Source organism: Poecilia mexicana, unplaced genomic scaffold (assembly GCF_051168715.1).
Source record: "Poecilia mexicana isolate PSO_F unplaced genomic scaffold, ASM5116871v1 scaffold_3, whole genome shotgun sequence".
Classification (NCBI taxonomy): domain Eukaryota; kingdom Metazoa; phylum Chordata; class Actinopteri; order Cyprinodontiformes; family Poeciliidae; genus Poecilia; species Poecilia mexicana.
In genome coordinates, this window is record NW_028263372.1 from 1,402,276 (window position 1) to 1,613,987 (window position 211,712).

Below are 211,712 nucleotides of genomic sequence, written 5' to 3' on the forward strand. Positions count from 1 at the left end.
GCAGTCAAATCAGACGTCTAAGCAGCATTTCCAAGTAACCAACAGCAGTGACATAGCTACCGATTACTGAGTCCTATCTTGACACTTTCTTCGTTTTGGGGATCTTTATAATTATGGTCTTCAATTTTTGATCACATGTAGAATATCCCATTTGAATTTAAAAGTCATTTTCAATAACTTGCCTCATTTATTGATTTTGTCTCCTACTCCTATTTCATATCTTTGCACGTTGAAGTTCAACTTATGATCCAGTTGCAAATCAGCACTATTAGATGAAAATATACAAACTGGTAGAAGGTTGTCAGTGAAGCTATGGTGCATGTAGGCCTGTCGCAATAGGCAATTAATCAATTAATCATGATAAATTAAAATGAGCTCAGTAATTTCCATTTTCATGATTTACTGTTTTTCTCCTTTCTCTCTTTGAATCAAAAGCTGGAAAACAGAAGTCTTCAGTCTGGTGTCTTAATCTCAACTAACCCTGTTTTTGGAGGACAATTTTATTTACAGATACTTCATAAGTCATTTTATTTGTTGTTTTGCCTGTTTTTGCTTATTTATTTTGGATATTCAAAATGTCTCCCAGTTCCAGTGTTAAAAGTTCTTTAGAATTTAAAGTTTATTGATCTTTGAGAGCGTGTTCTTACATTATTATGCGATTATCATTATATTACTTGAAAATGCTTTCAAAAACAACAATATTATAGTTTGTTGCAATAACTTCTGGGACAATTTATCATCAAGCAAAATTTGTTATGACAAAACTGAGATACTCTGAAACCTCCACCAAAAACCCAGGGGCTCAAAGGACAGAAAGTCACAAAACAAATCCATACAACTAGTTTAGGGTACATTTTATACAGAGTTTATGACTGCAATAGCTTTTTCAATGGCTTCATCCATGAAATGGAATAGCACTAAACAGATGCCCTGGAACTGGACCAAAGTCTCTTTCTGCAAAGTGTGCTTTGGTCTGCAGAAACAGACCAAAGTCAGGTTCCATCACCAACCTTGCCTTAAGTGTCAGGATCTGGGGTTGTTTGAGTTTGGTGTTGGATTTTTGTCATTTTTGGTGTTCCTTAGGTTTTTCTATTTAGTTTGTTCCATTTTTCACTTCTGTTCTTCCTTAGTGATTCTAGTTAGGAATTTTTTTCTTGTTTCTAGTTATTTTGTATTGTTGTAGTTTATCATGTGTCTTTAATCTAAGTTATTCTTTAGTGTTAGTATCATTCCCTGTCCCCTGTATTCTCTCTCTCTCTCTCCTCAGTCTGCTGCCTCTCCTTCCAGCTCATCATCCCAGGCCTTTTGTTAAGCTCACAACCTTCCTAGTCTTTAAACCTCTCATTCTCATCCACTACTCGCCAGATCCTCATGTCTACTCCCGTCACTTCCCTCCCGGTTGGATGTCTGTGGATTTATTATTTTTGTTTTGCCCTGGTTCCAGTGATTATGCTACATCTTGTTTTTTTCATTTTTTCAAAATAGCTTTGTTCATTGGTAAATCCATTTAGTATGTTTAAAATGTAATTAATGACACAATCACCAAAAGGATATTTTTTCAAATATCTTGAATTATTAACGTAATTCATAAAATCTGTCCATTAATAAAATCAAAACTTAAACTCTACTGTAAGGTTGTTTAAGAGACACAACCAGAACTACACTGAGAAATAACACACCCATAAGACACACACATTCAGTCCAGTGTTAGGTTATCAGGCAGGTGTTCTCCACCACCTGCTTCCTCTGGGGCAGTTAAGCAAGCTCTCCTGCTGGGCTCTAAGAGGTTCTTATCCAGCCTGAGGATGAGTTGGAGTCATCCTGAGAGATGCACCAGTGAGAGTCAATCAGGTCGATGAGTGATTCGACCTTCACTCATCCACTTCTCTCTGTTCTCCTTCACTGCCTCTGCTCCCCTTAGTCTCAGTTAGTGTCTGATCTCTAGCACTTCTTTAAATTTTTCTTTGTGATTCTGGCTCTGCCCTGTCATTTTCTTTCCACATTTTGGGTTATGTCTTCGTTTCTTACACTTATGTCTTCTTCAATCCTACATCCTAGTTTTATCATACAAATGACTGTAAGGACTGAGTGTGAGAATATGAAGTAATATTTAACCTATGCTTAGAGGAAACTATCCAAACTACTTAGGTTTAAGTGAAATATGTCTCAATAAAAATACAGCCATTCAGCATCATCAGTCCTGACTGCCTCAAAATAAAGTGACTGCCACTTCTTCAAGAAAAACAAAATTCGTTTTAATTCCTTAGCCTTCAATGTAAAAAAAGGTTTTAATAGTTTTCACTGAGGTCCAGGATAAAGTTTGATGAAGTATAGTAAATAACAAGAGTGTTAGGTAATAAGTAACATGATCATTTGCTGGGAGTGAAGCCAGTTTTCCAATCTGACCCAATGAAGACACAGAATGTGGGATGCTTGGTGTTGGGCAGCAGAGCCGTTAGCTGTTAGCTTACAGCTGACCAAAATGAAAAAAATTACAATACTGCTTTCTCCTGCTTATTTTTTTTTCTGAATTACAAAATGGATTATTGCAGTTTTAAGCACATGTGTACACCTAGGCAAGAGACTGTAGTTTGTTCTCAAATCCAGACATACATATAGCAGCACACTGCCAGCTATTATTTGTCCTTCTAGGTGATAAAACAGCTGATCTGTACCAAAATCTATGTTTTGATGCTGTGGCACATAAGGAGTAATGGAAGTCAGTCTCTAAAGCTGTTAGTTACCACTGAGAATTTGGAAACAGGCTAGCAGAGTGACACTGCTGATCAGGAGGTCACACTGGTTGCTATGTGTCTCTGTTCTTGTGCATCAACTAAGTGTGTAACAGTATCTGTATTTGTACCAAGAAATACAAGTACAGCCCTTCTTTGTTCAACCAACACATATCGAACAGATACCTATAGTGTACAAATGCAGACGATTTCTGAGTGGAACTCTATGTTCCACAGCACAACTTTAAAAGTAGTATTAAAAAAGCTAAGGGGACCCCCAGGTTCCATCAAACTCTGCTACGTAGGAACATTTGGATTTGTCTTTTAGCTACAGTGACAAAGGCAATCACAGTGGCACAAACAAAAAATGAGCTAAAGTCCAAATCCAGCTCCCTGTAGCGTTCAACCAGCCCCAAACAACATGGGAGCTTTTACTACAGCAGATATTGAGCTGAACACATGTAGTGTGTTGAGGGAGTCCATCTGACATAAAATCATTTGTTGAAGTCTATTGTCATTCATTTATTTTTTCACGTGTCCAGTTTTTAGCATGTCAGGCGTATTACAGCTGCCTGGGTAGATTTCTCTACAAAAACAATATTGCAAGATGTAATAACTGAATGATTGCCTTTATTAAACCAAGACTGCAGGCCTAAGTACATAGACCACATTGCTGTAATGGTAACCTGTGTTTGTTTGACCTTCAAACATTCAGATTATCTGTGTCGGTGTGTGTGTTTGGGTTTTGAGGGTATGTGTAAGAATAAGTGTGTTTGTGTTTAGTGGGTGTATGTAAGTGAGCTTCTCACCACTATGGAAACAATGGGAGGTCTGGAAGACTGAATGCCTAAGAACAGCAAAGGGCAGTTGGACTTGGTTCTGGAAGACCCCAGCAGACGGACACAAAGCACCATGCCAGGGCAGCCATCAGTACCATACAGAGGTAGGAGCAGTAGCCCCCATAAGGTTGCAATTTTGGCATGAACTCATTCTTTTATGTTCTTTGAAGACCCACCAACTAATGCTGTTTTTTCTCTTCTTGCTCTGAATTCAGATTTGCTGCCACCATGATTTTGAACAATCACAGTCCCAGCACATAAGACATATGCATACTGAAAATAGCAAGAAGGCAAAGGCAATGTGTGTAAAGAGAAACACATTTCCTTCTTGCTGCATCAGAAGACCTCTCCAATCAGGGCTAAAGGCCAGTGTCTGTTAACACTGGATGAACCTGAGCTGAAAATGTATTATTAGATCATTTATGCACCTCATAACATGCATACAAGTTTCCCCTCTTCAATTCAGGGAACTTCCTGTTTCCTCAATTCAGTGTAAATGAAAGAATTTGAGCAGCCTCAAACAGAGATGGGTTGAATAATTTCCGCTCTATTTATTTGAACTATAACCTCTCAATCATTTTTATCTCTTGAAAAGCATTTATATTTAATAAATAGCTGGTAAACCACTACTCCGAAACGACCTGATGCCTTTGACCTCAGTTATAAAAAGCAATGCATTGTGCGTATTTATATGAAATTTGAGCTGTAAGGGATATTTTTCAGTTTTCAACCGGGATTTAATCCTAATCCATAAAAAGAGAAAAAAGGTAAAAAAAAAAAAAAAAAAAGTCTTAACTTTCCAGGTTTAGTTTTGACAGGATATTTTTACTCTTGTCTAGGGAATGTGTGTGATGGTTGTCTTGTGTAAGTCCATGTTAATTGTGTTAGTTCATGAACTCTCTACCTGCTCTGGGTATAGCCACACCATATTTTTATTGTATGTTTTCAAGTTATCAGAATTTTTAACTGAGGACAGAAAAATAAGTATTCAGTAATAAGCAGACCAATAAAACAGACCAACTGTAAGGCAGCTCTAGCAATGGCTTCCTCAATTTGTTAGTGTGTTTCTGTTAGCTACTTTGTGAAATTTCCAGGATTCATTATACCATCAACAGCTTTGTTTGAGAGAGTTTTTGCTTTGCTTAAATTCATGACTAGTAAACAAAGAAAGGTAGGCTTTTGAACATAATCTTTTCACAAATTTACATTTTTGGGATTTATTTAATCTTTTTGATGCTCAGAGAAAATGTTTTACAATTAGCAAATCTGCACAAAATACTGAACTGTGATATCAGTTTGATATTGCAATATTTGTAAGTTTACAATATCTATTTACGAAGTGCCAACTGCATTCAGGTTCTTGCTATTAACCATTTGATGCACACATATTTAACAAAATTTGTTGAAACATTAACTTGCAACATGCTCTGAGACAGTTTTTAAATGTTTTTCAAGTAGGATTTAAAATACATTTTTTTGACTGATTTTACTCCTGATTTGCAGTCAGAAAAAATCTGCAATTGTGATGATTTGTCAGGTAGGCCAGTCAGTATTTGTTCATTTGAGATAGCGTAAAGACTGCAAGTCTGAGACTAGAACTGACCCAACTTCAGTTTCAGTCAAAAATGTATTTGAATTTTTTGAGGTGGATCTGAATGCAGTAACTAATAAATGAGTCAACACAAAAAACTCTAGCTAACCTACTGACATTGCAATAAAACATAAACAAAACACCACAGACATACTCAGATATTTCAAACTACATTACGATAAATAACAAAGGCACTAACTCAAACAATTCACATAGTTGATATAAATGTAATGGGACTTAATAAAACATTCATTCTAAATGTTTAACAGGAACCTCTGTTTGAGGTTTATTTGAGATGATTGATTTGAATCAAACACTCAACACGAGTGCAGTACAGTCAACTCTACTCAAACTCAAATTATATTGCTTGTGCATTCAAATGAATGTTTTTTCATGCTATATCTGACATAATGCTGATTTTATTGCACCGAAATGCAGGCAAGAGGAGGCAGATGGTTAAATAAAAACTGAGCTTTAATCACACAAAACAAAGACAAAGTTACAAAACGTCAAACCAGGAAGGAGCAAGGAGGCGACCATGCATGATGTGTAACAGAAGGAACTAGTGGAGAACAAAGAACATGGGCTTATACACTGGAAGGAGTTGAGAAGACAAAGAACTGGGAGAAATTAATTACAGGTAAACAGATGCATGTGGGGAAGGAGCAGGTAGGGACAAATGAGGAAATTACCAACAGCCGAGACAGGGACCAAACTGGAAAGTTGAGGAGAGGAGAAAAAACAACCGAAACAGAGAATGGGAAGGAACAGAAAACCTGAGCAATCCACAAAACTAAATACGGTCTAGACACAAGTAAACAAACAACTATAGAAGAATAATCTAAATTAAAGCAAATAATAACTAAAGCAGAACACAAAGAAGCAAATGATTAGAATGCAAACACCAAAAACTCAAACAACCCAGAATTCTGACCGTATTTAACAAAGGCAGCAGAGGAAGCTGAGGGTCAGAGCCTCTGCACAAAGCAAACAGAGCTGCTTTTTACCAGGCCACCAACACTTTTGTTCTAACTTCAAATATTGATATTTTGAAGTGGCACAAAACTTGCAACTTGCAACTTGAATCTGTGGAGGGAGCTAAAGATTAGGGTGACGGCGAGTAGTGGTGGGTCAGTCATGAACGTTTCGGCTCGTAGAAATATAGAATATAGGATCATACCATTAGGTAAAAACTATGAGGGGGACAGACACTCAGGTGAGTCTATCCCTCAGTTAATAGACAAAATTAATACATATAACTGACACCAGTAAGAGAAGCAGCCTCTGAATGAAGATTAAATATATTTAATAATAATTAATTATTATTGTGGGTTTGTTCGGTAGATTTGTTTGCAATGCTTTATTTGTTTTTGTTAAAAATACACATTTTGATTAAAATATACAAAAGTAAAAATGTGTGCAATAAAATAAATACATAAAATTAAGGAAGTTTAAGACTTCTCATATAGGGAACATTGAATGCAAAAGGGTTTATTATATAAAACATTCCTATTTGCCAAATTATATGTCGTGGAAAAATAAAGCAGGGTCTATGGGGCGGCAGGGGATAAATTAAGGGCCGTTTGGGAGCTCAGATACCAGAACACTGGCTCTCTGAAAAGAGTAGAAATTCCCATCACTAATGACAAAGACACCCTCCATCCTAAAAGAATTGGATTGTATAAAAAACATTCCAGGAGGATCAACAATTTGGTGGTTGATTTAAAATGATGAAGACTGTTGACTTGAGAGGAAATTCAACATCTGGACCAACCAGAGCTTGAATTCTGGATGGATGTTGAAGTATCATCCCTTGGTAAAGCAGCTTTATGATCAACCTCAAGTTCATAGATGGCAGGCTTCCCTGCCATCTATGAACATCTATTGTCATGTCTGTAGCACTGCTGACATCCTGCTGCTATACATGCTGCTGTCACACCCATCACATGTTAGATCCAAAGCCTTTTGAGACATCTTCTCATTCCTGAATCAACAGGTGAAAATTTAGCATTTTACACAGCGATCAACACGCCCTGAATCAAACAAAGTAATAACAAAAATCACTGATTTTTATTTAAAACATAAACACTCAGGAGATTAATTTAAGGGTTGATAACTGTTAATACAAAATGCAATGAAAAAACAAAACAAAAACAAAAACAACAACAAAAAAATCAAGGTTTTGACTCAGAAATCCCAGCCACTGAGACACCTTTGAGGTCATTTCGAGGTCTGCGTGTTTTCACGTGAAGTTCCAATCGGCATACAGACACGCGCACGCGGGAAGAATTCCTCCACATAATAATCTAATAAAACTGAGGGACGCAGGCGGATGCACATTGTAGCGCATTAATAACTGTATTGGGCACTGGCGTGTTCACACACACAAACATACACATTTGTCATCGATTAATACATCGTTTCCCATGATGCTCAAGCAGCAGCACAGAGCACACACAGGTGCACACACACTTGCAGAAGAGAAACGCGAGAGGAGAGCAGCAGCAGCAGCAACAGCAGTCATGTGTTTCCGACCTGTAACCAGCCGCATGCCTGACAGTCTCAGGCGCGCGCCAGCACGCACGCCCCAGCTCTCCTCTGGGAAGGGTAGAATCCCAACACCCCCTCCCCTTCCATACACCCCTCAAAGCGGACACGGAGCAGCCTGCAAACCGCCCGAGTCTGTGCAGCTGCAGCATGCAGTGAGGAAAAAACGCACTAATTCAGAGCTGTGTTACCGTTCTTTCCGCGTTGGGTCCTGCTGGATGCTGGGCTTTGTGGGCGCCATCTTCCTGTAACAATTAATTGGATCTCTTACTTTCCCTCCTCCTTCTCTTCCCCTCCTCAGCTGTCTATGTGGACACGGAGCCGCGGCGCGGTGCGGCGCCCTGACAGCAATGCGTCATGGTCGGTGTGTTAAGACAAAAGCCATGTCTGTGTGTGGAAGTGTGAACGTAGGGGATCTGCGCGTGCGTGCTCCCTGTGCGCGTGTTTTTTCCTCGGCTCGGCGCTCAGGATCGTGGAAACAACGGCTCGTGGGGGAAACGATGCGGCCGCACGAGCATGCCAAGCGGCGTGAGGAAGGGGAGCGGGGTGGATGCCTCGTAGATGCCGCTGTCCTGGCTTTTTGTCCGTCTCTCAGTCCGTCCCTCCACGTACACGCGTTGTTTCTTTGGCACTTCACAGGAATTTCCAGCATGCGCTCCGGAGTAGAAAAAATGAAAGGCAAACAGACGCGTCAAATCTCCCCAATCTCGCCGCTTCCGCAGCGTCTGTTTCCGTAGAATTCCCGTGGCAGAGCGTCTCTCCAGTCAAAGTCCCTGTGGTTTTTCTGGAGTACTTTTCCCTCCTCTGGCTGCTGATGGGAAAAAGGGACACCCCACATCGCTAGTATTTTCTCCAGCCCAGGCGCAACAACGCCACACTGTAACATCTGGACTCAGCTTGCGTGTCTGCGTGTCTGCGTGCGTGTGTGTGTGTCTGTGTGTGTTTAAATCAGTTGATAATTTTATTTTCTCACTGCATTCCTTTTGAGCTGGTAGTGTGAGCTCATCCTTATTTGAATTATTTTACCTTCCAAAAAAATAATTAAATGAAAACATGGTGAAGGCATGACGGGGGATAAATTCAGTTATTACTTGAGTCTCCAAACTTTTACACACACCCTTCGCTCCTCTCCACCTGCTTCACTTTGTGATGAAATAAACTCACCACGGCCAAAGTCTACCTCTAAGATTTCAAAACCAAACTTTATCCTGCTGCCTTACTGATGTACTAGTAGATAAAGATCTTTTAGATGACGACAGTCCAAGCTACATGGAAGTCTGAACGTGGACGTGTCCTCACTTCCTGTGTTTTACACCACTGAATTATATTCTCCCCTAAGCTCACATATTTGCAAATCAGAAATAGTTCATTATCTTCCAACACAGACTCCCACCTGCTTCATATTTCTACCCGTTTCCCTCCACATTCATTTGAATTGCACCATTTTTGATGTATAATTCATCAGAACCTATTCGGTGTGCTGTGTGATTAACCCCAAGGCTGCAGCCCCTGGAAGCCCAGTCCCCCCTCCCCCCTCTCGGCACCAATGACCTGTCAAGGTCAGAGGCATGCTAGGTATTCTCCACGCAAACACAAGAATTACAGGTGCTGCAATGGTGGAAAAAAGGAGACTATAGAGTGAGAAGAGTGGGCTCCATTTGGCCGCCGAGGAGCCGGCCCTCCCCACCCCCCGGCCCCTCATCCGTCGATCAACACATGCCGTATAATTCTAAGAAAAGCCGTCAACAGATTCTTTCAACATGCTCCATTCGTCATTTTCCCAGCCGCTGCAAAACTTAGAAACAGAAAAGTTGGTTGATTGTTTCACTGAATTGCAAAATACATAAATTAAGATATATTTAAAACTGAACTAGTCCCCAGTTCTTCCACTGTTGGCCTATTTGTCTAGATATATTGGAGTAAAATTCAAGCAAACTGTTCTGATTAAAAAGCAGTCCAGTCTCAGCTTTGGCACTACTTAGAGCTTTTCCTGAACCAAGGTCTGATTATTTAAATCTGGACGAATGTCTACAGAAGTGTATAAAATTTAAAAGTTTGAGGGTTTTCATCTTTAATCAGTAGACATCTGTACTCCTGCTGTTAGTTTACGGAGTGAAACTAGAGCAGCTAGTGAGAGACAATATGTTTATATCCCCCGCTTGGTGAAAGACCCTTGTCTCTGCATCTCAACTCTGCTTAGTGGTAGCTCTAGAACAAAGGAGACGTGGATAATGGAGCATAATGTGTAAACATATTAGCTCCCAGCTGTTTGTTGAAGGAAATGCGAATAGAGAAAAGCAAAAGGGCCAGCTTGATGACAAGGCGATAAAGACAAGAGAAAACATGTCTGCTGCTGGTGGAAACCTTGTGTAAATCACTAAAACATTTTACACAAAACACAACAATTAGACGAGCTTCTTTAGACAATTAAAACTGTCATCAAGGCTCTTTAAAGATTTCATGAAAGGCCATCGGCAGCCACATGTCAATAAAGTTAAATCCCACATGAATATGGGCACAAACACTCTCCAAAATTTAACACAGAAAGATACACCATGTGTTCTTAGACACATGAAGTGCAAACATAACAGCTTCTTTGCCTGTTGTTTGTTGATTAGACAGCTGAGACCGTCTCATTGCACTCACAGAGCTCCCTGCTGTGATTTATGGCATATCTGCTTTCCATAGCTCACCCGTAGCGACACGGATAGGTTTGGGAGTAATAATGTATGTTGGAGATTTGTTTTGCATCCAGAAAAAAAAGAACACGGAGGTTATAATTCTGATTCAAAGTGGAAGTAAAAGAGAAGCGTTGAATTATTGCAATATTTTCCTTGATGACATTCATCTCTCCGTTTCTGATAAATTGTCTTGTATTTTAGGAAAACATCCATCCTTTCTCACTCACTTACCAACAATCTATGTGTGTATTTAGGCAGCCTTACCCAGTGAATGTGCACTAAATCAACTATGCTGGCTGTTCATCTGTCTGGTTTGGCAGATGCACATTTTAAATTCCCATTTTTTGATAAGCAAATCTTGAAACAAAATAATATATTTTTAGAAGCTTTTGAATATCCTAAATACATTTGTTAATTTTTTTTTCTCATTTAGCTTTTTCTTTTTGCTCCATTAACAGTTTTAGGGGAAAAAATACACCAAACAGGTGAAAATATTCTCTTTGATTTTCAGTTATTAGAAAACGTGTCATAAACAGTTTTTCACCCAAAGTCAAAAAATTCTAAAATTATCTGTAATTTCCTAATGTTCAGGTGGAGATACTAAATTATAGTCATGTCATGAAAACCTTTTTCCCCATCCATTGAGTTAGAGACGCCCAATAATACAGTTCAGAAAAAACAGATTGTACAGATGCAGAATTGAATTGAATAAAATCCAATAAACATCATTTTCAATTTTTTTATTCACTGTTTGGACTCTTTTCATTTTGTTCCATTTAAGGTAACCCTGAGACAATATGTTTCTATCCTCACAACTATTATAACGCTACAGATCAAAAGTCCTGCTAAATCCCCACTAACCTTTGCTGGTATGCGGAAATTCCCTGGACACCCTGTGGGGTCCCGTTAGTGGCTCCTGGTACCGGAACCGGTACCCGACCTACAGGGGGTCCAGTCACCATCCCTCCGGCTCCGCCTCCTCCACCACCAGACCCGACTCCTCCGGTCGCCGAGGCCGTCACCTGGACGCTGAAATCCGGGAAGATCCTGATCATGGTCCTGGCTGTCTCCGGTGCGCTCCTACCTCAACTCCGGTTGCCACTGATTACTGGAGTCACTGGGAGGACTGGGTATTCGACTGAGCAGTGAAATTCAAACAGATACCAAAACAGCAATCTTCTTTCTTCTCAGCGAACCTCGGATAGAACTTTGAAGCAGAATTCAGACCCTGGACCCAGTGACTAAACAGTCACAACTCAATCAACTAAGAGATAGTGGAAATGACTGAGTATATGAGAACATCAAATAAGTGCTGCAAACATTCTTGTTTTTGTTATGACAATTGATTTATGATTTTCTTCTTTTGCTTTTTCTTCGCCTCTCCTTTTAGCTCTATTCATCAAAAAAAAGCCATCCTGCCACAGATAATGGTCCTGGTGTCCGGCGCGCTGTTTGCAACCTCTCCCTTCCTTCCGAACTCAACAAATGAGAGAAGTCATTATTTCACCGAAGAAACCCTAAAAGAAGTGTTTGGAACGCCGGGGCAGGAGACTCCTGCTTTAAGCGGTCGCCGCCGCCGGAGCCCCCGCCGTAAAAAGCATCCCGTCCCCGGACCTTCCTCCCTGCGGTGCCTGCTGGCAGCTCAGTGCCGGTGTGGGAGCGGGGAGCCCTGGAAGAGCCTGGAGCAGACAGTCGGTCAGTCAGTCAGCTGCACCAACTCGCCAATGAGGAGCTACACAGCGATACAGCGTGTGTTGGTATGTCGATGAGCGGTTACGTGTATGTGCGTGTTTCTGTGTCTGTGCTAACACACACACACACACACACACACACACACACACACGGACAGACAGAGAGGAGAGGGGAACGGTGCAGCGGGAGGAATTTGTTACTCTGACTATAAAACGAAGAACTGCTTATTCTTATACACACACGCACACACACACACTCTCTCTTTATATATATATAATCTACAATAACTCGTACGGTATGAATGTATTAAAAACGTAGCTACTGTTAAACGGTTGCGGAAAGAGTTAGATCTTATTTTTATCAGATTTTCCTCCATGTGTTTAAAAATGAGCAGGTCAGTCTCGGACAGCTCTGCTTTGTAATATAAAGTCTAGGACGCTTTATGATATAACTATCCTCAACAAAGCTCCGTAGAAGCTGTCGAAGTGCAATATTACAGTTATAAATAAAAACAGAAGCGGGAAAAGCAGCTTGTCATTGCGTTGAGTTTGTGTCGCCTTTCTTAAGGAGGGAGAAGTGGATGGGTTTTGAGCCGCAGTGGGGAACACCTGACGCCTCTGTTAAGGAAATAGGTGGTGTGTGCTGCCTGGCCTCTGTTATTTGAGACAGAAGGTCTTTTCGCTCTAATGTGATCCCAGCAGATGAAGACGCTCATCTATCCTCGCTGCGCTCACTGAGCTGCATGTGTGATCGGACTCACCATTCAGAGGAAGACTCTCTCCACCTGTCTCCTCCCCTTTCTCTCTCTTTCCTTTTCTCTCTCTGTCTCTTCACTCCAGTCAGTTTTCTTATAGACAGGAAAACTCTCCTCATTGTCCTTTGGTTGTTGTTGCTGTTACCCTGGTGGGTATATTTTTAAAATGTCTGACATAACAATTACTTTTCTCACAAGTGCCAAGAGATTGACTGAAAAAACCCCCACATTTATGTGGTGACAGTATTGTTGAACTTAATTCTGGTAAAGGAGTTAGAAGTGGGCAGATTCCTCTCTGGACTCTTAGTGGAAGCAGAAAGGAAATTGGGATGGGGTCAACAAGGGCCAGTCCCTGGCTGAAGCAGGCAATGTTTTAATAGTCAGGTCTACGTTATTTCTTAGAATAACGTCAAACGAGATAAAAATGTTGCATTAGTTCCATATTTACTTCCTGTCGTCACTGATGCATAGCATGCCATAACAGGTGTTCCAAATAAATACTCAATTTCTACACCTCATTATCAATATACTGTCTGAACACTGTTCAGAACAATATACACTGAGGGAGCCATCTTGCTCTGCCTGACTCACCAGTACTTCTTATTGATCACGTCTTCACAGTTTAGGTTTCTGGCCCACTGACTTTCAATGGACAACATGGCAGGACTGCACAGCCTGTCTTGATTTATAGTGGACCTCAAATAGTTTATCAGGTTTTGCTCTCTCCACACAGTCACAGGGAACATACAAAATCTACATAAAATAATTCACACTTCTCCAAAATGTCTTATAGTTGCATGTTGTTTAATGCGTTTAGGACAGTGGTCCCCAAACTCCGGTCCACGGACCGGTACCGGGCTGCGCAAGAAATAATTAAATATTTCAGTTTTATGTATTATTTGAGTCTGGAGGATCTTTTATTTTGAAAATCCTTTAACCGGATTCTCTCGGTTACTTGCGCACCAACACTGAGCCCACAAGCAGCAAAATGAGTAAGAAACAGATCAGATGTCTTTGGAAAGTTTCTTTGCAAAGAGAAAAGGCCCAGAGAAGAGACAGGAGAATGGATTTATCCCGGACCAGTCCCACATTACAAGCCCGCTCTGCGTAACAAGCAGCGACCGGCTGCTAATGAGGCAATGAAGCTTCAAACTGCTTCGCCACATAGAGACCAAGCAGACTGTACTCAAGCAACACCTTGGGTGTCATTGTCTCTCGTCACTCCCCGATGGGACCGTCTTGCTGCAGAGAAACAAGCTCAGGGCTCACGTTAGTCATTATTGTGAGTTAAAATTTTCATGAAAGTAAAATGTTCGTTTTTGTGGCGCATCTGTATCTTATTTTGAAGGGATATGTAAACGTTACCATAACGACCAGAGTCAGAGAGCGTTTGGGCAGTGGTCAAGGAGATGAGTAGAGCTTGTGAGTCTTAAGTCTGGTTTAGACAGCAAGATTTAAGAATGTCGGCCGATTCTCCAAATCTCTGTGACCACAGAGCTGATAAAAGTCCAATCGGTTCGTGTTCAGCCACAAAGCAGGAGCAACACACACACGAACCAATCCCACTCACGAACATCCCGATTCCAGACGATAATCCAGTAAAACCCCCAACATAGCCTACGGGAATTTAGAATGACCAAACACGGATGATGATGTAGAAGCAATAGTGATAGTTTGTGGAGTCATTTTAAGAGATAAGAGGCGTAACAAAAAGAAAAGGATTCTCCTCTGTTCTTACGTCACCGCGCTTTCTGATTGGCTACCTGTTACATTCGACAGGCTATGTTATCGTCCCCAGCCAGGGAAAACCTCACAGGCTGCGATAAAAAGGCCAAGACAACCCAAATTGGGCATATTGAGGCTTTAGCCGGAACACCAACATGCAGAAGCTTTATCTGATGGTTCATCCCATCCCTCTCCCCTCCCCCACGGACCGCAGCAAAATTTCCAAATCTTGACTGGTCTAAAAAGGTTTAGGAGACCAAGAGAGGACTGGTTAACAGGAAATGTGGTAGCATATGTCATGTTCAGGTGGCTTATCTCATTTTTCCTCGGAGGTGAGACCTCTGGTATGTTTCTTCCTTCTTCATAACTGGTTGGCACACAGAAGGGCCTATATCCTAATCTGCCCAACTTTTAAAAGAACTCATCAACTATTCCTGCAATAGTTGATGAGTAGTAACATCTGGAACCTGGTTTCCAGATCACCAATGGTGTGGTTAGTGATCTGGCCACACCATAGCGATAAAAAATTAAAAATTCAATTCATAATTCAATGTAAATGAACACAATTGGATTCATGGTTTGCAACTTCCATGCAAGCTAAGACGGATACTCATTGTTTCCAAATGTCCAGCCTTCACTTCAGACAGGAGACTGTTCTATTGTTATTTTATAAATATTGTCTGAATTTCTGTAGGTAGACACATTATAGAATGACCTCCTCGGTCACCTGACACAAATCAAATTGAAAATGTATTGAAAGAATTGAAGATTCAATAAAAGGACCTCAGGCTGCATCAATGTTTTAAGACAATTATGAACAAATGGGTCACTTTTACACCTGAGCAGTGCAGGCATCTAGTTTCTCTATTTAGAAGACATTATGAAGCTGACAATACCGAAAAGGCTTTCCACAAAGTATTGATATTTGTGTATGTGTGTTCAAACTAATTTCCTGTGTCACACATAACTTTTTGTGGACTATTTTGTTCAATTTCTTTGTATTTTTTGCAGCTGGATAAGTTGCTTCCAGCTCTGACGTAGGACCTGTAGTTATAAGGTTCTTTCTGCAGACTTCTGAAGAAACCAACTGATATGAAAAAAAAGATTCATTCTATTTTGGATCCAAAGCTCCTAGACATGTTGTGTGTCTTCTCTCTGCAGCTGGAGAAGTGAGCATGCTGCCTCCACTATGACACTCTCCCAGGTTGTGGGTCAAAAGCTGCAGTTTTGTTCTGATCTGGGAGTTTTAAAGAACCCTCCTGAAACAACTCCTCTTCTGCTGGGAACAGAGTTAACAGTGCTAAATCAACAGTTATCATACCAGCCCATGTATTCAGTCTTTCATGTCTAGATAGTTGCAATTTTTTAAAGAAATTAGCTGCTTACCTGCTTTCAGACAACAAACATTTAAAGATGGTTTTAGGTCAGTCAGTTTAAACAGACTGACCTAAAACTGACCTGTTCAATTCTTAATGATACCACATACATACAGTATCACATGACAAACAAAACCACCAGGAATCATATGAAAGGAATCTGTCCAGGATGTCTTGGTTTATAATTAAGATGGAGATATCAAATGATTTCATTGGCTAGATTTATGTTTTTGCATCCACCTGAATAATATGTAGTTGCGACCCTGATAAAAACACAGGACAGGAACTGCTGCTAAGCAAGGACTAGCACTAGTTTAGCAGCCCAACCTCATTTTCCACTGTCTGGTGGAAAAAGAAGTTGGGTCATTTAGAGCAGAAAACTGAACAAGCCAAAATGTGTTTGGGGTTGTTATTCACTGTGATCTTCATTAGATTAAGGATCTACAATATATCAGCTTTGCCATTGGTATCAGCCACTGTTAGTCATTTTTAGCATATCCATATCAGTATGATAACTGGCCCAATGTTACAAGGTTAGATGGTACACAAATTTAGATAATTTGTGTACTCCTGCATGAACAACACAGGACTAATTTTATCTTCACATGCTTCAGCTCATTGAGGTTGCATCATTGGGGAACGACTATTGGAGGCTGAGGTACATTGTATAAAGTGGCCTGCACTTTCTCCAGACCTGAGTCCCATAGAAGACCTTTTGGATAAGCTTTGTGATAGCTATGTAGAGCCTCAAAAGTCTGTACCCGACAACCTTAATGGCCTGAGGGTCGGCCTTGTTTTCAAACAGTGACTGATGCTCAAGGGCGCATGACAGGTTATTTTGTACCACCCACTGTTGTTGGCAATGGTTTTAATACATTGTTTGAGATGAGGAACTCACCATTGCATGCTTCTACTTAAATACCATACTTTCAACTTTAATTTGTATTCTCACATTTACAGCACATGATGTCAAATGCCCAGCATTATTTTTATAGCCACACAAAATAGATGTTTAACATTTCATATTCCTCTGAACTGGCAACCACCCCACCAACAGCCCTGCAACAGCCCCTAGCTTTGCTTTGAGAAACTCTAATAACCTACAGTTCTTCTTTTCTCTCCTGACACAAAGTATTGGACTAATAAAAAGATCCAATCGAGCTGATTGAGTAGAAATAAAAACACATTGCTCGCCTCTCTGCCAGCCTGCAGTTTAAATTGGTTTGCAGCTCTAACCAGCAACTGCTAATGAAAATCACTGTTAGCGAGCCTCGGTTTATACTTTCTTTCTTAGCTTGTGTTTATATGTGTTTGTGTGCTACAAAATGAATTAACTGTTGTACAAATAGGTTTAGAGGAGACAAGCTGGGTTCTGTTAAAGAATCAAGCCTGATTAGAGATTGTTTGATGTGATGTGTCTTTACCATTGGCAGTTATAACCATATAACTGCCAATGGTTTAAGTGTAGAGTTTGAATATGAACAATTATTGAGTTTGGATTTGGGGTGTTTACAACACAGGCAGGGTTTATTCAGTTCTTTCTTTATTTGTGAACTGTGAACTGGGGAAATATAGCAGACAAAATCAGGACAGGGACAGTCAGCCTACACACCAACCAATCATCCACTCCATTAGGCACACCACTTTTATTGAGTTGGACCCCATTTTTCTTAAGATTTGCCTTAGTTCTGTCTGGTGTAGTAACATTATTCAGAAATTTAGAGATTTATTGTGTTTGATATAATTACATTTCCTCCAGATTTAAATACACTGCTCAAAAAAATAAAAGGAACACTCAAATAACACATCCTAGATCTGAATGAATGAAATATTATCATTGAATACTTTGTTCTGTACAAAGTTGAATGTGCTGACAACAAAATCACACAAAAATCATCAATGGAAATCAAATTTATTAACCAATGGAGGCCTGGATTTGGAACCACACACAAAATTAAAGTGAAATGTTCCCTTTATTTTTTTGAGCAGTATACATACTTCCCATTCTTCAGGGATTTGGATTCACATAATGAAAGATTTCTTAACAGTTCCAGAGAATGACTGGATCTGTGAATCTACACACCAACCCTGTTTGCCATTTGCCTCAGTCGTCCAGTTTGTTTGGGGAGGTGTGAATGTACAATCGAACGCTGATGTGGAGCAAAAAAGTGAACTCTGGTGCAGTTTGAATGTGTATGTGAATGCCAAGCGGACCAGAGACCGGTCCAAAAGCAGGAAGTGAACTGCAGTGTAAGTGTCTATGTGGTCTCTGCCTCATCTAATGCTCATACTGGGTTTATTACTGAAGAGGGTTAGATTGACCCTCTTCAAACTAAGAGGGTCAAACTAACCCTCTTAATTTGACCCTGTCTGGACAAAAGGCAAATCCTACAACAGCTAAAATCTGACATCAGTCAATTTTTGTTTACATTTTCAGAGGAAGGAAATTACACTCAGTGTCTTTTTCAAAGGTTTTTTGTGTTGTTTCCTTCAGCAGTTCTTGGTGCAGCGCCACCACGGGCAAGGGGGGTAAACAGGTTGCTCTAAGGCAGGGGTCCCCAAACTTTTTCCTGCGAGGGCCACATAACTGTTCCCTTTTCTGGTCGGGGGCCGGTCTCAGTTTTTCGAGAAAGAAACCTTAGAAAACTTTTTTTCGGGTGGGGGGGGGGGAGTGAAACTGTCGACCGGGGGTGGGGGGGGTGCTGGATTACTGCCGACGACATATTCGCGTTTGTAGATAGATTTTTACCCAGAATGCAAATGGAAAAAAACCGTGAGCGAAACGGTGACTGGTACTGACTAGTATATATTCCATTGAGGGAAACTAAGTTTCATATCTGCTCAAGAGCCCCCTGGTGGTTGAAGAAAAAAACACTGAATGCTCTCTGGTGTTGTTCAGGGGGCCGGACCAAATGAGGAGGCCCGCAGCCGTAGCTTGGGGACCCCTGCTCTAAGGGTTTGGGTTTTGGGCAGTGTGAAACCACACCACCAACTGAAAATGAAACAGACGTTTCATTTCCTAATAGTCTGGTAGACTGGTAAACCAAGTCTACCAGACTATTAGATGTGAAAACACCTAATTATGCTGGTATGTACCCCAATAAGCTGGTGTTTTCATTAACTGTTTCCCACCAAAATGTTGGAAAAGAAATAGACACGTAGCTTCGGTATCCAGAGATATGCAGTCATCTCTCTCTCGCTCTTCATTTCCAGCTGAAAATCACGGTTAAATTTCTCTTCTCTGTAATCTAACTAATTTTGTTACCCTCCTAATTTTCTCACTCTTGGAACATTGATGGATGGGGTCAGGCTGCTTTTTCTCAGGTCAGGTCAAAGGTTTAACCAGAGACTCAGCTTTCTGCTTTGCAACTGTAATGGGAGCTGAAATATTAGTCCTAAACTCCTGCAGACGCCCCCGACGCCACAGCACAGATGATGAATTATCTGCTAGGAAGAATTACAGATGGAGCATTTTGAAGTGATGCACACATAAACTTTTCACTCCTACGCATGCTCATCTGCTCACCTCCACATGCAAATGATTGATAATAGACATCACTGACATTAGGTTTATTGCTTCTTTTACCTAACTCCCACCAGCACACTTCGTTATATGCTAATGATTGATCGGGGTCTTCGGTTGATGCTGGCATCATCACTGCTTTTATTTATTCTGCCATTCAGAGTGGCTCTTGGCCTCTCTCCATCGAATATCAAATAGTTTTTTAAATGTATTTTGACGACTGATGTGAAAATGCAATCAGGCTAAAACTATGAATCCATTTAAGGAATGCACTCCTTCATATACATATGGTAATAAAACTACCATTGTAACAATCAGCAGGACGTATTGAAGCTGTGATGGGTGTTACATGAAGGTCATTCATCATAAACTTTTGATTGTTTTTGAAACATTTGTAATTCCACTAATTATCACCTTAATAATGTCCAACTTTTATGTTTCCAGATGAATATGCTTGTAAGATTCAGATTCTGAAATTTCTCACTGAAAATAACTGAAAACATTTAATAGTATTCTTTATATGTTTCTTTTAAATTTTATTTTCAGGTTCCTATAAACAATTTGGAACTGTCTTCTGATAACATGGTCAATTGGTCAGTTTATAATTGGAGGACTTTTCATGCACAGCAAAGGCAACAAAACTGTTTATAAAAGATCAAAACAGGAGATAATATAAACATAGAAATATAATTTTGTGTAAAGATAACAATGAGACAAAAGGAAGCAATACTCAACACTAAACTGTAATCTTAAATGATAATAATAATAATTATAATGTAAGTGCATTGAACAAAAACTTAGTTTTGCACTGCATCATTAATTATATAGTATATTTACCTTTATTTATTATATATAGATATAGAATTATATAATGACAAATATTTAGCCAAACTAAAAATGCAACATAAGTAAATGCATGTCATAGCTTTAAAACTAATAAAATAAGTTGTTTTACCACCAATATCAGCAAGAAGCATTGATGTTTTTAAAAACCATCAGTTTTCAAAAATCAGTGATGGTCTCAGCTGCTCTTATGTCTCCAGAACAGCTCTTCCACAATCGAGGGACAGAATAAGAAAATTATTCCTCAGGATGGGTTCCTGGGTTTTAAAATTTTAACTGAGTTTTTGTAAACCAGTCATACAGGAGATCAGGTCAAACCCAGTGTGGGCAGGAAAATTGTTCCTGATATTGTCTATTGCTGTCTGTCATGTCCTGTAACAAGTGCCTGTGCTGCAAGATCATAGGGACAATGAAGTTTACTACTGCTTCTAATAAGATGACAAATTAGCCTGCACAGGTATAGACAGTGGATGGATGGGGATTTATGTGACAGGCAAAGAAGTGTATAACTGTAAAATGAAAAATAACAAGTGGTTTTCAAAATTTTTTCCAACAAAAATCTGAAAAGCTTGGTATGTTGCGTATGTATTAATATTTAGTTCCCTTTATCTCTTTAAATCTCGGGCTTGAGGGTTGGTGTCCTGTCACTTTTAGATGTAGAAGTAGCAGGAAACCACCGGAGGATCTAGTGCATCTCCATCTGCCTTCAGAATCACTTTGTCCTGTCTGTGGTCCAACTGTTCCGTGAGGTTAAGACTTGATTGATTTGATTTCTCATTATTGTAACCTTTCTTATTATTTATTAATTATTCTAAAACATCTGTGCTGTGGTAAGAGCTCCCAGTTTAGGATTAGCTTCTGTGCTTCTATGGCTACCTTTTTTGTCTCTCCAGCTGTTTTTCTATTGCTGTCTGAATATCCTCCTTTCTCCTGTTCTCTGTCAGATGTTTAATTAGTCCTCTGCCTCCTTTGGTTGTAATGGTAAGTATAATAAATATTGTATCTTTGGATATAAGGATGCTGGAATTAAAAGCCTAGTTATTGAAAAACCAGGACATAGTTAAAGTCCATTAGCCGGTACAGAGCCACCAAGCGCAGGTTCACGTAGCAGAACCTGCCAGCCGGGTCATCAGGTCATCAGGTCATCAGGTAGGAACCTGCAGGTAGGAACCAGCAGGTTCCTACCTGCTGGTTCCTACAGCAGGTAGGAACCAGGATCCTGGATCCCATCCCAACCCGTCTGCGATTCTAACAGAACTGTCTTATTCAAAAACATGAAATAGCTCTAGCTATTTCAGTCAAGACAAGATTAAATAAAAGCATGAATTATCATTTGTGACCCAGCCTTTGACTCTGCAGTGAAAATTTTGAAATATTTCTCAGCTGAAAAAAGCATTTTCAAAGAACATAACAAAAGCAAAGATATTACCAACGAAGAGCCCAGTCCAATACGCCAAGAATTAATGTTCATCTCCTGGGGAAATAGTCTGGGTTGTCACACAGCCACCGTTTGATATTGAGGAAGACATATTTAAATATTCAGTTGGCTTAAAAGAACAGTAATGCTGAATATCAGCAGATAAATAAGAAAATTGCCTGATTATTTGGCCTAAGGGGAGAACTTATGAGATTCCGATTTAACACATTTGTATGTTGCAAAATATTGATCAGACCATAATCTTTCCACTAAATACCTAGGAAAAATTTATAACACAAAAAAAATACTTTCTATGATGCCTTCATGATGGGTAAGATGGCTGAGTATTAGTGTAAAGCTGAGATGACCTTCCTACTGTCCGTTAAACAGAGGATGATGTGGATTCATACAAGTTCTGGACAATAAAAGTTTTGACATTTAAAGCCTTTAACTAATCAGTCCATCTGCATTTTTGCCCCTTGTCTCTGACTTAACAGTCAGAGAAGAGATAATTTAAGCACCCTGTCTGTTTTATGTACGGTAATCATATGTGATCTTTTGGACAGGGAGCCGGTCATCTCGTTAATTTGACCGTCAGTACGCCGCCAGGCCTTCCTCCCCCGTCCTCCTCAAATCAGGCCACTGCCTGAAGAGTAATTGCCGAGCCACCATGCTTCGATGCGCTCGACCTTTACGACCTTAAAAGCCATTTCCATTTTCTGACCACAAAAAAAGAACATATCTCGTTAATTGCAAAAAGGCAAATATTCTCCCTCCTCTGCTCTCGCTTTTCCTTCCACAGTATTTGATTTCCCTTTGAAGGCAAAACACTAAAAAGCATTTCCATTTTCATTCATCAATGCTTATCAGTCATCTGAAGGCCCCTTCAGCAACAATCAGCATCACAGCTCCAACCGAGAGGGACGCAGCAAGGAGAAACTATCAACAAGCGCGAGAAGCAATTTGCTTTAATGTGGAGTGTTTTGTTGCTTCTAAATGCTATTTTTTTAATCCTGACAGGCCTGCTCTGATTCTTTCTGAATGGAAGGGAAAAGTGTCAGACCCCGCTTTACGATGACGTTAAACACATTATGCAGCCTGCTCAATGAGAAGATGAAAACATTCAGATCGACCATCATCAGGTTCACACTGGGATTTTTGGATGTTGTAGTGTTGATCTCCAATTCTGGAAGAAATTTAAGAAATTATTTGCGTCTTGTCATCAGTGATCTGTGGTTGTCATGGTGACGCTCACAGCAGTCACAGCAGTCTATACCTAAGAATAATCTACAAATCTACAAGTGTGAGAAAATTGTATGTAAACATTGTGAGCGCTGCTGCAAATACTGTGCTTTTCCCAGCTCTGCTATCTCACTCTCAGTTTCCTGTCACATGTGTAAAGAAGGTAACATGTATACTGTAGGTGCATGTAGATGTTTTAGTTTTGATGATAATTGTTCTTTAGACATCATCTCTTGACTCTCAATCCATCACACAAGAAAGTCCAAGGAGCATTTTAGAAAGTCCAGTTACCCTAACATGTGATTTTGCAGTGTGTTATGAAGCTGCAGTTTCTGGACAGAACCCAAACATGCACAGGGACAACATGGAAACTCAAGGCAGAATGTCTCCTGATCATATTGCTATGTAGTGATTTGCAAAACTATTTATACCTTTTCAACTTTTTCCACTTTATATGCTATTGTCACAGAATTTAATGCATTTCATTAAGATTTTATGTGAGAGACCAAAACTAGTGCATAAATGTGAAGAAAAGTTGATGGCATTTATTTAGTTTAGGGAGTCGGCCATGTCTTGGTAGGTTTGTAGTTATACCATATTCTTATTTTAAGTATTTGATTGGCTCTTTGAATAACTTACTAAACAAGAATTTCAAAAAATGAGATATTATTTTAAAACATAGCCGTGTTTTAAAACTATCCAAAACTTCATCTATAACTTGTTGACTGTGTTCCTTTGTATCCAGATGCTTTTTGTTTAGGTATGAAATGAGAAAACTCAAGAGAAAAACCAGATCATAAAATGATCAGAGCAGCAGAATCAGAGCCATGGAGTTAAAAAGAAGAAGGCTGGTTCAGTGCTGGTTCTGATTTGGTTCTGTTCTGTTCTAGTTCTGGTTCTGGTTCTGTTCTGTTCTGGTTCTGGTCCTGATCTGGTTCTGTTCTGTTCTAGTTCCGGTTCTGTTCTGGTTCTGGTTCTGTTCAGGGAATGGCTGTGGAACCTCTGGAGTTGATGAAGCAAAGAAGAATTCTTCATTAAATCAAGAAAATGATGGACAGCCCACTGCATTATCTTCTTGAGACGGTCATGCAACAACATGTAGTCTTCAGTCAGATGTTTCTTCAATACCACTGTGAAACAGACTGCTACAGGAGAGCTTACTGCCTATAGCCTTGGATAATATAAGTTACAACATTTAATTTCCTTTTGGGATAAAAAAAAAGTCTATTTAAATTTGATTAAATAAGATACAGGGGTCCCTAATCACTGATGAAATGGGCTGAAAACAAATGCGAACAATGCTTTATGAATTAATAAAGCATTGTTTTAAACTTATGTGTAAGTTGGTTGTAAAGCAGCAACAAAAATCTTGATCAAATTCATCATCAAAATTGTATCTGTAATTCATTGGGCATAATAGAATGAAATTAAGGCCCTCATAATGGAGAGGGAAGAAACTAAAACAAAAATAGCCAAATCAAAATTATGTAGAGTAAAACATAGATTATGTCAGTAAAGTCATATCAAAACATCAGCAATTTATTTTCTTTTTCTGCATCAATTTTACACATGTATACATTGATCATTTCCCTCCAAAAACTAACAGAATGTTTTCAATATGCTCACCTACCCACTATAAAGTTGGTGACAAAATGATTTGCAGTAAAGAAGAGTCAGGAAAGGAGTTAGCATTCAGTGTCACATTACTGCAACTTGTTTGGCTCTTCCTCCTCATCATCCTCATCATCATTCAGATGCTGCTCTTTGTGTCATCAGCAGCACTTACCTGTTTCTGATTCTGACCACCTTGTCATAAAGTAAACATCAATTATTGCTCAGTAATATTTCCTGAAGTGTGTGTATGATAAATCTAATTCAGTTTTTGGTTGTTGTTCTTCTCCTTAGCAGTTTAAATGCATCTTCTGTTAGTGCAGCCGGAGGGGAGGAGGGCAGAAAACCCAAGTGATTATGGGAAAATAGAAACGTCTTTGAGAGACTTAAAAAAAAAAACAGTCTGATGATTGGGGGCTTGGCACATAACTACTTGTTTGAGAAATAATCAAACCTCCAAGCCTGACCTTGTTATCAAGTGACTAAAACATCAAAAATCTGCATGGCATCCATGAGACATTGTCAGAGTATTTAATGCTGCCGTACCGCAGTAGCAGTAACTTACAACAACCAGTAAAATACTTTGGATAGAGACGTTTGATGAAAATATAACATGCAAAAAAAAAAAAAAAAGCAGAAAAAGGTTTTATCGTGAGGTTCCTAGTGTGAGTGCTGGGATTCCTCTGCACCAAATGGTCAGCCAATGAGAGCTCTGGATCAAATGGTCAGCCAATTAGAGATCTTTTGTTAGTTGTGTAACTCCAATTCTGTAGTATGGGTGAGAATTCCAAGAGGATACTTCTTGGTGGGTAAATCAAGAAGAGGTGCTTATCTTGCATGATCCTACCACATATTGGAGGCTAAAGAATAGTAAACTGTGAAAACGTCATCAGTCAGTCAAGACTGGTGCACTCAAGACAAGTCACTCCAGGCCTGGAGAGTGACTGTCTTTAACCATGTAATGCTCCTTCTCCAAAACACCTGAACCAAATTGCCTCCTCAGCAGTCATTTAGCGCTAAGGCGCCTGAAGATGGGCCATTGATTTGACTGAGCCGTGTTGGAGAAGGGATTCATCTAAAGGCTACAGGATGCGTAGCAGTGTGTTGCTATAGGGAGACATCAGGGAAAAGTGGCGTTACTATCCAAAAATGCCACAATAACAGCAAGTGTGTGAAGAACTGTATAAAGTGCACATATAGCATATTCAGGCTGATGTTGTAAATAAGAAATTATTCTTCATGTTTTGCCTGATAAAAAAGTTTAACTAAATATAAAATGTTCATCACACAGAAAATTGTTCACCTATTGCATATGTAGTGAGAGAACTGTCGTACAGTGTGCTGCTCCATAAAAACTAAGTAAATAATTTTGTCTCCATCTTCTTGTAAAGGATCCCTCAATCAGTTTGAATTATTGAACTATCTGATCTCATGCTCCCACATGCTGTCAGATAGTGAATCAGAAACAGATCCGACTCCCCACTGGTCAGCCACTCCAGGTTTTCCACGTACTGAGATGAAGGATTCCTGATGAGAGTAGACAAAGTGTTGGCACCTGAATTTTTGTTGTTTTTTTTGTTTTCTTGTCTCTGAATGTGTGTTTGAATGGGTTGAGGGAAATAGATTTATATATATTTAATACTGTGCTCCATTTTATATTTATTTTTTGATGCATCTGTTTTTGTCCGCTAACGCAGTATGTTTATTCTGACTTGATCCATTTCATGTATCTCATGTAGATGTATATGTGTGTATAATTGAGTATGGTCTAGCCCAATTATGTTTCTATGTTAATGGTACAATATTAACTATGTAACTACTGCGCTGCCTTTACACTGCACCTCATGTTTAAGCTTAAATCAATTTTGGAAAAAATAAATAAACAGAATAAAGTAAGTAGAACAAAAATGTTCCAACCACATCTTTGATTAAATGATCAGCCCTGATGAACAACCCAGCAGAACCTGTTTGTTGGAGTCTGGGTCTCTGAGTCAGCACTAGACACAAGTTGTGATGTCATCAGACTCACCAGGAGCCTTTGGACAACAGCAGTTTGTAGAACATTACACAATCAAGGTGACAACAGAATCTACTCTTTCTTTCAAAACATTTTTTTTAAGTTTTAGAGAGAAACCAAGGCATAAACATTCACCTTGTTAATAAAGCTGATGAGTTATCCAGTTGGCTGAGTGCAGTTTCATGCTTTACACCATTACAGTTGAGTATGAGATACTTATGAAACACTTGAAAAGCTTACTAAGTTCTAAATGATTCATTACCATTCAAAATAAAAGCTCAAACATTTTTTCCAAGCAATCAATCTCTGCTAATGACAAATTCAAGGTCCTAAACACTGCATATTTTGACAGTCTCAGCCATAACATCTATATTTTAACTAATTTTAAAGCCACAGTGAAAGCTTTCTGCTCTGATCTTGGTTCAGGGAACCATCGGAAGAAGGTCTCACCTCCAGCAAGTATGGATGTTTTCACAGCCTCTTTTTGTCTCTTTCTATTGTTACTTAATAAATCTAGTACTGACATTATGAAATTTATGTACTTCATGTTTGATTTCGATTTGAAACACAGTCTCTTATTATGGTTAACACAATAATAAAATTACCCCCCCAAAAAAAATCACATCTCATGATTTTATTTCCGGTAAAGTTTATTTTTCAGCAGTTAGTTTTACAATATAGTCAGCAGAAACCATGCAGTCAAGCTCCTATTGGTATTAAAGAAAACCCATATCACAAATGAAATACACAGTAAAACACATACAACTAGAGTTCCTCCTGTGCTTTGTACACTGAATTTTGAACAGGCCTCTTGTGTTTATTTTATTCTTTCTTGATTGTTGTTTATTCACTAACAGGGAGACGCGTTCTGAAATAATAAAAGGTATGAGAATAAATAGCAGAGCAAGGCACAGAAGTATACTAAACCCTTCACTCCCTGTCATCCTTCCACGCCTCTGGAAAACAGTCCCACTTCAATCACTGCTCATCATACCAGGAGCTGCTTAAGAACAAAAACACAAATAATAAATGTTACAGAATCCAAGAAGTATTAACACAACGCGCATCAGTGAACCTTTACTCATACACAACGCTGCTTTAGCTCTTGCTAACTTTGGTTGTGTTGCATAGATAAACACCATTTAAAAGACAATTATTTCACCCTGTAGTTTGGTGAAGCTACTGTAAGGAAGGAGTGAAAATATTTGGTTCCACATGCTTTAAGGTAAAAAGAAAATGACTTTCACATCCCAGCAGAATACAAATACAAAATGTTCTGGAAAAATCATAATTCCTCAGTCAGCTGCTGAAATAATAATAATAAAAAAAAACAAGCAAACTGGTAAAATCCAGACAGTCTGTGTCCTGATAGAACAAATATTTCCTAGTTAGTAACATACAATTAGTGTTAAATCTAAAGTGAAACAGATTTCACTTTAAATCACGTAAAGTTTTACCAGAGCTGAAAAGGTGAACATGGGGAGAGTGCCGACACTGTCTCTGTTCAGTCAGAAGTTTTCCCTGCTTCAGAAACAGAACTTTATTTCAAGTCTTTCATTATTCTTAAAGTGATGTCCATAGAGAACATGTCTACCGAGTCAAACATCTCAAACACAGACGAGGAGGCCGTTTCTGTGACTCTAGGTCATGAGTTTTACCAAGTGAATCCTGAAATCTTTTACAAATCTAGACAAAGACCTACAGGTATGAAGCAAGCAGCACATTGGTTTTACAGTGCGTAGTTTAAGGAGTGCATACAGGAAATAGATCATCAGTGTTCACAACGGCAGCATCAAGAACGGCATACAGGGTAACGTCTTACTGAGTTCATCAGAGATTTGTGGTAGAATACAGAGAAGGAAGGAAGGAGGGAAGAAAGAAAAATTTAAAAGAAGGAATTGCTAACTTTTAATATAAGTTCAACTTCACTATTTGACTTCATTGTCCTGTCAGACCCTGCTCTCATCTACACAGTGGGCCCCCAGTATTGTCAATGTTAGTGACCACAGCCACCTGTGGATAGCTAAAATCCACTAAAACTTGAAGCATCTCCTGAAATTGCTTAGAAATGCCTGTTTTAATAGTTTTAATTCCAAACATATCTTAATATGCATTAATGCTGTCAGTGGAGCCAGTGTTAGCACTGCAGAAGAACATCTATACTGTCTTCCTTATTTCCTCTCTTGGAGGTCCAATCAGTACCAAGCAAAAATACAGAGCAGCACTGTGCTGATGTGTTTTAACTTCTCAAACTGCTTTTTCTTTAGAATATTTTAGAAATGTACTAAAAAATACTCAGTGAAGAGGCAGATTTTTCTTGAATATTTAGGAGTTACTTTCCACATAAAGGTCCATGAAGCGTCCACTGCACTCTGCCGTTTCCTTTCCTGCTGTACATTTTAGAGAAAGACCAAGCTGTTCTGGAGTCTGACCTTCGTTGCAGCTTCCAGGTTACAGTTTATTGTTCCCTAAAAACATTACAGTGCTTTGATAAAGTATGTACACCCCTTTAGCTTTTTCACATCTTGTCAGTCCAAAAGTTTAATCTGCTTTATCCACATTTTATTTAATACATCAACACAAAGTACAGCATATATGTGAAGTAGAAGGAAAACTTTATGGATTTACAATACGTTTTTCAATAAAACACAAATCTGAAAAGTGTGGCGTATTAATTTTTTTAGGGTGTGCTTTGTAGAATAGTTACAGCACTGAACAGAACAGTTTGGACTAATTTCAGTTTTTTTTACTGATTCTGTTCATTCAGATTGGATGAAAAACATCTGGAAACAACTGTCTTCTTGCCTCAGATCTCACTTAGATTCAAGTATGAACTTTGACCAGGTCATTGCAACACATGGACAATCTTTGATCTAAGCCAGACGTTTTGTGGGATTCTGGCCTGTCCAGAAATCTTTTTTTTGTTCTTTTTTATTTTTATTTTTTATTTTAACAAAATTAATATAACACTGTTTTTGAAAGCAGCGTGGGCAAAGAACTGAAACCCCCCCAGAAAAAACAAACTTCATTTTCAATTTAAGATCATTCCAACAATATCTTTTATAACAAAAATGCATAGAAAACACATTTGAACATTTAATCTGACAAAAGTTGCTCTGAAACTCACAGATGCTGTTCAGTCACCGCCTCATTAAAACCATTTAAAACTCAAGTTTCCTTCTAAATGTTTCACCCATGTTTCCTCTTAGATTATGAAAGTTTACATCTTAAAGTATTCAACCTCTAGCTCGATTTTTCCCAACTTTGTCATTGTGTTTTGTTCATTTACATTTTGTTGAGGCCTCACGAAGACTTTAAAACTAAATAGTTTAAATGTTTATTCTCCTCAGCCTTTTATTCCGATATCTGTGTTCATGACAACATGCCTACTGCAGCTTTCTGGTTGTCTTCAGTCTTTTCAACGGTTTCCTTCCAGAACTGTCCTTCTTTTATACTGAGAGTACTTTAACCAAAGGCTGGTCTGTTTATCAACTGGGCTGTTTTTCATAGCATGAAATTTTATCCAGGAGTTTCAGAGTAAAGGAGTAAGAGGAATAGTAAGATCCAAATTCAAACCAAATGATGTATGTTTTTTTTCTTTCCACTTAATTATTATGTCTTAATCTATCACATAAAATAATAAAATACCTACATGTTTGTGGTTGTAATGTAGCAATGTGAAAATGCTTATGGGGTGTACATACTTTTGCAAGGCACCATACAAAGCATACATAATTCTATAAATCTTTTTGCATAACTTTCAGTATCTATGTTATGGACTTGAAGGAGAGTGAATTCAGCTGATCTCAAGATCTCAAGATAAACAGATCTCAAGATGCTGTTTATATATATATAAACAGCATATATATATATATATATATATATATATATATATATATATATATATATATATGCTGTTTATATATATATAAACAGCATATATATATATATATATATATATATATATATATATATATATATATATATATATATATATATATATATATATATATATATATATATATATATATATATACACACATACATATATATATTATTTAGCCCAAATTTCCCTTTTCCCTAAATAGAAAATACTGATGGAAGGATTAGACATTGGTCACATTCTGGATGTGTGGCAAGCCTTTGCTTAGCAGTTGTTATGGTAGCAACATGGGTCACCATGTCTGTGGTAGAGGGGGGCTAATGGAGCTCCACGGGTCTCTGAAGTCTTAGTTCTTATGGTTAAATGAAGAATCCAGGTGTTTAATATTAGCTGGACTGTTCATTGCAGTTTTTCTGAGAATAGTTCAGCTCTTGTTCACCTGTTCTTATTTTCATTGTAAAACATGAAACCTTTAGTAAAGAACTACTTACTGTGTGAATATTTTTAGTTTGTGATGAAACCTCTCACTATGCAAATGAGGCACAATTTTTAGAAATCAAGAAATTTACCAAAGCTGATTACATCAACAGTGCAATGAAACTCTGAAGTCTACCAATTAATGGTTCGGAAGCTAGAGCTTTAGAAACTGGAAATGACTGGAACTTTATACTTTATAAGGTAACATATTGTGAAAAACTAGGAAGTTAATATTCTGCAAATGTTCGCCCACTGCTGTCCTCTCCTGCATCATGTCCTGATGGGAGAGTGAGGGACAAAAACATGAAACTATTTCAATATATGTTGAAAAGCTGCATTCTCTTTGTGTTTCAGCTTCACAACCATCTCTGTAAAGGAATGGAAACAGTCATTTAGGTTTTTCTTTTTTGTTCCATTTGGTTTGAATGTGCTATTGCAAATGGTCAAACAACTCAACGATCAGGTGATGTTTGGTATCAGTGTCTCAAAGCCCAAATTCAAAAAAGCACAATTTCAAGACCAAATCGTGGATTTTTTTTAGATGTTGACAATCACACTTGAAAAGACAATGTCATTTTTCACTGAAACCAAGGTTAATACAAAATATAGCAATGGAACATGAATTGGGACTAATGTCTGACAAAGTACTCCTATGGAGAACTATTTTTTCCTGCAGCCTCCCTGAAAAAGGTGATTACACACTAAATTATCTAAAATGTTTACTTATTCCCTTGAATATTCAAAAAAATCTGTCAGACCTTTAAATAAGTCAATTACCTTTTTACTAAGTGTACATGCATTTAAATTCTACATTCAAGCAAGAGCGCAGAGAACCTAGAAATATCCTCAGGAAACTTCTTTAAAACTGCTTCATGATCATAAATTCACCAACTCATCAGGCTTGTGAGCTGGGCCAATCCCAACCTGTGCAGCTCCGGTGAAAGTCCTCCTGACACCAGATGTGAGTTGAGTCAGAAGACGAAGATCCGGCAGGTAGCAGTCTGCAGAAGAGGGAGACGCTCAGAGAGACCTACAATTGCATCCTTCAGACTCCTGCACCAACCCAGATGGTCTCTGAAGGAAATAGAAAAGATTATTTAATTTCATGTTAGTGAAAATAGTAAACATAGTACGCTTTCAATTTTTACATATGAAACCTTTACTGCCAAAAGTCTTTGTTTGCCTGCCTTCTCACCCATACGTTTGAGGGACATCCCATTTTTAATCCATTTCTATGATGTCTGCCCACTCGCTTTGGCTTAATAAATACTTCAGAAAGGCTCAACACAGGGTTAAATAATACACTTATGGGAATCAATTAACATTCTTCCCAACACACACCTGGCAGGAAGTGATGTTGGGTGAATTTCGGTTCCAAGTTTAAAGCTGTACTGGTCAAATTTCTCCATAGAGGGACAATTATTTACTTCCACAAAGTTGGAAGTAAATAATTGTCCAAAATGTACTCATATCCTACAGGTCTCACATTGAAGTCCCTCAGCAGAACAAATGAGTCCCACCAGGAGCGTCTTCACCTCCACGTCCTAGGACTCCAGAAAGGAGGATAATCTGAACTAAGGTTTGGTGCAAAAACACAATAGTCCAGTGCCAGTACTTTGAAAGCAAGGAGTCAGAACTTTATCTGTCTGCATTGCCAGCAGTAAGTCAGACTTGTTTCTGGTCAGAGTTGGACTCCATCATGGTTGCCAGTTGTCACAGATTCTGACTATAACCTTTATGGTCATAACCTTTATGGTCAGCCAAAGTGTTGAGAAGATCCGTTTTGGGGACCTCTATTTTTTGCAGCTGATGTGGTTCTGATGGCTTCATCAGACCGTGATCTCCAGGCGTCACTGGAACAGTTTGCAGTCAAGTCTGAAGTGGTCTGGATGATAATAAGTGCCTCTAAATACAAGAGCATGATCTTGATCCAGAAAAGGGTAGAATGTCCTCCCCAGGTCAGAGAAGATGTTCTGCCCCAAACAGAGCACTGGTGGCAAACTTTACACTGATTCTTCTGACGCGTTGCATTGCAGTGGGTGATGCAGAAGCTTGGTCATGGGAACCAATTCCATGAAGCTTTGCATAAAAATGGTGATCTTTGTTCAAAGACACCAAAGAGTTCTTATAGTGTGTTTGGTGTGAACACACCATTAGAGTTTCCTATTCCTTCACAAATGTTTGTAGCAGTCTGCATGATTTCATGGATATTGTTTAGATCTCATCACTGAAGTGATACAATATAATACAGATGTATGCACAATACTTAAGAAAATTAAATGCTAAATATATTCAATTTAGCATTAAATAAATAAAATCTATGCTCTCATTCACTGAATGAAAGTTTTTAACATGTTTGTATATTATTTATTTTGATTTATTTTTGAGGCTGTTGTCTGGTGAAACTTTTTAAATGCAAGTCAGTGATAAAACCTGAACACTACACACACTCCCATACTCTCCTGTGTGTTTTGCTGTAGACCTTCTGCTGTCTGGGTCACAGAGCACATCATGAGTTGCATTCACGATTGCTTTAATTGCACCTGTGTTTGTGTGTACAGTGGGTTTGTGTGTGTTTGTGTGTGAACAGGTGGGCTAGACTCAGCCACGTCATGGAGGTCAGGACCAGCTATACGCATCATAGATATGATGTCTGGATGATGGTAAGGTGTGTGTCCCTCGTCGCAGCGCTACATCCACTGTGCGTTTTCACTGGGATTTGGTTTTCTGGTTCTTTGTATATAGGTGTCTATGTAAGTTTGTCCTCTGTTGTGTGCGCGCGTGTGTTTGTGTGTGTGTGATTGTGAGTAGTGTGTCTGTCTAACCCGCAGCTGTTGGGCTGTCATAGCTTCTACCTGGACTCTCATGCCCTGCCCTCAGGGGTGTGTGTGGATGTGCAGGTGCACATTTGTGTGTTTAGAGTATGAGGGCAGGAGGTTTTGCTTAGCCCTGGAGGCACCCATAGGGCGCACACATCATACACTAAAACACACACACACACACACACCACACACAGACTGTCAGTAACGTCCTTTTGTTCATGTTCTATTTCTGCTTAGATTTTAACACATTTGAAAAAGGAAACAAGAATAATTTTACTATCTACTTATAAAAAAATATTCAACTGTAGCTAATTCTAATTCAGTTTTTAAAATCTATATTAAGGACCTGGAATATGTGGAACCCATTTTGTAACGCATGTCAATGAAAGTGAATAAATAATCAGAAAGTAATTTATAACTGGCATGTAATCACTGGGTGGGAACTGAAATCTGGATGGATTCATAGTTGAAGGACTGACAAAAGAAACTGCCTGTTTTGTTGAGTCTGTTGGATTCTAAAAGCACATGGAAACAGACTTGAACGGAGATGAACTGATATGTAAAGCCTGGTTGTATTTCCACAAAAAAAAGATTTTGATTTTATTTTTAAGCAGGTGTGATTTTTAAAAAAAATCTCGTCCACAAAGTAATAGGATGTTACATGTTAACATACTCTGACTGCTCTCATCTGAGAAGGAGTCCTCACTGAGGGTTTGCTTCATCCTGTGTTCCTTCAATGCTGTGACAGAGAACTGGCCCAAATCCCACCTACATCACAAGTAGAGAATACAGAAAGACACACAGATAGCAGGATGTAAGCACTGGAATGCTTTTAAATCCAACAGATGACGGGTATTACCAGAATTCTATCTGATAATGATAGATCAACACCTCTGATAAAGTTGCAGTTTCACAGATTCTCCATCTTTTACTCAAACAGCACACGAAGCAGAGTGTGTTAGCACACTATATAAAAATGGGTTTTACTAATACTAATTAGTAAAACCAATTTTACTAATAATACAGAAAATTGCAAATACTGTAAATAAATGATAAAAACAACTTGATATATTAGATTTTTTTTCTGGAATCACATGTAGTCTACTGAAACCATACATGCATCCGATTATAACATTCAGCTTTTCCTCCTCCTGACTGCCTTAACATCTTGTTCATGGGTACCACAAACAAGACTGTGGAGGAAAAACAGCCACTTAATACTTTTCTACCACCAACCACTGAACTGTCATTTTGGTTATCCAAGGTTAGCACAACACAACCGAAATGTCAAAACGTCTCAAAAAGAAATTAGACTGTTTTGCAGAACCTCTCCCATCAGGATGTATTAGGATTAAAGACCAGAACTCCCAGATCTGTCCACCATTCCTCAAGAATACCAAGATCTATAGGAAGAATATGACATTTGTGTCAGTTGTAAATGGTCAATTAATACATTAGAAATCTAATAATTAAAAAAAAAAAGTTTACATTTATGCACTGGCAGTAACAAGTAATTAAGTCCTAAAGAACCAAGTGGTACAGAGTAGCCTAATAGCAATGATAAGATAATAATAATAATCAGTACGAAATGCCATGGTAAGACAGGAACAGGTCACCAGAGCAGCAACTCAGAAAAATAATAAAAACCATGTATTGCTGAGGAAACAGGGATTTTTGTTTTTACAAAATATACAAAGTAAGGTCATGAAGAAAGCACACCATGCTTTAAATTACAGTTTGAGAGGTTTGTAAAGGTAAACTTTATGGTTGAATTCAGCTCGTTTACTGAGTAAGTCGGAGAATCTGTGAAAAAGTCCACTGTGATGCCAAGACCAGCTAATACTGAGTCAAACTGCCACTTTATCAGAGGTATTGATCTTCTTGACATGCAGTTGGAAGTTTACCAATCACCAGTGTAGCATTTAGCTTTACTTTGCTTTCTTGAACAACATAAACCTGTCTCACATGAAGCAATACCTTCTTGTGTGTCTGATTTAAAAAAAGATGACACCATCCATTAATAACATAGGAAATGGTAATAAAAGCAAGTTCTCAGGCAGTGATGTGTTGCATCACCTTACATGTACAATAAGCAAAATGTAAAGTGAGAAACCTGCTTTTTTCCTCTTCATGATGATTAAGCATTATAAAAGTGTAGACAGTGAAAAAGACAATCCTCTGAAGAAAAGAATGGATAGCACTGCTAACTTATTTTGACCTTAAACATAAAATACACAAATTGCTAAAATATATTATACACATTATGGAAAAAGTGCAATAAATTTTGTAAGTCACTTTGTAAACATTATCAATACTGAGTGTATATTTTCTGGGGACAAATATTTGTATCTAAAAAAGCATCTAATTAGATTCATTTTCTTTATTGAACTTCATTGTTATTTTCACTAATGAATCAGTGATTAAAACAATAAACACACCTAAAACAGAAAGACAGTGAGGGGGATGGATAAAGGTGATAAACAAAAAGGGGAAATTACATATTACAAAAGAAGTCATAAAAGTAAGGGATGAAGAGGATTAAATAAGACCAGTGCAAGTCAGAGTTACCTCATGTATGTAGTAGGTGTCTTCTGGATGGAGAGATTATTAAGGAGGATAGTGAATACAAACATAAAGGAACACCAAAAGACAGCACAGCAGATAAAAGACAAAGAAAGCTCAGAGGGAGCAGAGGGAAAGGAAAATACGTCTGACTTGCGAAACAAAAAAGAGAAACCACAGCTTCACCGCCTTCATTCCCACTGACGGGTTTGACTAAAACTAATACCCAAAGCAGAGAAGTGGAGTCCAGTATCAAGACGCTGTATAATGTCTGGAGATAGAGCAAATACATGGAACACTAACCTGTTTCACCAGGGCAGACTTTGCTTCTTGCTGCGAAGCGCTCCAGTCCTTTCTCCTCTTCTCCTCCTCCTCTGCCCATCGAGTATCTGCCTCTTCGCTCCTCTTCCCCTCCTCCCTATCAGGCCTTCTCATCGCTGAGCAGTTAATTTTGGGATTAATACGCGTGGCGGCGGTGGCTGGCTCTTTTGAGGGATTTGTAGCAGAGCTGCAGACACTTATCTTGGTCATTACGGTGCCCATATTGGATTCAAGCGTTTTAGTATCTGCCAAACATTCTGTGGCGAAGGAGTCTATCAGGGCGACACGCACCCAGGGATTAAGATAAGAAGGCCCCTCATTACGACTTCTCTCCTCCTGCGGCGTGCTGACACTCACAGCAGTCGCGACTTTTCCTACAACACCATCAGAGGCGAGGTACAGGTCTTCACCGAGCTTTTCTTCCATTGCCTCAGTCGAGACAGGTAGAGGAGAAAAAAGGTTGTCACCTGAAGAACTGAAGTTGCTTCTTAAGAGCGAAGAGGTGGAAAATAAGCTGTAACAAAGTTCAGGACGGTAGAAGTTCTGGGTTTCATTTGTGGAACCAGAACCTTGTGTCGAGAACAAGTGGTCCGTCCGTCTGTTGTCCAGTTTAGAACTTTTTCCCTCTTGGGACAAACAAGGTGCATTTTCATTCAGCTCACAGCCACCAGCCAATGAGGTCTCTAAACACAGTTTATGGTAGGAGTATTGAGGTTTCTTTTTGATCACCATGCTGTAGCACAAAGGTGGCCCAAGGTAAACTTCCTCTGTACAGGCTTCAAACAGCGTCTCCTCATTCCTGAAGTCAGGACTGGTGGGTACAGACAGAGAGGGGCTAGAAGACTGCTGGTCCACTCGGCTTCCATCTGAGACGCTGGCAGGTTCACCGTCAAAACACTTCAAATCCAGACTGCCGATGTACTCCTTGGCAGTCAGGCTTGGGGAAGAGCATCTGCTCAACTGAGCTGACTGAAAGGAAGACATTGCCACTTTGGTGCTGGGAAACAGCTCAGGACTTGGACTGTTTGGGGTTGGTGTCGATGTGCAATAGGATGGGATGCTGTAGGGCACAGGGGTCAAACTCTTGTCCTCTGCACACTGACTGACCTCACCACAGTCACTGTCATGGGAGGAGAGAGACAGGTAGGAGTAGAAATCTCCCTTCCGAAGATGCAGAGGCCTATGGGAGTGTTCAAGCACCTGAAGGAAGAAAATGAACAGTTTGTTGCTTTGTACTGGTTTCTAAGTAGAGGGTCTGAAGTAAGAATAAGCAATATTGATAGTCACTGAGAGCCACATACACAAATGCCTTATTTTGATGCTTTAATTAAAGCTAATCTGAAGTGAAATCTGATTTTAAACTAAGAATTACTAATATTAAATATAAAAGTTCAGCCAAGAATAGGGTATATATACAACTTTGATCATTCTCTGTATTTCATTGTAACTATCACACCATAAAATCTTTATTTACATATTAATGTTTTACATTATGACAATGTTTTCTGCGTGATTTCTCTTTGCTTTTTAAAAAATGTGGACTGAAAACTAATGAACTTTTAGATTGCTTTACTTACTGAAGAAATTAATAATTACACCCTCAAAGTTCTGATCCGTGATGCGATTTATTGAATTACTTCAACTGAATAAACAAATGAAGACAGATAACTTTCCTTTGAAATAATTTGTCTTTGAAATGCACAGAACATACCAGGTCAAATAGGACAGCTTCAAACTCATATTAATTTATGTCAGATGTTTTTACATTAGTCATCCAACAATTGTGTAGTAGACACTGTGTGAATCTGATTATTCTGTAGAATTAAAGTTCTACCTTGTCTCGGATGTGTGCTAGTGAGGTGGAGGACTGGTCTGGGACAGACCCACTGGTCTCCCTCTGGGTTGCTCCATCTGACTGGTTCTCTTTGCTTTTCAGTGCTACAGAGGTCATGTCAATAATCTCCATTACAAAGTCATGAACATTCTCCTTCTTGCTTTCATCAACGCTGAGTGGCGAGGCCGACAGGAGGAAGGGACTGCAGCAGGAAGCGTGGGATTTGTGGCCTTTTTTGGATGGCAGAGATGAATCTTTTGCTCTGACTTCCCTTCTCGTCTCTTCTGTGACCAACGATGAGAACTTAAACTTCTCTTGAATTGTGATGGCTTTCCTTCCTCCAGCAATTGGGAGGTTGTTGTCCAGTGCATTGTGGGATCTGCAGTTGACTGGAGATAGCAAAGGGGGTGAAGGAAGTGAGGCACTGTGACAGGGAAGCTCCCCTCTCAGCTCTCCCACCAAACAGGAAGTACGCTTAGAAGAGAAGGGACGGAGCTCACTGGATGGTGAACAAATATGACTTGTTGAAACTGAATCCATTTCAGCTCTCAAGTTGCCAACATCTTCAACTTGGTCTTCTGTTTTGGTGTTCACATAAAAGTCCCTTAATGTGTCTCTCTTCTGAGTGAACAAGCCAGACTCTTCTTGGAGTAGCTCATCGTCTTCGTCTTTTCCTTGTAGACAGCTGTGGTCGATGTTTCCATTCTCCACATCATCGACAAATTGGCTGATGTAACTTCTCGTCACATTCAGTCTGGTCTCATCTTCTCTTTCCTTTCTACTTGTATTGCCACCAGTTTTGTTACTGGTATCCATTAACTGTGCACGTGAGTATGGGAAGGTGGAAGGTGGAGCACTTCCACACTGCAGCTCATCCAGAAGGCCTGCTTCTGATTTGAATGAGGAGGATACAGAGGTGCGAGGAGGTCGCATCCAGCTCTGTAACTCCCTCTTCATGTACTCAAGCCCCAACTCATAGGAGGTTTCCATGTCATCTTCATCATTATCCTCATCCTCCTCATTCCCAGAAGACACACCATTAACCCTGTCATCGTCTCCATCTTGTTCATCCCGAACACCAAGTTCCTCTTCAGTGAGCGTCAGTGTGGAGGATGAAAGCAGATCACTGTCATCTTCATCTTCATCTGTGCATGCTGATGTACATGAAACATTGACCACCATGCTTAAACTAGCAGCATCCGACTCATCTACACCTTTTCCTGCCCTGTTGCCGTTGTGACAATGTTTCCTACGAGGGCTGGAACTGGTTGCTATGTTTGGATCTAGGAAAAGAGGGTGCTGGTTTCTGAGCACAACAAAATCCTCAGACCCCAGAGACGAGTCCTCTGTGCTACTCAGTTCAGTTAGTGATATTTTTGATAAGTTTTCATTGATCAGTGAAGGCTGTCTTTTCCATGAAGTGCTAAACATCCTGGAGAGTGGAGTGTGTTGACCACCTAAAGAGGGTGAAACAGGGAAGTGGTTCTTTTGTGGGATGCTGCTTTGAATCGACATGTCAGAAACACTTCGGGTCATCTTCCCCACCAAAGGATTCTGAATGTTCTCCAAACGTTTCAGGAGATCAAGAGTCCTTTGGCTAAGCTCTCCAGAAGATGCCTCTGTTTCAGTATCCATGCTTGCTCTTAGATTAATTCTATCTTGGTCTTTGTCCTGGCCCAGGTTCATCTCGTCGGGACTTGTGAGACTGCCCACCGACTCCCTGTCAGGGCTGTGGCATGGATTAAGGCAGCTCTCCAAAGAGACGCTATGATGCAGCCGTTCTTTGGAGGGGAATAAGTTGATACCCAGAGCCAATAGAGACTCCAAAGAAGAGCTCTGAGACAAAACGGGACTTGATGTCCTACTGTTGAGAGCAGGGAGAGTCTCTGAACTATTATAATGGTCAGGGTTACACTCTGTGTTGTCCCTCTGGGACATGAACATCTTAGAGTCATCAAGTCCTTTCACATCAATGTCAGAGTCAGAGTTTGCCGGTGTCAGGATCCCATGTCCGTTTATCAGGATTTCCACTGCCTCCCCCCCACCCTGTTTACTCCTCTTCTTCTCCTCCTTGCTTCTTTTTATTTCACATCTCAACTCATTCCTTCTCCATTCTTCCAAATTCGTAGAGATTTGCATCTTGCTCTTTTTATAAGGGGCAATGCAGTTCTTTTCCAGAGCTAAACTATAATGTTCTTGTGTAATTTCACTTTTCCTCCGGTCTCTTTTCTCCTGTCTTTCTATCCCCTGATCCTCTTTCTTTCCTTGTACTCCAGAGTTTGACGATGTCTCTGAATCTCCATTGTCACTTACAATCCCGCTCTCACAATCTGATCGCAGACTATTTTCCGACTGACCGCTCCTTCTGCCACCCTCACTTTCCCTATTACAAAATTCACTGATCCTATCTCGTTGTTGGCTACTTGACATCAAACCTCCCAGGAGGTCTGGGAGAGATTCAATGGAGGACAAGGAGGAATCCTTGCTAATGCTCTTCAGCAAAAAATGTTCTTTGTTTTTAACAGGTTTATTTATGTGCATTAATGTGGAAGTAAGTGGAAACACCGGCTGCTTGCATAATTCAATACTGTGGAGGCTGTACACTTGATATACGTTATTGTTTGGCGGGGAATGGGAGTTAACATCCATTGAGGATCCATCCTTCAGATTAGACAACTCTTTTAACTGAGTGGCCTGGATATCAGTTTGAATCTCAACAGGTTGATTGTCATTGGCCAAAATACTGTTTGATGGTAGACTTGATTGCAAGGCTGTGGGGAGGTTGGTCGTAAGGTCAGGCTGTGGTACATCTAGTTGCTCTGCTTCCATGACCGACATGTCTGTTTCATCCCATTCCCAGGAGTCCTCTGGTGGCACTATCACTGAAGCCACTGACACGGGGCTAATCTGGTGGAGATCCACTAGGCCCATTTCCAGAATGTTTCCATTAACCTACAAGAAAAAGAGAAAAAGAAAATGTTTGAAAGCTTGCATTTTGATTGCCAGGAATAGTTTGAATGTACTTTGAATGACTAGATTGAAGTGACTTTTTTGCTAAGTGCCTTGAAACAACGTGTGTTATGATTAAACACTATATAAATAAACTAACCTGAACTAAATTGAATTCATAAAGTACTCAAGCCACAAAAACTTGTGACTGTCTTTACTCAGCACTAGAGGAGCAATGACATGTTTCCCATTGTTCTCTGACTCCAGGAAGTAAACCTGGGCTCCAGTAAGACGTCCTCAGTACGTCCTACATCACTCAGAACAGGACACCCTCAGTCTTTGTTTTTGAAGTGAGTGCAAGTGTGTGTTTATCAAAGTATAAAAAAAGAACTGATGAATTATTGTTATTCTTCAGTTTATGGTATCCTGCTTTGGCACCAATTTGTTTCAAAAGACATGTTTTTTTTTCTGCTTTGAGATAAGTGTCTCTTCTCAAGTTAAAAAGACACCAAACTCTGAAAAAAGCATGTTCTAGGGTCATGTACAACAAACAACATGAAAAAAAAGTGAAATCAACCTACTCCACAGAAACTACTCATAAGTCTCAACACAAATTATTCCACTCTCGAACAAAGCAATGAATTATTCAAAAACAACTTCTGAGAGAAAGAGCGCCAAGCTGAAAATCCCAAGGTAAATACGTAATCAAAGCCTTCAGAAAGCTTGGCTGTCTAAAAATATGCTTAGACACAGGAAACCTTCCCTGCCCCAGACATAATTATACAAATTGCTCTACGTCTCGTTAACAAGAGAGAGGGGGGTAATTCGTATTAGCCATTCATAGCCTATTAATCTAATAAACTAGTTGTCTAAGCATGTGTGTTAGTGTGTGTGTTTCAGACGGAGTGAGTTTACGTGGTTATGGCTGTACTTAATGAATTTCTATTAGACTTGTGTTTATTCCCAGTGTGCTGATAAGGGAGTTGTGGATAATGAATGAACTGAGTTTTGCGCTGCAGATGCATTCGAGAAACCTTCATTGTTGAAAAGGCAGCATTCCAGTTAGCTTAATCCAATCAATTTTAAAAACCTTCTAGAAAGTTTTGATGGAATTGTTCCCATTTCTAGAAACACCCCTTACATCAGTTTATGGATGAATTGCAAGTATTTTTCCGACAGTAAAAAGTGAAGTCACTCCTTTTATCTGCCAGTAACTCAAACCTTGTTTTAAAAGTAGATTACTTGATTAGAGCTGAGAGCAGGCCACTGGCAGAAATGGCTAAAGAACGGAGCAGGTCAGTTTGCAATTTCAAGTGGTGTGAATTTGCAATACATAATTAAAGAGTAGATGTATTGCATGTAGCAATAGGTATTTTAATAAATCTAAGCTTAGCCAGTTAAAAATAACCACTTTTGTGCAACGGTAACTTATTTCTTTGCCATTAGCACATTTAGCAGCAAGAACATAGGATTGACTGACAGCCCTAAGGCCCCCCTCCTACCTCTGATTGGTTGTTTTTGGTCGGGAGTGGTGCATTTTTCCAGACGGCAACAGTAGCTCAAGGCAGAGGTGGAGGAGATTGATCTTTTCACAGATTATTTGTCAACATGCTGATTGTTTTAGCAAATATGTAAAAATAAAAAAATTCTAAAAGTTACATGCTGCAGCTTTAAGGACACTTTAGAGAGACCAGTTGATCAAGTTTTAGGCCTGTGGTAGGAAGCAGGTGTATCCAGAGGGAACCCACACAAGCACAAGGAGAACTTGCAGAAATCCACACACAAAGGCCCTGCGAAATAACAGTACTACCAACTGTATTTTCCGGTGTTATGCCCAGAAACGCATGCCTGCCCAAAATTGCATCCCCTCTCACGGGAGCGCGCATCGCTCTAAAGTGTCGCATATTGACGAGAAACCGGACTGAAATATGACCGAAGAGGAAATTTTAAAGATATTTGTAACATTATCACGTTTCTTAACCATGTAATTCCTAAAATGGTTGATTTTATTTCGCAAATTACTTGAAATAAATGCGGTTTTTACACCTTTATTGACACATATGAGTCGAACTTTTTTTCAGTCCGTCTCTGTTGAAAACGTTCCCCGCAAATGGTTTGAAATTCTCTGCTTTGTTTTTAGATACCATAACAGCTTAAAAGCATTACAAAACAGAGGTCCAATATGTAGAACATTTTACATCATGCTTAACTTTCTAGTCTGTTAATGTAGGAGGAAATGCATTTTAATTCATCAGCCTGAAAATATTTGCATCCATCCTGTTGATATAAAAATGATAGCATTAGCTCAGAGAACAAGTGTCATTACGTAGAAAAGGTGAAATCCTTTCAGCTCTTTATTTCTCCAAGTTAGCACAGGGATGCATTTTTTTTGGCAATTTGCTTTTCCAACCTGCCAAAATATGCATCCCCTCTCTATCCTCCCCAAATATTATCCTATTGATATAAAACTTATACCAGTAGTTCATGGAACTATTCTGGTTATGTAGAAAAAGTTATTTCACTCTTAACTCTTTCATTTTTCAATTTAACACAGGGATGCATTTTTCTCAACATACATGCCTTATTTATTGTCCCCCATATATGAAACTTATGTATTACATATAATTTTCATGTGGTCAGTTATGATATTTTTTTATATCGGTACAAAAGTCATGTTGAACATTTTTATTTATTGTTGTCATAATAAATCCCACTTTATAATGTTGACAAGATTGTCTGTATTGTGATTGTAAATGGTTCCCCTTATTACAGTTTTTCATTTTATTTTTATTTATTGAGAGCATCATTAAATATGAATGTATTTGAATTGATTGTTCGACACATTGTGTTGTATGCACTTAAAATTCATACTTGTCTATATTACCAGTGTACTTCTCATTCGTATTGCATGTATTTCAATCAATCACTCAAATTTTATTTGTATAGCACATTTCAGCAGCAAGGCTTTTCCAAAAGTTACTGTTATGAATACCATTTCATTGAAGTTAATAATTTTTTTTTTTTTTTTTTCATTTTTATGTTAAACCAAAATAAAAAATTTTGTATATCCTTTACATTTAGCAAGGTTGCATGTCAGATTTATTTCCTTCACTATCTTAGCAACAGTGATAATAAACATGACTTTTGTACCGATATAAAAAATATCATAACTGAACATCCTACATGAAAATCATATGTAATACATAAGTTTCATATATGGGGGACAATAAATAAGGCATGTATGTTGCCAAAAAATGCATCCCTGTGCTAACTTTAAGAAAAAAAAAGTTAAGTGTGAAATATATTTTTCTACATAATCAGAATAGTTCTGTAAACTACTGGTATGAGTTTTATATCAATAGGATAATATTTGGGGAAAATAGAGAGGGGATGCATATTTTGGCAGAGTCAAAATCCATATTGCCAAAAAATGCATCCCTGTGCTAACTTTAAGAAATAAAGAGTTAAGAGTGAAATAACTTTTTCTACATAACCAGAGTAGTTCTATAAACTTCCTGTATGGGTTTTTATATCAATAGGATAATATTTGAGGAGAATAGAGGGGATGCATATCGTGGCAGGCTGGAAATCCGTATTACCAAAAAATTAATCCCTGTTCTAACTTTGAGAAATAAAATGTTAAGGGTAAAATAACTTTTTCTACATAACCAGAATAGTTCCATGAACTATTTGTATAAGTTTTATATTAGTAGGATAATATTGGAGGAGAATAGAGAGGGGATGCATATTTTGGCAGGCTGGAAATCCATATTGCCCAAAAATGCATCCCTGTGTTAAATTGAAGAATTAAAGAGTTAAGAGTGAAATAACTTTTTCTACATAATCAGAGTAGTTCTAAGAACTACTGGTATAAGTTTTAAATCAAAAGGATAATATTTGAGGAAAATAAAGAGGGGATGCATATTTTGGCAGGCTGGAAAACCATATTGCCCAAAAATGCATCCCTGTTCTAACTTGGAGAATTAAAAAGTTAAGAGTCAAATAACTTTTTCTACATAACCAGAATAGTTCCATGAACTACTGGTATAAGTTTTATATCAATAGGATAATATTTGGGGAGGATAGAGAGGGGATGCATATTTTGGCAGGTTGGAAAAGCAAATTGCCAAAAAAAATGTATCCCTGTGCTAACTTGGAGAAATAAAGAGCTGAAAGGATTTCACCTTTTCTACGTAATGACACTTGTTCTCTGAGCTAATGCTATCATTTTTATATCAACAGGATGGATGCAAATATTTTCAGGCTGATGAATTAAAATGCATTTCCTCCTACATTAACAGACTAGAACGTTAAGCATGATGTAAAATGTTCTACATATTGGACCTCTGTTTTGTAATGCTTTTAAGCTGTTATGGTATCTAAAAACAAAGCAGAGAATTTCAAACCATTTGCGGGGAACGTTTTCAACAGAGACGGACTGAAAAAAGTTCGACTCATATGTGTCAATAAAGGTGTAAAAACCGCATTTATTTCAAGTAATTTGCGAAATAAAATCAACCATTTTAGGAATTACATGGTTAAGAAACGTGATAATGTTACAAATATCTTTAAAATTTCCTCTTCGGTCATATTTCAGTCCGGTTTCTCGTCAATATGCGACACTTTAGAGCGATGCGCGCTCCCGCGAGAGGGGATGCAATTTTGGGCAGGCATGCGTTTCTGGGCATTTATATGTGAATTTTTCTTCAACCACCAGGGGGCTCTTTAGCAGGAAGTGAATCATTGGAAGTCTCAGTTACTTGCGCGCCAACATTGAGCCCACAAACAGCAAAATGAGTAAGAAACAGATCAGGTGTCTTTGGAAAGTTTCTTTGCAGAGGGTAAAAGGCCCAGAGAAGAGACAGGAGAATGGATTTATCCCGGACCGGTAGGTGAGTCCCACATTACAAGCCGCTCTGCGTAACATGTGGCGACCAGGATTGCCACATAGAGACCGAGCACGCTGTGCTCAAGCAACACAGCTCGGGTGTCATTGTATCTCATCACTCCCTGATGTCTCGTTGCAGAGAAACAAGCTCAGGTCCCCCATTAGTCATTATCGTGAGTTAAAATTTTCATGAAAGTAAAATGTTCGTTTTTGTGGCGCATCTGTTATTTTGAAGGGATATATAAACGTTACCATAGCGACCAGAGTCAGAGCGTTTGGGCAGTGCTCGAGAGGAGATGAGTAGAGCTTGTGAGTCTTAAGTCTGGTTTAGACGGCAAGATTTAAGAATGTCGGCCGATTCTCCAAATCTCTGTGACCACAGAGTTGATAAAAAGTACAACAGGTTCGATCGGTTCGTGTGTCCAAGGCAGGAGCAACACGAACCGATTCGTGTTTTTTCATAGTTAACATTTTTAACTGAATAAACATAATATTGACCTTTACATATAATAATAAACATTTCCACATATCATCTCTGACAAGGGCGTAGGTTTGGTCTAAGTTTTGGTGGGGACCTTGACACCCCCCCCCCCCCTCCAGCACAGTGAAATGCCGAAGAGCACCGAACATTTTTGAGAAGGGGGGGAAACCACATTGGCTTAATAACCCCCTCCCCCCAACCATAACCATATCATACATCTTGTGTATACAACCAGATACAGTCATACTCAGCAGATCAGTTCAAGAACACTTTACTTTTTCCTTTACAAAATTCAGCAAACGTTACAAGTAAGATCAAAAGAAATATCCTCTGGATACTCCCTGGTCACTGGCACTCACACTGACTGCCTCCTATAGAGCAAACAAAGCGTAACCTGGTTTGTATTCACACTAGCTTAACTTAATTTAAGACTAACACTTCAAATGCCATATTTACTGAGATAATTTCACAGTATATTTCATATCTGAGAACTAACACCTCACCTGGAGCCCTGAAGCTCCAGCCACCTCTCCATCGTTCTGCTCTGCCCCTTGCTCTGCTGTCTGAGCATCCTATGTGAAAAAATATTACATAATTAACAGACCTATTCTACCTCACATTCAGTGCTGACCTTACTAAACACCGGACTTTACAACAAATGCGTTGCGTGATAGATATCTAACTTATGGGTCCACTCACTGTACTTACAGCCGACGTAGCGAAATAACTTCTAATGTCTGTCCTTTTCTTTTTTGGTGGCGACATGGTCTCGGAGACTCAGAAGGAGACGCGTGTGCCCAGCTAGCCGCCGCCTTTTGCAGCTAATCAAAGAACGTCCGACGATTCAACTGACTCCCCCTCCCCGCACCCCCGACAGCACCGTTCCGACACGGTCTCGGAGGCTCATAATAAATGTCAAACTAAGAAGCTTCCGTTCCACGCACCGCCTGTTGCTGCTAATCAAAGATCGTAGATCCACGTTCTTTGAGCCAATATGGCAAAAATTGGTCGGGACTTTTTCATATCCCGTGAATATTGGTCGGGACATGTCCCTACCGTCCCTACCCAAACCTACGCCCATGCAAATCCACCGGACTCTCAGTTGCGCGATATGTGAGCTGTTTGGGATTCCCCTCTGTTCTTACGTCATCGCGCTTTCTGATTGGCTATCCGTCACATTCAGCAGGTTGTATTCTCGTTCCCAGTCAGGGAAAACCCCACAGGCTGCAATAAAAGAGCCAAGGCAAACCAAATAGGGTATATTCAGGATTTAGTGGCAACACCAATATGCAGAAGCCTTATCTGACTGTTCTCCCCCTGCTGCTGCATAGTTGTGGAAAACCTGGAGCGGCAGAGATATCTGCGGCTTATATGTGTATATGTTTACTGGTTTATTTAAAAAAAATAGATAAACTTTGGGGTTGTGGTTTATAGTCCGGTGCGGCTCATAGTTCGGAAAATACAGACTATAATCCTTACTGGATTTTTTTCTGTGAAGAACCCAGAGAATGTTATTTCAGTGATTCTTGAGAATAGGGACAAAATGGGTTTTAATTTTCCCATATTTTTTTTTAATTATTTCTCAACCTTATGTATGCAAATATGACAAATAATGTTTAGAAAATATGAAGATGCTAAGGTACAGGCTCCCAGTTGCGAATTTTTTAAAAAAAATTACATTTTTAATCGACCTGACCCAGAACTTTGTCATCACCATCTGACAAAAATAAATCTAAAATGATTTTTAAAATACCCCATTAGTGATATTTTTACTCAATTTACAGACAAATGCTTCTCAAGAAATAAAATAAATATTATTTAAAACAAAAAACAAGAAAAAGTCCATCTGACGGAGTTGACAGTGCATGACGGAGTTGACACAGAACTGAAGGTGGTGACAAACTAGTGAGTAAAATGAAAAACTTGGTACATGTGAAGTAATGCAATTCATGTAAAATACATTAAAATGAATTAGTTGCACAATTAAGTGAGATTTGACAACAATTTCACTGAAAGAGTCAGAAAAACTCTGACGGAGTTGACATCTGACGGAGTTGACGAAATGCCAAACTACCTCAATTTATATGATGTTATTCTGAAGGAGGCCATATTGTAGCTCATCAGGTCCATGAAATCTTTACAGTTTACCAAAATTAAGCTTTTATTTCGCAAAATTTCATCAAAGTTTTGTAAATTGTCAGTTATGGAGTTGACACATCATGGTTGTGACAAACAACTTAGGAATAAAACAGAAGAAAAAAACTAAAGAATAACTTAAGCTAACCGGAGCTAACTAGCCCTCCTAGCAAAGGAAGAGAAAAGACAACGTCATGGGGTCCTCAGAAGTTCTGGTGCCCCCCAATAATGCCTGATTTTTTTTACATTCTTTTCATTTCTGACGGTGTTGACAAAAACTAAGGACAAATTTCAACGGAGTTGGAAAATATCTAAAAATTATTTTTAATTCAATTTATCGATATTTTTATAATTATTTATATGACTACTTATACTTAATTGTCATAATATATAATTTTAGTATTTATTTAATTGTTTTAAACTATAAGAATGTATTGAGTTCTGCTCCTGGACAAGGGCTTTTACAGGCATCATCCACCGACTGCAATGTTTAAAATAAAAAAATATTCAGCAAAAAAAAGAAAAATATACATTGTTGTGCTCACATGACCCAGGTTAGTTTAGTTAGATATTTGAAAAAAATATATTTTGTGTATATTTTATTCAAATTTCATGCTTTATCCATAGGACCTGTTTTGTCCCTATTCTCAAGAATCACTGATTTGATTGTGCTTTCTAGAAAACAATATATTTTTACATTTAGGCATTCCTGCAAATGTCACACTTTTTCTGTTACAAACTGACTCCGGCCCCCCACCAGAGAAGGGAAAAGTTATGTGGCCCTCACAGGAAAAAGTTTGGGGACCCCTGCCGTAGATGTTTGAAACTGAACTTACAATAACAGTTTTAGGGGCTGGAAATGTTATGATTTTGAAAATGTATCTGCTTTGAGAAAGAAAATCTAGAAAATAATTTAGGGATAATTTGCAGGCTGTATGTGTATAAAATGAGTACCAGTACCTTTTTGTAGGTGTATCTTATGGATTTGTGTATGGATGAATATGCTTAGGTATGTATGTGCACACACTTACTCATGTGTGAATACACACTAGAATATTTTGTAATATTTAGCTATGAATAGAAAAACCACACTAGTCTTTACATGAATACATATAAATACAATAGGGAATGTGGGACCATTTTGATTAAGAAACACTGGGGTAGGAATTCTGAGTTTTTCACTTTGTTTTTTACTTCTTCCTGTTCTATTATTGACTTGACTTTGGGATAAATAATAAATAGCATATAAATATATTTGTTTGCAATTATTAATTGTTTTTTCATTTTAAAAACAAGATTTATTTTCTCTGACATGTTCTGCTGGTAACATCAGATCATCAGGTTGTTCAAACACAGATTAATACTGCAGTTTGTGTAGTTAAATTGTCATCACGCATTTTAATCCAATACAGAATTTCAGAACATCAGAGGATCAAATGTCAGAAAAAAGTGTAAAAACAATGAATGAATAAGAATGAGTAATTACAGTTTTAATCAGGTCATTTGTTAGACAAAGATGAGGCAAAGTTGTCTGTTCCAGTTACTCTACAGTACAAAACATGAAAAACCACGGGAATGAAAAAATGTGTTTTGTAAACTACACAAAAGTGTCTGTAAAACACATCATAGTACAAAAAGATACTTTCAGGTAGAAACCTGGTTCATCTGCTTTTTCACTGCCTGTTTCTGAGGTAGACCCCATTCAATTTAGGATCTGCTTCTTAGACTTGGTTTTTGAATATAACTGTCTGCAGAGAGTGCTGTTTTGATCAGATAAAAATCAGTGTAAAATTCATGAAAGTTCTTTAATTTTTTTTTATTTCTTTTATGCCATAAACAGGATCCTCTTTAAAAGGCTACTGTGTGTAACAGCAGTGTTTGATGGTAGAAAACATAATGACTAGTCCAGGAATCCCTGGTCTAGTCTGGGAAATACATCTAGCATATTCTGACATAAAAAGACTTTTGTAGATCAGAGACTTTTATTAGCCAGTTGTAATAGTTGTAAGTGTACAGTTTGTTCCCACACAATCATGAACAAACACACAAAAACAAGGAGGACAGTCGTTTTGTCATTCAGCAAAGAAAGTGCTTATTTATAAGCTGAACCACACAAAAAGCTCTTTAGTTCTTACTGCCCAAGTTTTCCTCCCCCTCTTGCCCTCTTTTTATTCCTCTCCAACCTCCAGTAGGAGTGAAATTACTCTCCAGCCAGGCACCAAGGTCAGAGTGTCTGGCCTTTGTGATTTATCTGTTGCTATAGGTTTTTCTATGTGCATATACAAGGGGAGGAAAGAAACCTCAGTGTCTAATAGAATTTCAGCAAAGGAAAAAAAAACTAAAAGACCAAAACCCAGCTGGTTTAGTCAGAGTAGATTCAAGCTTTTTAAAACTCTCTTCATGTAGACCACCGGTTTGCACAGATTGGCATGTTCATTCGCTTGTGTTCCTGTAGGTGGGTTTGGTTTATAAACCAGCACCACTTTCTCTATGAAGATTGCGCCACAATTAAAGGGATACAAGTTCAGTCATAACACCATATGTCTTTTAAAAGACACTTCAGTGGCAAATCAAACAGTGTGATGCTCACTGAGTGGAACTGTGTCAGCTGGCTGCCTGCAGTGTGAAATGACGGCTGTATAGTGGAAATGTGAGGGCAGTCCAACCTGCTGCTCTCCCAGCTCTCTCTTCAGTCTGTTCTGCCACTGCAGCGCCTGCATCACTATCGCCTCCCACCTCCTCTCCAGGTTGATTGACAGCAGCTGCAGGGCCTCTCGGTGCTGCTCCGCGTCTGGGCCCACTTCAGCCATCAGGCCCGACTGTGGAAGGATGAACGGAGATAAAAAAATAAAATAAAATGCTTCTCAGGAAAGGAATTTACTGAACTAACAAATTACAACTCCTCTATTCACAAAGAGATGAGTTCATGTTTGCAATTTCAAAACTTTGAAATGATTTTGAAAACTAAATGTGAATGATAATTTGTTAAAACAAGTTTATGTCACTGGAATTGTTTTACATTCTGTTCTTGACAAGTATCTATTTTGTGACTTTTTTCAAGTGAGAGGTTTTTAATCATGTTTTCCTTCACTCACCTGGCTCTGCTGCAGCAGCTTCTGACACAGTTTCAGAACTGAAGCGACTCCTCGGCGCCGGCTTCCGATTTCTGAACACAGGGACTGTAGACAGACAGGAAGATGAAGGAAGACAGGATGGATGTCAAGTCTAAGAAGTTCTGCAGATTTCAAATATATCAGAACAAAAAAAAAATTTCAAATAAATCATTGTCAAAGAAATTGCGTATGTAATTCTTATGTAATTCCCTCTATTTGGTTAATTCTGTGCCACTGCAAAGGTTCAAAGTCACAAATATTTCATAATTAGCAAAACAGACATTGGTACCATCTTTCATTATTTAGGTGCAATTGTAGAAATAAATCTTGTACAGCTATTTCAAGGTGCAACAAATATTTAGATTATGAATAAATAAATTGATTATATGATTCCATAAACTGTTACGCAATGACAATTAATGATAAATTTTTGTGTTAGCAGCTTGGAGTGCAGTAAAGTTATTTTTCAGTACATCTGTGCATTTTAAACAATGCAATGATGGAAATGAATTGCTTGTTAAATCAGTTATGTTGTAGATAGATTTGAGCTCTTTTTGAACAGGGGCAGCGGCAATAAAATAATCCAAATATTAACACTGGAAATTTGATTTATTCCCATGAATTTCTGCAGTTAACTTTTCATCAAACAGTTTTTATATGATCAGAAATAAATTCAGACATTATGGTGTTAAACAATAAGAAAAGTTTTTTGTATTTGGCTGTTCTTTGTAGTGTATCTAAATTATTACAATGATTCTACTGTTCATTCATTTATCTAGATAAATGAATGAACATTTCACAAAACCTATCAAAACAGACCAATTAATATTCTTTGTATTGGGGGTGAAGCAAAATGTTTTCCAGAGTTATGACATTAGTATAGTGTCCACTGACATATCAATTAAACACACTAAAAACATGTTAAATGTCATGATAATTACCACATGATAATTACATTCATAAAATTAATTGCTAACTCTACTGAGTTAAAGTCAGTTCTGAGCAGGTAAAACTGTGAATGCATATCTTTGGTCCTACAAATATCCACTTATTGTTGTTTGATTTTACATCAAACTCAGGATCCAAGATGAGAGAAAGTACTGAGGTAGTCTGGTCTACGAGTGCTTTGCTCATGTGTTAGGTATCAAGGTGTTTTTGAGAAGAGGATGCATGGTTTGAGAACTTCAGCATTCTAACTGTGGATTTGGTGGATGATGTGGCTCTGTTGGCCTCTTCATTCCATGACCTCAGCCAGGTCTGGAGTTGTTTGTAGCTGGGATGAGAATCGGCTTCTTTCTGTCTGAGGCCATGGTTCTCAAGCTGAAAAAGGGAGATTGATGCCTCTGGGTTAGAGGTCTCTGCCTCCATTGGAGGTGTTGACGTATCTAGAAGTGTTGGTCAAGAGTGATGGCTGGATGAAGAGGGAGATGGATAGATAGATGTCTGTAGTAGTGCAGGCATTGCTCCGGTCTGTTGAACTGACAAAAGAGCTGAGACCCAAGGCAAATTTCTATTTATTGGGCTGACAAGGTTTCAATCCCCGACTAAAGACGACAGGTCTGGATCATAAGTACGAGAATGAAATCCTACATTTAAGCAGTTCAAATGAACTTCTTTTGTAGTGTTAGGATGAGGAGCTCAAACAGATCCACTGTTTCTCCACAAAGGAGCCAGTCAGAGATTTTCTGGCCATAACCCAATCAGTGGAAATTCAGGGGCAAACCAACGACTTGGTAGAGGGACTTTATATCGCTACTTTGGAACCTCAAAAAGAGCCAAAGAGTTTTGCTGAAGAAATGAATGTCTGGATTTCCCTCCTGGACTTGTTAGCCCTTCAACCGGGCGTCGCATTAACGGAATATTTGTCAAATTTTACCTTTTTTTATTTTTTTAAAACAATGGAAAAATCACTGTAGATAAAAAGTTAGTGTTCTTCTACTTGATGTTTAATGGGATCTGGATTGTTCAAAATTTTAAACCACATAAAAATTAAATACAACTGGATAGCCTATGTCAATAACATAAAACAATAGAATATGATGGAATACTTTTGACACCCTCAGTCACATTATAAAATGTGAAGCTTTGTCTCTGTTGGCTGCTTAAGATCTGAAGACGATGGATCCTTCAGGTTATGATCTGGACAGCCTTAGACGGGTCATTATAGTGCAAAGGCTTTATGGTTGAATACCAACTTTTGTAGCTAATCCAAAAAAGGCTATTTTCCCTTTTAAATAATAAACTGATGATATTGGAGCCTTTTTGGAGTTAACCAGCCATGTAGTCCTTAATTAGTATTCACTACAGCAAAATATGATCAGAAAAGTGTCTCTGTTACAATATAAAACTGCTCTGTCCAAGCATGAGCCAAAGTAATTCTTTTATCAGTCATTCAGAAAAGTTGAAAGTCAATTAGTGGTAGTATAATTCATTATATCTTGTTAATGCAAGTTTAAATTCAACACAAAGATCTGTGATCAGCAACAACATGTAAAGGAAGTGAAAATATCCACCAAACTCTCCCACCCTGCCACTGTTTAATAAATGCAAAAAGAAGAAAAAAGGAAGGATTGGCAGAGCCTATTATAAATTACTATATGCTGATGAGTTTTCATTCTCAAAGGTCAGTCTGTGTGTGTGTGTGTGTGTGTGTGTGTGTGTGTGTGTGTGTGTGTGTGTGTGTGTTTGCATGTTTGCTCATACAGGTATGTGCACAAGCATGAGTAGGGGTGTGTGTGTGTGTGTGTGTGTGTGTGTGTGTGTGTGTGTGTGTGTGTGTGTGTGCAAACATATGCATATATTTCTGTGTGTTCCAGAGAAACGAGGGGACAGCATTACTCCTGAGCAGCGGGACCAAACACATCCAAGCCCCAAACTATTTATGCTAATCCTGCCCGCTCACTGAAAAGCACTTCTTTTACATTTTCCTTACATTTTCCAATAAATATTAAACACTATTACAATGAAATGGGATTCTCTTTTCTGTCCCTGTCTTCTGTGCACACACTCTCTTACTCTGCAGCTTTCTCACACACACTCAACACTACTTCTCTCTTTCCTCTCCTCTTCCTCATTTTCTTTAGTTTAGCATATTTGTGGCTCGGCTGCTTGTCTAAACAGGAGATGGGGATGCAGAATACTGCAGACGGGATCAAGAGGACAAGCCCGGTGTGTGTTTGAGGGTGTGTTTGTGAGATGGCAAATAAATTTATTCCAAACAGGAGATATGTATTAAGTTGAAGGAGACAGCTTTAAACAACAAAATGACTGAGTGAGACTTGCACTGCATCAGACGACTGCTGCAGGCCACACAGAGGGACGACAGACGCACACTATATTTAGCTAGATTACAGTTGCAACAATAAGTCAAAAATTCGATTGAAAACTAAAACAAGATGGGTTGAATATTAAAGTTAATCTCCATGAACTGAAAATTAACTATACGGTGGTAAAATTCTGAGCTAGTCACCAGGTTTTAAAATCAGAACAATACAGCTTTAGATTATCAATAAGACTTGTTACATTATGTCACTTTTTATTTAATGCAAACAAAGCCTAAAAGCAAACCAGCATTTTTAGTTTGTAACTTGAGCCAATCGTCTTTATGACCTGATCACTCATCTACACTTCTCCATGGGGACGATTCATTTTATTGAGTCCTACAGGAATTTATTTGTGCACAGTTCTCTTTGGTTTCCTGAATCATGTCAATGAAGAAGAAGTTTTAACTTTGACTGGACCATTGCAACACCATGACTAATTCAATTTGCATTGAAGCCTGACGTAAGATTGCTCCAACAGTCCAAAAACATATTAGGCTAATTGTTCTGTCTAATTTGTCCTATCAGTGTGAGTGTGTGTGCATATGTCTGTACCATGTGACGGACTGGTGACCTATCCAGGGAGTATCCGACCTGCAGCCCAATGATTGCTGGAAATAGACACCAGCAAGACAATGAGTGACAGTAAGACAACTTACTGCTGCATTTAATTAGATTGAAATATTTTTTAAACCAATTTCAATAATAAATAGAAAGTGTTGCATTGTTTGATCAGTAGGATTGGTTGTGATGGATGTGCAACTGGCTTAAAATTACTTTGTTTTTGTTTGTTTTTTTTAACAGTGCTTTTAGATGACTTTTTTGTGAATTGCCAATGTATACATAAACTGATTGGAATGGAAATGCTATGGAGTCCCACATAACAGCTGAGTGGGGATCTAAACAACGGACTGTAGGAAATGGCTCTTGCAGAAATGAACAGATGGGGATCTAAAAATGACACCAGACTATCGCAAACTAAAAACTAAAACAAGTTTTTCAATCATTTAGACTGGTCAGCACATGCCAGGACACAAGAATTAACTAAGGTTCACAAAACAAAATGTAAGCCAAGTATGGAGTGCTGCAAGTTGACAAAACTGAAAAACACCGGCAATCCAAAAATATGTCAATCTAGAGTGACAAACACAAAGACACTTAGATACTGAAATACAGTTTATATAGTGCTTAATTTATAAAGTAGTAGCAAAGATAAGATAGTGGTGTTTGAATACACTGGAAAAATACATTTAACTATGCTCATGCTAAGATTTTGCTGATGAAAGTGGACGGTGATGACATTGGGAAATATTTAAATGATTAAATATGGCAGCACAGTGGCAGGTGGCAGCTCTGCTGCCTTGCAGGAAGAATGTCCTTGGTTCAAGTCCCAGCCTGGGGTCTTTTTGCATGGAGTTAGCATGTTCTCCCTGTGCATGTATGTGTTCTCTCTGGTTACCGCGGCTTCCTCCTACAGTCCCAAAACATGACTGTCAGGTCTTATTTTTTGCTATACATACAGGCCTTTCCTGGCATGTTTTGGTGGCTTCCAAGACCAAAATATTAAGTTGTGTTTATTTTATAATTTATTTTCTTTCTCCTTCTCTTCTTCTTTCAATCTGTTTATAACTTATCAACTTCCATCAGGAAAAGAGAGCGTCTCAGGAAAAAGACCAAACAAAGGCTCACTCCTTTCCTGATTCCACCTTCAACCCTCCAGAGCCTCTGCCACTTCTATATCTCTCACTTAAATCTGTCTCCTAAAAACAAAATCCTCTTATCCCCTCCACCTCCTCATCACAATAATCTAATTACTGAAACCAGCCGTGAAGAGAGGGCTGGCTGGATGAAAAGAGGAAAGGAAAGAGGAAAAGCAAAACCAAGGAAGTGGAGACCGACAAAGCAGGTGTAAGTATTGGATAGAACTGGAACGAAGAAAACTGAAAAAGAGAAGAACAAACTGAGAACAAAACACTCAACTGCAAAGATATAAGGCCACAGGCAGAGCATAGCAACATGATACAAAAACAACTTGTTCTGGTGGGAAAAAAACTACAGTGACAGTTCCACATAGATGTTTAACAACGCCGGCTATCGTGCAGAAACTTGCAAATTAATAAAACACATTTGACTGGTGAAAAGCAATAAACCTTGTTTTTTTAAAAAGAATTTAATCACCAAGGAATTAAAATGCAAATGAAACATTGTGTAGATAGTGCAAAGAAAATCGGCACAAAAAGATACAGAAGTTGATATGTTTAGTTAAAAAGCCATATGGAACATTTGTGGAGAAATAATTACATGTTAATGTTATGTTGCAAAACAAAGAAAAAAGAAGGAAATGAAAAAAAGTCAGCAGGGATGCAGGACAGTTAATTCAGATCATGATAAAAAGGTTTTCTCTATCACTTCTGCATCTCTTATTGTGTTGCTGAAGAGAGAACAACTGTAACCTCATAAAAATATTTTCTTCTGGACTTGAGTGACATGCCCCCTGTGTGTGTTTGGTTTGAACTGATTCATGAATCTGATGGAAAAATAAAGAAATTAGGTGGAATCAAAAAAGCTGCAACATTTGAAGCAGATATCAGGGGTTCATGAATTCCCTGGAATTTTTACTAAAACAATTTTCTGCCATTTAAATGTACTACACATGAAAGAAATCTAACATGATTAATTTCAACTGGTTCCCATGCTGTCTTTGAAAATTTTTGTGGTTTACCAACCACAGGGGGGAGGCAGGCCGTGAACCAGGGTGGCTAAAGACAGACATATAATGAAGGAGTAAACTTTACTAAACCAAGAGGCCAGAGCCACAAACAAGACAAACTACAACAAGAAAAACCCCCAAAAAACAACAAGCTAAGGCAACCATGGAACTGGATCTGTATCAAAAACTGAATGAAAGAGAGGAGTATAAATACCGGGGAGGGTGATCACTGAATGGGTAAAAGGAGAATCTATTAGCACATTCTATGAGGGCCACAGAGGGCTGAGAGACCACAGGAACATAAACAAGAATCAACACTTTTGTTGTCTGAAGTGTTAAACCCTCCCAGCCCTCCAAACTGACTCCTCAGTCAGAGGTTAACTCCTAACCAGCTCTCCATCCAACGGGATTTCTAACTGATTTGGATCTGTAGGAAGTCTATTTAGACTCACCTGGCTTCTGACAGCCTACATCTGAGCAGCCCAACACTCTTTCTTCTGTGAATCAGTCAGACTGAGTAGCAGTGTGATCATAGTCCACACATCAACCGTCATTCTCCCTCTAATTTGCAACTTGCTCTCGACTCTGAGCCAGGTATTACTCAGCCTAACTTTGGACTTAAGACAACCTTTAAAATTTTTCTATAAATTTATGATGTGAGCACCAGCTCACATCATAAATTTCCTTTAGCCACCATTGATGAAGTTCAGATTAAGGGTGACTCAGATAATTAAAGGTCCACAATTTCTCTGAAATTGTATATTAATCTTTAATTAGTAATGCTTTGCAAAGGTAACTACAGCTTAATTCAGCAGCATGGAATATTCAGATTATAATTTATCAATTCAATCTAACCCGTCTTTCCCTAAAGCTGAAACTGAAGTATTCTAAGTGGAGGCTTTGAGAGACAAAATGACTTTTTGTGCCATTTTGTCAGTGCATATCCTCTGTAAAGAGGTGCTTTGGGATTAAATAAATTAAATTTGGGATTTATCATTCAGCATTAACTAAGGGAACCCAACTAAACAGTCTCACAGTGTAAAGAAACAGTTTGATATTCACAGATTAAAAATGAAAACAAGACAAATGACAAACATCCAAGAAGGAAAGGTTGCACAAGAAAATAACACAACAAAAATACGACAGAAAAATGAAGTATTACAATACTAACATTCTTAGAGAAAGAAAAGCAATAGAAAGGATGAGAAGTAAAGACAAGGACAAAAATGGAGGTGGGAAATAGATAAAGAGATATGATGAAAGAGAAGAGAATTTTGCTACCTGCTTCGTGACCCAGTGGAAATTTCAATCAATTACCATTAATTAGAAATCTCTGATTAATTCTATTTGTTGATTAAGTCAATTAAAACCACAAGCACTCGTTATCACACAACGAGCCTAATGAATTCCTGTCGACAATTTCTTCCCACACATATTCCCTCTGCTGCTGCTGATACAGCCTAAAGGTTCTGCTGTGTCTTTCAGTGTACATGTCTTCATAGTCCCCATTTGGACCTCCTCTTCTTGTCTCATGCTGTCATTCTCTATTCTCCACCATTCTTTCAGAAGTTTTCTTGTCCTTTTTTAAATATATTTCTCTATAACTGCAGCTCTTCAAGCTGTGCGTTTGGATCAATGCAAATGAGACGTTAACAGAGTATGACCATGTTCTCCTGCAAAGATTTGTTCAAGGTTTCATCCCTAAAGACATATATCAAGCCTGAGTCCTGCAGCCCACCTCTGCTCCATGTTAAAGTTGCTTCTTTAACATGTGGCAAAAATAAGCATGTAACCAGTCAGTTTCATTGAGGCTGCAACAAAAGCTGGAATTGAAACAACAACCTTACAAATTATAGGTGAGTAGTTTCAATTCTGGATCCCCTTTCACATGAGATTAGGGCTGCATGACCAAAATACAGAAATCTACCTGTTTCAATCCTCTGGCAGGATGGAAATAATGTTTGCAGGATTAGGAAGATGGCAGAAATGAATAGTTTGTTTCACATCACACAATATGGCATGTGAGAATATCTGTTCTCCACATGCACCAAATCCCAGCAGGTTGAAGAAGCAACATATATGAAGTACTGGTTGAGAGGGGTAGTAGCATAAGAAGTAAAACATACTTTACAATATTTACAACACAGAAGTTTAATACAAAAAAAGACTTGGACCCTTGATCCCAGTCCGCCCGGCCAGATTCATTTTCCATTAGCAGATCTGGTGTGGTTCTGCCCGGCTGTTCTCAGATTTTCATACCTACTTCAGGGGTAACACTAGCAGCACCGAGCAGGGTACGGCACCAAAGCCATTTGATCAACTCTTGCTTTATGTCACTGGAAACTCCAAACATCATTTAGTTTAGCTGCGGATCGCGGATATGCAGTCTGCTGTCAGAGAGCTCCTCAGTAAGGAGGAGTTTAATTATGAGTTTAATCAGGAGCAGCACCAGGCAGACATGTAGTAAGTTTAGCAGCAGAATGACCATAAATTAGCAGCGCTGCTAGCAGCTCATCTCACTGAAACACGAATAGTAATAAAGAAGAGAGAAACACTGCAGCTGTGGTCAGGTTTCTGATGGAGCTGACCACATTGCATTCTGGGTAAATGCAAAGATAAATGTGTGAGTCTAGTGCTAGTGGAAGAAATGGCTTTGACCAACGACAAAAGACAAATCCTACAACTGCTAAAATCTGACACTTGTCTATTCTCGTTTCCTTTTTGTGAAGAAGGAAGTTGCGCTGTGTGTCGTCGTGTTTACTTCAGCAGTTCTTGCTGCACTGCACAAAGAACTGCCGAGGAGGTACACAGGCAAGGAGGTGGGCAGGTTTTCAAAGGGTTTGGTTAGTTGACACAGTGTGAATGAACCACACCAACTGAAAATGTAGCAAATGTTGTAATTGTGGTTCCCAATCAAACCGAATCTACCAGACTACAGGGTGTGAAAACATCCTTAGAGACTAAAATCGTTGGTAATTTTTCATAGCAAGATAGCTCAGGATAAGTCTGACAAGATGGAGAGCATCTGATTCTGCACACAGTAATATTAAAATGAAATGCAAATACATGAATGGCATTTTTGTAGCAAAACAAGTTGCTCAAAAATCTCGACAGTCTCAGAATTATGTTTCCATAATGCTGACAGTGGATGAACTTCATTTACAGAAACAAACAGAAATAATCCAATGTTTTAAAGGAAACTTTAGTTTGGCATAATCAAATCTATCCAGCCTTTCTGTGAAGCTAGGATGAATTATTGGTGACATCAACAGGCCTTAATGATTGTTCTAAGTTATCTAAAGTTCTTTTGCTGCTCAACAAGCTGCAACATTTAAGGGGTGAAAGCTTTGCTCTTAAAATATTCTGCAGTGGTAAATAAATTGGGAATATATAAAGTCTCTGGGAGCAAAGGCATTTATAGTTCTAACTAATGGAGCCAAATGAATTCACTGCAGCTGCTTAAAGGATGTTTATCAAGTTTCTACCTCTTTTAGGATTTCTCTGTGCATTTATCTTTTCATATACCTTCAATTTGCTTCATTTTACTTTTCTTCCTGCTATTCTATCTTTCCTTGCAGGCCTTTTCATTTGTTTTTGTCTCACATATCTGCCTTCTTGCTAGGATTTCCTTCTGTGTCTTTTTTCCTGGCTGCTGAAAGTATTTTTTCATATTCACCTTTGTTTTTTCTAACACGGTCTACCTTTATTCACTTTTTTGGAATTTGAAGATTTTTCAGTTCCTCTCTCATCTATCATAATTCATGCCACAGTCTAAATATTTTAATGCTTTGTTTCATGGATTGCAGTAATAAAAATACAGCACAATGTCTGAGGTCTTTAAAGCTCTCTACATCATGGTGTAGGGTTATTGTTTTAATAATTTGTCTCCTTTTTAAATATGGTTTAGTTTCAGGATGAGGAAACTTTGAAAAGTTGTAAGAACAACGTCACTGGGTCAACACGGTAAGAGAGAAAACTGCTTTTCCCTCCAATAACCAATATGCAAATATGAAGTTGGGAATTCAACCCTTTAAATTCTACATTTGTGTGAAATCATGAATAAAGTCACATTGACCAAGCCTTCAACAAAACATGTTACAGGGTAAAATGCTGTGTTAATTAGAGGCTAAATGACTGATAAGAGACATTAGGTAAGTTATAGGTACCTGCAAAGAAAGAGTATCTAAGACAATCTACATAACTAAATGTTTTAAATAAAACAATACATCACTATTTATACATGGAGATTTTTGCTTTTTTTGCAGATAATAACTGATAAAGTCTAACAGAATATTTGTGTGGAATGTGTTGTGAGTGCTCACTTGCAAACAAACTGCAATTCTATGTTTTGACTATAAAACCAGATTTTTTTAAATGTGAAATAAAGCGAGAGAAGATGTGAAGTTTTCATTATTATCTGACCACATTCAAAGATAACAAAACAATAGAAACTAAAAGTCCTTCTGTTTCCCAACAGATGAATTATCAACAGTCTTTGAGATGATGTTCATTATCACCCTCCTCATCTTACTGTTAATTTAGAGTGAGTTATTTTTTTTCTTCTCTCTATCCACATTTTGCTGATGCCTTTTTGTCTGTTTTGGACTATTTATTTTTTGTCTTGTGTGAACGTGTGTGTGTGTATGTGTGTGTGTTTCTGGTCTCTCTTTAGCTGATAAAAGAGCTCAGTGCTTTTTCTCCCCTCTTGAGCAGACGAAGATGAAAGTCTGATCTGTTTGTTGATATAGTTACTGTGGCGATGTCTTACCTTTTTGCTTGCCTTCAACCCCTAACGAGCAACTCTTAACGAGAAAACGCTGCTTCAAAACACCAACAAGCACACTCACCAGACACACACTCACACATAAGGCAGAGCTGCAAACTAAACCACAAAGGCAGGCATCATCAAAAGACTCTCCTATATGTAGCAGGCTGCGTTCTTGGCAGGGAGTCGGAGGATCATTAATCCTCATTGTGTAGCAGGTATCAACATTAGAACATCACTATCACCTTCTATTAGTCTGCAGTCAAATATAGTGGGGTTGGGCTGCTTTTTTATTATATAAGGAACGTGGTAGAATCCACTGGTGTCTATGGCAACAGTTTAGCAGCACACACACTGTTGCTTCCACAGTAAGAACCAAGTCCAAACCAGATTACCAGTATACAGTAGAAATCCATCCCAGTTAGAGGCCCTGGTAAGGGTGGTGTCAGCCTGGATAGGACCACCTTCCACTGCATTTCCTGCTGCAGAGCATTTTCTTTAAGAGAAAGTTCCGTTTTCATGGACTGATGATCCATTAAACATTCAAAGCTTGAGATATTCTTAGTGCACTGTAACAAATGGCTGTAAAAACTACATAAAAAATACAGTAAAGTGGCTGGGTATTGAAAATACAGCTGTTTACTGTGATCTGAAATGCATATGGAAAGTATATGGGATGTGATTGGACAATTGGATCATGTGCAAAAATTTACAGCGGTATTATACATTTTTTACTGTAAAAATTACAGTAACTGGCTGGCAACCCCGCTGCCAGCAAGTTACTGTAAATTCTACAGTGACTTTTTTTTTACAGTGTAACCTAATCCTGCTTTAAACATCTGGACAACGTTCTGATCTGTCTGCTGTTCCTCGGTCCTTTAGACACAGTTTGTTTATTAATGTTCTCTAATAAACATGTGAGATGTAAAAAAGGAGAAAAATTTCCAAGTGGTCTGAATACACTCTGCACACCGTACTTTGTAGAGTTTTACTTGCAAAAGATTTTAAATACTTATTTCCCTTTCAAAGTTACATGTAAGTTATATTTTATCACATAAAATTCTTGTAACTCTGATGACGTTTGTGGTTATAATGTGCCAAGACATGAGACAGTCCAAAAACTGATATTTTTATTCGACAGTGTAGCTTATGTATTGGAGACCAGAGTTTTACTTCACTTGAAGTGACTTTGTCTTATTTTTAAACCATAACCGTCAGTTTTTAACTTATTTCACATTTTTTGAGAGGAAATCAGCAATGCAGAAACTTATTCTCTTAGTGTCAGCAGCAAAGATGTACAGAAATGGCCTGCATTGGACCCTAAAGATGAAATGTTCACAACTGACAGCAAAAACATTCTAGGTGCCGTAGTCAAAACCTCACTTTATACAAGCTTTTAGTCATGTCCGAATTCAGGATTTGTAGACCGTTTACGTCATGTGTATCCTTCACGGCCCACAATATCCCATAATTCATTGTGCGTCCAAACTGGGCGTTCAGGCAAAGCAGCAATAGCGGGGAAGAGCAGCAAATTATTTTGCTATATTACACTTTAAGTGACAACATGATTTTTTACAATGTTTTTAGGTGAGAATGTATGTGTGTAAGTCTCAAATATCTGCTCGGTTCATCAATACATCACCTAATTACAATATTACTCTGACATTTTTGGACATGTCTGCTCCTGTTGCATTAACAGCCAGCTCCCCTCGTCAGCTGTCAGCTGGCTGGGCGCTCCAGGTTCGGTATACCGGGGGAGAATGCCTAATTCCTGACACATTGTTATAAAAACTCTCCAATGAGTGAAAGTTAAAGACCGATATTATTCAGACAGGTAATATCTAGTTGTAAAATGTTTGGTTTAATCTTTGGCTCCATTGTTTTTTTCTTTGTCGCTCTCTGCTTCATGCTGTCAAGGTTGCTAGGCAGCACTTCATTAAACAGCCCAGCTCTAGGCTCCAGATCAGACCGTTGGTACTGATGCATTATGGGAAATGTGGCCTAAAAATGTATCTGGAAAAAAAGTGTTCTTCCAAACCGTGCAGCAATTTTTCAATTGGCAGTCTAATCAGGGTTTACTGTCGGTTTTACAGTTCCTGCACGAAACCCACTCATTACTGCCGGAATACGCCAGAACTCGATTACCCCAGTTGGGATAACCCAGGGCAAAAATGAACCTTGTGCTCCTCTTGAGACCCCTGAGGGTCTGGAGTTTTGGGAAGCTGTCCAGTTTTGTAGTTGCCATTTTGTATTACTTGTTTGTTTATTCAAATTATCAGGCAGTTAAATGGACTAAACCTGAACAAAAGACAGCATCACTACAGTCTACTTCCAGTTGACAAACATCCTTAAGTGTGCAGCCGTTTTCTTATAAGAACGAAGAAGAAAATATTGTACAAATGTAACCAAACAATTAGGACAATTTCCATAATAGATCTTTAGATATTTATTTAATATTCACTTATTGCCTAAGATACCATGTTTGCATCTGTTTTTGATTAACTGGTTACTGAAGAAAGGAGTGTGTGAATAGATCTGCTTTGTAAGATCAGAAACAGGAAGTTACATGGATCCATCTTTAAACAAAAAGTATGGATGTGGTAATGAGTTATGTAATGCAGATAGATTTAATTGCAGGGCCTAGATTAAGTGCAGAAGTATCTGAAGAAAGGAAGAATGTGGAGCACATGACGAGGAGTGAACAGAACATGATCCTAGTGAGGGAGGATAGTGTTATCTGCTGTCAGCAGCAGATGAATCTAAGAGATGGAGAGATATACAGCAACAGGCACAGGGGAAAAACAGGCAAAACAAAGAACTGAAAGAAACAGAAAAGTGTGCAGTTGCAATCTAGAGAGGCAAAATGTACTTCACAAAACTTCCTCAAAGTTGCAGAACAATATAAAATGAAGAGCTTATGAAATATTCTTTGACCAAAACAGTTGATTCCTAATTACAGAAAACAGAAAATCTGGCCTGACAGGAAGCAGTAGGATGCAGGAATATTAGGCAAGCTATGAAACACTGGAAAAAAAAAAAAAACATTCAACCCCTCTAAAGACTTGCTTTGTTTTTGCTTGTGTTACATCTTACTGTTTTATATTGTCAAACTAATTTTTATACTAGACAAAGGCAAACATCAGTCTAAAGGAAAAGTTTCTGATCATATATAAAATGTTTGCTGATTCCAGACCTGGATCACTTGGTATAATTAACAAAACAATAATTTTCGCTCTTTCTGACTAAATCTCAAAGGCAAAGATCAGATCATCAATTAGTAATCAGATTCAGAGCACAACACGAAGTCTACCCTGAATGGGTAAAAAAGATTTCTGATGGGCCTTGAAAAGTCCAAGTTAAAATTATTAAATGTGTGACTCATTCACTAAAAAGTGTATCAACACTCAAATGTTACTGAACTGAAACAGGCCTGCAAAGAGTGAACTAATATTCTTTACCATCAATACAAAAAAATAACTTGTTACCCATCTCCAACATGTACCCATTGTTACTGAGTTACAAGTCGCTCAGTAGATTCTGACTAACCAACTTGTTGAGGTAATCCTGTTTTCTCACAGCGCTAGACTGGCTTGGTATTTTGTTTTCCCAAAGTAATAAACCAATTATCCAAGCAAACTTTGTCTTTTTCTGATATTAAAGTTTGTTTAATGATCTGAACAATTTAGGTTGAACAGAATAAATCTATAACAACTTTTATATTCCATGGTAAAAATCTAAATTTTTGGACTTCTAATCTTGCATACTTAGCAGCAAGTTAGAATTTGTATTTCTTCCCAGTTCAACATTGTAGCTATGAATATAATAATGTATCTGTGTCAGTTCCAGTTCATTAATTCTTAGTGTGTCTGTCCCCCAGAGCTTTTTCTCTACAATAAAGAGTCATCGGATGCCCAGGGCTGCCAGAGGAACGTCTGGTCGATGCCATATCTTACAAGACTGCTAATTCAATTAAGAGCCATGATAGAGACAGACAGGTGGAAAGGAGGAGGCTGCAGGGAGAAAAGACCAAGAGTGAAAAGAGAGAAATATAACAAGAGAGAGTAAAGGCAGTTGTCACAAAGTAAGACCTAAACAGCTTAACATTTAGAAAATCTTAGAAATGTAAAATTGCTGACATAACTTATCTATGTCCAATAAATCATCTACAGACCACAATCAAACTGAATTATTTATAATTAGCTATATCAATCAGTCAGATATTAAAGAAACCCATTAATAATCTTTTTTCAACTTTACATCATGTTGCAATGTTATTCATTTATCAAATATATACCTGGAATGTTACCTTGATTCTTTCATGCATGTTTGAGAAATATTTTAATCTTCATGGCAACCTTTCAGCTGTGCTAAATGCCTGGGTGGACCTACTGCTGACTTCAAGGTTCAGCTCCTCCTGAGAGCTGCGGTTTCCAAGCTTCTGAGCTTCTGCCTCACAGAGCAGTCCTTCATTCAACTCCTTCAGACTAGCCACCAGCAATTAGCAAACATCTGGAGCGTATTATAGGAGCTACATCTCAGAGCAATGCACACTGTCTAAGATTAATAGAGAAGCTATGCTGTGATGACTTCCTGAAGGCGGAGTTTCAGGGAAAACAGGAGTTTTTAAAGAGACAGACACTCAATATCAAGGTGTTAAATTAGGACAGGGGTGGCCAAGTCCAGTCCTCGAGAGCCACCATCCTGCAACTTTCAGATGCATCCCTGCTTCAACAAACCTGAATCAAATGAATGGCTCGTTATCAGGCCTCTGTAGAGCTGATCCCGGTCTGTTGGAGTAAGGATACTTCTAAAACTTGCAGGATGGTAGCTCTCGAGGACTGGACTTGGGCACCCCTGAATTAGGAAGTAAAATTTCTTTCAAGTCATATTTGATAAATATAACATTTTTATAAAAACTGAAGTTAACAGTTACTTGATTGTACTATAAAATGGCACTCTGTGCCTGGAAAATATATGATACTTTACTGTTCAATGTTCAACATCATCTTTTCAAGAGTGAAGATATTACTGGATGTTATGTGGAAGAAGTGACCCAAGCCATCCAAAATAAACTACAATTAGAGTTGTTCCCATGGATACCATCCTTATGCAGCAATGAATTTAGAATTTATGCAGAAGTATTTTCCGAGTCATACACACTTTATTACTGAAATAAAGTGTGACATTTAACAATGACATTCTGACAGTCTGGGGATTTTCAAACTTGTTTACTCTTCTCTAGTTTCTTTGGGCTCCTCTACAGCAAAAACTGAGCAAAAAAACCATGAAAGGTTTCCACACCTTTTTACAGCACAAACCAAACTATTGTTTCCAACATTTGACACATTAGGTTCAAGATGATGATATTGGACAAAAATATCCTGCAACAGTCTGAGCAAGGCATATTATGAATTGATCGATACCTGCAGTCAGATAAAAAGTATATGTCCTGTATTCTTATGCAAAGGGTTCTTGGGATTTTAAAAACCTTCTTATTTGGGCTTTATTTTGTAAAACAAACAGATATGGTGAAATCTGAAGTGTGTAGTTTTGTGTGGCTGCATTTGAGGTTAGACAAAAGAGAATATAGAAAAAAACATCTAGAAGCTGTAAAAGTGGCAAGACCAGATAATCTGTTAAAACTCTAAAACTGACAAAGAGGGTGCATTCTTTAAAAACCTGTTTTTTATTTATGTGTACAAGTGCAAGTGTTTGCAAGTAGTGTTATCCCTAGAAATTTTAATTAGTGTTTTTTAGCCATGCAGTCACCATCTAACTGCATAGTATCAGTCAGCTGTGATCTTAATTAAAAATATGTTATTTTTGTTTGTCTGGACATTATTCAGATAAATTTGTGTGTTGTGAATACACTTCTGGTACTTGTGTTTGTTGTGACTCATAGCAACCCTTGCTCCTTTCTCATACAGTAATAAACTATAGCGCAAAAATCGAAGCCATTCACAAGGCCAAACGCCAAAAACAGACAAATGATTGTTAAAATGGAGTTGACTTTTCTTGAAATGGAGCTCCTTCTGTGTCTCTCCATACAAATGACTGCTATCAATACTTCCAATCTTCATTTTTCCTGAAGCTCTCAGCCTCTTTCTGCCAGAAATCAATGGCTTCCCACTGAGAGTTGTGACAATGATCAAAAGTAAGAGGCCCACTTTCTTCAGATAAACTCTCATTTCAGAGAGTTTCATCATTAGGACTGGCTGTGTGTGTGCAAATAGGCTGGCTCATTTATGTTGTGTGTGATCACAGCAACAACTGTGAATGCCTCAACAAGATCATGTTACAGATATTCTTTTAGAAAAAAAAACTACAGCTGATGTTGCTCGGTGACAACGGCTGTATTTCCGTTGCTCTGTTGTTTCAGTTCTTGTTGCTCAAACTTTTATTTTTATAACAGAAGTCATTTCTTATAAACAAATTCAACATTTCCCTTTTTTCCAGCAGAATCACATGTCAAGTGTCAAGTAACCACTTAATTGTTCCTAATCAATTAAGCTCACTACACACTTTTGTGTAAGACATCATGAAAAATAAATATTTAAAATCTTTAAACTTTAGAATTTGAAAATATTTTTTGTGTAGGAAATAATTTCAAATAATTTCTCTAAAAATATATTGTACATTATTTCTTAAGTTGATTAGAGTGTCAAGCAATTTTAATGAGTAATTCATGACTGTTGAATTGCTGGACTCCAGTAATTTCAGCACTTGTAAGTAATATCATGGACTGTCTTCACAACACATATCACAAATTAAATTCTGAAGCTTATGATATTATCATGTAAAAACTTGAACACTAAAACCAAAATGTTTTGTCATCTAAATCATGTGAAAATGTTATCTTTAAAATGCTTAAGATAAATGCATTACATTTGGTTACATGTATGATTTGTAAAAAAAATCATTTATCGTTTTTAAAAATTTCCTGTGTTAATTTTGTTTTAAAATAAATTTTTGTTGTGTGATGGAAATCATGCTTTACCTCCGATGTTGGACTAAAATGTCCAGTGTTACTGAAAGAATTTCATTAGAACTAACCTCAGAAAGTGTTTCTACACAAGATGGAGAAGTAAAACCTACAACATATATTTTTGTTTTCTGAGAACATTTGCGACCATCACTGGATGGAGAATCAATCATATACATTTTTGAAAACTAAAATTGCATGGCAAAAAGTTTCTTCTCTCAAAGTGTTTGCATTGTACTGTGATGGATGTAACTTGAAGCAACTGAATTCATCAGCTGGTTTGTGTCAGCAGTGAAGATGTGATTATACCTGTGTTAATAAAGTCATCCTCTTAATTTTGCATATTTATCTTTTGAGTCAGTATAAGTTGGATGTCATTCATTAGCATATTTCTGTTCATTGTCTCAGAGTGGATTGAAAGTGTACATTGAGTTCTCAGCATGTGAGGGCACATAGAAATACATGCATTTATTTAGCTTTGTGTATTTGCTTTTCTAGTTCAGCGGGTGCAAGTTGTGTGAGCGTGTGTGTATGTGTGTTTATGGTTGTCAGTCACACTGCGGGGCTAGGCTAATTAGCGCAGCTAGCTTTTTGCTGTGTGATGTGGGCTGATTAATATCCTGTTAACATCCCGTTGCTTCTAAGGCTAACTGCTGTTTCCTCTATACATCCATGGCTTCAAAACAACCATGTTTTTGGTTGGCCTCATTAAGATGATGCATTACTAAACATAGCAGCAGCACATAGACATGCAAGAACTCAATAAGTTGTTTTTTGTCTTTGTTATAAGATGTAATATTGCAAACACTTTTGTCAATGGAAAGCTTAACATGTAAAAGTTAAGTGCCTCTTGAAACAAAAATGAACTAGATGATCTAGTCAAACATATGCTCTATGCAGCCAAAAATATTCTTTCTTCTACTGTCACACACAACTCTGAACTTGAGTGACATTCCCTTCTTAATCCATCGGGATTAATATATGAGCCCACTTTTGCAGGAGAACCACTCTGAGGTGGTTCTCCACAAGGTTGAGGGTTGAGATTATGAGATTTTTCTTTTTACCATTCTTCCAGAAATGCATTTGTGAGGTCAGACACGGATGTTGAGTGAGAAAGCCTGGCTCACCACTCTGCTAATTTATGCTGATGATCTTCTACTAATCCCATTCTTCAACACCAAACTCACTCGTCCATGTGTTCTTTTGAATTGGGGTTAAATTGAGACATATGGCTAGTATCATAATAAAATTCCCACTATCACTGTTAGTCCTACCTTGAAACTTGAAAGCTGCTCGGAGGCACCCGTCCCCTGTCTGAGGCAGGAGTTGAAGATGAGCAGCTCTGTGTCTCGAAGCCATGCCTTAAGCTCCTTGATTCGAGCCTCCAGCTGCTCCAGCAGTGAATTAGTCATTGGGGACAAAGCTGAGCGAGGACTTTCAGCAGCCACATCCTGACCAGCGACCAGCAGAGTATTCACATTTGATGACAGCTTTTGCTCAGAAGAACATGGTACTGAATGCTCTGAGAGAATTTTCTGAAAAATAACAGCAGAGAAAAAAAAGGATGGAACATTAAGAAGATCTAAATGTATACATCAATAAAATACTGTGTTTCTGATTAAACACATGGCTGAATGACAGAGTAATCAGGACATTATAGATAATACCAGCGTTGCAGTAGAAGAGGAAGTTATACTCAGAATATTACTGTTTAGATTAGTAAACATCTTGGTAAACAACATTAATAAATCTGTCTTATCAGTCTTTTATTATATTCTCTGTGCCATTAATGATGGTGCACTGTACTTCAAATACTGCCGTATTTAAAGTCCTCACTTTAAAAACATTTTGGGATATACTTTACTATTTTTTTTTATAGTGATGATGAAATTAAATTGTGATCCATTCCTCCTTATAGAGAAACAATGTTAGTTGCATCTGGTCTATATCCAAAATAATTTAAAAAAAAGAAACATGTTTAAGTTCTGATAGAGGAAGAGACCTGGCAACGCAGCGGGTGCCAGGCCTGGTTAAATGACTGTGCAGGTTGACCAGGAACAAATGTCCAAAGAATGTTATTCCTGAAGTAAGACAGAGATGGACCTGAACAGAGTTTACTTCACATGCTGAAGGTTTGCAAGAAGTAAATGTTCCTATGATTGGTGGCCTTTTAACTCTGAGGTCAAAAGGCCACTATCACTGATAGTTCTACCTTGAAACTTGAAAGCTGCTCGGCCACCATCATTTATTACCTAACCCCAACCCTGGTCTCATAAAATATTATAAACAATATTCCTCTTTATGTTTTAGAGGACAAAACAAGGTTTCAGGAGATTGGAGTCAAATGTGATCCTTGAACATGTATTAGGTCAAGTAAATTTGCTTTACACACCAATCATGTGGTAGGAACTTGAATGTTAAACACTAAAATATGTGTGTGATAATATATTGCTTGTTTTAAGCCCTCATATTTGGTTACTTCTTATCATATTCATTTACTTTTAAGTCCAAACATCAAATATTTAAATTAATTTGAAGTTTATTTCAGCTTCACTTACAGAGATGTGAAGTTCACACACAATACAAAATGTTACTTTGACACAATACCTACTTAAAAGAGCTTAGAAGATTAATCATTGTTTCAAACTGAAACATAAATACGCTTGACTCGGTGTGTGTGTTCTGCATAGGTAATTTTTCAATTCCTTTCAATCACATAGTGAGACATAGTAAGCCTGTAAAAAAGACCAATTCCTATGAAGGTTTTTGGAAGCAAACATAATGATTGTCATGCAAAATGAGAATTTACAGCCTTACAGAAAATTTGAAGAATTTGATGAGATTAAGGATTAGCTACTTCCAAAATGAAGACAAGCTGAATATCCTGTCAGCAGCCAAGTCCAGGACCAGCAGGAGCTCAACAGGAGTCAGCAAGTACAGAAATATGTTGTGGTCTGTTGGTGGTTGGGTTTTGGTTTTCTCTTGTGTTTGGTTTTTGACTATTTTTTGACTTAGTTTTTAATGATCATGTTATCTTCATTTTATTTTCTGATCTTATTATTATTAGAAACATATTGTCTAATTAGTTCATTCCTTTATGTTTATTCTTGTGTTCTGTTCTTTGTGCTTTATGTAGAGCAGATGCATCACATGCAGAGGCTGCTGTTTGATTCCTGACCCAGACTGTCTTCCACTTCTCTCTGCCCTTTTTCCTGTCCAGATACTAATCTGATGAATTAGTATGAATTAGCCACTAGTGGCACAAAAACATTGAATGATAAAATGAAAAGTATGCTTTTCGGCTGGTTTGAAATCCAACAATAAAATCATGCCTTTGAATTGCAGACTACTGCTCAATCCATCATCTGAAAATGGAAAAATTATGACTCAACTGCAGACCTATTAGAACATGGCTTTCTCATAGGTTTCTTATTGGAGCAGTAGACTGAGAAGTAGCGACGTAAAACAGGTTGGAAACTGATAAAACAAAAATTTGTTGTCTCAGCTATGGCTTTTTATGGAAGAGTTGCAGGTAGAAAAGTATAAAAAGTTCACTGCTATGTGTGGTAAAACATGCACTCTACCACCAACTTAAACACACCGTCCCTATGGAGACGGTGAAAGATTCTCAAGCTTGTTGGATAGATGGATTGGGTTAACTAAAGAGGAATCCTTGAAAAAAATGCAACAAAGATTAAATCGCCTCACACTAAACGAGAACCTGTAAAAAGCCTTGAACACAGACACTCTATACCCACAGAGCACCGAATGTTTAGCAAAATAAATTATACTTTACATATGCAAAGCCGGTAGAGATATAGTGCTGAGTATTTACAGCAAGATTTCAATCAAAACGTGTAAGTATTGACTCTGGGAAGTTCAGTATAAATGGATGGCCATGCTTTTTCTAAAAGGTTTTAAGAGCCATGCATCTCTTCCTTTGCCTGCACATTATAAGAAAACCATTGTGAAGTATGTGTACTTTTGTATCAAACTGTTCACTGAGTTGAACAACAAAGAGAAAAGCCCATGCATGCATAAGAAAAGTGTTTACGCCAAAATTAAGAAGAGAAAAAATGAAAACTAAATCACAACTGCTTAATTTTCCTCAATATTTTAGCTGCGTCTGCATCTGCACATTCACTCTGACACTTGCTCATAAATTCTTCATAAGGCCACAATAGTTCAGAGGAAAGACACAGGACATCAATTCCAGTTAATTCCCAATTTGCATCAAAGCAGCAGATGCCAGCACAAGCACTGATAGGCCAGTTAATATGCAACTGGGACGTCATGTTGGGATGATGGCAAGAAAGTGACTAAACAAGAGGATGTCAGCACAAAAGACTAAATAAGCAAAAGATCTTCACATCTCAGAATACTGATTAAGACAATAAACTGACAATCAAAGTAAAAATGAATCACGGAAAACTACTAGTAAAAAAAAGCCAGAAAAGTGTTCATAGAAGATTCATTGGGGTAAGTTGGGATTCAAAGGGAAACAGGATGAATAAGACAGTCCCCTCATACGGTGCTGCATGATACAAGATAATCGAAAAATAAAAGCAAGAGACAACAGGAGAAGCACCATCCAACAAAAGTTAAAGCTGCAGTATAACTTTTATAAAAATATGTTGTTTTTTTACATATATTTTAAAACCGTCAACATGATATAGCATAATATGAAAAACATCGAGCTCCTCTGCCTTCTCCCTGTGATACTACTGCCATCTGCAGAAATCCACTGATTGGTCAGAAACAGCCAATCAGAACCAGGATGAGGGTCTTGGCACTGTCAATCAGGCTCATGTAAACTTATACCTTCCCCCTCATGTGCTAGCTTTTGAGGATATAACTGTTACTGCATGCTTTGGACATAATTATCTGGTTTTGTTTTTGTCGTTTCTGGGTAACACATGATACAAATACATTCAGTGATGTTCTTGATGGACAGATAGCCAACTCCTTAATTTTGTCGAGGCTTTGTTTACTTTATTCATATTGTGGTAGTATTAATATTTTAATGGGTAGCTGACATGCATGGACACTACGCTCCATATTGTAGGTAGTTGGTATGGATGATGAGGGTATAAATACAGTAATAACACCATGGTGATGCATTCTTTAGAATGTGTGGTTCTTCTGGCTCGTCTTCATTCTCCTCCTCTGGGTCAGACTCTGACTCCAACATGGGAGGTTGGATGGACGAGTCTTCTGCTGCTGACATCTTTAATAAACTTGGGAATAAAAAGTTTCTCTGTTGGTACATAATTGTATCGCTGCTATTAAACTACAAAAATGGCCAACTGGGGTGTAGTGGAACGTTGTGTTACCTGGAGGAGGGCGGGGCATGAAATGTCTCACATTTAAAAAGACAGCAGCAAAACGAGTTGCTCTTAAAAGAGCCTCAGAGCAGAGGTAAAGGAGGGTCTGTGGAGCTGCAATAACCAGGAATTCAGACCAAAGGATTGAAGTTCTATTTTATATAGACCATAACATGAATGATTTACATGTGAAAAGGCAAGATTTAAAAGCATGACATGTCCACTTTAAAAACAATTTTACTTTGCAATGTAATGACTTGGAATTGGGCCTCTTGTTTCTTTAAGAAGTTCCTGCTCTTTCCAACACTCCTTTAGTGCGTCATGATAACAGTTATTTTTCAAGCCTTTAAAAACGTTTCACTGAAAAGTCATTTGTATGATGAGCTCAGCTAACTCATGGTTCCACCAGTTGTTTGCTAATTGCTGCTGCTGCTAGTCTGGAGGAGCTGAGTGGGGTTGTCATGGGAGACAGGCGGTCTGTTTTGAGAAAACTCGGCTTGTAAACTGCAGCGTCAAGGGGAAGCTTCGTCAAAAAGGCAGAACTCTGTTATACCACTCCCTGAACGGTTGTCGTGGGATTTCAAGGATTTCTCAAGCATGAATTAAAGAATCAAGGCAACACTCCAGGTATTTTGTTGATGAGAGAATAACACAATTTAAAGCTCAATGGTGATTCTGGGGAACACAATTATGTATTATTTTTATGTAATGCTGCTCCTTTAAAATCAACAGATTACAGGTAAAACAGAAGTGAACATTTCTCTGCAAGACGTTATCTTGAATCCAAACCTTAGAGTACCTTTCTGTAATGCTAAGTTACATATGTATTGTGATGATTGTAAATGTGAGCTGCATTGTTGGGCTTGACAAAAGGTTTGAGCCCTACTGTGATGTTTTATCCAGTGGAATCACAGATCACATTTCAGGACTTATAATAAATATTGGATCAATTAGAAATATTTTGTCCCTCTATGGTACGATGCAGACCAAAGAGGGACAGACTCCATCTGCACAAAAACCAAAAAGCCCTGTTTTAAAAATCACTAAATTCAAGTTTCTCTTTCATTCTGGTTATTATTTTTAAATTACTCTTAAATAAATGCACCGTAAATAAAATATAAAAAGTCCTATATTTCTCAAAGTTAGAGAAAATATAATTAACATTTTTGTATCACCAACCAGGGTATTTTTGCATGTTGGTGACAAATTGACAAATATATCGGAGTCTGAATGAGTCCAACTGTTTCCTCAACAGTAATAGAAGTTTAATCACAGTCTGGTTATTGTTGCGGAAACACACACAGCAGAAAGGAAAGGATGAGAGAGAGAGAGAGAGAGAGAGAGACTCGTCTGCTGCTGCTGCTGTTTAATTTCTAAAATGAAATCGGTCTCAGAGAATTTGATACATATGTTAATGTACACACACTCCCAAAAACTTTGAATGTGTGCATGAGACAATTATCTTTGTGTTTGACTATGCATGAAAAGTAATGACACACATGCAAACACATGAACACACACACATATGGTGTTCCATACTCCATTATTCCTCTCTGTTTGTGTGGCAAGCATAACTTATGTTTCATTTTAACCTCCCGTTGAAGCATTCCCTCTCGCAGATATAAAATACACGGCCACTTTAGCTGACATCACTCACAGGCCAGTGAACAGCTGGAGAAAGAGGCCGGTCAGCTGAACATAGAAACAACAAACAAGCATGGCAGCAAAGAATGTGCAGAAGAATGAAAGAATGAGCTCTGTTCAGGAAAACCAGCAGCTGATTTTCTGTTGGGCCAATTGGAGAGCTGGAAAACAGAAATATGCTTTCTCCATTACAGCCTGGCTCACCACTGTACAACGTTATTAGATATTTTACATCTTCCCAATAATATTAATGTGTTTGTCCTTTTGCGGGTATTACCTCTAGTTGCTGCCAAGTGTGTGTGAGGTTGTGTATTTTGATGTGCAAGTTGCTTGGTAGTTCAGACCCACTCCTCTTCAGACTGGCAGCTTGCCTGAGCAGACTCGTCTTCCGGCTCTCCATCATCATCAGCTCATCCAGACTGCTCTGGAGAGGAAAACACATGCAAAACACAGACAAACTTTACATGTTCCTTTTGCTTTAATGTCTTTCACGTTCAATTCTGGATATTAACAGCCTCACTGGGTTTACTAAAACGGTATATATTTTGGCAGCAGATTTCACTTTACATGCACAGACCGCATTATGATAAAAACTGCTGCAGAGGTAAAAACATTATTTGATGGCAGGATGCTGAGTGTAACTGTTTCTTTTCTTGAATAGACATGGCTTTGCATCACAAAGTCTTGTCGAATAGCTCACTTCCGTTTATTCTGGTTTGTGTTTTTGTACCAAGTCAGATGGAAGAAAATAGCAAACTTTTAGTCTCTGAAATCCCTCTTCCAGAGAAACAGTTACACTGCTGCCTTTCTTTCCTTTGTACTTGACAACTTACAGCATTTTAACAAAAGAGCCAGTTTTAAAATCAAACAGAACTGCAATTTATTTCACATACATTGTGACTAGCATCTAAAATCACGAGTTTATTAACTCGTAAACTGCCACCATGCTATATACATCCTGTTAGTAAGAAAACCAGAGAAAGTTTCCTTTTTTGGTTATGTTGGTTTTAGACGCGTTTCAGATTTCCTCCCTTTCTGCTCAACTCAACCACAGTCAGGTTAGAGATGTAGAAGTCCACAGAGGCCATATGACAATATTCAATGGTCAAATCATGACATCAATGAAGCCACAGCCACTAAGAACAAGACTTGTAATGTTTTACTTTGAACAGTTCCTAGCTGACCCTTGTGACCTAATCAACATGGAAGACGTGTTGGTGTAACTTGGTTTCCACCACTGAGCGGTTTTAGTGGAGGATGTGAGCGTGGTGCAGACAGATGTCACATTGATGCCAAACATTGGGCTCTAAAGTACATATAGTTCAGCCAAGCTGCACCAAAACTACTATGATCGATTCTACTTCACCCCCTAAACGGAATGCAGTCCAACATTTATCCAACGTGGCCTAATTCTTCCACAGCGCCCCCTGGAAATATTTATGAAATCAACCCCAAGCCGAGAATCATGTAATTCGGTGCATGTGTAACTTGTAGGACCTATGTAAAATTCTCTAGGAGCCATTGCGCAAACTCAACAGGAAGTCGGTCATTTTGGATGAAAGTGTGGTACATTAATGACATCACTAGTTCCGCCTGTTAGAATGTCCCTCAGCGGCTGGATCAAATAGGAGACTTGAGGCAGAGGAAAGGTGCAGACCCACTGGGTGTTTATTCAGCAACACTGATGTTGGTTTACTCTGCTTCACAGCAGCCTCGGGTCTGAGCAGCAGCCTTTTATCGTCCACTACTCCTCCCATTAACAGACCCACCAAGAAACAAGGTAAAAACAAAATGCATGAACACACAACAAATTTTCACAAAGGTAGCAGTGTGGGTCCATCAACCACACTGGTAGGATTTGTTATCTTTTATTTTGTTTTATTTAAAAGTTTTTTTGTTTTTTTTTTACTCTTTTGTCTGATTCTAATGTCAGTGAGAAAAACTTCATCATTTTCACACAGTGTATGTAAGTATCTGGCTTCAGTTGATACTGATATTTGTTATAGATCAATTTCCTTGAAAATCTGTTTTTCTGTTTCCATTGTTTACTTCATATTTGTAGTGTGTTGTATGAGACTAGACATTCTGGGTATCTTTCTTCAGTTTTTGTATATTTTTCTGTATTTCTTTGCCATTTTGTTTATAGCAATGACATATTTATTCCTAACTTGAAATTTTATGTTTTCACATCATATTTTTCTTGTTGTTCTTGTTTAACCCACAGAAGTAAATGTTCTATCTTTAGTAACTTTACTGTAAAACTGTCCATCCTGTTCACTTGTGTTTGCCTAATTCATCCAGCTTTTTTCCATGTGTTTCCATCCGTCCCCTCTCGTAAATCCTGCAATAGCTCCATCTTTTTTTTTACTTAATTTTCTGCCTCTCTTTTTTCTTTCCCCTCTTTTCATTTTCTGCATCGATAGCTACTTGATTCTACTTTTCCCTTGTCCTTTATCATTAACGCCTGTGCCTGTTTGAATATTTAAATGTCTCTGCTCTGCCTGCATTTTTGTGTGTGTGTGTATCTGTGTGTGTGTGTGTGTGTGTGTGCGTGCGTGCGTGCGTGCGTGCGTGCGTGCGTGCGTGCGTGCGTGCGTGTGTGTGTGTGCGTGCGTGCGTGCGTGCGTGCGTGCGTGCGTGCGTGCGTGCGTGTGTGTGTGTGTGTGTGTGCGCGCAAGTGCGTTTTTGCTGCGCTGTCATCAAAAAGGTGGTGGCCATTTTTCAATGTCAACTATTCTGATGGAGATGCTATTGCTCTTCACTTCATGGCCATCCATCCCCTTCAGATAGCTAATAGCCACGCCACAAAAACAAGGAATCAATGGTAAAAAAAAGAAAACAAGTGGAAAGTAAATATGTCAGCGTCACATTCCTCTAACAGAGAGGAAATTATACAATTTATCTGCTGATGGCAAATATTGATTTAAAAAGGGGACATGGAGCTGGTGGGGAAGAAGAAGAAGAGCGCTGCTGTTTTGTTGTTGTTTGTGTGAAAGACGCCACTGATGCAAAGTCAAAGAGGGAGAGGGGGAGCGCGTGAGATAGACGTGTTGATTAAAATGCATGAGATTCAAAGTTTGAGATAAGTGCTGAGAGAGGGATCTTGGTAAAATAGGAGAGTGGAAGGAGGTGGGTTGGGGGGGATGCATGGATGGCTAGTTGTGATGTATTCATGCCCCCAGTCAGTCTTCATGCAAGGATGGACTGAGAAGCGCTGGCCTGGAGACCAAAAAAACGCAAAGGAGGAAGAGGAAGACGAAAAAGCAGATTGAGGAAGAGAGAAAGGAGGAGAGTAAGAAATGCAACAAATAAATGTGAAAACTTGTCAACACTAAAAGAAACATGAAGGCTCAGGCCAAACATCACAGAAAAACCCACCCAGAAAATTTGCTTGCACACAACAAAGGTACGAAAGGCCTCCAAGCTGAGCAACAACAGAGCTTAAGAATGAAAAAGTTTGCTGTATGAGAAAAGAGAAACAAGCTAGCAACTTGAACTTCAACTAAGAAACCAGAGCACTTAGCCATGTTAGCATCTCAATACGTCATGAAAGGAGACCATCATGCTTTCAACAAAAGAAAGACTTTGAATATTTAAAATCGACTTCAGTCATCAACAAATTGGCAGTTTATACTGCAACATTAAAAAAAGCAGAAATCCCAAAAATATAAAGCGTGACCTAATCAAAAAGTCAAAAAATGTTTTCAAAAGATAATATTTTTTCTCATATTTCATCCCATCAATAGTATCAAGAGAAGTCAGAAACATAAGACATGTTTTTTAGTGTTACCAAAAAACAGACTTTTTGGTAACACATTCATTAACCTTGTCTAAATACAGAAAATGTTTCAAAGAAGATTGTCTGTTTTGACGGAGAAAGAAAAAAAAGTATAGATAAACAAAATGGAAAACATTTTATCCAAAACATTAGGAAACTACCCAGCTTTCTTTTCTTAGGGTACATGTTTGAGACTATTTTTTTTGATCTGCAATTATTTGTATCTTTCTGTCTTGTTTCACTGAAAAAATACATGTCTAATTTATTGGTGTGGAGATAAAAAGAAAAACAAAATCATATTTTTGCATTTTTTTAATCAATAAGTAGCCTCCCTGAATAGTTTCAACTTGCTGAAGATGGCTTGTGGTACAAAATGTTTGGATACACTTCCTATATTTTGTTCTCATGTTAGTTCGGTGCTTAGCTGTGTCTCTATTCTGGAAGGAGCTACTGCCCAAGCTACAACTACCAAAACCTTACTTTGTTTTTATTTTCCCAAAGAAGTCATAACTGAATGGGTTTTTCTGCCTTTCCAAGACAGCTGTGGCAGATTGTCGCTCTGGCTGTGGATCTGCTGAAAGGAAGGGACTTTTCTCACCTGTTGATCACATTAAGTTCCTTAGATTTATTCTTTTTTTTTTTCTTTCTTTTCTAATTAGATTTATATGATGTGAAATCTGCGATGGACTGGCGACCTGTCCAGGGTGACCCCGCCTTGTTCGCTGGAGATGGGCACCAGCACACCAACTGACCCCACTAGGGAGAAGAGTGTAAGAAGATGGATGGATGGATGGATGGATGGATGGATGGATGGATGGATGGATGGATGGATGGATGGATGGATGGATGGACGGACGGACGGACGGACGGACGGACGGACGGACGGACGGACGGACGGACGGACGGACGGACGGACGGACGGACGGACGGACGGACGGACGGACGGACGGACGGACGGACGGATGGATGGATGATGTGATGTGAAATTTGCAGCAATTGTAGGTCAGGTGATGTGTAGCCCATTCTTTGAATCCCCAGTGTGATTGGGATGTTTGCTATTTGCTATTAAATTAGTTATTCTACTAAGAAATATAAGCACTGATTCTTATGTTTCTGCATGTAACAGAAACTTTAGCAAAACATATTTTAAAGTACATGTAAAAACTTAGGGGATAAATGTCTTACAAAGCAGAAAAGCAAATAGAAAAGAGGGAGTAGGGAAGAAAAGAGGGATGGGAGCAGGGGAGGAGAGGGTATAGAGGGAAGAAAATCAACAAGCAATCATAACTTTAATTTGGTCTCCATATTAATGAGCACAGAGCTGAAATGTCAGCAAAAAGGCAGTCATACATGAAAAACATCTAATGTAATTTGAACATTAGATTTTTTTCCCCCTTGCTCTTCTCACAGATTCATCCACCAAATGAGGGAAATTAGAGGCTGCATAGCAAAGCGACTTTGTCAAAAGTGTTACAAATTTTCTTTTTCTAGAATGTTTTTTTCAGAACAGTTTTTATTTCTGTTAATAAATGTGGTGGCTTCTGATGCTTGTGACCTCTGAATGTTTTTGTTCAGAAAGTTTGAAAGGTTTTGCCTGTGACTGGTGCCTTTTTTCCTCTTGATTAGCTGCAAAAAAATAACATTTATGAGTGAATTATGATGATAATCAATATGGATGGAAAAATAAAAAAATAAATTTAAAAATATTGGTTGTTACTGGGAAATACAACTTATAATTGGGTCCATGTTTTCTTCACACAATTCTCAGAGTAAAAAGATCAAATCCTGTAATTAATTTTGTCCTTAAAACAGGCATTTACAAAAGCCACATGAACCCTAACATAAAAATGTTGCTGTAAATTCATAAATAACAGCGGTCTTCATACAAATATTACCATCATATTGCTGCTTTACATGTTTGTTTGCTTCTTATACTGTATATCAGCACGTATCATTTTCACAATCAGTTCTCCTACTGACTGAAGAAATTCAGACTTTTTATGGTGGAAGTCAGTAACTCTTGTCATTTTGACTGTTTACTGTATGGACCAAAAACAACAGAGGACCGCACTAGGATAAACTTATGATGATCTTCATTTCAGTGCCCAACATATGGCAGGTTCTTATGGCATTAAATCTCCACCAGGCTAACTAAAATGGTTAAACCATATCCCAATAATTTAAACTCAAAGTGCAACACTCACCATCTTTCAATTTTGGGAAGAGCAGCTGTAATAGACATGATGGGCCTCTCTAGAAATCAGTTTGTTCCATCCAAAAATAAGTTTTTAAACTGGAGCATCTACAAATTCTAAAACAACTGTATATAAATCTTATAAAGTCTATAAAATGCTACAAGCCAGAGAGGCCGCTACATTCCCAGGTGTTATAACCACTACTTGGATAATAGAAGGCAGCATATCTGAAATTGGACCAGTCCATTAGATCATTCATGGATGAATATTGAACAAATACAAGAGATGCAGAATTTTCCATTTATCAGTTCATCAATCGGTGTTGACTCCTCCATGAAGACCTGCTGGAAGTAATGGAAGTTAACACTGTTTTTTTTTTCATTTTACTGTGCTTTTAAGGTATTTGTGTATCTAAAACTAAAGAGTCTGACATTATTTTATTGAGTGTCATTAACTTTCACCTCTTGTTGATAAAAGGAGAATAAACTAGTGTAATTATACATTTTGCATAAATTTTGACTATGTGTTGGTGTTAGTTTCTGAAAGTTTAGAAAAGCCTTCTGTCAGAGGAAAAAGTGGGTGAGACTTTGGCATTGCAAATGAGGCAATAACAAAAGACCTGGCAACATGTTTGAATTGTCACCATGGAAACTCGATGAATGAGCCATTTGACTGACCAGTAAATACAGCCTTGCATCGAATCACGTGTGTATGGAGGTTGTGTGGTTGGCTCTCAGGGTATTTGTACAAAACAAACAGTTTGAGGTCTTTATAAGTCTGCTGAGATAAACACAAATTTAAAGAAAAAATATGGGAGAGAGTAAAAACTGAGCAGTATTCATCAGTGATCATTTAAATCTTAAAGGAAACAATCTCTGCATTACTTCATAAATTTATTTACTAGTTTATATATTTTCAGATTAAATGGAAAATATCCCTAAAGCTGTCATATAAAACATCTCTCAATTTTTCTTTGTAGACAGATGACTCATGCAGTTAAATAAATAGAAAGACAAGGCAGAAAAATAACCCAGTAAACATTACCTAAACAACAGACTTCACCTGAAGATGTAAAACTGTCAGAAAAACAGCACTGATTAGTTCCTGAAACAGAACTGAAAAAGAAAGCTCAGGAAAATGCAACTTATTTGAGAGATTTGTAACTCTGGTGCAGCTTTTTTCTATTACTTTATTCTATTACGCACTACAAGTAGCTCTGCAGTATGAGTCGCATCAGTCAAAAAATGCAAAAACATATGTTTTGTGTTCTCTTCATAAGAGAGAGGAGTATAAGTTGCACTTATTTAGAAATAATCAAACATAAGGGGAACCTTGTTAATGTTACTGAAAGGTTCTGGTGACTCATGGTGTTCAGTGACCTGCTTCTTAAACTCCTAACTGTCAGCTTTCTGTCCGGATACACTGATGTCCGATATCTAAATGAAGACCGACTCCGGAACAAAGATGTTTGTTTAAAGGAGAAAAAAATCCAAACCTACATGTGTGAAAAACTGACCCTAAAATCACAGAGATGGACATTTAGTTCAACAGACACCTCATGCAGCAGATTGTTGCTTTTGTTACAGTCAGCTACCTATTCTCAAAAAAGTTTGGGATGGACGGGACAAAACGCTTGTGCTAATGTTATAATAAAGAACATCAGATTAGCTAATCCTCAGCCGTCTGCATCGGCTCTCCTTTCGTATGGTGTCACCTGCTCCTCTCATACTCAGATGAACCGTTTTTAGCAGAAAAAACAAGATTTGTACCTAGAGGTTATTTGCACCATTTATTTATAACCAAAGTGCAAAGCTAGAAAAAAGTGCAGGATTGTGTCATAAAAGCTGAGTTTTTGAGAAATGTCTTAACCTAATTAATCCAACCAAGCTGTTGGATTAATTCAACATTGTTGTCACAATGAACACCAATTCCAACTATGAATGCATCCTAATGCCACAGATTATCCCTAACAGACCAGGAGCAGAAGTGTTGATAATCAAAAGGCTGACTGAATATAGACACGACCTAAAGCAACTAGTGGCTACTTTATAGTTATTTGCAAATGTAAAATATTTAATATCATAGGAAATCCCTAATCTCACCTCCTACTATAACCATACAAAGTTGATTAGATTAAAAAAAAACTTCAAAATATATGAAATATTTATTTAAATCAGATTACTGTATATCATCTAAGTCTATGCTTGTTTCCCACCAAATCTCTGAACAGGCTTGGAGCCAACCTTGGTATGACTTTGGCTCAGTGCTCCACGTCAAACTACTTTTAGTTCCACGTTAGATTTCAGCTTGTTTCTGCGTGTGAGAGAGAGTTAGTGTCAGGTTTCACTCAGAAAGTGTTCCTGGGAAGATGAGGGGGTCTCAAGAGAGACGAGATACAGAGCTGGAGAGAGAAGGGGCTGAGGAGGGGGGGAAGCTAGTGAGATGCTGCTGAGTCGTGTCTCTTTGTTCTAAAGCAGATATATCCCCGACTTTATCAAGACTGACAGAACAAACGCAGAGGAAACAGCCTCCCACAGGACATATAATCCGCACGCACGCACGCACACACACACACACACACGCACGCACGCACACACACACACACACACAAAGAGTTAATTCATACTTCGCAATATACACATAGGACAAAATAGTAGAGATATAAAGCAAAGAGATTTTGTAGAAGCTTAGAGGACAGTGATGCTGAACAGATCATACACATTTCTAAACACTCATTTACTGACTACTGAACAATGACAGGCTCTCAGTCCAAAGCTTTTAAAGTAAAACAAACTTGTCTGTCCAGAAATAGACAAATAACTCAACTATGTCAATATTCCATAAACAATATCCTCCATCCCAGGCAGATCCTCCATCTCGAGACTGAGGGTCTACCAAATATTGCTAACATTTGCAGAAATTTTAATCTCCATCTGAATCTTGTAGCACAGTTTTATTTATTATCTCAGATTGATGCAAGCATGGCAGAGTCCAAAGATTGCAGTTCCTCCTACAAACTTTGACTGAAGAACATCCAACAGCCGTTAGTCAAAACACATTACCCTACAGGTAACTTCATGAGGACTGCATTCCCCCAAAACAAGCACATTTCCAATATCCAGGTTCCTCTAGTTATGCAGCTGATCCTCGACTTCCTCCCACCTGACACAGACTGCTGTTCCAGACTCTGCCCTCTCTGCAACCCGTACATGGATCCCATCAACCAGCAACTTGGCTGGTGAGAAACCAGGGGACGGAAAGGATAGTTCCCACAGTATAAAAGGAAAGGGCATCTAGAAAGAATATATATATATATATATATATATATATATATATATATATATATATATATATATATATATATATATATATGAAACTGCTGACTTCTGTTAGACTGACGTGTTAGCTAATATCTGCATAAACAAAGAAAAGAAAAAAAGAAAAACAGGAAGGCAGCACATCACCCCAGTTTTAAAATACTTCTGTTAGTTCATAAATCACTGAACTGTTTAGTGCCACAATAAATTAAAGATCTGCTGCTGTTGTATCAACCTTCCAGACCGTCCAGGTCTTCTGGTTCTGCTTTGCATCCCCAGAACCACTGAGCTCCTTTGAATCAAGGCTAAAAACTCACATGTTTAGAACTGCCTTTGCTTAATAATGACTGAAAAATAGATTAATTGTGGTCTGGACTTTTCATTACTTGTCTTTATTCTGCCACTGCATTGCGGCAGAATACAGAATGTTTCTTTGTGTTCCTTTTTGGTTTGTTTGTTAGTCGTTATGTTCTTGTCAAGTAAAGCACTTTGAACTGGCTTGATGCTGAACTGTGTTATGCAAATAAACTTGACTTGTTCATTATGTTGTGATTTTGACTCTAAATTTGAATATCTTTATTACTGAGAACTGAGGAAAAACCCTCAGATCCTACTTGTAATATATTATAAAGAAGTGGAGAATATGAAGACAGGGACAAATGGGCGTTAATTTTAGTGATTGCAGAAACAAAAGCCCTTTCTTTGATTCAGAAATTTGACTCCAACATGTTTTTATATGTTTATTATATTTTCTTAAAACATAAATCCCTGTTTGTATTTCTAATAAGCTTAGTGTTACAGCTGACCCATTTACAAAAGGAACAATCTTGCTTTTATCAGTCCAGATGACCTCTGATGAAATGTAACCTTCTCAGTACATTTGCCAGACAATTTCTGCAAAAACAGTGATTGATCTGATTATGATGTTGGGCAATTACTACTATGTTTAACCACTTTTTACTATATAATTTGTGTAAAGTATAATCTATAGAAAGAAACATTAAAATAATGTTCTTTGATTTCCTATTTTTCCACATTTTTCTTCTGTTCACTGACATTTATTTTGCTGTTTTTTCTTCTTCTTTTAACTTATTCCTGACACGGCTGCTGTGAGTTTTATTAAGTGTTTGTCCTTTGTCTTTTTTTTTATGTTTTCTTTATTTAACTACTTTCTATTTGTGTATTTTATTATTTACATTTCCTTTTACTCATTGGAAGTATCAAAATTCTTTCCTATCTTCAAACAAATTCTTTCCCCTCGCTTCATCTTTCGTTTGCATTTTATTTTCCTTAGCTCTTAGCAGAAGGAGGGTGAGAGCATTACTAACACAGCAAGGATCGTGGCAACAATTACATGTGAAATTAGCCTCGCCTCATAGCCTAGAGTGTAATTCCAACCTTCTGAGGCGTGGCAAAGTCATCTGTCTCTAATTAAAGATTTTCTCTCAACCTCTTTCTCCTAGTCTCTCTCTCTGTCTCACTCTCACAGGTTAATACTAAACTTCACTTATCCCCCTGTCTCTCTCTTTGAGATATGGTCGGGCTGCTTGAAAGAGTTAGTGAAAAATAATCAAGTCAAGTTCATTTCAGCATCATGGCAGTTTAAAGTGCATCATAAAATCATATTTACCAATTATGAGACAAACAACACAAATTACGTCTTGCCATCATCAAAATCATTATGAAAATACACATAAAATATGTTGCTCAATGTTCCTCCTACTACTAATCAAAAGTAACTCTATAGAGAAGAAGAAGAAGAAGCTGTGTGCTGACTACACACTTTAGATCCAAAGATATTAACTTCAGTTTTGTTTCTGTTCAGCTGCAGATAGTTATGGCACATCCACACATTTATCTGTTCTAAGCATCTATTCAGAGCGTTGATGGGTTCAGAGTCACTTGGTGACATCATAATGTAGGGCTGCGTATCATCTGCATAGTTATGTTATCTAATCTTATTTCTTCTTAACCTGAGCTGGTGGGAGCATGTATATATAAAAAAAGAGATCCCAGGATTGATCCTTGGGGTACCCCAAATGTGACTTCTGTTCACAGTGATGAGAAGATACTTACTGAAACAAGGAAATTCCTGTTCTTTATGTAAACTTTGAACTAAACAAAAATTACTGCTGGAAACAGCTTTGAGAAAGTTGTCAACTTTTCATTTATATGTAATTTTTGCATTGGATTATTGTCTTCTATTCTCTTGTCTTTAGTCACATTAATTTTCTTATTTTTAATTCTATAGAAAAACAGAGCAGATGGGTGCAGTCCTCTAAATGGTGTTTCATTTCGATGTCAGCTTGGACTATTTTTTCTTTTTATGAAATATCTATTTTGATATTCAAAATCTCCACAAGCCTCATTCAATACATTAGAAACTATTGAAAAGTGAATGTATTTCAGTAGCTCAGTTCACTAAGTGAAACATTATGTAGATTATTTCTACAGGATGGTTTTAAGCCTTAATTTCTATTTGAGACATGCTGTATTAAAACTATATGCAAATAGGCAGAATTTCTGTGAATAATTTGGATTTAAGAAATAAACTGTAAATGCTGAATCATGAATAGGAGGGACTCCACTGTATTTTGAAAGGTAAATTATATATATATATATATATTTTTTTTTTTTTTTTTTTTTTTTAAGACGTCGACACCTTAAAAAAGGCTGAGTTCATGGAATGCAACTTTGGCCTTGCTTCGTGCGTCATGCATGAATAGAAAGTTTCCAGTAGTAAGAAATAATTGTGTTTAAATATGAAATGCCTTTTTTCAAAGGAAGTAGTTTCAGTACACCAGTGTGTGCTAATTTATTTAGTGTTTCTTCATTTGGTAAGCTAGAGATAACCAGACAGCCAATAAGACACACACTGCTTGTAAGTATAACTTCAGACAGAGCTCCTCTGTCACACTCGCTGTGATTGGTTTTGGAACCTAGTTAATGAGCAGGTGTGTGTGTATGAGTGGGACACTGTGTGAGTGTGTGTGTACCAGTGGTTCAGTGCTCCATCAGAGCACCATGGGCTATTTGAAATGAGAATTTAGCGGCAGGGATGCACACACACATTCATATACACTCTCCTGATAGCCACTGTAATTAGTTGGACTCTACTGGAACTCGCCGCAGGGAGAGCGACAGAGAAAGAGCAGGAGAGGGAGGGAAGCAAGAAGGAGTGGAGCTACATCTGTGATGACTTAATGCAAAGAAATAACGTCAAATTAAATCTTAAATGGAATTTTCTGATTTGTCCACAGGGAACCATGTATCATCCCTACACTTTTTCACTTTTAAAGTTTTTTAACATGCAGTCAAACAAAGTCTGACTGCATGACTGTCAGAGCTACAACGATGTACCGTATTTTCCGCACTATAAGGCGCACCGGATTATAAGGCGCACCTTCAATGAATGGCCTATTTTAGGACTTTTTTCATACATTAGGCGCACCGCATTATAAGGCGCATAGAATAGACGCTTCATACTCTATTATTACACATCCACATTAATAAAGAAATGGTCCCCGAGTACTTTATATAGTAGGCTGGCGCAGTCGTTGTTTCACTCACGGTGTTGGTGTTGCGATATTATGCCCAACTGCTTTCTGGGTAACACAGACCAACCGACACGCTGCCGCTGCAGTCTCTGTCTCTCTTCCCCTGCCCCTCCCCCCCTTTAAATGTATTATCAAACTTTATTAACAAACCAGTGTTCTGACAACTATCCCAGCATGCACCGCGCACTACTTCTTCTACGGGGAAAAAGAAGTTGGCGGCTGCTTACCGTAGTGGACCAACTACGTAAGCAGCCTACTGCATGTCTGTGTAAACATGACGTCTTTCATTTCGATCTGAGTTAATTAGCGTAGCATTTCTGCCGGATTTTCACAACATATCAGCCACGACAATGGACAGGGGAACCAACAAGTTCATGTCATCTTTTTTGGACGACATCAAGGTGTTTGAGCCACTGGATGCCTCCAACATTGTGCGCGTCACAGCTAAAAGCTACCGATAGATGAGGAAAACAGCAGATCCTCACACCCTCAGCATAAATATAGCTGTGGACAAGATCACTGATGCCTATTGTTCTTGCAAGGCTGGGTAAGTCGGCATTCATGGTTTTGATGGTCCACAATGTACATTAGCATATGTTTACTACTGTAGCTTGTGTTTGTGAGACGGTCACGCACGTGGTAGCTGCACTGTGACCTAAAATGGGCATTAGCCAATGAAACGCGGCCCCTGTGGTAAGGTCCGTTGCTGGACCTGTTGTGGCTCAATATTGGTCCATATATAAGGCGCACCGGATTATAAGGCGCACTGTCGGCTTTTGAGGAAATTGAAGGTTTTTAGGTGCGTCTTATAGTGCGGAAAATACGGTACATCAACATACCATAGATATTTTATTTTATATAAACAGCATGCAAATTATGAATGAGGGTCAGTCAATCCTGTTTACGCATTAGTCAGCTGATCAAGAGTAAGTAGATTAGATGTCTGTTTACATGTATTCAGTTTTTTTCTTCGTATATTCCTTTTTGCATTATATAAAGTGTCTAAGAATGCATGGTGATGTCCATGTATTGTCTAGTTATTGCTGTGGGGTATAAACTTTATTTGATTCTGTTGGTCCTAATAGTCATTCCTTTATGCCATCTTCCCACCTGCATCAGCTGAAGCAGAAAATGCCCTGGGTGAGAAATGTCTTTTAAAATACTTTGTGCTATTTACTGGGAACTTTTTTAGTTTTATACTGGTAAGAGGCCATTGTGCAGACCCAAAACTTCTATGTCCTTAAAAATCTTACAGAATGAACTGCAGAGTCTCACAGAGGATGTAATGTCTTGGTTTTTCTATTGGACCTTTTTCTGCCAAGACAAATCTTGAATCAGTGCAAATAAATATATGGATTCTCCTGCGCTTACTTTTAGACTACTTGGTGCAGATAGACGTTTTACTCCCTTTATACAAGAAAAACAACAAAAACAAAAACATTTATTATTTCAATTTATATGATCCAAAATGTATTATGTGTGTAGTGATGCATGCATCACTACACACATCGGAATCAAAGAACATACAAACATATACACAGCTATTCTCCCTCCTATCCAAGGTTGATAAGTGAATCCATCTACAACATCACAATAAACAGTAGAGTCTCAGCCTGCCAAGGCTGTTAGCACAACAACTGTCAGCCAAGCTTTCCCTTTCCGAAGGACAAAAGCCTCTCACACATACACACACAGTCACATATCTTACTCTTCCTCAGTTTCAATTCACACACATACATGCACACGCACACACACACACACACACACACACACACACACACACACACACACACACACACACACCTACACCCCCCCCCCCCCCCACACACACACACACACACGTGCAGAAACAATTTGAGAAAAGAACAACTTTTGTTTGGCCCTGGCATTACTATGGTTACAAGGCTGAGTTCTGTGTTCAAGGGAATCACTGCAAGGTTCTTTAACAGCCACACAGAGTGAAAAAAACAAAATACAACTGAATGAAAACACCGGAAGGTTGGAGGTTTTTTTTTTAAAACATGGCACTCAAAACAGGCAAGCTGAAAATGTTTCCCTTCAACACATGCAGTAGCAGGAGTTGTTAGTGATTTGTTGTGATTGGTGGATTTCTGCATAATATGTGATTTGGAGTGATCAGACAACTGACAAGACACCAGATCTGCATTTGGAGGCGTTCTGCATTTATTCAACCTAACAATCAAGAAATATTAGCATTAGCAGATAGCATGAGCCACAGATCTCTAGCTCAATCTGTACAAAATAACAGTCCATGTTAGCATATGTCGCACCATGTAGTTGTAACAAAACACCGTCAAATGTTATTATGGTGTAAGAAAGACTCAGGTGGAAACCCACTACACTGTCGAAAGTATTTCCTCACCCATCAGAATCAGGTGTTCCATTCACTTCCATGGCCACAGGCAGGGCGCCACCAGGAATCTTGGGCCCCATGACAAAAAATTTGATTGCCCACAGATAATCTGTGAAAACAATCAATCTCCTCCCCCCACTTCCTCCCTGAACTACTATTGCTAGCTAAAGCAATGCAATGTTCTGGCCAAAACAACCAATCAGAACCAGTAGGACGGTCTTAGCACCGTCAATCAACCTCATTCACTCACGGCTAAATATGCTGATGGGGGGGAAACAACTTATTACAGGAAAACCATTTATCTGCTGTCATTTGTAGCTATGCTAACTAGACTGAGCATTCACAACAGGTTGCACTAACTAAAGCATAGCACAGAGCAAGGGGAGGGAAGATGAGCAGCACATGAGATTGTGATTGACAGCACTAAAACTCTCCTGCCACTGATTGGTTGTTTCTAGAGAGCACTGGAAGAAGGCAAAGGAAATAGATTTTTCACAGATTATCTCTCATGCCATACTGTCACAATATAATGACAGTTTTAACAAATATGTAAAACAAATATTTTTAAAAAGTTACATACTGCAACTTTAATTTCACTCAGGAGAGGCTGGTCAGGAGGGACATGGGTTAGAGCTGCTGACTGACACATCTGTAAAGTGTGATAAAAGGCACAGGGAACAAGATAAATATATGAATATCTTGGTAATTTTCTTCCTTAATTCATTAAATGCTAGTGAAATGGAGGCAAATAGTATTCTGTAGCTAAGCTAACTATGCTGAATGGTTAATCTCACACAGTCTACCCAACTCTCGGAGAAAAAACTGGGTTACAAACTGACACTCTTGTCTTTTCCTCTCTTATCTCTCAATGTTTTTGAAAACCTGTTCTTCTAAAATTTTTAGTAGCAAAATAACTGCCACGGTCGTTCTCGTCTTCTACCGACTGTTGCTGAACACCATCAATGTCAAGTGCGCTAAGCAGGAACGAACCATTTCATGCAGATCCAGGGGAGGGTTCAGTGCAAATATGGATGTGTGCTTTTTGGTCTGGGAGTTGTAACATTTAATTTTTACTGATAAAAACAATTTTAGAAAACACAATATGATTAATTTTGTAATTGACAGGGCCCCATTTCATTTAATTTCTATGAAAAAAAGAAAAATTGTGGAGGGCCCCATGTTGGTCAGGGGCCCTTGGAATGGTCCTAACTATACAGCGCCCCTGGCCACAGGTGTATAAAATGAATCACCTAGGCATGCAGACTGTTTTTACAAACAGAATGGTTCGCTCTCAGGAGCTCAGTGAATTCCAGTGTGGAACTGTGATAGGATACCACCTATGCAACAAATCCAGTTGTGACATTTCTTCACTCCTAAATATTCCGCAGTCAACTGTCAGCTGTATTATAAGGAAATGGAAGTGTTTGGGAAAGACAGCAACTCAGCCACCAAGTGGTAGGCCACGTAAACTGACGGAGTGGGATCAGCAGATGCTGGAGCACATAGAACGAAGAGGTCACAAACTTTCTGCAGAGTCAGTCACTACAGACCTCCAGACTTTATGTGGCCTTCAGATTAGCCCAAGAACAGTGCGCAGAGAGCTTCATGGAATGGGCTTCCATGGTAACCAGCTGCATCCAATCCAAACATCACCAAGGACAATGCAAAGCGTCAGATGCAGTGGTGTAAAGCCGCCACCACTGGACTCTAGAGCAGTGGAGGCGCTTTCTCTGGAGTGATGAATCGCGCTTCTGGTAATGTCATGGATAAGTTGAAGCTGTTCTACCTGCAAAGGGTGGACCACCATCATATTGAACCATATGGATTATGAATGGGATGCCACTTAAGCTCATATGTGAGTCAAGGCAGGTGAGCCAATACTTCCAGCAATATAGTGTATTTTAAGACCTATCATTAATACGGGAAGGAAAAATAAGCATTTGTACAGTCTAAATAACAGGACTGAAGTGGATCATAAAACTTGCCTTTTCTAAGTGGAGAAAATAATAAAAGGAAATAAGAATTATTTCAGTTTTGTTTATTGCTCAGCTGAAGAAAATTGTGACATATCCTCGCGTTGACTTGTTTTTTGGATCTACTTAGCACTTGAATGGGTTCATATTAACCTGTTGACATTGTAGAGTGTATTATTTGTTTCATCTGAACTAATATCAATTACATATGGGGCAATTTTACAATATGAGAATGTGAGTTAGTCCCATCATTACAAGGGGAATGGCAGAAAGATATTGCATAGTACATCTTATGAAAATAAAATTAATTTAATTTTGTACGAATTGTATTTTATTCTTATGGTAGGGTCATCTGCTGGCATAACTTGAAATGCATTTTAATAAATATACAGATCTGTCCTGCAGATGTAAATGTAAATCTAATGTGACGTAAGTGTGTACAGGTCTTGAAGCACACACAATATTTTAAATTTTCACTCAAAGTTACACAGAAAAGCAGATTCAGTGCCTTAGGTTGACCATTTAAGAAAGTATTCACCAAACTGGTGTGGAAAGAGAAAATATTAGATAATACTGCAAAGTAATGTCATCTTATTATTCTGGAAGACACACAAAACAATTTTACCCTTAAAAATTTAGAAAATTCAAGAATTTAGGAGATTGTGTCGACAATGACGATCAAATTCGGGACAATTGACTACCAGAGAAGACACTGTGGTAAGTTCCACAAAATTTATTTAGCTTGTTAGATTCTTATGAACAAAGATGTGATATATATAGATGCACAATGGACTGGCAGATGAATTCTGATAAAGTGTGGGAAACAAAAAACATGACATCTCTGTCCACAGGCTGTTTCCAACATGAAGGTATAAAAACATCCATATGTGAGCAGCATGCAGCATAGACCTGTCTGCAGACCTGTCTCTGCAAGTCGCAGTGGTGAAGAGGGCAAGAAAGAGTATACCAAAGCGACCTTGGACTAGGCGAAGAAATACTGTTGAGATCAACATCAATAATTCAGCAGAAGAGTTGACACATCAAAAAAAATGAGAGAGAGAAAGTGAAAAAGGAGAAGACAATGCCCACTGATTCTGGAGTCATCTAAAATTTATGCATGCATCATCGCTTCCATGAATATTCATTAGGAGATGAATATTTAAGTGTGACTCCTATGGAGAAATTAAGTTCATCTTTACACTTATCAATAATTCGCAGGCCAGGTGACTCTCATCAAGCAAATAAATAAATCATGCCGTTGTGTGCACACACACAGGCAAGCATGCGCATGGACAAACACCCATACATACACACGCACACAGAGAGAGAGAGAGAGAGAGAGACAGAGAGAGAGAGAAGCACACAGAGTAAGGCATAAAAACAAAACAAAAAAATCTTTGAAAACAACACAAAGTTATGATTCTTTATATGTTCTGGTTCAAATGGAAGACATCTCCGTTCCCTTGAGCTAGTGCGTATAGAAACCCCCTGATATTTCATGTAACATGGTCCCGCAAATATTTGCATCATTGACTTGTTCTGTTATGGCCTTTAATGACAAATGACTGCAAACATATAATTCAAGGGGTTATCAGATTTGGCTTGTAGTCATAGTAGCTCCTGTGACTACAAGTTGGAAAGAGGAGGGTGGTATATCTACAGTAGCTAATGGTTTGTGAATATTTTAGTGTTCACTCATATCTGTATTGTCTGATCTAGGCTCTCTGGTTCAGTTTGTATTTCCATCGTTCAGTAAAATTATTTGCTTTGTGGTAATATGTTCAAATGATCCTTTCTAATCAGCATTTAGACTATCCTTGCTTTTTGTTTTAGAAATGGATTGCTTTTAATCATATACCATCAGAAGATTTACAGGATCACAGATATAAAGGTTGCAGTTTTTAAAGGAGGGTCAAAGTTTTTCAATTACAATATTGTCAGTCAGCTGAAATTTAAATCCAGAGCAGAGATTTTGTTTCCTGAAGGCTCTCAGGAAAAATCATCCACTGCAAACCAAACTCTTACCAGTGATCCATCCAGAACATACTTAGTCATGTGTGTGTGGGTTCTGCAGCAGCACAGCCTCAGAGAGGAAGGCTCTGACCTTAACCCGACCCAGAGGAACTCCAGCATCACAAAAGCCATGAACATGAAAAAAATGCAGCTCTCTCAAGACACTGACTGTGTTTCAGCTCCTACCTTCAGGCAGCAGGACAGTCCAAACCTCCACAAACTGTTCAAAAAACACTTTCTATGCAAAATAATAAACAAATCAATAACTTTGAACAATATTAGATGGCAATATTGAGATCGCCATCTCAATATCGGCATATGTGCACTAATACTAATCATGTGCAATAATTGCTAAAATGTGTAAATCAGTTTTTTTGTCCTATTTTTTCCATCCATTTCATTTTCACTTTTGTTGTGCAGGTAAAGTGATGCTTAACTGATGCACCTTAATAGTGACAATGAAATATATAGTTTATTGATACTGCATTCATGCTATAGACTGTTGAGATATTAATTTACATTTTTTATGATCACCTTAAATAAGAAGTGAAAAGACAAGGCCAAATCTTTTTGGCAGAGCAGGGTGAATCTAAACCTGTGCCTATAATAATTTGTTCAGTAAATTCTGACTGTTACAAACCAGCAGCATTTGGTCAATAACTGTCACTCATCTGAGCAGTGTTCAACAATCCCTCTCAATAGCTGATAGACAAATTGAAATTATTTTGGGTTTTTCAATGCACTTTACCCTGAAGCCTTCAGGCCTTCAACTTGCCTGATATGCAATAATTGATGAGTGCCACCAACAGCAATGAAATATTTTGAATGGTTGGTTGGCAAAGGAAGACTCACTCTTGCTTACTTATAAACTTTGTCACTGTATTTAATGACTTTCCTTACACCTCTAGTGACTTTTGATTAAAAAAAACAGCAATTGACAAATAGTAACATTTTTCTGTGTTGTTAAAGACTTGTATACAGCTCAGCTGAAGCCCCACTAAGTCTTGAGTGAGCAGCAAGAGCTGCTTTGACCACTTCCTGTCACTCATCAAGCACTGCAGTCAGTCTGGTCGTCGTCTGTCCTACAGCATAATGTTGCCATTAGTCAGAGCGGAGGAGACCAATTCCACTCCATGTTAACACTGCAAATAAATCACACATTTACAAAGCTGAGTGACCCGCTTGGACAGTTCCCAATGATATGCAATCATTAGAATCCCTGGGACATGAGGAAGCTTTAGTTCCACAACAGACCCAGGGTTAGAGTTTCTTATGCATCATTATCATGTTGAGAGCTCATTGGTAAAAGTAGCTGTCTTGGAAACAGATAGTTTTGGGTTTAGTTTCAGCTTAGGCTAACTAACAATCTGTATACTGATGTGTAAATGTGGCTCTAGTGCAGAAGTGCTTAGGATGATTGATATGACTAGAAATGTGCTACATAGGTCCAGTTCATTGACTCCTACTGTCACTGGTAGCCAGTGACAGTAGGAGTCACTGACTACTTGTGAAGTCAAAGAACTTGTGCTGGAAAAGAACATTTTCAGTCTAAGAGACTCACAAAGCAGCCCATCTTACTTTGCAGAGGTGATGTCTCTGCTCCTCTGACATCATCAACTGGTGGCTGTCGGTGACCATAGCATCCATGTCCATCAGCCACTCCCACAGTTCCTGGTACTCTGCTTCAAACTCCTGCAAACTAATAATAGAAAGAAACAAGTTCATGAGTTTCAGTTGCTGTGATTAAAACTTTTGAAATGATTATTTGACTTTTATTTGCTCTACTAAATGATTTCATCCAAACAACAGGTAGGATGTTATGCAGGATAACTCTGTACCGATATGTTAAGGCACTGACCCTAACCCTTCTACATCAAGACACAATCACAAATCTTTGACCGATTCTCATTGCAAACTATGGCACAAAGGCTAATGATGGAAAAAGTGTAAAATGTAGATAAAGAGCACCTAAACTGTCTTTCTTAAAGTCATAACAAAAGTTTATTTAAGAAAGATAATGAAGGAATCAAATACATGTTTTGATTAGGGCTGTCAAAGTTAATGTGTTAGTCGCATGTGTGATTTTTTTTATTTTTCAGCAGTGTGATAGTGAAAGTAGCATTTTGATTTAAGTTCTCTCTTCTCTGAATTCACAACTAATTTTATGTTAGTTGTTTAAATTGCAATTAGTGTGCTGTATAACATTGTCCTTTAGGAAAATCCAGATTTTTAGAGTTCTTTTAGAGGAATCAATAGATGTAGTTTTTTAATTCTCAGTTGACATCAGCTTTGTTGCCTTAGAATGTCTGTGTTTCTATGTACACATATAAATAAACATGACCTAAAAAGAAAACTTCCCGATTTAATGCTTTGAAATTGGGCCTCTGTCTCTTTAAAAACTCCTGCTCTTTTTGAAACGCTGCCTTCAGGAAGTCATCACAGTGTAATGATCTCCGCAGACGTGCAATTCAATCAGATGATTGCTAATGGCTGCTGGCTAATCTGAAGGAACTGAATGTCGGAATCGCGGAGGGCTGCTCTGTGAGGCAGGAGTTGGAGACCGCAGCTCCCAGTAGGCGCTGCACCATGAAAGTGATGCTAGGTCCAAACAAGCGTTTTGCACAGCTGAATGGTTGCCATGGAGATTACAGAATTAAGGCAACACTCCAGGTTCATTTTTGATGAGGTAGTAGCTTTTTAACATGATGTAAAGCTGAAAAAAGTTTATTTTATACAATACTTCCCCTTTAAGAAACAATTCTGCTGCAAACAGTTTCAGAAATGAATTATCAAGCTTTGTGCTGCTTATGTTTGACCATTAAATGCATTAATGTTCTGGTTGCTCCATATGTCTTTGACTTGGTTCTGCATTATAGTTTACCATTAGGCAGCAGAAGCCATTAGATCAACAGTCCACCTCCTGTTGGTTGTTCCTAAAATGAGGCTGAAGGTTGGAGGAGATTGGGTCTTGTTTGATTTGCTGTAACTGTGCAGGACTGTGGTAAAACAAATGACTTTTTAAATTTGCTTTCTGACCGAAACTTATTTCATTTGGACTGAAATGTGTAACGATGGCACTTGAAAATGTTTAATGTTTCTGCTGTTGACTGTTCTCTGACTTTGTATTTTTGCCTCTGCCGTTTGAACGTCAACCTAAACAAAATCAGTGCATCCAGGTGAAAACAGTCATAATCACTAAATAATTAAATTAACTTGTTCTCAAAAGCAATTTTATACATACATATATTTATATCTTATTAATTTGCTGTAAGTTGTTTTTGTAAAAGCAGGTCTGTACTGTTGTGGTTGGTCGACATGAAGATATGTTTTGGTTTTTAGAAATATGCTTTTTTAATGGATCAATTTTACCAAAGGTTTGAACATACCTGTCAGTATGCAATTAATCTATATAATGCATTTCACTCAGTGAATTGACCAAATCAAATTAATGAACTTTTCCATAATATTCTTGTGTGTGTGCGTGTGTGTATGTGAGTGTAAAGTAACATAAGATTTAACCAAATGACTTGCTTCTGCCATGGTATTCAAATTAATTACCACTGATAAATGTTTGTTTTGATTAGATGTCATAATGTAACTCCAATCTGTTTTCTGTCTGTCATATTGAAGGTCTGATTTAGAAACTGATAAAAAAATAAGTTTAAATGTTGCAGTTTATTTTCTTTTTGTCCCCATTATTATTTACTTTATACATCATTAATTTTGCCTCTTCTCATTTTTTACTGCTTTCATCCCATTTTTTATTTCAGTATTTTTCGTCTCTTATTCTCTCTTAGCTTTCGTTTAGTAAGAGCAGCTCTGTTGTTTTTCTCTTCAAGTTCATCCTTGTTTCATCTCCAACATCCTTCTCCTTTTGTATCATGTCCACATTTTCTTTCACTAGACCATCTCATGTTTCCTCTTCTGCTTTTCTCTCCACTATTTTACCTCTGTAATCTTCTTCCCAGCATTTTTCTCCTCCCTGCCCACATCTGCAGCTGCTTCTGTTTCCATTTCCTCCTCCTCCATCACCTTCACTATCCTCTTCGACGCAGGATCACATATAATATTTATGCTCCTGGAACAGGGGCCGATTGCTCAAACACACAGATTACTGTCAGCCATTTTGTTAAGGTGTGTGTTTATTATTTATATATTCTCTGTTTTTCAGTCTCAGTGGGGATCACCAACACGTTTCTCAACATTAGCAGCGAAATAGTTTGGAGTTCTCTCGTCACCACAACCAACACTTTGGCAATCTGTCGGGCCTAAAGCATTTTCATGACGACATGCACACTCACACACATGCAAGCATGCACACAATCTAAGACAATTACACACTAAGGTGTACTTTCTTCAGCAATCAAGTCACAAACAGCCTCATCACAACTGATGTACACACATAAAACACACATCCTAAGGCAACAAAGCTGATGTCAACTGAGAATTAAACAACTAAATCTACTGATCCCTCTAAAAGAACTCTAAAAATCTGGATTTTCTCAAAGGACAATGTTATATTACACACTGATTACAATTAAAACTAAAATTAAATTAGTTGTGAATGCAAAACGCTTAAATCAAAGTGATACTTTATCACACTGCTGAAAAATAAAAATAAAAAATCTTCATTTTGCTCTACTCTTAGCAATACTAAATTTTCTGTGTGATTTATCTCTTCCAACTTTTAAAAACATAATCAACTGTGTCCTGTCAGTATTGCAGTTATTTAAATGATCATGTACAATTAGTAGGTATGGTAATAGAAACTTTATGAAGGGGCTTTCAACAATTTCAGATTATTTTTTCAGGTGGAAAAATGCAAAGGTCCTTCCTGGAAAAAGATTTTCCACAGTCCCACCATCCTATTAGAGAATAAGAACATTAGGTAAATTGACAAACATTTCTAATAGGCTGAACAAGCTGATATATTTATAGCATCATATTTAAAGAAACAGTAGCTCTGAGGTGGAGTTTTGTGGAAATAGGCAGCGCGTGGTCAGAGTTCCTGTACCCAGAATGTTTGCCATGGGAGACTGAAGTATTCCTCAAATATACATGGAAGAAGTAAAGCAACATTCCAAAATATGATTTTGATGAGAGAATAACATTAGAATTACATTTTACTTAATACTGCTCCTTTAAGAAACAATTCCACTGCAAACAGTTTCAGCAACAGATTAACTTCAAGCTTTGGAAGTTTGCATATTTAAGCTGTTATTGTCTGTAAGCCGCATGTGTCCATGTTGTAACGTGAGATATTTACACAGAAAGTTTCTTTAACTTTCATTGTAATACTTTTCGGTAACACAAATATGTACCGTAAATGTTTTTTTCTGAACAGTGCTTACAACACGGCAATTGTAAGAAAAGAAAAAAACAGGAGACTACTAGAAAAAGTAACTGATGACATCTTCCACCTGTCCACTACCACCACTAAAAGCCTTCAGCCTCACACACACTATTGTCACTCTTAATGTCATTTTTATTCTGCTCCAGAGCTTGTGCTCTCCTGTTCATCATGCAGCAGGCCAGCCTTTTGAAACCTTTTGGTATTAGCTGCATCGCAGTGTTCAAAGAGTGTGGACAAAGTAGCAGCTTATAAAACTGATCTTGGCAATTTTGATCATGGCACTTAACATGATCATTTATATTATAAACAAAGGTACACACCATATCAAAGGATATATGTGCATGGGTTTCATTTTTAGTCCTTCATGAACATTTCGGCTGCTTCTTGCTGGGCTTACAGCAGCCCATCTGACCCCTTCTGACCCCTTCTCAATCTGTTCCTGGTCCAGTCTTTCCTAGTTGTCCTCAGATGACAAAATCACCGGAAGAGATAATTCTTCTTCCTTCTCCGACCCCAAAGAACCTGCTGTTGCAGTCAAATTTATGGTAGGAAACGCATCAGTGTAATTTGCTGTGTCTGCAAGCAAGTTTTTTTCACGTTTCATTACGCAGCTTTTCCATTCAAATGGACCAAAGTTAGATATGACCCATGACCCAAATCCCCCAAAGGTCCTCAAAGTTCTTTCTTTCTAAAATATTTATGGTTCTTTGACAAAAAAAAAAAAAAGATTCTCCAGATTTTCCTTAAAACAATAACATTTTTTTTTTCTTATTTTAGAATACATATCAGAGAAATCGTGGTTGCTTAAGTTAGCTGTAAAACTGACATTTTGAGGAGCGGCTCTTTGAAAGTTTGAACTTCCTTTTCCATTCCATCTCCAAACTCTTCCTTTCCTCTCAGGTACAGTGAACTGCATTCCTCCCTCCCCTCCAACTCCTGCTCCTCCCACCTCCTCCCTGCCTGCTCCTCCAACACCTTCGTGCAGCTATTCACATTTCATGTTCTCTACATCCTAATAAAATAAGAGCTACACAGAAAAGATGAAGCACAGCAAGCAAGCACTGCTTCCTTCCCTTGAGGCGGCGTTTCTCATTATGCAGCGAGCAGAGCGGCCCTTTACTGACTCAGGCAGATAAAGCAGATACAACACTTGCACAGATTGTTTTCTCTTGTCATTTGTCAGTTTTCCACTCCCCCTCCTTTCCTCTCCATCGTTTTTGTCTTGTTCACACACTAATGTTAACTAAATGCTTTGTAAAACAGGATATCTCATGGGGTTGAAGACGAAAAAACAGACAAATCTGAAAGGAAGGAGCGACGTGGTGCCACTGTGGCACTGCGTTCGGTGCTGGGATGGTTACAAAGTGTTTGAAGTGTCAGCTTCTTTTTCTGTCATACCGTGCTGGTGGAGTGTGTAGGAGTGCTATGGAGAGCTATTCTGACACTCAGTCACCTGAGGAAATTTGAATTCTAGGAATCTATTATTCATGTCTGCCATGACAATCTCAATCAGCCCTAGTTACAATAAAATCTTCTATATGGCTTGGAAATGCATAAATATCTTAAGACTTATGTACAACAGACACACAGCGTTTTTAAAATGTTGAAAATGCATTTTAAGTAATTTTCTTTATTGTATATTACAAAACATGTTTTAAAGTGTGTCCTTTAGGAACAGCAGAGTTACAGAATAAAGGAAAATATTTTATTTTAAAACAAAAGTGCTACTTAAGATAATCAGAAAATGTAGAGGAAAACCTGGGAGGTTTTCTGTTTAAACAAAAGTTGCACTTCTTTAGGAAATGTATCCCATTCATCCAAATAGTGGACACCCTCCTGTTTGCAGTTGTGTTTTCACAGATCCACTTATATTTTTTTTCTGTGGAACATGGAATTAAAAAATATTCGCAAAAATGTTGCCTGTTTGTGGATTCTGTTATAGAAAGCATTTGTAAGAAAATGCAGCATAAGAAGTGCAAATACAACTAGACACACTATAGGCTGGTCTTTGTAATACAGCCAGTCCAGACACACCACTCATTTTACTTGGTACTGATTAGCTGAAAGACCATATATGTTAGCTTCTGCATAGCAATCCCAGGCCACGCGTGATTTCTGATCTTCCAGCTCATATCATGAAACCAAAGGGTGTGTCTTACTGGTAAGTAATATGCAGAAGATGGGTGTGGGAGCTTTCCCTGTATATAAAGTGAATTACCACAGAGTGCTTAGCCCTCAGTTGCAGTCCTCACACACGGTGTTTAAATGTAGTCAGTGCTTTAAATAAAAACAATGAGGCTGCTCATCATTCTCAACATATAATCTTCGTCTGCATCACTCACTCTTCAGTCCTGCATTGCCCCCTACAGGTCAAAGGTTTGGGGTTGATCAGGGATTGGCTGGTCAATTCAAACTTAACTTCCCATTCCATTTCTGGAGGCTTCAGCTTTTCACAAGGGATAAAGAATGTAGAACAAAGATCGAAAGCATGATCCGAACGGGGCTTAGGACTTTATGTGTCACACAGATTGGAGTGAAATATTTCTGGTAACAACAATAACGCAGGAAAACAAACTGGGATATACACCAGCTGTCTTTGCTGCTTTTCATACAAAAGGCCTACATGTTATAGAGGATGTAACTCATCCTGTATTCCAGTAAAGAGCATCATGCATTGCAAATCATTACATGCAAACATGAAACCCTGACACTGCCCTTTCCTACAATGAATTTTGCTAAAACTAATGGAATATAGGCGTTCAAACAGATGGTGTTCTACATCCAGGTGTTTAATAGTTATACTATACAAATGAGCTCCGTTTAAAACTGGAAGCCCCGAGGTCAAAGTGGGGAACACCCCCAAAGGTGGTGGAGAATGACCGAGCTAAGATCCTGTGGGACTTCCAGATCCAGACAGACAAGATGGTAATGGTCAACCAACCGGACATTGTGGTGATGGATAAAGAACAGAGGAAAGCCGTTGTGGTGGATGTAGCAATACCAAGTGACTACAACATCAGGAAAAAGGAGCACGAGAAACTAGAGAAATACCAGGGCCTCAGAGAGGAACTGGAGAAGGCCTGGAAGGTGAAGACCACAGTGGTGCCTGTGGTCATCGAGGCCCTCAGGGCAGTCACCCCGAAACTGGAGCAGTGGCTAAAACAGATCCCAGGAACAACATCAGACATCTCAGTCCAGAAATGTGCAGTTCTAGGCACAGCCAAGATACTGGAGGAGAACCTGAAGCTACCAGGCCTCTGGTAGAGGACCCAAGCTCAGAGGATGAAAGAGAGAGAGACCACCGGCGGAGGGTGAGAAGGGAATGTGATTCTTGAGAATAGGGACAAAACAGGCCCTATGGATAAAGCATGAAATTTGAATAAAATATACACAAAATACATTTTTTTTCAAATATCTAACTAAACTAACCTGGGTCATGTGAGCACAACAATGTATATTTTTCTTTTTTTTTTGCTGAATATTTTTTTATTTTAAACATTGTAGTCGGTGGATGATGCCTGTAAAAGCCCTTGTCCAGGAGCAGAACTCAATACATTCTTATAGTTTAAAACAATTAAAGAAATACTAAAATTATATATTATGACAATTAAGTATAAGTAGTCATATAAATAACTATAAAAGTATCGATAAATTGAAATAAAAATAATTTTTAGATATTTTCCAACTCCGTTGAAATTTGTCCTTAGTTTTTGTCAACACCGTCAGAAATGAAAAGAATGTAAAAAAATCAGGCATTATTGGGGGGCACCAGAACTTCTGAGGACCCCATGACGTTGTCTTTTCATTTCCTTTGCTAGGAGGGCTAGTTAGCTCCGGTTAGCTTCAGTTATTCTTTAGTTTTTTCTTCTGTTTTATTCCTAAGTTGTTTGTCACAACCATGATGTGTCAACACCATAACTGACAATTTACAAAACTTTGATGAAATTTTGCGAAATAAAAGCTTAATTTTGGTAAACTGTAAAGATTTCATGGACCTGATGAGCTACAATATGGCCTCCTTCAGAATAACATCATATAAATTGAGGTAGTTTGGCATTTCGTCAACTCCGTCAGATGTCAACTCCGTCAGAGTTTTTCTGACTCTTTCAGTGAAATTGTTGTCAAATCTCACTTAATTGTGCAACTAATTCATTTTAATGTATTTTACATGAATTGCATTACTTCACATGTACCAAGTTTTTCATTTTATTCACTAGTTTGTCACCACCTTCAGTTCTGTGTCAACTCCGTCATGCACTGTCAACTCCATCAGATGGACTTTTTCTTGTTTTTTGTTTTAAATATTTATTTTATTTCTTGAGAAGCATTTGTCTGTAAATTAAGTAAAAATATCACTAATGGGGTATTTTAAAAATCATTTTAGATTTATTTTTGTCAGATGGTGATGACAAAGTTCTGGGTCAGGTCGATTAAAAATGTAATTTTTAAAAAAAAAATTCGCAACTGGGAGCCTGTACCTTAGCATCTTCATATTTTCTAAACATTATTTGTCATATTTGCATACATAAGGTTGAGAAATAATAAAAAAAAAAATATGGGAAAATTAAAACCCATTTTGTCCCTATTCTCAAGAATCACTGATATATATATATATATATATATATATATATATGTGTGTGTGTGTGTGTGTGTGTGTGTGTGTGTGTGTGTGTGTAAAGAAAAAAGAGACAAGATGAGAACCTTGAGCAAAAGATAATACAGGATGGAAGCAACAAACACAAAAAGTGACAAACAATAGAGAAGAATTTGGAGAGGAGAAAGAAAAGGGGAAAGAGTTTGACTGAATATAGAAATGTAAAGGGGGAAAATGAATGAAAATCAAGAGAATAAATAACAGGAAAGAATGGATACAGAAATAAGGGAATGTAAAAGGGAATAAAAGGATACAGGAAGAGGAGAAAAAAGAAATGGACAAACATAAAGATAGAAAGGAAACGGGCAGAATGAGGCGAGTAAGAAAGTAGTGGAACATGTCCTGAAAGGGAAAGTCCAGGAGGTAAGCATAAAGTCAGACAGAAAGGTTGAATGAGTCATATTGGCAGCTATGGCCCTTCACTGAAAGATTCAGTCAGATTTATGAGGGTTTGTAGGATACTCTTCATGGGTATTACATTCAGTCCACAAGGATATTCATAAACTTTCAGTGAACATCATACATTCATTATTTATTCATTCATCCCATCATGCAAATAAATTCATTTTTCACAAATTGTGCACACATCTCTTCATCAAAAACACACTTAATGCTGAAAGCTGAGTTGTCCATTTTTATAAAACAACCATTTTCTCTTCTTAAGAGTAACTAACCTATTGCTTTGTCATCTGACCTAAAAAAGAAACTTCATATTTGTATTTGTTTTTCTGTGTTAGCTTTTTATGTCAGAACATAAAACAATCATTTTGTTTGAAAATGGGATGTTTTATTCTAACACACACAACACCATCTGAGTCCCTGTGACAACGCAAATAACATATGCTAAACATAATGCTTCACACTCACAGGCGGCAAATTAAGCTTCATTTGTTATTTGCATACGCAGAACTTGGCGCGTATTTCCCTTTTATATTAATGTGTGCATGTACATGTCGCCCTGCCAGTGAATGATAACCACCAGGGAAGCTCCTCAGTGCCGGGGGATAAAAGGCCAACAGGCAGCGTGACCGAAGATGAGCTCAGCCTGGACACACCACATTACATGGATGGAGTGTGTGTGTGTGTGTGTGTGTGTGTGTGTGTGTGTGTGTGTGTGTGTGTGTGTGTGTGTGTGTGTGTGTGTGTGTGTGTGTGTGTGTTTGTAATACCTTGTGGGGACGATTTTCCTTACATATACTACGTTGTGGGGACCAATCGCTCCTCGTGGGGACCAGAGCCTGGTCCCCACGAGGGGAAACCCTGTTTTTGGGTCAGGGGTCAGAGTTAGGACTAAGGTATGAATTGAATTTTGGTTAGGGATAGGTTTAGGTATGTGATGGATAGGGTTAGGAAAAGGGTAAAGGTAAGGTTTAGGCTGTAGAAATGAATGGAAGTCAATGGAAAGTCCCCACAAAGATAGCAACACAAACGTGTGTGTGTGTGTGTGTGTGTGTGTGTGTGTGTGTGTGTGTGTGTGTGTGTGTGTGTGTGTGTGTCTGTGTGTGTGCGCGCGCGCACGTGTTATTGCATTCAACTCTATGTTTATAATGTTGCTATCATTTGTCTTCTTTCATTATAGACAAAAGTAAATATTTGTAAAATCATTTTTTCCAAACAATACTGTTCATAGTGATGAAGAGGATGAAAAGATGGCACGTCCAATACAAGTTTTCAACAGAGGACGTGGGAAAAAGGGCAGAAGACAGGATGATCTACTACCTGCTCGACATGATCTCAGATCTAGAGGCAGGAACAAAGGACAATCTTCGAAGCCGAGAGTGACTCCAGAATTTAATGGTTGAAGTCATCGGTGCCGATGGATCAGATCTTGTCTTTCGATCTTGGACCAGCCAGGACATTGAGGCAGTCACTAAAGCTTTGCTGACTGAAATTATTCCACGATGCGGTATTCCAGACAGAATTAGCAGTGACAATGGCACACACTTTGTTAATGCAGCATTAACTGAAGTGGGAAGGTTTTTGGGTAGGACTCTGAAAACTCATTGTGCATATCACCCGTAAAGTGCTGGTGCTATGGAACTTGTCAATGGCATTTTAAAGACCAAACTAGCTAAATATGCTGTGAGGAAACGGGTCTGTCATGGGTTAAAGCCCTACCAATCGTCTTGACTTATATAAGGATGCGGAGAAGAGCCAGGATTAACCTCAGTCCATTTGAAATCCTGTTTGGCCAGCTTCCTAACTTGGGTTTAGGGCCTCAGCGAAAGGTCCTTCCTTCCACTTCTATCTGTGACGATGCAATGTTGTCTTACTGTCAAAACCTGTTGAATGTGCTTTCTCAAGTTTTTCAGACGGTGAAAGACACTTTGCTACATCCTGCCGAGACTCCGCTACATGCCATGAAACCAGGTGATTGGGTCGTGGTGAAAGACTTCCGGAGGACGCATCGAAACTCCAAACGCTGGCGGGGACCATTTCAAGTGTTGCTCGTCACACATACGGCTGTTAAGGTCACAGAGAGGGCAACATGGATTCACGCCAGCCACTGCAAAAGGGTACCAGAACCTCAAGAAGACACCCATCCCGGCGGGGAGGAATTTATCCAGCAGTCAACAGAACAACAGATCAAAGAGGACGACGCACAACTTTCTGAATGAGGATATAATACCTTACTGCTGCTGGTGTTAAGTGCTCTGACACCGCAGACAGCCACGTTTGATTTCCTGGATCACTAAAAGAATACTTTCATTAAACTTGGTGTTAAGTGTTAATAACCTCTGACACCCTAAAGGCCGACATTCAGGAAAAGAGAAGTAAAAAAGTGTTACAGCCCCTGGCCTCTTGAGGCTGTCCAGGCTCCCTTTTTGTTATGCAGGTTCAGCTGTGAGAGCACACCTTCCTGATTGGCTGCCTGGAGGCTGTAGGAAAGCAGCTACACCATTGGACCAGCAGAGGATTGTCAAGCCAATCAGACGTTGATGAGGCCCACCTGCACCCTATAAAAGGCTCCTGAATCCATTCCTCTAGTGGGGGCAGCTATTTTGAAGAGGTTTTGTGAAGCTGCCTCCTCTTGTTTTGGTAGTTGCAACTGTTTTAGGCAGGTTTTAAGCTAGCTTGGTCTTTGCTTGTTCCTGTTTGTCCAGTTTAGCTACTTTGACGTTGCTCCAGTTAAGTATGAGTTAGAAGCCTGTGTTTGGGAGGCTGTGGGCTCCCCGCAGCCTCCCCTTTGTATGTGTGTTTTTCTTTGCGTTGTTTTCCTTTTGTGGTTTATTTTTGAGTTTACTTTGAACTGACTTGTTTGGACTTTTGTAACTTTAATTTGCAACTGACATTCTTGAGTTTGTTAATTCCTTTTGTTTTGCATTAATTGGGTTAAATTGTATTGTTTTGGTGAAACTTTATTTTGTAATAAATCATTTTTACTTCCCACTGTCGCTCCGGACACATTTTATGTTACTACCCCTGGATCCCTAGACCTTGGGGGCGTAACACAACTATAGAAGAGACAAACACGACAACAAACATTAGTTGCTCTCATATATCAAGAGGCTCCCCAACCAAAGAAGAATTGCTGGTCCACTGGCGAGTGGTCAAAGTGGGGAGTGAAGATTACAAATGAATACTAAAAGAGTTCCAGAAAGACAAAAGAAAAGGCGCTCATGACAGCGATCAAACCTTCATCTTGTTCCAATTACAGACACTTGTGTTGGTTATTTTTAACCTCCTCATCCTCCAGCAATGAGGAGGTTAATGTGTAATGATTGTTTGTTTTTTTTTTTGTTTGTTTTGTTGTCCATAAAATAATGTTAATCAATGATGTTTTCGGGCTAGTATCCTAGCTTAGCTTCTCTATCGTGCTTAGCAGATTACAAGAATGTCTATGTTTCACAAAAACAAATGCCTATCCTTTCTGCATGTTTTAACTATGCATTTTATATTTTGATTTCACATTTTATTTGATCTGGAAATATGTTACTTTTTAAATTTTTAGTTGGCATAAATTGCTTCTTTAAGAATTGTTGTGATGTTGGTTTAGATTTGCTGAGAAATATATATGTGATTCCGTCCAAACCGTCTTTCTAACTACTTCAGGGGGGTGTTTTCTATTATCTAATTGACATAGATTTTTTATTACATGTTTTATTATTTCTTGGGTTTTCTTAATTTCTTAAACTAAGGAAGAAATTAGTTTAATGTAACACCAAAGCTAACTCATATTTAGCTTTGGTGTTAAAGTTTATTTTCTTGTTTCTTGATTTTTTTTCTTTTTATTATGTCTTCAATCGTTCATGTGATACCTCCACCATTTTCCTGGACAAATATATAGAGGGCCGCCTCTTTGGCAAAGAGGGGTTGCAGGATAACATTTCCTACCCAATACAGTGATATTGTTAGAGTGGAATAGGTGCATGCCGGTAGGTTTTTCATATCTTGCATATATGTTTTTTACTTCTTCTAGGGTAGTGTTTGATGTTATGTCTTTTAATGGAGGAGGGAAATGTTGATTAATATTAAATATTAACATATTTACTTATAATCAAAAGGGGGAAAATGAAGTGGAAAATCACAATAGGTTCACACCTGCTAGTTCGGGTTACATGTACAAGGTTGGGAATTGTGTTCCACAGTTGCATGAGAACCAGACTGTCTCACCCTTTTATTTTGGATCCTTTATCTTAGTATAAAACTCATGTGTTGTCTCCACCCAAGGAGGTTTTCATCCAGATCTGCTTCATTATTGATTGTCCTACGAGCTCTCTGCATTGTATATAACATAATATAATATAATATAATATAATATAATATAATATAATATAATTATAATTGAGTGATTTCACCTGAACAGTGCTTGGTAATATTTTTTTCCACAACAGTATTCATATAATGCCCATTAAAAAAACAGAGGAAACATGAAAATACAATTTGACATTCTGGATACTGTAAAATGACTATGACAAGAGTGTCAGTCAGGGTACTGCTCACTGATGGCCCGTAAATAGGCCTTAAGTTGATATTAAACCCTCGCTATGGACAGTCAAGCTCTCCAATTGCCAGTCTAAATGAGTCTGCTGAAGGAGAAGCAACCTTTTTAGATGAACACACTTTATTTGGTTGTTCAGAAGAAGGCCCAGTAGACACTGAACTTCCTGTGGCAACTCAAAAGGAAAGGTTTATTATTCAGTCTGTCCCATTCATAGTAATCTTCAAAGCTGTAATGGACAATCAGGGCACATACATGTCTATGGTGCAGTCTACTGAATTATCTGCAGACTCCACACATGTTGGACATAAACTGCTTAGACTTGTATCTTCAAAAGCATCTGTCACACCCTGTCTCTCTGATGATCAGTTAGTGGATTGATACAATACATATCTGCATATGTTCTTTTGTTCTTTGTAAAAAAAAAAAAACACTGTTTATATGCATATCTCAAAGAAGAAAAAGCTGTATTCTTTCTTTTGCATATATACAGAGAAAATAAATGATTTTGATGGAAAGGGTCTTCTGTGCTTGCCTGCTGCTCCTGTTGTACCTCCTGGAGGATGATGGGTAGTGGAGTCCCCTCAGCCTAACTGACATCATCTCAAGGGCAACTTGCTGGATATTGCACTGAGTTGAGATCCGCTCCACCTGAAGAACACAGGACAAAACTTTATCAAAACCCACAAAATATATATCCACAAATTATCTTCATTAACCTGGCATCATTATGACTGGAATAATCAAAGTGGACACAATCTTATATTTAAGATCAAAATGATTCATAAGTCTGACAGAAAGTCATCTTTTAACTTCACCAAAATGTTTCTTCTGATTGTAAAGAATAAATACATGTAAAAAATGTGGCAGAGATTTCAATGTCAACATTATTTAAGTAGCACTTAATAAACAAGTTGCACCAGCAAGATACACAGAAAGAACAATAATATAATTGATAAGAATAGTTAAGACAGAAACACAATAGACAAATAATAAAATAATGAATTAGTTCCAACATCAATTGACAAGTGAAGACGAACAAATACTTGCTTACTAATCTGTTTATATCACTGCATCACTGGAGGCTGGGAATTCAAGTGCAGTTTTAAAGCTACTTTTTCATATCCATGACTTATCAGTAACCAGAACATCAGAGAAGAAAAGTGACTGAATGAGAAAACAATCTAAAATCTGCTGGCAAAGCATAGTGTCCTCAGGGTTCATGGCCGCTAGCTGGAGAGTCCATGCAGGACTGTGTAGATTCAGTCAAGAACTTTTCTAATACCCTGAACGATAACCTGGTCAAACACTTTTGAGGAAGTTTTCAACAAATACAACATTTGTCGAGTGGAGGCGATTACAACATGACCAGAGGCTCAGAATCAAAGTAACAATTCAAACAAGCCACGTCTCCTTTGGAGGAACACAGAGCGGTGGATGAACACACCCTCCTGCCAGGTGTGATTAGCTGTTTGCTGTGATAATCTGGCGTGTGTGTGTGCGCGTGGTTATTTGTGTGCTGTGTCCTTTAAAGCCCTGCAAACGGCCAGCAGCCCACTAGAGAAACACTCCAGTCTCATCCTGCTGTCTCGTCTCTTGAGTGACAAAACATTGTATCTCACACATTCAGCCACACACCATCCATATGCTACATGTTTATTATAGATGTGTAATGTACTCTGAATCCACAAATAGAAATCTTGTCATCACAAATTACTTTTGCACCTGCATTTATCATAAACAGCTTTGTTCTAACACAAGCAGCCGCTCACACACACACAAACTTCCATCAGGCTAGCACAAATGTTCGTATAAAGTCACACTAGCTCACAAATTGACCACGAATTGCTGCAGACACATGAACACACACATCACAGTGAGTCGTTTCTAAACACAATCATATAGAGGCACTCAGCACGCGGCTCAGATGTAATTGCATACAAACTATATGGAGATGAGGCTTCAATTGAACCAATGAAGGAAGGCTGAGTGTGTACAAATAGCGAGGCAAACACATGCGCACACACCCATACACTGCTTTCTCCTCATTCAGTAACAATCTGAATAAAGTATTGGCGCGTGGAGTTGCGTTTACCATCCGATCTACTTAGCAGACCCGACAGAAGGATCTGGAAAGGTCATCCAATCTGTGGCAGGCAGAGATGCTCAATCAAAGGGCTAATAAACAAGCAGGCCATACACAATCAACACCGCTGTCTGGATCACTGTTAAGATGTGTTCAAATGAGAGCATGCTTTGTTTGCATATGCATTGCTGTTGCACAAACAAAGCTAACTGGAAGCTATCAGAAGAGGAAAAAAAGACTCTGACTCTGCCTAATGTCTCCTCATCTTCCCTCATTACTGTCCTGCAGGTCCGTCTTGGTTTGTATTGGCAGGCTGTTTGCTGCCTGCCTGGTCGGTGAGTCAGGATCAGTTACATCAACATTTTTTTATGTGCTAATGTGTCGCTATATACAAATTAAACTATGCTTACAATTTGTTTTATGTTAATAAAAACAGCTTGTTTGAATCCCTTCTTCATTATCAATGCAAAAGTTGGTCATAAAAAGCTTTTTGAATGTTTCCACTTATATGTTGATGGTTTATTTTTAGTGATAAACTGCTTGAGGCTGGAAAGCTTCTCTCCAATCGCTCCAATCTTTAGCTCCCTCCAGAAATCACAGGCGTGGAATACCAAGTAAATACAGGGCCAATATCGCCAATACAAATACCAATACTTACTGTTATTAAAGTATGGTACATCATCAAATTTCTGCCCTTGAGTTATTTATATTGTTTTTCTTTTGAATTATTTTCTAAAAATACAGGCCAGAATTTGGACAAAGTTTGAAGGTGTCTAAATACTTTAATAACATAAGAACAATATAAAACACAGCAAATTTGTGTGAATGGTTTTCTACATAAACAGTGCAAAAAAAAATAATAATAATGTTCGAGAGAAAGCCTGGATCCATCCAAAATCTAGAAACTACAGTACAAAAATAAAATAAATTTCAAAAGGGAATTGGAAACTAAAGTGCTAATCTTATAATATTAGCATCAATCTAATACTGATACCAACTTAGTATCAATATTATTTTAACTGATCCGCCCACCTCTGCCAGAGATTCTCCATCAGGCTCACCTGGGGATTGGCTCACTTCAAAATATTATTTTGGTCAACCAATCATTTTTTCACCACTTTAGCTGCGTGTTTTTGGTCACTCTGATGCTCAAACCCTTTTTGCCCAGAGGAATGAAAAACCTAATATTGCTTAAATTAAAAGAAGATTTATAGAAAAAGTTAAGATTTTATAATCAGCAAATGGTATGTTTTCAAAAAATACACTCCAAACATCTGCATGGTTTATTTCTATAGATGAATTTTGGCATAAATATCAGTCTGTGTTAAAGTGTGTGTTTAGAGCTGGAGTAAATACTGTAGAGATTGGAAATTATTTTCTGTTTGTCCATGACTCAAAAAACATATAAACAGATGGGCCTCATATATTTATGTACAAGTGAATTTTGTTCTCAGACTTAATGGCTGAGTCCTGGGTTTTCAATTGCATCTTTAGGGCTGCTAATAGACACACAAATCGATAAGAATCTGCCTCAGTTGATGAATGAGGAGGGCTTCCCCTGATGCACACTCCCATACACACGCAGACACACAGATTCACCAAGCGGTTCTGGATGTGAATGCTGTAAGAAATGTGCTGCTCTTAGATGTGCTGAATCAAGACATTTTAGGGTTTTTTGTTTACATGTCAGAGCCAATTTATCCAGCATCTCTAGAAACCCTCAGAACCTCGCATCTCCTGAGGTGCAGGCCCAGATGTTTGTGTGTTCTCCTGCTATTTCTTCATGTGTAAAACCTATGTGGAGAAAATGTGTGTTGATCTTCTGCAGGGAGAGTGTGGCTTGATCTCTAATGAATGTGCAGGTGTTTGTGCTTGTTTTTCCTGTTGTTTGTGTGTGTTTACGTGTGAGTGTGTGTGTCTCCTGGGGTTTTCCTGGGGCTATAGCTGCCAATCACACAGCTGTGTAAAGACTGAGACCTGAGTAGTAGCACCATCCAACCAGTCTGCACAACCCATAACACACATTCTTCTTCTCAGGTTAATTGAGATAAAAACACTACAATAAATATACCACAGATGCATTAATCACTAAGCCAGAGAGCAGCACTGCATTAGCATAACATTAACAATAAGCTAAGTGTGTAGATTCCAGCTACAGTCTCATATCTGCAGACAAGACGGTTTGCTGTAGTTTTCCTTCCCATCCTCTGAGGTGCAATGACCTGATCACAGCTGGTCTGTAACGGATTGTATAACAGAAAAAATGTCTTTACTAATACTTATTATTCCTGTAGTCTGAACTCCACTAGTTATTAAAGTCTGTCACTGAACAAAACATAATATGAAGAGTATTTCTTTACCAGAATGACAGAAAAGCTCAATTAAAGGCCAATTCTATTAGTAGCAGTTGTTCACGATCTACATTTTGCTTTATTATTTGATTGATATAATTTCTAATTTTTGCATGATTTTGTGCAGGTTAACTTGAGCTATTGTTAATTTTCTAAACTATAGGTAAGTAACTGTTAGGGATGCACAAATATGACAAATTAGGCCGACATCTTATATTAATATTGGTGAAATGGTTGAATTTACCAGTATTTTATTTGATCAAATTTCTTATTTGATTACTCGATTAATAGTCAGAATAATCGATGGACAGACGGAGAGAATATTATGATATTGTTAAAATTCAACACATGCATTTCATTTATAGCCCATCATAATTTATCAAGATGTATCACATAAAAAATCTTAAGTATCATGTAATTAGCATTTTTTGCAGTTATGTGATGCATTCTACTGCCCCACTACCTCCCTGCTCCCGCCCCACCACCACCAGTCCCCCTCTCCATGTGGTAAGACAAGGTCATCCTGTTTACTGCTGGTATTTCCTTGCCTTCCTGTAGATCTAATGATTACAGAAGGTGATGAAAGATCAGCAGCACTGATCAGAATGAGTCTCTGTTCTGTCTACAGACACGATTCAGCCCCCACTCTGCTCTGTTCATGCCCTGGACCTTAACTTAACATATTAAATAACCTCATATATGACATGTATGCATAAAAGTATCTGTATATCTGTCTTAGTCTATTATCTAAGGTGAGAGATTTCAGTAAGTGGGTGGTTTTGTCTTGACGGAACAAAGCAGTGGGTAATGATACAGGATCGATAATGGATATGAGACAGCAGCATTACACTGGTTGGACACTTAGATTTACACACACACGCACACACACACGCGTAGTGTGTTTATATACATGAACACACACTGTGGGAGCCGACAGTGCAATTTGACATCTGAAGTGATTCAATTAATATTTTCACCATGGAAGACAATATAGGAAAACAACAACAACAAAAATCAGCAAAACAAAGTGTTCTGCCAATTTATTATACCAAATTATTAATTTATCAATGCAAGAACTGCTACAGAGATTAAGAAAAATATTTCAAAAGGGTTATTGATTTCTATGTTTTTAAATATTGTTTGGAAAACATAAGTTTGTCAGTTTACTAATAGTATTTATTAACAGTGAAACTGAAAGATTAAACTCAACTTAAGCTTTCATCTATTATTGTAAAACCGAGGCCTCACCAGACAGGTATTGATACATAATAACACACTGAACTTTTTTGCCTATTTACTCTATAACAACAGTATGCTGTCTAAATTACTAGCCTTATGAATAATTGCCATAAGCAATTATAATAATTATTCATAGACTAACTTGACTCCTACAAAAGCACAACAGACTCTGTGTCCTGGTTCGTGTTTAGTAAATACAGCCACATTCACAACTAATAGATCAGTGAGTGTGAAGATGAGGTGACAGAATGCTTCTAGAGGAGCGGAGATGATTTGATTTGATGTTGTATGTCAGAAGAGAAGATCTTAGATTTCATTTTTAGATGAACAAATGTCAACAACAGATAAGCAGTTTTTTGTTTCATTGCAGTTGAATAATAATTCCACTTTGGAATGATGGTACAATACCTCCTGGATGTAATCTGTTGCACTCTCATGAAGAATAGATTTTTTTTTAAAGTTGATTATTTCCCAATTAGCTTGCATGTTAATTAGAACAGTAACTAATGCTAGTTGGCTGCTCTAATGGGAGCGATCTGTCCCAGTGCTGGGACCACTGCATGCCAAACAGTTTCAGCACAAACCAGACCCACCTTAGAGATTCAAAAAATGCCAGACAGGAAAGAGCGATACAACACTGCAGGATGACAATGTGGGCTATTCTTTGGTCTAAGGCACAGTAAAGTTTTAAAGATCAGAACAACCAAAATCTGCCCACTTAAAATACTGTCAACATAACTACAGCAATACTGCTCCTCACAGAGGTGATGGAATAATGTTCAAGGCCTTATTCCAGGTCTTCTTTTCAATACATAAAATATATAAATGAACGGCATCAAATAAAATTAATACATCTAAAATTTGGATAAATTGGGACAAACATGAATAAATCAAAACTACATTTTCTAATGGCATTTTGGATCAGATAATAAAAACATTCATCTTTACCATTTAAAGAAAATGATCTTGTGGGAGGACAAAACCTTAAAAAAAAAACAAAAAAAACTTACCAATCATGTTTGGAGGAGTTGCTTTGAGTTTTGGTTTTATCACCCACAAAAACTATAGTATTTTCTTGATAGTGTTTTTTTTTGTTTGTTTGTTTGTTTGTTTGTTTTTTTTGTAAGGGGGGGATATGATAAAATGTTGTGTTGACCAGTTTTGCCACAACACTAAATAATGATATGAATATACACGGATTAATCAGGATTCTGGTTAGAGTTCTTCTCACTGTAATGTTTTTAGCAGAAAGCCTCATATGCTGGTTTTTAATGGGAGGAGTAACGTGTAGTTCAGGAACCATATGCTGGGTTCTAATATAATGCCAGTAGCATCCACACAGCTAAAAATGCTGCATTCCTGTTGTTCTCCCCTGCATGTTTCCCCATTTCATCTTCTGTCCATCTTTCTGTCAGGTAGAGTGACCTTGTATTTCATTTACTGATAATTATATGGATTTATTCCACAGAGAGGTCTTAATTAGAATGCTAGAAATATCGGCTGCCTCTATCATCTCCCTCTCTTCCTTCCTTTACACATCTCTTCTCCTCTATGTCCATCTATCTCTGCTTCAGCAACCAAATTGCTTAAAAACCTACTTAAAGGAAAGGAGGAGACTGAACACAGGGAAAGTAACAAGAGCTTCAAATTAGTTGGTATTCAACTTCTCAGATGCATCCAAACATGAATTATGCTAATTTAAAAGTTTAAAAGCAATACATGTACTGTTTTGAATGCTAAAAGACATTTTACCATATTTTAATACATTTAATTACTGATTTCACAAGAAAAAGGTTTCAACCTAAAGACATTAATTCAGAATTTGATTAAATGTGTTGATCCCTGCAAAGCAAAACAAATACTGGCATCTGTTACTGAAAACAAATTAAAAACCATTAGAAGACTTGCAGGCATTTGGAAATTAATTTAAAGCTGTTTGTTGACAGTATGAACAAACTTAACAGCAAGGTACCCAATACTGTCACACTGCAGTTGGACAACTAATAAACCTCCTGTCTGTGTAACAAATATACAGCTAGTATTGCTGAACATCCTGACATTGTGTTCTTGCTGTTCGTACTCATTCCCTACAAAATAAAAACAGCCCATATGATCTATATAACACCAAGCTTATCACATCCAAAACTAAAGTGTGGGGAGTGAGGCTAGAAGTGCAACACTGTTTTGTAAAAAAAAACAAAACAAAAAAAACTTTTTGCTGTCATCTATAAGTGTAAATAGTGTAACACTTTTGGTTTATATCAGGATCCATATGGCTGGATGAACCACAGCATTTAAAAGTAAAACCACAACATTCAAGTTTTCTATATATCAAGGTTTAAAACCAATGCACATAATAATCTAAATTCTAAGTCTCAATTCAGTCACTAACAACATGGTGATGTGTTGATGAAGAGGGGATGCAGAGGCTGAGGCGGTAAAAAGATTTGAAGACTTAATGGAAAAAAGAATAAAAAAAGCACAGGGAGTCAGAGGAGAACAAACAAATAGTGATGGGATATCAGCCAAACTTAAAGGCGTGTGTGGAGCAAAACGGGAGCATGTCAGACAAAGTCCTGCTTCTATGCTCATGTCGCCTTGCTGAAAACCGACAAACAATGCATCTCATTTAATTGGACATGTCACTGCTTCAATTTGCATGTCTGTTTTCAAAATAAAACAGTAATATCTAAAATTTGTGGGTTGTTATAGGTAGTTTGATCACACATCAAACTACCTACCTACTACTGAGGATGCTACTGTCCTCAGTAGCATCTGAGGACAGGATTTTTAACCTCTTAACCTGCAGCGGAACACCCACATACCATTTTTCCATTGTATTTTCCAGGGGTGAAGGTTAAGGGGTTATAATCAGCAGTTGCCAAAATGAGGCCAACAAAAGAAGAAAAAAAAAAACCTCCCCCATCCAAGAATACTTTGAGATTACTTCTCACAATAAGTTTCTAAGATAATGAACCCTTTAGACTCTGCAAATACTCACCTTCCAGAAGTTTCCATAATTATTTTTAGCTTGATTAGTAAGGACACATCGGTCTCACACAACATAGACAGATTTAAAGTTGTTGGAAGAGTAAAATTCTGCATGTACACCTGAATATAAATGATGAGAACTATCATTTAGAAATCTGAGAAAATGAGAATTTTGAATAATTTTTGTTTTATGTCTGTCCCACCAAGCATTGCAGTCCCAACACGCTAAAGCATTAATGTCAATATTGTCAAATTAGTCTATGACATAAAAGATAATACAATAGTCAGAACATAGCAGATCATTTGGGTACAAATAATTTTAACAACTAAAAAAAGATGGCAGTTAAATAGGTTTCAGTTACTTTTCTGTTACTAAGCATGGGTTTGAAAAAAAACACACACACTTTGTGGGAATATTGCAAATACAAATTTTTTGAAGTATGATCAATTTGACTGACAAGGTCATCACAGTTTCAGCAGCAGATGAGTAATGAATGAAGATTTGAGTAGTTCACGTTTGGCAAAGCAGAGGGCTGCAAAGCTTCATTTGGCCATCACTACCAAAAACTATGAGATTCAAACAAACAAACAAAAAATGTGTGACCTGAGGAACGGGACCTAATGGGATTGAACAGGAAGAGCCAGGAGGAGTGAGAGCAGCAGAATTACTTAAGTAATGAGAGAGCGAATGTTGGAACAAAGAACTTGAGCTGATGAACTAACTGACTGCAGGTGTGAAGGGAGAGAGAAAGTGGCACAGGGGGCAAGGGAGAGTGCACAAAAGACTAGGAAATAATCTAGCACTAAAAAATAAAACTAGACTAACCTAGAATAACTAGACACAAGAACATAAACTGGAATCATTAATAAAGGACTGAAGTAAAGTAAAAACAGAAACAAGACTGATCTAATGAAAATAAGAAACCAAAGAACAGAAATAATGAAAAGCCCAGAACAGCTCAAACAATCCCAAATGCCGACAACATTCATTGTGTGTCAATTAATTTACATTGTTTGCAGAATGTGAATAAGTGTTAAAGATTGCATCATTAAACTAAATCACAGAATTTTTTCTTCAGGAAATGAGCGGCTGGTTTTGATGTACACAATTAAGCAACATTGATAATAATGTTAGGCAAGCATAATTGGAGATCATATAGACTACAATTAATATTAAAACACATCCCAATAATTATTTACATCTGAGAGTTATTCTTAATGTATTACAGTTGAAACAGTCTTGTATTGGGCTGGTCTGAAAAAAGAAAACGCAGTAAAGTGAAATTAATGCTCAACTGAGCAGCATGTCTGCCAACTTTGTTTTCTGCTGGCCGAGGCAGAAAGATATCACTTGGTTTTTTTGATGTGTGATTAATTATTTTGGTGCCAATCCATTGCAGCTTTCCTCTATATTGAATTATAATATTATTTAAAAACATAATTAAGTTTTTAATCTGACAAAAAAAGAAAACTCCACTCTCTCTTTTTTTCCTGTCTTCCACCAGATCAGCAAATTGGAAACAGTCTGCAGGCCTTGCATGAAAACCTACATAGACACAGCAAGGCAATATGTGTTCTTTTTAAGATGCCAGTGTAAAATAATGGTGGATGGTCCCAACTTGTATTTATGTAAATTTAAAAGTTTCCTTGTGTATAGTTCCATCACAAGTCATCCTGAAGGATGAATTCCATCTTTTCATTGAGTGACTGCTAATAAAGGGGATGAGGGAGGTATGGAAAATAGACTTTTTTGAGTTTAACACAATGTTATTCCATCACCAAAATCATAGACTTAAAATCATAGAGGGTTATTTTATTGATTTAGTCATACATGTTTGAGAAATCTTTGACTCTCCCCTGGCAACCAGTTGGGGGTGCCTAACACTTGCTCTCACAAAGCCCCACCTATATCCACAAAGCTCCTCCTGAAAGTTGTCATCTGCAGCTGAGCCTCCACCTCACAGAGCAGCCCTTAGGAAAGACCTGGAGGAACTGAGTGCCTGCTGAGCTCATCAAGAACCACTTCTGAGTGAAATGCTATTAAGAAGAGCTGTAAATGGAACAATGGAGGAGCATTGTTGTGATCATTGTGCCAATGCTCTGAAGGCAGAGTGTCAGAAGAGCAGGAGCTTTTTAAAGAGACAGAGGAATTCAAGGAGTCAAATTGCAGAGTCAAATTTCTTCTAAGTCATATTTGAGACATATTACATTTTATCTGAAGGTAACATAGCTGCTAAATTAAGCTCTAAAATGGCACTGTGTGCATGTAGTATATGTAATATTGCCTCTTTAAATATTTAAAGAAGATAAAGAAGTTTTATTTTTATTTTGTGGGATTAATCAACATTTAATGTGGCACTTCAACTGAAAAAAGAATCAAAGTTATAAATTAATAGAATAAATAATCACATTTAGCATTTGTCAAACTAATGCCTACTCACTAATAATTAACAGAACAAAAACAAACAAATATAGAAGCTAATGAACACAGAAGGGAATTACATTCTATAAACCTCTGACTAAATGTTTCAGTTTTAAAACATGAACATTCAAAGTATTTTTGACCGCTCTATTATCAAGAATGGAGTTGACTAGTGTCTCAGAAGTCTGAAAAGAGGGACTTTTTGTCACAGTTTGGAGTTCTAATATCTACTTTAATCTAAGAGTGGGAAGTAAAAAGGAAAGGGAAAGTAATTGTTCAAAATCAGACTTCATCCATCAGCTTTTAGCACCAGAACTGATGGAAAAGAACTGAAAAAAATGAGTGCCTTACTTTGATCAGACACAGCAATCCCTTTAATTCAATTCAAAAATATGTTATTTATCCCAAAGGGAAACTAAACATTGTCATAACTCATATCATCCAAATATCTTCAAAGAATCGCTGTGGATGGTAATGCTGTGGGCAGGAAGGAGCTCCAGTAGCAGTCTGTCAAGTCCCACAATGCCTCACAATAAAGACTATTGCTGCATGACTGTCTCATGACTGTAATGACACGCTAACAGCTCAGTGAAACAGAGATTATATTCCACAGAAACATGACAGAAAGACAGGAAAAAAGAAACTTTTATTGCACCTGACATCATCACCGCAATATTTACCAATATTATCATCCATCACAAGATTTTCTAATATCATGGAGCTCTACTAGTAAGGGCTGCATTATTGCCAGGCATAAAAGAAAACTACTACTGAAAACATAGAGCTAGATGCTCCATAGAGGAACCATGAAACCACAGCTTATTCTTTGGATCTAATTTTTGACACTTGGTAGTCATGGTTTTCTTGGTAAAAAATAGTTTATAATAAACCTTGACTTAACAGTACTCACTTTTGTATTGTCAGCAGAGAAAAAGAAAAAAGGAACCAAACAACCAGAAAAAAGAAAATGTACTTATGTACATATACTTTTATGTGATCCTCAAGCTTTTCAATGATTACCATATAATTACAGACTGATGATCTGATTTCATGGATTCAAGCAGTGAGACATGTAGCAAAAATTAATTAGAAGACTTCCAATTTCTATTAACGCAACAAAAAGTTATCCCCTGGTGCCGAGCTCAGTTCAGACCATTAAAAATCCAGTAGATGCCTTCATAATATAGTTACCTTAAACCAATTTAGAGCGTTTTAAAATCCATCACTATGGGACTCCGAACAAGCAAATTAGATGTGGCTTTTATTTGTGTGTCATGTGGGAGAGGGAATCAAGATTCTGGAGATAAATTACAGGTAATTAAAGTCAATTTTCTGTTATTCATTGATATAATGATAAACAAGTATAGAGAATAGCACTTTTGAGCAAAAGAAGTAATATTGTAAGCACAAAATTCCACTTGTGTCTTGGATAATTCCTCAAACCCAGATAATATTCCTTTCATTGGACATATTAACACTCTTGCATTAATCAGTTAATTTGGTTTTGCTGGATGTTTTTTCAGTTTGATTGGGATACTTTTTAAATCCGTTTAAGTCCATTCAAAAATGGAATTAAATTTCAAAACTAAGAACAGATTTGAATTTGCTTACCATAATTCAGATCGAAACATTTTCTTAATGCTATTAAAAGAGCAAGAATGAAAACAAGACCTGGATTGTTTTATACATAGTGTGTAATAAATAAGATGGCTAGCAAAGCCAAGCAATGTAATATCTGGGAAGAGTAGATGGGATTATAAGCAAACAACACATTTTATTCTTTAAGAGAAGAGAAAAAACTTTCCCCCAACCCCAAAACATTTCAGTAAGTACATGCTTTAACTGATTCATTAACTTTATTCTTATGATTAAATTAAAATCTCAACTGGTCAAAACACAAGAACAAAAGAACTGGAATTTAAAATATAGTTAGTTCTTTAGTCCGTTTATGACATAACTGCTTCTTGTGAACATCCTAAAAATAAACTGAATTAGACATTATTAACTTGTATTAATTCGCAATAGACCACAAAAGTTAAAATAATGAATACAACATAATGATAATGTTAATGTGGCACGACTGTTGATCCTGAGAGATCTTAATATTTACCGCAGTGCATTGAGAAAGAAGTCTTCCTGAAGGAATTAACTCATGAAAAAAAGCAGTCATGCTTTTGAGCAGTGCTCAAAGTTGTTTGAATATGAATACAACGTTAGAAAAACATATTAGAAATGCTGGTGCACCTGTTTGCTCAGGCATATCACAGCAGCAGCAGCATAATGCAAAAGGTTCAGGTCAAGAACTGGTTTGTTAAACAAAACTACTTGAAAACTCTCATCCCACCAACTTTTAAACGTAGCCTGACTGTGGCAGCTTTTAATATTTGTAAATACAATTATTATATTGATGATTAATGATTGATGATTGGCCATTTGTCAACTAGTTGTATAATGTTTTAGAGAAAATATATATCATTTTTTACTCTTTTCTAATAACTAAAGTATACAAAATCAGAAATGTAATTCTTGTCTAAAACTGAGTCCCTTACATGTTTTACAGAATACTAAACTAAAAAAATATAATTTTTTCTTTTGTACATTAAATTGCAAAGCTGTGATAAAAGTATCAGCGCACATAGACAACAAGCTTCAAAATTCTCGAAGCTTGTGGGAATCCTAATCCAAAGTATTGCAGTTGCACAATGGACAAGGCTCTTTCTGAATTTTACTAAAGTTGACTGTGTTGAATTGATCAGGATTGGACCTTCTGCTAGTGAATCTGAACCTGAGCAGATGAATAGATTGGATCAGTGTGAGTCCGAGTAAACATGAACTGTACTGGTTTGTCTTCTAAAGTGTTTCAAGATGACATTGTGTTGAATAGGTATTGTTTGAATTAACTTGAATGACCTGACATATAGCCTAAATTTTAATACTTTGACATAAGGATGTACAAAAATATATATTTGGAAGCCAAAGTCAAAGCTCTGATGAGAATATAAATGACTTTTTTGTCTAAGGCTTTCAATGTTTGCCTTCTCATCCTGCACTCTTTGTTGAACCCAGAATGGATTTGAAATTTATCTTTAATAAATTTCCTAATATCATCTAAACTCCTATTGAAGTGTCTTTATAAAGTGAGGCTGAATGGCCAGGTTCAGTCTTAGCTTAGAAAATAAATTAGAGCTGGATACTGACTGCTAGATTACTAGGTTGTTCAAGTCGCTAAAAGGAAAGTGTGAACCAGAGCTTTCAGTCAACCAGCTGAAAGTTGGACAACCAACAGGAGTTTCCAGTCTTTGGTGAACACCGTTTACTCTAATGAACAAGATAAAAACATGGTCTAACTTTCTAATAACCTGCACTCTGTTGGGTATCTACTGTTAGGTTCTGGGTGGAGGTTGGGGTTGGTTTTCTCCTCTAGGTGGAGTCCTGGAGACGGCTGCTCGGGGGACGGACCTGTTGCGTCAGCTACACACCGGTCAGCAATTACGCTCTTACCTGCAGCTTAAGAGAGGCGGTGGCCAACACTTCGACGCCAGATTGTTGACTAAGTTTTGGTACTCACTCTCGGCCTTCTTGCCCTCGTTGATCGCTGTGTTTTTTCCTGTTTCGGCTCTCCGAGTAACCCGCCCTTTTTGATCTTTGCAGACCACCCGAGCATCCGGATCAGGACGTTCGCCCCCCATCTGTAAGCGGAACGTCTAACCCATCCTCGCCACCTCAAGTGGGTTGCCGTTCGCTCAGACGCTCTGAGGCCCTGGCCGACCTGTCCGTTCCCCCCCCCCGAAAACCAAGGAAAGTGAAACCCAGAATCGCAGACCCCTCCAAGTCTTCTCTATACCACCCACACCCGTAAGTTCTTCTGTTTATCTCTGAAGCTACGCAAGGTTCCACCACCTCAACTCACCATCTCCCCTTTTTTCTCTCAGTGTGCTGTTGGTGCTGCTGCCCGCCGCTCGCACCAGTTGATTTTCCTCCCCGCTACAATAAACCCATTGAACTTTTCTTGTTCTCCTGTCTGTGTACTTGCATGTGGGCTAATCGAGTTTCATCCGACATGACATCTACCTTAGATTTCATTGTGCCTTGTTACTTTTCTGATAATTTGATTGAGAGTTAAGCCAAGCTGCACAGATATTTGGAAATGTGTAAATTCTGTAACCAATGTGATGCTCGTACCTCAGATTTTTTGATCATAGTTTCAGTCACATCATTAAGCAACTTCCCCATGTCGTCTGCAACAAAAAAAATGTGTGATCTGCAAATAAAACAATTCAAATTTTTGAGTTAAATAACACAGATCATTTATGTGAATAATGAATAACTTAGCCCCCAGCTCTGCCCCAACATTCCTTTAGACAGCAAGCAGTCATGCTTTTGAGCAGTGTTCAAAAGTATGACTGCTTGAAGGTGGAGCAGTAGCTCCACCTTCTCCTTGAACTACTGCTCAAGGAGAAGGTGGAGGAGATCGATCTTGTCCCAGTGTGGCGGGTTCAACCAGGAACCCGCCACACTGGGAAACGTCACTACAGACTTCACCACACCAAAGGTGCAGTTCCCTCACCATGAGGCTGTCCCCACTGACCCCTCACCTCAAATCCAAACCACAACTGGTGTAACCTATATCATAGTCTATGGTGCATGCTGTTGTGTCTGAGTAAATGTGAAATATTTCTGTGCATGTCTATAATATAAACATAGTTGCAGACAACATATTCATTAAATGCATGCAAAGCTACAATATTAGGCTAAAACCACACAGCTTGCTGATGTTAGTTCAATACCTGTCCTCTTTATAACATCTCTGCTTGTTAATAACCTTCTAAATTATCTAAAGTCCAAGTTCTGATGGCTATTAAATACTCAAAGGATGATGTTTGAATTAAACAAAGGATAATTAATTCTTTTGCACTGAGACTAGGTTCATACACAAGTGTATCAGAAAGACCAGACAAAGATGGCTGCACCTGGACTGGCTGAGTGTTTTACTTCTGTCTCCTTTACTAACAGCCAGTCTTTCAGGGAGCAGCAAAGTCAACCAAGGGCATTATTTGATATTTAATATTTAACAAGCTCATCTTATTATGATTAGACCTTGTGTGTGTGTGAGCGCGTGCGTGCGTGTGTGTGGGAGATAACGGGCACAGTCTCACTAAAAAAAAAAAAAAAAGAAAAATCATGTTTTTGGTTTGGCTGCAAGTTATATATTGATTTTACAAACAAGTGATTTATCATAATTTTTCCTAAACTGTCATGCATTATTCTTCACTTTCATCTCCCTGCTATCACTCACCATGTCTTTCTGTCTCTCTCAAACACACACTTCCTCTCAGATTTCTCTCTATGCAGCAGCACCATCCAACTCCTCGGTCAAAGCGAAATAATTGTCAATGAATATTTAACAAGGTTTCAGATGGTGGGATAGACATCATCCTCTCTCTCTTTTTCTCCCCCTCTCTTTCAAACACACACACACACACACACACAGGCACACGTATTTAACTGTGATCCAGGCAGAGGTTAGTGATACAGCGTGGTCAGTGGTGCGTACAGCAGCCAGTGGATTAGTCGACGGGAGATGATGAAGTGCAGAATAAATACTAAATAAACACCCTCTGGTTTCACTCCTCAAATAGGAACCGAGTTTGCAGGTATTTCTCTGCAGCCATATTTTTTGTCCTTCTTGACCTCCCTTTCAGCAACTGGATTTGTACCAATGACAGTCATTAAATAATAATTATCCACCGGTGGCATTTGTAATCATTTGGTGTAGAGAGTCAGAATGTCCCGATCTGAGCCCAGGCGTCAGCTCACGGTCCTGATCCAGTCATTGGTAAATGATCAGTATTAGAGTCCTTGACTAAACTCAACTCCTGTTATCTGTTGGTTTACTGTGTGATTTTATGCCAGCTGTTCCCCTAGCAAATTGTGCAGACACGATTTAAAATCCAGTTTTTAAAATCAAAGCCTGTTTTCTTGTAAACAGCCTGTCAAAATTTTATCAGCTTTGCAAATGATTTTGTTGACTTAATAAAATGTTTTTACAATGATGTTCACTGGCTATTGGTGTTTCCTGTTATTAACAAGTGATCAGTCTATCTGTTGGATGCTGTGCAAGGAGCAGCTAAAACTGTAGTGTTTAAATTTTATAATGTTCAAAGTGGACAGCTAAGTTTATGAAGCAAATATCAAAGTACAATATGATGCTACTTTTAGCTATTTTCTTTTATCTAGCAAACATAAAATAAAATATCTGTTATACAAAAACTAGAAATTTTGTCAAACAAAACTCCCGCATTGTTCGACTAACAAAACTAGAGTTTAACAAAACTAACTATATTGTTAGACTAACTAAAGCCTAACAAAATGTCAATAAAGATGTATTGTCCTCTTGTAATATGTAACTTGCCATTGCAAGAGGACAAAATCTGCTTACTTAGCAGAATTTAAGAAAAGTGAGAAAATTACCTTTTTGACAAAAATCAACCTAAAATAATCCAAATTTTAAAATGCAAAGATCATAGTAATAAAAGAGAGTGGGAAAAGTCATCATCTCATCCATCAAACAGTAAAAGATTGCATAACCGACAGTGTTGTTACAAAGCAGTCCTCATCTATTCACCCTTAAATTCTAGTATCTTTAAGAAAATCTGCAGTATTAAGGCATTTCCTAACAAATCTAACTGTCGCTGTCAGTCATTGGGAAAGCAGAGCACACTCTGGATAGGTCACGAGTCCATCTCAGGGCAACACAGACACAAGACAAGCAACAATACATTCACACACACGCACGTGTGGACACGCACGCTCACACACACTGCCTCATCACAGGACATTTTGGACAGGACATTTTAACAGTCATGTTTTAGGATTCTGGGGAAAATCCAGAGAACATGCAGAAATACACCAGGCCAGGATTTGAACCGTTACCTTCTTGCTACAAAGCAACAGAGCTACTGACTGTTCTACTGTGCAGGCCTATTACATGTACATACCATTAATTTATTAACTGCTAGCTATTCACATTTCTTAAAAAACCTGAAGACAGCCAGAAAAGGTTTTCATGCAGGCATGTAACTTGATCAAACCTTGAATGAATCAATCATGAATGATAGAAATCAAAGTTTCCCAGTAAGACATTCACCATAGCATCCAGCAGCCCTTGGCTGCTTGTGTTCTTTTATGTTGTGTTTCGGCGCTATGTCTTCCAAAAGTAAGTGAACAAAAAAAACAATGTTCATCATTTTTTGACATGATGCAAAAGATAAGGTGATTTGTTTGAAATTACATGACACCTCTAAGATTCTATTTTTTCACCTAGTTTACACTGCACATACAAACTTCATGTCAATTGCATCATATCTAGAATTCACTATCATGTCTCATCCTGATAGAGTTTTACTTCCAAACAGCTTTCTCCCCTGTTCTTCCTCGTGTTTCTTGCTCTTTCTCTCATTGTAATCAGCACCCCTTACAGCCAATCTGCTGGCCATAAAACTGTCTACAGCCTGATGATGTACAACTCACTGAATTACCTTATCTGCTGCTGATTTACTGTGCCTCACAGGTAGAGAGACAAAAACAGCCTCCACTCCTCTGTCTGATCCATCTCTCCATCCCTTCATCCCCCAGCCTCCTCACACATCCTTCACTCCCCCTTTTCCACATCTCAGCATTGCTTCTTTTCCTCTTTCAGTAAACCCTTCTTCCTCCATGTTGCTTTTTGTTCTTGTTGAATCTTTTCTTCAAAACCTTCTTTTTTGTCCCTTACTTTTTCACTGTTAGAGAATAGCCTTTTTCTGACTTCATATTGGTCTGGTATACCTTATGTGATGCATTAACTAGATTCTAATGTTGGCTTCTTCTGTATTCACCTCTAAAACATTACTTTTTTCACCTAATTTATCACCAGTCACCAATCTATACTATAACAGATAAATATTCCACTGACAACCTAACAGGAAAATATAAGACAAGCTTTTTGCTTTTTTCAGATATGGAGTGGCAACAGCAAAACTTGAGTAAATAGAGTTTTACAACTGCATTTAATGCTACAAAGCACACATCAGACATTCTATAGAGTAATTACAGCCTTTAGTGTTTTTGTTCTCTTTTATTAAGAACAAGATGGAAATACTTTGATCAGAAACAGAGAAAAGGCATGTCAGTGAGTTTCCATAGAAAATGTGCATGCCTTGATGTATGAATACAAATGAGTGAAATAATATCAAAATGTGGTTTTGATTGTGTGACTTAAAGAGCAGAGCTAGAATGTAATTAAGTCACCAGGGAGGAGAGCAAGTGTTTGCATGTGTGTTGGGTTTGGGAGGAGAGTGTGAGTGAGTGTGTGTGTGTTAGATAGATAGACAGAGAGAGAGAGAGAGAGAGAGAGGGAGAGAGAGAGAGAGAGAGAGAGAGAGAGAGAGAGAGAGAGAGAGAGAGAGAGAGTCCATTTGTTAATGAGTATTTTTTGTTTGTGTCTATTTTTTATATCCAGGCATAGTCATTCATTTCAAATTATGTGTATGTTCAAGTTGATGAAATGTCTTTGTGCTTTGTGTGTCTGTGCAAACATTTACTGGTTTCTCATTAGAGCAAAATTCCTTCGTCAACGTTCCCTAATGAAAAATAAATAGTGTCCACTGTTTCAGAACATCCTTTCAATCAGCTGAAAAATACCCAGAGCAGAACGAGACAAGGCTCTTTCAAAATGTCTGATTTGCTCATAAGATATGGGATTAAAATCTGCAATATATATATATATATATATATATATATATATATATATATATATATATATATATATATATATATATATATATATATATATATATATATATATATATATGTAGAGAAAGAGAGAGAGACACTTACTTTCTCTCACGTAATTATCAAACAACCTAAAAATAGATGGCATAAATGGCATATAGAAGGTATACTGATGCTAATTGCGGATATGTAAGGTAGACTGTTGGCTTTTTAAGCAATATAACTGATGGTGAGCAGAGACAAAACAAAGTGAGTCCCAGCTTTGACCTGAAGAGGGTTGGTGGAGAGAGTTATTAAATTTCCCAGAGGTATAAATATTTTTTTTAATCCTAATTGTCTGTATGCTTATTATTTATCAAGCTTATCTTGGTGGATACAGACCCATAAAAAGATCTAAAAATCTGTGCAAAGATATGTTTCCAAAATTTTGTTAGCAGTTACCACTGCAGTTAGCATTTCCCGGTCTGTGAGCATGTTGCTTTCCATTCCAATATCTGCTCTTTAAATGATCTCTGTTTACTATGTTGTCAACGCTTCTGGCTCACCTATGTGCCTTCAGTCTTAAAAATATAGTAAATTTAGGGAAAGTTTGGCTCTCAGTCTACAGTCAAGTTTATCCACACCAGACTTTCCATCCAAATACTTTTGCAATGTACTGTACCTTTCATTTTGAAATATGGGACATTTTTGCACCAAAAATGTTAAATTCAGACCTATTGCGTTTCAAAAGCTTCAACATGTGTTTAAAGTGGCAAATACACTTCAAGAATTATTTGTCACAAGTTATTTTGATTTAGTATCTAAATAAAAACATTGTTTTTCAAAACTGAGACTTTTTTTTAAGTTTTAATATCTTTTGGAAGATGCCTGCCTCGAGTCCTGTCAGAGACAAACATTGTGGTTAAACGAATATAAACCATGTCTTTGCTTTGTAGTGATTACTGCAGAAGAATGAATCTGACAGAAAGGACTTCCTCCAGAAGAACGTCTATTTTTTAGACCGTGTCCTGATCTAAGCCAATCATTGGGAATGATTGACAAAAAACGTCTCATAAAAAGGATTAATAGGTGTTTCACTTAGTAAATTGAGATAATGAAATAAATTAGCTTTAAGCTATGATTTATTAAATATATTTGCTACTTGACTAGAAACTTACTTTACAGAATATCTTTAAGATATTTTAACTGAACATGTCAAAGGGTAAATATATCAGTGGATTGTCTTCTAATATTTTGCTTCGCACTTATGTACTATTTTTTTTTCTTTTTTTAATAATTAATTAAAGTCCACTTTTACCATTCCAGGAATTAATACTTGAGAAAGATGGAAATAGAAAACTGAAATAGGAAAAAGCATGTGCCAGCACCATCAATTTATTCCGTCTTTCAGAGTCCAAGAGAAACGTCAGAATGCCGGTGGCAACAACAGAAAGAGCAGGATGGGATTTTTTTAAACTCACTTTAAAAATTACATTTTGGAGTGCTTTGGCATGCTGCCAGAGAGAGCAGACAGCGTTAATTATTTCTTATTGGCATCACCGTTAATTATTTGCATATTTCATGTGGTTTCTATAGATGTTGCAAGTGGGAGAGGGTGAGATGGGGTGTTCAAGGCATTTTTCAAATTTTTAACATTTAAAAAAAAAGAATGATTCGGTAATCAGATGTGTTTGAAGAATCATTAGAGTAATTTCAAAAGCTTTCACTAGCTGCTCTAGTGGTGGTCATGAACTATATTAACTTTTAGTACTGAAAAAAAAACATTTGACTAAAAAGTTTTTGAAACTGTGTAATTCATTCCTTCAGAAAAAGCGAAGGGAATGAGCTTTAACTCATTCTAAGGCATGAGCAGATTAAAACCGGAACAGAAGAACCTGAAACAACTTACAGAGCTTCAATCAGAAGAACATTAATGATTCACTTCTACAATAATTGATCAATTGAGTCCCAAATATATCCAGTTCGCTCCAGCTTGATTCAGTTTCTACCAAAGTCTAGAGATAGGCGTGCTTTGTAAAATATTAGAAAAATTCTACACATTTTTTTTCCTTTGGTACAGTGATTCAGTCAATACACTGTTGCCTTTTAGGGAGGGAGACAGTAATTAAATCATGTGTTGTACAGAAAACAGAACTCACTGTTTTATCTTTTAGACCTCTATCTTTTGATTTAGTTCAAACAGATAACCTGCAGTGTTGTTGCTGCTGCTGTTTGACACAAAATCCCTCCACCTGCAAATCTGAAACTTTATCACTTTCCAATAACTTGGAAATGCAGTTTTACAGATCACATCAACACAGACTATACTACTAAAGTGTGCAGGAGTGGTTAAACTAACTCCCCAAACTTCCCAACTGTAATCTCAATTTATGTAAAGTGCTGTGGTGGAGCTCCAGGAGCAGGATGAGCTGTCTGATTGGCGCTATCAGGTATCAGGCAGGAGGCCAACACTAGGTAATTTGATTTAAAAAGCTTGTAATAACCTGGGGTCAATATTTAAATCACTCAGAGGGACGGGGTGGGTTGGGATATCACTCTGCATGTTCAGAATGCTTCATTCACCATGCTTCTGGTTAGCTGGATCATAATTACTTCAGCTTTTACCTCCCCCATCTTTCCTTTTGTCTTCCTGGTGCCACCATCCTCTCAGTTCAAAGTAAGTTAAGGATCAGTCTCCACTCTGATGTTACAGGTTCATGATTCTAATAATCTATCAGAATTATAAAAGTTAAATTATGTGGGTTTGGTAGATTAATTACAACAAGAGCAAAAAGTGAAAAATGTTTAATTTTCCTAAGCCAGCAGAATATTGGGGAACAGCTGAGGAAACAGAACATGTTTGCCACCTTCCAAAACATCTGCATTTTACTAGCCTGGGCTGGTGAGTCCTTCCATTAGGGGTTTTTGTAACCATACAACCTCCCCCCCTCCCGTCTTCTCTCCCTCTTCAAGTATCTGCACTCCTCCACTCCCTCTTTCCTTCCCTCTCTCTGTCATTCTCTGTGGGGTCTGTAGGGTGAAATGGAGGCCTGGGGCCAACAAGCTGTCTCCACCAGCTACACTGATAAGACAAACACACACACGCATACTCACACACACACACGGAAGAGCCAACAGTCACAATCATAAGGTGTACAAACACTCAAGCATACACTTTCACACACACAAAGTTTTTTAAATTCAGTTCAGAATGTCCAAAGAGGGATCCACAGAAGGTCACTTATCTCTTTTTACCTGATAATTCTTCAAACACAACACACACACACACACATTTGTTTAATAGACAAATGTGGACTCTTCTCTGTCGCTGTGCATTACCCCGTTCATAAACCCAAACTATGACCAGCAGAGCGTTATGTGAGCCCATAAATGGCAAAATACTAAATACATCTCTAAAATCAAAAACGACTTTCATAGCCATAGCATATCTTGAATGTCATAATCAGGACTTTTTGGACCCTGGTAATATTCATCATTTGTCATATACATGCAGTAAAATAATGTGTATCTTCAGTGTTAACAGCTCTGTTGTCACATTATGATTGTGCGTCAACTGACCCACTCTGCAAGCTGCATGTACTTTAGCCCCATTGAAGTCTCTGAAGGCTAAGATTATTATGCAGCTTAAACAAAAGTTAAATTGGAAAAGAAAGTGATAGTATCCTGACAGTCAGATCTTTATTTGCTTCTTAACATATATCTGACTGTACATAGAGAGCTGATTTTGCTTTTGCTTTTGATTAGGACAGCTTACTAGTCTAACATTAGCATGTTTGCCCTTAGTTTTGATATGACTTCATAATAAAACACTTCACTGCAGTTCCAGCAAATCATGTTTAGGCCAAACATGCAGAAAGGCTGTTCTGCTTTATAAATTGTTTTAAGTTTAACTTCTGCTACGTTGACGACAGATCAATGTAGCCGAAGGACGGGGGGAGGTTTGGTTAAGCTCTTTAACATGATTTGTGTCCCCTGTGTTCAAAGGAATCTGCCTGTGGACATGGGGGCTGGTCTAATCCTGAACAATCACCTCCCTTCCAACTCGCCCTTTAAGGCACCAACTAAAACCACCACCACCCAACATACACTGTACTGGTATAATGAATGTAATATTAATAAGTTAAAGTAATTTCATCCACAACGTTGCAACATAAATGTGTATTTCTTTAAAGAGTAACTAACCCCCAAATCAACTTTCTTTGTAAATAGACTGCGTACATCTTTCTGCCTTTTTCCACAGGCAGGATGTATTGATTAGAAATCTGTTGAGTAAGTAAGTAGTATGTGACATAGCATTGGATGTGTGCATGCGCGTTACCACAAGGTAGGACAGATTCATGGGTAGCACAGATAGAACACCTGTGCGGCTGCAGTCACCAGAGCCCTGTTGTATTCTGGCCCTGGTTGGGTCTGCATTGTTTGCATCAAGCACTGCATGGAATGTGGTTGTGGATCAAATGCCTGCTGAAGCTGCTGAGACCATTTGGTCTGGAAAAAATATTTACCTAAGCTTCATCTTTTAAATATCAATAAATAAATTGCCCATTTGAGCAGGGGTGGTGTTAATGAGATAGATTCAATCTTAGACTGTTTTTTGTTTGTTTGTTTTTTTTAATGGTTACAGAAAATTCTGTAATTTTGATGGATTACAATTTACACCTGACTACTTCATACAGATACAGACACACAGATGTTTTTAACCTTAAGCAGAAAGTACATTACACAGGTTACTAAAATAGACAAATGAAAAGTTCTCATCAGTCTATCTACTCTGACCTGGACAATGAACAAAGTTTGATGTCTCGGAGCTGACAGTCCGTTGTATAATTATGGACAGGACACAGTTGAACGGATCTAGTGCAAAAGGAACACATTCTGCTAGATTTCCTCCCAATGCTCCTTGTTCAGAATCTTGTTGACTTCTGATCACTTTAAATGAAGAAATGTTCCCTGATTTCAAAATTTTGGCTAAGTGGTGCTTGAAATTTGTCAGCCTCCAGATCAATATGAAAGTCCTGACATTTTTGATTAAGTACAAGTGGGTGTTCATATCTATGTTCATAATTTAAGTGCAATCATTTAATTTGATTGTTTACATGTAGTTACTGGGGCCAAAGTCAGTAGTTTTTGTCATAGTAAAAAGTTGCCTGTATTTATCTGATTGATGGCACAATGTGGATTTTCAATTCATCTTGTTGAATATTAAACTGAATGAAAATTAAATGCATTTGAATATTTCATTGTTATTTAAAAAAATTGGTGGGCAAAAATATATTGCAGGATTTTTTTGATGCCGTCAGCAAAAATAACAAAATGTCAAGTGCAACCTCTGATACTGAGATCTGGAAGATCACTCATCCACAGCATATGAACCAAACCGGCCTGCCTGGACAACCCACCGGAACCACAGGTTTTGGGGTTTCAAGGACTGGGGTGGATTTGGGCTCCAAGTACTAATTTAAAAACGCTAGACCAAACAATCATTGGTTACATTTTTCTCATCTGTATTGCAAAGAACTACGTAGCTTGGAATTTTAGTATTGGGACATACTAGACAGTCCCTTTCATGCATGGACATACCATGTTCTTGTTAAATGTGCTTAAAGAGTTTTGAATGTCGAAACATGATGACATTTGGGTTCTGAAACAGCAAAGAGATTCAGATTTACCTGCTGTCGCTGAAAACACAAATCCACCTTTCAGTATCCAAGAAACTAGGATTGGCTATTTGTAAGTGTGTAATTGTGTGTGCATATTTTCAGACTCATTCTGAAAACTTGCAATGTGACAGACAAATCTCCTTAAGCTGTTAAATATTACACTGCTTTCACACTGGTATTAAAAACCTCTCTCTCTCTCTTTCTCTCTCTCTCTCTCTCATCTCTTCGTTAGTGTTCACACCTCCAAAGCACTCCACCTTTTCTTCCATCGTCAGCGTGCAACAAGATGCACTTCACACAACAACATGCAGAGACATGGTGCTGAGCTCCCTCACCACAGTACTACTACTGTTCACCAAGACATGTGTACATGTGTCTTAATCTGTAGTGCTTGTTGTAATGTTGAACTGACTTGAACTGCATCTTCTCCTTGTCCCTAAATCCCACCACCCTAGCACTGATATTTCCTGACATTTATAGGAATCTTCTCGATCTCTTCAAATGAGCAGACTGCAAAGTTAAAGCAGAAAGGGATAAGAAAGTGTTGAATACAGGGGAGGAAGGAAAAAGTGAATGAAGGGAAGACCGAGAAGGGCAGCAGATACAAAGATTTTGTGACTCCTGTTTGGTTAATGGCGTAGTAGGCAGCACACAGGAAGAGCTCTGTGAAATCCTTCTAAAAACGGATGAAAAATATTCTGCAAGCCCTGAACATCTTACCCATCTACTGAAATGGGTAAGACAATGAAAAAGCACACCCAAACATTTTAAGAACAAGAACCTGGTGAGGAGGAAAACCTCCAAACGATAGAGACTAGCCAAACACTAGACACCGCTAGCAACTCTGGGCCTCCGCTGACAGGGGCCGACATGGAAGTGATGCTGCAAGGCCTGGAGGAACAGACCATTTCAAAGCTGTCTGCTCAATCCTCACTGGATTGGGCTTTACTTGAGACATCAATGAACAACACTCAAAGCAGAGTGCTGGAGCTCGAAGCCACCTGTAACATGCTAATAAAGGTAAACAAGATGATGAAGCTTAAAAGCAATGGCCTGGAAAAAAGGTCCAGACATGTTAACATTCATGCTGGGTCATCGGCCCCCTGTTTTTATCACAGAATGTTTGATGAAGATTTTTGAGCCAGTCATTCCCCACACTGTTAGACATGGACAGGGCTCATCAGATCTGTGTAGCTGTAACTTAGAGGCTCCACATCCAGTCATTGCAAGAATACACCCCTACCAAAATAAAGAGTGAATGCTCAGACTTGCAAGAAAAAGGCTGTCTCGTTTATTGCAGCAAAGAAATCCACATCTTCCCATCCTGCAGTTCCTGCAGCTTAGGAGCACTGGATTCATTTACAGGATGTTTTTCCCCACCAAGCTCCAGATCTCAGACAAAAACTGGGCAAAAATATACCTTTCTCACTCAAGAACATGCAAGATCCTTTGTGATGAGGTAGTAATGACCCTGATAGCATAAAAAACTATTTAGAGTTGCTCTTACTCCCAGCAATCAAATTAGAAAAATATGTTGCCTTGCTTCTTTAACTGCATTATTAAAAGAGGCTAGAAGATCCTTTAAGAATAGAAGATGCTACTGTAAATTAGATTTCTTCCACAAATGTTCAATTTTTCTACAAAAACGCTTTAAGGAGTAGATACTATCATTTACCTACAGTGTGGGATTTGACACAGGCAATAACCTCTTTTTAACACAGCAGATATTGTATAAAATAGAGGAGGCAATGTTCATTAAAATGACCACTCAGAGAATCTACATCACTGAGATAAAAATTAGTAGGCAGAAAAAAGGTCTGCTGTCAAAGAACTTAAAATTTGGAGAAGACATCACAGCGACCTCAGAGGTCAAACAATGTTCAAATCTAAAGTAAAAACAAAGATCTTGACACATCTCTATTAAAAAAACATGATTACACATGAACGAAATGATCATTTTTGTAGTGCTTCTACGTACCTTAGTGACTATTCAGACATGTTAAATCTCTAACCTTTTAATTTCTATTTTCTTTTTTTTGTATCGCTAACTACAACAACCATAAGTGTCTTTGGACAAGACAAAGCCAGTGTGTTTCCACCTCATTGAGAGTCACATTATAGTTATCTTTAGTTTTTTTAGGCCAGTGGTGCCCAAAGTCCTCCCTCAAGGGCCGGCATCCTGCATGTTTTAGTTCTCTCCCTAGTGGTAGCAACCACCTCCTCAGCAAGTCAGTGTTCTCCTTAGGCCTTCTAATGAGTCATGTGATGATGGCTCATCACATGATGACCAGGGAGAGAACTAAAACATGCAGGATGCCGACCTTCGAGGACTGACTTTAGACACCCCTCTTATAGGCCATAAACTGCATGAAGTGTGTTATGTCATGTGCACTAAGTGAAATGCTTGGTTTTATCTGAGTTTGTTTGCATCTTTGCTGTGCAATCAGCCAACAACAATAAGTCAGCAGATTGGCACCTCAGACTGAAGTTTGGGGTTTTTATGGATCAAAGCTTAAGGTGCAAAAAAAGATTCATAGATAAAAAAAAATCTGAATAATTGATGTGCTGATAACTAATGGATACACACAAAGAAAAAATTAGAGCTTCTTCAACTAAACTGAAAACAATCAGGTCTCCAAGAAGAAAAGGAAAGTGATGGGGAAGAGGAAAGTAGCCAAAAAAATAATAATTTGAAGGTAGATAAATACCGACCTGTATTTCATTCATTTGCATTCAAACTCCAAATGAATGAACATAATATTAGGTAAAGCATAAACAAAACCTACACGAAAAAACAAAGAGGAACAACAAAGTTGCTCTAAAAGTTGCACTAAAAGTGTAAACTTTGCATTGTAAGGTCTATAATGACACAAGGTTCTACTGAAATTTGCACTAAAAGTGTCATTATTTACCGAATGACATTTTATAACAGTCATAGTCATGAAGACTCCTTCATGTTCATGACTGCTGTTATGACATGTTTATGACAGTGTCATGTCAGTCTTATGCACACCCCTTCAAATAAAGTGTTACCTTTTTGTAGAGAAATTCTGACCAGTCTAACTTAAACAGTCATTGCAAAAATGCAAATTCTGTCAATCAATTATGTAAGAAAAATTGCAACAGCAAAATTATATATAAGCCAGGAAGGTAACTGGCACCTACAGTGAATAAACATACACACAAGTGTTCCATAGGTGATGAGTTGCTATAACTGTGAGCTGCATGTGCAAGCAGATAAAGAGGGATGCAGGGAGGATCAACCAGAGAGGAAACAAAAGGATTCACAAAATGAAAAATAAACAAAAAGCACACAAGTAGAATAACAAACAATTGCCATAGAGAAGACGGAGCACACTAGTTGCTTACCTTGACATCTTCTGCAAGGCATGGAAACTGCCCATTGGCTGACAAGTCCAGTGTGGATGCACAGGGCTGCTGTGAATGGCTGGTGTAGAGGAGGCGGGTTTGGATGCAACGAAGGGCGCGGAGCATCCATCCATGTTGGCGTCGGATCTGCCACTGGAGCTGATCCCACTGGCTTCCAACCATATGGAGGATATCCTTCAGAGCTGGAGGAATAAGGACAGGAGGAACCAGGGGACAAGTCAGACAGGATAATAGTTATCATAAAAATAACTTGCCTACATATTGCTTTGGTAAGCTAGAAAATTCTTTCAACCAACCTATTTTGACAAAACAAAACATGGGGAATAAAACTGCACTGTTGTGAGTTTTGTAAAAGGTTTGCTGATAAGTGAATCTTCAATAGTTTTATCTTTTGAACTGTGTTTATTGGTTGCATCACCCAGAAGGTTCAGTGCTTTGACCATTTTTGAAGTAAATACATTTTGGTGACCCGGCCATCTCAAAGCTTATACAGTTTAGTTGTCACTGGAGAAGGCAGGTCTGTTACGTTAGTTCTTACATATGTTAAGTGTTTTTTGGAATAATTATTCCCTGTGGTTTGGGATGCTGTGCAGTTGGATGGGCTTTTGGTCTTATGCTGTCAGACAGTTGTTTTTATCCAACTATAACTGTTTCAACAAGAATGTTTTTGTTGTTGTTATTGTTGTTTTACCACCAGGACCAGCTGATCAGTTTCATCTCAATAAATCAAATAATACCTGAACTATGAGCCCAAATCCCAGAGCTTCATGGATGCAGAGCAGGACCAACAGATGGAGAGAAGCAGGAAGTTCTCTTTTATTGACCATAATAAATAAGAATCATATCCCTACTCCATCGTCTCTCTATTCGGCTTCTAACCAGAGATTTAGAGAGGAGCGGCAAAAGCAAAGGATGTGGATTAGCAGAATTTGGTGTCATCCAGGACATGTTACTGTGGAATATCATCTCTGCTGCCTGAAAGTAGAGCAGCTAGCGTATCAGGCCAGTCGTGAAACTGTTTTACAGCAGCAGTGATCTATCACAGATTCTTTAGTTTTTGTGAGACCAACTGCTACCAGATCCCTTCCTACCCACAGCATCACCATCCACAATGACTTTTGGGATTGTTGTGGATGGAAGATACTTGAATTTATGACATTTTATTTCCCGTTGGGATAATTACAGTACTTCTGAATTTAATTGCAGCTATAATAATATTGACACTGAACACGGTATCAATTGCTATAAACACTTTTCTCTCAGTTTTGTCTTTTTTTGCTATTTGTTTCCACATCTCCAATCCCTCAGTCCCAATCTCCTTTCTTGTCTTCATCCTTATCCATCGTCACATTAATAAGGTTTACTTCCTGAAGGCCACTGGCTTAATCCAGGTAAAAACAATAACAATAATATTAATGTGTGAAGTAAGAATATACCCAGCTGGTGGGAGGTGATGACGCTGAGTAGTGCTTTTCCTTCTGCCAATATGCTCTCCTTCAGCGCATGTTGACTGTCCACATTCAGCTTGAAGGTCTAAAAGAGAAACAAAGTTCACCGTAAATCAAAACCATAAACAGTCAGAACAATTCAGGGGTTTGGAAACTTAACCAGTCTATTTTAAAGTAGCTAAATTGAAGGTTTCTTTTGTCCATCAGATAATTCTAGAAAATATCAAATGCACATGCTTAAAATCTAGCAAAGTAAGCTAGTTTTCTTAACCAGAATCTCACAGTAAAAAACATTATCAGCTCTCTGGACACAGCATGGCTCACTGCAACCCTTCTAATGGAGCTTAGGTTCTCAGTTTGATTGGTCATCTCTATAGTGTTTCTGGACCAAAAGCGTCTTGAATGTAATTTGACTTTTCCTCATTTTCTTCCATTTTGGTGACTCTCCTTTTATACAGCACATGCCTTATTCCGAGACTACTAAGCAGGTAATAACTGAATAGTTAATTCAGCGTAATGTACTATATTGATGACTAGGATCAGTTGGAATGTATGTATGACTAAATTGAAATAATTCTTTTGTACAGTTGAGATGACATTTGCTGTGAATAGACACAAATTAAATAAATTTAACTGAATTTAATTGAATTCACAAAGTTCTGCTTATGTACATTTTTTTTACAAATCTAATTTGGTGTAACATTATGCAAAGGTGCATGAGCCAAATTTCTGCTGCTATTTTAGGTAGCTGCAGTTATTTTGGTCATTTAGAGTTTGAGATGATTACCTTATGAGCACTGATGTTCTGAGAGGAGAGGGATTGGTTCACAAAGTAAAAACTAAATAAATATATACATTTAAAAAAGAGACCCTGTAAGTTTGAATGCAACTATACTATTTAAGCTCCCATTGGGTGAATTCATCTGATTTTGACTGTAGTTGCATTTAGCACCCACAGTGATTGTAAGCTTTGAACAGTAGTAATGAAACAACATTTCAGATTTCCTAAAACATCTGCAGTTAAGAAAGGCGGACGAGTGCAAATTCTCATCACATATAATTATGTAATACATTTTGTCACTTATTGTACAATTTATACATCTGAACCTAGAAATTTGCAAAGGGTGATAACATGAAAACAGAAGTCGTACTTTAATATAAAGAAAAAGAGAGCTCTAGTATAGTTAGCAGGAAAAACACAAAGGGGAAGATGAATAAAAAAATGAGAGCAGATATGATGCTGGATGAACTGATTATAAATGGTTAAATGGATAGATAGATGGACAGACACAACGTAGCCTGAGGCAGTGTTGGTAAAACCCTCCAGTCTGGTCTCTGAACACCATTAGAGCTCTTTCTGATCTTATTTGTGTGTGTGTGTGTGTGTGTGTGTGTGTGTGTGTGTGTGTGTGTGTGCGTGTGTGTGTGTGTGTGTGTGTGTGTGTGTGCGCGCATAGGTTGGCTAGTGTGTGCACGAGTCTCTCTGGAGGAGCTCAAGCCGCAAGACTTAACCACCTCTGACAACCTGCTGTGCTGCAGTGGGAAATGCTGCACACTGATATTTAGATCCATGCATGCTCACACAATACACACACTTCGTTCTCAGCACACTACTGTAGGTTGTGTGTATATGTGCACTTAGGTGGTTTTTGTGTCATTCTCCTATGACTACATTCTATGAGTACATCAAAAGAAAGCACAAAATAAAAAACTCAATCTGAATCGGCTAATAAATAAATGAAATGCTTTAGGTGTGATTGTCAAAACCTAAATGAAAGAAATGCTTTAGTTTTTCCATTCATTACTTTCTTTAAAGGGGATCTATAACATTGTTTTTGTATATTTCTGTACTTCCATCTGGGTCTTTACTGCTTCTAGAAAATCTGAGCATTCTTTTGGCTATATGTTCATTTGGTGTCTGGAAAACGAGACGTTTCAAAAACCTCATGAATATTACTGCCCTGTTACCTAGCAACCACAGGGTGTAGGCAGGTCAGAGCTCAAGTGGGTACACTCAGCCCTTCCTGAGGCTGAGGGAACATCGTCTTATTCAGAAACGCTGCTGCGTTCTTGATGGTAGTGGAGGAGTCTCCACTTCTGCTTCTGGCTCTGACTCAGGGATCAAAGCTATACCACCGTTCCACTGCCCATCAACTTGAAGCCATTTTACGGATTCAAATCGGCATTTGCATTAGCGCTTAGAGCTCACCTCCATCCCGCTACCCACTCCCTGGCACCCTGAGACCTGTGGTTCCATTCGGGCGGCGCTGGCTTGAAGTCAGCTTTTGATTGGTTCATTTCCAGGGGAGTGGTTACAGAGACACACCATCTTCCAGATCCCTCAGAGGAGCAATAGAGAAGGCCAGTCTTTTTGGCAGATGGCATCAAAAAAATTCCATCAATCTATTTTTAGCTCACAGGTTGATATTAGGGGTGCTCCAGTAGATCTGCCCTGATTTCTTTAATTCTGGGTGATTGCAAATTGGTCAATACATGTCAAAGAAGGTGACAGTGGCTGAAAATCAGCCACTGTCACCTTTTGCTCTGCTTCGAGAGAGAACTGACTGACAGACCTGCTCGCCAGGTCACATCTGCACTTACCCAGTCACCCAACTGTTGGAAATGTAGCAATTTCATTGTAGTGTCAGTTATAAAAATCCTTATTGGCCAAAGTTGGTCAGGAGGTCAGTCATTTCAAAGCTCTGATTGGCCAGAAAATTAAGATATTAAATACATTTTATTGCAGAAAAGCAGTAGTTATAATATGTAAACAACTTGACCTAAAACAATTGTCTGTTTTTGTCTGTAGAAGTACATGACTGACACCTTTGTTTGAAAGTATTTCTTGTTAGATATTTTTTGGTATTATCATTATTACTTTAGTTCATATTCAGTCTAATGTTAATCAGTATTATTGTGATTTTGAGTTTAAAGTGTTCTCTTCCTTATGTGTGTATAAACTGACCTGGAGGTCGCAACTGTCTGTTTCATCTCCATGTGAAACAGTTAACTCTTTGTTTCCTAGACCTTAATTCTTATCAACCAGAATACCTCCTAACTGCTTGTGAGCAGTCGTATTTTGTCTCTTGTTTATCCTCCCTCTTTGTTGACAGTTTGACCTAGAGCTGAACTGGGCTCAGACCGTAGATCAGTTATCACACCTGGAACTGAGTTGCTGGTTTGTTTAGGTTGGGTGTTTTACGACCTCTGTTGTTTTCCTGACTGCCCCCTGTGACTGTTTTTCTTTGACAATAAAAGAAGGAGCTCACGTGAAAGCAGATCAGAACTTTCTGTGAACGGCTGATGAGGTTGTTGATGGAAAGTTCTCCTTTTGCAAAAGCTTGTCTATAAAATTCATATACGTTGTCTGTGGTCTTTTTATGTAGGTTCGAGAAAAAGTACCTAACATTTGGTGCCGAAATCCGGGATCTCTCCCCGCCCGCTGACAGGCAGAGGAAGACGCGCTGAATCCGTGCACGGCCAGAGTCAACAGGACCTGGAAAGAAAGACCCAGGAAGCAAAATTCTTTGCTGGGCCAGCGACGTAGGTCCGACTTTGTCTGCCAACGGCGGAGTGACGAGATCCGACTGGACAACCCGAAAACTACAGAAACTTAGGTGAATTTTAAAATGACTATTTTAGAGGTTTGAGTATCCTTGTATGATGTCGCTCTGCTAAAACTCTGGGGTTTGAGTATCCTTGTATGATGTCGCTCTGCTAAAACTCTGAGGTTTGAGTATCCTTGTATGATGTCGCTCTGCTAAAACTCTGAGGTTTGAGAATCCTTGTATGATGTCACTCTGCTAAAACTCTGAGGTTTGAGAATCCTTGTATGATGTCGCTCTGCTAAAACTCTGAGGTTTGAGAATCCTTGTATGATGTCGCTCTGCTAAAACTCTATTCGAGGAGACCCCATAAGGGTAAGTCCTCACGTAGATAGGAAGCTTATTATTACTGTTCTGTTATTACTGTGCTGATATTGCTGTTTGCTTGCTGCTTTGATGTGTGTGTGCGTGAAAGAGTGATTGGAGGTTTAAATACTGCTCAGTATTTTACCTCATATAATACAGTAGGGTTGTAAGCAGCAAACCTCTTGTGGATGCAAAGGCGAGATTCTCCCACTCAAAAGAGTTGAAGTGGAGAATACCACAACAAGGTATTTTTAATTGCTGGCCTACTGAAAAGATCTCCAGTTCATAGGACTCCCTAGGAGTCAACGAACCTGGACTAAATTTAAATAAATAAAAGCTCAAATTGCAAGTAAGTTGAATAATGGGAAATGCAAATTCTTGTAATTCCTCACTTGTTGAGGGCCCCGATGGGGATGAGAAATACATGCTGTCCAGATTTCCTGGTAGCATTGTACACATGAAAAAATGGAAAAAGAAATATAAAATAGATGGAAAACTAAAAATTGATCAATGGCAAACAATTGTGGGAATTTTGGAGAGTAGTGTAACAAGAAAAAAGGGAATAAAGAAGGCTAAAAAGGAGGATGAGCTGAGATGTGCTAAATTATGGTTAAAAGAAGCCATAAATCGGAAAGAACAAATTAAAAAGGTTAAAGACAAAAATTTGTAGAAGCAAAAAACCTATTTGTTAGACCAAAAGATAATAAAGTCATTCTAAGCACACAGAATGATGTAGTGGTGCGGTGAGCACAAGCTCCTGCAACCAACCCTTCCACCGTTGCTGCAGCAGCTCCGTCTGCCCCAGTCTCAGCCGCTGCAGTCCCAGCAACACGACTGTACCCCTCATTAGAGGAAGGTGCACAAAACTTATATGTTTTTGCACCCTGGACCTTGAAAGAGGCCGGAAAAGGGTAGAAGGAATAACGCCTGTAACAGAAGACCCCGATAAGTGGATAGAAGACATGACTGGATTAATCCATTCATATAGACTAAATGGGGTAGAAGCAGGAGAAGCAGCCATACCCTCATTAGGAAAGGATTGGGCAAAAGTGAGGGGACCACAAACAGGAGAAATCCTCAGCATGATCAGACTCTACCACACCCCAAAAAGTCACACCACCAGACAAAATTGATGAAATGGTGGACACATGTGCAGCTTGTTACACGTTAAGTAAAAGATAAATAAATAAAAGAAATTGAATTTCGGTATGAAACCAGTGCATGCAAAATAATATTTAATGTTACTAAAAATTAGGTTTAAGCCTCACAAGTCAGAAATAATTACTTTTAGGAAACACTGGTGTTTGTTTGTTTTGTTTGTTTGTTTTGTTTTGTTTTTTAGTGTTCCTACACTTTCAAAGAAAAATCAGTTGAGAGACGTCTCACTGAAATAAAAACATGGGAACAACTTCCTTGTATGCTAAAAGTGGAATTATGACTTTCCTGAAGGAGGAGAAGCTGAAAAATAAAATTAAATAATAAAATTCTCCCCAGAGAACAGTGTTTAATATATTGTGTCGTAATCAGATTATAACACCGACTTGGTGAAATGATCCTTTGGCTGTATAACTGGAGGGGTCAGAGGTCAGAGTAAGGTACCGACCTGGACATTATTCCAGCCTCTTGACTCTCTTAGGCCTTTTTGAGAGGAGGGCTGCCCGCTGACCTCACAGTCTGCAGCACTAAGATCGACAAATTTAGAGAAATCCATTGTTCTCTGGTGAGATGTGACTCAGATGAAGTTAACATAAACTTACATTCTATATTTTAAAGGTTAATATTGTACAGGTTAAAAGAGACTACAACTTTTAACATGTTTCATGTTTATATGTGTTTGAATAAGGAAAGGATTTATGAGTCCCTAAAAAGTTGGGTAATAAGCGGCTAAACACTATACGATCACAAGAGAAAAGTTATATGGAAAATGTTTGTAAAAAGAAAAAAGACACAGAAAGCCAAACAAACCCTAATGGATTCTTATTTGCTTCTTTCTTTTTCCTCTGTCTGAGCCTTGCTGCGGTGAGTCTGACCTCCGACCTCAACTCAAACCTGTCCTGCCAGATCAGATGATGTCCCTCCTTCATCACCAGCCAATGACAATTGATAAAGAAGCGAAAAAGAAAACAATGATTTCTGCCACCTGAAGGCACTAAGATGTCCGCTGATCCTGATTCTTGGACATCTGGGAACTGCCATGCAGCAAACTACTGTATGGAGTCCTGCTGGACGTTTGGACTGGAACTAAATTCATTGGTGGACAACCTGGACATTCACTAAGGGACGATCTGGACAACTTATCCAACACCAGAGCCAGTTGGACTGACAGGGAGCTGGAGGAGAGGCGGGGGGAGGACCAGCTGCAGCGACGCCAACAGCAGGAGGGGGAAGCGAGAAGTGAGACAGTGGAGAAATGCGAGATAAGTTATACACACACCACTGTGATATAAGAATGTGCTCACTAATTCTGTTTGCATATAGGAATAATCTACCCAGAAAGGAACATTTTAGAGGTTTTTAGGTACAATGTTAGATACAATCGTTCATTTTGTACCCGTTAACTCAGTCCTTAACAGAAGGACCAGTGATCCTCTTAGGGCCCACGGGCCATAGGTTGGGAAACTATGAAGAAGAAAAATTATAATCATTAAAAGTTAAACAAAAAAACTGATAGAGCTATGCAACTAAATTACACCAATTAGAAAAATGTATTAGAGATCCTAAGCTAATAATGATTTTCAAATGTTTTATTTACTAGTTTGGAACTAAATTAAACATCTCTACGTGTTGAAAAAAATTGATATTGCAGTGTTGAAATATTATGAAATATTTCGTTGAATTTAATTGAAAAATTTAATTTAGAGTTTAACAAAGAAAAACCACAATATAACCCTGCACTTAAAATACGTGTCTGCTAAAATATCTTCTATAAACCTATGAGTTCACCTGCATTAACTACTAATCCTCCCAAAGACTTTATTAGAAGCTTAAGTGATTGTGACACATGGGCAATGCCATGTGTAAAAAGGGGGGAAACGGGAAAATGGTGAGGTAATACTATATAACTACTAAATTCTTACATAAAATTTTTTTGTTATGAACTTTTGAGTTAACAAATACTGTTAGATGATGATTGATGCTTTTTCTAAATGGGTTGAAATAGTTCCAGCAAAGCATGAGGATGCTTTGATGGTAGCTAAGGCTATCTGCAAAACTATATCCCAACACACGGTATTCCACAGAATGTTTAGATTTAGTGAAGCTCTATATGAGAATCACCCCGACAGCTGATGGTCTAACACCTTCTGAAATAATTCATGGGAGAGCTTACAGATTGCCTCTGTTTGCTCCAGAATACAAAAAGCTGATGAAGATCAGACATTAGCAGATTATATGATCAGGACTCTTAAACTGAAGGAAGTGTCCAGAGCAAAGTTACTGCCTTATGATTCTCTTCCTGTACAGGAGGCCGCTCCAATCGAGCAAGGCGACTGGGTCTACATAAAGGTCATCAAACGAAAGAACTGAGCGAGTCCACGGTGGGAAGGACCGTTCCAGGTGCTGATGACCACACCAACAGCTGTAAAGATTGCTGAAAGACCCAGCTGGATACATCTCAGTCACTGCAAGCTGCAAAGAGTGTTGAACCCCTAATTCGGAGTAGAGAGGAAGGCCGGACTGCAAAGGGGTTCTACTTTTTAGTGTAGTTCGTCTCAAACCCGGTGAAGAAACGCTAAGATTCTCACTCCTTTAGTTTGGGGGTTCTAACATCTCTGTACGCCGAGCAGCAATGGAGACTCCATATGCCAGATGGATCTTCTACTGCGTTGTGACTGCAGTATGTCTGATGTTTGGAGGAGGAAGCGAGCCTGAGTTCCACCCGCATGACAGCACCAATCTGTGTGGAAGCTGATGAACAGGACTGCTCACGAGGAGAACAAGGTGAACAGCTATGTGTGTGTGTGCAGCTACCAATCGCCACACACAACTCAGGTCTGCACCCAGAGAGCATCACTGATGACAAACAGATGTGTCTCTATGGCCTGAGAACACAACCACGACTCAGCGTCCCCGTGCCAATGGGATGCAAATGGTGCAAAAAAGATTATTCTGTTCTACTTCGGACAGGAGATGCCACAAAAGGACTTTTTGGATCTATGAACTGTTCATACACCTACTGCGACAGACACCGGATTACATCAACTACATTGCCTGCAGGGGTCAAAGGGCGACTCCACACTGCAAAGTCTGGAAGGATAACCCAGACTGTGACAACCTGCTTCAGGAAAGGAGTTTCAACACCACGCATAAGACAAGGAGGAGACAAGTGACAACACCGTGCAGCGCCATAGTGCCAGGAGATTATGGCTCACGGATGTTGGCAGATTGGTACTTCATATGCGGGAATGAAGCGTACATGTTCTTGCCTAAAAATAGGGGAGGACTGTGTGCTGTGGTGCCTCTAATCAACCCGATTGCGTTCATCAGGAAAGCACAGAATGATCTACACACCCACTCCAAACGAACAGTTATGTCAGAGGTCAAAAGATGGGGAGGCCTCACAACACATACTGGAGTTCCATGGGAATTCAGGATTTGGAACGGCGGAGAAAAATTCATGCAAAGCCTGTTTCCATGGGTTGGTCTAGGAGAGATTCGGGACCACGTTGAGATAAACAGGTACGGATTACTGCGACTAATTAACATCACATACCAGCTGGCCAATGGTACCATGAAAGAACTGACTGAACTGAGAAACATGGTTATGCAAAACCGTGTTTTCCTGGACTTCCTCACAGCCTCTCAGGGAGGGGTCTGAAACGACTGCACTTTTGTGCTTGATGAAACAGGAACTGGAAGAATTTAAACATTACATAGAAAGTGGAACACAAGGATCATCTCCTTTTGATTTTCTTTCTTGGCTCACTTCCAGACCATGGTGGAATTTACTGGTGAAGCTTGAAACACCTATTCTGGGTGTTTTGATTCTTTTTTGCCTGTTCATAGGTTGCATTTTTCCATGACTTCGAAGCATGATGTTTAAAACAATTAACACAACTGTTATCAACTATCAGCTGGCAAAGGCATCTTATGAGACAACTGAAGATGACTTGTTTCAAGTTCTGATGGTTTTCTGAACAGTGATGAAGTTCTGTAATCAATAAACAGATGAATTCATTTGCTGAATGACTCCTACAACAAGTGGTTGTAGAGACCTGCATTTGATTTTTTGTTTCTTTTATTTTTCATTTATTTCGTTATTTCACATTTATTCGTTGTGTATTTTCTGTGTTTAGATTAGAAAGAAAAAAAAAAAACTTTTGCATTTATTGGTTCTTTTTCTTTTCTTTTCTTTTCTATGCTTGGCTTTTGCATAAAGTTTACACACATAGTAAAATGATAAAAAGGGGGGAATGTTAGATATTTTTTGGTATTATCATTATTACTTTAGTTCATATTCAGTCTAATGTTAATCAGTATTATTGTGATTTTGAGTTTAAAGTGTTCTCTTCCTTATGTGTGTATAAACTGACCTGGAGGTCGCAACTGTCTGTTTCATCTCCATGTGAAACAGTTAACTCTTTGTTTCCCAGACCTTAATTCTTATCAACCAGAATACCTCCTAACTGCTTGTGAGCAGTCGTATTTTGTCTCTTGTTTATCCTCCCTCTTTGTTGACAGTTTGACCTAGAGCTGAACTGGGCTCAGACCGTAGATCAGTTATCACACCTGGAACTGAGTTGCTGGTTTGTTTAGGTTGGGTGTTTTACGACCTCTGTTGTTTTCCTGACTGCCCCCTGTGACTGTTTTTCTTTGACAATAAAAGAAGGAGCTCACGTGAAAGCAGATCAGAACTTTCTGTGAACGGCTGATGAGGTTGTTGATGGAAAGTTCTCCTTTTGCAAAAGCTTGTCTATAAAATTCATATACGTTGTCTGTGGTCTTTTTATGTAGGTTCGAGAAAAAGTACCTAACATTTCTGTTTGAGTTTAGTGGAAACCCCATAAAGTTGTTTTTTTTTAACACCATCACTGCCTAGTGTCAGCTTCTGGCTTATGCACTTTGAATGCAGTCAGTAAAAGTTGTTTATAATAAGTGATGTTGGCTAATCCTTTCTGAGGCCGAGAGGAAAAGCTGCCAGAGCTTTTCCATAAGATGGGGTGTTTCTCTCATTTCCTTATTATTCAGTGATCTTTTCTTTGTGTTGTCTTAGCTTGACCATTATTGAATTTGATCAGTCATTTTAAAGGGCATGGACATTTATGCTCTCATTTAGTTAACTTATTAAAAATGTAATTATCTGGTATTAGTTTGCAAAAACCTGTTTTCAATTTCACATTAAAGGAGTTTTAATTTTTTTATTGAAAATTAAAGTTAAATTGACCCTGATTTCATTTACAAAATGACTGAAAGGATGAAACAAAGGAGGTGAAATTTTATCTAAGCATTGTATCATGAAATTGAGAAAGTATTCCTCCACCCATGATGAAGTAGGACCACTGTGTGTTTCCCAGACTCCTAGATCAAGTCATTCCTGTTGCTCCAGAGATGCTGTATGCTCGTTTCCTCATAGGTATTGGAAGCTGCTCTAAGAATGAATGTTTTATTTGTCAGAATGCTTGATTAAAATTCTGGCTGACTTTGTGTCCGTTTTCTCTCACTCTTATTGAACATAGAAGCTCTAAGATATTTAACACATGGATGTGAGACTTCTGTTTAAAAAAAAAACATGATGAGAAGAAGCAAAGAAAAGCCAGCATGCAGCTTCGGTGCATCTCCACATTTTTTCCTGATTCCTTCGTCTTCGATGAGAGATAGATGGCCCATGGCATCAGTCAACACATGACAAGGTCACACCCCCACACAGCCAATATTTATGGAGCAGGATATAAACAGAGGAGATGAATGGAGCAGGGTGTTTTAAACCCAGGCAACTAGCAAGAAGCTGGAAGAATCTGACTAAAAGTGGTCAACATATAATCATTTAGAGCTTGGCTTTCATTTTAAATTTACAATCCCACATGTTTGTTTTTGTCTGATCTCCACATAACTATATAATTAATATTTACAAATGCATGAAGGAGATAATTGTGACAATCTTTCCATTAATTTTAGTATCTAGGCCAACTAATTATTGGCCTAGATAAAGAGGCGGGATTTATAAAAAGCCACCACATGTCATTATTTTGTGTGGTATGAACAGGAGGTGTGACACTTTAATAAAATGTTGTAAATACATTTTAATCTCTTTGAAATTAATGCATTTTAATTGATAATATTGGAAAAACAGAAAACATGAGTGGTGTTTCTATGCACATAGAGCTATCTGAAAACAGAAAATGTAATTGGACATTAGCCAACTTCACCATGCCCTATACCAGAGACAAAACAGATATATTTTTAGTACCTACAAGTTATAATAAAATAATAAAAAAAGGAACTATGACCATGATTATTTAAAGTTAGGACCTTCATGGGCTGGATTTGAAGTTGTCTGTTTTTTGTTAAACAGGAAACTAAATAACCTGTAGTCACATCAGAAAGTAATTCATAATTTTAGCAAAAGGCAGCTGAAGATCACATGTGGTGCAACACATAGCTAATGCAGGTGAACTCCACAAGATCTGTGAAAGATGAATGGAACCTCAAGTACAGCAACAGCAAAAACAAAAATAATAGCTATAATGTAATTTGGAGGGGGTGGTTGTCAATTTGCTCTTTGAGGGGGGCTAGCGCTCCCGTACTTAAAAAACACCTGCTTTAATTAAAACGTAACATTTCTTCTTTCTTTACTTTGTGTAAGCAAATAAAAACCACACTGCACATTACATGTTGAAATAACAGTTAACCCATAAAACATGACTGGCTTCTTCGCCTCTCCACCACAGATCTAATACATTTATACAACCACCAAATAAAAAACAAGTATCTTTATTCTTTAATCTTTGCTGATTATAAATTATCTTAAATCTCACTGCTGAAAGTGTAATTTCATAGAGGCCTCTCTGACCTACTTTATTTCCTGATAAGCTGATGAATACCTCACAACTAATAAACATAAAATACATCCATCAAAGCTACAGAAGAAACAGCATGACAGCCTGTGTCTCTGGGATAGGGCTGGTTGTTAGGAAGGATTTAGGTTGTGCAGATTAGCAGGGCTATCAGAGAGCAATCGTATTTCAACGCCTTCCTCCACCAACGATTTGGCTCAGTTTCCTCCGCTTAATATATGGAGAGCATGGAATCGATAAGAGTAGAAAAGCCAACTATCAATCACGGGATGATAAGGCATGAAAAGCAGCTCAGCGTTTATGCACGTTAGACAGCAGGCGGTAATAGGAGGCTGTGTGTGTTAGAAATCTATGTGTCTGTGTTTGCATATGGAAGGATAAACCGTAGCAAATTTATGCAGCGCTGCAGACAGGGAAAAGAGAAAGTAGACAAACAGTAGTTTTTATATTTCTCACTTTTATTGTTAAATACAAAACTGATGAATTACACAAAAAACTATTAAAAGATGCTGGTTTGAATGCTAACTGCTCTGTTTTCTCCTCAGTTAAGACTCAACTTTTCAACACAATTTTTGAGTTCAGATTGTGAACTCAAAATCACAATCTGATTTTGAGTTCAGAATCAGATTGTGATTCAAAAATTCACAATCTGAATTGAATTCAAAAATTCAATTCTAAACAGAATTGAATTTTAATGAGCTAAACTAACTAACTAGCTGGTGTTACTGGACCTGAATACAGCATTTGGCACTTTGGACCATGGTATGTTATGGGAGTGACTGGAGAACTGGGCTGGGCTTGACTCGTTGGAGTCTTTCTTGAAGGTCAGGCAGTTCTTTGTGTCAAAAGATAACTTTTCATAGGACAACAATCTTATGCGGGGTACCCAGGGTTAAACCCTATTTAACTTTATGTTAAATCTTCCTATTTAAGGAATATTTAACATGCCTATACATGCAGAACTTAAGTGAAAAAATAAGATCAGTCTGAAAGGCATTAGCAGAAGATGCTCATCAAGCGTACACAAGCCATTATTTTGACTTGCAGAGACCGACTTTGACTCTCAATACAAACATAAAAGTATCTGTTTAATTGGACATTCAGTTGTACTTTGAAGGCAATGAAAAGTTTTTTCCAAGGAACAGAAAATTTCAAAAGTTAGAATAATAGAAAAAAAGGTTACAGTTACAGATGGAACAGTTCAGATCTCGAAAGCAGGAGAGTTTTCTCATCAGAAGCATGGCTGTTTTCTTCAGCTTAATGCTGTTTTCTAAAACAATCTTAATTTTCTGAGGTCTTCATTTTCACCTCATCATTATAATAAATCACTACAGCTCCACATTATGTTACCAGTTGACTATCAACCCATTCAGATGTTGAGTAGATGCATTCTAATGCTTGCATGCATGATAACTTTCTTCAGCTGAATAAAAACAAAACTCAAGTATGTTTGGACCAAAGGTCAGGTGAACATTTTCAGTGATCACCTGAAAATGATAGGAAGGAAGGACGGAAGATCTGACAGTGGTGAACCTTATTCATGAATTTGAGTAACTTAATTCTGTATAAAACAAACTAGCAGCTTGGATTAGTTAAACAAACTTAGGGATGTATTAACAGCTCTTGCCTTGATGGTTGGAAGTTCTGCTCTGATTAGCATACAGTACATATACTTAGTTGTAAGTTAAGCAGCTTCAAAGCCCGAGTAATTAGACCACCTGTTAGCATTAGCATATGAGCCCGTAGCCCATAGTGGGACAATCTCAGAAGATTACCCATAATACCAAGCTTTCAGGACTGGCATAAGCACAGTGGCAAGAGGTTCAGAGCACTGATACCAAGCTGACATTGAGGTTTGTCATTGAGATTGCTGATTGGGCTGAACTGATCAGAGGCAGATAAACACACAGCAGACAGCTTTGAGTTGATGAGACATGATTTGATCAAAGAGTCTTTGTAATAATGGTGATCAAATTGTTTCCATTCATACGGAGGCGAGAGCTACAGCAGGATGATGGCATTCCCTGAGGATCCACTGTTCTTTCTCCTCATTTGGCCATCATCTGTTTTCTGTTTCCCTCCTCAGAGCTTATATGTTGAGCAATGAAATGCTCTCATTTCCTGTCCTCTCTCTCATGTTTTCTCTTTTCTTTCTCCATGTCATTTAACCTTCCTCACTCTGACTTCATAATTTCATCTTGCCCTTATTACTCTTCAAAAGCCCTTTGGCTTTATTTATTGGGGCCTGCCCATAGCAATGCATAGGGAGAGCAGTGACTGACTTGCATCGCAAGTCAGTCACTACCTGCATGCATTGCATGGCAGGCACCTATTCTACACCCAATAGAATGTCTATTATTGGGGCATGCCATAGCAATGCATAGGGAGAGCAGTGACTGACCTGCGAAGCAGGTCAGTCACTGCCTCCATGCATTGCATGGCAGGCACCTATTAATCTACACCCAATAGAACGCCTGGATATTATTATTATTATAACAACTTCTTCCATTACCGTTAATGCGGCTCGTACCGCTGCGTGCCCACCCACAAAAGTGGTATCAAAACGTGTGTCTCGATCCCGGCATTGGAGCTATTATTTTTATTGGGGATCGGAGTTACGACGGCGACGTAAAAAGCGAAAAACGAGCGAAATTTCCAACTGCCGAAACCTTAGAGTGTAACTGAAACCAACTGCCGCTTTTTAGAGTGAGAAAAAGAGTGGAATTTTGACCCCAAAATAATTTTGAAATTGCTCTCATGGGTGCAAAAATTGCTCTATTGGTATGAAAGTTGGTCATGACATTGATACGTATGCCTGCTCCGGTAAAATGTTTTCAAAATTTCCCTAGGGCTTACGGTTTTCGGTCCAGGTGCTTCAGAGCAAAGTTTTGGGACAGGGTAACTGACGTTCCTCCCCAGTGTTTTACATATATTTCTGAAAAATCTCTGAGCTCAACGCACACCATTTTTCTCTCATCACTGCAATTACTGTGATTGAGCTACAGATATGAATCGCGGTACTAAATGAGACGACAAATAGCCCTCTCATATGCTTCAAACGGTTTTTGGATCGGGCTTACGGATCCCGAACGGGAAGCAGTTGTTCGGACTGCTTTTTTCATTAAAACTGACTGGGTGTCTCATAAAGATAGATAAAGTCTCTGACACACACGCAGGGCAGTTTCATCACCATAGCAACAGAATGCAGAGATAGGGAGAACTGCTGGTTGGACTACAAAGACTCTGTAGTTCTAAATATGGCGGAACACTTTAATACAGAGGGCAGAGCAGGAGGTCAGAACTACAACATGGCGGAACACTCAATTATTACAGAGGAGGCCTCAGCTGGCAGTTCGAACTACTTCCTGTTTTGGGCATTATACAGGTAGATTAACCAAACCACTGTTACACATTGGATTAGTGTGGTTATGAAAATTAAGTTTACTGAAAGTTTCAAAATAAAACTCTGAAAATTGCACTGACAAAAGTGCATCGCCGTAGGCGATGCAAAAATGAAAATCTTTTTTTTAATGTTTTTTTTTCTCAGGATAGTGAACTGCCTTGCGCAGCAAGGCAGTTCATTAACATTAGCATTTCATGGTTGTCTCAAAGATAGAAATCCTTCCCCAGCTTTCTGTCTCACACCCACAGCAGTTGGCTGAGGGCCAATCGCTATAGCAACAGAATCCAGAGAAAGGAACTGCCATAACTGTAGTTCTATCTATGGCAAAGACTCAGTTAAAACAGAGGCCTGAGCAGCATGTCAGAACTACAACATGGCGGAACACTCAATTATTACAGAGGAGGAGTTGGCTGGTATTCTGAACTACTTGTGCTTTGAGCATCATATAACTGATTTAACCTGATCACTATTACACATGAAATTAGTGTGACCATTTCAAATGAAGCTTATTGAAAATTTTCAAAATAAAAGCCTTGACAATTTTTACATCATGTAATTGCTCTTTTTTGTGTTAGAAAACCGTTTTAACCAAACCACTGTTACACATGGGATTAGTGTTGCCATTTCAAATGAAGCTTACTGAAAGTTTCAAAATAAAAGCCTGCATACTCCCCTCACGTCAGTGCACCGACGCAGGCGGTGCAAAAATATTCTTCTTCTTTTATGTTTGCAGCAAGGCAGTTCATTAACATCAGCACAAACATTAGCATTTCACTGCCACCCACTAGTGCACTTCCTTGCACGCATTAGCATTTTAACTAAAATAAGCTTTTAGCCAATTTATTTACTTATTAGCCATGTTTAGAATACTGATTGGACTGAGTCAATGGGTGACATCATGGTGGTGATACCCCACATTCTACTGATACCATTCATGCTATTATTAGCATTTTGGCTAATTTTACCGTATGCAACATACTGAATGGTACAAGTACAGCTTAGTCCACATGCTTCTGACTCTCCACAGGTTATTGACTACATTGAAGCTTTCTTTAGCATTAATGCTAATTTTTTGCATCAGAACGCTTGATTAAAAACCGACGGGCACACTTTGGCATGCCCCTTAAAATTTCTGTGGAATTTTCTAGTTATTATAACAACTTCTTCCATTACCGTTAATGCGGCTCGTACCGCTGCGTGCCCACCCACAAAAGTGGTATCAAAACGTGTGTCTCGATCCCGGCATTGGAGCTATTACTTTTATTGGGGATCGGAGTTACGACGGCGACGTAAAAAGCGAAAAACGAGCGAAATTTCCAACTGCCGAAACCTTAGAGTGTAACTGAAACCAACTGCCGCTTTTTAGAGTGAGAAAAAGAGTGGAATTTTGACCCAAAAATAATTTTGAAATCGCTCTCATGGGTGCAAAAATTGCTCTATTGGTATGAAAGTCGGTCATGACATTGATACGAATGCCTGCTCCGGTAAAATGTTTTCAAAATTTCCCTAGGGCTTATGGTTTTCGGTCCAGGTGCTTCAGAGCAAAGTTTTGGGACAGGATAACTGATGCTCCTCTCCAGTGTTTTACATACATTTCTGAAAAATCTCTGAGCTCAGCGCACACCATTTTTCTCTCATCACTGCAATTACTGTGATTGAGCTACAGATATGAATCGCGGTAATAGATGAGATGAGAAATAGCCCTCTCATATGCTTCAAACGGTTTTTGGATCGGCCTTACGGAACCCGAACGGGAAGCAGTCGTTCGGACTGCTTTTTCCATTAAAACTGACTGGGTGTCTCATAAAGATAGATAAGTCTGACACACACAGGGCACTTTCATCACTATAGCAACAGAATGCAGAGAGGGAGAACTGCTGGGGTTTGGACTACAAAGACTCTGTAGTTCTAAACATGGCGGAACACTTTAATACAAAGGGCAGAGCAGGAGGTCAGAACTACAACATGGCGGAACACTCAATTATTACAGAGGAGGCCTGAGCTGGCAGTTAGAACTACTTCCTGTTTTGGGCATTATACAGGTGGATTAACCAAACCACTGTTACACATTGGATTAGTGTGGTTATGAAAATTAAGTTTACTGAAAGTTTCAAAATAAAACTCTGAAAATTGCACTGACAAAAGTGCATCGCCGTAGGCGATGCAAAAATGAAAATCTTTTTTTTATGTTTTTTTTCTCAGGATAGTGAACTGCCTTGCGCAGCAAGGCAGTTCATTAACATTACCATTTCATGGTTGTCTTAAAGATTGAAATCCTTCCCCAGCTTTCTGTCTCACACACACAGCAGTTGGCTGAGGGCCAATCGCTAGAGCAACAGAATCCAGAGAAAGGCTGCTGGTTTGGACTACAAACCAGCAGCCATAACTGCCATAACTGTAGTTCTATCTATGGCCAAGACTCAGTTAAAATAGAGGCCTGACCAGCATGTCAGAACTACAACATGGCGGAACACTCAATTATTACAGAGGAGGAGTTGGCTGGTATTATAAACAACTTGTGCTTTGAGCATTATATAACTGATTTAACCTGATCACTATTACACATGAAATTAGTGTGGCAATTTCAAATGAAGCTTATTGAAATTTTTCAAAATAAAAGCCTTGACAATTTTTACATCATGTAATTGCTCTTTTTACATACATTTCTGCAAAAAGTTCTGAGCTCAGCGCACACCATTTTTCTCTCATCACTGCAATTACTGTGAATGAGCTACAGATATGAATCGCGGTACTAAATGAGACGACAAATAGCCCTCTCATACGCTTCAAACGGTTTTCGAATACGTATCACGGTTCCCGAATGGAAAGGAGTTGTTCGAACAGCTTTTTGGAGTGAAACTGGCTGGCTCAAACAGATAGAATTGTTTCTCCCCCTGTCTGGAGAAACACAGGGGGAGGCTTGGTCACTATAGCAACAGAACACAGACAAAAGCCAAACTGCTCCTTAGGACTACAAAAACGCCATCTTTGTAGTTCTAAACACGATGGAACAATTTACTACAGAGGCCTGAGCAGAAGGTCGGAAGGTTAACATGGTGGAACCCTCAATCATTACAAAGGAGGGCTGAGCTGGCAGTTAAGAAGTAAATAATGGTGGAACTCTGAGTTATTACAGAAAGAAGGTGAGCAGAAAGTTATAACTACAGACAGGGCAGAATGTTCTGGGCTTTATATATAAACTGGTTTAACCCAACCACTGTTAGACATGGGATTAGTGTGGCCATTTAAAATGAAGCTTACTGAAAATTTCAAAATAAAAGCCTGAATATTCCTCTCAGGCCTTTATTATGTTTTTCTCTCAGGTTAGTGCAGAGAGAACTACAGATTTAAATCGTGGTTCCATCGGAGACAAGAAATTGCCCTCTTATATGCTTCAAAAAGTTTTCGGATTGCTCTTATGGATGCTGAACAGTAAGCCGCTTTGATCAGAAAAACTAACTGCTTCAAAGAGTTGCTGCACTCCTCTCATGCTAGTGCAACGCCGTAGGCGTTGCAATAATATTAAGCTTTTTTCGCATTTTTTTCCCTCAGGATAGTGAACTGCCTTGCGCAGCAAGGCAGTTCATTAACATTAGCACAAGTTTAGCATTTTACTGTCCCCACTAGTGCACTGCCTTGCGCAGCAAGGCAGTGCATTAGCATTAGCATTAGCCTTTTCCCTAAAGGTAGCTATTAGATAATTTTCTTACTTATTAGCGATGTTCAGTATACTGAATGGAGTATACTGACTACATTGCAGCTTTCTTTAGCATTAATGCTAATTTTTTGCATCAGAAGGCTTGATTAAAAAGCGACGGGCACACTTTGGCATGCCCCTTAAAATTTCTGCGGAATTTTCTAGTTATAGTTATAGGTTATTTATTATTCTTCCATCACCGTTAATGCGGCTCGTACCGCTGCGTGTACCCCCACAAAAGTAGTATCAAATTGTGCGGCTCGATGCCAAGAAGCGAGCTATTACTTTTAGTGGGATTCTGAGATAAAATGACGACATAAATTGAGAAAAACGAGAAAAATTTAGGCTGAGTGTCTCACAGAATCACTAACATTTCTCTCTGAAACACACACACAGCACAGTGGAGGTCTGACTCCAAAACTCTTTTTAACTCCCCCTCACAGGCACAAATATTAGCCTATTGATCTCAAAGTTGGTCATGACATAGATACACATGCCTCTCACAATGTATTGTGGGAAGAATACATTTTTCATGTTTTGTTTTTGAGTGTAAATTAAAATCCTTAGTATGAAATTTTAATTTTTTTTAGAAATAAAGAATTACCAACTTTCTTCATGTTTTTTAAATTTGAACCATGAGTGAGAACAAAATGTGCGAAGCTTATAGTCGTCTCGGACCCAATTTTACCGACCTCGGATTTAGCCATTGCATTTCAATTGTTTGTCAGTTCATGTATATTCCTATGATATACTTGACAATACTTTAAGATATGTATGTTAGACCAGCATGGATCTATTTATCAGGACAAATTATAACGCTGGGACTAAAGTGATGGGCACACTGTGGCAGGCCCCTTCAAATTTCTGCAGGAATTTTCTAGTCTCACTTTATTGAACTGGCAAATCTTGGAGTTTCTTAGATCAGGTTAGTTGTTGTTTCGTCTCTTCTGACTGGATTATCTTTATCCATGGATGCCTTTTTTTTGTTTTGTTTTTGTTTTTTTTTACTTGTGGAAAAATAATTTCTCAAGGTGAGCATAAAAAATATGAGGTGTAGAAAAAACTTTTTCTACTATTTGACTATAAATATTCATATGTATTACTTTTTTACTGACAGAGTACTAAGAAGTTTTAAGTTTTCTTGTTTTTTATTTATTTATTTTTTGCTTAAGTCATGAATGACACATGGAAAACAAAATAATTCTGTCATGCCACTTTTTACAAGTCTTTGTTTTTCTCTTGTCAAACATTCGACAGGAAAAGATCACAATTTATTTCCTTAAGAGAAAAATGAAAGACTGGCATGAAATGTTTTTTATCTACCTCACCTTTCAGGTCGTTTCCCATCAAATGGCTTGTGGCAAAATTTAATTATCACTTCTTGGCTTGGTTTCTTCTTCCTATTTTCCTGTAAATGCCAGATTTGTGGAGTGTGTAAATGATTTTCTTTTGACAGATTCTCCCACCTGAGGTGTACAGCTCCTTAAGAGTTACTGTTAGCCTATTGGCTGCTTCTCTAATTACCGGTAATTGTCTCCTTTCCCAGCTTTACAGTTTAGGTGGAGAACCATTTCTCAGCATGTGTGTAGAGGTGCCATCCTCTTTATTTTCAGATGACGTATTGAACAGAGCTCCATGAGGCTCAAACCTGATCCCAGTTTTAAAATTCTTCACCATTTTATCTCTGAACCTGTCTGGCATGTTTCTAATTTTCTATTTGCTTTCAAATGTAATTTAACAAACTTGTGAGATCTTCACAGCATAAAAGAAAGAGCAAAAAAAAAAAAACATACAAATTTACACATCACTTGTTTTAGTCATTGGCGTCACAATAAAACTATATTGCATTTAACAATTAAGATAACATGTTTAAGGACAATAAATACTTTTCCCATGTACTGCATTTGAGCCACTAAAGATGTAATTTTGCAAGCAACCTGCATTTTTATTTATCCAGTATACTGTGTATGCATACATATACACACACTTGCATATATCCACATACACACACATATATAAAAACATCTTTCTCATGCCTCTCCCCCCATGTGACCACCAGTATGTTGTCTCTAATGGGATTCAAAGGCTTGGTTCGCCCATCAGACCCAATCAATAGGCCTTTCATTGGCTGCAATCTCTGAGCGCTTTAAAAAGAGCAGTGTGTGCGTGTGTGTAGGACTGTATGCATTCTAGCATCCTCTTCCCTCACTGATCTCCCCAGACCTACACTTATTTGCTCCACACCTACTAAAATACACATATAGATTACACATGTCACACACACAAACAATCCCAGTCCTACATATGCCAGCTGGACCAAACTGAGAGGGCACCTCCACTCCACCCACTGTTGCCCGGGAGATGTGTGTGTTTGTGTTTGTGTGCGTGTACGTGTGTGTGCTTTTGTTTGTAATACCTTGTGGGGACCAAAGCCTGGTCCCCATAAGGTGTGGAAACGCTGTTTTGGGGTCAGGGGTCAGATTTACAACTATGGTGTGAATTGAGTTTTAGATGGGGTTAGAATTAGGTACGTAATGGTTAGGGTTAGGGTAGACTTTTAGGCTGTAGAAATGAATGGAAGTCAATGGAAAGTCCCCACAAAGATAGCCACGCAATCTTTGTGTGTGTGTGTGTGTGTGTGTGTGTGTGTGTGTGTGTGTGTGTGTGTGTGTGTGTGTGTGTGTGTGTGTGTGTGTGTGTGTGTGTGCGTGTGTGTGTGTGTGTGACCAAGTAATACAGAGACAGAAGTAATACTTGTGTAATGTAGGCTGGAAAAAAAATCTAAAGAATGAACAAGGAAGTCAGTTTTAGACTGAACAAGGTCAAAGGCTGAACTATAAAACCACAATTTAAACCTCACGCCACAGATTTTCTTTAACTACCTGATGAAAAATGTTCTGCTGGTGAATTGTGAACATTTTAACATGTTTATCTGACTGAACTGAAGCTAGAATGAGTTAATCCTCACTACAGACATCAATCATTACAGACTGACCCACAAAGGCCAAAAGCGTTTGAGACTAACTGTCATCTTTACTTAGTCCCTTTTTTCAGGTGGTGTCCTGAGAAATTATTAATTTCATTAATCGACATATTCATAAAATGGTGCACATACGAGAGATGGAACCCTGACAGCTAATGGTATCTACTACATATGTTGCACAATGTTAACCATGGCTAAATCGAAAGGGATCATGGTCCTTTCAAGCTTTAGCATAGATTTGACGCCATACATTTGACTTGAAATGGTTTTGATGCTCTAATTCCTGACTGCTGCACCTCATTGCTTAACTTGGTATGTTGCACAACTTGAACTGAATTGTACAAGTGTCAAACTGCAACAAATGCTCTGAGTGTTCAGCTGAATTTGTGGCAAAACTGAATCATCAGCAACCATCATGGCGTCATTTTCAAGGAAAACGGCTGGAGGGAGAGGTAAATCTTTTGATCAGCAAAGTGTTGCTTTTATCTGATATTATTGTTTAAGAAAGTGTGGTTTGGGGGCAAAATTTATCCGATCCATTTGCTCAATGATAATGGCTTGTGTGTAATATTTTTTTTTTTGTAATTTATAATCTAATAATTTGTCAATATTTCAATGAAACCAATTTATATTAAGTCTTCAGTTCTACCTTTTACCCCTGTGAGTAGGATATTTTCTGATGTCCATTACTGATACTCAAGTGACAGCATGCAAACAATCTTGTCTGTTTAATAAACAGAAATTACACAACCATGACGTTCTTACAATTAAAAATTGTATTTTAATCTCACTTAATTTGAATACAAAACAACTTCCCAAATATACATTTGTCTTAAAACACATTCCAGTCGGGTTTTTTTACAAGCAGTTAGTCGAGAATGGCTGATAGATGGAGCCAGATCAAGCAGATTATAATGTATGGTTGATTTTGATTTAAAAATCTAAAATGCGTTAATAAATGCTGTTGGACACATTAATAGTTATTGATAGGCAAACAGGATCATTGCTGCACAATATAATACATGTGAAGGAAAATAAGATGAAAAAGCAACAGATCTAAAGAGAAAAAAAGACCAGGAAGAAATCCTGGCTTTACTCTGCTGTAATCAACAAAATACATGCAATTATTCATCCTGCTAATAACTACAAAGTGCAAGTGTGACTATCAACACAAAAACACACTCAGACATCAAGTCAGTTGGATAACATGGTATCAAGAGTGAAGCAGTTCAAAGTCCTATTAGCAATGCTTTTTCATCCCCTTTTGCTTTATTTACCAGACATGCCAATTAAGACCCAAGAATTGTAATTGAAGCTAACCACCACAAACAGTAACGCTGCTGGCACCTACAACCGAGTCAACATATGTAAACAAACCAGCAAAATAACACAAACAGGGAAACACAAGAGACAGACTTTAAAAAGCTTTTTGCCCGTTTACAGTTTTTTGATGTTTTTGATGCTAACTTTTTATTTTTAAGATTGTTATATATGCACAGTCCAATCCGGGCCACTGGGGCAACAAGTCCAGGAGGGAGATTCAGAGATTCAACAGTTAGTCTAATGCATAAATAAAAACCATACTGTCTTGTATGTAGATGTATGTAGCACTCTGTGCTTTTCAATTGCTTTTCACCTTAAAAGTCATTGATCTCATTTTAGATTTGGGCTCATGTGCTAAACCAGAGGTTCCCAAACTGTGGGGCGCGCCCCTTAGGGGGGGCGCCGTGTCATTGCAGGGGGGCGTGGGAAGCTGTCTGGACACTGTATGCGCTGGGTTTTTACCTTAGAATGACCAAACTCTCTTTTATTCCTATGTCAATTTGATACAATAGAGGCTTCCACACTTCCCATATTTGTGTCCTCTGTCACTTTTATCAGCAGTTAAAACTGTTTAATCCGTTGTTATGTTGTAACCTGTTTTTCCGAGCCGCCTTTAAACGCAACATGAGCGCTACGCCGCTCGCGCTGGGCTTCCACCTGTGAAGGAGACCTGCTGCTGCTGGGCGGAGCTACGTAGGTTTGTGTTAGAATCACGGCAACAAACCAGCAAAACGCAAAGAACTTTTCACAGTTTTTCCCTCCAAACTAACCGACTGAGTTGAGTAAAGCTGTTGGATGCAGGTAATGTTAGCTAAAAGATGACTAGCTAATATCAATACAGAACCTTAAGCTTAACAAGTACCTTGTAGGCTACCGATGTTGGTGTCTATTTTCAGCTACGTACATTCATTTTGCCCCCCCAAAAAGTCTTTATTCATATTCTGCTAATGTCAAAAAAAACATAATTCTGAACAGGCTGTTTCCATTAAATAATAAATTAAAATCACCTGTGAATAAGCTAGTTCATGTGACCAATCATTAAAAATCATGGTAGCAATGGGTGTAAACTGTTGCATGAGGTTATATTCATAATTCTTGTTCTTAACTGTCCTGAACATCCACTCTATAGAGAGTTTGATCTTCTTCCATCTGAACGCACCTTTAGGATGCTAAGATCAGAACCAGGCGTTGGGTTTCTTTCATTCCTACAGCCATTACTGAGCTTAGTTTCCCTGGCTTAGCCTGTAACACCTTTCTAGGTTTTTTGAAATACATATTTTATTTTCTTATTATCTTGAGAGCACCATGAATTTGCATGGAGCATGAGTAACTTCTCATAATATGTGTACTAACAAAATGAGTAAAACTGAATCTGAAATTAATTCAGGTCTCATCTGACGGCCATCAGAGGAGGCGGCAACGTTTTATACATATGCTGTGCTTTGGGGAAATTATAATTGGTCATTTACAAAGAGCTATGGCTTCACCATGTTCAAATGACAACTTTTTATGAGAGCAGTGGAGGTGAGTTCTCTGAAGTGATGAATCGCGCTTCTCCATTCAACAATCTGATGGACGAGTCTGGGTTTGTCAGTTCCCAGGAGAACAGTACTTGACCATCTGTATTGTGCCAAGTGTAAAGTTTAGTGGAGGAGGGATCATGGTGTATGGTTGTTTTTCAGGAGCTGGGCGTGGCCCCTTAGGAACTCTAAATCCTTCAGCATACATTTTGGACAATTCTATGCTTCCAACTTTGTGGCAACAGTTTAGAGCTGGCACCTTCCTCTTCCAACATGACTGTGCAACAGTGCACAAAGCAAGGTCCAAAAAAGACTTGGATGGAGTCTAGGGTGGATGTGGATGAACTTGACTGGCCTGCACATAAACACACTCCTAAACCTTGTGGACAGCCTTCCCAGAAGAGTTGAAGCTCTTCTAGCTGCAAAGGGTGGACCAACGTCATATTGAACCCTATGGATTAGGAATGGGATGTCACTTAAGCTCATATGTGAGTCAATGCAGCTGAGTGAATACTTTTGGCAATATAGTGTATTTTCAGCAGTTGTATTTTTGACATTCAGTTCTGTGGTACATTTCCATTTCAACACCATGCTGTAATACAGAGCGCAGGACTCTCCTGCCAGCCAGAGGGAAAGCTTGGATTTGTCACATCAAGATGTAGTGCATGTAAACCCATGTATGTCTTGTGTATAAATCTGTGCAAGATATGCATGAACAGCTGTTCCTGTGATCAAACGAGTTACCTTTGTATTTAAGTGTGGAGGGTGATTTGACACGACAAGGATTTTAGAAGACAGGGAGATTTGCTCGATCTCATGACAAAGTAAGAAAGAAGTAAAATAAAATATTATCCTATTGTGGAACGTTCACTTATGAGAAAAACACATACCAACACACTAGCATGTTTGCTTACCAGGTGAGTGTCCAAGTAAACCCTAAGGCTGTCCAAGTCCTGCCTGGGCTGTGTCCAGTTTTCAGTGCTGTCTAGTGCCTCCTGTAGCCATGAGATGAACCCGTCCAACTTCTGCACAAAACACTGGAGACAGAGACACAGATTATTAATAAGAGAATTTAATCTGAAATATCTTACAAAACTAGTAGTAACACACATGGGAACCAAACTGTTGGTACTCCTCTGATACTGAACTACAAGCCCACAATGGTCACTGGAAGAACTTAAAACAAAAAAAGTAATAATAATGTGCTCTAAAAAAAACAATCTAAATGAAATATTGCTTTTTAAATGTGGTTCATCAGAATCGTTGAAGAACAGTACTTCTATTACTTCTCTTAGTCTGCTTCATTTTTGTGTCTGTGAGCATAGAGCTGATGTGTCTTGCTACAAAGCTCCAGTTTTGTCTCAACTATCCAAACAACATTCTCCCAGAAGCACTGTGACATGTCATTCTGTACTGTGGAAAATTACAGTCTAACATTTTCATACTTTGCTTTCCTTCTTGGTCATCTCACCTGTATTTCACTTTGGTTCAAAAAATGATGAATGGTGGGATCTGACACTGATGTACCTCAACTCCATGTGAATTACCATTCACATTTTCCTTCTCTTTAATTTGTCATCAATTTTTCCCCTACATCCAGAGATGTGTTGGAGCACCTTAAACTTCTGAATAATCTGTGCAACTCCAGTCAGAGGAGCGTCAAGTTTCCTGGAAATGTATTGCATTACATTTAACATGCTGTTCTGTAATTCTCATTCTGACCTCCTGGGACGACTCTCTCCTCTGCTTCCTGCGGTCCATGTTCAGTCTGGTACACAACATGTGGTGGATGAGTTTGAAAAGTATTGAACTTGCAAGCAAAGTTCACAGGTTGAGTTTCAGCTTCCCTCATCTGCCACATGTTGATGTGCCTTTGGGCAAGACAGTAAGCACCACAACCTCCCACACACACACCTCATTCCAATGTGGCCATTGGATGTCACACTAGGAGGTTCCCCAGATCAGAAACCACCACTGGTGAGGATGAATGTTGCTTTTAGATTAGTTGGTATGACTCATAAACCATATATTGATGTAAAATATAGGGAAAAAGATTATGCAAGTAGTTGCATATTGACACCATGCTGACAAAAAATCACTTTGGCAAAAAACTGACTTAGACAATTATTTAGGAATAAGACAATATTAGTATCTTCTTTCTTATTAGAATTATCAGTCATCTTCCTTTCCCAAACCCAACACACACCTATTTCATGGAGGCAGTGAACAGCAGTTTGCCCCCATCCCTGGAGACTGTGTTCAAGAAGACCCTGACAGAATCCTCTACAGCTAATGAAATAGTAATGAAGAGGAATAAAGAATTTGAAATATGAAACCAAGAAAGAAAAATACGTAGAGTAGAGTAGAGAAGAGAAGAGAAGAGAAGAGAAGAGAAGAGAAGAGAAGAGAAGAGAAGAGAAGAGAAGAGAAGAGAAGAGAAGAGAAGAGAAGAGAAGAGAAGAGAAGAGAAGAGAAGAGAAGAGAAGAGAAGAGAAGAGAAGAGAAGAGAAGAGAAGAGAAGATTAATAAGGAGAGGACATTGGAGTAAAAATAAGAAAAATGTAGACAGAGATAAAAGAGACATAAGAAGATACAGAGAGTTAGAACAAGTATGGCAGCTTGCCCTTCACAGGAGAACACTGACAAACAGGGAAAAATCAACATGAAGATGTGAAAACTGATTGAGGAAAGGAAGAAAAGTGGAGTCTTAGTGCCATCTGCTGGCCACAAAGATCACCCATGGAGGACTTGAGCCATAAATTGCCACCAAAACAAAAGACTAAAGGCAAAATTCAGGGTTTATACATGCAAAAGTCACTACTTTAGATTCTCTTCTTTTTTTTTCTTTTTTGGATTCCTGCTGGAAGATTCAAGATTCAGTTTGGGATCAAAAGAATAGAAACTGATACAATATTGATTTCCCCCACTGAAGCAACCTCAGTCATGAAGAGGGGTAGAAAATATGGCGTAAAGGAAAAAGAAATAAGTATGTGTTTATGTCTTCATCCTCGAATGGGCCACTGAGGAGGTGAAAGGGGAGAAAAACACTAAAATGGGAATAAATGATTAATTTACTATAGGAGGGAGTTTGAAGCCTGTTGTTTGAAAACAAACAGAAAAGTCAGGAGGAAGATTAAAGGATTTTAATAAAAGACAAAACTTTCAGTCTGCAAGTCTTCGTAGAAACACTGTTATGTTATAAAGTTTCTCATTGTCCTACAGTTTTTTTTGTACTAATGAGCAAAAACAACCAGCATGACAACATGAAAATACCACCACAGTCAAACTGTGAAAAAGTTCTTGTTTCTGAGTGATAATGAAAATCTGCCAGCAACAAAGAGATCTTCTTTGCTGCTTTGAACTTGACCAAAATGTCCTAATGTTGATGTATTGCAGCTCCAAACAGAAACATTTACCCTTTAGCACGACTGAAGCCGTCAGTGAAATGGAAGCTAATGAGCTGTTCAGGTATGTGGTGAAAGAAATCAGACATCTGGAAAATATGATTACAAAAATGTCCATTTCTGACTACACTGATGTACTGTACTTCATTTCTTCTTTAATCTTTGAAGGTGTCCTAAGAACATTACTTTTTACTGGCACTATTCCTGCACTGTCAGAAGGTAATTAATTGTATAGTCCTTATACTGTTACGGGAAACAATTTAATTACACAAAAGGTTTTTGTACCCAGTATCATTTTTCATGTTTATAGATTATATTTTATGTTTATTTTCATGATGATTCTTTGTACTGCTGAGATTCAAGGAGATAACGGTGGTTATCTCCTTGAATAACTACCGTTATTCAAGGAGAATAACATGAAAGCTTGAAAACTTTCATGTTTTCAAGCATCAAAACATGAAAGTAAATAATTTAAAACTTTTGAATATTATATTAGATTTTCATGATTGACAGAAGTAATCATCTGGAGGGACATTTTTAATTGCGACATTTGAGATTTTATCCAAAATGTAAAGAAAAACAAAGATTTCCTGGTTGGTGACTTAAGCTCCAGGAAAAAGGAGTTTGAATTTTGTCTTAATCTGCTCCTCAGCTGACAACAACTCACAACTAATTTATTTATACAGTATGTGGATAAAAACATAAAATTAGTGGCAACTCCTCCTGCAGCTTTGTAATCCCTGTGATAACATCAGAGAAGTGTCTCACTGTTAGCCAACTTTGGACAGAACCTATATTTACCATATTTCTCTCTATTTTTCTCACTGCAAATGATATAAATATAGGTTATTGATCAGTTTAAAATCATAATCAAATTAATATGTCTGGGTTTCAGTTAATGATTTCTCAAATTTCTGCACTGCTTACAGACTAATTTTTAATCTTGCATATTTTTAATGTGCTTGATTCTAAATCTAAGCTAATCTACGATGGTCTAAAACTACCTCTGAGACCAGGTAGCTTTTTTTTGTCCAAGCCATGGATGATAAAAAGTTTAAGTCTTCTGCCAAGATGAATCATTGGCTAATGGTGAAATTATGCTCATGTAAAGGTGTAGTATTATGTGAAACAGACTTCTTTTTTAGTTTTACACCATGTTATAATGTTATACCTTCATCAAAATCCTATCTGGAGTGATGCTTTGATTCTTCTATGCATGTTTGAGGAATCCTTGAATCTCCTATGGCAACCATTCAGGGTGCCTAAGCGCTTGCTTTCATCAAGCCCCTACAAAGCTCCTCCTTAGAGGTGCAGTCTGATTACCCCACCCCCACACCTCCCACTCTCAGCTCCTTCAGACTAGTGGCAGCAGCAATTAGCAAACACCTGGTGGAAATATGTGTCTGCTGGGCTCATCTTGTGAACTAAGTCTCAGTCCAGCACTCTAAGAATGGCTGTAAACAGCATCATGGAGGAGCATTATTGTGATGATGTGCTGAAGGTGGAGTGTGGAACTTCTTAAAGAGACAAGGGCCAGTTTCAAAGCATCAAATTGCAAAGTCAATTTCCTTTAAGTCATGTTAGACATATACAACATTTTTACCACCACTGAAGGTAATATAGTTACTTGACTGTGATATAAAACTATGTTCCTGGAATAGCACCTGTTCTGTTATGTTCTGTGTTCCCAGTGGTTTATTTTAGGTTCCCTGTGTTAATTAGGTTGTTGTGTGTCTGTTTTGTTCCCTGTGAGTCTCTATGTTGTCCTGTCTACTAGCCGATTAGTGTCACCTGTTCCTTGTTTCCCCGTGACAGTCTGCCTGTGTATTTACGCCCACCTGTTGTCTCTGTCCCTCGTTGGATCCTTGTCTAATGTCTAACATCTATCGTTGTTAGTCGTGTGTCCTTTCAGTTAGTCTTCCCAGGAGAACTGTAAAGTCCTGTATCGGCGTTGGCTCCTCTATGCCTTACCAGTTACGATCGGTGCTGAGTCTCTTTATTCCTGCTCTGCCGAGTTGCCCGTGTTTCATTGACTGTCTGAGCTCTCTTCATGAAATCATCTTCATCATTGTCATCATTCTGGGCCTACAGGGTTCTTCCTCACCACCATACTGTAAATCGTGACACTGTCCTTTAACAATGAAGTCAGGCTGTTCCTCGCTGACGCTACATCAGAACTTCAAGCCCAAGAGACTTTTGTAATCTGGATGAAATTCTATGCATCCTAATCTTGCAAAACAAACAGGAAAACTAAAGAAGAATATTGCATTATGAGCTCAAACATGTATTCTTTCTTGTCAGCACTAAAACATTTAATCATTAAGGAGACAACATACAGTATATATTTCATGTAGTGAGTGTTGTTTCAATGTACTCATCTGAAAGCTATCTAACTTTCAGATCAGAAGAGACTAACAGAAGAGAGAAAGAGGCTACAGAAGGAAAGTGAACCCTGATGGAAATGACTTGTGCTGCCACATGTTTATCACATTTTCAATTCACCTGCTAATAGATGGATTAAATCATGTCAATATCAAAAGGAAATAGCTTATTGGATAAAATTAAACATGGTTTTGTTTAGAACCCTCATGTCTATTATGTTTGTGTCTCTACTTTGCAGAAGGCTAGATAGAAATTTGAAATGCTGAAAAGTGAAAATGAGAAGATGGAGAATGAAGAAGCATGAGAATGGAAATGGAGGAAGAGGAAAGGACATGATAATAGTTTACAGAGCATGGAGAAAGTAGATGAAGAGAGGCAAAGAAAACAAGAAAAGGAAATTAAAATATGAAATACATTTTAACACATTAGGGTAAAAAAACAATAACAAAATTAGGTGAAATAAGAAAAGATAAATTACAGAAAAAGAAGAAGAAAGAAGAAATGAGCAATAATGTAAAAAGAAAATTAGAAATAAGAGTGAATGTGTTAAAAAGGAAGATGAGAAGAGTGAGAAAGAGGATGTGAGAGAGAAAAACGGCAAAGAGAGCCGCACTGGTTTGGATATCGACAGCACTGGGCTGCTTACAGATGCTTTGATGTTTCCAAACCAGTCTGGGCCTGGAGGGGCAGAAAGGCCTACTGGGAGCTGGAATGCCTGATCTGATCCTCTGCTGCCTGGATAACCATCCTGATATTCTCCTTCTCTTCCTCACGCCGTTCATCTCTTCACCTCTGGATAATTACTGTTCAGCTGACTGAGCTTTCTGAAGGATGAAGTCTATAGATCTGGACTCAAAGTCTTGACTGAAAATGTTTAGAGCAGTAGGGATAATATCAATTATTAATATTTCTAAAGCAGCCAACAAGATACTGCTCCCAGAGTATAAAGCATAATCAATATGAAGAAATTAAACTGCTATACAAAGATAATCTGTTAGTCTGTACAAAATGAGGGAGGATAGGAGAATTATTCCTATACAACTGAGGGCATAAAGAGCAACAGGAGTTTCACTCAAATTACATAAAGCTGGAAAAATAAGAATACTCTGGAGCGAGGGGCAAATAGTCATCAGAAGCTGATGACTATTTTTACAAATTCAATTTAATTTGATTCTGAAATACTCAGACCAACCCAACAACCATCGTAGGTGGTTAAAAATTATTTTGTTCAAAATCACTTAAATCGCCTTTCTTCCCCCATTCTGATGCTTGGTTGAACTGCAGCATATCGTCTTGGCCATGTCCACATGCCTAAATGCATTGAGTTGCTGACATGCGATTGGCTGATTCGACATTTCTTTTAATACAAGTAAACTTAAAAATAAAAAAAAAAATTATATATATATATATATATATATATATATATATATTCTGTATATAGATAGAATAACATCTGAATAATAGCATTGCCTCCTACATTTCTTACCATAAGCTTGAACTCTACCAGCTATGTGTGTCGTTTGTCCTTGTGCTGTAGATGTATGAGTAGGTGAAGGCAAATAGAATTTTCTTTTAACAAGGAAAGCTGAGAGTTTTGGGATAACTGCAGCTGACAAAATTTCTAATTCAGAAATAATAAAATTTGTTAGGATTAGGTGACACTGCTAATGCACACAACAGGCTAAGTTATTAGACTGACAACAAGAACATGTCATATTAAACATACACTGCTGGGATGGAAGTAAAGGACTCGGGGGGGTGGGGGGGGGAGTTTGATTAGAAATTCATTAAATAACCTAAATTGAAAAAATTGAAATATTTCATTTGATCAATGAGGACATGTTCTTGCACTGCAGTAGATTAAGAAGGAAGGAAGGAAGGAAGGAAGGAAGGAAGGAAGGAAGGAAGGAAGGAAGGAAGGAAGGAAGGAAGGAAGGAAGGAAGGAAGGAAGGAAGGAAGGAAGGAAGGAAGGAAGGAAGGAAGGAAGGAAGGAAGGAAGGAAGGAAGGAAGGAAGGAAGGAAGGGATTGTTTTGAGATTTCTCGCTTTCATCTAAGCTCAGCTCTGTTCCAGCAAACAGCTGAAACAAATTAATTTACTAGCAGGTATTTCATTTAACAAGCATTGAAATAAGGTTTTGATATCAACGCCACCAGGCACAAACTTTATGCAGCAATAAGTCAAAGTTATTTTATTGAAAACTCAATAACTTTTAAATATAAATTCAAATATTTAGAACATAACCACTTCTCTAGAAACAAACCTATTGAGTTTGTTAGCTCTTTCTGAGCGTTTTCCTTACTTATAAAGTCTGACAGAACATGTGAACAACATCTCTTTTCATCACTGTCCTCTGGCACGTTCTTATTTTGCTATCCTCTCTGTCATTGTGCATCTCTACTCCCCCTGCTGGGCCAATCAGACGATTGTTGATGTAAGTCTGTTGTCTGTCTGTCTCCCACTGTTCACAGATAGACTGGCATGCCACAGAGTCTCCAAATACACAGACATCTCACACTGAGGCCATTAATGCTCGCACAGACAGCCCATACTATGTAATCACACGATGCATAGGACACTTAGCTAACTGATGGATTGTTTTGTTTTTTTTTTCTCCCAAGCCTTTGCATTGTTTTTGGTTCTTAGTGAATATTAAAACCCATCAGGTATAATGTCTCATACAGCGCAAAAGGAACCGTGGCTTTCCATCTACAAATACATCCAGTCCCTGTCTGGAAGACGAAGGAAATATGTGACCAGAATGTAGTCTTGGTTTAGACTTGACAAAATCAAGGTCAATATAAGATTTCTTAATATAAAAAGGGTAAGAGTTTTGGAGAGAAAAAAAATTAAAAAATTACATATATATATATATATATATATATATATATATATATATATATATATATATATATATATATATATATATATATATATATAAGTTGGTTGTATATTTCATCTCTCTTTACAGACAATCTAATATGACATTGAACTCTGAGTCAGGGTGATTGGATGTTAAGCATAGTTGCCAAGTTTAGTGATTATAAGCAACTATGGGTGTTTTTTGTAAATTCACATTAATGTGGTCCTGTTTGCTGATGTAGGCTTGCTCTTGTGTCCTCCACTCATCCTCTGTGACCACAGGTAACACCAGCAAACAAACTGATGCGAGGGACCAATGAGGGATTACACCTTTGCTTATCATGCCTGTGCCTTATGGGGGAAAAAATTAATAAATAAATCACAGAATGAAATTATAAAGGAGTGTGACATGCAGTAGGGATGTGTCCAACAGTGGTGGGTCTGATCCAGGACGGTGAGGAGAACACCACAGAGAGGAGTCGAGACTATTAGAATGGTGCTGCAGCATCAACCTGCTTCTGAATGTGGGAAAAACCAAAGAACTGGTGATGGATTTCAGGAGGAAACAGCATGTGCACATCCTGCTCTACATCCACAACACTGCTGTGGACATCGACCCGCACATCAGGTTCATGACACTCTCACCTGAGAGCTCACCTCAGCCCATCAATCCTTATTACCTTCTAAGGAGGCACCATTGACAGTGTGCTTACCAGCAGCATGAGAGCAGCAGCACCTCAGACAGGAAGGCACTGAGCAGAGTGGTGGGGTCAGCTGAAAAAATGATTGGGATCACGCTGCCACCTATTGGGAACCTAGCAAAACAACGCTACCTGTGAGGGCAACAAGTATCAAAGATCTTAATATGATTTAATTTTTTTTATTGTTTTGCATGTACTATTCCTGGTATATTTCATGCACAAATTGCAAAAATTTTGACTAAATATTTTTTTTTTTTTTTTTTTGCACTTTTGGTGCAAAAAAACTGGTTAAGTGCTGATAAAGCTAAAGCAATTATTTTTTCAAATGTGTCTCTTCTTTTGGATAATTTTTGTCACATAAGAGCTGACATGTGCTGCTGCCTTTCTTGGCCAGATCACCTTTGTGAAAGAGGACTTTATCCGAGTCCATTCAGATAAAAAAAAAGATTTAAGAATAAAAAATTATTTAATAATACACTTCCACTGTTTTTGATTTGGCTCTTCATCTATTCTTTTCATATTATTTTATAGTTTATCCTGCTAGTTTCTGTTTGTAGCCTAATACGCATAATAATTTCATTCTGCAGTGCATCTCTGATGTTATGTTGAATGACAAAGATGGTCTGAATCTGAATAGTATCAGGAGAATACAAACCCACTGAATCTTGATGCCCCTGAATGCATTCCAAGCTTCAAGACAAGTCATAAAAAGATGTGCTGCTTAAAAAGGTTTAAAAAATATTTTTGAGCCGTTTTCCTCTGTGCGACAGACTGGCGACCTGTCCAGGGTGACCCCGCCTCTCATCCGAAACGTATGCTGGAGAGGCACCAGCACCCCTCCCCACCCCAATAGGGACAAGGGTGTTAGAAAATGGATGGATGGATGTTTCCCTCTGTAGGGATTATTCAGGGATGTTTACTTTACCCTAGCCTCTATTTCCAAAGCTTTTTTGGATATGGTGTTAATGTTGGCTCTACAATTCCTTTTCACTTGATCTGCTATGCAGTGATAAACTAGGCTTAACGTTGAGCCTGTTTGGAAAGTTTTCTTTGTTTCAGTCCGCTCTACAGTAGTTTAATGTCCAGTTTAGTGGATCGTTTTAGTTGCTCAACCTGATGCTATAGCGGATCTCTTAGTTTCATCCAAAAGATATGCATGTACTGATTACTTTATTATGTCTTTACTTCCTGAATTAGTTAGCTCAGCCACTGCTATGATTACATGCTGCTAAATAAGCAGCTAATCAGCTAATTACTCAGAGCACAGAGTGAGAAGTGTGCGTGCGTGTGTAAGAGAGCAAGGTCTCCTATATGTGTGAAGTTTCCCCACACACACTAAAAAGTGTATTTGGGGTGCAGTTCATGTTATGGATTTTTTACATTAATCTCAGTTAATTTTGTTCGGTTTTGTGATGAAACCACCATTTGTGTTGAATTAGCTTAACTTAAACATTTTTAACTTAAAGGGACTTTTGGCTTTGACTTAATTGAAACAATTAAGCTTCACCAGGGACAGATCCTGCACTAACTGTGGAACTGTTGCGGCGCAGGCGTAGAGCACAACCCACATAAGGAGACCTTAGTCATCAACACGGCTGTCGCAGGTTCGATTCCTGCCTGATGACCTTAGTTGTGCGTCTTTCCTGTCTAACTACTCTAAAATAAAGGCCACTAGAGCCAATAAAACCTTTTAAAAATCCTTTATTAGTCTGCTTCTTTATTTTAAGTAAACTAAATTATTTGAGTAAGACTGATTAAATGTGTCAAGTTAAACCAACCTAATAAATTAAGTTGGATAAACTCATTGAATTACTTGTTACCAATTGAAGCAATTCAATTAAGTTGGTTCAACTATTTTCTTTTTTCAGTGCATCTAAAGCTTGAGAAGCACTCTCCGCTCTGCTGCTGTGTCAGCAGATGCAATGTGACCTGCACACACAAGCTGTACTGCTTCCGCTGCTCTTACTCCCTGCTGAGTTTCTGAGTTTGTCAACTTGTCTTCATCACACTTTCAAGCTTTGCAAGAGTTTATGGATTTTAACCTTGCTTTTACGTTTATCATTGTATCTATCCCCTCTATTTGAAATTTATGTAACTTTTTCACTTTTTAATCATCGGGGACCACTATTTTTTGTCAATCTCTGATAGTAGTGAAACAATATTTTGCTTTCACTACCATTACTCTACCTTTTGTCACTTCAAGTTGATATTATTCCAGTAAAAACAATTTGAAAAAAACAATTGCATCTCCCCCACTGGTCTGGCTTAAATGACTCAAAATTTCTGGCCCCCATTCTCTCCATATCTCATTTAAACAGTCGCTGTGTGCTTCTTGGACCATCCACACAGTTATACGTTTGATTCTCTTCCTCACATCTCTGGTTCCATCCAAATTTAATGTAGAAACTGAAGTGGCTCATCACCAAAGATGGAAGGATTAGCACCAAAAGAAAATGCAGACACTTATCATACGTCAGACTCATCATTGTTAAATGCTTGCTTAAGTTTTCCGATAAATCTTTTTAACTTGTAAGCATCTTGGTCACTATAACCCACTTTTTCTTTTATAATTCATCTGAGATGTCACATTCACAAGAAAAAGTTTCTTGTCAGGAAAAAAATCCTCTGTTTTTACATTTTTTATGTTCTTTGTAGCTTTCAGAAAATGTTTAAAGTTTTGCACATGCTAACCTTTCCTCTACTGACTGAAGAAGAAATGTACAGGTTGAACTGGCCAAACCATCAGTCCAACCTTTATCTTCACCTTCCTCCTCCTCATCCATATTGCTTTCTGATTCTAGACCCTTTCCTGAATATTCCATTTCTATATCTCTTTCTTCATTTTTGGATGGAGAACCAATAATACACTCCGAATTTTTTCCTTTTTACAGAAACTTCAAAACCAAAGTGCACAAAATTACGTAAATAGCCTAATCAAGCCCATCCACTTACACATTAAACACTAAGTTAAGGCGTTCTTCTTTTTAAATTCAGAATCATATGGACCTTTCTTCAGTGTGAAAAATGTAACTCCAACCCAACGGCATTCTTCTGATGGGGAAAACAATTTTCCCACAACAGTTCTCTCATCAACAATTCATCCCTGATGAACAGAGGAATCCTTGCAATCATGATTCTGTTTTTTTTAGCAGGAATACTCAACAGGGAAACAGACAAAGACATCATTCACAGCAATGCCCTTTGTTTGCCTTCTCCACACTGTCAACAAAAATGACCACAGCGCTTTTCAACCAAGCAGCAGATTTAATGCTACAACCTACAACTTCTCCCACCGCCAAACTGCACTCTTCCACTGGGTATGATCTACCTCGTAACTTTGGTCAAATCCATTCCCAGCATTTTGCACCAAAAGGCAAAATTTTGGTTGTCACACACAGAAATGTAATCAATTAATGTAACTCCACAAAACACAATAATCTAAGGATAATATACAGAAAAAAACATTGGAGATTAAAAAAAGATAGAAATTCTCAATCTTCCAGTCCACTCACCATATGCTCTTCCACCAACTCCCAGCATGCAGTGCGAAAGAAAGAAAGAGAAACAGAGAGAGAAAGAGAGAACTAAACCAAAATATGACACGACTCCACCCTGATTCACCCTAGCAGCAGCTAGAGTGGAGCAGGATCCTATCAGTCACAGGATTCCCATCAGTCACACATCCCAGATGATTCACACCTGACTCAAACTTACAACAAGCGACAATATGGAAGATGTTAAACAGAAGCCAAAAAGGGGAGAAGTAACACTATTTTCTTAAATGGTGGTCTAAAAACGAAAACAGTAAAATCTTAATTAAAATATGTGAGGTTTAATTCTGCCTTGTGCCTCTATTAACGCCAATCAGTCGGGATGGATCAGACACAAACTCAGTCAGGCTGGAATTTCAGGCCCGATCTAAACTAGCACAGATTTCACCTCCAGATGCAAACTAGCAGGAAGTTGTGCTGCTGTGTTCAGACCAGAGCAGGTGAGCTGTTCATAATTTAAGTGAAATAATTTAATTTCACTGTTCATATGTTGTTTTTGTTGCAACAGTCAATGTTTTTTGACACTACAGAGAAAGCATTAGATGTGATCTAGATTCTCTGTTCAATGTGAATATTAATTAAATTGAACAGATTGTTGATTCTGTTGCATGACTTGATGTTTTTGTGCTTTTTATGATGCAAAGCACTTTGATGCTTTGTTGCTGAAATGTGCTATACAAATAAAATTTGATTAATTAAACTGCATAAAAATTAAACACAGCTGAATAGCCTATGCAGACAGCATTTAAAAACTGACAGGCAATAGAATATGATGGAATTTTTCTGGCGCCGTCAGTCAAAATGACAGACAACAAAAACGAACAGCATGACCTCCGCTTCAAGATAAATTTTAAATATTTTTAAATGATTTTAAATGATTTTTAATTTTTACAGTTTATGCTCTTACCTTTTTCACAGTTTTGAGAGCTACCCTCTTATTTCATTTCAGCTACAATCATCTTGGCTAAATGAAAAATAATACTAAAACTAAATTTCCCATGGGTGTGAATAATTTTCACCTAGATGAGTAAGATGTTTGACATTTATTAGATATCAAGTTAAATGTCTTAAATGAAGTTGGCTAAGCTGAGTCAACTATGAATATCCCACAGTTTTCTAGTTTTATCAGTGAGCATCTCACCCAACTAACAAAAGAGGTTAGATTTGCTACATTCTATTAATGCCCGACAGACAGTAGAGTTGAGCAGACATTATCTTTGCTAACTAAACTGCTCTAGAGAGGTTAAAATTTAAATCTTACAGCAGTGAAAGGTGGGGAACATAAACATGAACACCCTCTCTTTGTAGTTGTAAGTATGAGAAGTATGAATCCCCAGTTACTGGAATTTTACCACACTCCAAATGACAGATACCGTATGACTGATTAGTTCACTAGGAAGCCTCATCAGTAATATGCCTGCCAATCGAATGTTACCTTTTAGAAGAAGCTTAATGAATTAACAGGTTCACAGGAAGATCTAATACCAGGTTTTCATTCCATCAGTCGAATGTTGAGGGAATTCAGGACAACTTGTCCTACTGCATTTGAACATGTGAAGTGTGAAAATATTTTGATGTGTTGTGTTCATATAGATCAGGGAAAACAGAAGCCAGTGCTGACTATCAAACCTGGTCATACAGTACAGACATGCCAAGATGGAAACAGAACCAGCAGAAAGATAGACCGATGCAAAATATAGGAGCAAACTGTGTGTAAAGAATTACCTCCATCTTCACCCAGATGCCTTCGTTCTGATCCTGGATGTCCTCCAGCAGTTTTTTCATCAGAGAAGCACATCCATGCCCATCCGCCAGGGGCGCCGTCAGCTGGGGGGAGCCATCCACAGACCTCCTGCTCTGCTCCTCTCCTGACAGCAGGTCACTCAAGGGCCCTGATTCTATGCTGTCTTCCAATGATGGAGCAACATCACTGGAGGAGGAGCTGAAGCAGCTCACTGAGGTTTGTCTATGAGGATGCTGATGAAGAGTCCACAGGAACATGTCACTTCACCAGGAAATTATTTGCTTTTTGATACTTCTTAACACAAAATATGCTGTCATACCAGTGACAGCAGGGGAGATGGACCATAATCCCCGCTCCCCACTATGTTTCTCGTGTCGACTCCACTTTCCCCGGCGTCCCAGTCCATGTTAAGCTCTGACAGTTCCCAGTCATCCACATCCTGCAGACCTCTCTGGTTCTGCTGTGAACAGGTTAAAAAAACATCAGAAACCAATTTCAACACATTGTGTATAATTATGGTCAATGAGCCACAGTTCTGTACTGACCAGGGTCCTGGACTGTATCAGACTTTCTAGTTTCACAGCCAGCATCTCAGTTTCATGGAGCTGAGCAGGGAGAGCCAGGAACTCGTCTGACCCATACCAATGCTCTCTGGACTGGATCCTTTCTGATGGAACCTGGGATTCCTTCTGCACAAGAAAGGAGCATCAGCATTTCACTGTCCTTCTTCACATGTACAGTAATTCACTCTAAGGACCAGTCAACAAAGAAAAAGTACAGTAAGACTTTACTTGACGGGGTGTACATAAGACTGACATGACACTGACATAAAGATGAAGTTTTCATGAATGTTTATGACTGTTGTCATGAAGTGTCATTCGGTAAATAATGACACTTTTAATGCAAAGTTGACCATTTTAATGGACTTTCAATACAAGTTTTAATTCAACTTTGCTTTAAGTGTCATTATTCACTGAATGCAAAGTTGGAATAAAAGTGCATGCCTTTAATGCACTTTTATTGCAAATTTGCTTTAAAAAATTTCTTATGCACACCCCGTCAAATAAAGTGTTACCAAAAGGACTTATAATCAAGTACTTAGTAATGAACATGATAATCTCAATGTGTTTATTTCAACAACCTTTTTTCTTTATGCATTTTTCAGAAAATATTTACAGAACTATTCAGCACTTATTGTTTTGGTTTTGAACATGCAAGGAGAATATGCCATTTCAAGTCATTTAAGAAAAAAATGCTCATATGAAGAACAGATGATGCAAACAAAAACTAATCTGTTAAATGTATTAATTAAGAAGTATTAGTATGAGTGTTTGTGAAACAATATTCTTGATTGAAAAGAGAAAAATCTACTTGAACATGAAATGGTGTCAAAAGGTGCATTAAAGAAACGTATAATTTTAAGGCTGCTTTGGAAAAAACTCCACAAGTAAAAACTATAAATAGTTTTATAAGCACCATAAAAGTAAAAACTGAATAGCATCTGCAAAATCCTGGCTCCTGCAAAGAAATAGTCACCTTGTGCCCCTGCCAGTTCACTGTCCACCCTGCATTCCTGCTTCCACCCCTCTGAGCATCAGATTCCTCTCCAGATGCCTCCAAGTCTGAGGACAGAAGCTGCTCTGAAATGGGGGAGGGCAGGGAGGAGTCCGAGTCACCCATACAGACTGCATATGTCCTTTTCTGCCTCCTTTCTGTTTGGGTGGATATTTCATCCAGAGACATCAGGCGGCAGATGGACAGGCTGCCATTGGTGCCAGAACTTCCCTCAGGTTTTCTATGTATTGAGCTCACATGGTGGTTTTTGAGGTTGTGCTCAATTGTTCTCTGTAATCAAAATTTTTAGTTAGATTTAGTTAGCATACTTTAAAAAAGTGGAAACAATAGTCAATCGTTTTCAAAAAGAAATTTTCCAAAGAGCAGCTGGGAAGAGAAACGTCTGTTAAGCCTTTTATCTAGAGATGTGCCGATCAGGTTTTTTCCTGCCGATTCCGATCACCCATGAGGGCCGATCACCGATACCGATCACATCATTATTATTTTTTTAATCATAAGCACTACCGGTTACATTATGTGGAAAAAGGAACCATGAATTCACCTTAATTTAGACAAACACTTGTTTTTAATAACTATTTCCAAGAAAAAAAACAAAACAGGTATTGTGCAAATCGATAATACCATCTTTAACAGACTGAAAACATATGAAGGCTCTGAAGAGGCTAAATAATGCAGAGAGTCAAAATAAAACCTCTCAACATTGCCAGAAAATTCAAGTATAAAACATTCAAAGGCAAAAACAGGATCCATTACAATAAACAATCCAGAGTTACTGAATGAAAACTTCCTGTTAGCATGGCGGCTAGCTGATTACTGCTAGCTCTGATTGGCTGTTTCTGACTGAGCGGAGTAATTATGCAGATCAGGGAGGAGATCGATTATTTTTTTTAGAGATTATCTGTCTCATGTTAGGACAGCGAAAGTTTTAATACGTATGTAAAATGTATTTTTTTAAGTTAGATGCTGCAGCTTTAAGCAGAGGTTCGGTGTGAGAGTCACTACCAGGTGGAGCAGAAGTTACCCCAACTTGACGTGTTTAGAGATAGAAACGATAAGGTAGGACTATTTCCTGTCATTCTATGTGCCACTATGCTAAAATAAAATAATGGCATCATAAACCTGCAAAAATGAATCCCATTTGAGTTGTCTATTACTGAGAAATCACAAGTAGGGATATTCCATTCAGCTGTGGTGATGTTGGAGCACATGAGACTCTTATCCACCACACCAAACAATCACAACCTCAACCAACAAAGACTGACCTAGAGCCATGGGTTGGTTAGCATAATGAATCAAATTCAAATTCATTTATGGCGCAGTGTATCTGTTAAAGGAGCATCAGATACAGGTGGCAGTTGTTACCTCCACATTAAAAGTACAAATGGACATTAAAATTATAGAGTCTTGCCCAACCCCCCATCAATTGAAAGTAGGTTTGGTAAAGAGATTTTTTAGTACAATAATGTGTTTTCCCATTTAGCAAAGAGCATTCAAACATTTATTTTTTACAAAAGGAATATTACATCACTGACTATAGGCAGTTAAGATTTCAATCTATTTTAAAAGTGTAAGTGATGAGGCTGCATCCTACAAACTGAATAAAAATGTTAGAACCTGTAACTGATTGAGGCTGATTGTTGTTTCAATTTGTGAATTTGTGAAGCCTTAAGAAATTCAGTTTGTCATAAAACCAAAGAATCTTCAGCATATTTCCTATGATTTTTCTCCGTTCGTGACTACTTATTTTTTCCCCTTCAACATTGAACCATGTATTTCTTTTCCTCTGAACAATTAACAAAAAACACCAGTAGTGTTTTTTGTCAGAGATTATGGAAGTTGGTACAGTAGCCTCCCTCCCCCGCCCCACACACACACAACGACCCAACAATTCACAACCTTGCAGCTTGTGAATTGTTAAATAAATCTGATTTACTTTGATTTTGTGTTTAATCCTAGCTTAAAAGTCACATTTCCATGTTAAACAAAATGCTAATAAAATGAGAACTAAATCACAAAGGCATAGAAATTAGCTCAAACCTGGAGACTCTCGCTGGATTGTGGAAGGTTTCTCAGATCAGCCGAGTCCAGTTCTAGCCAGAACTTGGATCTGTCTGGAGAATCCACAAGAGAGGGGCTGCTCTGACTCAGCTCAGCCTTATGCTGCAGCTCAGACTGCTGCCTGGCCTTCCTAAAACTGCCTCTTGATTTGGTTCCTTTGTTTGAGAATAAGGCTGCTCTCTTGGGAAGGGACGGCTGAGTGGGGGAAGATTCAGTGCTGTGACTTACAGCCTGCAGTGGGCGTTTGGAGCTTTCACTGTATTTGGACATGTCACTTTGATTTGTGGGTGATTGAGGTGTAGAATGGCTGTGGTTGTCTATGTCACTGGGCAGAGAGGGCTGAGGTAAACTCTTGTGCAGTTCAAGATTTGAGTTTGTGGTGTGAATGATATCCTGGGAGCTGTCCTCCACTGTGGACTCTGTCCCCTGGTCCTCAGGATGGTCACTGGGACTGTAGTCGCTCAGCTCAAAGGCAGTGATGCCACAGTCCAGGGAGAAGTAGTCCTGGCTGCAGCGGATCGTCAGCTGACCACAGTCGTCCACCTCTGTGAGAGCATCCAGACGGGTCTGAATACAAATAATTCAATATTCAAGTTCCAGACTGTCAGTAACCAAGCCAAGTGAAAGAAACTACCACAATGTTTTTAGACATATCTGATAATGGTTCAAGGAATCCTTCCTTCAACTACATTTCAATTCCAAGTGTAGATGGAAATTTAACTTAATCTGAAACCAACCTGGTGCTGGTCCTGGCTGAATGCCTGCAGGATGTCAGTCTGCCGGGTATAATTTCCGTTAGGGTCCTGTAAACCCTGCAGCAGACGCTCTTTCAGAACCAGAACTGAGACTCTCAGCTGGTGCCACAGCAGCTGCACTGTCCTGGAAAAACACAAATACAAGAACAGTGCTTTCGATTAAGCCTACTTAAATATTAATATACACTGCAGAATTTATACCTTGCTACAATCATTTCCTTGTAAAAACTCACCTAATGTCTACAATGATGTTTACAGAGTAGGACAGCAGCTTCAGGGAGAACTCCGTCTCCAGTAAAGCATGAATCTGCTCCACATGGTCAGAAATGTCCTCACAGATGTCCTAAAGTCATAAACATACATTCAAAAGTGAGCAGAATGTCACAAAGCAAATATACACTCATCAGCCCTTACACATGCCACCAACTGTGTGTGTGCTAGTGTGTAACGAGAAAAACATCTGCAGAGCAATGCCACTGAAAAAGCAGAAGAGGCGGGAGGGACGTTTGACACCACACATCCACTTTTAACAATGAGTCAGTTTCATGTGGGACTGGTTCCACATGAAGTGCCGACATCAAGAACATTCCAGTTTTTCTGTCGCTTTGGAACATTTTTCAAATCAGAAATAAGCAAGGTGCAACTGCTTTTGTACATCATCCAAGTGATGATGTACAATTCCCTTCAGTTTCCTACATTATGAATTGCTTATGTCATGTTGATCAAAATATACCATATGGGTCTCCACCCACACATGCAAAATAATTATCAAAATATGTCAGGCATATTTCTATACAATTCAAAATGGAAGAAGAGTCAGAAGAGGTTGAGGACATAATGCCAGTGTCCATCATACCAACATGATCAGGTAATGGTTTGTGACCCACAGCAGGATTCTGATGGAGTTCCTCTCATCCTGCTCCTCATTCTTTAACCCTGCTGAAGACTTTTTCTCAACATGGAGATGGACAGTATATGACCACATACACAGATGACTGCTGGGGAGGGTGTGTGTGTGATGACATCACAGTGCCTGCCTAAAGAGGCTGGATAAGACAAAAAGTTTCTTTCCACACTGAATTGAGGGAGAAGGTATTCATCGAGGTATGGATGAGAACTTGTGACCCAACAGTCAGGAAGGTCAGGAGGTATAGGAGGAGGAAGTGCTGCAGAGACAATGACTGGTTTTTAGCCTGCCAGTTGCAGAAGTTAAAAATGTAATCAAGACCCAGACATCATTTCTTATTAGAAGACTAATGTGTGGCATGTCATTCAAATTTGAAGCACTTACTCAATCAATAACAGGGTCACCACAGGACTTAGTATTTTCTGTAAGCTCAAATATATTTGATATCACCACCCCCACTTATGATTTATGAATATAGAAAGGAAATTCAGAAGATCTTTGACTTTGTCGCTTATGATGGAAACTTGTAATGGGTCATCATACTTAATAGCACTTTTCTGGACCTTCATAGAAGCTTTACAATGAAATCAGTCATTCCCATTCACACACACATTTACACACTGATCAAGCTACTGGATACTAGCCACAGCTGCCCTGGGGCAATCTGCCATGCACTGGTCCCATCAGCCCTCTGACCACAAGGTGGGTGAAGTGTCTTGCCCAAGGACAGAAGGAATAATTAAGTACATTTTCAAACTCCTACCGCCGTCGTCACCATTGCTCCACTAGCTGTATCTCAGAATGCAATGTTAATCCCTGAACATTGTATTCTAAGATTAAATACTATAAGCATGCATTGTGCGAGTTCCAAGTAAAGCTGTGTGAATTTGTCATTTGGTTTTGTCTTCAAATGATCCCTAACCATGGAATTGTCCACATTTCTTTTCTAATCAATATTTTATAAATTCTACTTTGAATGTGTGCTCCTCTTCTGAAGCCCCTTCTTAGTGATGATCTTCCAAAATTTCTTCCCTCAACTTCTTTTTCTAGCAACTGTTCAACAATTCTAATGAAATTTTTTTGCATTAGTGGAAACTTCTGGAGATTTGGGAAAGTGCACAATACACAGCAACGGTAACCAGAAATGCATAGTTGAATTATCATACCAGCAGATTGTCTTTGTGGCCACAGTTTAAAACAAGTGTTACTTGGATTTTGATGTGGTGCAGAATAAGCTGCTTCAAAAGCACATGACCATAGAGCCTAAATATTAGTCCAAGATTTTCCTGTTATGTAACAGCCCAACTCAGAATGGCAGAGAAAAGGAGAGGAGGAGTCTATTCACACATTAAGCATTAGCTTTAGTTGTTATTTTTTCTTGATATTTAACAGCAAAAACCAATCTGCTCCTGAACCAGTTAGGGAACCAGAATGAATTACCATGGAAACAGACCAAGGTAAAAAGTAAGCTGTGTTTGTGATACTGAAAGTCCTGACCTGCAGCTCAACTGAGCTCAGTAAACCACTAATCCTGCTTAGAGTGCAGCTCCCACATCTCCCCAGTTTTTACGAACATTAAGTGGTAATCAGACTCACTGGTGGCTTGTATTTTTATATGTTTTTGTTTTTTTCCACCTGTGCTGCAGATCCTGGGGAAACCTCTGCCTTGTGATGGCTCCCAAACATGGCAACCTCCACCAGGACAAAGATCCTCTCAACCTCCAGACTGCATCCATGGATCACATCAGCCATAGCTAGATTCAACATACTCTCACCAATCCCTCTCCTCCTGCTGCCTCTCTTATTACTTCTATGTTTACCATATAAACATATTGAAATGCTCTTCTTTGCAATAATTACTACAGTATCTGAAAACATAACAGGATGGGAGTAAGAAACATTCCCATTTGTCTATTTGTAAAAAAAAAAAAAAATAATAATAATAATAATAATTTGTTCCACTCAAACTTTGCTGTGTCCAGTTCTAAAACTGGCCCATTTTTCTATTGTGCCGCCTTTGAGAAAGCAGGTGACCTGGCACTGAACCTCTGGTTGATCCTCTGCTTCTATCTTTGGCTGCTGTTGCATGTTGCTCCATGGTGACCTCCCTGAACAAGATAACACCTCTTGTTCTGCCGCTTCCTGAATTATAACAGGCACCTAGCCAGTCAGAATGTAGGTCAGATACTCTGCCAGCCCGTCTCATGCTACGTTGGCTAACACTCTGACCTACTGAGAACTGTCCGGTGCACATTACTGTACACTATGCACTACAGAAGGGAAGCCATGTATTTAAGAGCTGGTGTGCTGCAGTTTTTAGATGTCTCTGCTTCAACACACTCAAGGCAAAAAATGAGGGCATTAGCAGGAATCTGGAGAACCGGACTGCATACTGAGGATTCGGCTATTTGATTCAGATGTGTTGAACCAGGAACACCAGCCCTCAAGGCCTAGACTTAATGTAGGGGTAAATGAGATAGTTACATGGACTGTTCCTGGTTCTTGTATTACTTCAGTACTGAGATTTAGAACTGAATTCACTTTAAATTTACATTCAATAGTATGTTTCTCTTTAATCAGATTTCAGACACTGGCTGACACCGATATGTTTGACAGATTTAGCTTTGGTGAGGAAAGTTGAGCAGTGTGTGGTCCAGCCTTTGGACATTCATTCCCTTTACCAGCATTTACAGAGGTCAAAGAGCAAATGAGTTATAATTAATGTTGTATTTGAAGGTCCTGCCACATTTCAGCTATAAACGTTTCCACTTTCAACTCATCATTAATTTATTTATGGGCAGAAACCTGCTGCAAATATGGTTTAATTTATAATTTAGCAAAATGTCATGATGTTTTTCTAAGCTCTAAGTAAATTAAATTTAAAACTGATACAAAAGGATCTAAAAAAGGAGAGAGAAAAAAAAGTAAAGACTGGTCATCAATAAAAGTCCCGTCTCCCCTCCTCCTTTGACCTTCTTACAATCAATATTACTTATTGACCAAGTGGAGCTGAAGAAATACTGAACTGCAAATGGGCTATATTTAAATTCATGCGTGTCCCTCACTCACATGTGCATGCTTACACTCTTGAACTTCACATGTACGAATTTTGCCGTTCGATTTGGCTTGAGGAGGGCAAGTGATTGTCAGCTCATGGGAAAAGCTCCATAGAAAAGGAATAGAAAGCGAGCAATGGTGCCTCCCATGTGCCAAGCGCATGAGCTTGGCACAAAAGGCAAAAGCTTCTCATTGTGCAAGTTGAGAAATGCTGTTGGGTGCAGATACTAGCTAAATGATGACTAGTTAATCCATGCCTACATATCACTTTAAGCTTGTTCTCAAGAATAATAAAGTTGTTGCTACATATGATCAGAGGTGGGTAGCAACTGGTTAAATTTACTCAGTTACATTTGCATGAGTAATATATACTCTTAAGAGTACTTTTAACTTTTACCTGAGAACATTAGTATGAGCTTGACCTATAGAATCAAGAGATCACATCAATAGAACCTGTCTAGTAACATGAAGTATGTTAAAATCATGACTTTACCTAAAGAAATTTAAGAATAGGCAAGAAACCAGGTCAGACATTTATCAAAGGGTTACAAAGCCATTTCTAAGGCTTGGGGCTCCAATGAACTGCAGTGAGAGCTGCTATCTACAGAGGAAACATGGAACAGAGCTGAACCTTCCCAGGAGGTTATTGTGGTTTCACTCCTTAAACAAAACAACCCACTCACCTAGATACCCTCGCTGTCCCTTTTCCCCCCACCTGATTGTGTATTGGATGGTCTGACGCATAGAATGGAGTAAAAACAAAAAAGAACTGGAAAATATGTAAGGGAAGAATTCAGTCTAAGTTTTAGTCCAATGTTACTAGCTGTCCTGGGGTAAAATGTAATTGTTGGCTTACAATGAAACACTGTTTCTTGAGCTTGTAGAGATTTCATAATTAAAACAAATAAAATGCAATTCTCACAGTAAATAGAAATTATAGGTATAAAGCACAATAAGGAGGATTTAAGCGGTAGCAAGGGAAAGAGAGCATGTCCAGGCCATGATACATGCATACCATTAATACAAAACCTCAGTAAGGTTGCATGGAATATTCCCTCATGCACCATTAGAACATATCAGACACTCAAATTTATCAGAGACTCTGGTTGGTAGAGTACACACACACTCAGTTTCGACATCAAAGCTCTATCATGTCAGTCTAAAACTGGTGAAAATGTCAGTGGGGTCTTTCAGATGTTTGAATAATTTAATCATCAATAAAGTCTATCGTCCAATCTGAGGTCATTTAATACTTAGAAGATCTTTGTGTAAATACATTTATATCATCATTTAAAGCATGCACATACAGAGCTACAGGGCAAATCAACATGTTGATCTAATCTTGCTGTGTATTTCAAGTCTTTGGGGTAAATTGGTGTTGCAGCACTTTGTTCTGGTCCTAATTGTCTCTTAAACCTTATCGTAAAGCTTACATTTTCTAAAATGGTTTCAGCTTCTCTGTTCTACTACATTACTATTATTGTTTGTTCATCTCTTCTTCCCCCAAAAAATACTGAGCACTAGAACTGATCAACTGATGCTATCAACTCTGCAAACTTTTTTCTAGGTCAATAGAAAATTACTTTAATTGGTAACTGAAAGCAGGTTCATGAAAACCAATAACCAAATAAAGTGAGAACCATGTTAAAAAAAAAGAAAATTATCACTTTTTGTTGAACAAAATCCTGTAAATAAGTTGGCTTAGAAAAACAATAAGGCAATCTGAGATTCTGCTCCTCTGTTTGTCCTTTCTCTGGATTGTACTTTTATGTTCAGACAGACATTACAAAGTAGTGGAGATCAAAAATGATTTTGGTAAGTATGCAGTTGTTTCTTCTCTTCTTATCATGAGTACAAGATGAATTTCTGTCTTTTCGTCAACATTTTACAGTGCTGCAGTTTTGCATGCCTCCCATCTCAGAACTGCTATGTGTGGATCATCATGGTACATTAAAAAGAGAGAGCCAACACGATCAAACACAAAGTCGCAATACACACTTAATGGAGTGATAAGAAAAACACACACACATTTTTTACTCTCCAGTCACGTACATTCAAGATATGAACTGTCAATCAAAAACTCATACATCCAGCAGCATTCCTAATTGCCCAAAATCAATCTAAAACAAGTAGACTTTTCCTTCAAGTCCAATCGTTGCTCAGCTTCATCACTACGAACATCAAGGGCTTCTTACTGGCCATGTTCAAACTGCTCATGACAGCTTGGCCTCATCCATACCCATTCGATCTAATAACCTTCAACTCCTCCACTACAGCCCATCAACGCAATGTATTTCACCTTGGAGATCAAAAACCATGTGTTCCCTCCTTCCCTGGAGTATTCAAATTAAACAGCTTCAAAGACAACCAAGACCCGCTGTTGTGATACAAAGACTCGTTACAGTTATTTCTTCAAAGGGACAGCTTGAGTGATAACACTGAAAACTCTAAAATGTATTATAGGGTTGTATCCACAGCAACCCTACAATTCATTTCAATGAATCTAATTTCATTGAAATAAATAAGATGAAGTACCAGATGAGGACTATATCTCATTTCTTCAAGTTCTAAACCTGAATCCTTACACCCAAATGGGTAAGACTTTATTTGAAGGGGGTTGAATAAGACTGTCATGACACTGTCATAAACATGACATAACACCTGTCATGAACATGAATAAGCCTTCATGAATATTTATGACTGTTGTCATAAAGCGTCATTCGGTAAATTATGACACTTTTAATACAAAGTTGACATTATTCAAAATGTCTTTATTATGACAACTTGACATTAACCAGGAAATCATTACTGTTTAAACTTTACCTTTAATAACATAAAGTTACCTCATTTTTAAAGAGCAATCAGTAATACTTTTATAACAAATTTATATCAGTAATGATTTCTTGGTTAATGTCAAGTTCTAGAAAAGATCCTAGAAAAAGGATTGGGATGCTTTTCTGGATTGATTTGATCAATCCAGTTTTAAATCTCTCTGACAGAGATTTGGATCAAAGTAAGTCTGAAAAATGTAATTATGTAAACAAATATTAAAATCATGTTTTGTGATGATCCTTTGTTAATCATCCTCTTTAATAAAAAGTGAATTTCCTAAGGCATTAAGGGTCACTTACAATTAACAGATCATTTCTATTGATACAAAACTTATGAGTAAGATACCCTTTCTTTGAATTTAGAAGCATAAGACTGCTATGCTTTTCAAATAATGACAGTTATGTTTTGTAAGATTCTGATACAATTTTAATGGTGGTATCTCTGGACGCCTTTTTAAGCAATATCTTAAACCAGTGGTGCCCAAAGTCGTTCCTTGAAGCCCGGCATCCTCCATGTTTTAGTTCGCCCTGGTTCAACACACCTGCATCAAATGATGGCTCATTAGAGGCCTAAGAAGAACATTGACCTGCTGGGAGGTTGTTACTACCACCAGGAAGAGAACTAAAACATGCAGGATGCCAGCCCTCCAGGGCCGACTTTGGGCACCACTGCCTTAAACACACTGCTGTGTTTAGGCCAACATGCAAAAACCAAAGCAGGAACAACATTTATTGATGTTTAGTTCATCTTTGTGTACGGCTTCCAGATTAAACAGGAAGAAAAATATATGTATAACCATATGAAGTAGTTAAGAAAAGTGTCTATTAAACTACAAATCAAAATAATTGTTCTTATAAAAATATTTGTTGAAGCTAGTCTGAGTGTGTTGTTAGTTATGCACAAAGAAATCAGTCTGGTTCTGTCATGGACTGACTTTCCATTCGGAGAGGACAAAGCCATTCCTCCAAAAACATTCTGAAAGGGACAAATAATGTTTTGTGGTTTAACTAAAACTGAAGTGTTTAGTGATAAAGAGCATTTTTTTGTTAGTATCTAAGGTTATTTTTTGAGTTTTTCTGTGTTTACATTTTATAGTTTTGTTATCTCTTACTTTAGATCTTCTCTTAGATCAGACTTGGTTCTGCTTTAATCAGTCTGGTCTTAATTATTTTAGTTAGATTTTGTTTATTTACTTCATGTGTTTAGTTATTCTTTGTTTTGGTTAGGTTAATGTTAGTGTTTGTTAGTGTTTATTTTCCTCGCCATTTGTGTTTACAATTTTATTTTAGTTGTTTTTATTGTTTGCTTTTTTTACAAACACATTATGAACATTTCAAGATAGCAAAAACCAATACAGCATTCATAAACCTCTCATCCAACCATGCAACCAAATCCCTGCAAATTTCTATCCCACTCCAGTCCATTAGGTAAAAGTGATTTTTCAATCCAGTTTTAAGAATATTCCATTTCTTACCTTTTATCACCCTTTGATATTTTCAGATCATTCATAATACCGTAAAAGTGAAAAAAAAAATCAAAATCCTTTTTCAAAAGAGAAGAAAAAAGCATCAACAACTCTGCTGCTACTATAGAGGAAATAACACACCAGTAGTGTGTGGGAGGTGTATGCAGGGGGCTGTTTGTGACCTAGTTCCTCCATTAGGGTGTTGGTGTCAAGAGGGGAGTCAACAGTTGGATGGTTTATTTTAGGACGAGTCTAACCCACTCCTCACACACACACACACTCAATGTATTGCAATGCTTTGTTATAAATGAAGAAGCAATGTACCAGACCAAAGACCATGACTGCCAGAAAAGTTCCTTTTTATATACATGTAGGCACTAGTGGGGCTTTTTCAACAGGTGGATAGAGAGCGAGCGAGAGAAAGACAAAAGGGGGCAGAATGCAGCAAGTGGTGTGGGGCTGGGAATCGAACATCCGCTCTACCACTGAACCATGTGGCATCCACATAATCTTCCTCTTCATAAAACCCCAAGAAAGCAAACAGAAATCTTGAAATGAATAGTTCTAAATTTGTAGTCAAGTCACCGGTATCCACATGACTCCTCTATGAACAGAAGAGCCACATGACTATTTTGCCTCCTAAGACTTTGGACTCCAAAAACTGAAAACCAACATTTTCCTGCTTCCTGAAATGTTTGTCGTCTTTGGTAGAAACATGGCAGCTGCTACTGTGAGAGCTATGAAGGCATGATGGGGCAGATGAGAAGAAAATGAGAAAGCAGTAAGAGTGAAGTCCATTTCCAGGGAACATAGTGTGCTTCATCACTAAAACTGTTTTTAGGCTCGCTTAGTCTCACCGCAGAATGAGACCAAATCAGTCAGAACAGAGATGAACCCCTGGTCCTGGAGTTATCTGGCGCATCTCAGAAGAACAGTGGGTTCAACTTTCATGACGCAGCCTATGAGAGTACCAGCCAATTACGGCTGTTTGGTAATAATAATAATATTGTGTTTGCAAAATATTAGACTCCTAGCCTAGGGATCCGTTTCCTCACATACTGACAAAGTAAAGGGTGGCGCCCTCAGTGGCAGCAGATTGGGGAGAAACTGACAGTCTCACTTACAGAAAAAGTGTTGCTTTTCCCTACAATGAGCTCAGTTTAACCACCCAGACTTGCTTCAAACTCTTACATACCACTAAATCTAAGCCTCCAAGTAACAGCTTAAAAACTTACAAAAATGTAAAAGATGCACACCTGGCTGCTTCATGATGCATGACTGTGTGACTCTACCCAAAGAGTCACACAGTCACTGCAGTGATACAACACAGAGTAAAGACAGCTGTTGCCACAGCAGAAGTACAAGGTGTAGAGTGGAAGCAAACACACGCACACACACCTTACAGGTTGCTTAGGTGAATGTCATGAGTTTTGTTTGTTTTGGGGGGGAGGGGGGAGTGTGATCTACACCGACTTGGAGACAGTTGCTCCAATGCTTTTATGACATTTCTCTCCTGGACTGATGGCTGAACCTCCCAGACTCAAATAGTCTAATGACCCTCAGAAATGCTAGAATTAGTTACGACATGCATTTAATATAAACTATGTAAAAGATGAGATTAAAATGTTGTTGTAAACATTCAATACAAACCTTTAATTAAGAGTAATTAATGGTTTATTTATTTTACATTTTTATTTATTCTAGCATCTAACTTGATAGGGCTGCACAGTGGCACAGTTGGTAGAGCTGTTGCCTTGCAGCAAGAAGGTTCTGGGTTTGATTCCCAGCCTGAGGTCTTTCTGCATGGAGTTTGCATGTTCTCCCTGTGCATGTGTGGGTTCTCTCTGGGTACTCCAGAGAGAACCAGTCAAAAACATGACTGTCAGGTAAATTGGTCACTCTAAATTCTCCGTGAGTGTGTGTGTGCATGGTTGTTTGTCCTGTCTGTCTCTGTGTTGCCCTGCAACAGACTGGTGACCTGTCCAAGGTGACCCCGCCTCTCACCCGAAACGTTTGCTGGAAATAGGCACCAGTACCCCTCCTGACCCCACTAAGGGACAAGGGTGTTAGAAAATGGATGGATGGATCTAACTTGATATTATGTTTGCAAACATCTTCAGCTGGCATTCAATTCATTTACTGGTCTTTTGTCTATAATCTAATTCAATAAAGAGCAGATGTACATTTTTTTGTACAACTACTTTGTTATAAGGATTTTGATAGTCATACTTATGCTGTTTCATTCAGTGACAGATTAATTTTCAGCTTTAATTATTCTTATTTTTAACAATAATATGATCATTAAAGTGATATGACCAGTTTGTTTACAATTTTTACAAATGTTCATGTTAGTAGATGCATGGTGTTGAGTAGAAAATTATGAATTTCTAATTCTACCCAAAGAGTGAAAGATGTCCACAAACCCAATTCGTTTGTGGACATCCTCCACAAACGAATGGGAAGCAAGTGTTTAAAAGCATGGCTTCAATGTGTGAAAAATGGTGAGACCTCATTAGAAATATTAGTTATTGCTTTACTCACTGGTTTCACTAAAGAAATGACACAAGCCAAGGACAAACTGAGGGGTGGGAGTGGGTGTGGGTAGGGTGCTACCAGGACTAAGGAAGACATTAATCTTTGGTGAGGACTAAAGTCAAATGCTCTATTGAAAATGTTTTGCAGTTATGGCTTTTTAAGTCTTACTATTTCACAGAATCCCATGGATTTGTTTAGAACACATAACAGCCTCTCCCTTGCAGAGCAGCTCTGTTCAGCTGTTGGACTCCACCTGCTGTATGACACCAAGAATAGTTCAGAGGAGCGCATACCATTACTTAGAAACACACCCAGACACACAGACACCAGCTGCATCAGTATAATCATATCCTACAGTCTCTCTGTGGCAAGGTCGGGTTATAGAAAAATGCCCTGCAGGCAAACGCATTAAAAAAATGACAGAGATATGGAGAGAGGTGGGAAGAGAGAGATTGCAAATGATGGAAAGGATAAGAAAGAAACAAAAGCCACAAAAGGGTAGGAAAGGACATGATGAAGGAGGAAAGAGATCACCAGGGGCATGAATGTGATTTCAAACAGCCGTCTGAAGATGTGTCTGTTCCCATCGCAAACCCCTACATCCCAAGCTCTAAACCCCTACAGCCAGGATGTCACCCGTCAAGAGGGGAGACAGAGTCCTAGCCAGAAACCAGACATAAGCTGTTTGTGGAATTCATAAATGTAAGTAAGCTAAATGTTTTACAGTAGGAACAATGAAAATAAATGGGGCCCGTTTCACAAGCTAAAATAAAAGCTTAAGCTGGGATTTCAAACTTAACGCATCAGCCACTTGGTTTTACAAAACTCATCAAGCAAAACATTTTAGAAAAGTTTCATATCTAGTCTAGCAGCTATGGCCTGGTCAGGGTAGGATGATGATGGCGTTTTCTCAGCGAATCCAGAAATGACATTTTATTGTTGTCTAACACTCTTGATTTGTTTATATCCAGTCAGATATTGACTTTACTGGGTTCGTAAGATACGCATTATAAAAGTGGTGAATGTAAATTGAGACAATTTGTTAAGTTGTCCTAAATTTCTCCCAAAACCAGTTGTGTTAAGGAAAAACTAAAACAGGTGGGTAGAATAAAGGGATTTCAGATTTCACTTTTTATTTACACTTTGTTTTTATAAGTATTTACCTAAACTGGTCAGATTAGATGATTAGATATAGTTTTAAGAATATACAGTCCAGTTATAACCTATGCATCAAAATCACACATAAAGGAAAATGAAAAGGGGTCAGGAAAATGACCAAAAGAACTGTTATTTGTTCAAAATATAAAATTATGAATGCAATTCACAACAAGACTTGTGTCACATCATATTTTTATTATGATAGTATAATGCAGTATGTAACATTTATAAAAATGTTTGCTAAAACTGTCACCATGTCATGACTGTGTAGAGTAAGAAACAGATTATCTGATCTACTACTGCCATCTGCAGAAATCCACCCCTCAGGTCAAAAACACCCAATCAGAGCCAGGGGGAGGAGCTTACTACCGTCAATAATCCTCATGTATGCACTGCTAAATGTTCTAATGGTGAAGAAACAATGTGCAGTGATGACTGATAATTATCCTGTGGACAGATTCCCCCACCTGAGGTGTGAATTTCTGCATCTGGTCCAGAGTCACCATGGGCCTCTTGGCTGCATCTCTGATCAGAGCTCTCCTTGTTCAGCTGGAAGTTTAAGTGTATGGCCTTGTCTTGGTAGGTTTTCATTTGTGCCAGACTGTTTCCATTTCCAAATGATAGATTAAACACAGAGATGTTCACAGCTTGAGAAATATTTGTATGGCCAAAACTTGCTTTAAACTTCTCATTGGCCTGTCTGTTGTGTTCCTTGGACTTTATGATACCGTTTGCTCTCAAATATCCTGTGAACCTCTGAAGCATCACAGAGCAGCTGGATTTATTCTGAGACCAAATTACACACAGGTGGACTCTGTTTAGTAATTAGCATCATCAGGCAACTTCTGAAGGCAATTGGTTGCACTCAGTAAAGGGAGCTGAATACTTTTTCACATCACACTTTTGTTTTGAATCATGTATAATTCTATAATTCATTGTTTATACCACTTTGTGCTCTACATTTTGTGGAAACATCACTAAAGATTTTGAAAACATTAATACAGAGAAATTCCTGTGATTCAGCAGTCTTAGACAATGAATTCTGCAATACATAATAAATATGTTTCAGGAAGTTTTCTAGATTTAGGTGAAGCATTTGAGTCCACTCAACAGAATAGTTTTCTTTGGAAAATGTAAAAGCATATGACATGCTTTTTATCCCATCAGCATCTCCACAGGAGGGGAGATGCCACTGCTGTTCTCCACCTTGTTGTAATACAGAAATAATACCACTAGGTGGAGCGGTCAACCAGAGAATGAGCCTAAGCCTAAGCAAACATCAAGTCAGACAGAATGTAGACTGTTTCACAGCTAAGTCATTAAATTTTACAAGAGCAATTTATGCAGTAAAAATCTGCACACCATCTCAATATATTACCAACACATTATTTTTAAAAAAATGTACATGGTGTTTTGTTTTTGTTTGCTAATTTGCCCAGTTTAAGGTATTCTCTATACTAGAAGGCACAACAGGTTCCATCTCTCTATTGCTGTCTTTATTAACTGTAGAGGCAGCAAAGTGACAGTTCCACAAAAAGCTTTTAATACACTTTAGTACACACACGCCCGCGCACATACACGCACGCACACACACACACACACACACACACACACACACACACACACACACACGATGACCTCAGAACCCAAACACTAAGCTGTTGTTTTATGCTCTGTGACGCATGCATTATGCAAAAGTTTGAGTTTGTCACTTCCCTGAACTGCACTGAGCATCAGCACATGAAGTTTACATCCACCCAACATCTCCATGAATGTAATAATTTTGTAGACTTTTGATTATATGAATTGTTGTTTTTTTCCAGGGTTAAACAATAACACAACTTCAAAGATATCAAAAACAAGAATTGGGGGCTGGAGGCAGCCTCAATTATTTTAGATTTTCTCTAATTAGAATAATTTAATTCATTTCTTATTATTCGCATCAACCCAATTTTCAACAAATGTTTCAGATTTTACAAGAATTCAATTTATTCGCAGAATATAAAAAATATACAATTATACAGAATAATTATATATTTTGCATTATACTTATACAAAATAAATTTTATAAAGATAATGTTCTATTATCTTTATACAAAAATTGTCAGTTAAATCCAATCATATAGAGAGATTTAAACAAATGTCTAAATTCAAACCAAATTGGTTTTTCCGGAACACATCCTGCTTTTCAGAATAGCTAGACTTTAAGTAGAACTGAAGTGTCATTCAACAAGCTTACATATTTTACATGTTTGAGATTCATGCGCTAGTGACAGATTTATAAATAAACATAATGATATGTGCCATAAAACATTTCTTAAAAAAAAAAATCACTAAAAGAAAGTCAAAAACAATGACTGAATTTCTTTCTCATAAACTGGGATCTATTTAATTTGTATATAAATAAATTTTATAGAATGAGACTCCCAGAATCCAAAGCCGGTTCTGATCAGAGGCTGTGGGGTTTCATCCCATTCCACTCCTCTCTCAACAAATGCAGCATGATTCATCTACCAGGAAGTCTCAGAGCTCTCTCTACTTCCCTCTGCTGACCAGCCTTCTGGAAATGCTGGTTTCATTTTCCAGTAAGACGTGGCATCTGCCCAATCACTCAAGTTTATTTGAACAACATATTTCAGCAACAAAGCAGTTCAAAGTACTTTACATCATAAATAAACAAATATGCAAAATCATAAAAGACACCATACAGTCAACAATTGAAAAAAACAGTAACAAACATTACATTTTGATAAGTGCCATCATCAAAATGTAATGCCACCCCACAGCACAGCAGCATTAACTTTCATTATCATCGATTCTGAATTGACATCATCGTGCCTGCCAAACTCTGTTCGTATAGAATTCCCCATGCAATAATAGGAAAAGACAGAGCTGCAGCAAGAGTTGTCTGAGAAAATAGAAAGATCTCTCCTCCCTTACGTTAACAGATATTCCATTTATTGCATATGAAGAAGATTCTGTCGAAATGAAATAGAGGATAAATGAATAAATGACCAGAGAAACTGGTTTCCCATACTTGTAGCTTTGTCCTCTGAAGTTCTTTAAATTGGATCTCATCACCAGAAGCCTAGTGACGAGGAAGAGCATCCAGTATTTTTTTTATATTTTAAAATGATATTGTCAATGACTTCTCAGCTGTGAAATATTGTTCAGTCACTTATCTAGAAGAGGGAAGAAGCATTTGTTGATTGGCCCCTGGATTTATGCCACTGGGTGAGTGAAGGTGGACTTACAAACTCTTTGAACAACATCTCAACTATCACTTTTAATTTGAGCTGAGCCCTAGTAGTTGGTGAGATAGTGAGGTGCGAGTCAATAATTCCATGGTCAAACATACAGCGTCAGCTGAACGGGACAACCCGCAACAAACAAATATACAGAGAGAATTGAGAGAAAATGGCTGCCCACGGGTGCATGCAAGAGTTGCCATAGTAACAGGAAGAGCACACTTTTCCCTACCTTAAGTTGTACTAGGTGGACATCCACATGTCTGTTGTCACTGTCTTGTCCAACAGAGTGTGTGAGTTGAGCAACTCTGTCACTGGTTGCTCTTAGCCACTTCTCAATCTCTGGCAGATGGAGGACGACCTTCCAGTCGGCTCCAGTGTGGAGAGGAGGAAGTTTCTTTGTCCTTAAAGCAGAACACATGAGAAATAAATACAATAAAGAATGAGAATCTACACCCAGAATGATCATACAAGTCTTCTCAGTACTAAATATAAATTTAAGCACTTTGAATTGCCTTGTTGCTGAAAATGTGCTATATAAATACAATTACCTTACCTAAATTTAGCTTTCTTGGCAAATAGTTCTGATAAAGTTATAATAACTTATAAATATCTGAACAATAACATGGGTGTTGGAAGTCACAATTCAAAACTCAAATTTGTGAAAAACCAACAATACCCCAAAAGCCCTAAATGTGTTTAAAAATAACTCTAAACCCGGGTGCATTTATTTTTCTTTCATTCTGATGGTAGCTGCACAATTTTTATTTAATTTTTTACTTCTTGATGAATATAGTTAAATCTTAAACTTTGCTTAGAATAGACATACTGCAGCATCTCCCCTCCTTTTTGTCAAGTTAGCAAATGTATTTCACTTCATACCTGCACATCTATGGAGGAAAATCTAAAGTTTACCTGTTAGCTTAAATTTAAACAAGGATACAGTATACTTTATAAAGAAAAATATTTTGTTGGAAAGTCCCACTTGTTGCTGGTGTTTAATTTTCTACTTTTCATAAGCTGAATGCTGAATTCCATCCAAGTCAGAAACCTTTCCTCAAAAATCTACACGCCTAAGAAAAATGTCTCTGAGGTCTTTTTGCAAATGTATTGAAAGTATTAAAATAGAAAGCAAAAAAAAGTCACATATACATAAGAATACACAGTCTTTGCTGTAAACCTCAACACTGAGCTGTTTCTACTGATCATCCTTGAGATGCTTCTAAAGTTCACATGAAGTCCACATGTTGTCAGTTCAGTTAATTGGACTTGATTTGAAATGGATACACCTGTTTATATCAGGTCCCACAGTTGACAATGCAGGTCAGAGGTCAAACACCAAGCATGAAATCAAAGGAACTGTCTGCAAATCTCAGAGACCAAAATTATAAAAATCTGGAGAAAAAAACAGAAAACTTTGTAAAGCTTTGAGGTGATGGGCTCAGTGGCCTCCATCATTAATGAAAGGAAGAAGTTTGGAACTTCTCTTCCTACAGCTGGCCAGCCATCTGAACCAGTCATTAACTTTTTTGAGTCTCAGATCCCTGAACTTGATCCAGATCTGAGTTGACACACTGAATAATAAAAATCCCTTCTAAATCTAGGCATTCTATTTTTGCAGTGATGAGTTAACAGATAAGCTCATGAGTGCAAAAAACCCATCACAAAATGTTGGCTCACAGGAGACACTCCCTCATTAGGTCTTCTGATATAGATTATGGAACATATAAGATTAGCAGCCTAAGGCAAGAAAATATTGATGTGGCTGCTTTACACATTCTGTGAAAAATGACAATTTTTTGCAGATAAGATGTGACATGTACCTGTGAATTTCACGTGTTTTGTTGTTTGTTTCTCTGTTTATGCTTTTTTCTATATGCTCTAAAAACCTTAGAAAAATAAAGTCTAAAAAAAAGAAGCTCATGATCATGCTTCATTTAGGTAACCACACTTAGCTTTTGTGAAGGATTTATCCGTTCTCTATGCTAAATTCTTGATGTTTGAGGTTGAAGAAGAGTCAGTGAGATGAATTCATGAATTCCATTTCTTAATACCAAAATACAGCTGGTCCATTTAGGAGAGCTCAAAGGACAATCAATCGTGAAACAATTTGTGATGGAAAGCTCTCTGAGTTGTGCACAATTCATAAATAAACCTGATTGAGTGTTTTCACCTGAACAGTGCTTGGTAAAATGTATAGAAAGCAAAAAAAAAGTCACATATACATAAGAATATACATAAGAATAGCAGCACAACTATTTGGTACTGCGACCCGGATCCCTCGACTGGACATCCGAGGACATTGACAAACAACGTTTTAGTACCGACCTGGACTAGTCTTCCACCTCAAACCTCGTTTAGGATTTAAGAGAGAAGAGGGCTGTTGGCCGGCTCCACGGCTCCAGCACTGGGATCAACGAACTCAAGAAACGCTGTTATCAGGTGGGATACTCACTCAGGCTAATAAATTAACTTTGTAAATTCAACACCTAAAATAGTAAGGATCCAATAAATTGTTCACCTTGAGGAATAGAGATTGACGGTGTATTAAGCAGGAACTAAAGTCCCAGAAGAAAATTTTTTTTTTTTTTTTTTTTTTCCCCCACACTACCATTTAAAGAATTGTCCTGGAATAGCTTTACTTGTTAAAGTGGCTGCATTTCCTTTTAATGTGAAATAGCAGGAGGTCTGGCAATAACTTCCCTAGAGACAGTAATTGTCTCTTAATCTGAACAATCTCATTCAGTATCACCTTTTACAGTGCTAGAAGGAGGAGCTTCACCTGTAGAGCTCCTTCAAGTTCCTGATGATGTTTGAGAACAAATCTTTCTCTTAGTTTTTTGGAGTTTGGCTCATAGATTCAGACAGCCAGTCTGATGCAAATGTCAGTCAGCAAGGGGCTCCTATAGTTTGACGTTTTTCATCTGTGAAAATGCACCTTCTCACACAGGTAAGTGGAGCCAAACTAAGTATTCAGTTTTAGTGCATATATAATGAAAAGAGGGAACTTCTCTCATTGAGACAGTAATTGTCTCTTAATCTGGCTTTCGGTTTAATGTAATTTTGCAAATCATTTATCTCCTTGTTTTCAATAGTTTGTAATGCAAATGCATAATGAAGTTCTGCTGCTATGTGCTCTATTTCAATGTGCTGAAAGGGGTTTGAGAAAAATGTAGCAATGTACTCGATGACATTTAAGTCATCAAAACATGAATTCAACTCTGCTGTCACTTCGTCCAGATGTGTGCAGAAATCCTCCGGGTCCTCTTCATCCTCTCTTTGATTGTTGAGATCATTTTTTCAGGTTCAGAAAATGTTTTAGCTTCCCGGTGGTCAGATGCGTCTTCTAAACACAAAGTTTGTTTTGTATGTATTAACTGCACTTATGTTGGACCGATGTTTTTTGTTGTTTTTTTTTGTCTGGAGTTCAGTGTTGAGGACAGTTAGCTTAGCAGTTTTAGCAGTTAAAAGCAGCAGATCAAGCAGCCATGCATCGTCAGAAAATTCTTTGTGCTCTTCATTTCCAGACTTTATCTCTGGAATAGAATCAGCACATCTCTGCAGCACTTTGCAGCAACTCATCAGCATGGGGTTTCTATGGTCAAGTCAAGTCACCTAACGTTTTGATCCTCCATAAAAAAATAGAAGTCTAGTGATCACTGCAAAAACAACCATCACAAAACATGTTGCACACTCATTGTCCAGGAGAGGGGAAAGGACCTACACTGCAAGTTTAAGCAGATATTACATCATTGTGGGGGATTTCATACCTCTGGGAGAACAATGGATCAGTAGTAGACTCTTCACTGGTGAGGCTGGACTGGTTGCTCTCAGGGCCAAGGGAAGAGGCTCCATTCAGAGACTGATGAGCCACATCTGGACACACAGGGGCATTGGCAGGGTGCAGGGAGGGCTCGACGTCTCTGATGAACATGAGCTTTGAGGATGGAGGCTCAGGACTCACAGGTGAGAGAGTTACAATGCTCATGATGGTAGAGAAAGTAGGATTCAAAATGTTATTGGACTGGCTTCAGGGACAGGAACTGCAGAGAAACAAGAGACAAAGTCTAGAGGTAAATGAAAATGAAGACAACAAGTAAAGAGCAAAGACTGAACAGAAAATAAAATATGAATGAGAAACAGAACACAGGCCAAGACCAAGACAGAAGCTAATTTGCACTGTTATGCCGATGATACTCAGCTGTATTCATCCATAAATCCTATCAGAAAGACCTGACTACATAAAAACCTGGATGTCTTGATTTTTTTTCTGCATTTAGATTCAGGCACAACAGAAGCTGTCATCTTTGGAGGAGAATGTCTGAAAATCAACCTGCTTAGTAAACCACTTGATCTGATAATGGCATTAAATTATCCTTCAGTAATAAAGAAACTCGGTTTTATTTTTGATCTCTATGACAAAAATGAAGTCTGTCTATGCCTCATTTTCTGACCTATACTTTTCTCTGCAGCTTTGTTTTTGTTGCAAACATAAGCTGGCACTGCATGGCACTGCTCACACACACCCACTGTCTGTCTGCTCATGACTGAATAATTTATCACATGGTGGAGGGGAAGCAGACTCCAAGAATTGATTCCATCATGCCTCTGTATTTTGCATAAAAAGCAGAGGAGAAGAAGGAAACAGAACACCTGACTCAGTCACATGCTGGAGCATCCAGGCACCACTAGACGGCGTGAAGTGTGCGTCTGGAAAAAAACTAGAGCAACAAACTACAATGTGAGGTTGGACAAGTGTGAGCAACATAAATAAATAAAGTATGGTTCTTCAAGTATTTTCACTCAGTCCATAACTTGCTTGCCATCACAATTTGCTACATTTCACAGCAGATAAGGAATGCCATAAAATGACAGGAAGAGTGGTTCACATTTTTGCTCAATATGCAGATTACTTTAGTAAAATAAATGATCATTTGTACATTAGCATTGACTTTACATATTTACAGCAACTAAAAATGAGCTTGAGAGATGCAATGAATTATTAACAGGTCTTTGAACTATTTGTGACACAGCAGACACTCTAGGGATCAGGAAGCGACTAAGATCCATCCTTGTGTGAAAGAAAAGACATTCAAGCTTTTATGAACAGCCTTCACTGCACCACTTTGATCAAATGTGCCTTCAGATTATGCACTCACATTTGGAACAGTACATAATGGATACATAATCTATTATTATTACAGATACATAATCTGTCATGCGTCTAACATAATAACAAATGTGATCAATTAAAAGTGAGAAGTTTAACTTTTCACTGTGTGTACAGTTATTATGCAAGTTGTAATTTTGACAATTTATTTGAAGTTTTACCATTGGACAACTACAGCATTCTCAGTCAATCCAAAATGTTAATGACAACTCAAACCTGACGTTAATCTTTCTTTTAAGAAAGTAAAAGTAAGATTTTGACTTTTTTAGGACAATATCTATGTGTGCGTTATTATTCGGCAAGTATTAGTGTGCAGAATTAATATACAACTGAATTAAAACTGAAAATCAGGCTTTAATATTTAGTTGAACTCTCATTTATACAAAGTACTTCAGCAAACAAAATAAAAACACAAAACACTTAAAGCAAAACCAGATTTATGAAGATAAATTTCCATGTGGCTTCTTTTAAAAGTCACCGTGCTCACCCAACCTCAGAGAGTTCCAGAGTCTTGGAGCCGCAGAAGCTTGCAGGTGTAAAGATGCAATAGTCCACTGATGTAAACTAATGTCTGCTCATACAGAGCTCTTAAAGTCAAAAGGAGGCTGTTGGAGTGCTTTGGAAATTAGACCAGGAGTCATCTTTTACATATTCATTAAATTTCAGCTGTACAAAACAAACTCTCGATAAAAATGAATAATTTTATAGAGAGATGGCTTACTGACCTGTTTATGTTCCACAGACAGGCAGGGAGAGCATTATGTGTGGAAAATCCATTACTGACCAAATGGAATGAGATCGACCAGCACACACCACCTCTGGCAACTCTGGCAAGCAGATCTGGGTGCTGATTCCAAGCCAAGCTGTTCATGTACACTATAGTCTTTGTCATGTTTGTTTAGTACTTAATACTTATGTTTAGATAATTACGACATAGATTGAGCATTGAAGAAATTTGTTTTTCCTAACCCAGAATTCTTGCATTGGTCTATTTTATTTCTATTGTAAAACCGTTGATTGTGATTTTTAAAACTGTTGCATTTCTGTTATAGTTTTGTCTCAAAATAAAACTTTAAGGATGAAAACATGATTAATAAAATAATCTGAATTTGGAGATAAACATCAACAGTGAAAAACAGAATGACTTAGAAATCCACTGGATTTTATACATTAATAAATTACATTTGTAAAATGTATGGTACATTGGACTACATGTTGTATTCAGTAAATACCTTGCCTATTCAGTATCTACATGCTCCCATTACCTGAGGTTAAAACAAGTAATAAGATTACCTACCATAACTACACAGATGATACACAGCTATACATTATGATGCCCCCGTTGACTGTGAACTCATCAACGCTCTGAATAGATGCTTAGAACAAATCAATGTGCGGATGTGTCATAACTTTCTCCAGCTGAACAGAAACAAAACTGACCTAAAGAGGAATGATCTATAGTCAGCACACAGCTTCAGTTCTTGCAACTATACTGTGTGCATAATTATTAGGTAAGTTTGAGTTTTGACCATATCATCATTTTTATCCATATTTTCCAACTCCAAGCTGTACAAACTTGAATGTTTGTTGAGTATAAATATATCAGCTAATGTATTAATGAGGGAAGGAGGGGCCTATGAAGATCAACACTCTGTATTAAGGTGTCCATAATTATTAGGCATGCGACAGACTGGCGACCTGTCCAGGGTGACCCCACCTCTCGCCCGTAACGTTCGCTGAAGATAGGCACCAGGCACCAGATAGGCACCACGCTCTCATCGAGGCTTCTTCCCCGACCAGAGCAGTCGGGGAAGAAGCCTCGATGAGAGCGTGAGACTGTGGTAAAAATGGGCAAATCCCTGAAATTTTTGCAGGTGTGATGAGTAGGTAGTCTTCCAGTCATGGAAGCCATGTGGTGAAGGTGCTGTAGAGCCAGCTGTGGAGTTTGTCCAGAATAGGGGAGGAACAAGGAAGTCAGAACGAGATTGAGGAAATCCAGGTGCCTTATGCAAAAAAGAGTGCGCAGTTTTCACACTAAAACTTGGCGCATGGAAAAATTTAGAAAAGTGCGGTGCACAAAAAAATAGGATGCATAAACCCGTGCGCACGCACGTGGCGGCGCATCTTTCCTTTATAAATCCTAATTTGCGGGAAATAGAGCGCAGCTGCTGGTAGCCCTGTCGCTACTCACAAATAGATAAGAAAATTAGTATAAATACCCGGAAGTCTACCATCACGTGAAGCAATAAGCATGGCAACGTCCTGGTTTGAAGCAGTATTTATAATAATAATAATTATACATTTTATTTAAAAGGTGCTTTGAGGGCACATACTGTCACCTCACAAAAATATAAATACATTTTAAAGAAAAAAAAATGCAAATAAAAAAAATCAATAAAGAGATCGTGCAAATGCCTGTCTGAACAGTAGCGCGTTGAGCCAGGATTTAAAGACAGACAGCGTGTCAGAGAGTCCGTTGAGTGGGTAAAATGGACGTTTATTCTAAATAGCAGAATCCTCCCAGCCAGCATGCCTAGGTGGGCCCCATGTGGGGGGAAAGAAGGGCTGATATATGGGTCCCATATGGGTTTATCCGCGGGTTCCACGATGGCCCCACGTGGGTTTGACCATGTAGGGCCACAGCCCACATGGGCCCTACATGGACAAACCCATGTGGGTCACCACCAACCCGTGGACAAACCCATATGGGACCCATATGGACTGCCCTCCTTTTCCCCACATGTGGCCCAACCTAGGCATGAGTTGTACATTTGCAGAATAAAGATGCTTTATGTCCAGAAGCCGCATTCACAAAGCGGGCGGCTCGACTGAAGGATGACTGCAGCTGGACCGGTACAGGTACCACACGGCTCCTTCTTTAAGTTTTGCTCAGACTGATCATCCTGGAGCTCTTAGCAAAACCTAAAGAAGAAGTCGTGCGGTAACGCTCATAAACCATCAACATTTCCCAGCAAATCAATATGATAGCTGATCAATTGCTCCCTCTGAATGATGAAAGCACCTTTTAAATAAAATATAGAATTATTATAAATATTTATACTCAGGGGTGAAAGTAAGGGGGTACGGCAGGGTACTGCGTACCCCTAAAAGATTTAGCGGGGGTATGCAGTACCAGCAAGAGCGTGGAGCGGCTGTCAGCTGTAAAAAAAATCAGTGGGTTCACTGTGCTAATTAGTGAGTGCACCCACTAATCAGCCGTGACTGATTAGTTTTTCAAGAACAATCTAAAACACAATCAGTTAATAAATCGCTTTTTTCTCATTTAATATTGTTTCTGAACTGTTCGTGCTTTGCTAGAGCAGGTCTGCAACACGTTGATCGCGGAAGGTTTTGAGTCGATCTCAGTATTAGTTGACAAACTGAACGCCGCCAGGAGGCTGAGACCAGCACGTCCTCCTCCTCTGGCTCCTTATCAAAACGTTCATAACTTTATTAAAGAACAACAACAACAAAATCAACAAAACGTATTCAAATTAATGACCCAACAACAATAATAATCTCAGTAATTATTGTTTTAACAAGGTGTTGCGCAATTCTGTACGTTTCGGTTCCACTACCAAAATAACTAATCAACACCGCTGTGTTCATGAGAGGCTTATTAATGATCGCAAAATAAATATCAAGCCTACAAACCTAATATCGTAACGGACTGAATCTTATGTTTTTAACGTAATCTCTGGTTGGCTTGGGAAGCGCAGGAGGTTGCCATGGCAACGAGTGTGCTTAAACGAGAGAGAGAGAGAGAGAGAGAGAGAGAGAGAGAGAGAGAGAGAGAGAGAGAGAGAGAGAGAAAAGGTGTGAGTGGTTTTGAGTTGATCACCTGTTCGGGTTGTTTTACCTTTCTTTACCTTTGCTGTGGCGAATCACAGCCGCTGTAGTTTCTGAACGTTCAATAAACGACAAAACTTGGACTAATTACCTTGTTCTTTGTGAGTATAGTCATTTACAACAAACATCAAACACGGTAAATATCTTTCATTAAGTATTTAACAAACAAACGGCTTTTACGAAATTTGAGTGAAATTAAATTAATTGTCTAATATAAAAAAATTAGTTTGGTGCTGTCGGGCTCAGAGTCTGAGAGGCTTTTCCTTTATCAAACTTTTTTTTTTTTTTTTTGCCTCTTATTTAGTGGAAATATTGATGTTGATGAGACTTTCTCCAAAATGATAACTTTTCAACCTTTGCAGCTTCACTGTTTAAAATAAGAAGCTAACATTCACAAATGACATTGAAATAAATTCTAGTCCAACATCTGGTTTGAGGTGATTCCTCTTGGATTCCTGTTGGAGGAAAAATATCCCAACTTCGGAAGACCTACTTTTAACCTAAGAGCTCTGTGGTTCCTCCTGTCAGTATGAGATTCAGGGTGAGGAGGCGCCATGTTAGGAAGAGAAGTGGAAGCTGCAGGATCTTCAGAACAAACAGGTCATGATGCTAGGCAAATGAATGGTTATATGCCAGACTTGTTTAATTTAAAACTACTTTCACCCCTGCTTATACTGCTACAAACAAGGACGTTGCCATGGTTATTGCTTCACGCGGTGGCAGACTTCCAGGTATTTATTCTAATTTACACATGTATTTAAGGGTAGCGACAGGGCGGAAGAGCAGCTGCGCTCTATTTTCCGTAAATTTGGATTGTTAAAGGAAAGGTGCGCAGCCACGGGCATGCACAAGGCTTTATGCATCCGATTTTTTTTTTTTTTTCTAATTTTTTCTGTACGCCAAGTTTTAGTGTGAAAACTGCGCACTCTTTTATGCATGTGGCCCCAGGTCCTTAAATCCATACGCAGAGGTGGTGGAAATGAGCTGCAGGTGTGACTGAAACACCTGCAGCAGGTCAGGATTGCTGATATCTGGCGCCCTCATGAGCAAGGGCACACAAACTGCAACAAAGGATTAAAAGAACATGCAGACTATCCCAGATCCAAACATTTTATTTTAACATGATTTCTGAAATATATTTAGTATATTAGATTTTAATGCAATTCCTCATATTATTTTTGTTGCATGCCACATATGTACTTTAAATGAAATGTGAAACTGGGCATAGTAATTTAAAAAATTTAGAAGATGTGCATATTTGTGTACTAAAAAAGGAATAGCTAAAAGATATTCAATATTAGAATGTACAAATATTAGTGGGCATGTGCAATCATCAAAATATTCTTTAAGAGTGGCAGAGAACTCCTTCCAAAACAGCAATGTTGGTATTTGTTAGGAAAATGTGATTACTGTCGGCCACTATTATATAAATCTAGGGTGCTCAAGTCCAGTCCTCGAGAGCCACCGTCCTGCAACTTTTAAATGCATCCTTACTCCAACAGACTGGGATTGAAAGGTTGAATTCCCTCCCCAGCAGTCATTCAGCTCTGAATAGGCCTGGTAATGACACATTCATTTGGTTTAGGTGTGTTGGAGCAGGGATGCATCTGATCTGAAAGTTGCAGGATAGTAGCTCTTTAGGACTGATATAAATAAACCCAAGGACTTAGCACAACAGAATTTTGTAGAAAACATCTTGATGCTTGAAGCATCCAGTTTGATGCATCCTGTTGGCATCATTGACAGAAACAATCAACTAGTCTGGTGATTCTCATCAAATCAGCCTCACAGTGGCTTCCAGACATCTACACATTCCTGATAAAATCAGCTGGTGTGAAAAGATCAGACCATAATTACAGACTTTTTCCAAGAATAATGTGATATTAAGTGTATGCAAATTAACTGTGAAAAGAAAACAAATAACTCTTCTGGAATGAAAAATGGGAAATTTAAAAAGCTGCTATAATAAAATATGCATTTCCCTTAACCTTAAAAATCTTGGTGAACCATCTTAACTTTAGAATATTAGCCTTCTGTGCTTTGCAGAAGTTCATCAAATCTCTCAGATTGTGAGGATGTCTTTTGTCCAAAGGCCTAATAATGTTCAGCCTTTGGTAGATTTAGTTATGGACTCCAGCTATTGCCATTCCATAACTTTGATGTTCTTCACAAAGTCATTTTTTGTGGATCTGAAAGTTGCTTGGACTCAGTACATTTTTTAATGTATGCAACCTTTTACCAGATAGCTGAAGGTGTTCTCTTTTTTGCTTGTTTTGGTCAAACAGAGCTTTTGG

General features: G+C 38.2%; 2 protein-coding genes, 2 long non-coding RNA genes and 1 pseudogene across 4 annotated transcripts; 2 read left to right on the top strand and 3 right to left on the bottom strand.

Moving 5' to 3' along the window:
• Positions 1–31,347: 31,347 nt before the first annotated feature.
• Positions 31,348–34,534, bottom strand: LOC148160076 (uncharacterized). Its single transcript, XR_015762437.1, has 2 exons — positions 34,446–34,534; positions 31,348–32,024 (listed from the first exon to the last, which is right to left on the bottom strand). It is a non-coding gene; the product is annotated as an uncharacterized LOC148160076 (long non-coding RNA).
• Positions 34,535–36,336: 1,802 nt separating this feature from the next.
• On the bottom strand, positions 36,337–51,759 carry LOC148160077 (A-kinase anchor protein 6-like). The gene is made up of 4 exons (XM_088004597.1): positions 51,610–51,759; positions 38,490–41,441; positions 36,638–37,855; positions 36,337–36,363 (listed from the first exon to the last, which is right to left on the bottom strand). Exons 1-4 carry the CDS (start codon positions 51,751–51,753, stop codon positions 36,337–36,339), a joined length of 4,341 nt encoding a protein of 1,446 aa, XP_087860723.1. The 5' UTR covers positions 51,754–51,759.
• Positions 51,760–76,126: 24,367 nt separating this feature from the next.
• On the bottom strand, positions 76,127–200,868 carry LOC106927969 (A-kinase anchoring protein 6). Its single transcript, XM_088004598.1, has 15 exons — positions 200,632–200,868; positions 185,431–185,540; positions 185,180–185,321; positions 184,422–185,009; positions 182,346–182,654; positions 181,355–181,495; positions 181,129–181,269; positions 180,791–181,042; positions 167,080–167,202; positions 141,305–141,401; positions 139,848–140,050; positions 111,493–111,608; positions 97,587–97,707; positions 77,150–77,225; positions 76,127–76,164 (listed from the first exon to the last, which is right to left on the bottom strand). The coding sequence occupies exons 1-15, from the start codon at positions 200,866–200,868 to the stop codon at positions 76,127–76,129; spliced, it is 2,694 nt and encodes an 897-aa protein (XP_087860724.1).
• Positions 125,433–126,054, top strand: LOC148160078 (uncharacterized). The gene is made up of 3 exons (XR_015762436.1): positions 125,433–125,606; positions 125,698–125,901; positions 125,979–126,054. It is a non-coding gene; the product is annotated as an uncharacterized LOC148160078 (long non-coding RNA).
• Positions 148,010–151,150, top strand: LOC106910953 (uncharacterized; annotated as a pseudogene).
• Positions 200,869–211,712: the final 10,844 nt, after the last annotated feature.

What these genes read in the sequence shown, in the direction of transcription:
- LOC148160077 (XM_088004597.1), bottom strand. Translation starts at nt 51,753, where the DNA reads ATGGCTGAAGTGGGCCCAGACGCGGAGCAGCACCGAGAGGCCCTGCAG. An exon ending in GAGAGCTGGGAGAGCAGCAG is followed by an intron (nt 41,442 to 51,609) that starts GTTGGACTGCCC and finishes TTTTTCTTGTAG; the next exon opens with GTTAATGGAAACATTCTGGA. An exon ending in TAGCACACATCCGAGACAAG is followed by an intron (nt 37,856 to 38,489) that starts GTAGAACTTTAA and finishes TTCTTCCTTCAG; the next exon opens with GTGCTTGAACACTCCCATAG.
- LOC106927969 (XM_088004598.1), bottom strand. Translation starts at nt 200,868, where the DNA reads ATGATCATTCTGGGTGTAGATTCTCATTCTTTATTGTATTTATTTCTC. An exon ending in TGAACTGGCAGGGGCACAAG is followed by an intron (nt 181,496 to 182,345) that starts GTGACTATTTCT and finishes CTTGTGCAGAAG; the next exon opens with GAATCCCAGGTTCCATCAGA. An exon ending in AGGTACAACAGGAGCAGCAG is followed by an intron (nt 97,708 to 111,492) that starts GCAAGCACAGAA and finishes TTCTATTATTAG; the next exon opens with TTTGCAGGAGTTTGAAGCAG.